At 31.0% G+C, this 212,701-nt stretch overlaps 6 protein-coding genes and 1 pseudogene across 11 annotated transcripts; 5 read left to right on the top strand and 2 right to left on the bottom strand.

The window, feature by feature from the left end:
• The first annotated feature begins 7,388 nt into the window (after positions 1-7,388).
• On the top strand, positions 7,389-22,860 carry LOC142333747 (uncharacterized). 2 transcript variants are annotated; one of them, XM_075381217.1, is made up of 4 exons: positions 7,389-7,673; positions 11,896-12,048; positions 14,852-14,980; positions 19,245-22,860. In XM_075381217.1, the coding sequence occupies exons 2-4, from the start codon at positions 11,899-11,901 to the stop codon at positions 20,367-20,369; spliced, it is 1,404 nt and encodes a 467-aa protein (XP_075237332.1). In that variant the 5' UTR covers positions 7,389-7,673; positions 11,896-11,898; the 3' UTR covers positions 20,370-22,860. The 2 variants fall into 2 exon arrangements, with proteins under 2 accessions (XP_075237332.1, XP_075237333.1); XM_075381218.1 differs by having other exon boundaries at positions 7,389-7,677.
• An 11,829-nt stretch (positions 22,861-34,689) lies between these two features.
• Positions 34,690-50,400, top strand: LOC142333552 (uncharacterized). Its single transcript, XM_075380832.1, has 6 exons — positions 34,690-34,827; positions 36,979-37,128; positions 37,227-37,361; positions 39,722-39,850; positions 45,740-45,830; positions 47,389-50,400. Exons 2-6 carry the CDS (start codon positions 36,982-36,984, stop codon positions 47,484-47,486), a joined length of 600 nt encoding a protein of 199 aa, XP_075236947.1. The 5' UTR covers positions 34,690-34,827; positions 36,979-36,981; the 3' UTR covers positions 47,487-50,400.
• A 26,240-nt stretch (positions 50,401-76,640) lies between these two features.
• LOC142333912 (uncharacterized) lies at positions 76,641-106,956 on the bottom strand. The gene is made up of 7 exons (XM_075381523.1): positions 106,670-106,956; positions 96,570-96,722; positions 94,865-94,996; positions 90,289-90,417; positions 88,611-88,760; positions 86,587-86,715; positions 76,641-79,542 (listed from the first exon to the last, which is right to left on the bottom strand). Exons 2-7 carry the CDS (start codon positions 96,717-96,719, stop codon positions 78,538-78,540), a joined length of 1,695 nt encoding a protein of 564 aa, XP_075237638.1. The 5' UTR covers positions 96,720-96,722; positions 106,670-106,956; the 3' UTR covers positions 76,641-78,537.
• On the top strand, positions 101,775-112,223 carry LOC142333597 (general transcription factor II-I repeat domain-containing protein 2-like). The gene is made up of 3 exons (XM_075380919.1): positions 101,775-102,008; positions 102,248-102,592; positions 112,164-112,223. The coding sequence occupies exons 1-3, from the start codon at positions 101,775-101,777 to the stop codon at positions 112,221-112,223; spliced, it is 639 nt and encodes a 212-aa protein (XP_075237034.1).
• On the bottom strand, positions 109,859-179,082 carry LOC142333860 (uncharacterized). 5 transcript variants are annotated; one of them, XR_012758726.1, is made up of 8 exons: positions 151,118-152,677; positions 150,880-151,014; positions 142,260-142,394; positions 141,438-141,504; positions 137,838-138,063; positions 132,203-132,346; positions 128,952-129,191; positions 109,859-110,233 (listed from the first exon to the last, which is right to left on the bottom strand). XR_012758726.1 is itself a non-coding variant. In XM_075381424.1 (6 exons), exons 2-6 carry the CDS (start codon positions 165,537-165,539, stop codon positions 138,050-138,052), a joined length of 357 nt encoding a protein of 118 aa, XP_075237539.1. In that variant the 5' UTR covers positions 165,540-165,742; positions 178,931-179,082; the 3' UTR covers positions 137,467-138,049. The 5 variants fall into 5 exon arrangements, 3 of the variants coding, with proteins under 3 accessions (XP_075237537.1, XP_075237539.1, XP_075237538.1); XR_012758727.1 differs by lacking the exons at positions 109,859-110,233; positions 128,952-129,191; positions 132,203-132,346 and adding an exon at positions 134,551-134,652; XM_075381424.1 differs by lacking the exons at positions 109,859-110,233; positions 128,952-129,191; positions 132,203-132,346; positions 151,118-152,677 and adding exons at positions 165,534-165,742; positions 178,931-179,082 and having other exon boundaries at positions 137,467-138,063.
• Positions 176,599-177,707, top strand: LOC142333596 (cytochrome c oxidase subunit 1-like; annotated as a pseudogene).
• A 5,095-nt stretch (positions 179,083-184,177) lies between the features above and the next one.
• LOC142333595 (vacuolar protein sorting-associated protein 45-like) lies at positions 184,178-200,241 on the top strand. The gene is made up of 4 exons (XM_075380918.1): positions 184,178-184,315; positions 189,331-189,489; positions 193,581-193,682; positions 200,110-200,241. Exons 1-4 carry the CDS (start codon positions 184,178-184,180, stop codon positions 200,239-200,241), a joined length of 531 nt encoding a protein of 176 aa, XP_075237033.1.
• The last annotated feature ends 12,460 nt before the right edge of the window (positions 200,242-212,701 follow it).

Raw genomic sequence — 212,701 nt, 5'->3', positions numbered from 1 at the left:
TGTGAAGACAAATAATTTGCATTCTAAAGTTTATTATACATCATTCGTTTAGCGCAAAACTAATTTTTGCAAATTCTTGATTTCAATTATTTCTCTCAGAAATGTTATTATTATTATTATTATTTCTCTCAAACAAGTAATTTGAATATCAGTGGTTTAGAAACTCATCAAACTAATATTATTATTAGGCAGGTAATAAAATATAATAATAGTATTGAATATAATTTCAGAAAAACTGATGAAATATAAGTTTGATCTGTTACAAAATTCTTTAAAAGCTTTAAAACTGATGGACATGGAGCTGCTGAATTTAAAAGTGATCATACATCCGTTCAAGATGATAAACATTTCGGCTATCCAAAAACCACTATGATAGATGAAATAGTCACAATAAAGCACCATGCCATGTCAAATGATGTACACAAGCTTACTGATATTGCAAATGTCTGAATAGACCATGTCCACTGCAATTTACTCAATGTTTTGAGAATGAAAAGCATTCTTGGCATCCAAGGACACGGCTTCTTGGGTGCTGCATCCATTAACAGTAATCTAAAACCACATTTTAGTGAACACTACTTGAGGGGGTTAAGACTTGTTTAAATCCGATTCCACTGAGTTTGTGCTATGTTTTATAAAAGTACATAAACTTATATGTTTCGCCTACCCGGTATTACGAGTGTGTTCACCGCTGAACTACTCGCTATAAATAAGGCTCTTAATATCATTAACCCTAAATATAGAAACATTCTTATTTGCAGTGACTCGTGTAGTGCTCTCCAGGCGTTAGTAAACTTTTATTCCAAACATCCTGTCGTCATTGAAATTTACAATGTGATCGCTGAGTTGAGTAATCACAACACAGAAGTAAGTTTTTGCTGGGTTCCTAGCCACGTAGGGATTCTAGGTAATGAAGAAGCAGATTATGCTGCCAAAGAAGCATATATTCAACCTCTTCACCATCCGAGTTACTGCCTTTGATTTTATTAATCGTGTAAAACAATCACTGAGGGTAAAGTGACTGGGCAATTACCGTCAATAATAGACTCCACCAGATTAAAGATTCAGTGTTGCCATGGGACTCCTCTTGCAGAAAAACTCATCTTAAGGAATTAGTCCTCTGCCCATTACGGATAGGACATACGAGGATCACACACAAGTACCTAATGTCAGGAGGACATGCACACAGTGCAACTGCTGCATGACTGTGCACCACATTCTCATAAACTGCATATGTTATGCGTCGTAAATTTAATCTACCCAGAAACATCCGTGGTATCTTGTACAATAATAACAAAATTTTGAACCTGATGTTTCTGTTTTTGTGTAGTACCAGGTTACTGCAAAAAATTTAATATTATCATATATATTTTTATGCTAGAAGAGTTTTTGATAATTTTACTTTACTTTCAATTTTGATTTTTTTGGTTCTGTGTCTTTAATTTTATTATCCGAGAAGGGAGCCTTTTGCACAACTTATCGGAATTAGGTAACTTTTATATAGTTTCTTTTTTCTATTATTTTAACTTTTATATTTTAAAGACTCCGTCTGCGATATTAGTTTTGAGTTTTATTTCACTTTTTTGACTTTTGTTTTAATAAATTTTTATTATATGATTTGTATTGATTTTAAACCTTATAAGTTTTATTATTTTAGAGTTATTTTACCTTTTTATTATAGAAAATTCCGGGCGATAATAACGCACAGGCGTTTTTTGCCCTCAAACAAAAAATAAAAGTATGTGAATCATGAATTCACCAGTATATGCCAGAGACCAAACAGTAGGTAGAACCATGTAAAAAAGAAAGAGAAAATGGACTAAACAGTTTTTGCGATTCTCATGATGTGCTGTTCATTAACTAACCAGAAAAAGGCAGAACATCTCCAGGATGTATTATGCTTTAGGACTGGACCAGTTAAAAGATGCTATTTGGGCTAAACAACAGAAAATGCTCTTTCACCACGATAATGCATCTGCACACTCGTCTTGGATTGTTGCTGCAAAACTTTATGACCTACACTTCAAAATGCTTCAAGTGCCATATTCACTAAATTTGGCTTCCAGCAATCGCATCCTCTTTCCAAACCTGAAAGAATAAACAGTTGTCTGAATGAAGAATCACTTCAAATGTTGAAGTCAAAACTGAGACAACCACTTATTTTTTAGACCTGACAAATCGCATTATACTTATAGTATTAAAAAGTTGAAAGTCATTGGTCTAAATATAAATTACAAGATGAATATGGTAAATAATAATATTAAAAATTTCTGAAAAATCTGATTTCCTTTTCAAATTGAGAACTTTCTGAAATAAATTAAACTCCTTGTAATAAATATGGCGGTTTTTTCGATAAGAAGCAATAAAAAAACTTTTTTTCAAAATTATGAATTTGCATCTAGTACAATAAAGCCTAATAATTAGACACATTTTAAAATTAACCCAATAATAGGAGCAGGTAACCTCTTGCTACTAAGTAAATAAATAAAAAAATAAAAGTTTTATTGTAGGCTACACCACAATATGAAATTACAGAACTTCAAGCCAGAAATAGCAATTTCCAAATGTGCAAATAACTTATGACTTAGAAAGTCGGCGAGAAAGTAGATTAACAGCCGACTAAATATGCCAAGTACTCAACACAGTCTATTCGATTGTATCGATTACATGAAACATACAATGCGATAAATCTGTAAATCAGATTTGAAACATTTTTTCATATGTCCACATATATTCTGTTCCATATGTTCCCCCACACAGCATAAAACAACCTTAACTTCTTCAAACTGAATTTTTTTTCAAAAGTTCAAACAAACATTGAAAAATAAAATAACTAAACAAAGTAGTGAGTAGTATGATATAGCAGTTAGGTGTATTCTTCTTTTTTGTTAATGTAGAAAAGTGGTAGTTATAAGCAATACAAATTCTACATACTTACAAATTTTGAAAAAACTGAATTTAAAAATCAAAGAAATTCAGAAATACATTTTTCATAATATGTGAATGATATAATTTAATTTTTGTCTAGTATTGGTTAATTTATATCATACAAATTATGTTAGCAAAGTTAAACAATAAAAAATGAGTTAACAAAATACAATATAGGAGCTTAAAATAAACTATATGTTGAAAAATGAAAAAAATCCTTTAATTAAAATTTGATAATTAAACAAGTTACTTGATATTTCACTGTGGTGGCATGGCTCTCCTTTGCTTTTACAATCTTCTTCCCACTGGCCAATAAATCGTAATATTACGTTCAATAATGATAATTTAAATCCTGAATGCTTATTAGAAAAACATAAAACTATGTTAACTTCATGTATATCTCTAATGTTATATGCGATTACACACAAAGGTTTTCATCTTTACATGCTTTATTACGAACATTTAGTTTCTGTTTTAGATTCATTTATAATATTAAATCAAACATAATTTTAATAACTATTTACTCCTATTTAAGTACTATTAATACTAATTAATAGACTACTTACTAATTTTAGTACTATTTTACCTTTTCTACTTTCTTTTTCCTGTTTAGCCTCCGGTAACTACCGTTTAGATAATTCTTCAGAGGATGGAATGAGGATGATATGTATGAGTGTAAATGAAGTGTAGTCTTGTACATTCTCAGTTCGACCATTCCTGAGATGTGTGGTTAATTGAAACCCAACCACCAAAGAACACCGGTATTCATGATCTAGTATTCAAATCCATATAAAAGTAACTGCCTTTATTAGGAGTTGAACGCTGTAACTCTCGACTTCCAAATCAGCTGATTTGGGAAGACGCGTTAACCACTAGACCAACCCGGTGGGTTAGTACTATTTTACCTACTAAGGAATTAGATCACAATTTTTACTTTTTTATATGTCAATCACAATCCATGTATTTCAATAATGAGATAAAGAATCCTAAAATAACAATCAGGTCATTGATGAACAAAGCAAGCTTAGTTCACTAGATCCATTTTTGGATGATTTAGGTCTAATCGATGTAGGAGGCAGACTTCAATGTTCTCTCCTACAATATCACGTTAAACATCATATCATTTTGCATCTGATGTGTACATTACGAAATTAATAATAACTCTGAACACTTAAAACTCTTACACTCTGGTGTACAATTAAGACATCATTTGTTGCAACAGAGATACTGAATAATAAATGCAAAAAGAGTCATTTTGACAGGCATTCATAACTGTTTAACTTGCTTTAGATTTGATACAAAAACTCAGTCCCAACAGCTTGGTCAATTACCGCCTGCTTGAGTGATTCTTTCCCGGACATTCTCTTCTTGTGTAGTAGATGATAGTGGCCCGATTATAATTTGTCATGGTGGGCAGAAATCTAAAACACTGAGTAAAGCTTACATAGCGCTTTTTATATGTTTAGCCATTAAAGCTATTCATTTAGAGTTAGTTTCTGATTTGACCACAATCATTTATTTCCGCCTTCAAAAGATTCATTTCACATGTAGGTATACCTACTAAAGTATTTTCTGATGACGGTGGTAACTTTCATTCTGCTTGAAGTATTTTGTACAACTTGTATCAACTTTTAAAGTCAGACAAATTTAAAACAAATATTCAAACCTTTTCAACATCAAAAGGGATTACTTGGTTATTTATTCCTCCTTCATCTCCCCATTTTGGTGGTTTATGGGAAAGTGGTGTAGTCAAAGGTATTAAATGTCATGTAATAGGAAAAACAATTCTCAATGTTGAGAAATTTTATACCGTGTTGACACAAATTGAGGCTTGTTTTAATTCTCGCCCTATTTTTGCTATATCCACAGACCATTGAGATCCAGTACCACTTTCACCAGGACATTTTCTTATTGGATGTTCTTTCACAGCTTTTCTTGAACCCAATATCAAAGGATTGAAATTATGCTATTAGGTCACTGGCAACTGCTCCAAAAATTTATACAATCCAAATGCAACAAATGATGTTTTCCCACCCGTAATCTTTCAATTGGAGATCTAGTTCTGATCAACAAAAATACTTCAGATTTGCATCAGAAGGATGGACAACATTTTGCATCTGGGTTTGGACAATGTAGTCAGAGTTGTAGACTTACAGCTAATGGTTTGCTAAAGAGACGTATACACATGTTATGTTTTTTACCAACTTTTTAAGGTTAACATAAATTTATTTAATATAATTAAATAATTTTTTTTATTTAAATAAATAATTAGATAATTTAAATGATGATATTTTCAAGATATTGTGTGATTTAATACATTATGTTATTATTATGACTTAACATTAAAATTATAATCTCATGTTATGATTTAATCTGTAAATTAATTTATTGTTACTAGCTAGACACATATCAACGTAACTATTACATTATGTTCATATTGCTCTACACTTTAAACAATTTACAGATGGGCTATTAACTGCATTCATGTACAAACACACATTACATGCATACATTCATACAACACAAACATACACGTATATACAACATTCACTATCCCAGTGTACATTAAGCAGGTGTAGGATTCTCTATGCCGGTGTACAGGTATAGATTCAGTTACCTGATTTACTAAAAAAAATGTTTATTAAAATATTTATGCACTTATTTGTTACAAAGTAAAAATTGCTGATAAATCGAGCTCTATTATTATTATTCATTACTATTTATTATTGTATTATATACAACTGATGTGAACATAATTTGAAACTACTGATTCAATAATTTACCGTCAGGTAAACTGACAGTGTGATTTCCTGACGGGAATCACCGTCAGAGGATGATATGTATGAATGTAAGTGAAGTGTAGTTTTGTACAGTTTCATGTCAACCATTTCTGAGATGTGTGGTTAATTGAAACCCAACCACCAAAGAACTCCGGTATCCACGATCTAATATTCAAATCCGTATTAAAGTAACTAACTGCCTTTACTAGGATTTGAAATCCTAGGAAATCTCAACTTCAAATTCAGCTGATTTGCGAAGACTTGTTCACCACTAGACCAACATGGTAGGTTTCTTTTAGTTATTTGTCTTGAGTAAAATAAACATCCCTACTGTCACGATTATAGTTGTGCAATTGGGAGAATGATATGCCTCGAGTTCGTTTTTAAGAGCAACGGGTGCTCAGGTGCTCACCAACCTTGTTAATTTGAACCAATATCTGTTTTGGTTCCGCCTGGCAGCTGATGGTCTGTGGGGAGATCCAGTGCAATGAACACTTGATGTTTGACTGATCTCCTCTTGGGGGAGCCAGAGACCGGGCCACCCCGGAACTTAAGAGGTCAAGGGAAAAATGGCCACTGACAAGTGACGAGTCAGAGTAGCGAGAGCCCCATTCTCGGACCGTGTGGGAGTTCCTTGATACGGTTGCTATGTTCAACCGATATCAGTAGGTTACTTAAGGGAAAGACTCCTAACGTACTGCTGTGGGAGGCTAACCTTGAGATATATGGCTGACTACCAGCCAATTAGGGCTCCAAGCGCTTTAATGTGGTGGACAGGTGCTTGCTGGCAATCAGTGACCTAGGCGTGGCAGCGAATTGCTGTCTAGACGAAGTAAATTTTAATTTATGGATGTCATTATATGTTTACTTGGATGTTATATATTTAAATATATAAACCCATTTTAGTAAATATATGACAAGTGAGCGATTGGAACACGTAAGACGGTGGTGTATGGCACCGCGCTTAGTCCGTTCACGCTATTAGGTAAGCCCTAGGAGCTGTTTAGGACACTGGTCGCTAAACTGCTTCGAGGCTCAGTATGGCACAGATATTCGGTCTTATGCTTTAGGGCGACCGAATGGGGTGGTGGCGGGAGAAATGCCAAGCAAACCAATTAGCTATAGTTGCGCAAGTGAACAATGGTTTTATATAGTTCCGCTCATTCTGCGGCGCTGGAGTATGCTTCAATATTGAACACTTAATTGTATTTTACGCCATAAGGATCCCTTATCCAGTTATATAAATATTAGTGGACTCATTTGTACTGGCGGCAGGTAGTGTGTGTTAGAGATTTTCCCTACTTTGATATGAAAAAGAAATAGAAAGACAACTAATTTCTTTATTTGAAGTATGGCTTTATAAAAAAAAGTTTGGTTCGGTTTCTTGTTACAGAAATTCGTATTTTTAAATTAATATCATCGCCTTCCGTCGTCATGGACAAAAATCTATAAGTAATTAAAAAGTTATTACTGGTTGTTTAATTTTTAATGTAAGTTTATTTGAATTTTTATCTTTAAGTTGTTTTTTTTTTGTTTTGCATTACGTTTATGTTCTACAAAAACATTATTAAATGCAAGCCCATTTTTTTAAAATATAAATTTATATATAACAATCGCTTCTGAGAATTTTATGGAAATTCAGTAAATTCTCTATTTACTGGACCACCGCTAGGAATTGCATCAGGTGATGAGATGAATATGTACAGTGTGAAAATGCCTTCCCTCTATTTTTATATTAAATCACTGTAACTGTTCAGTGAATGAAAAATTATTTATTAAGTTTGTTTTGCAAATATATATATATATATTATAGAGAGATACTGTATGTATTGAAGTAGAAAATTGCATGTGTTGGCATCATTGATCAATTGTATTACGCCTACCATTTTAGTGAAAGTGTTTTTAAGGAGAGATCAATGTTCTAATTTCAGTGTTATTTATTCATTGGGTTTATTCGTTGATCAAGTAAGTAAGTAAGTTTATACTATTTTAATGTAAATTAATAGAATTTAACTTCTTTTTTTGTATTGAGTCGGTAGGGTGGGCTTTAACCTGTGATGTAAATTCATTTGAATTCGTTGTAAAGTCGTTTAAGAAACGTATTGTTAAAAAATTTCATAATTTATTGTGGGCACATTATTATCAGTCGTTTGTAAGTAGAAACTAAAAAAAAGGCGACTTATGGCCCGCTGTGAAAATCCTTTTTTATCTTAAAAACTCGTTCTGAGATTTTGATGGAACTTTAAGAAATGACATACTTAACACAAGAAAATATGTAGATATAATAAAATTTGGTAGTATTAAAGACAAGTTTAGTGTTTTATTTATTCACTTAAGAGCAAAAAATATGGTTTGATTTTGTTACAAACAAAATAAATTTCATCGTTCCACCAGAAACTGTCATCTAATATGTACACCTTCGCTAGTGTAAATACAAAATTTATGTTTTCATTTCATTCATAATATGTTAACTGTCACGGTTAGTTTGTAGTCGATTTTTAAAGTTCTTTGAATTTACATTGCCCCTGATTATTTGTTGCCGTGCCATGTTAAGCATCAGCCATATGCATAAAACTGACATCAGGATGTTATATTTTTTTAACAAGTCATTTGAGTGATATTTAAATGTAATATTTATTCAAAATATAACAGATATGCACTTTTAGACAAAAATTGGTGTGAGTGGCGTGGCCCACAGCCTCCTGATTTTCAGTTTTTGATGTGAGGACCACGTAAGCTGTAGAGGGATTACATGATTTTTAACATTATTTGCAAAGTATTGTATAAAAAAAAGTTATTTATAGCTCTTTAGAAAACCACCTGTTTACATCTTGACTACTGTTATATTAGTTACATCATACTATGTTACAAAAATATTATTTACAGTAAACAATAACATTATATCAGTTCTATTAATCATTTTTACCAATTAATAATTTTTTTTCTTTTTGTTACATAAAATCATGATCAACAAAGTTCCTATCAAGGGTTTTATAAGATAACAAAATCAATCAATTCATTTCACAAAGCTTGAATGTGCTGTCCTGAAGCAATCAAGACAAAAGAAGGCATGATGCCTTTCCACAATTTTTGCTAAGGTTTCTCTATTTTTTGTTTGCCTCTTCATTTTGTACTGGCTACTGCATGTCTGACTTCAGTTTTCACATCATTGTCAAACATCAGTAGAAAATGAAAAGTAAACTCTCATTTAAATTTTGTAGATTTCATTGGAGATTTCTGTCCCGTGTTAACTGGGTTGTATGAAAACCACCACTGAAAGTTGAAGTTCCAAACAAATTTCAAAAATGATCTTTCGATACCACTTGATTGTACATCGAAGGCTGGTGAAATATGACCTCATTTGGTCAGACAAATCGATAAGTGCTTTTGTTCTTTCACAGTCTGTTACCATCTTGGGTTTTACAATGTCTTTCCCTTTCTACTGTTTTGTTACCGTTTCATCTCTGAAACAGATTTTTTGAAATCATTAATACATTCCTATTATTTTAATATTTCAATACTATTAATTTTTTTTGTACCTGAGCTTTTGGGCTGTAACTACTTCATCTTTTTTCAGTTTGTATTTTGTTACTTGTTTTGAATTTGCTTTTTGATAAGACCTTAAGGTCCAACAAAATTTGTATAAACAGTTAAGTAACTGAGAATACAAAAATACACGGTACCAATTTTCACATTGAAGTGTTTGTTCAGCATCATGTTATGGTCCAGCAAACTCATATACATTTTTCTGGAACCCCTTTGCCTGAAATTGTTCTTTTCCAGCATACATTATGAGATTCCATGTTGACGATAGACAAGGCATAATTTGAAAAGTTTCACCCCAAGCTGTTGTTTTTCATTTGGACAGTAAATTAAAGACAAGCCATCTTCTGAAAGGAATTATTTTTCATCTACGCACATCCCTTCCTAGGGATTCCTTGCATCTTGAAACTTTGGGATAAGCAGGTCGATGAGTTGTTGAACTTTGTTCAGCTTTGGTGAATTTCATTATTTGAAGCACGGATCATTCTCAGAAGAATCTCAAATCTGTTTTAGTACATTAGCTTTCTTACCGTGTTAGAATACAACAGACTTGCTATTTACTGGGAATTTTACAAAGACCCATTCACAAAAATATTACAAAGAATCTTTTCATTTCATTTATATCAGGTGGATTCTATCTTGAGCTTTTATTTTTAGATTCTCTGTTGGTTTCTCTTTTTTTTTCAAATTCAATATTTTGTTCTCCATAATCATTTGTCTCGTTGACTATTATAGAAAATTACATCATTGATGAAAAGTGCATAATACACTTTTTGGGCATTGGCGCCTGTAACGTTGCTGCTATTTCATCATCTGGAGGATCCAACGCTGCACAGTCAAAGACACTTTCAGTTTGACCAGGAATACAAGAAATCTGAGTTTTGCTGCCACTACTTATGTCACCTGAATTACTAATAGAATCAAGACAGATTCATAGTTCCAGCATAACTTTCCTCTAAATCATTCTCTATAAACCTCTTATTTTTTGTCCTGTCATTTACAACTGGTTTATCAAATTTTGATCTGTATGTTCAGGTTTTTCATCAGAATCTCTGTCAAAATTTGCATTATCACCAGAATCATTTAAAAATAAATCATCATTCAATGTACAGCATGACTCCAAAATGTTTGGCAATCTCTCTGGAGATGATTCTGTAGCAAATAAAGTATATATCAACATAAGTTAGGAAATGGTTCATTAGCAAGTTTCAGCTCATGAAACATTTAGCCCAGTACATTAAATAGTATTAGAATTATTGGGTACAGATCGAGGGGTAAATTTGGTGCTTTCTTATGGGTTTTGATCATTTTTTGATAAAACTGGTCCAAGACCTCTATCTCTCTTAGATTATAAGAAAAACTGGGTAAAAACCTTTTGTATCAAAATACATTTTTTTGGTTTGAAATAAAATAACATTGTTAATTTCCAATGCACAAAAATTTCTAGTTAACTTTGTAGAGAATTTAATTCTGAGAAAAACTGATGTAAATAACGTATGTTAAAATTAAATACAAATTTAAGGGATTTTAGGAACTTTAATAAAAAATAAAACACACAAACTGGATCTGAAAAGTAATATGATTTTAAACAGAATAGTTTTTGTCAATGTTTGAACAACATAATGTAAATGAAAACCAAATAGAAAGCTTATCAGTAAAGAAAAAAATGTGATGTGGACACCACATGATTACCTTCTCTGCCTGTTAAATTACATATTCTTTTTTTTTTTATATGAAAAGTACATAAAATAACTTATGATATTTTTTTAAAAATATTATTATTGAATTTATTATTTATTGTAAAATTTTTTTTAATCAAACGTTAATAATTATTAATAAATCAATATATTTAAATTAACAAAAAGGAGATGAAGCTTATTCAAATCCCTTTGTAAGATCCAAATATTTCATTAATTTAAATTTGATTTGGCTGTAAATCTGGAACCAATGAAAATAATTACTAGTTATGATACATCATTGAAAAGCTCTCGATGAGAGCTTATTGCTGCAGTTAAGAAAAAGTCCAAAATCCAAATTTGTTTTGGATTTTTGTACTTGTTTCAACACTTGGTTCAGTCGATTGCAATCAAAAGAGGAGGTGCATAAGTAGATGTTATAACAGTCCTAAATCCAAAATTTCAACATCCTATGGTTTATAGTTTTTGAGTTACGCGAGATACGTACATACATACAGACATCATGAGAAAACTAGTCAAAGTGGATTCAGGGGTGGTCAAAATCTGGATATTTCTGTTGAAATCTGAAAACTGTAATTTTTCGTGATCGCAATACTTTGTTTACTTCTTACAAGGAAGTAAAAAGAAAAAAAAGAATAAAAAAATAAAAAAACCTACTTTACTAAGAATCAAAGAATCAGTGAGCCGAGGGCTGTGCGACATGGTCTCACAGACAGATTTAATGTGAGCCACATATGGCGCACATGGCAGTCAGTGTGTTAATATTATTTGCCTGTTCTTAATTTTTAATTAAGAAAGCTTGCATCAGTATCAAGTCACCGTAAAACATAAACCAGGACAATCTTTAAGGAATTACAAGTGAGATGTTTGTGAACAGTTTTTTATACATAAATATTTTCTTATTACAAATGTTTATTTTAATCTTTCTGTTTTTTATTTTTGTACAGATAATGAATGCGCCTGTAAATAATACTTCTAGTAATGAAGCTCCGCCTCTTAATAAAGATATTAAATTAGAGACTGAACAGGAGAATGTAGCAGGAATTATATCCATTTTTTTGCCACCCCACATGACTGAAACTGATACATCATCTGAGCATGTGAGCTTTTATTTTTATTTTTTATTTTTTTTTGTGTGCGACTGATTGAGGACCATGAAACAATATTTTACATTCATTTCTTATTCTTCTGTGTGTTTTCTTTCCTTTTTTTCCAACAGTTCTTCATTCTTTTGCTTTAGTTTTGTTTTCTCTCGTTTGACCAAATGTCATTGTTTCTTTTTTTCTTCTTGAAATCTTTTACCATCTTCTTCAGATATTTTTATTTTATTTAGAACCACTTAAATCTATTGATTTCTCTTTTTTTTTCTTCTGTAAATGCGGTTGAAGATTTGTTTTATGAGTGAATAAAGATTTGGCTTTTCTTTTTCTGATGGAATGTGACATTTTCTCAGTTGTATACAGTCTTGTTGTATTTGTAAATATTGCTTCTTAATTTGCATCCACTTTCTTGTATTCTTGTTGGTCCTAGGATTTTTCTCTTAAGTTTTACTTTCTTTTTCTATTGGATTTATTTCATCTGATTTCAAATTGAAGATGCATCTTATGCAAACAGGTCCTTTGGCTAGATTACCTGAGTACCTGAGATCGCCTGAGTTTGGCATCTATTGAGATGTTCATTTTTTTGAAAATATCTTTTGTTAGTTGGTAGGCTTATTTTATTTTTCTCATTCTTGTTCGTTTCACTTCTTTATATAAACCATTAATTTGTTATTTTTCCCATATATTTAAATTTGTTGACTTTATTGATTTTTCCATATTTTGTTTTTAGGAATTTGGAGGAATCTTTGTTGATTATGAATTGTGCCTTTTTGAAAGATGTTTTTAGCCTTATTTTCCCTGCAAATTATTTTAGGTGGTTTACTTGTTCTTTTCAAGTTTCTTCAAGAAAATTGTAATATCGTCAGCAAAGGCTAAGCAGTTAATTACAATTCCTTTCAATTTCTGACCTAATTTTATTTACTGGTGGGACTAAAAGAGAGCAAAAATGTAAAATTAATAACAACAAAGACGATTGCAAAATTTTGACTTTTTTCATCTTCCAACTTCTTCCATCATCTTTTCCCATTCTCATTATTTTCTTTAAGAATTTGTAATTTGATGTTAACTACATCAAACGCACAACGAAAATCGATGTAAATTGCATCAAAATAACCTCATTTAGCACATCAATGGTGTCTTCCATATACACATACACATTTGTGTAAATTTATCTTCCAAATAACCATGTTGTTCAGGAACTATAAATTTTTATACAAGGTGTCTTTTTCATACAAAATAACCTACATTTAATTTTCTAAGCATTTGACACCGTTTGTATTAATATATTTTTTGTATAAAATAATATTTCCACTTACCAACAGTTTTTAATATAAGTATTCTAGCGCTTTCAGAGTCACTTCTTCATATTAATGTAATATTCAAGTATGTAATTTTTTTTTTTTTGTATAACTATAAATAGATTGAAGTTAAAATTCTTAAGTTCATTATAGTAGATTGTCAGTCAATAAAAATGTAACATCATGTCGGTAAGATGTTTACGATTGTTATGAGCTATTGCTATTATTGGAAATATTATTGTATACAAAAAATAACTTATTTAAGAGTTTTGAAAAAACATTGCATTGCTGATAATGTGATAATTATTGATGTTTAACGCATATGTAGCAAATTTTTCAATATCTAGGAAAAAGAATAGTATTTAAAGGATGACTGAAGAGCTTAGTTTTTAAAACTACAAAATTGGCAGAGCATTTCTTCACTAAAAGAGGATGTGTTCTAGATACGTCAAAGAATTAACATCAAGTTAGCAAATGACTTCTACAACATTATTCTCAGTTAAAATATTATTACTGCAGCGATCATCACAGTTAAACATAATTGTAGTCTAGGAAAAATCATTGTTAGTGTAGACACTACCAACATTTTTTAGCAAAAGGTTCTACAATATCAGCACCCATATCAGCATACTCATTTTCAAAATGCATATGACATGGATGGGATTTACCATTGTCATTTTTATTAGCAAATTTTAAAAATGTTTGCAATCATTAGATAAAAAGGTTCCTTAACTTTAACAGTATAACTTAATAATAAATCTTTATGACTAAGACAGTTGCATGTACTTTGTTCTTAAACAATTCTTAATAATAAGTAGTTTATGTTGTTTATTAAGCTTACAGAACTTTTTTTTAATTAATAATAGTGATAACTGTAGAAAACCGCTTTGAAAATGTCATTTATTTTATAAGTAGTTTGGTGCATGGCAATCAAGAATATTTTTAATATATCCCACTGAAGCATGGTATTTTTCTTATGCTACAAAATTCCATTTCCGTGTTCCATGCAAAAGCTTTGAGCTTATGTGGCGATATAAAAAATAAACAATTATTATTTAGAACAAACTCTTATTTATTTAATAAATGTTTATATTTTGAAATTTATATTTTTATTATCTGATCATCAAACTACGGTAACTGTGATAAATATGTTAGGAAATGTTTTCTCTAAAGGTAAATGATAATTATCACAATAAAAAATTTCACCATAAGCAATATTAAAAGTAATTTTAGTAAGAATAGAAAAAAGCTAAATTAGGATAATTAACGCAACAGTTTTACATTTTGTAGAATAATCTATAAAGTGAGTAGCAGCATTTTTAACATTTAAATTTGGATGATAATATTAAATGAATGTTTTTCAGGTTTTCCCATACAAAACCTGGCACATTAAACTCTTAACCTAATAATTATAATTAGAGGTACAATTTATTTTTATGTTATAAACTATACAAAAAATCATAAACATTTACTTTGTAACATTCATTTTTTGTTTTTTAACACAGGAAGTGGATTTAGTACAACCGAAAGAAGAATCGCTGGATATTATTAATGATGATATTGAGAAAGATCCTTTAGCAATTGAAGAGACCAACTTAGTTAGATCAGAAAATTTAACAGTTGAAAATGAAGCGGTAAGTGCATTAGATTTTGCATACAGTGGAATACCAGATATCCATATGGACTTCCGCAAGACCCACCGGGTTGGTCTAGCGGTGAACGCATCTTCCCAAATCAGCAGATTTGGAAGTCGAGAGTTCCAGCGTTCAAGTCCTAGTAAAGCCAGCTATTTTTACACGGACTTGAATACTAGATCGTGGTATCGGTGTTCTTTGGTGGTTGGGTTTCAATTAACCACACATCTCAGGTATGGTCGAACTGAGAATGTACAAGACTACACTTCATTCACACTCATACATATCATCCTCATTCATCCTTTGAAGTATTATCTAAATGGTAGTTACCGGAGGCTAAACAGGAAAAAGAAAGAAATATGGACCTTTGCAAAGCCAAAGCTGGATAAATGGAAAAGATAATTTAAAAGAAGTTAATTACATAATTCTCTAATATCCATATCATTTTAATGTATAACGGGTAAAAAATGGATAGGTAAAACAAAAACCCAGTAAAAGTAAATAAAAATTAGAATATATCTGCATTGTAAGAAAAAAACAGTAATATTTACAAGAAATGCAGTGTGTAGAAATTTGCTTTTCTAATTAGTTTAACAAAGGCACTATAATCTATTGTTGTCTGCACTAAAAGTATCCAAACATATAGGTTATATTAAGAGAACCAGTCAGTATAATTTTACTTATATATTTTTTTTTTAATGAACACAGCAACTCACCATGTTTTAGTGTAGATTAGTCAACATCAAGTTTTGTAGCTTGGCAGATGATTAATCTAACTCTTGCCAGGTATTTTTAGGGGCAACCCACCGAGTTGGTCTAATCGTGAACATGTCTTCCCAAATCAGTTTATTTCGAAGTCAAGAGTTCCAGCATTCAAGTCCTGGTAAAGACTTTTATACGGATTTGAATACGAGATCGTGAATACCGGTGTTCTTTGGTGGTTGGGTTTCAATTAACCACACATCTCAGGAATGGTCGAATTGAGACTGTATAAGACTACACCTCATTTACACACATACATATCATCCTCTGAAGTAATACCTGAACGGGAATTCCTGGAGGCTAAACAAGAAAAAGTGTTTAGGAGCACGAGTGGTATTATTACACAAACACTTTCAACAATTTTTTTGTTTAAATCGTCCAAATCTCAAACTTTTTCTTTGATACAACTTTTAATAAAACCCCAAGAAAAAACGTCCAGAAAAGTGATCAGAGAGATCTAGGTGGGACTCCATATCTGATCCAACTTCTGGGGAAGCGTTATTTAGGAACATGGTAATATCCTGATAAAAATGTGGTTGAGCACCATTTTGTTGAATACTGAATCGTGCAGGGATCTGAGGAACAGCATGTTCTCAAGCATGTTGATGTACATGTGTCCTGTCACAGTGGGCTCCATAAAAATAAAAAATAAAAGCCTGATGATACAATTTTTGTTCTGTCATAACCAGACATTGACATTCAGTGTGTCTCTTTCATTTTCAATTATTGTATGGTGTTTTCAGCACACCAAATTTGACAATTATCCATCCTGAAATATGAAAAGTTGCTTCATCACTAAATAAAATATCGATATAATTAGAATTGTTTTTGATACAGTGCATTACCTTTGCAACATTGGTGCTGATCATTTGGCTTAATGTGACGGAGTTGTAAGTTGTACGCTCGCAAATGGTGCGCTTATGACCAATGTCATTCCATTCATTTTGTACAAGCCATTGAATACATGTAACTGATTGAAACTATGTTAACCAAAGCTGAAACTTTTGTTGTCGGATAGACATCTTGACTAACTGCAGTTACATTGGAGTCGGCTTGTCTGCACGTGCATATTCTGCTGACTATGATAGTTTACTGAACAAATCGTGAGATATATCCTATCGGAGCCTATATTTAAGATATTACAATCGGTTTTCTAAATATAGGCCATTAGTTTTGGATACCTTCAGCCCAGCATTCTGGTACTTACATATTAACACCACCGCAGCTACAGCTTTATTTAAAAACAAAGTAGTCAATCAGATTTCGGTGGAAAATGAACAGTCTCTTTTTTAATTTTAATAAATGGTTATTTATTTTATAAATATAATTTAACCAACTAAACCTACGCTTGCTAACCTTGACTAATTAACACCATAATTAGTCACCATAATTTTTTGAGTATTTATTTAAAAAATTCAGTAATTATTGCAATTATTTATTATTTAAATAATCAAAACACTCCTGTTAATTAGTCAAGCTTAGCGAGTGAAGTGAGCGTAGGTTAAGTTTGGTTAAATTATATTTATAAAATAAATATATTTATTAAAATTAATAAAGAGACTGTTTTGAATCTATGTTAAACTCTATATCGGCCCATTTTTCACAGAAATCCGATTGACTACTTTGTTTTTAAATAAAGCTGTAGCTGCGGTGGCGTTAATATGTAAGTATCAACATTCTCTATATTAAGTGGGTGGGTTTGTAGATCTGATCCACATGATTGTAGAAGTAATGAATATATTTACCTGTGGTTATAAATTTGCTAAATAATTGGTTTTGTTAGTTTCCCTAAAACATGCCTACTATAATAAAGTTTCAGCCAAGTGCATAAACATGCTATAAGATAAGTAAAGTTCCTTATTATAAGGGTCAGTCCATTTGAAGTGACCCAAAGGTGGTTGCTTGACCAATTAAAAAAATTGAAACTTACCCGCTTGTTTCCTAGATGTTTAAAACTATTTTTAAAACTTTTTATTTAAGCAGTTTACCTGTGGCAGCCATTTTTGTTATGGTGTGCAAACCTATTTTTGTGGTTGTATGGGTTTGTGGAAAAAATCATAACTAAAAACCTATTTGTCCTGGAAGGATAAAACAAAAAGCAATTTATTTATTCATATTTTCTAAAGGTAAAAGACTGGTCGTTGGTTTATTTACGTATCTCTCTTCTTTCTATGAGAAAATTGCTAATAAACTTGAACATGAACTGTGAAATTTCACTTTTGATATTTTTTTTCTAGAGGCATGGTTGGCATACACAGTTTGAATTCTTTTTTTATATGTAGATATATGTTGGTAGTTTTACCATAAATAATATTAATTGTGATATACTTACCCCTAAATTTTTATGAATTTTTGAAAACTAATTTTTTCTAAAAATTCAAATTTTGGTTTCAAATAACTCTGATGGGGGCTGGTGACAAAAATCTCAAATTTGCACAACTTGCAGTGTTTTTGTAGATGTTTATGGCAAATAAAAAGGTTTCTTGTGTATTGTACCAATAAAAAACTTATAACCTCTCAAAAATCATGAAATACCTGTTAAAAGCGATACCATTTTTGACTTGCTAAATAAGTGCTCCAAGGGGGTCTCATGCTTTCTTGGCTCTTTAATATTTTTATACTTATTATTATAGTTGAAATAGACTTGTTTGAACCATTCAACTACAGTGTTCATGTTATAACAGGTGCACCTATTTAGAGAGTCAAAATGGTATCGCTTTTAACATTTTTTCATGATTTTTGAGAGGTTATAAGTTTTTTATTGGTACAATACACAAGAAACCTTTTTATTTGCCATAAACATCTACAAAAACATTGCAGGTTGTGCAAATTAGAATTTTAAAAAAAAATTGTTTTTAAAAATTCAAAATGTCTAGGGGTAAAATTACTAACATATACCTACATAGTAAAAAAATAATTCAAACTGTGTATGCCATCCCTGCCTCTTGAGAAAAATTATCAAAAGTGATTTTTCACCGTTTTTCATGTTCAACTCACTCTATTGGTAATTTTCTCATAGAAAAGAGAGATAGGTAAATAAACCACTGGACCATTCTACCTTGAGAAAATTTGAATGAATTGCTTTTTTGTCATCCATCCAGGACCAATAGCTTTTTAGTTATGATTTTTCTATAAACTGTTGTTACAATAACAAAAATAGGTGTGTGCACCGCAACAAAAATGGCTGCCACAGCTAAGCTGCTTAAATAAAAAAGTTAATTTTAAGTCCTGAAGACATGTAGGAACAAGTGGGTAAGTTTCAGTTTTTTTTTTAATTGATCAAGCAACCAGCTTAGGTTTTATTGGAACACTTCAAATAGATTAACCCATGATAAAGTTAACTCATTGATGATTAATGAATATTCAAAACCATGTTGATTATGAATATATATTAAAAATATTCAATTTTTTATACTTAGTGGCTTTTTACACTTAATATTATAATCAAAATAATTTTACATTCATAATTTTCTTTTAATTATTTATATTTTTTAATTTACAGGTTACTACCGATAAAGGAACGATCAAGGGAAGTACCAAGAATTGTATTACTTGTGGGGGATGCATAAATAATTTGGTAAATGATGGAATTATAGAAAAATCCAGTGAATGTAAGTGTGCATACGGTGACATTTTGATAGAAAATATAGTCGAGAATATAAGTAGTGAAAACAAATTACCACTGCAGAACGAAAAGAAATTGGTTTGTGAATACTACAATGACAGATTCACATCTAAATGTTATTTAAAAACACATATTAACTCTCATACTAAAGAAAAAAATAATAATAGTAACTTTTGTCAAAAGTCTCTTATTGATGGTAACGATTCAAAACCGCACCTTATTACACATAATGAAGAGAAAAATTATGTTAGTAATTTATATCAGAAGTCTGTTAATCAAAGTTCTGCTTTAAATTTACATTTAAATATTCATACTAAGGAGAAAAATTATGTTTGTCATTTCTGCCAAAAGGTTTTTATTTGTCTCTCTAAGTTAAAGGTACATATTAATTTACACTCCAATAAGAATAATTATGTATGTGAATTTTGTCAAAAGTCATTTAAACTCGAAAGCTATTTAAAAAGACATCTTAATATTCATACAAAAGAGAAAAATTATATTTGTAACTTTTGTCAAAAGTCATTTAATAACAAAAGTTGTTTAAACAGACATACTAATATTCATACGAAAGAGAAAAATTATGATTGTAACTTTTGTGAAAAGTCATTTAATTGTAAACACAGTTTAACGAGACATCTTAATAATCATACGAAGGAGAAAAATTATGTTTGTACCGTTTGTCAAAAGTCATTTAATCGTAAAAACATTTTAATGAGACATCTTAATATTCATGCAAAAGAGAAAAAATATGTTTGTAACTTTTGTCAAAAGTCATTTAATTGTAAATACAGTTTAAAGGCTCATCTTAATGTTCATACTAAGGAAAAAGATTATGTTTGTACCTTTTGTCAAAAGATATTTAATCATAAAACCATTTTAATGAGACATCTTAATATTCATACAAAAGAGAAAAATTATGTTTGTTACTATTGTCGAAAGTCATTTAATTTCAGAAGCAGTTTATATAGACATCTTAATATTCATACGAAAGAGAAAAATTAAATTTGTAATGTTTGTCAAAAATCGTTTAATGAGAGTTTTACTTTTAAAATACAACATAATAAAATTCTTATTACAGAATCTTGATCTAAAAAAATCAGATATTAAGAAATTTGATTAAGGAAAAATTTAACAGCATTCTTTCAAGCGAGCGTAATTTAAAACAGAAACAAAATTTATCTAATGTTTATAATTTAAAGTTACATTTTTCTCATTTTTGTATGTTACAACTTAAGGCAGAGGTTTCTCTACCTTGTATGCCTCAAACACAGGCAGTTTTTAAAAATGTTTTTCAAGTATTAAAAATGCAATTTTTTATATGTAATTCATATATTGAGTAAAAAAAAATTACTGACTTTTAATCGTCACAATGGTAAAGAATACTAGTCAGTCAAGGTATCACTGAATGTAATGATCGATGATGTAAGGGATAATTATTGAAGAATTATCTAAAATTGAGCAGATTTATAGTAAGTAAATATCAACACATGTAAACTGGAATGAAATTAAAAAATTTACTATTGGCTCAAAAAGGCCTGCAAACTTCTTTTTTTAACCTATATGATCATTGTTAGGTATTGCATCAGAAGATGAGGAGGTATTTATATCGCGTGAAAAATACCATGCTCATCTTGGATTTGAATCCAGGACATCTGGATGAAAGAGCGAGACACTACCACTCATGCCACATAGACTGGCAAAGGTTATAAACTATTTAAAAAAACAATTTAGATTTATATATGACTACTTAAAACAATGTTAGATTTATATATTACTCTGGTTTATAATATGCAGGTGTAAATATAAAAGATTGTATATAAAAGTTTACTTCACGTCACACGTCTTGCATTATAGTAATGTTTGCAATTATTAAAGACAAACAAGAAGTGTAAAATCTGATATCTGTGCCTGTTGTTATCAATATTGACATCAAAATCTTTAGTAGTTTTTCATTTTTTACCAACATACGTGTAAAAAAATTATGACTTTCATTCATATGAGGTCTGTTCAGAAAATAACCGACTCTATTTTTTTTTTTAATTTTTATTATTAGTTTTACAGATTATTGGTCCTTATCCACTTCAAAGTATTCCCCTTCTTTATTTACATACACTTCCCAGCGGCGTTTCCACTTTGCAAAGCAGTCTTGGATAGCTTTATTTGAAATAGCCTTTAAGGTCTGTGAAGAATTTGCTTTAATGTCATCTCTACTCTCAAAACGGTATCCTTTTGTCGCCGATTTTAATATTGGAATTTTGAAAAAATTGCAGAGCCATGTCTGGCAAGTAAGGAGGTTGAGGGAGAACAGTCATTTGATTTTTGACACAACTGACAAATTGACAAAGCTGAGTGTGCGGGCACATCATCGTGGTGAAGGAACCACGGAGTTTTCTGACCACAACTCTGGTCTCTTTTTATGGATTTTTTCATGTAACCGTTGTAAAACACCTTGATAGTAGGCATGGTTCACTGTTTCAACCGAAGCAAGAATTCAAAATGCACAATTCCATTAAAATAAAAAAACAAGAGAGCATCAGTTTGACATCGGATCGAAACTGATGTGCTCTCTTGGGGTATGGAGATCCTTTGTAAACCCATTGTAACGATTGAACTTTTGTCTCAATGTTGTAGCTGTAAACTCAGCTTTCGCTCCTGTTATGATCCTTTGCATGAATGTTTCATTATCATTGGCTTACTTAAAAAGTTGCTGCTAAACGTCCACTCGATGTTCTTTCTGCTGTTAAGTCGTCAAACTGGGACAAGCTTTGCTGCAACTAGATGCATGTTCAGTTTTTCAGTCAAAATGTCATGGCATGATCCATTCGAGATGCTAACTTCTTTTGCTACATTTCTGAAGTAAATCAGTGATTTGCACGTGCCAGATCATTGATTTTCTGAACAGGGGTGTTATCAATTATTGAAGGCCTTCCTGGTAGAGGATCATTTTCCATTTATATTGTGAAAACCATTTGTAACATTTCATACTACCCAGCGCATCATCTCCGTAAAGCTTGTTTCAAAAGTTGAAACATTTCTGTGATAGTTTTCCCCAGTTTCATGCAAAATTTATGTTGTATCATTTCTCCCCAAAGTCACGCATTACAAAAATCGCTACTAACACAAACATGTACTTAAATAACAACACAATAACTAGACGAGATATCAACATTCCAAGAACATGTGGGTTACAGAGGAGGTTATGTGGAACATGTTGCCAATTGCAAGACACTAAATATCTCCTTTGGCCCTTAATTCTAAATGTTGGGTTTTTTGAACATACCTCGTATATCAATTTCTTTAAAAATGTCTTCTTTTATTGTTATCTCCTGGTTGTAAATTATTTTCCTCTTTTTTTTCACACTAACATACTGTGTATATGATTAAAAATGTACATGATTGATAAACTTGAGAATAAATAAAAACTAACATTTTGAAATGTAATATTATAAATGTAATTATAATAAAAAATATTGAAATATAATGTGAATGAATATTGAAATGTAATTATTGTAATAGTCCTAGTACATTTTCAGATACATCGTGTTCACAATAGAAAAGTTTTTGGAAAGGATAAGAGCTGCATACTTAATACAGGGAAGAGATGTTAGATACCAGTTCTCTCACCGTGCTCTGAAATTCTATCTCCATCTGTAGTTTAAGTTGTTGACCTTAGCAAATATGATTTTGAATTTGCACTTGAGAATTTACTTGAGAAAATGTAAAAAAAGTTATTAATTTTTTCTTACTTGACAAGGTAAAATCCTCCCAAAAAAAAAAACAATCTTTAAAATAGAACAAAATACTGTTGTCACTGGTATATTTTGATACATCTCTTTAAGAAGTGTTTTGTTATATATTTTTTGATTGATGAATTAATTCATTTAATTTTGTGATTTTGGATAAAGATTGGCTCTCGAAGATCCTTTTTAATTGCTTCAATCTAATTTATTTTATTTTTCTTTCAGTAGAAATTTATTAATCTTTTCAGTATTGTCTTACCACTCATTAAAAAGAGGTGACAAAAAAAACAATTATGTAGTTATATTTAAGTTGTTAATGACTATTATTGTTGATGCGACTGTAAATAAACGATGGAAAACAAAAAGAAATACTAACAAAAGCCATTCATTAATAAATGCAGCAACTGAGTTGTATAAAATGTAAACTATAATATTGGATTAACTACTGCTTCAGAGACTGGATGTACATTCAATTACAAATAGAAGAGAGTCTGTACATGAATTACACATAACAGAATGAACTTTAACCTAACATTTAATAGAAACAAAATGCACATATGTACAAAAGGTTTACTGGTAACACATAATAAAATATTAAGAAACAAAAAAACTTGACTGGGTACAACAGGTCTTTCTAAAATAATTATCATAAACAAGTTTTTCTTCTTTTCTTAGTCATTTTTTCAGGATACAGTAAATTAATTAACAATGTGAAATTTAACATCACTTCTACAAGAGGTTATCTCTAAAGTAAAGACAGTTTCATTGTAAAAAAATTTATTCTGAAAACTTTATAAATATTTTTTATTTCTCAAACTACCTTATATTACTTCTCAACGTAATTGTCACATGAATTAACACATTTATTGTAGCGATGCACAAGCTTCAATATATCCTTATATTCTTCTGCAGGCAGTCCATTTAGTCACTGATTAACAGCATTTTTAAGTTCCGTCACCTGCAAATCTCTTACCACTCAAAAATTCGTTCAATTTCCCAAACAAACGGTAATCAGAAGGAACTAAGTCCAGACTATATGCTGGGTGATCGTAAATTTCCCATCCAAACGTTCTCAGTAAATCATGTGTTGGACCCACAACATGTGGACGTGCATTATTGTGCAGCAGGATGACACTGTCAGTCAGCCCTCATGTCACCAATTTTGATTGGCACGCTGTAACTTATGTAGAGTTTCGCAGTAGGCTTCTGCATTTATAGTCATTCCATGTGGCATGAAATCGATCAGCAGTGTGCCAGACCGATCCCAAAAGACTGTGGCCATCAGTTTGTGTAGAAATGGCTGTGGCTTGATCTATGTCGGTCTAGTTGGTGATTGAGGATGATGCCATTCACTTGACTGCAGTTTTCTCTATGGCGTGTAATACGAAATCCACATTTCATCGCCAGTAACAATTGAATTAAGGAACTCATCACCTTTTTCTGTGTAGCGCATCAAAAATTTCAAAGCAGATCCCATTTGGATTCTTTTGTGACATTCTGTTAAGACGTGCGGCATCCGATGTGTACAAACCTTCCTGAAACCTAAATGGTCATGAACAATGCGACCTATAACAGTTCTTCAAACATCAGGAAAAAGAAGGCCTAGGTCAGAAATCGTTGAGCAATGTTCTTTTCTGATTTCTTCATCGATGTGTTTCAACAAGTCCTCTGTGATTATCGAGGGCCTCCCTGAACGTTCTTCATCGTGCACATTAATTCTGTTATTTCAAAAGCCTTTCACACAAATTTTTTTCACACAGTTTCTTTCATTCATTACATTATCACTGTACACAGCAACCAACTGCCTATGAATTTCGGCTGGTTTAACATTTTGGTTGTTTAAAAAACGTATGATTCCACATATTTCACAGTCGATGGCAACATCGATTTTCCTATTCATTTTGTAACATAATAACTCGCACATAATCAAAGATAATACAATGCGACAATTCACAGATAATGTCGTGTGTACATTACTAGCGTGGCCATAAATGACAGGTTCGCCAACCTTAAGTAGACAAATTTCCCAGAGGTCTTTTCTTTTGAGATATCCCTCATATATTTTATATTAGTTTGGGGGCCAGGCCAGTTAGCCTTAATGCAGTGGAAGCCATTAAATTCACCATCTCACACAGCCTAATATCCAGAAATCAGTTTATACAGGTAATAAAAAAAATTTTAATTGAACAAAAATCCACTGAAAGAATGATTAATATTTTATTAATATAAAGTCATAATGGGTTATTACGGCGTTGAAAAAGTGTTTCACTATTTGCAATAGAAGAATGATGTGACTTTTTTTTTGTAATTTAACGGTGGTAAAAAACTAGCACAATCATTCTACTATATTACTCGATTAACGAAGATAAAAGTGACAAGTGATAAAGTTTTTGCACAGGAACGTCCTTAGTTTTCATTCTGTGTATAATTAATTTATTAATTCAATCTTACAACAGGCTTATGCCTGATTACAGTCAGAAGAGGTGTATGTGCTGATTGCTTATAGTTCCTCATTTTCAAAAAGAAAATACATTGGAGGCATAATTCTTCCAAATCAGTTGGTATTTGGAAGTGTTTGCAGAGAAATTATAAATATAATCTAACCAAACTTAATCTGCAGTCGCTAATCTTGTCTAATTAACAGTAATGTTTTGATTATTAAAAAATAATTCAGTAATTATTCCAATTACGAGGGTTATTTTTTTTTCAAGGTCCGATCGGTTACAAAATTAAAACCACAGTGAAAATAAAAAATTTTTTATTTGTAACAAGTACTTACATAGTCGCCACTCCGATTTAGACATTTGTTGTAGCATTGTACCAACTTTCCAATACCCTCGTCATAGAACGAAAAAGCCTGTGTTTTCAGCCATGTTTCTATGCTGGTTTGCAGCTCAATGTCTGTGCCAAAATGTTGTCCTCCTAGCCAGTGTTTCATGTGAGCAAAGAGGTGAAAATCGGATGGAGCCAAGTTCTCACGTTCTGAGGTCTCACAGATGAAGAATTGGTTCTTCATCTGTTAATTTTTCTTCTAAGACGTTTTTCATATCGATTGTATGTGGTTCATCCATCTCTGTCGCCTGTGATATTGCATTTAATGGAGCTGAAATTTCTAACAATGCCTGCAGCCCGCTAAGAATTGATTAAAGTTCTCTCGTATGTGTATTGATAAATCCGCTTAAACCAGTACCATGATTCTGTGTGAGTATATATAGCCCTAGGTCCAGCTGTTTGTCAACTCCTTTAGTTACCAGGTGGTGTGTCTTCCTCTTCTATTGACCACTGTTTGATCCCTTCCTTCCTTTGCTTTTATGGTTATTTTAGGAATGTTAGTCCCGGCCAAAGTTGCAGCAGATGGTTCATCTTCCTCCATTACGTTTTTCTCTCCACATTGCCACAGGTGAAGTTTACAAAATTTTTAACTGCCACCAATGTGCACTATGCTCAATTGCGCATATTTTGATACCCCACTTAATAGAATTCAGTGTTCAGAAAAAGAGGGACGGGTTTTTTTGGGGGGTAGGTAAAAAATGTATAAAATCAAAAAAGTGATAAAAAATTGGGTGTCCAAAAAAGTATCCCTCAAAAAGGAGTCAAAACATTGTGTGGGAGTGGGTCAGGGGGACCCCTCTGACTAGGTTATTTTATATCAACATAACCTTTTTTTTCTTGTTTAACCTCTGGGTCCACCGTTAGGTATTGCTTCAGAGGATGAAATGAATGATTTGTAGTGTGTGTGAAAATGCCATGCCTGATATCAACATAACCTAACTGAACATAACTTACACTCGCTAACCTTGTTTAACTAATGTTAAATACACAAATTATGAATGTTGATATCGAGAATATATAAAATGACCCACATATTTAATAGATCGCTATATATTTATTAGATTCTCCAACATTGTAGGCAATTATACGTACAAATACGTTTAACTTTTCAAATGATTCCCTGCTACAAAAAATTAAACCAGAATTATGTATACTATTATATTATTATTTTAATAAATAAATAATTTTATATTATGTAAAATATTAGTCAAATATAACATTGCGAAAACTTAAAACACTACTTTGGATATAATAACCTAAGAAGTTAAAATAAAGTGAAAGAAATACTTTGATGTAATGCTTTAGATATAATTATATAACTTCAAAGAGAAATGCTCCTTGCCTTTGCTGCTGCAAATTTATTGATTAGTTTCTCAAATTTATGTTGTTGTCGATAACCTCCTGCTTCACACTCAGCAAAGCCAAGGCTGAAAACTTTCCTACCCCACAGATGATCTCAGATGGGAAGCATAAGTTTTAAATTTAACCTTTCATAACTGGCACTGGATGTTGTAACAGTCAGTAAGATCTGAAGATCAACTCTCAGATTTGGAAATACATCATCTGCAAACTACACAATGAAGTGTAGCAGGTCCCTGGTGTCAAAAGCTTAACATCAGCCCTTGTGTAGTCCATTATTTCACTGAATATCTCCAAGCCACCCAACTATATCATAAAAGCTGCTCGCAAAAATCCATCTCTGTTTCAAGCTGTTTTCATTAGTGGCATACATATTAGTTCATTTATATCTAAAAATAAGCCAAAACTGATTCCAGTTTCTTCAAGCTGATGAATTTCTCCCATTTCTGTGTGTATTTTGTCAAGCATACTTTTCATCATTCATAGCATTTCATTTTCTATCGATAGCCTTACATCTTCTGTTTCTCCAGCAATTTTTTCTTACTTTGCCATTTCTAAATTTGGAGATCACAAGTACAGCACAGTTCCTTTGCTTCTTCAAGAGAATTCTTGCATATGGCATCACTAGGAAATACCCTTGTAAAGCCTGAATATCTTGAGCGGCATTATGGAAATTCTTAGTGTAGTCCTGAAGCCTTTTCTAAAATCAGTCAATCTTGACAAGTATACTACTCCAAAACTGAAGAAGGACCAGAAACTCAAAATTAAAATCTGATGTAACAACTGAATCGCAACACTACTTGTATCTGAATTTTCATTCTGATCATCTGTTATATTTTCCTTTAATTCTACCAAGTGTTCTTGATTTAACAGCTTCTTCACCGCTACACCAAGAGCAGTTTTCAGTCTCTCTGACCAATCAGCTGAATGTGAAAAATAAGCATGCATAGCTTACACAGTACTGAAAAATATCATACCTCTACCTCAATACTAAAATAATGAATCCCAAGTCAATTAAGTTTGTGGTTATCACAGTTAACAGACTTAGTTTTTGAGTAGTGCAGCAAATCTTTGTTGCACTCCTGTTTAGCCAAACATTACAGATGTGTTGTAAAACTGTGATCGACAGACAGTTTTCAAAAGGTAATTGATACTCCAGTTGTTGCAATATTACGTCTGCAATGCTTACAGTATGTTTTTTTTTATGGGCTTGAATGAATACTAAGAAAGACTCCGTCATAACTACAGTTTTTCCTCAGAGTTTGTCTACATATCTAATGTTCTTTGACACTTGTTCGTGGTGAGCAGTATCATGAGTTGAATCAAACATTATTCCATAGTATTTGGTTCTGTGGTTTTCACACACAAGTTTTTCTCCGACTGAAGATGTTAAAAGCTGGATGAATTAATTTTGTATTTCTGGTAAAAGGTATGTATTTAATCCTAAATTTTGCTCTACATTTAAAAGGTGATGCTTCATGATCAAACTCTTCAACAAGCTTCAAAAGTTCTATAAAATTTACAGCGTTTCTGTCACTCCTGTTTTTCAGTTTCAGTGATAGTTTCTTTTTCTGCAGTCAAATTTTGTTTGGCTAAATATTCTATGCAGCGTAACACCTTTTAAATATTTGTCGGCATTTCTCCTTCTCTTTAGCAATGTGATTTTTGAAGCTGTGCAACTATTAAACCTTTTTTTTAATCAGTTTTGTTTTCATGTTGTGAAAGAATCCTAATGCCTTTGGGAATTCTCATGTTCGATAATTTTTTCAATTATTTAAACCATTTTCAGTTTCCAGAGAAGAACAGTTACCAACAGCATCTTTTGATGGGAAAAGCAGATACAAAAAACAAAATCCGGCACTCTTCACAGAGGAATGTACTAACGAACAACAACTCACTGAAACTCCTTTTTGTAAACAATGAAGAAGTCTCTGATCTGTTATTCTTTTGTGTAAAAGGTCCAGCACTATTCTGAAAATAAATTTACCCTCTTTCCACTATTTCTATGTAAAGTGCATCTGACACAATAGTTTTTCCTGATGCCCCTAGTTAAACTTCATATATCCAAACTTTTTAAGGTGAATCACATAATCTACAATTTTAATACATTTTGGCTTGTCTTGTTGAACTGGATCAGGTAAGTAATCATCCAAATCTTCTTCGGAATTTGATGAACCTTGATATTCCATTTTATCTAAATTTGGCTGTTTTGAATCAATTTCATTATTCTACCCCTCTTCCAAGTCTTTTAGTAGAGCTTGAGATGTGTTTCTCACTACATTCTCTACTTATTTTGATGTATTAATTAAGAACATATATAATACAATAATTAAGAATTTTTTCCTCTATTCAAAAGCTGTCAGAATTTTGCTTGAATTCACACATTCTTCATCGTGGGCCTTCCTTCTACTCCACATAATTTTTTTCTATTGCGCTTGTTTCATTCTATTGAATATCTGTAAAAAATAGAAATATAAAATTAATAACCGATCAAGTTCCATGAAATTCATTTTGGAACTTTTATTATTATATACATTATGAAATTTTGAACAAGTATAATTTAAAATTTGTTCCATATATTAACCTACAAATGAATGAACATTAATTTCAAAATGAAACCGCAAATACATTTAAGCAGAGAAAACATTTCATTCTGAAGTTATGTAACATTGATTTGGCATCCTCAGATGCTGCACTCGGGAACAGATGTCCCTCTCTTGTACTCTCCTTGCTACGCCACTATGTGATACCAGCATAATATCTCACCTGTTTACAATATTAGATGTCCAGGTAAAGAATAAGACAAACCGTTTATAGAGTCTAAGTAATAAGCTCTACAGAAACCAATCTTACATTTGCCACACCAGATTTACAACTTTTTTCTACCTTACAGATATAGTCATAGAAATAATAAAAGCCAGTTTTCTCCAATTCAATAATAATATTCATTTAATACAACGTTAAAATCTTTTGAAAGATCTATAAAACCAAATATAATGAGTTTATTTGGAAAAATGTAACTTTTTTTTATTTTGCATTCTACAACTGAAGCTGTTGTCTGAAATGGAATCAAAGCAGGAAGTGCGCCGTTCTCGGCCAATCTCGCTTCGCCCTGCTCCAATGATGTACCAAGATTGACAAAAAAAAATGAAATTGTTTTTAAATGTTTTAAAAAAATATTACTGAAATTTGATTTTGTTAGGTTTTTTGAAGGATCTTATTAAATGAACTGAAATACGCTAAGAAATTTGAATGTTTGAATAAAGTTAATTTTTATTGACATAATTTCCCTTAGAAATAATCATTTTTGTGTCGGGATTCACCCTTTGATGCCGGCCAGACGCTCGCTACATCATGAAATGTAGTCATCTTTGTATGCATTCGACTCTCCACTGCGTTGTTCGCCTCACAGCATCCCTGGTCCCGATCTCAATGGCTGGATCCTGCTCCTTCCAAGTCCAGAGTGCGAGTGCTGGACTCTTTCCTTCCGAGTCCTGAGTGAGAGTGGTAGTGCTCTTTCCTTACACTTACTAGCCGGCCGGAGAAAAAATATAATTACCTTCCCCTTCCAACAAAGTTTATTATGTTACAGCTCGCATGAGGGAGAACGTCAACATCTTAACACTAACACAATGTCACATAATTACATACAAGTTACAATGTCATAAAAACGTTACTTATATTACATCTAATACAATTGAATATAAGTTACATACAAGTTACAATGTTAAAAAAGTTACATATATTACATCTAATCCAATTACATATAATTGCATACAATGTTAGCTATATTTTTTATTCATGAGGTTTGACACGCCTCAGAATCTGGCCAATTTAGTGTAGTAATTATAGTATTAGGTTACAGAGTAACTAAAGTTGTATTTGATTCCTGGCAATACAGTACAATAAAAAATAATAGTATACTTATTGTTATCTTTATTTTGTAATTATTTGGCACTCTTGATAATCTACAGTCCAGAAATATGTAAATTGTTGAGTGGCATTGATTCTTATTATCTTTCTCCAAGAACAGTTTATTGCATACACAAATATCATGTATGGCAATAACCATCCTTGCAAACTAATTCAATTTAAGTTGTACCTGTTTAGGTAATACTGCAAGAAAAAATGTTTCAGAAGTGTTCTTAATGTAGCAAATAGGTTTGAAGGACAAGATTCTTATGAATGCTTTGTTTCCTATATTGCTGGAACAAAAAAATGGTTAATCTAGAATGGGAATCCACCATAGCTTGATAGGATTTATGAAATGAATCGATGTACCATAGTGAAATTTTATTTTGGCCCTGAACGAGTATTTATGTTAAAAATATGATGTACGGAAAAATTTGTCAAGATTGAAGAAACCATACATACAAAATACAAAAATAAAACTTATGGACATTTTCTTCCCCAAGTAAGTTTTAAGAAAAATCTATCAGAAACTAAATAAGCATTCATTTGAAAAGGACTTTACTGAAACATTAAGAGGGTATTTATGTGATTTATCAAGCCACGCTCCATAAAACTAATTCAAAATGCTGGTGTGCTTGCAAACCGTAGGCTCCCAGTTACGATAAAAAAATAGCTGGATCCAACTGATGGTAACCACAGTCAACATAAAAAGCAAATGTGGGGACCACATATAAAGAAATAAAAATTGAGGTACGCTTACATAGCATCTTGATAATCAGGTTCAGACAGAGCGGCAAATGAAAACCAATTATGCTTATCTATTTGACAGATTTGCCCAATTGCCACCACAATAAATAAGTAAACATACTTATTTAAAAATAATAAAAAAATTCATATTACAATTTAAGATTAAGAAACCCATAAAAAAGGGGTTTTAACCTTATACCTTAATAAGGTTTTTCAGTGGGATTGTACAGTTTATAAAAATCCAGAGCATTATTTTTATTTTGAAGGCGAATCAGTAACAATCTCAGGATGATCACCTTTCGCCACTAAAAATAACGTAATGTTGGCAAAATATTATTTAAGCCTGTGCTAATTTAGTTTTTACACAACTGCTTAAAATGGAGTGTAATCTATTTAGGGTGTATGTTTGTTCCACCGTAGCAGCTCAATGGCTGAACCGATTTAGATGTATGACCCAGTGTTGGAATCGTTACATTACTGGGAGTTGCATAGGCTATAAAAATGTGTGTATGTATATATATATATTTATTGACAGTTCGTAATGTTCTATATAAATATTAGTTTGGTACACCTGAATAAATCTATACATATTACATGACTGCCCAAAGAGGATTGAAATGTATTTAGGGTGTGTGCATGTATGTTTGTTCCAGTGTAGCAGTTCAATGGCTGAACTGATTTAGATGTATGACACCACACTGGAATTCTTATGTTACTGGGCGTGTAGGCTATATAAGTAAATAAATATATATATGTTTAAATAAATCTAAAAAATTAGAAATGTTTATTTTTTTTATATTGCCATATATCCATACCATACCATATATAAACTGTGACACTTTCTTTAATGTAAGGATTCCAACTCGGGATCATATATGTAAATCGGTTCAGCCGTTGAACTCCTATGATTGAACAAATATACATACACCCTAATTACACTACTTTTTGGGCACTCGTGTAAAAAATTATACAGTATACAAAATTGCAACCCGTACGGCTAACGTGCTAAGAATGCAAAACAATTCAAAAAAGTGCTCAGAAGTGTCCGATTTCGACCATTCGGTGGCCAACTGTATTTACGTCGATGCGACTAAAATAAAAAGGCGCTTGAATGGCTCTTGCATAACACCAGGAAATGAACAGAAACGAAGCAATTTTGCAATCGGTCACCATGCAGCAAAATCAATACGTCGAACGAAATGAACATTGTCAGTTCCAAGATATAGTTAACTGGAAGGTTGTTTACAAGCATTTTAATTCCAAGATATAGTTAACTGAAAGGTTGTTTACAAGCATTTTAACCAAGGTAGATCGATTTGGAGCAGAATCACGCGGTCGCTAATGAACGACAAATGCTGCAACCGCCATTATATTATTTGGCATTGAAGCCGCTGCCCGATTGATCGTCATCAGAGTTTTGCTAGCTTGAGCTAGTTGCTTCTTGCAATGCTTGGTACACTTTATAGATAGGCCAAAGACTTCCTGAATACCGAAGAACTGTTGCCGCATGTGAATGTCCGGTAACGTGCAAGTTCAACCGTATATTGTTGATGAACGTATGAAGCCTACTGCGACTGTAGAATTATCAGAGGGCTACTTTAGCAATATGGAATGTGCGTCGGGCATTTCTTTCAAAGCCAAGAGTGTGGGATCGTGACCTATCAAAAGCAGTACTCGGACGCTATATTTAAGGATAATGCTCGTTTCTGTATATTTGCATCCCATTTGAAAGGACATAAATGATTTTCTGCGGGTGAAAACGAAACGTCAATGCTGATGCGTTTCGTAATAGACTTATCGCTGTACAGACGTCTTTTAATCATTTTACCAGTGCATGTCTGCTTTGTTGGAGACCTATTTCTACTGCTCATGAAACACAAGCGCTAGTTGTTGCAAATTACGAGAACTAATGTGGCGATTTACTTTATAATATGTGTGACGGTGAAATCATTACCATTAGCGTAATGCCAATTAATACCGGTATACCAAATATGAACTCTATTTTCCCTAATGTTACCGACGACTGTCCGATACCTATTTATCAGTTGAATCATAAATTAGCTCCTCCCATAGTCGTTATGAGAGAACATAGGTTAGAGGAATTGGCGCGAGTCAAACTGTTTCGAGAAGTATGAGTGGGTTCAAAGAATACTAATCAGTGCCCATAACTCCAGTTAACTACTTATATTCAAGGGTAAGGGTAATGATTACAAACCTATCAATTATCTGTTTTACGCCCGCTCAACTGAAGAGTTACATGAAGGTCAGCAAAATGTTTCTGTTTGTGATTGTTTACGCCAAAGTGGAGTTGAGCCTAATAATGTCGTTAATAACGTTCACCTGAAATGAGTAAATTCTGGGGACTCGGTGATATTGATATACTGCCTTCACCGGTTTACTGGCAAAAGTCCGAAACTTTTCGGGGCTCTGCACTTTTATATTACACTTTTGTGTAATTTTCTGCTCTGGCCGGGAGTTTTTTTTTTGGCAGTCGAGGTTTTTAATTTTTAACAGATATAAAACTTCTGTTATCTCATAAAGGTAGATAATTTCGATAACGTCTTCTGTGAGTATATTTCAACACATTTAAACAGTAATGGTAAGTCGGTAAACATTTTTTTTATTCATTTCTTATTTTTATTATAAACTGTTTAAAACGTTGTTGTATAATGTAATAATTTTAGGCGTTTTTGGAAGATGTACTAAAAAATAACATTTTATATTTCAGCTTTTACATTGATGCTAAAATTCATGTTGGCATCGTCGGTCCGACTGTTTTATCGTCATCTGTTTGCGAGTTGTGTTGGTTGAATCACAAGTGTAGAAAGTTATTTATAAGATTGTTTATATTCCTTACTTGTTTATCCGACGTAAGTTAATTATGCTAATATTATTATTTAATAACTACATTACTGTAAAATATGACTTTTTTTGTCAACTGTGTTTTCTTCAACGTTGTGAACGTCATCAAAAATATACACAGAAAATTATAGTAACATTTGACCAGAAAAGGTTTTGTCAATGTTATTTTAAAAATTAATTAATATTTGCTTAATAGATTTTTATTTCAGTAACAAAGAATTGAACTAAAAATTAAAAAAACGTAGAATAAACATAATGCTTGTAGCTTATAACTATTTACAAATAAATGCATATGTAAACAAAACCTTTTTTTTTAATGATTTTATTTTTCCACAACATTTTCAATAGAGTTACTGCTAATTTTAAATTATATTCAGCCAGAGTTTAAGAATAAATATCTTAGAAGTGGACTGTAAGGTTTTTAAAAGTATACATAATTATTTATCAATTTCTGTTTTTGTATTTATTGATTGCAGTCCTGATAAAGTTTCATGTGTATTATTTTTATTAATTTTAATTCTTAAGACCATTACCACATTTCTTTTTATTTGGTAATCCTGAGCAACTACTGTATCAACATTAATTTGTTTTGTACTTTTATATACTGTAATATATATGCTTAGGATCAGCAAAACACAAGATGTAAATTTCAGAAAGCAGATTTGGACAGCAGGTGACCCATGCAAGGTAAAAGTCCATGCCACATTATCGGTACTGTAGTCAATTAGCTATCAGTTTTGTGAATTATTGAGAAATTAATCCATTATGTGGAGAGAGGTTAGGGTTAAGGTTAGGTTTTTGTGGAGAGAATTTATGGATAGATTACCAAAGTTTGGTAATACTCAACGCTGTCTTGTAGGATGACTGGCTGAATATATGTTTTAATGGAAATATACTTATTACAGAGAGAGAGACTACAGTACATGTTCTACACTGTTAGTCCTGTGTACGATGGATAATCACCATACAAAGAGCGGCATCAGGTGATTTTGAGTCTCTGATTGAATAACTATTAAGGTAATTTATAGTTTAAGTACAAAACTGTAACCTCTCTCCACAGAACTGTAACCTTAACCTTAAACCCAAACCTCTCTCTACACAATGGATTATCATCTTAACAGGTCACCATTACTCACAAAACTGATTGTTAATTGGCTAAAATATTGATATCCTCGGCTTGGACATTGACCTTGTTCAGGTCATTGCTGTCCAAACCATTTATCTGTTATTTAGATATTGTATTTAACTAATCCTAAGCATATCTACTATTAGTAGGAGAGCTGTTGTTACACATTTTAGGGTATATATTTGAGGCAACTTAAAAATTTGTGTAACACCTCTTTTATAATGTCTGAATACAAAATTGAAGACCTGGCTGAAGTGGGGCCTAGCCAACTCTTAAATTTTAATACTTTCAAATTTAGTATTTAATGAAATAAGAAATAAAAAAGCCAGATTATTTAGTCTGGTTTAAAATTTTTCCAGGCCGTTTCAAGATTGTATTTCATAAATATGAAAAAAATATGTTTGAGAGAATAATATTTATACCCAGAAAAAATATTTTTAAAAGCAAAGGCTATTTTGGTAGGACTTTTTACCAGGTGATTGGGAATGTTTTAAGTGAGTGCGAGTAATGCTATGTATAGGTTATCTTACACATTTAATGTATTGGGTGATCATTTGAAAAGTTACATTTATTATTCAACAACAGCTATCAGTCCCATTGTATTTCTGTTTCAGGCACTTATACCATTCATTCTTAAGGGGACCTTTTTAAAATTATTTTCAAAGGGGTGGAACCCACCATCTTTTCTACACCTACCCTAACTCAGAAATCTTAAATGGCAATGGTAACATTTAATTATATTAATTGACAACCCAAAAAAAAAAATGAATTTTGATGAAAAGGAAATTATAATCCTCCCACTCCTTTGTGCAGTAGATGCGAATAACACTATATATATATATATATATATATATATACAAATTATTACCATAATTCAGTTCTTAATTTTCATTTTAAAAAAATTGGATACAAATAAATATAAAACAAAGTGTTTTAAAAATTTCAATGAATGAAATGTTTTGCAGTTTGCAGCGATTTTATTGTTTTCATTATAAATATTTAAATTTTAACTTGAATGTTTTTATTTATGAAGATAATGGATGTACCTGTAAAGAATATCTACACATTTGAAGCTCTGTCCTCTAACAGTATCAAACTAGAAACTAAAGATGATAACAGAGAGGAAACGTTGTGCTTGTTTTTACCTCATCACCTGATTGAAGATGATATTACACATGATTGTGTAAGTATAATTTGATTTATCTTTTTTTTTTGTTATGTCATGGGAGGTGTCACCACGTCGTTAAACAATAACATTAAAATGTTGATTTTATATTTTAGGATAGTGAATCTTTGCAAGTGAAAGAGGAGCCACTCAGTAATGATTGTGATAATTATAATGAAGTAACTGATCCTCTTGCGATTGAAGAGATCGAGTTAATTAAATCTGAGGATCATATTGTTAAAAATGAAGCGGTAAGTTTTATTGTACATTTATTTTATAATGAAAGCGATGTATGAAGTTTATTCTATCCCTCTCAGAGTGTATTCATCGGAGTATTATATGAATGAAAGTTTATGTATGCACTTAATGTCGATTCTTTAATTTGACTTCATTGCATTTTGTATCATGTTTTGATTCTTTCTGTAGTAATTCTTGAATTTAAAAGTTTAATTTACAAGTACAGGGAACCTTACACTCCTGATGCTTTGGCCAAAGCTTTACCACATTGGCCAAAAAGATACTACTGTTTTTACTATGATAATGTGCGTCCACACATGTCTCTGACTGTAGATGCAAAACTCCTTGAAATTTTTTTATGCTTTGACAGTGACATGTTGAACCATGTGCTGCATTCATTCACTTGATTGGGCTCCTATCAATTACTTCCTCTTCCCAAACCTGAAAAATTGGCTCGCTAGACAAAGATTCATTTTAAATGATGCAAAGGTGAGATAACTGCTTACTGAACAGAGTTGGACAAATCACATCATACTGAAAATATTAAAAAGTTGTAAAATCTGTTTAAATTGTAAGGGAACTAAGTTGAAAGATTAAAAAAATTTCTGCAAAATCTTGGGTTTTCTTTATCAGGACAAGAAGTAGTAATATTCATTGTAATATGCTCTTAGGGATGTGTTTGTGTAGTGGAGGTAAAACATTTATGAATTACCTTGAACAGTGCGAAAGTCCGGCTAAATAAGATTTTAAATGGAATGAATTTCGGTCATTGTTTACTTTTAAGTGTAGGCTATTGTTTTCTTTCAACCATTTTTAAAATAATTCAAATTTCCCACTTTTCTCCTTTTTGTGTTAACTATAGATATGTAGATGAATCTTTTCAGCTGTGAGTAAATTAAAAAAACATTAAAGAATTAGGTTTTTTTTTTTTGATAAGTGAAAAGTTAATTTTTTGTGAAAATTAATTTACAACATAAGTATTCTTACATTTGCTGACAACCTGATAATTTTGGCAAAAAACATTAGAGGTGAAAATCAAAATCCAAAATTTAAAAAATTGTATTAACAAAATTGCTACAAATTTCATATGATTAAACAAAATGGTTTACTAATAATAAAAACAGAATCTAAGTAATGAAGATTTCAGAAGGAGATAGATCAAAAGATCAAAAATTTAAATATTTTGGTGAAATAATTACCCTGAATGTATTAGAAAAGGTGAGGTGACTCATCAATCAATTTTCAAGCAACATTCACAATGAAAAATTCTTATCCAAATACACAAAATTAAAACTATAAAACCATAATTTTACAAGTGCCATATATTGCCGAAGACCTATAAAATGTTTGTAAGATTTTTTTTTCAAATAATAATTTTTTTTTTTTTTTTTTTAAATTGCCTAGTCTGAATTTAAAATGTCCAGTTAGCTTGACATCTGGAAAATTGGTGCCCCACTGTATTATCTTTTCTTACATATCATCCGTGTCTCATTTGGCCTTGGTGGTGTTGCTTTATTCTTCTCTAGTTGAACAAATTACAACCTATACGTTAAGAAAATAAAAACTATATATATTTTTAATAACTTGTGTTATATTTCATTGATAGAAAATTTGGTATTTATGTATTAACGCCACTGCAGCTACAGCTTTATTTAAAAACATTGTAGTCAATCGGATTTTGGTGGAAAATGAACAGTCTCTTTATTAATTTTAATAAATGGTTATTTATATTTATTTTATAAATATAATTTAACCTACGCTTGCTTCGCTTGCTAAACAAAGTTAGCAAGCGAAGCTAAACAATTAACACCGTAATTTTTTGAGTATTTATTTAATAAATTCAGTAACTATTGCAATTATTTATTATTTAAATAATCAAAACACTCTTGTTAATTAGTCAAGGTTAGTGAGCGAAGCGAGCGTAGGTTAAGTTTGGTTAAATTATATTTATAAAATAAATAAATATAAATAACCATTTATTAAAATTAATAAAGAGACTGTTTTGAATCTATGTTAAACTCTATATCAGCCCATTTTCCACCGAAATTCGATTGACTAGTTTGTTTTTAAATAAAGCTGTAGCTGTGGTGACGTTAATACGTTAATACCGAAAATTTTTACAAAAATTAATTAAAACAAATCTTTTCTTTGTTTGGGCTATTTCTGTAATACTTGATTTTTGTCTCATTTTTAACAATTAGACTTAGATTTTTAATGGTATTTATTACTAAAAATATTTATTTTAAATTATATTTTATGATGGATTTAATGGTATTATTAAATTCCAGCCAAAATAAAAAAAAATTATCTATTTAATATTAATTAGTTAACATATTTTGTAAGGTTTTTTCATTATCTTTTTTTTTTTTTAAAGGAATCTGAGATCTTATTGAATGATGATGTTTCATCACAGTCTAATCTTAATATGAGAACCAGTGAACTTCAAATAAATGATTTACACACTGTGAAGACAGAAGAAGAAATGGGGTTTTATCCAGGTCATGTAAGTATGATTGGATCGTGTAACAAACATGATTTCTTTTTTGTTTATTTCATAAATATATATATATATATAATTTATATGTATATATTTTTATTATTTTTAATGTACTCTGTCATAAAAGAAATTGTTTTTATTTCTGTTTAATTAATACTGACTTATTCTGTGTGTGAATGATAAATGATCAATGTTTGAGAGCAAAAATGTTGTTTGAAAATTTGGTGATGACTAAAATATGTGTACTGTAATCTGTTGATATAGTTCACATTTCAATAAGCTCTAGCTGATTTGTTTTAATTGTTCTGGTTGTCAAATTTGAATATTTATCAGGTAAGCAGTTTAAACTGACCCAATACAAAGTTAAACGTGTAACGCCAGCGGAAACAGTCTGGTTGTGTGGGCTCCACCTATTTGGTTACTATTAGCGATGTTTCTGAATATATTCAGAAGTTATTGTACTAGATTGTTTGTAAGGGTTTGGTGTTTGTTTTTGGTTTCTATCTTTGGTTATTTTATTTCAAATTTCTGGTTACATAGTAGCCTAGATAGATTAACTAGGCTATTTGTTGGAGTAGGTAGGTTAATTTATTTGAACCACTCTACTGGCACAGGGACTGTCTGTTACTCATTTATATTTATTGTTATTTGTTTTTTTTGTGTTTAATAATTTGTGATCAGTTAATTTTGAATTTGTTGAAATTTTATACATGTTTATTTTGAACAGCTGTTGTCACATTGGCAATGGTTTGTTTGTTTTTGTTTTATGTTATAGTTTTTATTTTAATTAGTTTATTAGTTTATTTTAGTTTATTAGTGTGCACCCGCTTTGTTTAGCAAAGGTAAAGACTGTTGGTTCGTCTATTTGACTAATCTGTGATTTTACGTGAAAATTTTCTTACCAGAATTTTTGCATAGTTGATCCGACAGGGATTAAGCGGTGCAAATTTCTTGTACTTGTGGGTTTGCCCGTTTAGTTCACTATATAATGGATTGTTGATTGAAGGTATGTCTGACACAGCTGACAATAAGAAACAGGGTAAGCCCAAGCAGATTAAACCTGGTGAGTTGTTGCAGCTTGATGGCTCTTCCTTCTCTTCTGGGGAGGTTAAGTCGCAAGTTGAGCCATCGACCTGGGCTGGAAAGGATAACATTTTGGTTCAGGAATTTAGGAAAACCTTTATAAAGGCGGGTACTTTTGCTACCTTGGTGCCTTTCAGGAAAATTATGATTTAGTTGTTCAGTTCTTGGAAACTTCAAGGAGTGCCTCCAAAAGTGTGCAGGATAGGATTCTTCCTAAGGCAATAGATTTTAAATAAGTTGTGGCGGCCCACACCGAGGGATATGAGACATTGGCTGCTGAGTTTTTGAGAATGTTCTGTTTCTTCAAGTGAATGAGAGATTGACCTCGCGATATTTATTAATGGACAATCAGTATAGCTTTCGTCCTGGTAAAGGTACCGAGGATGCTATATTCAAGGTTATGAGTGTAGTATCAGCCAGCAAGATGGAGTATTTATTTAGTGTCTTTTAAAGAGATATCTATATCTCTTTAGCCTTTAATAACCTGTGACGGCCCTCTGCCATGTACTGAAAATGAGATGCAAGTTCTGCAAAATTATTTCAGATGACATTCATTTCATCTGATGTGCTGCTTCGTGGAGACAGCCATGAGATTAGTAAAATGGTGTCTAAGGGTTGACCCCAGGGCATTGTGTTAGGTTCTCTGTTGTGGGCAATAGAGTTAGATTTTCTTGTGCGGCTTAGGTTGTCCAGCGGGTGTCATGGTGGCTTATACTGACAAAAGGCTCCTGCTGGTCGAATGACGCTCGTGAAGGGAGGTTGGATTCAGAGCCACTTGAGCCATGAGGTCATCAACATAAGATGAAGTTCAGCTTGGAGAAGACCATGGTGATACTTTTTAAGGTCCATTTGGCGGCAAGCCTGTGTTTTGATGTCAGGCCAGCGAATCAAATATGTTCAGGCTCAAAAGTATCTTGGGGTGTTTCTTGATCAGAATTTTTGATTCAAGGAGTACTTACAACATGTCACAAAGAAGGCCTGTAGTGCCTTCGACTTGTGGTCAATCCTGATGGGGTTCTTAATTGTAAGACCATGAGTATCCTGTGTAAGGGTGTGTATGAGGCAATTATGCTATATTCAACGCCTATCTGGGCAGAAAGGATGGCATTTAAAAGCTATCGGGATATATTATTGAGGGCCCAACATGTCTTGCTGTTAACGGTGACGGGAGGCTACCGTATGATTTCACATGAGGCAATCTTGTTTATTGCCGGAGTGAAGCCGATTGATCTACTTGTGTCAGAGAGGTATGTTGCTAAGAAATCAGGAGAGTTGACTTCAGAAAGAGCTCGGAATATTGAGCAACAGGGTTATGCTTTAGGCAGGCAAGATGGGGTGAAACAGTTCATGGGCATTATACGCATAATGCGTATAATGCCCACGAACATCTGTTTCCTGATGTCGGTTTGTGGGGCGCCTCTTTGGTACGATCAAGTATATGTGATACAATTTTTTTCAGGGCATGGTACCTTTAGGGGCAGATTGGCTCGCTTCAGCCTGGTTGATTCTGGTTTATGTCTGCAATGTGATGCGCTGGACAATTACTTTCATGTTTTTTACGAATGTTTGCAATATGATATGAAGCATACAGAAGTGATTTGTTGGCTTGATGTTATCAGGTTGACGTTGTACCTCCATAAAAAATTGGAAAAACCAGGCCGAATGGACTATCATTGAGGAAAATATGGGATTTCTTGTAAAAGAAAGGATTGCTGAAGGTGTGTAGAGCAGGTTCCCGCATGGGTTTTCCATTTGTTGTTCTGTTATGGATTAATATTCATGTTTTATGCAAAACATAAATAGAGAATATTTCTATTCTATATTTTATATTTCTCTATTTATGTTTTGCTATGTTCTGTTTTATGTTTTTGTTTTATTTTATTCATGCCGATGTGTGTTGAACTCAACCTTTCCTATTAGGGTGCAGTTCATTTTATTGTCAGCTCAATCGGTCAGTCTTGTTTAAGACTTATTGATAGGTTATTTTGTAGGGGTAACATTGAATGATTAGTAGTACATCGATGGAAATGCCATATGGCATTTGCATCGGCAGCATCCTGATCTAGGCAAGAACAAGACAGAGATGTCTTTTGCCTGAGGTTTTGAAGATGACCCATCACAGCTAAAGCCCATCACAGCTAGGTGTGGAGAGAGTGACATTACGACCAGAATCATTACACGGGGGGTGTCTATCAGTACAAAGTCAGGATGTAACGGATACAGATGAAACAAAATTTTTGTTAATGAAATGAAAATAAAATAAAATTTAATCCTGTATTTACATTAGGTAAAACTAACAATATTACCATATTTTTACAAAACATGTTCAAAGTTAGCACCCTACACAGCTGATACAGCAATGCTAAAGTAATCACACTTGAGAGTAGTAGTAGAAAGTAGTCATTTGACACAAAATGTTGCCAGTGCTGTCAGTTTTTTATTGTGATTGTATGCCCTCAGTTATTGATAGTGTAGAACTTGAATCTATAAACTCTAATCCTTCAAATGACCTAAGAAAAAAGACTAAACAGATCTGGGGAACAAAGAGGCTATTGTCCTCTGCTGACTGTAAAAGCTGCATGAATATGTGCTAATGAGTTGTTTCTTGATCATAATGGAAGAAACCATAATTTTTATCCACAATCTGTTAATGGAGTCAAGAATTCTTTGAAAATTGTACAAAAGACTTTTGTATTGACAATAAAAAAAATTGCCTCCCCCCATGTATGATTACCAGAAACAGCAGGAAATTCATTTACTAGTCTTGATAAATGAGACCGTGCCTCATCTAACAAAAACTGTAGATCGGGTGTATCCACCATCAACAATGTTTTTAAGAAGCCGATTTGCATTAATTAAGGTGTTTCAATTTGTTCTCATATGTTGTTACATGATATGGTTTCAAATTTAAGTCGGCAAGAATCTAAAGGCAAAGTGTGTAATTTACATCGCTTTATTGTGATATCTAATATATACATTTTTTAGACAGACAGATCCTTCTTTGAATATCAGAAATGGTCTCTCGAGTCATTATAATGGAAGGTTATCTATTTAATTTTGCAACTTGAAATCAACTTTGTCATATGTCTTTTTCTAACTGAATTGTGCATGCTGCTCTTTGCTGGGATTCTGTCATTCAGAAATTTTTCAGCAAATATTTGATGTGTTCTGTAAAGAACTCAAGGTGTGCAGAAAAGTGCGAGGTGTGTACCACAAAAGTGCTAATTTGTAAGAATTTGAAAAGAGCAAGCGGTAAGAGATGTTTTTATTTTATAATCTTATGTACTTATAATACAAGATTATATTATTGTAATTACATACACACATACATACACTATAATCTACAGGTGTCCTGACTAAAAGTTTCTTAAAGAACAACTTATAATAAGAAAACCAGGTAATAATTTAACAATCTTTTTTTTAATAAACTCAACATGTTTTAATGTAGGTTAGTCAGCTTTAATGTATGCAACTTTTTTAGCTCATCAGACGCCTAGATGATAATCTAACTCTTGTCATGTGTTTAGGAGCATCTGCGGCATTGTTAGAGCAACACCTCTAACAATTTTTTGTTTTAAATCGTCCAAATCTCAACCTTTTCTTTGTTATAACTTTTAATAAACCCTTGAGCAAAAAGGTCCAGAGGAGTGATATCTAAGAGGTGCAGTTGGCCGTGCACTAGACCTCCTTGTCTGATTTAACATCCGGGGAAGTGTTATTTAGGAACATCTCTATAAAAGTGGTGTGGAGCACTATCTTGTTGGAAACGGAATCCTGCACAAATCTGAGGAACAGCAAAGTTCTTAAGCATGTCATGGTACGTTGCCGTGTAACAGTGGGCTCCATGAAAAAAATGCCCGATGATGCCATTCTTTTTCCATCATTAGGATTGTTTTTAATATGATGATTATCTCTGCAACAAACTGATATTAGCAGTAATCATTTCGTTTAACTTGATGGAGTTGTAATTTGTACACTTGCAAATGGAGCGCTTATGATCAATGTCAAGAACAGTAGAAAGAAGAATTCGCAGTCCATAACTATACCGCCTAATAGATTTATCCAGACTGGTAGCGAATGCATCGCTTACTTGATCCACAGTCTCTTGTAATTAACAAACTTTTTGATGATTTCTAGTTTGTAAAACCAAGCTTCCAGTCTCTGTTAAAGCTGTATCTTTGGAATACGATAGGACTTGGATGTAGGATAATTGATATTCCATTCAGTTTGTACTAGCCGTTGAGCATGTATAACTAATTGAAACTAACCAAAGCATGCACTGAAGGTTTTTTGTGAGGTCCATATCTTGACAGTTGCATTGGAGTCGGCTTGTGTTTACAAGTGTATTCTGCTGAATCTGAGAGTACGCTGAACAAATCTTGGGGATATATCCTGTGGCTTGAGCTTATGTTGTAAGGGATTTCAAGGACTGGTTTCCTAAATGCAGGCCATTAGTTTTAGATACCTTTAGCCTAGACATCGTGTATATAAAATGTGTGGGTTTGTAGATCTGATCAACATGAATATAGAAGTAATAAATTTATTTACGTGTTATATTTGCTAAATAGTTAGGTTTGTTGGTTTTCCTAAAAATGCATTTGTTAATAAAGTTTCAGCCAATTATATAAACGTACTATAAGATAAGTAAAGTTCCTTTTATACTAACGTTAACTCGGTGATTAATTTATATTCAAAACCATGTTGATAATGAATATGTGTATAAAATATTCAATTTTTTATACGTATTTAGTGGCTTTTTAAAAGATAACACTTAATGTTATTGTAATTGAAATAATTTTTTATTAATTCCAGGTTGCTATGGATAAAAGAACCATCAAGGGAAGTAGCAAGAATTGTATTCCATCTTTAGACGATGGAATTTTAAATGAACACTCCAGTGAATGTAAGTGTGAATACGGTGATGTAACGATAGAAAATTTAATTGAGAATACTAAAGAGAAAAAAAATAATATTAATACAACAGAGGAAAATTATGTTTGCAACTTTTGTCAGAAATCTTTTAATGAAAATTCTACTTTAAAATCGCATTTAAATATTCATACTAAGGAGAAAAATTATGTTTGTAATTTCTGCCAAAAGGTTTTTATTTGTCTTGCTAAGTTAAAGGTGCATATTAATTTGCACACCAAAGAGAATAATTATGTATGCAAATTTTGCCAAAAGTCATTTAAACTCGAAGGCTGTTTAAAAAGACATCTTAATATTCATACAAAAGAAAAAAATTATATTTGTAACTTTTGTCAAAAGTCATTTAACCGTAAAGACATCTTAATGACACATCTTAATATTCATACTTCTACCGATGAGAAAAATTATGATTGTAAATTTTGTCAAAAATCATTTAATTGTAAAAGCCATTTAATGTTACATCTTAATGTTCATACTAAGGAGATAAAGTATATTTGTAACGTTTGTCAAAGGTCATTTAATTTCAGTTGCCATTTAATGAAGCATCTTAATATTCATACAAAAAAGAAAAATTATATTTGTAACTTTTGTCAAAAGCCATTTAGACTCAAAACCTCTTTAAAAAGACATCTTAATATTCATACAAAAGAAAAAAATTATAATTGTAACTTTTGTCAAAAGTCATTTAATCGTAAAGACGTCTTAAAGTCGCATCTTAATATTCATACAAAAGAAAAAAATTATAATTGTAATTTTTGTCAAAAGTCATTTAATCGTAAAGACGTCTTAAAGTCACATCTTAATAATTTTCATACTACTGATGAGAAAAATTATATTTGTAACTTTTGTCAAAAGTCATTTAATTTCAGATGCCATTTAAAGAGACATCTTAATATTCATACAAAAAAGAAAAACTATGTTTGTATTTTTTGTCAAAAGTTATTTAATTGTAAAAGCAATTTAAAAGCACATCTTAATATTCATACTAAGGAGAAAAAGTATATTTGTAACTTTTGTCAAAAGGCATTTAATTACATAAGCAATTTAAAGAGTCATCTTAATGTTCATACTAAGGAGAAAACTTATATTTGTAACTTTTGTCAGAGGTCATTTAATGGCAGAAACAATTTAAAGAGACATCTTAAAATTCATACCAAAGAGAAAAATTAATTTATAACTTCTGACAAAAAGTTTTTAATGTTTCCTTTCTTTAAAGGTAATTTACACACCAAAGAGAAAAAGTGTATAAATTTTGTCAAAAGTCAAAATTTATGTAAACACATTAATTTCTGCACTAAAGAAAAAATGAATGTTTTTAACATTTATCAAAAATCTTTTAATGAGTTATATTTTAACAAGACATGTTAATGATATCCTTATTAGAATCATTGTGACGTTTAAAAATCTTATATTAAGGAAAAAATCAATACTATTCATTAAGTGTGCATAATTTAAAACTAGTATAACAAAAGTTATCTAATGTATATAATTTAATGTTACATTTTTCTCATTTTTGTATGTTACAAATTAAGGCAGGTTTTCTGGCTTGTATGCTTCAAACACAGATTTATATGCTACTGTGGGTGATGTTTATGAACATTTCAAGCCTAGAACTATGCCAGTCAGATAATTTGATCGGTACTGAGGAATTTCACCAGTTCAAGAAAAGAGGTGCAGAAAAAATGTGTTTAAAGTTCACTAGTGAAAATTACAATTATATGTTATAAAAATCACAAGTTACATTTGTTTTACTTGGAACACTGTTTTTTCAAATGCATTTTCACAAATAACACTGACCTTGATTAAATCTAAACTGTCGTTCCGATTTTATATTAAAGTTTACTTCTCATCACAGCCGTTACATTTTAGTAATGTTTTCAAAAATTAAACCCATACAAGAAGTGTGTAATCTGATATCTGTGCCTGTTGTTTTCAATATTGGCCTCAAAATCTGTATTATTTTTTTATTTTTTACTAACATACTTTTAAAAATATTATGACTGCTTCTTTTATATATCAATTTCTTTAATGTATCAAAAATTAAAATTTCTTTTTTATATCAATTTTCTTATTGTTATCTCCTGGTTGTTAATTATTTTCCTCTTTTTCTTTTGCGCCAACAAAAATGATTAAAAATGCACTTTGAAATTGTATTTGCAACTCTACTAGTTTAAGTTTCTATAACTTTTCAAATATTATGAAAATTTACCGACACATTTTTGAAAGTATATACTGTCAGAAATTGTAAAAAGATGTTAAATTATTTTTTGCCCAAGGTAAAAACCTCCCTAAAATAATTAAGAATCTTTAAAATAAAAAAAAAAAAAATACTCTGTTGCCACCAGTATATTCTGATATATTCAATACATTCTTGGTTATATATTTTAACAGATTTGTATGTATGATTTTATTATTCTTTTTTTTTGGCCGATGAATCAATTCATTTAATTCTATGGTAATTAATTATTAGAAATGTTGTTTATTTTTAATATTGTGAAACATTTGTTTTTTCATAGGAAATAGATAGTATTTTTCCTGTGATTACTTTTAACATTTCTATTTAGATTTTTGCTACTTCAAAATTCTCTAATCATTGCCTGATGTTACATAAAGGCAAACAAAACAATCTCTTCCTAGATTGTCTTTTTTGTAATCTAATCTTTTTTTGCTACCACATTTAATTTTCAATGTTTTCTTCCATTCCTTTATGATTATCTGGAATACAATTAAAGAGGATCAGAATCAACAGTCTTGTTACCCTATCCCTGCCTTTTTTACTTCTTTATACGAAATAAAGGAAATATTGTGATTTCAAAAAGTTTGGTTTTCAGATTTCAACAGAAATATTCATTTTGACCATCCCTGAATCCATTTTGTAGTTTTGGCATGATGTCTCTACGCATGTATCTCCCATTACTCAAAAACGATTAGCCATAGGATGTTGAAATTTTTTGCAATAAATAATTATTCAGTAATAACAATAAAAAAAATATGAAAAAAAATCAGATGTTATTAGTGAAATAACATTTTATGTACTTTAAAAAATGTTGTGTAATTTAATAGGTGTACATATGTATATATGTAATAGAGTTTGTGAAACATATGATTATTTAATATTAATTGAAAATAATAATTTAGAATCTTGTTATTTTTGGATTTTTTATCTTAATTTCTGTTTATCTACATTAAAGTTAACTACAGAGTGACTGAAAAATAGACCCTCAAAAGAACAGCATATACACTGAGGCTGACATGTCCAATGTTTTATAAAATGCAAAGAATTCTTATCTTTAAGCTCATTATTCCTCTGATATTGTCGGGCAATATTCTCCCTAAGTCGGAGTTCATAATTTCATTTTGTTTTTTGTTGTCGATCATTTAATTGCTCTCTGGTTTGATGTAATTCTTCTGGTCTTAATATGTGTATACGTCCTCTAGTTTTAGCAATTGTGTAACTGTCCACTTTATTAAAAAATTGGAGGATTGTATCTCACTTTAAAATGAAGTTTATCAAAAAATGTCAATATGTAATTTAATAAGCCTACAGGTAAGTCATTTGGTGTCCGCATCAGATTTTTTATTTTTAATGGTTCCGATAATTCCAAATAAATTTAACTTAAGAAAAGACATTGGAAATTGTTTCTTCAGTTAAAAAGTTTATTATTTAAGCCAGTTACCTTTTCAAAATGTAATTACACATAATTCTTGTATTTCATCGTTCTATCGGATTATTAATTTTACACAAACCTTTAGTTCCACACAAAATTTTCCCTTTCTAAACCACCTTGTTATATTTTACAGATTTTTTATTGATGTGCTCTTCTATTCTATTCTCTACAACTTTTGTAAGATTTTTTAAGGTTTGTAACTTTTGTGTTATGTTACTGAAAGAACAGAAATTTATACGCACCATTTTGCCTCCTTTTTTGTGTAAGGATGAATTAGGGCAGACTGCCATTCTTGTGGGATTTTTTCTGTCTTCCAGATGTTTTTAAATAATTTTTCTAATAGATCTTTCATCAATTAGCTAATCATCATAATTTTAAAAATTGCACAGTTATTGGAGTCTCACCCAGATGCTTTATTATTTTTTACAGATTAAAAGGGTACTTTTTTAGTTACTGGTTCCTAACAGTTGACCTTTTCTTTAGGTTTTTAAGTTTAACAATTTTTCAGAATAATTTGCTAAAATTTTACTATTATTGGTTTATATGATTTACATTTAAAAGTATGCATTTAATAATTTTTTTTTTAAATTTAGACTATTTTATTGTAATAAAAAGCTCAGTTTTACTTAAATTTCTGTTTTAGAAATATGTTTATAATATATAAATTTTGATTTTATGTGGTGTAAATAAATATCATTTTGTTCATAATGTAAACAATATCAGAATTATGTAGTTTGATTTTATATTTAAGTGTATTATAACATCCGCTTAAATATTTAAGTGGATTATCGATTAATTTTCAAATGTACATTCCAAGTTATTTATTTTTTTAATCTAATAAACAAAGTTACACAGAAAACAGGTTGCTTCTTTTTTTAAACCTATACTGTTCCTTTGTGTAAAAAACAAATCGATGAATTAAAATGTGACCGGATGCAAGTTTATTTATCTTGTAATAATTATGATGATAAACACTAAATAAAAGTACCTGCTTTGTCCAACCTACGTGGTGAAAGTGGTACTAATGTGCGTCTACATCCAGGTTTGGGGTTTGAATCTGAGGTCGGTTTTGAATTTTTTATTTGTATAATATTGAATAATATTATTATTATATAATATAATAATATTATAAATTATTATAATAATAATAATATTATAATAATATTATTGTATAATATTATTATTATATAATATTATTATTATAATAATATTTGTCAGCCTGTCTATTTTGAAGTGTTTTTATATCAGTGTCTTTTAAAAATGTTATGTGCAACCTTACTTTTTCCATTTAAAATTTTTAATGTCCCAACTGGTGGGGGGTTAGAGCAGCGGTAGATTTCTAAATAGGCTAGCTAGGCTATAGCCCACAGCGGTAATGGGCTGCTTGGTGGCAGAGTGTGGCGGCACATTTGTAAATCTGCTTCTGGGTTTGAGTGTAGCGGCCTCATATCAAAAAACAGATTGTTTTGAGGTTGTAGCATTTATAAAAATTTCATTTTTTATGTTTAACGATTGAATAGTTATTACTGCATGTGATACGCTGGGCTATACTCTTATTCTTTTATATATCATTTATGGACGGCGTTAAAGATAATTTGTTCCAGTATTTTTTTTTTTTTTTTTTTTTTTTTTTTTAGTGTTTTGACTGACTCTTTTGCTTTCTCTTTTCTCCAGTCAATTTCTTTCCACATTTTCTTTTTCTATTTCTTAACTTGCAATTGAAAACTAATTTTGTAAAGAGATTCTGTTTAAAATCTTTACAATTTCTACTATTGGAGATCATTTTTTAATCTTTTCAATCTAATTTATTTTTAACAAAAATTTGTTTTTCAGTATTCTATTATTACTCGTTAAAAAGATGTGATAAAAGAAACAGTTTTCTTCTCAATACCTAGCAGAAGTTTACATATTTTTCTAGAATAATGCAGTAACAATTGCTGGAAAATGAGTTATGTTCTGTAATGACACAAATTCATAAAATCACACTGAAATACTAGCAGTTTTAATCTGTACAATCAAAGAAATCAAAATCGTAAATAAAAAAGCGGGGTATTTTTTTGACAAAAATGGATGTACACCTTTTTTTAGTCAAATTTTTGGTGTCATATCTCTCTTACGTTATATACTTGATAAATGAGTCGATTAGTACATAGAAATATGCTTGGTTGCTATTTATTTTATAATAGAATTTTGATGGATTAACGGTTTGCTGGAAAATTGTTAATGTTGACCGAACTGTTGGCTGGCTTAGGTGGGACGGGCGAGCCTGGTTGGTTGTACTATGTATCCGGATGACATCAGATTACATTGGTCAACATAAAATTTGGAACTGAAAAGGGAGTAGGCATTCTTTATAGTATTTTATTTGTGAATCTGAATATGTATTCCGAAGTTAGTATGTCTATGCATTTGCTTATTCCCATCTGATTTATATTGCGATGCGTGCTGTAGACCTGTATTTGATATATAACGATCGAATGATGTTATTTCATGTCGAGCCAGACATGTCGTGAGTCAAGTAATGAGTAATTCAACGTGATGAAATTTTCTTCAGTATGAGTTCATACTGAAGCTCTTTGTATGACTTGTGTTCTATAGTTGCGGTAGTGATTTTATCGTACGCATATAAAGATTGTTTCATAAGTGATGTCTTAAATTTAGTGAAAGATTTTTATGACAGAGCAACTTAGGTATTATTTTATTGAACATAAAGATTTGTTGAAGTCACTTTTGTTTTATTGCACTACATGGTGAAACAATTATATAAAATATTTTAAATATTTATAAATTAAAACTTAATTATTTTTATAATTAAGTATTCCTGTAATGTTTCATTTAAAACATTTTAATCTTACTATGAATAAAAATTTTCCAAATATTTTTGTTATGTGTGTAGAGAATTCACCACGAAAACCAGTATCGAATCTGCTGAAAACTGCTTACAATCATTATTTTTACTGTCCCTTTGGAGACCAAGATAAATCCTGGGCTGCACGTGTAGCATGCATCAAGTGCTACGTTAAACTAACCCGGTGGATAAAAGAAAAAAATACTCTTCTATATTTTAATTAATCTTTCACTTTATTCAGTTTTGTTGTAGAGTGTAATTTGTGAAAATACATAACAAAATGAGGGTTCTGTCATTCAGTAAACATTTATGGTGAATATGATGTGGAAAAAAGTATTTAATTAACACCAGTACAATAAAGTATCATGTAAATACATAATTTTAATTATTATAGAACATGTGGATATAATATTTATTAATTTATATATACATATATACTTGAGTATATACTTCTACATTTACTGAAACTTAACCTCAAATATATAATATACTGAAATTCAAAATTACATATAACCTCAGTTAACCAAGCCCCAGTTACATTTTCCTTTATTAACCTGTAATAGTATTTTATAATATATTAATCAAATTTTTATAAGTAAATAAATAACAATAGAATAAACAATAATATGTATATTTGCATTATTTATTTTGTAACCGTATTAATTTTAATATATGTGGATATAATTATGAGCATAATGCACAAAGGGACAAACACATCAATAGTAAAAAAATAAATCATCTAAAAAAAGAGCTAAACTAGAACATCTTAAGTTGGTATTTCTGTCAGAATAACCGATTTATGCCCAACCGTTATCAGATATTGAATTGTACCAAATCCTTTTAAAGAAGAACTTTTAGGGGTATGATTTCTCATTATGTAAAACTGCTAGAAATTTATCTTGGAATGTTCAGCGATATAAAACATTTTATGAATTATTCATATTTTTAATTTTTATTAAATAGTTGATAAATAACATTAGCGGCAGACACGAGAAGTAATTTTTTATAACTAATTGTTCTGTTCCTAGTTTGAGCCGACTAGTGCTGTGTTCTAGTTTCTATTAGCACTGGCCAGTCAGTTTTACACATTCATTCGAGTTAAGAATCCAGTCTGGTGTGGTCATGCATTTCTTAGTCTAATGCGACTTATAACTACCAATACAGTGCATACTAGCTCTAAAGACTTAACACTAATGTATTTACTTTATATACTCATATTTTGATTTTATTTTATATTTTAACATTATTTCACAGTTTGTATTTAAATAATTAGTACGGGCTTTAAGTATATTTATTTTTTTATCTTATAATTTATTTGACGTGATCTATGTAATGTATTATTATGTTCAGATCATAATTAAAGATTTATCTATTGATTTAATTACAGCAAAAAGAAATTTTTAAAATCTGAAATATATAATTTAATAAGAAAATTTAAATCATTATAAAGCAGCTATAAAATAAATTTTAAGACGGCGTGGCGTGCTTGTCCTTTCACAGACTGTCATTATATAGTCAACTTTTGACAAAAAGTAAAAATAAAAATATGAAAAACAATTATTCGCTTTTATTATAACCTACTTATAATATTTGGCATACATTAATGAAAACACAACCTCGCTTATAATCATCGACATGTTAACATAATTTATAAAATTTTTAATAAGTTACAAAATTTTCAGGAATGTTAATGCATTTTTTATTAAAAATGCGTATAAACTCATACAAATTACTGACGAAAACCATTCATTAATAAACACAGCAACTGAGCAAAATAAAAATAAAACTTTTATCAGACTAAATACAACTTCGGAGACTGGATGTAAATTCAATTACAAATAGAAGAGCTCGTACAGGAATTACAATTAACAGAAAGAAATTTTACCTAACACCTCATAGAAACAAAACGCACATGTATAAATAAATTATTTGTAGGATATTTCATTTTAATTCAAGTTATCAGTGCATCACTATATTTGATTTTGATGATGTTTGGGGCATATATGTTTGGCACTACCCAATTTGTAGTGGCCACAAAATATTTTTTTATAATTTAAAAAAATATTTTTCTTGAGCAATAGACTATTTTCTAACTCGTTAACAGGTAAAAACAACAATTTTCGTCAATTTTTCCATGAGCTGTAGCAAAAATTAAAGATTGAACTTCATCTTAGGGTACTGAAATTTGATTTTGTTATGTAATCAAATCTTGTAATGTTTACAGCAGGTTTACATATTGTTGTTTTTTCAAATTTTGGCCCCAAACTAAATAATAATGAGGGCTTTGAATGTTAGGTGTAATCAGAGATGCGGAAGAGAGAATTCTTCTTGTAATTTTATCGGCTTTCCTTCTGTGATAAGGTAGTTATTGAAGAAGTAATATGTGAACGCGTTGAATGTTAGTTGAAATGTGAAATACGGGAAATGAATGTTTCTTTATCGGTTAAATTTTTATTGGATTTCTCACTCTTGATAAGGTAGTTATTGAAGAAGTATTCTGTGAGAGCGTTGAATGTTTGGTGTAATCAAAGATATGGAAGAGTGAATGCTTCTTGTCATTGGTTACATTTTTATCGGCTTTCTCTCTATGATAAGTTACTGTAGAAGTAACTTGTGATGGCGTTTGATGTTAGGTGTATTCTTAGATATGGAAGAGTGAATGTTTCTCTTCATCGGTTAAATTTTTTCTGCTTTCTTTTTCTGATAATGTAAATATTGAATAAGTAATCTGTAAGGTTGTTGAAGGTTTTTCTTCATTGGATAAATTGTTATTGAAATACGGGAAATGAATGTTTCTTCATCCGTTAAATTTTTATTGGATTTCTCACTCTTGATAAGGTAGTTATTGAAGAAGTATTCTGTGAGAGCGTTGAATGTTTGGTGTAATCAAAGATACGGAAGAGTGAATGCTTCTTGTCATTGGTTACATTTTTATCGGCTTTCTCTCTATGATAAGTTACTGTAGAAGTAATCTGTGAGGGCGTTTGATGTTAGATGTATTCGGAGATACGGAAGTAAGAATGTTTCTTGTCATTGGTTAAATTTTATCGGCTTTCTCTCTCTCTGATAAGGTAAAAACTTTAGTATTAATCTGTCAGTGCGTTGAATCATAAGTTTAATCTAAGATATGGAAGAGAGAATGTTTCTTGTCATCGGTTAAATTTTTATCGGCTTTTCGTTTTTGCTAATGTAGTTATTGACAAAGTAGTCTGTGAGGCAGTTGTATGTTAAGTGTAATCTGAGATACGGAAGGGTGAATGTTTCTTGTCATCGGTTAAATTTTTATCTGTTTTCTCTCTCTGATAAGGTAGTTAATAATAAAGTAATATGTGAGGGCGTTGAATGATAGGTTTAATCTGAGATACGCAAGGGTGAATGTTTCTTGTCATTGGCTAAAATTTTATCAGCTTTCTCTCTCTCTTAAGGTAGTTATTGAAGATGTAATATGAGAGGGCATTGATTGTTAGGTGTAATCTGAGATGCGGAAGGGTAAATGCTTCTAGTCATTGTTAAAGTTTTTTCGGCTAACTCTCCCGGATAAGGGAATTATTGAAGAATTAATCTGTGAGGGTGTTGTATAGTAGGTGTAATCTGAGAAACAGAAGGGTGTATTTTTCTTGTCTTTGGTTTAATTTTTATCGGCTTTCTCTCTCTGAAAAATTTGTTGCAGAAGAAGTAATCTGTGAGTGCGTTGAATGTTAGCTGTAATCCTAGATACGGAAAAGTGAATGTTTGTCTTCATTGTTAAATTTTGACTGGCTTTCTCTCTATGAGAAGGTAGTTACTGAAGAAGTAATCTGTGAGGGCGTTTAATGTTAGTTGTAATGTGTGATACTGAATGGTGAATATTTTATGTCTTTGATTTAATATTTATCGGTTTTCCACCTCTGAAAAAGTTGTAAATACCTGAAATGTAATTTATATTAGCCATAAATTTGTTGTACTAATTATTGGTTTCTGTTATGAAACTTTTTTTTTAACCAAAAATTGACTTATTCCTGTTTACCTTACCCATTTGTTTATTTTGACAGCAATATTTGCAAACGGTCATAATGTATCAGTCATATCAGGTCATAGAATACTTTACTACCACAGAAATGAGAAAGTTTCTAAAAAACAAATTGTTTCATGTTTTAGTGGCACATTGTTTCATTAGTACTGAAATTAAATACAGTATATTGCAAAACTCCTCCTCCGTATTCTAAGAAGTTATAAAACATGCTTTATCATCATAAAATCGTTCTACTTTCTGTTTGATAAAGATGCAGAATCCGCATGAAAAAAATTCTTAATTTTACCAGTGGATGGTGAAGTTGACTGCCCTGATGATCTCTTGTGATTCTTCCCTTGTATATATTCTCCATGTACCTTCAATATTTCTGTATATTGCAGTTTTCTATCTTCTAAAGAAGTTGTTCCCTCTCAGTTTACTGTTTTGTTTGATTCCTGCTACTTAACTAATATCTTAATTACCTTCTTTCTTATCATATTTACTTCCTTATTGCACTCTTCTGTAACAAAAATCCTGGTTCCCTCCAATTTATTTGTGTTCCAGAGAATTTTCAATTTTTTGTGAAAATAACATTACAATTTGCCTTATCCTATATAATTTTACACTTATTTTATATAATTTAAATTATCCACAGACACTTGAACTGAAGTGGGTGGTTGAATAGATGTAAGGTATAATATATCCACTAAAAGTCTAAGAAAGAAAACAATTGATTCCATGTGTAATTTTCATAATTTCATAATGTTCTTGTTTAGTTTCCACTGTGATGTTTGAAATATTGAAAAAACTTCTGTCAAATCGTATTATAATATTATAACTATTTCAATTGATTTTCACTGTGTTATTTTTATGACATATTATAGGTTTCTGTGGTGAATTCATGTTGGAAATATCATATGTTTACAGGAGCATAAGGCTTTATTGCGAATGCTTGAATCACTTTGGTTTGCACGATGTAGAAATAATGTGTGAATTGATAAAAACCCCCCACTTTTTATACCAGGATGACCATAGTCTCTTAGGTATTTAACTTTCTTCTTTATTAAAATGAAATTTACATGCAACTCTTTCCCGAAGTAGTTTAAATTATAAAATGTGCCTCCATAGGTTCCTGCATATGTGATTTGAGTTGCAGTTTTTCACGTGACTTCATGCATCTATTCAAATACAAGGATTTTTGAATGCTAAGTTAACCATAATATTTGGGTAAATGGAGCAAGATTGTATTTAAATAAAGTTTTGAGAAAAATCTATTAAAAATATTTTTCATGAATCATTTTAGATAAAAATTTATCTATTTTGCGTTGATGGCTTGCAAATTTTTGAATTAAGTTTTAAAATATACATACACCGTACATAATCAATCAAATATCTATAATACAGCATTACAGCAATTAAATTGTTTCTTGACGTAAATGTTGGAATGCCCAATTAATTTCAGAGGGATAAATAAAGGCTGGATGCTTTTTTTGGCAATCAATTTTAATAAAAAAGAGTATAGTGATATTTGGAATATGGTACAACTTATCTTAATGTTATCTTATGGACAAGCAACTGTAGAATAAAGCTATTCAGATTTAAAACGATTATTGTGGCAAATCTGAAGGAAGAAAGTTTAATTCGATCGAGTATCATTTATGATGTATTCTGAGAAAGAAATTGTGATTATGCTTTAAGTAAAGCACTAGGCTAGCGTTCATTGTTTACATGACCAGAAGAAATAAAAAACTGAACATGAAAAAACAGATTCAAGAAAAAAATAAAAACGCTAAAAAAGAAAAATCTGCAATGGAAAAATCATTAGGAATTTTGAACAAGGAAGCTGATGCAATCATGCCATTAGGAGCTGAAAAGAGAGTTAAAATCAAAAGAAAGAAAGAGATAACAAAATCAAAATGGTTATAGGAAAAAGTCTGCTGAAACAGCTGATGAAATGGAGAAGTTAAGTGCAAAATTTATCAAACTTTCTAAAAACATTTGAGAGCAATCATTAGTGTGTGGTTATTTTTTTACCACCTTTTCAAGAAAAGTACGATATTACTTTCAGTTACATGGTGGTAGTGAGAGCTGAAAATTAATTTTCTTTAGGTTTTGAAACATTAGGAATACGAAAATATCATTCATTTAAATTGGGGTTTTCATATATATGTATAGTCCTAATTTTGTGGTTTGAACATTTTGAAAACTATTTGATTAGTTTCATTGAAATTTAGATTTGATGTAGTGTATCTGAAATTTTACATATGAAAATTCGATGAAGAATTCAAGTTGTTCTTGAGTTATGCTCAATTTGAGGTCAAAAAAGATTGAGATTATGTTGACTATGTAGCAGTGTGTTTCTAATTTATGCTTATACAGTTAGTCGCAGTGGTGAGTGAGTGAAACTTGATGCTTGTGTGTATGGTCTATTAGTTTATTAAACTTATGTAATGCGTTGTACTCTAAAAATCAGTACTTTCCGACTACAAAATAGTGCAGAAACAAAAAGTCAGTCTTCTTGCATAGAACTGTGCCAGTCCTTTTATTTATTTTTGTTTGTTTATGACTGCTATAGGCCACATAATAAGGCATCCTGGAATAGTCGCTTTAATATTGGAAGGACAGGTAGAAGGGAAAAATTGTGTAGGCAGGCCATGTTTGGAATATGTAAAACAAATTGTTAGGGATGTAGGATGTAGAGGGTATACTGAAATGAAACGACTAACACTAGATAGGGAATCTTGGAGAGCTGCATCAAACCAGTCAAATGACTGAAGACAAAAAAAAAATATGACTGCTGTTAAAAAAAAACCAAAGAGCTTTCATGGAATATTTGATGAAGCTGAAGCATTTTTTAAAACTAGAGTTTTATGATGAGAGTTAGTCAGCTAGTTAATTAGCAGTTTAAGATAAGAATTATAATTACTCTCTCTTCATTATAAAATGCAGTTCATTCCCTGCTAACAGTGAACATTTGTTATCTGCATATTTAATTTCCTTTATTTTGAACATTTTCAAAAAAGCATTTGACAAATGAACCCAGATCAACCTGTCCAATGTTTTCTTCCGGTGAATACAACTGACATTTATGGTATCTGTTAAGAAATTAAGAGTAGTGAAGAAGAGGCAGGGGATGAAGGAATGATTGGATTTGGAGTGTTACAGACATTAAGAAAAAGAGGATGCTGAGGATTTAGAAGAATAGAGAATATTAATTTGTACTGAGCCTGAGTGTCCTAGGCAAGAGGGCTACCTCCCGACCCTATACATGCCATGCTTCAAGACACCCTTTTTTATCTATAGAATTAAACTACTTCACTTAGACATTCCTTAACACGGTTTAAATCTGCTTATTGACTTGTTAATAGTCCACTGGCATGCAGATACGCAACTATTTTTTCTTCATTTCCATCTTCCAAATCAGCAGCAAAATTAGTTCTTAAACCGAACCCTTTACTGAGGTTCTCATATATGGTATGCTCTTCCATTAGATGCTTGACTATAAGTGCTTTATTACAAACACTGCACATTGGTCTTTCTTCGCCGGTTAACAAATATAAATTTCTTATTCGTGTTTAACCAATTGTAAGTCTGGTAATTGTAACCTCTTGTTCTCGGCGAGTTTTATTTCACGTCACTCTTCCATTTATATGAAAAAGTTTTAATGAATTTAGTTTTGTATTTAATCTTCTCCATTTATTACTCTACCTGTTTCTTATAGTATTAGACAATTTTTAACATCAGCCACTCGTACAGGAAATATATCCAAGTTATCACAGACTATTGCTGTACTGGCAGCTTCATCTGCGCTTTCATTTCTTGCAATGCCAACATTTCCTGAAGTTCATACAAATACACATCGCTGTCCTCATCGATTTAAAATATATAAAATGGACAGGATGTTTGCAATAAGGACATCCTTAATGTTCTTGTCCTTGTTTAGCCTCCAGTAATTACCATTCAGATATACTTCAGAGGATGAATGAGGATGATATGTACGAGTGTAAATGAAGAGTAGTCTTGTACAGTCTCAATTCTACCTTTCCTGAGGTGTGTGGTTAATTGAAATCCAACGACCAAAGAACACTGGTCTAATATACAAGTCCGTGTAAAAATAACGACTTTACTAGGACTTGAATGCTGGAATCCTCTACTACCAAACCAGCTGACATAGGAAGATGTGTTCACCACTAGACCAACTCAGGTGGGTTAATGTTCTTGTTCCGAATTGCAGTAAGTGCACTTAACGAAACGGAACATATAAGCACCATCTCTTCGCAGAAATGTTCAGAGTAGTGAACAGATTGCTGTATGGCAATAACTTCTGCCGTTTAAACACTAACCATGTTTGGCAGTTTCCATTAATGGACTTTTCCATTTACATATATGGGGCATCCAACACCATGTTTGGTTTTAGAACAGACAGTTTAAATTATTATACATTATTTGTAACTACTGATGGTTGATAGAAATTCCTGTCAGTTGATTACTGCTTGCTTGTCTTTTTTTTCCCAAGGTAAAATCTCCCTAAAAAAATTAAGAATCTTTAAAATAAAAAAAATACTCTGTTGCCACCGGTATATTCTGATATATTCAATATATTTTAATAGATTTGTATATATGATTTTATTATTCTTTTTTTTTTTTATTTGACTGACGAATTGATAGGAAATAGATAATCGAATAGTTGTAGGAAATAGATAATTGTGTTTTTCACTTTTTCAATTGTGTTTTTAAGTATTCTTTGTGAAATATGTTTATAATACGTAAATTGTGATTTTTGTGTGGTATAAATAAATAACATTTTGTTCTTAATGTAAACAATTTCAGAATTATGTACTATAAAATCCACTTAAATATTTAAGCAGATTGATTGTTGATTAATTTCCAAATGTACATTACAAATTATTTATTTTTTAATCTAATAAACAAAGTTACACAGAAAACAGGTTGTTTCTTTATTTTAATCGTATACCATTTCTTTCCATAAAAGCAAATCAATTGTATTATTGTGCGGACTGGATGCAAGTTTATTATTTATCTTGTAATATTTATGATGATAAACACTAGATCAAATCTTCCCAACCTGCATACTGAAAGTGGTACTAATGTGTGTCTACAGGTTTGGGGGTTTGAATCTGAGGTTGGTTTTGAATTTTTTATTTATAAGTGCCAACCTGTCTGTTTAATATTTTGAAATTTTTTATATCGACATCATTTAAATATGATGTGCAACCTTACTCTTTCTATTTAAAATTTTATTGTTCCAACCATGGAGGTTTGAGCAGTGGTGGATTTCTAAATATGCTAGCTAGGTTGTAGCCTATGGTGGCAAATTTTCAAAGGCAGTAATGGGCTGCCTTTGAAAATTGCTGCTTGGAACCGAGTCAGGCCCCGGACACCGTAGATTTAAGCTCATCAAGCACTACTACTATCTCCCTCCATTCGGTCTCTACAACTGGAAATAATCGTTTCATTTTCTCAATCGCCATGTCACCAGGAAGAGGAGGGGGGGACATGTCTACCAAATCAGTCCATCACAGCACTCTGACATCACTGACTCTTGGGGCTCCCCCCAAGAGTCAGCATCAAGATCAGCAATGAACGTCTTCCATGCATTTATCTTAGCTTCTCTGATCGCATCAGTTAATGGCTTTCTTGCTCGACTGTATTCTTTTCTCTTTCCCTCATTCATTCGACCAGTTCTACGCGTGTCCCGCTGCATTTTTATCCTCAATACGAGTACTGATGCTCTTATTTCTTCAATTGCTGGGGACCACCTGTATCTACGTGGTCCATCCTGCTGTCCTGCATGTCTCCAGGCGTTTTGCAAGTATTTAGAAAGACGTACTGGGGTTATTTGTATATTTCCGTCGAACATTTGCGAGACCTCATCTGACACTTTTCTGGCTTCGTACTCCATTGGCTTCCAGCATGGGGTTCTGGTATATCCGGGCCGTGTGCAACCCACAGAAAATGTGATGGTGTTATGATCAGTAGCAAGTTCCTCCTGTCGCACACTCCAGTCAGTTGGAATTATGCTTTCTGTTGTCATCATTATGTCTACGATCGAGCCATGACCCCGTCCAATGTATGTGGGGGACACAATCCATGTTACATGCCACAAGCCCTATTGCTGCAAACATGCTGGGCATGACATATCCGCGTCTTGTCGAGATCCTATCGTCCGGCTCACGACATTCAGAATTCAGATTGCCCATTAATACAATGGGTTTGCGATGTCCTCTTATAAATTCTTCAAGTTCTTCTGTAAATTCAGAAAACATTGCCATCCCCGAGTTGGGGGAGATATATGCAGATATTAGTATATGTTCAGTCAACTCCGCAGCAACAAATCCATTATGTCTAGAGACACCTATCTGTGCATACCAACCTGATACGTTCAGAATAGCTGCATCAGCCTCCCAAGTGTAGGCAGTCACCCTCCTCATATTAGGTTCTGAAACTGCTAGAAAGTCAATGTTTTCTTCAATGGCCATTCTTCAAATCACGTCGTGAGCACGGTCCAAAGGCGCTATGGTTTGCATTGACTTACATCAGTTTCATCAGTCGGTCTTCTTGCAGGCCCCGCTGTCAGTCTGATGCCAGCCTTATTACGTTTCAGGCACCTTGAAGACTCCGTACAGTCTCTTTTGTTGTGCCCTTGTCCGCTGCAGTTATAACAACGACCAGTGCGATCAGGCCTGTAACATTGAGAGGAGGAGTGACCCATCTCCCAGCACCTAAAGCAGTAAGTATCGGATTCTTATCTGAACTCTATAAAGTACCCATTGTATACAAATTCTCGCCTGTATAAATTTCATTGCCGCTCTGTGTGTTGTGATAAGTGATGCATTTTGCATACTACCGTCTTATCGGTATTTTAAATTCATCCTTATCACCGATGACTTGAGCCACCACATTTCTTATTTCATTTTCAGTTGTGTCGCAGTCCAAGTCTCTGAGCTGGACCACAGTCCTGCGACTGCCTCTTGTTTTAAATCAATCTGTAGGTCTGCGGCTCTGTCTCCGAGTACGTTTTTTAAACCCTCTGCATTTGTATGACCCTTGACCCGAATGCATAATCGTTCATCAGCACCCATACGTAATGCCAGGACATCTCCACACTCTTCTCTTGTAACACATTGTTTTACAGTGCGAAGAAGGTCAGCACATGATCTTCCCGCAGATCTTACTATTAGCGTGCTACTGCCAGAAACTGCTGGCATCGTCAACCTGATGCTCTGAACAGGTCCACTTTGAGCTTTTGCGGTTGTCTGTAACAACACCATTTTTATTTTACCAATTCTCCCTCTCAGCGTATATATTAACATGCATTTTATTGCCATACAGATTTTTCCGTCAGGTAAAACAAAACTCGGTGACGAGGAATCCTCCACCACCTTCCTGATCCATGAAAATAGCCACTCCACCACAGTTGTACGTGATTCGGTTTTTATTTTTTGTATTTTTTATTTTAAAGAACTCCAATGTCCTGGGGCGGGTAGTTCTTCAACCATATCCTCCAGTATATGAGATGATGGTGGAGGAGATTTATTTGAATGGGATGCCGCAGTAGACATCCCAGAGGGGATGATTATGTGGGTTCCCTTTACGGGGAGCTTACTGCCAGCTATGATAGTCCCTGCCCGTACCGGTAAGACTTTGGGAACAGGGACTTTCATATGAATCACACTGTTGGATTCACTAACTGGGACGAAAGACTTTTTATTCATCTCTGTCAGCTCTGAGATAGTGGCTGTAAGTGAAGCTACTTGATCAGAAAGCATCTGAACAAGTTTTTTAAGTTCATTGTAGGATCCGCACTGCTGATTACTAACATTTGTAGGAGTTTGTTTCGATGTAGCGGTGGCAAAAGATACATTTGGTTTAACCAGGTTCCGTGAATTCTTTATCTTTTTTATTCTCTGCGTGCAGTCGGGAAAGATAGCTTCTGCTCAGTACAGATTTTGAGAATTGCCTTTTCTTCTTTAAAGGTTGAGCAATCTCAGGAGCGGGCTGTATGTGTGAACCACTGCAGTCACACATTTTTCACCTTCTTCGCAGTTAGTGTCATTGTGACCTTCTTTAACAGATCGAGCACAGATCTCCGTTTTCGAGCAAGATGCTGTAGTGTGACCATATCCTTGGCATCTGAAACATCGCCGTGGGTCGGGTATGAATGGTCATACCCGAACCGAGAGGTAACCCACTTTAATCTTCTCTGGTAGAACAGGGAGATTGAATGTCAGTATAAGAGACGGTATCGGTTCTTCTGTTCCGCTCTGCCGTTTCATTATACGCTTAACTTCAACAACATCTTGGGGGCGAAGCTCATCAATTATTTCAGTGATATCTACATCTAAAAGGTCTCTACAAAAAATTACTGGTCAGATGGACCACCAACCATCATTGTATTTATTATTGGAACTGAAATTTTGATCCCACGAGTACCGGCGAAAAATGGATCACTCCAGCAGAGCGCACGCGTACTGGAGCTAGAGCTAAATACAACTGGGTTCGCCCTGGTGCCCAGAGGACATAGTTCGAGACTTACTACGTAGAGCCATTCACCCATCGGCACAATTTGTACCCACCTTGGGTTACGGTTGCGTTTCGTAAGATGTCACAACACCACTGAGTGTAAATGTAAGAAATATCAGTGTAGGATGTTGTTGAGTAATTGTGTAAGTGTGTATGTTGTAATTTATGTAGTGTTCCTGGTGTAGTATATGTGTATAGTGTAAAGTGTTCTGCAGCTCACTGTATAGTGGGAAGAAAAGCTGCAGAGGCTAGGCCCATGGGGACGCCAACCCCCAAAGTCTTAAAGAATAAGACTCCCCGTCCAGGGGGAGTAAAACAAATTGTTAGGGATGTAGGATTTAGGGGGATATACCAAAATTAAACGATGGATAAGAAATCTTGGAGAGCTCCATCAAATGCTGAAGACAAAAAAAAAATTTAATGGAAATGATTCAGAAATAACCTCAATATGACACTTTTCGTTTGAGTTATGTACCTCGCAGGTACGTATGAAGTTTTTTGTGAGTACCCTCACAAAAAACTTCATAATTCAGTACTATTAGTAATATACATTATTTTCATACTCAATACAATTATTGACTCGGCCTAACAATCCACCAATTTAATATGTAAGGATAATTACAGGAGGTTAGATTATGTTTGCTGAACTCCCTCTAATTGATCTGAGTGACTACCTGCCCTTCCTAGTATTGTCACCTTAATAATCGTGGTTTACGCATTTTGGAGTACCTCTGAAATTATGTTTAGCGCTCGCAGCTGAGTGTTAAGTAGTTTTGAGAATGAAGGGCTGAAAATAAGTCAAATCAATTATGATAATTATAGTGGAAATATTAAATATTGTGAAAAAAATCCCTTTTAACTAATTTAATAACGTTCTTTACAATCTATCAGTTGATACAAAATTCAGTGGTTTATTTAAAAACAAATAATAAACATTAGATATGGATCACACGAAAAGGAAAAAAATATAAACACAAAAAAGTATTCAAACAAATTCAAATGACTATTCTCAGCTGCGATGGGAATTAGTCATTTTTTGATTTTTCATTTTAAAACTTCAAAGTCAAAAACTACAATAAAGTGATTTTTTTGTAGAATTAAAATCAGCATTGAGAAAACAATATATACAAAAATTAATGACTTGAATGTGCATGTCTTTCTAAATAATTACCACAATGAATTATACACAGTGTACATCACCCACTTTCGCAAAATAGTATAAAAAAAATCTATCACCCCTTTTTTTTTTTATTATTTTGATGTATTAGATTGTACAGATTATGAAATACTAATATATCATTGATAGAATAAAACTAGTGGTATTATTGGAGATAATTAATCTTCCAGCAAACTTTTTACCCATCATTATTCTAATGAAAAATGAGTAAATAGCATCTGAATATATAACTGTCTATTTATTTGTATACATAACATGATGATATTCATTAAAAAAAAAAAAAAATATTATACATCATCCATTTTTGTGAGAAAGTAAAAAAACATAAACCCCACCATTTTTATTAGATTTATTGATTATAAGAATATTAACATATCATTAATATTTTATTAATTGCTGAAGAAAATCCAATTTTCATCTTAACTGAATGCATCATATTATGAGTATATTAAAAATAAAGTAAATATCAACCAAATATATTAGTGTGTATACTCCTGTATATTTATTTTTATAAATATTATGAGAGAGAGACTTTTGCTGAAATAAAAACGAATTATACATCATCCAAGTGAATTAAAAATTTCAGCGAAAAAGTTTTTAGTTATGAGGCTCATTTCCACCTTGTTGATATCATGAATAAACAAAATTGTCGAATTTGGGCAAGTGAAAAGCCAAAAGCAGTTCAAATGTGTTCATGTATTCTCAAAATGATGATATGGTAAGCAAATTTGGGTTGGTGTAGTGATTGGGCTCTTTTCTTGAACTTAACTTCAACAGTTCACAGTTCAACAGTGTTCAAGTTGAACAGTTGAGAACAACACTAGTGTTACTGTTATGGTTAATGCTGTTCGTTATTGCGCAATGCTTGTGAATTTTTTGTCAGATTTGGATGATTCCAACAAGACTATGCACAAAATATATGAAACCACCCATTCCAGCAGACCAAATTCCCAAATCGTGTAATTTTTTGTTTTGGATATTAGAACTGGCCGGCAAGACCATGTGATCTAACACCTTGTGACAGACATGTGAATATGTGGTTGAAAAATTTAAAAAAAAAATGGACACTGCCAACAGACCTATTGAGGAGTTGAGTGGGAGAACTCGGACTGTTAAGACATGCTATTTTCGCTCAGCTGTTTTTTGCTTTTTGATCGGGTTTTTTTGGCTTTATCTATCAGGAAAGTGCTGTTTAACATTGTGATTGGACTACTGAACAAGTCTAAAGAAAAAATAGAATTTTTGGTTAACGGATTACTAAATTTTAAAAATTTTTTAAAAAACTTTTTTGTTTTTTTTAAACGGAAATTTTGGATTCACATCGAGGATGGATATACAAATAAGTGTTTAAAATTTTGTGAAAATTAGACAACGGACAACTGAGTTATTTCTGTTTTTTATAGTGGACATTTCGTACAAGTTAATACAGGAGAGTGACGTCACTGTATTTAATGTAAATAAGGACTTGGAAAATTTTCACTAATAACAGTAGGTATACTGAATTTTTTCTAAGTGTTTACAGACTTTTATAAGGGTAACTTTAAACGTTCATATCTTGTTACCCGTTGGTCGTAGACCAAAACTGATCAGGATCAATACGAATTGGGTCATTTCCTATCGATTGACCTCCCTTAGTTTTTTTATTTTGGGGGACCGTTTTGACCCCCCTTTTTTTTGACCGCCCCGTTGGTCCTGGATCAAAACCGTTCAGGATCTATACGAATTGGGTCATTCCCGATTGATTGACCCCCTAATTTTTTTCGATTTTGGGGGACCATTGACCCCCCCTTATTTTTGGCTACCCCACGTGTGTGGTATCAAATTAAAGGGAATTACTTGGAGAACACAATTGCTACATAGTTGTTATTTATCATCCATGGCGGATAAAGCAGAACAAAGTTATGCTAGTGGACAGGGATCCTCAGGCCATCCGCCGCTGAAACAGACTGATCCCAAGGGCAAAAAACGAATCAGACAATCCTCCTCTGAAGAAGAGGTCTATACTGGTGGCTTAAAGGAGGTTACTCTTCGACTAGGACAAGCGATGATGCGTTACAAACAACATCTGGGAAAAAGCATGTTAAATTATATGTATGACCATAGTAAAGAATTAAGAGAAATATACACCGCTTTAAAACATCTGCAGGAGACTACGACTACTCCAGAGACCAGTTCGCAATATACACAGACTGATATGCCCCTCTGGTGCAGATCAGGAAGACATATTAAGTCTTGAATTAACTGATGAGGAACTTCTGGATATGACCGCTAAGAGATGATCTGCCTGGACAATGTCTAAAGCCAAATTAATTACCTTGCCTGCAGAGGGCGTTACAGATACCTGTCAATTTATTGATATCATCAACTCCAAAAGGGCAATGGCAGAGGGCAAGAAGCCTGGAATGATAGCTGTAGACACTTCTGTCATTATGGATGACGAATACGATACTCAGACCAATAAGTATACTGTTTTCTACGACTCGACAGAGAGCGACAGGGCTGCTGCTGGGTGTATACTAGGCGCAGTCAAGAAGATCTTACTAAGGGCCCCTAATGCGGCGTTCGTTCTGCCAGTGGTCCTATTGGTGTCATGATTGAGAAGGTGGTTATCTATCTGTTCAGGACTAGTGAGACGCCTGGATAAAATAATACTATCTAACGCCAACAAGAGCATTCTTTCCCACGATCTGGTGGGGGAGACTGCGAACGATCTTGAGGTTGACTTTATAGTCACCACAGAGCCCAACCTGAGAACGACGGCCAGAGGTGATTGGTGGGCTGATGCGGTTGGGGATGTTGCTATCAGTAATGTCTCCGGCCGTCTTGGCTGGCACCTACTTCATAGAGGTGAGGGAATTCTGGCAGTAGCACTCCCGGACTTTGTCCTTATAGCCGGTTATGTAAGTCCAAACATTAATATCGGGGACTTTGTGCAGTACATCAACGATTTGCAGCGAGTCATACAGCGGGCACCTAGTAGACCTATACTCTTAGGCGACTTTAATTGTAAGTCCATTTTAACTGGCAGCTCTTATACCAATGCAAGGGGACGAATCTTCATTGACATGATGATGACCACAGGGCTGATCTGCCTGCACTTATACCTATGAGGCAAGAGGCCATAGATCAGTGCTGGATCTTACGCTGGTGGACGGCAGATGGAATCCTTCCATCTTTAGTTGGAGCGTTCTTGAATCTGAAACCGGAAGCGATCACCTAGCAACTCTGCTTGTTATGGAAGGCGCAAGACCTTCAACATCAGCCACTGCACGATTTAGATTTAGTCCAAGACAAGTTGAGGTGTTGGTTAACAAGATTGCCAGGACCCTATCTGATGGAAGAATAGTAACGCCGCAAGTCCTTCAAGAATCAATTATTACAGAACTGTCTAGAGTCCCACAGTTTGGAGGGGATCGTCACCCAGTATACTGGTGGACGTCTGAAATTGCAGATCAGCGGAGTGTTACAATTTTGGCGTAGGAAAAAGCAAAGGCTGCGGCCCGCTGGCAGTGCGCCATATGAACAGGCAAAGGAAAGATTTGTTCAAGCTAGGCGTACTTTGAATCATCTAATAAAGACTAGTAAAAGAAACTGTTGGAAACAGCTGGTGCTGACTTGATTCAGACCCGTGGGGACGGGCATACAAAATAGTAATGAAGAGACTAGGACGCCGCTTGCCTGTCCTAGTTACAGAAACGACCAGACTGCATCTTCATAACCTCTTCCCTGTTCAAGACGAGGGACATACGGACATAATAGACTGTGAAGCTAAACGCTTTACACAAAACGAGGTCGCTATTGCCGTTTCAGGTCTGAAGGATAAAAAAAGTCCGGGTCCAGATGGAATCCCGGCTGCCCTCCTCTAAGGATTAATGAAGATAATCCCCTAGGAAATCACTGACGTGGCCAATTATGGCGTACAAAACAAGACTTTCCCCGCAAGCTGGAAGGAGTCACGGACTGTTTTCCTGCCTAAGAAGTCCGGCAATCAAGAAATCATTAGCTATCGGCCGTTGAGTCTCATCAATAATATGGGAAAGGTTGCCGAGCGCTTGGTAGCGAACAGACTTATCCAAGAATTAGAGTCCAAAGACGGGCTTCATGATAACCAATTGGGTTCAGGAAACATAGATCCACGCTGCAAGCTCTGGAAAAAATTACCAACTGGGTATTGTCTGTCAGATCTTGTATGTGGCGTACCAGAAGAATCCCGTTGCTTATTCTGTTAGATATCAAAAATGCCTTTGGATCGGTCCGGTGGGATACAATACAGATTAGTTCCTATATCAAAAGACAAGTACGAGAATATCTGACTGATAGGTGGACTTTGGTCGAGGCGCTCGAAGGTAAATTTAGATATCAGCTTCATGGAGGAGTGCCGCAGGGGTCTGTGTTAGGCCCCTTGCTTTGGCTAATAGTAATTGATGGAATACTCAGACTGAGATTACCTGCAGGCTCGGAAATAGTTGCTTATGCCGATGATTTGGCTATATTAATTGAAGCCAAAACTGAACGTGACCTTGAAGTTACCGGTAATGAAGTGCTAACATTGGTTAATAACTGGCTCTCGGACCGAGAACTATCTTTGTCTTTAGATAAATGTCACTATATTTTTCTGGCTGGAAGAAGGCGACTTAGAAACCTAAATCTCCGCGTGGGAGATCGCAGACTAGACCGTGTGGCAGTAACAAAATATCTTGGTGTCATTCTATAATGACACCAGCTCTAAAGACCCAGCTCTAAAGTTTAGTCCTCATCTCGTACAGAAATGTAAAGAGGTCGAGAATACCGCAAAGGCTTTAACAAGATTGTTGGCTGGACATGAAGCTCCATGTGAATCTAGGCGGCGGGTCATTGCCTCAACTTTAACCTCTGTATTATTGCTGCACCTATATGGGAAAAAGCACTTTGTGTTGCAAGAAATGTCGTAAGACTTACAACTCTGCATAGGCAAGCTCTTATAAACATCACTTTCTGCATACCGCACCATCTCTTACGATGCGGCTTGTGTTTTATCATCGGTTCCCCCTATCGACCTCTTAGTTAAGGAGCGATCACTTAGGTATCGTGGCATGCCAAAACAAGAAGCCCAAGCTAACATCAGGCGCATATGGCAGGACAGATGGAATCTTTCCACTAAAGCTACCTGGACCAGGAGACTGATACCCGACTTGGGCATGTGGCGATAGAGGACATGGGGAGGTTGGTTATTATCTTACTCAAATACTTTCTGGGCATGGTAGCTTCGAATGTTATTTACATCGATTCGGTAGAAGACCAGCACCTATTTGCATGTTCTGCCAGGATTCGGATACTTCCGAACATACTCTGTTCCACTGTAATAGATGGACTATACATAGACGACGTGCAGGACTGCAAGAATTAAATCCGGAGAATCTGCTTCTTTTTCTCCTACGATCCACTGACAATTGGAACAAAATGGAGGAGTTTGCCAAGATAGTGCTAAAGGCTAAAGATGATGTAGCCCTTTTAAGAGGCCATTGAGGCCCCGTGGTAACTTAGCAGTTTAATATTTTCGTTAAGGCAAGCAGCTATGAGGAGAAGATCATTCCTTCGTTTGGTGATCATAACAACTGGGTAATGAAAAGACCGAGACCCGGTTTCCTCGGCGGGGGTTAGGGACGGCTTTGTCGGGCCTGGTTCTCTGTCGGGGGAGGGCTAGAGGCAGGCACATTAAAACAAAAGATCCAACCGGGGGGGCTGACCTGCTGTGCCGGACGTACAGCCGGCGGGTGGGGAGGCCTCCTTTGAGTTTAAAGGACACTTTCCCGGGCTGCGCATACTTGAATGGATACCCGGCCCGGGGAAGTAGGGAAAAAAAAAGACCTATGGAGCACTTGGCTGACATATTATTCCATATTTAACCTCCTACATTGTACTTTACATTACAAAAACAAAAGTATTAAATATTGTCTACAAAAATTAAGTTTTTTTTAAATTAAAATACCGGTTATTATTGAGACACCCGTTGTACATATAAACAGGATGTTGACTTTTAAATGTGTCTCACTGGGATCTCATACACAAGACAAGGTTAGAAGAAAGAAGAACCTTTCCTCAACTTTTGAGTACAATCAAATATCTTAATGGCATGTTTGAAAAGTTTACTGTTTTTCTACTATTACAGCAGCTAACTTAATTTTGTTATTAAATGGAAATTTTCAATTTCAGTAACAATTTCAAATACAACACATAAGTTTGATATCCCAACGATAGCACATTTAAAATGAGTATCTGTAAACCTACATATAATATTATACATAATAATTAGTGTTACAATAAATAAGAAACTAATAACAAAAAGCCTTTATTTATTTTGAAAAGGCATTCGATTCTGTGAGTCATCTTGCAGTCATGGAAGCTGTAATTAAACTAGGAATAGACCAAAGATACATAAAAATGCTACACAATATCTATGAAACTTCAACAGCATTTGTCACCATTGGCAAACCAACAAAAGAATTTTCTATCAGAAGGGGAGTTAAACAAGGAGATCCCCATATCTCCTAAATTATTCATTTTATTTTGTAAAAAAATTTAATTCTGAGAAAAATCAAATAAATAAAAATGAAAACAAATAGAAATTTTTTATTATTTTTGGATAATATAAAAGATTTAAAACTAAAGGAAATTTAAGTTTCCCAAATAAACAACATATAATCAGATCTCTAAAAAAAATAATGAAGCATTTGGGGGGGACTCAATAACTGTGCAACTTTTAAAATTATGATTAGCTAATTAATGTATGATCTATTACGAGAAATTATATTTGGAAATCCCACACGAATGGCAATCTGCCTTAATTCATCCTTTATACATAAAAAAGTTGAAAAAATGGATGTTATAACACTGATAGACAAAAAACGTTTTTTTTATGTTTCTTAAAGTGTGATACCATTTCTTGAATTGTTTTTTTTTTGCATGCATTACAGATCTGTAAATACAATTATTTTATCACCCTTAGTTTTAAATTAAATTACGCTTCAAAAAAAATTAAGGGAAAATATGGTTAAATCTGTAAAATTTATAATTTTGCACGGCCATATCTGTGTTAGAATGATTTCAATGATGCTTTTCTTTTATAAACACCCTCAGGCAAATCCTGAATTAATGTCCAACAATAATCGGCTAGCATGTTAGTATTCTATTTCCTTTTATAGCGGCTTTCCATCACCGAAATGTCTTGGTGGAAATGTTCACAGTGTTCATCACTTACATCTCCGAGTTTGTCCGAGAAAAAATCCAGATGCGAATGGAGAAAATGTATTTTCAAAGATATTACAGCCCATACCTCTGTATGAAGTAAGAAGTTTATTAACAATATTGTGGTAATTGTCGAAAATTTTTACAAACATCTTTAAATGAAGTCCAAGATGCACTTTCTACAATATTTAATATTGAGTTAAATATATCATCTTTGACCGACTCTCTTATCTGAGGGCCAACAAATAAATATTCCTTCTTTAATTTTTCCTTCACTTACATTCGGAAATTTCTTCTTGATGTACAAAAATCCAGTACTATCCTGGATTCATTGCTTTTACAAGATTTTCTATTAGTCTTAGCTTGATATGGTGAGAGGGTAAAAATATTGTTTTGGGTTCAACTAAGGGATCGTGAATAATATTTTTTCCATTTGGAGTTAAGTTCTCGTTTCTTCCATTCTTCGGTAATGTAATGTTTATCCTGGGCTGTCCCGTTCACAAAGAAAACACATGCACTTAGTATAGCCTAACTGCAGCCTAACAAAATAGCTATAACTTTCAAATCACCATATATGTTTTTTATAATTTATTTTTTCAAGAACGTCTTTCATGACGTTGTATGTCTCTTTCAAATTAATACCGTAAGCGATAGGTATCAAATGATATTTGCTACCATTGTGTAGTAGAACCACTTTTAAACTATACTTGGATGAATGTATGAAAAGGTGCCAGTCCTACTGGCACCTTTTGTGAACAGTAGGACTGTTTATGAACTTGTCCTAAGTGCAACAAGCTCATCAATATTTGTGCAATAAACCGAATTATTTTCATCAATGAAGTACTGAGAAAGTTCTTTTTGTCGGCTTCAAAAGCCTAAAATTTTTGTATTTTTTTAAAGTAAATTCCAACCTTGCAGTCTTGATCCTAACAGTTCAGCTTCATCTTTTATTATCTTCCAATAAGATGTGTCTTATTGGAAGATAATTCAAAATCAAAATCATTGTTGTTTTCTTCAGTACTGCCTGATTCTTCATCTCTGCTTTCCAAACACATTCTCAGATGGCTCAGGAACCAGAATAATTTCACTATAGGTACAGGCCTGATTGTAGATTGCAATGAAGGGTATTTTACAGTCAGTATGTTTAGAATTTTTTACAAATTCCAGACACACTTGTTAAAAAAAAGTAACAATCGGTTACATGATCCTTTCGTTCACATCAAACCATAGGTACACCAAATGGCAAAGCCTTCCGTGTACCTTTCAGCCATCCTCTTAAATATACAGAACAATTAATACATACTATATGAGGAGCCTGCATCTTATCCTAATCAATTTTACACTGAAAGTACAAATTACATGTTTTTTTAATTAAAGGTGTAAATGTTTTTTCTATTTGATTTTACGGTAAACTCTCCACATACATAACAAAGGGCACCCGCATCATTTACACAATTTCGAGGCATTATATTATGACACTGCACTATTAATAAACTTAAGACATCAAAAAGACTGAACAAAATTAATTCATTCCTAAATTCAGTGCTTAATACAAACACAGCTGTGTTTTCAGCTACATGTTTTGGCCTATTTAGACATGATTAATATTGTCCGTGAAGGCTCACTCTTCAGTATTAGATATGATGTCATAATATGTGACTGCGATACGGATTTAATTCTTTTTCTAGTATTGTTTATTTATATCTTACAAATTACGTTAAAGTTAAGCGATAAAAAATGAGCTAACAAAATACAATATATAGGAGCTTAAAATGCTAACTTTACGGAAAAATGAAAAACATACTTTAATTAAAATTTAAAAAATTTTCAAAAATGGTGGCCGATAGAAAGATTCTGAGTTCATATTTAAAACAGATTAAAATCAAGTATCACATGTTAATACACAAAAATTATGTTTATCAGTGTAATTAGAGAGGAACTTCTCTTCTTTCAGTCACTTATATACTTAGAGAATAGAATAGAAGGGCACATCAATAAACAATTTGAATACATCAGGACGGTTTAGAAAAGGAAGTTAATGAACACAACAAATAGTTTGTGTAAGATTAATAATCTGAGAAAGAATGGTGAAATACAAGAACTATATAATTATATTTTAAAAAGGTATGCGATTCTGCTGGTAGAAATGGACATAAATGTTAAACTTTTTAACTGAACAATTTTCACGCCTTTTCTAAAGTTAAATTTATTTTGATTTATCAGTACCATTAAATTCAAAAAATGCTCACGGTAATGAGACTACGGTCCCTTTTAATTGTGTTCTAGATAGTAAAAAGAATGGAGGAAAACTAAATGCGGTAGAAAAAGTTTCGATTACAAAAAGGACAATCTAGGAAATTAATAAAATTGCGAATTACAAATCAACCTTTTCAAAAAATAAAAACTGTACCCCATTTTTTATTTAAAATTTTGATTTCTTCGACTGCACAGATTATAAACTACTAAAATTTCATTATTTTATGAATTTGTGTCATTACTGAACATTAATCATTTTCCAGCAATTGTAATTCTATTAAAATACGAAAACATTTACTAGGCATCGAGAAGAAAGATTGTTTCTTTTGTCACTTTTTTTTTACAAGTACTGATTACTGAAAAAAATTAATACATTTTTTCTGAAAGAAAAGCAAAATAAATCAGATTGAAGCATTAAAAAAAAAGGATCTCGAGAGGTAGGAATCGCAGAAAGTTTTTTAAAACAGCAACTCTTAAGAAAATTAATTTTCAATCATGAGTTGAGAAATAGAAAAAGAAAATTGCTGTGGAAAAAACAAACTGAAAAAAAGAGAAGAAAATGAGTCAAAATTAAAAAAAAAAAAAAAATGCTGCAACAAATTATCTTTAAATTATTGTTCATAACAAGAAAATAAAGTAATATTATAACAATGATAAATAAAAGAATAGCAAGTACAGATAGCGTATAAACATAAGAAACTAATTACTATTCCACTGCTAAACATAAAAAAATGATATTTTTATAAATGCTGCATCTCAAAACAATCTATTTTTTGATAAGAGGCCACCACACTCACAACTTCACGGTTGGAACACTAAACATTTAAAATGGAAAGGTTAAGGTTACAGAAATCCCAAACCTGCATGTACACACACACACTTTAGTAACACTTTCACCACGTAGGTTGGGCAAAAAGGGTAGCTTAGTTTAGTTTTAATCATCATAATAATAGAAAATATTTTTAATAAATTGCATTCAGTCACACTCATACAATCTATTTATTTTTACAAAAAGGAACGGTGTATGTTTTAAATAAAAAAGCAATCTGTTTTCTGTAGAACTTTGTTTATTAGATTAAAAAATGAATCGCTTGGAATGTACATTTGAAAATTAATCGATAATACAACTTTTAAAATAAATTAAACATATATATTATCATTTAATCCATAAGTTTCAATTTCACAGATATATTAAAAAATCAAACTACATAATTCTGAAATATTTTGCATTATGAAATAAAATGTTATAAACATCGCATAAGAATTACAATTTATATTCTATACATGTATTTCTAAAACTGAAATTTAAATTAACAGATTTTTATTACAATAAAGTAAGTCTATTCACAAAAAATTAATTGCAGATAAAATTTAAGTAAAAATATTTTTAATTAAATTGTATAAACTTTTGCAATAGCAAAACTTTAGCAAATTATTATGAAAAACTATTGAAACAGCAAAGACCCCCAAAGAAAAGCTCAACTGTTTGAAACCAGTAACTTAACTAAAAAACTCAAATCCCCCAAATAAACAAAAAATAAAGAATATATAATCATATTTCTAAAAAATAATAAAGCATCTGGTGAGAATAACACAAAGCAATTTCTAAAATTATGATGATTAGATAATTAATATATGATCTATTAGAGAAATCATTTGAAAAAATTTGGGATGAAGAAAAAATCCCACAAGTGCAGTCTGCTCTATTCCCCTTCTACACAAAAAGGAGACAAAATGGAAGTTAATAATTTCAGAGGAATTTCTGTTGTAGAGAATAGAAGAGCATATCAATAAACAATTTGGAGAATACATCATGTTGGTTTAGAAAGGGAAGATCTTGTGCGGAACAAATAGTATGTGTAAAATTAAAGCTGCATAAATCATCTTTTAAACTGAACAAACAATTTCTATTGCCTTTTCTAAAGTTTAATTTATTTTGAATTTTCAGAACCATTAAAATCAAACATACAATTAAAAGGTGGTATTCATAAAAGCATGGAGGAAAACATTGAAACTAGTTGCACTACAGATATCGGATTACACACTTCTTGTGTGGTTTTATTATTTGAAAACATTACTAAAATGTAACACATGCGATATAAAGTTAACTTTAATATAAAATCAGAACAAGGCCTTAAATTCATTCAAGATCACGATTATATGTGAAAATGCACTAGAGCAAAAAAAATGTTCAAGAAAATCACATGTAACTTGTGATTTGTATAAAAAGTCTAACTTAAGAACTTTACACACACTTTTTTACACCAAATTTTCTTGCTGCCATAGTTCTGGGCTTAAAATGTTCGTAAACATACCCACACATTATAAAATACAGTAATATATAAATTGAAACCTCTCCACCTGTAGTTGTAACATACAAAAATGAGAAAAATGTAATGTTAAATTAAAAACATTAAATAAATTTTGTTATATGAATCTTAAATTACACACACTTGAAAGAATGCTATTAATTTTTTTTCTTAATCTACTATAAAATGGTCATAAAGATTCTCTAATAAGAATAATGTTAAGATGTCTTTCTAAAATATAACTCTATTAAAAGATTTTTTATGCATACATATTACATACCAATAGTGCCACACTTAAAAAACTTAAAAGATTTTTGATAAACATTACAAACATTAATTTTTTTGTTTAGAATGGAAATAAATGTGTTTTATAAAATCACAAATGCGATTAAACGACTTTTGGCAGAAGTTACAAGTACAATCTCATCCTCTTTTGTATGAATATTAAGATGTCTCTTTAAATGATTTTTACTATTAAACGACTTTTGACAAAAATTACAAATACATATTTTTTCCTAGTATGAATTCTTAAATTTGATTTTAAAGTAGAATTTTGATTAAAAGACTACCGACAAAATTTACAAACATAATTGCAAGATATAAATGTACATTTAAAGCATAACTTACACTGAAAGACTGCTGACAAAAATTGCAAACAATATTTTTATTCTTTTGTATGAATATTTACATGTCTCATTAAATTGCTTCTGGCATTAAATGATTTTTGACAAACGTTACAAATATAATTTTTCTCCTTAGTATGAATATTTAAATGTGATTTTAAATTAGAAATTTGATAAAAACACTTCTGACAAAAGTTACAAATATAATTTTTTTCTTTTGTATGAATATTAATATGCGTGTTGAAACACCTTTTATTATTAAATGACTTTTGACAAAAGTTACAAATATAATTTTTCTCCTTAGTATGAATATTTAAATGTGATTTTAAATTAGAACTTTGATTAAAAGACTTCTGACAAAAAGTACAAACATAATTTTTCTCTTTTGTATGAATATTTAAATGTAATTTTAAAATAGAACTTTGATTAAAAGACTTCTCACAAAACGTACAAACATAATTTTTCTCTTTTGTATGATTATTAAGATGTCTCTTTAAATAGCTTTTACAATTAAATGACATTTGACAAAAGTTGCAAACATAACTTCTCTCATTTTTATGAATATTAAGATGTGTCGTTAAATTGCTTTTAATATTAAATGACTTTTGACAAAATTTACATACATAATTTTTCTCCTTCATATGAGTAGCAAGATGAATCTTTAAACAGCATTCAGAATTTAATGACTTATGACAAAAGTTACAAATATAATTTTTCTTATTTGTTTGTTTTTTAAGATGCCTCATTAAATTTCTTCTGAAATTAAATGATTTCTGACAAAATTTACATACATAATTTTTCTCCTTGGTGTGTAAATTAATATGCATCTTTAAATAAGAAATATCACGAAACTGTTTTTGGCAGAAATTACAATCATAATTTTTCATTTTTGTATGAATATTTAATTGTGATTTTAAATTACAACTTTGATTATATTCAATGGATTTTTCTTTTATAATTCCATCATATACTGAATTATTTACACATCTCTTTTGAGTAATGCGATTCTTGGTACTTCCCTTGTCGGTTCCTTTATCAATAATAACCTGTAAATTAAAAATAACTAATAATTCAAAGGTAATTATGAATAATGTAAAACTATTTGAATTACAATAACATTAAGTATTATATCTTATAAAAAGCCTCTTAACACATACAAAAAAATTGAATATTTTAATTTTATATATTCATAATCAAAGTGGTTTTGAGTATTAATTAATCATCAACAAGTTAACTTTAGTACAATAAGGAACTTTACTTATCTTGCAGTATATTTACACATTTGGCTGAAACTTTATTATCATAAGTATGTTTTAGGAAAACAAAACTATTTGGCGAATTTATAACAGGTAAATATATTTATTATACACGTTTTATCAATATACATGTTGATCAGACTTACAAACCCATACATTTTATATACAGGATGTCTGGGCTGAAAGCATCCAAAACTAATGGCCTACATTAAGGAAAACGGTCACTGTAATCTCTTAAATGTAGGCTCAAATGACAGAATATATCTCAAAGATTTGTTCAGTATGTTCTTAGAGTCAGCAAAATATACAATCCGAATTGAATGCAATTGTAGTCCATCAAGATGCAGACCCCCACAAAAAATGTCAGTTTATGCTTTGCTTTCAATCAGTTATGCATGTTCAACGGCTTGTACGTAGAACATACAATTCATGTTCAACTGAATTGAATGTAGATTCAATTCAGGCTAAGAGGCTAGAAGCTGGGTTTTACAAACTGGAAATCATCAGAAGGTTTCAGTTAGTTACGAGACTGTGGATCAAGTAAGCGATGCATTCAATGACCGATAAGTTTATTATGCGATCTAATTACGGACTGAAGATTCCTTTTTCTACTGTTCACGACATCGGTCATAAGCACTCTATTTGCAAGTGTACATTACAACTGCTTCTTCACATTAAACCAAATGATTGCCGCCAATGATATCAGTTTGCTGCAGAGATAATCACCATATTGAAAACAATCTTAATAATATTTTATTTAGTGATGAGAATACTTTTCATACATTTGGGATAATTCAAGACAACCGTCAAATTTGTTATGAAAACGAAAACGAAAACCTCATACAGTAATCAAGAATGAAAGGAACATACTAAAAGTAAGTGTCAGCTATGATGAGAAAGAATGGTGTCATAGAAATGTTTTTTTTTCATAAAGTCCACTGTGACAGGGCATACATGCGTCTACATGTTTCAAAAGTTTGCTGTTCCTCAGATTCCTGGAGGATTCAGTTTTCAAAAAAATGGTGTTATACAACACTTCTATCACGACATTAGCATGTTCCTGGAAAACACTTCTCCAGATATTGGATCAGACGAGGAAGTCCAACTCCATGGCCACCTACATCTCTCAGATATCACTTCTCTGGACGTTTTTGCTTGGGGTTTTATTAAAAATTATACCAAAGAAAAGTTTGAGATTTGAATGATTTAACACAAAAAATGTTAAAGGTGATTGATCTAATAATGCCGCAGATGGTCCCAAGCACTTGGCAAGAGTTAGATTATTGTCTAGGCGTCTGACCAGCTAAAAAAGGTGCATACACTGAAGTTGACTAACCTACATTAAAACATGACGAGTTGCTAAGTTTATAAGATTAGTTATTACTCTTAATATAAGATGTACTTTTGGATACTTTTAGTCTGCACATCCTGTAGATTATAAAGTGTGTGTGTATATATATATATAAAATAAGAAAATATTATTTATAATATATAATTATATATTATAAATAAGACAATGATAATAAATTTATAATAACTAAAATAAAAACACCTCATACTGCTTCCTTTTTTTTAATTCTTATAAATTAGCACTTTTGTGCTACACACCTTTTCATCAATGTATTTAATGTTTTTTTAATAAAGTTTTACATTCTTTAAAAGGTTTTTAATACATCTGATGAAGCGGTGCACACTGCAAAAGCGCTAATATGTATATTTACACATATAGGGTGAGAAACATAAAACTGAACTGAGAGAGCTTGAACTGCAGTTATTTGAATGTACCTTTATCACTGCTTCTATTAACATCATTATTGGTGCGTATGTTATTACTCTACTCTAATCTACTGCTGTCAGTTGTACACTATTCATGCCTAACTACAGTAAGTTTCATTCCTTGAGTTGTGCTTTTCTGACAACGCCTTTATAGATCAAGCAATGGTTACTATTTTGGAAGCTAATCACTGTTCTTGAATCCTTTCCAGGAACACAACAAATATTCGCTAAAAAATTTCTGAATAACAGAATCCCAGCTAAGAGTAGCATACACAATTCAGTTAGAAAAAGGCATAAAAGAAGGTTGAATGAATAATCCAAGAATTAAAAGAAAAAATAGGCCAAAAAAAGAAGAAAATTGTTTTAAACAATTTTCAATTGTTAAACAACTGATTTCCAACGAGTTAACTATTAGATCAGCTTGGTAGGCTATATATATAAATATATAATATATACACGTGCGTGCACACGCTATATATAAATATATAATATATAAACGCACACGCACATAAACTAGTTAACATAAACTGTATGTAATCCAAAATTTACATAATGAAAAGTTAACACAGTGGTTCAGACTAAGTAATTAAAAAAAAAATTAATACATTATATGAAAAATTTAAAGACTACTCAAATAAATATGTTCTTCAAAAGGATTTTTTAACTGAATCTTTTGTAATTCATTTAACAAAAATAATATGTATATCTAGGCCTATGTTAAACTAATCATAAAAGAAAATTTCTACACATTGCTTTTTTAGTACCACTTTACAGTTTTTTCTTACACTGTACAAGTGTGCAAGGTTTTGTGTGGGAAAACCAGTAAAACGCCTGTAAAACGTTACCTAATATATTTACCACAGTTTCCGTACACGTCATTCCATGTTAAATCAACAAGGCACACAACTTGAGCAACTGGTTTTTTTCATAAAATTTTGTATGAATTAACTGCTGATATTGTTATGAGAAAATACTGAATTTCAGATCTCTCATAAACTGTTTCGTTTTTACAGATCTTCAGATTTGCCGGAAAATGGCAAGTTTGACTTGTGGTAGTAGTGATATACAAAACTATATTTTCATAAATTATGATTTAAGTGTCACCATGTTTAACCTTGAATTTCAGAAAAAACCAGTCTTTAATTTGTTAATAATATATATATATAAGAGCTAATAATATAAGAGCTACAATAATATAAATAATAACTGTATGACTAATAATTAAAATATAATAAAGCACATCTTTAAATAATTACAGTTATGGCATTTGTGATTTGTACATTTTGACAGTCTTAAAATCTTCCACAATATATATCCTTCAAACATTAATTTCACATTCTGATGGATAACATGCACACATACACTATGAGTTCCACTGCCACCAAGTAAAACACAATATTTACGACGTAAAGCAGCAAAGGTAGAAAACCCAATTTTAATATCTGTATGAGTTTCTTTAATGTTGATCTATCTCTTTCAGATTAGCCAGTATTAGTTTTTGTGGAACATGAATGTTTCCATAAAGTGATTTGATTGTAACTCAATCTTTTTTGCCTGGCATTACACGATTTATATCCGATTTATAAAACGCCTGAATACATCGAACTATATTTTGATCCAGTTACTTTCCAGGTTGAGAGCTGGATAATGACAAAATACCTTGTTCTTTAATTAGTTGTTTTGCCAGTTGTATCATGAAATTTGTTGTTGCTGGGAATTCATCTTGCACTTTTTTGATGCTCCAACTTCGTGTAAGAATTAGGATTCTACCATTAGCCATTTTTTTGAGTTGAGATATACTATTTCTTATTACTAGAAAAAACAAATGAGCAACATATTACCTCATTACTTTCAGTTTCTTTTTGCAAGACATTTTATTTGATTTTGCAAATTCAGACAACAAAAATTTAAGTATTTACCACCTAAAAACCCCTAAAAAAGGTTTTTTTTGCTAAACCATTAATACACATTTTTTCTCCTAATCCCAATGCAGTCCTGGTTTTAAATCTGCACAGCTATTTTCTGAAATTCAAGGTAAAATGACAAACACGACAACCTTGAAATAAAGATTTATGTAAACATAGACTTGCTGTATTTTATATGAAAGAGTATCAAATAAGCTTTAAAATAAGTTAAAGTTTAACATTTTACCTTAATAAATAAACAAAGTTATTTCGATCTAACTAATTGCCGCTAGTCAAACCATTTTTCAGCAAATTTGAAGGGCTCTAAAAACAAAACGGTTAATAAGAGATCTGAAATTCAGTATTTTCTCACAACTCTATCAAAAGGTTATTCACACAAAATTTCATAACTTCATGAACATCCCGGTCGGTGGTCGCACCCTAGTTGACTCAACATGGAAGGATCCATATTTCGAATTGTAATCTTATACCAGGTAAATGCATGCCAGATTATAAAAATATAAATTTTATACAAAATCTACTACATGAATTTGATTTGAAATAATATATATATATTTTTTATATTGCCAAAAAAGCTTGTAGCTTTTACATAGAACATGAAAATGGAATTTCATAGAATATGAAAAATACCATGCTGATTGGGATTTGATATTCATCATGATGAAAAATTTTTCCAGAAGAATTACAACAATGGATTGTCATACACTAAAAGTACTTATACAAGAAATGCAATTTTCATACTGTTTTTCTAGTGTACTTATGATCACTATTATTAATAAAAAAATGTTCCATAAGCTCCCTAAAAAATATAAAACTACTTGTTATAAATAATTATTTCTGAACAAAGTGTGAGTAATACTCTTAGTTATAAAAATCTGTTATTAAATTACACTGTAAAAGTTGAGGAATCTTTACCAAATGATATGAAAAATTTTTTTATTTGCTAAAAAAAAAAATGACAACGATAGGTCTTATCCACTTCATATGCTTTTGGAAAATAAGTATGCCAACACTTAAGAACGTTTTGAAAAAAAAAAATTTGGGAGTGTCTACTAACAATGATTTTTCCTTGACTAAATTACATTTAACTGTAATGACTCCTGCAGTAAGACTGTTTTAACTGAGAATGATGTTGAAGAGGTCATCTGATGAATTATATGATTCCTCTTTTAGTGAAGAAATGCTCTGCCATTTTTGTGGTTTTTAATGAAGCTCTTCTCAACCATTAATTACCCTTTTTCGTAGTGTTTGAAAAATTTGCTACGTATGCACATTATTTAAAAAAGGCGGAATAAACATATCATTAATTATCACCCTATCAGCAAATGCAATGTTTTTGCAAACCTCACATATAAGATATCTTATAATTAATTACATCTTGCAAAAAAAATTATAGTTTCACTAAAGATAGTTTTTTTGGAAGGTAAATCTACACAAACAAACTTGTGTGTAATGGGAGATATTTGATGCGCTAAATGATTGTTATATCTTGATTTAATTTATACTATTTTTTTCTGAGCATTTGATTTAGTTAACACCAAACAACTTATTTAAAAATTTTTGCTGTGTGTGGACTGAACAGTAAATTTTTGTCTTGTATACATTCATTTCTTTCAAAAAGAATTCTGTAAGTTAAAAAGATAATTTCATCTGTAAGCCTATTTATGATAAATCTGGAGTAAGACAAGGCATTCGTTCGGGTTCTCCAATAGAAAATGTAGATTCACATCTTTCAGTCACCATCATATCTAGTTAGTTCATTATGTATTTTTTATTAAATTGAATGATTAAAAAAGTAAATAAATAGAATCTTAAATTATATTTTTGTCAAATTTCATTGCATCAAAGAAATATATGAGAAAAAAATAAACGAGTAAAATTATAAGGATTTAGAGAAAACATAAAGGGCATAATAATATTATTTTTCAATTAAATAAAGAAATAATAAAAGATTAAAAACAGTATTTCAATACAATTAAAAAACTCTGTCTAACTGCTAAAAATGAAAGGAATATCCAAGAATTGAGACAGAAATAGGACAACAAATGAAGAAATCTTGTTTTCGCCCTATCAGCAAATGCAATATTTTTGCAAACCTCGTAGATAATTTATTTTATAATAAATTACACCTTGCAAAAAAAACTGTAACTTATAAATTATTTCTCTTTTCATATGAATTTATTATCTATAGAATATTACATAAGACATTAAAAATATATAGGTATTATTTTTTTTAATGTGTATGTTGCAATTTGTCCGACCAGTGAACAATAAAGCAACTCTAACATGGCCCAATTAGATGAGGATGATCTGTTATCTTTTACACTCAGGCCTACCATTCCTGTGACATATGGTTAATTGAACCCCTACCACAAAAGCAAATTGTTAGTAAGCACGGTTTAGTTTTTAAAAACATATAAAAGCAACTAACCTTTACTAGGTTTTAACCTGAGACCACTAGACTTCGGAAATCAGCTGTTAGACAACTGATTTACGAGTTACCCACTAGACCAGCTTGGTGGGATAAATATATACATATACACACTCACGCACACTCGAGTTAAGAAATAAATTATATGTAATCCAAAATTTATTATGTAATAATAATGAAAAGTTAACAGTGAGGCACCAATTTTCCAGATGTCCAACTAACTACAATGCTTAAAATTCGGACTAGGTAATTTAAAAAAAAAAAATTAATATATTACTTAATAAATTTTATGACAATTCAAATATATATTTTCTTCAAAAGGACTTTTTTTATCAATCTTTATTTTACTGGATTTTTTAACTGACCTTTGTAATTCATTTAACAAAGACAATGTGTACATTTAGGCCTTGATTAAACTAATTATAAAAGAAAATTTCTACACACTACTTTTTTAGTAACAATCTTTACAGTTATTTCATACACTGTACATATATTCAACATTTTATTTTAATATTACTGAAATACATTTATTTTTCTATATACTTTTTTCCATAGCGTGTTACCAATTAAATATTAGAATGATATGTACAGTATGTATAATAGCAGTTTTTAAATTATCCTTTCCAATTATCCAGCTTTGGCCTTGCTAAGGTCCATCTGGGTAATTGGTGTTCCATTAAATACAAAATCTAATACACTTACACTTTCATTTTCAACTTTTAAATTTTCTAATTTAACAAAGTCGGTTTCTTCAATTGCTAAAGGATCTTTTTCAATATCACCATAAATAACATCTAGCGGTTCCTCTTTCAGTTGCATTGAATCTACTTCCTGTAATAAAAAACCAAATTTGAATGCTATAAAGTAAATATGTTTATGATTATTTGTATAATCTATAAAATAAAACTAAATTGCAACTCTAATTCACTTTCAACACATATTAACAGTGCAGCGACTGTTATATTATTATTAGGCAACTTTAATGTGAAGGTTTTGCTTGGGTTAAAACCACTAAAATGTTTCTTTTATTAAACTTTAACATCCAAATTTAAATGTTAAAAGTGCTTCTACTCACCTTACAAGTTACTCTACAAATTGTAATATTTACAATCAAATAAGTGTTAAACTGTTGCAGTAATTCTCCTGATTTAGTTTTTTCTAATCTTACTGACATTAGTGATAATATTGCTTATGGTGAAATTTTTTATTGTGATAAATATCATTTATCTAATTTACCACATTGACCATAAGTTGAATTCTTATCTTATATCTGAATAATATATACCAGATTATAAAAATATAAATTTTGTAAGATACAAAATTTCCATGAGTTTGGTTCTAAATATTAATTTTTTTACAGCCACTTTAAACGTGAAGCTTTTGAATGGAACGTGGAGATGAATTGCAACAACGTATTAAAAATATTCTTGATTGTCCTCACCAGAAGTACTTACAAATAAACACAATTTTCAAAGTGTTTTTCTAGTACTTATAATCACTATTATTAACCCCTTACCAGTCTTTGATGGAATATTCTGATGTAGCTGATAACTACAATTGAAGTGTTTATCGGAACTATGTGACATCTACTTTTTGTCTGGTGACAATTCGTTTTCTGTCATAATAATTCACCATTTTCATAATTTTTTTTTTGTAATAGTATTCTGCAATAACAGATAACACCAGCTGTTTGCTTTAATACAGTATAAAATGACAAGATTTTCATGTGTATTTAATCATATTCAACTGACCCGCTGTGATGACGTGTTGTTTATTTACGGTGTTCTGTGAAGTCAGTTGGAGCACTATATTTCTTATTATGTTGTACAAAGTGAAATTCTATAAATATATCAGTATATATGTATTATTATGGAAATATTTTGTATGTAGGTAAAATTATAAAAGCTTACTGTGTAAATTATAGTATATATGTTATGGGAAATCTTAAAACCTTAAAACAATAAGGGAAAAAATGACAACACAGTAACTGTCTTCAGAGATTTCAAAAAGGTATACATTTCTATCGATAGAACTTGCTTATTTAACATCCTAGAAGAATTTGTTGAAGATCCCAAAACAATTAACATTTTCAAAAAGACTCTTTCCAAACACAAAATCAAAGTAAAATTCATGTTAGAAGTATCAGGAGAATTGGAAATTAAAACAGAGACAACAAATTGGTTTAACATCAACTCTTTTTATCTGTCTCCTAGAGAAAGTAATAATAGAGTGGGATAATCACATGATAAAAGTTGAAACAACCTAAATAAAATTGGGTTGGAAATTGAAAGAAATTGCAATTAACTGCTTATGCTTAACCTTAGCCGATCGTGTTACAATTTTCTTGGAGAACCTCAAAAAGGCAGCAGAGCAAGTAAACCAACTAAAATAAATTGCACAGAAAATAAGGCTAAAAAATTCTTTCAAAAAGCAGAATTTGTAACCAACCAAGATTCCCCCTGGACCCAAAAAACAAAATATGGAAAAATCAAAAATTAAATTAAATTAAAAATTAAATCAAAATTTAAATATATATGGGACAAATAATAAATTAATGATTTAGATAAAGAATTGTTTGACTTCTTTAAAGCAGAAGAATGAAAGAATGAAGAACTCTTGGAAAACAAGTAAAGAAAATATACAGAAGAATTAGAAATGAATGCAAAATACTACTTCATGGTCCTCAGCCAGCAAAACATACAAAAACAAAAAATTAAAAAACTTACATGCACAGAGGCATCAGTTTCAGTTGTGTGATGTGGTAAATAAAAGCATGTCATTTCTGCTACATTCTCCTGATCAGTCTCTAATTTAATATCTTTATTAAGAGGAATAGCTTCATTAATAAAAGTATTATTTACAAGCCCATTCATTATCTGTACAAAAAAGATAAAAAAACAGAAACAAAGATTAAAATAAATATATAAAAAAATATATAAGTATAAAAAAAGATTGTTCATAAACATCTCACTTGTAATTCCTTAATGAGTGTCCTGGTTTATGCTTTATGGTGGCTTCAATGAGGTTATACTTGATACTAATGCAAGCTTTCTTTATTAAAAAGATAACAACAGGAAAATAATATTAACACATTGATTCCCATGTGGCTCACATTAAATCTGTTTGTGAGACCATGTCACACAGCTCTTCGCTCACTGATTCTTTGAATCTTAGTAAAGTATGTGATTTTTCTTTTTTTAAATTATTATTTTTTTCTTTTACTTGCTTGTAATTAGTAAAGGAAGTTTTGTGATCATGAAAAATTTCACTTTTCAGATTTCAATGGAAATATCCATTTTGACCATCCCTGAATCCAATTTGACTAGTTTTGACATGATGTCTGTATATATGTATATATCTCGCATAACTCAAGAATGATTAGCTATAGGATGTTGAAATTTTGGATTTAGGGTTTCATAACATCTACTTGTGCACCTCCCCTTTTGATTGCAATTGACTGAACCGAGAGAGTCAAAAAAGCAGAAAATCCAAAAAAAAATTGGATATTAGACTTTTTCTTAATTGTAGTAATAAGCTCTCATTGGGAGCTCTTAAACGATATATCATAAGTGGTACTTATTTTCATTGGTTCCAGAGTTACAGCCAAATAAAATTTTAACAGATAAATACTATACTATTTTTATAGATAATAATCGACAACAATCTGGAATAGGTGAAAGAAAAAACAGGATAATCTGTGAGATGTCAAGATCCTGGTTGCATTCTGCACTAATTTACCTAAATTGCTCAGGAGTGAAGCACATAATCTTTTCTGCTACATATATATTAAACAGAACAGCGCACCCACAAAAATAAAAGTAAACACGAGTTTACTTTTACCGAGTTGAGTTGTTTCTGAAAAGGGACGTAAATAGCAATCATCTGATAATTTTTGGGACCAAGTGTTTTGCTTGGATTCCAGGTAATAAAAAATAAATATACGATGCAAAATCATTACACAGTATATGGTTGCATATGCAAACTGCAGTTCTAAAGACTATTCAAATATATATTTGTTTCAAAAGGACTTTTTTTATCAATCTTTATTTTACTGGATTTTTTAACTGACTTTTTGTAATTCAGTTAGCAAAAACAATGTGTATATTTAGAACTTTGTCAAACTAATTATAAAAGAAAATTTCTACACACTGCTTTTTTAGTACCACTTTACAGTTGTTTCTTACACTGTACATATATTAAAACTTTATTTTAATATTACTGAAATACATTTATTTTTCTTTATACTTTTTTTCATAGCATGTTACCAATTAAATATTAGAATGATATGTACAGTATGTATAATAGCCGTTTTTAAATTACCCTTTCCAATTATCCAGCTTTGGCCTTGCAAAGTTCCATCTGGGTAATTGGTGTTCCATTGAATACAAAATCTAATACACTTACCCTTTCATCTTCAACTTTTAAATTTTCTGATTTATCCAAATTGATCTCTTCAATTGTTAAAGGATCTTTTTCAATATCACCATTAATAGCATCTAGCGGTTCCTCTTTCAGTTGTACTAAATCTACTTCCTGTAATAAAAAACCAAATTTGAATGCTATAAAGTAAATATGTTTATGATTAGTTGTATAATTTATAAAATAAAAATAAATTGCAACTCTAATTCACTTTCAATGCACATTAACAGTGCAGCGACTGTTATATTATTATTAGGCGACTTTAATTTGCAACATTTTGCGTGGGAAAACCACTAAAATGTTTCTTTTGTAAAATTTTAACATCCAAATATAAATGTTAAAAGTGCTTCTACTCACCTTACCAGTTGTTCTACAAATTGTAATATTTACAATCAAATAAGCTGTTGAACTGTTGCGGTAATTCTAAATCAATCATAAATGCCATGTTCCAACTAAATGGGAGAAATAACTACGATAAATCTAAAAAAGTCAAAGATTTCTGGGAACTCCTCAACCAAACAATAAACCAAATAAATAGAAATTACAAAAATTCAAATAGGAGTTTTTAATATCCAACTGGGCAGAGAAAGAAGGTACAGAAATATTATCAAAGAGTGGACGCCACAGAAAGGACCAACAAATATGGACAAAAACTTGTGGAACTCTACAAGACATATAACCTCATATCTAAATCGACATACTTTAAAAGGAAAAAGAATAAACTTAGGACATGGAAACACCCACATTGGACTAAAGGGAAGTGGCAGCTAGACTATGCATGCATAGACAAGGAATTAAGAAAGGCTAAATCTGACAGAATGAAGAAATATTGTGAGAACAGGAAACTTTTCCTTTCTTTTTTCTGTTTAGCCTCCGGTAACTACCGTTTAGATAATTCTTCAGAGGATGAATGAGGATGATATGTATGAGTGTAAATGAAGTATAGTCTTGTACATTCTCACTTCGACCATTCCCAAGATGTGTGGTTAATTGAAACCCAACCACCAAAGAACACCAGTATCCACGATCTAGTATTCAAGTCCGTGTAAAAATAACTGGCTTTACTATGACTTGAACACTGGAACTCTCGGCTTCTAAATCAGCTTATTTGGGAAGACGCGTTCACCAGACCAACCTGGTGGTGAGAACAGGAAACTGAAACATCCTAACTAAACTTGACTAAAGTGGTCCTATGGAGGCTGTAAAAGTAGGAAAAAAATATATATTCTGCATGCCAAAAAAAAAAAAAACAAGATACATACATTCATTTCTGTATAAAAAAAAACAAGGAAACTGGTAATGGGTTAATAAGAAAAAGCTACATAAACTTCATAAAACTACTAATCAAAAATTACTTAATAACAAAGTGTACGAGAGGGTGCTGAAAAGTTCCTGGCTTTGACGCCTTGTGGTTGAAATAGAAAAACAACTTTAGGCTCATCTGAGTTTGCAATCTTAGTATGTATCTGTGCAAATATCAGGTGTTCAGGATTACACAATTTTTTTTATTGCAGGTAAAACCCAAGATGACAATGTTTCAAGCAAGTTTTTCATCAGTGGAGTTACAGGTCCTCATGAAGTTTTTGATTCTCCAGGGAAAGTCAGCAAAGGTCATTCACACTGAGAGTCACCAACACTGGGAGAGAACTGTGCTTCCTACAGCACTGTGAAAACTTGGATATCTTGTTTCAAGACTGGCCTTTTCACTGTTGAAGATGAGCCCCACAGTGAGCACCCTCAAATCGCAGCTGACACTGCAACATGCAATGCTGTTCACGAGCTCATTCTTGAGGACCGGTGAATATCTGCCCAAAAGATACCCAGATACTGGATATCTCCAGGGAGCATGTTGGTTTCATTAGTAATACAATCCTAGACATGCGCAAGCTTTCAGCGAAGGGGGTGCCCAAATGTTTGAACTTAGATCAATGGAAGGAACGAGTTGAGATATCCAAAGCTGTTTTGCACAATTCTGAAGCTCCAGAGGCCTTTTTAGTTAGGTTGGTGACTGAGGATGAAACTTGGCTTCACATTTATAATCCTCTGAAACCAAGGAACAATCAAAGGAATGGTACCACAGCGGTTCCTGCGGCCGAAGAAGTTCCGCACCCAGAGATCGGCCAAAAAAGTGATGGCATCCCATTTTCTGGGACAAATACAGCATTCTGTTTGTGGACTATTTACCTCAAAGATCTAGTATAAACAGACAGTATTATGCTAACCTGCTGAACCAGTTGAAGGAGACAATTAGGAAAAAATGTTGAAGAAAGTTGGCCAAAGGAATCCTTCTGTTGTATGAAAATGCACCTGTGCACACATCCAGTGTTGTGGCTACCAAACTGATAACCTTGAGCTTCCAACCGGTCAACCATCCTCACTACTCACCAGATCTAGTCCCTTCGGACTATTATCTGTTTCTGAACTTGAAGAAATGCCTGCATGGTATTCATTTTGAAGACATTGAAGATGTCAAAGGGATTGCTGAGAGCTGGTTTTGCGCCCAATCATAGGTCTTTTATTTGGACAGACCAGAAATGCTGCAACAACGATGTACTAAGTGTATCAGTCTCAGGGGAGAATATACTGAATAAATGGATAATTTCAAAACTCTGGCTCCATTCTTTCTAGGCAAAGCCAGGAACTTTTCAGCGTCCCCTCGTACGTAGTACTCTTAAGTTGTAAAAATTTATTATAAAATTTAGGAAAATTAGGAATTTTCATCTAATTATTATAAAGATTTTTTTTTTTAAAGTTGCTAATAAAAATTACGATGGTAGACGTTATCCATGTCATGCTTTTTGAAAATGAGTGTGCTTATATTGTAGAACATTTTACAAAAAAATTTGAGATTATCTATATTAACAATGATTTTTTCTAGACTAAAATTATATTCAACTGTAACAATTACTGCAGTAACAATATTTTACTTAGAATGATGTTGCTGAGGTCATTTGTCGACGTAATTATAATTCTTTAATGGACCAGAAATATATTCATCCTCTTTTAGTGAATAAATAAATGCTCTGTCATATTAGTACTTATTTTAACTAAGTTCTTCAATCATTCTTTAAATACTCTTCTTTTTGCTTGTATTTGAAAAATTTGCTACATATCCAGATTACTTAAAAACTGTGACATTCAGATATCAATGATTATCGCACTATCAGCCCAAGTAAAGTTTTTTCAAAACTCGCAGATAAGTTATTTTGTATGAAAATTAAACCTTGAATAAAAAAATTGATAGTTTCTGAACAACACGGTTTTTTAGAAGATAAATCTATGCAAACAAACTTGTGTGCATATAGGTAACATATTATTAATGCGGTAAATTATGGTTATTATCTTGATGGAATTTATACTGATTTTCACTACGCGTTTGATTTATTTAATATCAAAAAACCTATTAGAAAACTTGCTAAATGTGGACTGAATAATTAATTGTTGTCTTGGGTACATTCATTTCTTTCAAACAGAATTCCATATGTTAAAAAAATAATTTTATTTCTAAGCCAATTTAAGTTAAGATCTGGAGTAAAACAAGCTACACATTTGTGTTCTCCAGGTTTCCTAGTTTTTATAAATTACATTAGTTTAATTTAATTATATGTTACATATACACAATTGAAGAGCTTAGTTAAAAACCACACAAAATGGCAGAGTATTTCTTCACTAAAAGAGGATGAATATATTCTGGGCCAATCAAAGAATTATTAATTCGGCAAATGGCCTCTTCAACACTACTGTCAAAGCAACAAATGTTTAGTAGGTTTTAACCTGAAAACCTTTGATTTTGAACATCAGCTTTAAAAACTGATATACAAGATAACCACTAGACCAGCCTGTGGGATAAGTATATTTATATATATATATATATATATATATACACACACACACACACACACACACACACACACACCACAGAGAGAGAGAAGTTAAGAAATAAACTGTATATAATCCAAAATTTACACATTAGGTAATAATAATGAAAAGATAATACAGTGGAGCACCAATTTTCCTAGTCTAACTAATTGGACTGCTTTAATTCAGACTAGGTAATTTAAAAAAAAAAAACAAACATTATTTTAAAAATTTAAACACTATTCAAATAAATTTTTGCTTCAAAAGGACTTTTTTTTTAATCTTTATTTTACTGGATTTTTTTAATGAATTTTTTCAATTCATTTAGTAAACATATACATATTTAGGCCTTTGTTACAAAACAAATTTCTACACATTGCATTTTTTGTACCACATAACTGGTTTTTTTCTTACACTGTAAATATATTCAAAATCTCATTTTAATTTTACTGAAATACATTTATTTTTCTATATATTTTGCTCAGCGTGTTACAGATTAAATATTAGAATGATAGATACAGCATGTATAATAGCTGTTTATACTTTTTTCCGTAGCGTGTTACCTATAAAATATTAGAATGATATGTACAGTACGTATAATAACCGTTTTTTAAATTACCCTTTTCAATTATCCAGCTTTGGCCTTGTAAAAATCCATCTGGGTAATTGGTATTCCACTGTATGCAAAATATAATACCCTTACTTGTTCATTTTCAACATTTATATTTTCAGAGTTAACACAGTTGGTCTCTTCAATTGCTAAAGGATCTTTTTCAATATCGTCATTAGTAGTAATATCCAGTGGTTCCTCTTCCAGTTGCATTGAATCTACTCGCTGAAATAGAAAAAAAAAATTGAATTCTACAAAGTAAATATGTTTGATTATTTGTATAATTTATAAAATAAAAATAAATTGTAACTCTAATTAACTTACAACACACATTAACAGTGCAGCGACATCTATATTATTAGGCAGGCGACTTTGATGTGCAAGGTTTTGTACGGGAAAACCACTAAAACCTTTCTTTTGTTAAATATTAACATCCAAATTTAAATGTTAAAAATGCTGCTACTCACCTTATGGATTATTCTACAAATTATAATCTTTAACGATCAAATAATTTATTAAACTATTGAATTCTCCTGATTTGTTTTAAATTTATTTTCATTTTTCACCGGGGGTATGTTCTTTCTTCTTTTATCTAATCTTACTGAAATCAGTTTCTACGTTTAGTAATGCTTACCTTTCTTAGCTTCATTCTTTTATGTCTTGTTTACGCATTTGGAACCATTCCATTGTCAAAACCTATTATACTGAAACTTTATATTTCTGTTAATCTTTACAAAGTGTTTAGTCAATGCCACTCCCTTTATTTGATGTCATGCCTTATCTGGCCTTCTTGTTTATTTGTTATTAATGGTTATACTTATCTTTTATGTACTTTCTGCTTTCAATAAATGGAGGTTCTTGAAAAGGACATCCGCTTGATTATGGACCTGTTCATTTATGATCGTTTTATTGTTACTTTTTAATTGAAATATTCCTAGATTCTCTAAAATGCATTAATACATGGAGATGAGATAGAAGTAAATAACTACAAAGGGATTACCTTCTTATCTACAACATACAAAATCCTTTCAAAAGGACTTCAAAATAGAATCTAATTAATCGGAGACTAATGCTAAAGACGTTTATCAAATAGACAGTATCCATAACCATCCAAGATTCCCCAAAGTTCCTTAAAAAACAAAATATGGAAAAATCAATAAAGTCAACAAATTTAAATATATGGGAGAAATAATCCAAATTAATGGTTTAGATAAAATAAGCCAATCAAGCACGAATGAGAATAATAAAATAAGCCTACCAACTAACAAAAGATATCTTCAACAAAAACAACATCTCAGAAGATGCCTAAATCAGGTACTAAAATAATCAAATAGTAATCAAACTAGAGATGCACCTGTTTGCATCAGATGCATCTTCAGTTTAAAATCAGTTAAAAAAATACAATAGAAAAAAAGAAGGTAAAAAATTGAGAAAAATCCTATGACCAATAAGAATACAAGAATGTAAATGGAAATTACGAATATAATGAAACCCAAGAAATTGCTAATATCCACCTGAAAAAGAAGAGCCAAATCTTTTTTCACGCTCACAAACCCGATCTACCACATTTACAGCAAAAAGAACGAAAATCAATAGATTTCAGTGGTTTTAAATGAAATGAAAATATTTGAAGGAGATAGTACATTATAGAAAAATGTTCAGAAACATTAAACATTAAAGATTTCAAAGAGACGGATAAACGATAAACAAGGAAATAAAACACAAAGAAAGAGAAATTAATGAAAAATATTGCTTCATAGGCCTCAGTTGGCCAATCATTAAAAAAAAAAAAACTTACATGCTCAGATGATTTATCAGTTTCAGTCATGTGGGGTGGTAAAAAAAAGCATGTCATTTCTGCTACATTCTGCTGTTCAGTCTCTAATTTTATATCTTTATTAAGAGACAGAGCTTCACTAACAAAAGTATTATTTGCAGGCGCATTCATTATCTGTAAAAGAAAATACAAATAAAAATTAAAAATATACATATATAAATACCGTTATAAAAACATCTCTTGTAATTACTTAATGACTGTTCTTGTTTTATGGTGGCTTAAATGAAGTTATGCTTGATACTGATGCAACCATTCTTAATGAAAAGAAGAAGAACAGCAAAATAATATTAACATAATGATTACCACGTGCAGCTCACCTTAAATCTGTCTGTGAGGCCATGTGACGGCTTGTGGCTCACTGATTCTTTGAATAATAGTAAAGTATGCAATTTTTTTTTTTTTTTAAATATATTAAAACTATTTTTTTCTTCTTTTTCTGTTATTGATAAGCTTTCTATTTGTTTTCATTTACATTATCTTGTTCAAACATTGAAAAAAATTGTTCTGTTTAAAATCGTATTACTTCTCAGATCCAGTTTATGTGTTTTGTTTTTTACTAAAGTTGAACTTCCTGAATTTGCATTTAATTTTAATGTACATTATTTCAAACAATTTTTCTCAGAATTAGATTCTCTACAAAGTTAACTAGAAATTTTTATTTGTCTATATGGAAATTAACAAAGTTATTTTATTCCACATTAAAAAAACTGTATTTTCCGAAAAATCTAAGAGATAAGGAGGTTTTGGACCACTTTTATTCAATTTCTTGGATAAAAAACCATAAGGAAGCACTTAATTTACCACTCATTTTGGACAAGAATTTTATTACTGTTCAATGTACTGAGCTAAATGTTTCACGGTCTGAAACTCGCTAATGAACAATTTTCTGACGTATTATATGAACGTTTCTTCCTACTTTTGGCTATTGAAGCATCTCCAGAGGGAATGCCGGGCAATTTGGAATCACTCTGTATATTGAATGATGATTTATTTTTAGATGATTCTAGTGATAATGCTGATTTTGGCACCAATTCTCATGATAACCCGGAATACAGATCAAAATTTGATAAACTAGTTGTAAATGACAAGAGAAAAAATCAGAGGTTTATACAGAATGATTCAGAGGAAAGTTATGCTGTATTTATGAATCTGTTTGAGTTAGTACACAGCACGGTAGAAACACTTAACTGCTGTGATTGAAAATATATAAATTAAAATTGCTGTTATTAAAATAATAATTACTATTATCTTTTCTTCTAAGTTTCTACGATTTTGTTTTTAAAAGAAGAACCCCTCCTCCGACAAGCAGAAGCAGAAGGGTATAAATAATTTCATTGTTATGCTAACTTGCCTGCCTATCCTTGTTTGGTAAAACTTTCACATTTATAACCTATTCAAGCGATTTCAAAACTTTTTCTAATTGGTACACACCATTTTAGAAAAATATATTTTTCAATAAACCACATTAACAAAGGTTACCAAAAATGGGGGAAAATACTAACTAAGCATTAATCAGATTAAGGAGAATTAAAAAGAAATGTACAATGCAAGCTTGTTTAAATATATCTCAATAAGCGTAATTTCATGCAACATCTATTTGTTGTATGTTTGTCATGTTTGAAACTGATTCATAATACTAGTGTATAAATATGTTTACTCACATCTTTGTTGTACATCAAACCATACATTTCTAATTATGTATACATACAGATTTTATAGTAAAGTTTAAATCAAATAAACTATTAAACTTTAATTAAGGCTAGGTGACCAACCCATTAATTCTCCTAATATCCTAAGCAGATTGCAGCATTCACTTTAGCGATTTTTTTTTTTGTCTTCAGTGATTTAATTGGTTTGATGAAGCTCTCCAAGATTCCCTGTCTAGTGCCAGTCGTACTTCTAATATTCCACGCTCTGAATCGTAGAATGTTATTTTTTAATTTTCTAGCGACCCCCTTCTTAGCAGTCCTCACGCGGAAATTTAAACGGCAGACTAGTTTACCTCCAGAATATTTTACCAAGGAAGGCGCCTCCATCTTTGTTACATGAAAATGCTGATAACTACATTTTCTTGGAAAAAAAAACCAGCTGTAGTTTTCCACTGCTTTCAGCTACACAGTACTAAGACTGAGTGATGTTGATGTGACCGTTTAAATCCTCCTGAACTACACCCTTAACTACTGAAAGAGCTGCTGCCCTTTTTCAGGAATCATTCCTTAGTCTAGCTCTTAACAGATACCTCTTCGATATGGTTGCACCTTTGGCCCAGCTACTCTGTATCAGTGAGCACTCAAGCCCCCTCACCTTCGGCAAATTCTCATGATTCATTGAGGGAGAAACTTTAGCGATAACAGATTTATTCAATTCATACGCATAAATTACCTTTGTATCTTAAAAGCTAATAAGCAATAGAAAGAACAATTGTTAAGGAATATGTAAAATCTTCATATAAATCTGCTTCATATATTATTCATAATTCTAATTTTTGTGAGATGATATTTAATTGCAGAGCTTTTTAATAGAATTGATAGTTTGCGATATTATTAAATATGCATATGTATTTAGTTATTTGTGAAAATGTTTTTTATTCTGTCTAAGTGTTTCTGCTCCTTTGTTGAGTGTCAAAATAATTTTTTTTTGTAATCAATCTTCATTTATTTTAGCAAGTTTTCCTGATATGGTAGCAGAGCGAGCAATTTTTCACTATTAAAACATTACATGGAAAATAGTCATGTGATTTTTCCTTTATATTGCCGGAAATACAACTTTAAGGTTATCAAGCCATGTGGCGTTATGTTTTTTTTTCTACTTCTAGTTGGCGATCTATGGACTATTTTATTTCAATGATGTCGAAAGAAAACACAATTGAAAAATCTAGAGGCATATTATTGTGCAGACAAGGTTGGAGTGAGATAATTTTTCAAGTTGTTAATGAAATCTTTGTGAAGCCTGTATGTGCTGATTATCATTATCAGAAGAAACTGGTGAATGGAATAAAGCAACTAAAGAGGTTAAGAAAAGAACTATTCTTTCTTCAGACAGAATTCTCTAAAGGGTGGTTTGTTGCATCATTGCCCAAGAAGTATGGTTGAAATTAAAACAAATCTGATACTCATCCTGCAGAGTACGAGGAGATTCAAATGAAAACGGCACTCTTAGCCAAAACATTAGATGACATTAACTAACAAGGATATTTCCCCTTCTACTGAAAAAGCTTGTGCTGTCTCAGAAAACTTGGTTTGCAACAAGAATAGCATATAAGATTTGGTTATCAAAATATAAGATATATATCATCATTTACGAAGGACTGTGGAAATGAAATACATCAACATAGTGAATTCTGTGAAGGCTACAACATTCTGGGAAAAATCAAATAATGTCATTAAGTAAAAGTTAAAAGACTTACTTTAGATGGTGAACTGGTGTATGATGCCTGTGTTTCCAAGGAAGTAAATGACATTTACGGTCACAAACATTGTTTAGTTTTTACATATGATTATACAAGTTTCAAAAAAACTCAAACTAGATGAACTGAAAGTGCTTCGCACTGACAGTGGCAAGGAATTTGATAATGCAACTGTTCAGAAATACACTCAAGAAATAGGTCTAACATTCTATGAAGGCATCTTCTTATACTACACAGCAATCTGGAATAACTGGGAGATAAAACAGAATCATTTCTGATATGGCAAGATTTTGGTTACATTCTGCATCCGCTAACCCAAATCGCTCAGGGATGAAGTATGAAGCAGTCTTTTCTGCTTAATACACATTAAATAGTATAGCATCAACAAAAGTGAAAGGAATGACCTCTGTTAAATTGTTTCTGAAAAGTGAAATAAATAAATAAATATCAATCATCTGAGAATGTTTGGAACTGAGTGTTTTGGTTGGATTCCAGACCAGAAAAAAAGGAAATGTGTATAATGTGGATATATGAATGAAACGGTAAATCGTTGCATATGTAGATTGTAGTTATAGTTTATTTTCTGGACAAGCAAGAAATTGTCTGCTGGGACATTAAGTTCAGACCGGCAACATTTTAAGAATCTAACTCATAATTTTTCTTATATACCGAGTAAAGACCTTACTGAAAAACCCAAAATGACCAGGAAATAATTTGATTTCTAAAGAAGAAACAACAGATGAAAATTTAATTTCACATGCAGTAGCAACAGATAATAATGAGGATAACTACCAAAACCTTCCAGTTATCAAAAAGGATACCGTTTCTCTTTTTCAAGAAACACTTTCAAATTATAAAGAGGGTACATAGCAGGGGTGGCCAACAAGTCGATCGCGAGGCCAATTTTGGTCAATCGTGGATCGCTCGCAATGTCTAGGGTGGAATTCCATGGATTTTGAAGCGATTGTAGAAGACAAAACTTTCTAGCAATAGTTTAATACATTCTGGGAATTTGCGAAGGTCATAAATTCCTAGAATTCTGTCAGCCTGACACTGCAATCTCCGCCCACCCGACACAATACATTTTGACTTATGTGTTACACTTGTCACCGGACGCAATGCGTGAACGCAATAGTTACGACTCGACTCATCGAAGAACACAGCCAGTTAGCTTGAATATTTGGTATTGTCATACGGCAGCTTCTTTTCGTTTGTATTAACAGTATTATTATTTATCCTCAGTGACCACGTTGAGTTTCAATTAAAATGTAAGTACCTTTTCTTTGTTTTAAATTAAATTGCTTTTCTTACCTATCTAATTACCTGATAAGTGAGCATCCTCGGCAACAGATCTCTAAATTGCGGTCATTACACTGAGAGAAAAATAAGGGACAGTATTACAAATATATTAGGAATAACAATAATTCTATTTAAATTACGAAGTCGGTATTGTAAACCGTAATAAATATATTGTAACCTTAATATACTTCCTGTAAACTTGAATATATCTATATTAGATTTTAATATACTTGCACTGCTGTCCCCGATCGTAACATGAAGTATTGTTATTATTTCTCTTAATGTAACGGAGATAATTACCGCAGATCATGAGTTTTTGAATTTTCTAGGAAAATATTTAATTCAATATTTATTCTTTAAATTGTCATATTTCTTTGCATTCTAGTATACCCATTGACATGAGTAGTAAACCGAAAAAATTGAAAACTTATCACTTCAATGAACTCTATTACTTTGTTACAATGGTGAATGATAAATGTTGTTGTTTAATATGCCTTACCTCGGTAGCCATTGCTAAAAAGGGTAATCTGGAGAGACATTTTTTAGCTTTACATAAGTATAAAACAGATTATCCACCAAATTCTGAACTGAGAAAACATAAAGTTAGGGATCTTGAAACTCACTTAACAAATCAACAAAGCATTTTTAAAAAGCCAAGGTTGAAGTCACAAGCAGTAACTACTACATCATTCAAAGTAAGCTATCTCTTAGCAAAAAAATGTAAGCCATTTTTCGACGGTGAATTTGTAAAGGAAATTTTTTTGGAAGTGTCAGATTCACTTTTTAATGATTTTAGAACAAGAGTAAAATTGTTGCTGCAATTCAAAATGTACAATTGTCTCGAAACACAGTGATGCGACGAATTGAAATGATGAGTGGGAATGTAAAATAGCAGTTATATAATGATATTAATAGTTCTTGTTTTTCCCTTCAGTGTGATGAATCGACAGATATAAGTGATACAGCACAATTACTTGTTTTCGTTCGTATGGTTTTTAAGGATTTTACATATAAAGAAGAATTGTTGGGTATGATTTCTTTGAAGGAAAGGACTAGAGGTGTAGACATATTCAAAGCCTTTAAAAACTTGCTCAATGATTTGAAAGTACCGCTTTTTAAATTAGTCTCAATAACAACGGATGGCGCAGCTGCAATGATAGGTTGCAGAATAGGATTTATAGCCCTATGTCAAAATGAAGATGAATTCCCAGCCTTTTTGAGCTATCACTGCATAATTCACCAGCAAGTGTTAGCTAGCAAGAGACTAAACACAAAAGAGGTAATGACATAGCATTTAAAATTGTTAATTCAATTCGAGGAATTTTTCCTCAAAAGGCATCTCTTCCAACTGCAGCTCGATGAAGGCCAACTTGAATTATTACTACATACCGATGTCGGATGGCTAAGCAGAGGTAAATTTCTGCAGCGATTTCGTGATTTATTGTCTGAAATTTAGATTTTCTTCACAAAGAAGATGGAAACTGTGAAAATTTAAATGATGAAACTTGGCTTAGTGACTTAGCATTTCTTACAGATTTTACTTCAATTTAAGTCATTTAAATTTAGAATTACAAGGTAAAAATAAAACAGTAATTGATATGATAAGCTGCATAGATGCATATAAAACAAAATTTATTTTGCTAATAGAAGATCTGCAACAAAATAATCTGAATCATTTTCCAAATATGGCAGATAACTTACAAAAACATAAAAATATTAATTATAAGATTGACAAATACGTTGTGGAAATCCAAAAAGTAATTGAAGATTTGGAGGTAAAATTCCAGGATTTTGAAAAATTAAAGAAATTGTAGAATTTATATCTTTTCCATTTAAAAAAGATTTAAGTGTTAAACGCATTAGCAAAAAAATTTCAGACATATTTCATATGAATCAAAAGGCATTAGAAAATTAAATTATAATTTTACAAACTGACTTAATCTTACAAACCAAAAAATTTGAAGAAGATTTTTGGAAATATGTCAACCGAGAAAAATATCCCAGTATCACCAAATGTAACGAATATATCTATTCTTGTTTCGGATCTACATACCTATGCGAATCGGCATTTTCATACTTGAAGCTAACGAAGACTAAACAATGTTCTATCCTCACTGATTCCCATACTGAAGATTCATTATTATAATCTTTGTCAGGATATAACCTAATTATGATTCCTTGGTTAGAGACATGCAAACTCAGTCTTCCCATTAATGTTAAGGCAACAAAGTAAATTCTAAATCTGTCTTTATCTGTAGCTACTTTGAATTAATAAATATTGTTAATAATTATCCATGTTCTTTTAATTCCCCTGGACGTGAGTTTTTTGGCCCTTTAAATAATTATTGTTGTTGTTTTTTACGTAGATAGATAAGTTGTATATCTATATTTCAGTACGTGTACTATGAGAGCTATTGATAGATTAGCAAAAAGTAAGTCATATTATTCTTTCATTATAAATTTTCCTGGCCCCAAAAAACGCAAAAGTGAAATCAAATGTTCAGCCATACTGTGCATTTTTATAACAACTTTTGCATATTTACGAACAAATAGTACAACTTATACATTGCAGTTGATAAAAAAATTTAATTGTATTTTAAGTTAGTAAAAATCTATCTTGAAAAAGTGTCGGAAAATCGAATTTTTTAGGTACTGCATGTACGGAATGTTGCTATCAAATTTGGGACTGGAAATTTATTTTTTTCGTGAGCCTATATCTCGAAAACTTAATAAGTGAATTAAAAAATAATATATTTTACTTATCTACCCATACCTCGCTGGAATGCACCTTATACTGAAACACAGTGTATAAACATAGTATGCATTTCACACCACTTCTTCACTTTTAGACTACGCCTATGACAAGTCGATCACGACACACTTTTAAGATAAAAAGTTGATCTTATATACAGAAAAGTTGGCCACCTCTGCTATATAGAATGTCATAGCATCTGAATGAAATGAAGCGATAGATAAAGAAATAAATTCTCTTCATCAGAATCAAACATGGCAGCTACAGAAGCGTCCAGATTGCCAAGGGTGGATAAGTGTTTACTGTTAAAACTGATTTGGATGACACCATTAAGTATAAAGCAAGACTCATCGCTAAGGGCTATAGCCAACATCCAGAAAACGTTTTGCTTACTCCTTGGAAAAACAATGGAACATAATGCTGTTTCATGTAAAGACAACTTTTCTCAATGGGCAACTAAACAAAAATGTACTCATGCGATAACCTCAAGGATATGAGATTGAACAAAAATGTATGCAAACCATGAAAAAGTTGTTACGGCCTTAAACAAGCTTCAAAGTGTTGGTATATATACATAATGTACTTCTTATAACAGTGCGGTCTAGAAGAAACCAAGAATGATCCTTGCATGCATCACATCAAGAAATTGTGTTTTTTATGTTGATAACATTCTTACTATAAGTCCTTCTTCAAAGATCATGAGCATAATAACAAAGTTAAATTCTGAATTTAAATTATAACCACATGAAGAGTAAAATTATCTTCGAATAAAGATTACTTTAACGGAAACATTTATAGAGATAGATAAGTTATGCAAAAGATATGACCATGCAAAGATAATTTTACAAAAATATAAAAAGTAATAACCATTTACAACTGTAAACCATTACTTTTACCACTTGAATTTGGTTGTAAACCTGGAAACTCTCCTCTAATCTCAAACGGTGGACAATACAGGGTAGTGGTTGGAAACTTAAATTATTTAGCTTCAGGCACAACTCCAGACTTAAGTTTTGCCTTGAATATTGCATCTACAGCACAGTCAGGCAATAAAGGACCATTTTAATTTGGTAAAAAGAATTTTCATATATTTGAAATTACTTCTGAAGATGGCATTAGATATAGTAAAACAACCAGTAGAAAATTGAGGGACACAGTGATGCAAACTATGTTAGTGACAAAGTGACTCCAAGATCAACAAGTGGAACTCTCCTTTCTTTAAAGACCACTTCACAGTTTTTCATCAGGTTCAGTTTTACGCTAAAAAGACCAACAGCTGATTTTTTGTCAATCTCATTTTGAGCGAGAAAGATGAACTGATGAAATTTCGTCAGTATCAAAATTATGTTTGTACTGATAACATGTTTGGATGTCACGACAGTCCACTTGATAGAGGTTTCATTTGTTATTGTTTAAAATCAAACATAACATCGCAATTAATATTCGGATGGTAAAGAAAAATAATTACTTTGAACTTAACAACTGTTTATGCTCTTATTTTTATGGAACATTTAATCATGTTTGTTGTGTAATATACAAGCATTGTTTGTTTGTTATTGTATTGAGTTGACCGTGAAATCATAGTTTGTTCAGAATGAAAAGGAAGCTTTATTTTATTTACATTACAATACTGTATTTATTGGATTGTGGCATAGTATATAGATAAACAGAGAACACTGTGCGTTTATCATTGTTTCTGATTTTTAGTGAGTTTAGCTGTTGTGACGTTCAAATTGTAATATTATATTTATTTCATCTTAGTGTTTAGTTTTTTCCGACAATATTTATGGACGAGTTGCTATAATACATAATATGGGGAGTGAATTTCAAACACAAGATTAAGATTGATCAGGATCTTAGGAATATTTAATCGGATAGTGATTTGTGTACTGACAGTTCTAAAAAAACTTAATTTTTCAAATTTGACTAAAATTTATCAATTTCTAGTCAAAAATCATGAAATTTACTGCTTTAGACACTGTACAGTTTTTTTACCAACAATAATATAAGCATATAATATCTTTTTAACAATCTCCAAAAAATTTTCGGGCCTCAAAGGGTTAAATAATGTGGCAGACCAGTTGTGTGGTAATGTAAATTGCAGAAATGAGCATCACTCTCATCTATGAAAGCTGAATGTTGCTGCAATAGAGACAACCAAATGGTTGGTTTGGCTTGACATCTAGTTAAAGGAAGTTTGTGCACTTGATGTTAATTCAAAGCCATTAATCAGAGTGCCAAGTTACAAAAAAAAACTCTGTGTTCCACAATAAATACAAAACATATAGAAACTAGATACGACCATTATGTGGGGAAGCTTCATTGTCTGAAAAACAGGCAGCAGATACGTTCACAAAACGATTATCATCAGCTTAAAGGAATGCAGATTCTCATCTGTATTAAAAATTAATATAAATTATAAAATCCTGTGAGCTTGAACTATGAACAACGAGAGGCAATGTATTAATATTTACGTAAAATGAATTTACATCACATAATTACGCCCACACTATCGATTTATCTATACAAAAAATAAATCAAATTTAAATTCTAATTATATTAGAATAGATAGAAATAGATTAGATTAGAATAGAAATTACTTACTTAGTGAGATAAACAATTGATTACACCAACGAAAATATAGGGAAGTAATTGAAATATATATCTTTCTGTCACAATCCTTCCACAGAAATAGTAGGTGTGATCAATGATGCCAACACATGCAATTATATACTTCAATGCACGATGAATTTGGAAGAAAAAAAAATTATATATATAGATATAGATAATGCACATCAGAATTAATAAATAAATGTTTTCATTTACATTCACACATATCACCTTCTAAAGTAATATCTTACAGTGATTCCGGAGACTAAACAGAAAAGGAATGAGACGATAGACTAAATTTTTTAATCTACTAATTCGTCGGCGATTAACTTTTATAATCGATTACTACGATTAATATTAGTCGAAGTAGTCGTAAGAAGCTGACTTAGCCGAATACTTAATTCTTCTACTAATATTAGTTAGTCGGGAAAAGTAAGTATTAAATAAGGCGCACCCATACGCAACAAAGATGAGACCGGCTTTATTCATCATTGTGTAAAATTAATTACAAATGGATCATTCACTCACATTAATATTCCCTCAGTTTCTATTTATCTGCTTAAATATTTAGAACAACGTATTTTATTCTAAACGATGTGTTTAATTATATCTACTCTTTGTCTTTGCTGGACGGTAATAATGTTATGTAACTATTTAAAAAACTGGATTCAGTTTTATAATTATCTTTCTATGTTGTTTATTAGGTACGACACACAAGCAAATAATTGTTTCCGTAATTGTTAGTTACCAAGCAAACCAAAAAACTCGTAAACAACTATATTTCTCCCGCCACCACCCCATTCGGTCACCCTAAAGCATATGACCTAATGTCTGTGCCACAAAATAGTTTAGCGACCAGTGTTCTAACTAGCTCCTACAACTTACCAAACAGCGTGAGCGGACTAAGCGTGGTGCCATACACCACCGGCTTACGTGTTTCAACCGCTCACTTGTCATATATTTACAAAAATGGGTAGGCGCACCCCAACTACCAAAAATATATGAGATCCATAAATTAAAATTTACTTCGTCTAGACAGCAATTCGTTGCCACGCCTAGGTCGATGAATGCCACCTGTCTACTATATTAAATCGCTTGGAACCTTAAATGGCTTGTGGTCAGATATATATATCTCTAGGGTAGCTTCACACAAAAGAGCGGTAGGAGTCTTTTCCCTTAGGTAAACTACTGATGTCGGTTCAACGTACCAACCGCATCAAGGAACTTACACACGGTCCGACAATGCGACTCTCGCCACATTGACTCGCCGCTTGTGAGTGGCCAATTTTCCGCTTGACCATTAAGTTCCAGGGTGGCCAGGTCTCTGCCAACCCCTCCTACGAGCAGGGCAGTCAAACATCAGGTGTTCATTTAACTGGACCTCCACACAGACGTATAGCTCATCAGCTACCAGAAGCAACCGAAACAGATATTGATTTAAATTAACATGGTTGGTGAGGACCAGGGCACCCGTTACCCTTAAAAACGAGCTTGAGGCATACCATCCCCCATATCCTGTATAAACTTATACAACGATCTTCTTCCCTTAGTTGTAGTGTGCCATTCCAGCTGCAGCTTTACAGAAACACAGAAAAATTTAGATTCTTTTGTATGATGATGCACTGCACATTGAACCAAGCTTGTCAAAAAGAATCTGGCTCAGTCCAATATAACAAACGCTGGAGTACCCACCATACTCTCCCAACTTGACACCAGCTGATTTTCACTTATTTCCTTGCTTAAAAAATTCAATGAAGGTGAAAAGATAAAAGAAAGTTAACATGTTGATAAATGTGATAGCTGCTAAGAATGCCCTCTCAAAATTAGTGCTAGGAATGTTTCCACGATTATATAGAAATTTTCAAACGTGTGCAACTGCTAAAAGAAACTCCTTTGAAGAAAATGGACTCTAAAATTTTTTAATGTAAGCAATTTTTGAACCTTATTGTACATAGGTTTGAAAAACTGGTAAACATGGACCTATTAATGTTTCTTGCCAACAGATAAACGGTTTGATTTTTATTCCCAAATGGAAGGAAGCAATATCATAAAGAGATGAAAGCAATATCATAAAGTATGTATAAAATAGTAAAGAAATAATGAGAGACAGCATTGTGAGAGAATGGTATGAGTGATTTAAAAATGGCACAAAGATGTACATAAAATTAAAAAGCAGGCACTGTCAAACAATAAATTTTTGACATATGTTTTGGTAATGGAAGAGAATTTTCCTGACAGATGGAATCTGGTAAGACAATAACATCAAAAAATAGTTTACTATAAAATATTTAGAAAAACTTGATCTTCAATAAAGAGCTCAGTTCAGGATGTTTCTTCTGTATGACAATGAGTTATTCCAGTCTGCAGGTCTCATTAAAGGCTTTAAAATGCAATTCAAATGGGAGACTTTCAACTATTTCCAATATCCTGCATGTAATTACCATCAATTCACCAAGACGTAGCTTATTCATAAAAGCTGTTGAATGACAATATATGTAGTGATGCATAAGAATTTAAATTTTACACGTATCCTAAATTTGGGTACCCAAGTAAATTTCAATTTGCCCCTTTATTTGGGTCCTTACAATCTGGCTTAATTTTACTAAAGGCCCATAAATCAGGGGAAAATCTTTACCAGCTAAAACTCACTAACAAAGCATTTCCCAACCTACATTTTTATGAACTTTCATCTAATTTTCACCAGTAAAACATGTCCTAAATGTTTGTTACATTCTTCATGAATCACCTACCACATCATGTACACATCATTATTATTCCATATATACACTGAGTTAGTGAAGAATTAATATTGTAAAAATTCTATATTTTCTTGAAAAAAGACTGCTTCTTACAAAGAATAATTATTTAATTCAGTTAAGTTCAATAAATAAAGTATTATATGAATTCAATTTTTACTTTCTGATTAAACTGTTTTTCACCAAGTAAAATTATTCAATCTATTATTATTATTATTATTTTAATGAATTATAAAACAAGAACTACTGAATACGCATTTTTTGAACAACTACTTTTTATTTCCAATCAAGTTTTTATCCTTTTATTTCCAATCAAGTTTGTTGAATACACAAATTATATAAAATGACAATTTCAATACCAAAAATATTTCATTTTAATTTAAAATGTAACTTTATTTAGAAACTTAATTCTTTGCAGACGAGCTAGCACGATCAGTAACTATATGAGTATTTACTGTATAGAAAAAACTGGTATCAGTTACTGATGCCAGTTACATTGCATACATAAAGTATATGCTCAGCTTGCGTAGATGGTTGTTGATTCAAAACTCACCAAATCCATAAAAAAATTCTGGGAAAAACATGGATAAAACAGGTGGCTAATACATAACAGTTAAGTAATGCAACCAACACCACTCTAAGCAATTTAACAACAAATTGTTCTCCAATTTTTACAACCTTGAACTCTTCCAAACATATGTAGGAATATTATTTCACCTAATTTCCCATTATATTATGTAACTAAATTTTATTTTCCATCCAAATGTACTTTGCAGGATTCATTTATACTGTTTCAGAAATCCTGTAAAATGATGAAGCAGAAAATGACAGTTAGCAAACCACTTCAAAATGAAGAAAAATATGCAAAAGAATTTTTTCAAAAAATAAATATTTATTATAAACAAAGATTTTATATTTTTAAATACATGTGTTGCAGTTTGATAATAAATGATCTAACAAAAGCACTTAAAAGTTTTCCTTATAAACAACATTAGAAAATTTCTGTTACTCATTTTGCACAAGAAGACTTTTCTAAACAAAAAATATTTTTGCAAGGTTCAGTTAAAACTTAAAAAACTGGAAAGATTATATACCCTCAGGAGGAAGGGGGTTTTGTAATGTCTTATGTTTCAACATTATATTAGTAATGGTAGTGAAAGACAAGGGGTAAAAAAATGTTTTTTTAAATTAGCCTAAGTTGAATAGGTGTATTAATAAACTAGAAGTCTTTGTAGTCACTGATAATAGAGAAAAACCTCAATTTTCTTATGAAAAAGACATTTTATGTTACAGACATAAAATCTTTTCCTTGTTACAGTTATACACAAAAAGTAATATAAATAAAAAAAGCTGGCAACACAGTGGTAGTACTTTCCAGTCACGCGGCTTTTTTCTGATGTACAGCTTGCATTTACAACTTTATTTATTTATAATTTTATTTAAATATAAAATTTTTGTTTATTTAATTCAATGATTTTAACTAAAGTGCGCATGCATACCGTATTTCATTCACGCAGGTGTGGCGGTACTAGCAGCCACTTTAAATATTATTCATTTATTTAATTTCACCACTCACCCATGACAATACAACAAAGCAGATGACCACAGCAGTGGTCTGGCCACTGTGGGATATGGGGTGTGAAAGGGGGAAGGGTGGCTGGGTTAAGACCTCACTTTGATGGGGAACAAATTTGTGGATCCAAAGGGTATGGTAATAGAAAAACTGCAATGAACCACTGTACCGCCTTCTACATCGTTTCAAAATTATTACTATTTTTTAAAGTGGGGGTGCAATTTAGCAAAAAACCTTTACCTAGATGTTTACAAAAATATTTAAAAAAAAAAGCAATGGATATCACCTCTTGTACTGCCTTCTATAACCCTTCAAAATTAAAACCATTTTTAGGGGTGGAGGTGAAATTTAACAAAATTTTTTTACAGAAGTTGTTTATTAATATTCACAAAATTAAAAAAATATATATAACCTTCATTATGCAAAATCTGGAGGCGATTTCATATTCCCTATCCCCTGACCTTTTGAATTGAAAATTTAACAGCATCAATGCCTCTTGGCTATAAAAATATTATAGCCAAGTGTGGTGAAAATCAGTCAGTAGTTCTGGAAGATATAAGGTGATTTAGAAGCCAACAAACATACACATGTACTCATATTTTGTCAGGGAAATTTTGATGCCGTTTTTTCGGTTTTCTGGGGTTCTTAGGAGTCAATTCATCAAGATTTGGTGAAAATCAAATATGCTCAAATTTGACTGCATCATACTTTCCCTTCTACATAGCTATAGCTTCGCTATTGCTGCTTTATACTATATAGATGGAAAAGTAATATATATATATATTTCCAAACTCAAATATTAAAAATCTTACACATTTCACAGTGACAAATACAGAGAGCTAAGAATAAAGCTAGTGAAAGAGAAGAATTATTTCAATGTATTTTACTGTATTTTTAACTTCATTTAATCTGGTATTTTAGGATTTAAAATACTAGGTTTGAATTCACCTTAATTTTAAAGTTATGATAATTAAAAGAAACATGTACAAAATATGATGTAATTAATATGAAGATTCAATTAAACAAAGACAAAAGCACAAATGCTCGGTTAAAAAAGAAAAAAGAGCTTCATCTTCATGTTAAAGAAAGAGGCAGTCCTTGAATGATGATGTTAAATCCATATCTGAAAATGCTTATGACTGTACATTTTGATTTACAGATGGCATTACTTTTTCCAAAGTTAACAATATCTGTTGCCCGTTACAAAAAGGAATTTTAAATATAATTTTTGGAATACTTACCTTTGATAATTCAATAGAGTATATATAAATTTGAGATATGAGACAGAAGAAAGTAGAGTCCCAAGAATGTAATGCTTGTAAGCAGAATCATCGGTGGGAATATGCAAAGAATTACAAAAATACTATTATTTATTCTCATTCATGTTCAGATCAGAATGTAAACATAAATATGGCCTTTACTTTTTTGAAACTACTCTAAGATGTTGATCTAGCAACTAAAGTAATAATTATGTACCAAGCCATTCTTTTTTATTCAACTTCCCAGACTGGTATGATTGAGAGGAAGAGCAGAAAAGAAAGCAACATTTATTTTACAGCACTAGGTAAATATAATACAATCAACAAAGAAACAAAACCAATATTTCAAGTAATCTGTATGGATATGTAAAAAACAGTTAACAATGACAAAGTTAATTGGTTGACTGGTAGATATGCTGGGTGTAACTTGAAAAGGGATCATTGCGGGAACGCCGCCAATAGACCTATTGGTTGAGGAACGATGCTTGCGGTTTGAAGGCGTAAACAAAGAGAATGCAAGGGCGCAGATCATGGTCATCTGGCAGCAACGGTGGGAGGCGAGCCAGGTAGGACGGTGGACTATGCGTCTGATTCCGGACGTGAGTGCTTGGGTGGGACGTAAGCATGGTGAAGTTGGATATTGCCTCACTCAACTACTTTCGGGCCATGGGAACTTTGATAGCTATCTGCATCGCTTCAAGAGGAGGAGAACGGCGGGTTGCAGGTACTGTGCGACACCTGACACAGCCGAACACACCTGGTTCGACTGTGTCAGGTGGGAGAGCGAGAGACGTCAGATTCCGGTGGCCTTAACACCAGATAACGTCGTCAGACACATGCTCCAGAGGGAGAATAGATGGAGGGAGGTAGAGAGAGTGGCTCGTCTCGTTCTAACAGCGAAGAGGCAGGAGGAACCCCCTTGACGTGCACACGGCCCTCGATGTCAAAAGAGGCGTCGAAATGTGTTTTGTTTTTTTGTAGTTGTTAATGTACTTTGCTAGGTTAGGAATTTATGATTATATTATGTGTCTGCTCATGTTGTTGTTGGATTATGCTGCCGGATATACCAATGGACATGGAGGGGGGATATTGTGTGCGGTGCTCTACCGCTGACGGCGAAGGAGGCATGGTGCAACAAGTAAGGGGTCATGGGAATGCTTGGGGGATCGAGGACAGGTACAAGTCCATCTTGATGCGTGTAGGGGCCAGGGAGGCAGCCTCTATGCCTAGGGTGTTAAGGCCTACTCACGCACAAGAGTGGGTGGGTCGGAGCTTCCCGATGATGGCATGGGGGACCCTCGAGGTGTGCATGGGGGGACACGTAATTGTGAAGGGCAAACGACGAAATGTGTGTCTTGATCAGAATGGAAGGGTCTCCTGTGGAGAAAAATTCTGATCACCGGAAGAGGTGATTAGTATGTTTTCAAGGAGGCACGAGAAACCCCGATGGGATGTCCGAGTTCGGACGAGCTAGGGAGGGCAGACTGCGCTGCCATGAAACCCTGAGACGACTGTGTTAAGCTTTTTAGCGTGGGCTGGTCGTCTTGGGGGAGTTTAAAAAAAAGAAAAAAAAAACTTGAAAAAGGATATCCTTTAAAAATTAATTCTTACTATTACTATAACTTATATAACTAAATAACTTATTATATTTCAAAGAGAACTTAAAAGAGACAGAGTTGCTGAAAGTCCATTAGTCATTGGTATATGTTGTCCAACAGCCTCTCCTTCCATTATCTACTAAACATTATTATAAGTTTTGAAACAAAAATTGAGCTGTCTGTTGTGATAGTGAAGTTAAAGAAAACTATGAATTTTTTTTAATGGTTTTAACAACAATCTGTGGGCTTTCTTCTAAGTTTAATGTAAAATGCATTAAAACATTTTTTTTGTGATTTTTCTGTTATAATTAAGAATGACTGTTTCTTTTTTATTAACTATTACTAAACTTAACTGTTTAAATTATTTTATTATTTCTTATTAATTTTTAATTATAATTTAACAAAAGTATAATTAAAACTTTAATAAATAATTACTTCAAAAATCACAAAATTAATTAAGTTCACTTTAAATGTTCTTTATGCTATCATTAAGAAATTTACTAAGTTCTTAGATGGTTATGAATTTTTTAAGTGTCTAACAGAAGACAAAAACCAGATCTAATATTATGAAAACTATATACATTATAAAAGACAATTATGAAAATTGCAATTCAACCAAGAACATAATTAAATTAGACATGATTCTACACAGGTTCTTAAGAATCAAATGAAAATCTGTTACCTGTTATTAATTTCAGTTTAAGTACTTTATTCCTAATCTCTCAAAATAATATCTGATGTACTCAAACTAGGTTTACTTTGAATTCTCTATATAATATATATAAAATCATTCACTATATTTCTATATATTTAAAAAATGTCTCACACACACACAACCCTTTTTTGTCTATTTTTTATTGATTCTATAATTCTATCTTGATCCTTCTTTAGTAACATATGAGCCTTATGCATGGAGTGAAGGAAGGTACGCAAGAGCAACTGTGATGTAAAATTTTTTCTGAAGAAATGATGTGCAAAAGCTACAGATAATAATGAAAAAAAAGAAAAAACTTCATAATTTAAAAACACAAAAAAGGGAAATGAAAATAAATTCTTCCGCCAATGAAAGATCTAGTTAATTGGGGATCTGATTAATTTTAGAATCATATCATCAAATTTTACTGACCAAACACTTAGAATAAAAGGCACACTACAAAAATGTAATGTAAAAGAAGGTTAATTTTGACAATAGCAATACATAATAAAATATAGCTGCAATTAACAATAATGAAAGAATACTACATAATACATGATTAGAATTATTGAAAAAATTCTTAAGGAATACTAAGGACGTTTTATAAAAAAAGATTTGCCATTTGAATTAAAAAATATTAACCAAAATTAGTGGATTTAATAATAAATTGTATTACTAAAGAGTTCTTCTTTGTCACCTACATTTCTAAAATTTTATATCCATATAATTTAACATAATATAAATATTAATATTTGTATGCCGTAAGAAAAATAAAAATAAAAAATTACCTATTATATATAAATGAAGTCTAAAAAAAAGAAATACTTCCTTTGCAAATATAATAACAGAATTGCAGAAAACAAGAAGCTTAATAATGAACCACATAAATTTTGATTTATAACTAAAAAAATTCCTAACTAATAAATTCATCAAAATAAAAACTAAATAAAAATTCATTTATCATTATATTTATATACATACAATAAAAATTAAGATTTTCTTAAAACAGATATGTTCATATATAATAAACATTTCAATTCAAAACTTGTAAAAAATGTAGCAAAGATCTTCCAATATGACAGAACATTTATTGAAAAATAAACACTACTACAAACTATGAAGATAATTTAAATACAATGGAAATTTATAACAATAACAAAGTAATACATTAAAAAAAGTTTACAGTAATCAATTTAAAACCAAATTGATGACTAAAGAGCCAGAATTTATGATCTTGTGAACACTGTAAACGTACTATTTTAAATGTACTATTTTATACATTTGAAAATAAGTTGACATTTCTAATTAATGCGACTCAAAACAGTTCTTAATAATCGGACAGTACAGTTCATTCACACCAGTGAATAATATATTTTTATATGCATTTTAAGTAACACAGCTGATGATGCCTATTTTAAATGAGGTAAGCAAAAAGAGCTTACTTTATTATTCTACTTTGGTTATTATTATTATTACTCTAATTATATACAAAATCGGTTTAATAATGATTAAAAAGTTGTAATAATAATTTATGGTTGAAGAGAATTGCCAAAAAATATTGATTTTATACAAATTTGTTAATTTTATTGAATATTCATAAATAAAATTGTCTAGCAATTTTTCTTAAAAAATAACTTTCAAAATTAGTATTTGGAAGCCACTAGATAATGCCATACTAACATAAAATCACTATCAGTGTTAATAATTTGGACACGATTAATTACAAACAGTAGCCTGAATCTGAATGGATGCCCTTTGATTTTAAAGTATTCTACCATCAAATCATACATGGTTTCCTAACTCCTTTTCTCAAGAATTATTTTTTATCTTCTTTTAAGTGTATTTAAATAAGTGGATGGAGTTACGCAGTAAACATTGAACTAATAAAAATGTGAATTTTAACTCAGCTCAATCGTTTAAAATGAATGAGATTTTTATATTATCCAGAAAATATATGAACCATTAAATTACAATGTTAACTGTACATCCTAAACAAATCTGTTACATCCTACATAGATTTTATACACTAATTGAAAGTTAAAAGTTTCATATCTCCTGCTGTTCAACTACGACTGACAGCATAAAAAAAAACTGTAAACTTGTTACAGAAGAAAATGTCAAATATATTTTTAAAATGTATAACATTTATAAAAAACACAAAAGTCGTTCAGCACATGTTATGAAGATTAATAAAATAACATTCAAGTGAGAATATGACAAATGGTGATGGAACGCACAGGTCTTAAATATGAAATAAAATATAATGCAAGATTAAATCATGGCCAAGAGCATATAAACTTAATTTTCACAAAAATGTTTAAGCCATTAAGATGTATAAATTTAGGTGTCCATTATCACGTTTTGTTAATCTTTATCTTAATGACATGATCCGCTCGTGGAATGAAAAAGAGCTTCAAAAGAATATCCAAATACACACTCATATTTACATACAAATATGTACATATGTATTTATTTATGCTTGTGCATGTGTGTATATGCTTGCATGTGTTCATCACATATTCAAAAAATGAAATACATTAAATCAATACATTTTATTATTTTTACTGTTTTGCATAAGAGGTCCGACATATCTTTAAGAAGGGTGAGACAACTATCATGTGATTTCATTGCTCTGTGCAAGTTATAAGATACTCTAAAATAAAAGCTTCAAGAGTGACTGCAATAGTCGAGGTAAAATTGATGCAAGTGGCTTCTGTAGAGGTAGGTCATGCACGGATAATGCTTTTCCCTTCAACAAATTATTGAAAAAAGAAGAGAATGTAAGTTTGAAACGTATATTGTATTTGTTGATCTGTTTAAAGCTTTTGGTTGAGTTAATAGAGAAATGTCGCGGGAAATGTGGACTTGTAACGGGCTTTCTTTTTACATGGTAAAAGTAATCGGTAGTATGTATTACAGGACATGTATTCAGATAGCCAATTAGAAAGAAGTAAGATGTATAGATTTAGGTGTCCGACAGGGTGTCCATTATCACCTGTTTTGTTAAATCTTTATCTTAATGACATGATCCACTCGTGGAAGGAACAAGCTTCAAAAGGGATTTTAATTAGTGACATATATGTTTATTGTTTATTATTTGCAGATGATATGGCTACCTTAGCTGAGAGCAAGGATGAGTTACAGTACAATATTTTACAACTTTGTAAAGTTGCAGAACAGTATAATGCCAAGTCTCAGCTTCTAAAACCAAGGTTTTTGGTTTATATGGAAGGGAGCCTCCTGTAAGATCAATAATTGTAGTCAACAATGCATTTCTTTGACTATTTCGGCTGCTACATATCCTATATCCTACAATAGCAATGTCGTTAAAATGAAGATCAACAGGTTTAGACCAATGTGTGGCTCTATTAGGAAGAACCTCAAGAATAGGATGAGTGTCCAAAGCCAATTAAAACTGTATAAAGTCATGGTAGTCCCAACACTTCTGTACGGCAGTGAAGTATGGATCCATAAAAGTAAGGATGAGAGTAGGATACAGGCTATGGAAATGTCCTTTTTGAGGAGTTTGAGGGATGTAACAAGCATGGATAGTATGACGAATTAATGAGAACATTCGTAGAGTTTTGCATATAAAAAAATAAAATACTTAGAAATTCTTTTATCATGCACTTGCTCCAATGCTGCTTCCACTTACTTTTATAATAGCGTATTTCATTGTTAACATTATAAATCCCATCTGTTGGCAGACATGATAAGGCAGACCTACAAAATGTTGGAAAAAAGCTGAAACAGGTCACTCACCAACCTGTGATGAAATGATGATATATGAGGTGTTTGAGGTTAAAACAACAATTTAAACTTTCATAACATATAAAAATTTTTATACTGATAAAACTTCTTTAGAAAGAAGATTCAAAATATAAAATATATGGATTAAAAAGGATATATATGGATTAACATATATTTTACATAGTAAAATATATGGATTAACTTCCATTATTACACTGTATCTTCTTCTCTTTCTTATAAATAATGCACTTTATGAATGAAAAAAAAAAAAGGTTTTATTAAAAACAAACAAATATTTTAATTAAGTATAATAAGGTAGAAATCTTTGACATCTTTCAGTAAAATTCGGATTTGAGCTTCCAAATTGTCTGGTTGGATATTCTTTAATAATTTGATAATTCTTACTTAAGAACTAAATAAATCGAAATCAACCTTCAATATTTCTTTTTACATAGTAAAAGTAATTCACAGTATGTACTACAGGGCATGTATTTAGATAGCCAATGGGAAAGAAATAAAATATATAGATTTAGGTGTTCGAGAAGAGTGTCCATTATCAATTCTGAATAACATTCAGAATTTTAGTTTGAGGATTTATGTTCACCTTAAGGTGATAACTTATACAGTCAATCATGAAAAGTCTTTAGAAGAAAAATTCCACCATTTGCAACAAATCCCACCAAAGATTGTAGAAAAGACAGCATTCAGATTTGGTTGATTGTCATTCAGAAGATTATGATGGATTGGAGTGTCTGAAAACCAAACACAGCCTTTACACATGTAAAAATTTAGAAAAATTAAATCCAAACAAATATCATTCATCTCCACATACAACATAAACTTTCTTGGTCAAACTGTATAATTATAAATCATTAGACAACATGGACAAACACAAAATTTTATGGCCTTTCAAGAGATAAGGAACAATGACCACAACCCTTCTTGACCAAAGAATCTTGAGGATACCAATTTTATAAAGGAAACCCAGGAAAGTGAGCCATGAAAAACTGCCCACAATCTGGAAAGGGTTTCCTAATAAACTTCAGAATTATTGACACCATTACTGGTATTAATTTGAATCTCAATCCCCAGACTCGCTACCCTAACTTTCAAATTAGTAAATAAAACCTACAATCTATAATGCACATGCTCCCACCAACCATAAAAATAACATCCTAAAGGACAGAGAAAAAATTCAAACATTCTGGGATCTCTTGGATCAAACATTAACAAAACAAAATTATCCACGGAAAAATTAACTTTACAGATTAAAAACCTGAAAACATACAGACTTCAGAAGAGACAAATGCCAGCCGGATCACATCTGCATGGATAAATTTCATCATGAAATCCACAATGTCCAAGTACTCAGGGAAATGACTCAGGATCAGACTAATACATTGTAAAAATTAAAGTAAAATTAACCTCAGTAAAAAAGAAAAAACTTCCAAATAAAAACAGAAGAAAATTTGACCCAACTACACTAATTAAAAGTGTTACTACAGGGGACACAGGAAAAGGATTCATCAACACTGAAACTCTAAAAGAATTGATCACAAATTAAAATTATAACAGAAAAGTTGGATAAACCATAAAACCCGAATGTGAGAAGAGCCCAATTTACAGCTAATAAAACAAAGTTACCCATAAAAACATCAGACGAACAAAATAAAAACATCTTAAAAACATCCTTCCCGAGTGTCAAAAAAATTTCAATAAAAGCAATTACAAGATTACTTCTAAACTTTCGGCAGATATAAAATAATATGAACCCTCCCATTAATACAAAGATATATTCAGTTAAGTAACCCATAATAACCAAGAAAATACAGAGTTCCTGGCACAAGCCTTCAACAAACATTTAAACTATGATGACCCACTGGAAATTTTTCAAGTAAACACTGACACACTTATCTCAACATCCCCAGAGCTAATAAAACCTCCAACCATCAACGATTCAACACTCACAATTAATGAACATAAAAATTACAAAGCTTGCAGCAATGATCTAGTCTTGGAAAATGCAGGAAAATCAGCAACATAAATCTCCATCAACACCTAGTCAAAATGTGGATCAGAGAAAATTCCTGAACACTTTTATCGCAAGAATAATCCATCCATTATTCAAAAAAGGGGAAAAATTAACCCAGATAATTACAGAGTAATAACTCTTCTACACTGCACATACAAAATTTTCTCTCATAATTTACCACGGGATTAAGAACTCTGGAACCACAGCTTGTATAATACCAAGGTGAAATTTGCCCCTCATGAAGTTGCCCAGGCAAATTCTCAGCCTGAAACTAATCATGGAATATTACAGGTTCAGAAATGAACAACTCTTTATCTCATTCATAGACTTCAAAAAAGCTTATGACAGCATCCATAGACCCACACTTTTAAAAATCCTCAGATTATACAACCTTCATTCCAAATTAATAGAAATAATTGAACTAACTTTAACCAACACGAATTCCAAACTAAAATTCAGAGGGAAATTTTGAAAGCATTCACAATGAAAATCGGTCTCAGACAGGGCGACGGATTATCCCCACTCCTTTTCAATGTGGCCCTCAATTACATCATGAAAATTTGGCAAAAAGAAAACCCTTCTAAAATCAAAATGGGAGCAAAATCCCCAATTAGAACAAACTGCCTGGGGTTTACAGATTATTTGGCTCTCTCAGCCATGGAAACAGAAGTTCTTGCCCAGGTTCATAGCCTCCAAAAAAGTCGCCCTACAAGTAGGATTACAAGTACCCCTCAAGAAAACTGTAATTATGCTATGAAACCCCTATGTTATAAATAGGGATTAATGATAAATAGGGTCCTCCATTAACTTAATTCCTCAATTTAAATATCTTGGAGAATTCATCACTTACAACCTAAGTTAGAAAGCAACATACAGAATCAACAAAATGAAAAGGGCCCAATTTCTAACATGGTCAACCCATCAACATAAGATAACATTCACCCTGGAGAAGACCACGATGATACTCCTCAAAGGCCGTTTGGCAGTGAGTCGGTGAGTTCCTATTACTATGACAGGCCAGTGTATAAAGTATGTTCAGGTTCAAAAGTACCTTGGAGTGTTTCTAGATGAGACTTCTCAAATGTAGTTTAAGAAGCACCTTCAATACGTCGCAGAAAAGGGTTACTTTGGTGTTCAATGTGTGGTCGATCCTGATTGGGGTCTTAACTTTGATCAGAAAGTGCGGACTTACATTCTACGGGCCACATACAGCGAATGAACACAACAGATTCACCAAGAAGATCTTTGATGATGTGAACGGCTCGATCAGGAAAAAACCAATTGACACCGCGAAGTAGGACAGGACCTAAGACAAGTAGTGATAAACAAGGAAAGGATAGATGAAAGAGTTAAAGTTAGAAACAAAATTATGAACATGAGATTTCGAGTGAAAGAAAAAAGAAAACAGGAACAAAGTTAATGAGAAACAGTCAAAGAATAAAGAGATTTTTGGAAGAGAAAAAGAAGGAAAAAATAACTTAGGATCACATAATCATTTAAAAATCAAGTTCAAACACTGTCCTTAAAGGCAAAAATGAATACTAATAAAATAAGTAAAATTATTTAAAATATGGATATTTCAATTTTCTAACCCATTAATTAACAAACAAAAATAATTTATAGTAGTCTGATTGCATTTCTAATCATGCTCAACGTAATCCTTAAATTTTTAAAAACATTAACTTGTATAAAATGTTCACAAGTTATTACTACAATCATATTAATTTATCTGATATAATGCCATGACTAATAAACACAAATTAAAAATAACATTCTTAATCTTCTCCTGAGTAGTATGTGCATCTTTCTCCACAAGTGGTATCTAGATGTAAGCACTTAATCTTTTTGCTCAAAAGTGGTATCCATACTGATATAAAACCATCTAATTCTATTACATATGTGGCTTTCAGACGTCAATAAAATCTCATTTCTAATTAATGTTTAAACTTATCTTTAAATTTATAATTATCAGTTCAAAAATGTTTTTAAATACTTTATATCAAAATACGATTACAACAGATTTCCAAAACAGAACAGAACACAGGTAGAACATTATCTTCCATATGAATATTTACTAAAAAAAAAGTGTGCTATTATTAATGAGGCTCTAAAATAAAACACAAATATAATTGAACCATTAGAAAAAAAGATTAGTTCAAAAAAAATTACAAAAGCTGTGGAAGGCTCATCTTGAAAAACCTTTTTTGTTCGGTGTACTAACAAAGTCGTGCTGAATATAAAGCGTTGGTAATAAAAAAGTACTTCATACAAATTAGGCAAATGTTTTTCTGACTTGAAATCACTACAAGAAAAACTTATTCTCTCAGAAATATTAATCAAAATTTCCATAACAAAAATTGTTATCAGAGATGAAATTGGAAAAATCAAGAATTTAAGAAACACAAATTAAAAAAAGTCAATTTCTCAATTATAAAACAAAATCAATATAATTACACACACTCACTATCATTTAATTAATATTAAATAGATTAATTACTATTTGTAGCAATAACTGCTAATATTACTATGGACAAGTTATTCTGCATGTTGTACTAGATTTAAATTCACTTAAATAGAAATAACATGCTTCTGGAACACAAATAGTTGAACTTCTAATAATATTTTTACAATAAAATGTAATAAAATTTTCAGTTTATAACTACCTGAATTAAATCAAAATTATTAACATCTTAAAAAATCGGTAACCCAAAAATGATCCATCAAAGATTTTCTTTGTGTATGGTGAATCAAATGCAACCCCCAGAAAGAAAGCCACTCTACTACAGACAAATTAAAACTATTTTGTTAGTAAAACACAAAATAATAAAATCATAATAAAACTTTCAATAAAAAAAACCAATTAATTGTAATTTTTTAAAAGAACTGTAGTCTGATTCGATTCAAGTTTCACCAAATCTCACTAATATCTAAATTTTGTTGATTTTCAATCATTCACAGAATGAATAACGCTATTAAGCAACAAAAATTTATTTACACTGTTAAATTATTAATCAATTTGCATGTTTCTCAAATTTTAATTTACTTTTAATTTTCAGAAAAATTCATGTATTTTTAAAACTGAATCATTACTGCAACGTTCATAATGTAAAAATAAACTACATTTATTGTTAACATTAATTAAAACCACACTATATATAAACAAGAAAATGCATGAATATAAAAGCTAGTAAAGTTGTTTACCCACAAAAACACAAACAATTATTATTACTGAACTATCATGACTTAACTCATAACTTAGAAAATACTAAACAAGACATATATGCCAGTAAGCATCTTTTCCGTACTGTACCAAACATACAATATTTAATTCTCAGCTTAACCACCAGTGAGTTAAGACAGGAATCGTAGCAACATTTAAAAAATTGATGAAATTTATTTCCAGACCAAAAAAAATTCAGGTACCTTAATTTGTAATCTTAAAAATAATTATTTCTTAATACCAATAACATAATTATTTAAATCATTACTGATAAACTAGTAATTAAATCGACAAGATTTAAAATTTATAATAAAATTGTAAGAATAGTTTTGTAACAAACAAGCTATTCATAACAACTATATTGTAAATGTTCACCAAATGATCAGAGGTAGCAGGTGGGTAAAACTACAGAATTATAAAAGAAATCTGTAGTTTTAAATTTCTAGAAATGTGCTTTGAGGTTTCAGAAAACTAAACATAAAATGTATTCTAATATGTATTATTAAAATTATATATCTAGTATACACTAATATTAATATACATTTTGGTTATTTGCTTTATTAGGTTTAGATACTTAAAGGAAGATAGAACACACTTTTAGATAGATATATTACCAATTCAATGTATACAAGCTTAAACCAAATATAAATAAATATTAAGTACAAAAGTAAACTTATAACTTTTGTTACAGGGGGTAAACTTAATAGGAAAAATGTTCAGAACTGGTAAAGAATAGGAAATATTCCACTAACATGGTAAGTAATTATATATATGAGTGATGTAGGAAAAACAATCTCACTTTTCGATGAAATTTAGTTACCATATCTGTTTAAATGTATATTTCAAGCTCTTTTGAAATAGTGTGTTTTAATAAAAATCGACAATATCCTGTTGACAAAAGCAACAATCTCATTTAGATTGGGTGAATCAAAACAAATGATCTATATTAGTTTAGTATTGCAGAATATGTTTGCCTTAAGAACGTATTAGCCATATCATGGTAATTTGATAGTAAACATCAAATGTTTATTTTTTAATAACAATGGAAGTTTCTCCAAAAGTAATAACACCTACTACAGCAAGAAAAAGAATCCAACATCCACAAAAATGGAAAAGAAATCTGATGAAGCAGAAGAAGTAAGTACCAATTACACTAATTTTATTAATGTATAAACATTATGTTAATTGAATATAGCCAGAAAATTGTAGGTGTAATGGTTATGAAAACAAATTATTTTATGATGTATACCTCATATCCTTTCTTATAACGATACAAGTTATTTGGTCTCCAGTTGAAAATTTTAATCTGAAAATTATTTGTATGATTAAAAATTCAACTAATCATACAGGTTAAATTTTGTGGATCGCCTTCTTTTTGCAAAAAAAAATATTAAATAACAATAATTTGTCAAAGAAAAGATTAGAAAAAAAAATTACTTTTGTAATTTTTTAAGTTACATATTTTAAATACTTTTGTTAGTTATTCTTTACAATGTTATTCATCATATTAAAGACCGTTGTACTTTTTCTGTTACAGACCCAATGCAAGAACACTGCCAATATTTCCTACATGTAATCATAGCACAGATGCCTTTCAATGCACGACTCTTTGTGAAGATCGTGTTCGGAAATTTCTTGATGAACTCTATTCTTCTAAAGCTAAGGTATACCAAGTCAGTTTCATTCTTAAATTCCGTTCAAGTGTTCTGTAAAAAGGCGAAGGCCTAAGAATTCAGTCCCAAGGTAAGCAGTTTACAAGTAAAGCTTTCATTCAGATAGCTAAAAAGCAAATGATACCGGTATGTCAAAAAAAAATTTTAAAATGTGCTAGGAATTACTGGCAGCAGACTCAAAATTGTTGTAAATAATTTTTTAAGAATGGAAAGAAGTCCTAAAGAGAACAGAGACGGAGACAAAAAAGTTTAAAAAAAACCAGCAAAAGAAAGTATTGTTCAGTTTTATCTTTCTTTAAAATGTGTAGAATCTCATTATTACAGGGGTACAAGTGTTCGGCAGTATTCGCCTTCAGAAATTAATATTACATAAAAATTTAATTAAGGACTTGGTTCTCCAAGAACTGATGTTTGTTCCAAGTGTTTAGAGATAAAAGAAAATATTCTAAGTGCCCTGAAGAAAAGGTGGTTCTTATTAAATAAAAGAGTTCACAAATTCAGAACAAAGGCATTTTACGGCTTGTTAAAAGAAAACAGTGACCATTTAATTATTTAGTTTTGATTGTCAAAAAAATCAGGTACTGCCTAAGGTACCTGATCGGTTGGCATATTATGTAAACAGCTGTATATGCACGACTTCACAGTTGTAAGGAGGCATCCTAAAACTGAGTTAAATCAAAACAATATTTTTACTTATTACTGGACAGAGGATGAATTCCCAAAAGATTCAAATACCTTAGAATCTGCTGTATACTGCTGCTTAATGAATTCCGATTCAACAGACAAGTCAACCATTACGCTAATGACTGATGGCTGTGCTGGCCAAAACAAAAATAACATACTTAATGCAATGAGCATACGTTGGTTATCAGTTGCACCAAATCATATAAAAAAGTACAATTGATTTTTCCTTTGGTCAGTCATTCTTATTTACAAACTGACTGGGTCTTTCAATTATGGTAAGGAAGGTAAAAATGAAAGACACCACTGTTGATTCGAATGACTGTGTTAAAATATTTTCATAAATGGCTACAGTATTCAAATTTGGGTGCGACTGTTCTATTTATGATTGGTGAAAGGAGGCACAAACCCATCTTAAAGTAACCAGTAATTGGCACTTCCAATTTTCCAGCTGCAAGAGACTAGAAAAATGGAAAAGATAACTGGGTGTAAGAGGACAGCAGTATTACAGAAGTGAATTTTTGCCATCAAAAATGTGTTTCAAAAAATGAAGGAAACTTGAAATCATAAATCCAGATAAATCAGTTCATATGAAAATGTTATTTTATGTAATTTAAAACTTATAGATGTATGAAAACTTTTAGCAAAACACTTTGGTAGTAAGTGAAGCACCATTAATTTTCTTTCTTATTATGATAAAAGTGATTTCTTCTGAACTTCCAAACATTGTTGCTGAAGAAAACATAGTAGCAAGTAACAGTGAGTACTCTACTCAACTCATAGAAGAGTCAGCAAATTTACAAGTTTAAAAAAATAAGGAGTTATCTTATTTTCTTATTAAATTATCTTAATAATTGTAATTTTCAATTTTAATTTAAGTTGTAATTTTTTGTTTGTAATATAATTCTTCACTATTATTAAATTTTTTGTTCATTAAGCGTAAAAATTTTAATGTTTGGAATTGAAATAATCTATTTTATTTAAAGAAAACATGAACTGTATTTTGTTTTTTGGATCAAGATTGACAATATCCATTTGTTTGAGGATCAAAACCAACAATCTCCATGGAAAAACTTCAAATTATAAAACGCTCTTTCAAATTTGATTTAAAAAAAATATTTCAACTGTGAAAAGTATATTTTTTACTATGTTTTAGTCAAATAAAATAATTTCTAGTTGTTAATATAAGAAGATGGGAGTTTTTTGCATTATAACAAAAAATTAAAGAAAGTGGAGATTGCTTATTTTGATCCTACACTACTCATATATATATATATATATATATATATATATATATAAATTACTGCAATTTGAAAAAAGTATACAAAAAACCAACTACTTGGAAGTGAGGTCAATAAAGAAAAACAAATGAAAGAAAACATATGGAAAAGATTAGAATCCTATGCTGTATACTGAGCCATTAAGAAAAATATTATTAAGGAAACTGACAAAAAAGGTTAAGAATCTGAGGGTATGAAGAAAACTGCAACGGTACAGGTACGTAATGAAGTAATTGAAAGTTAAGCTATAAACAAAGTGAGGTACATAGAGATCAAGGAAAGGCATGCCAGGGGTACTCCAAAAAAGAAGAAAACTGAATAAAAGATTAAGAAGAGAATTTTATAAGAGAAACTATAACAAAAGTAGTGAAAACTATAAAGAAAAAAGAGCAGTTCAGAGAAAGAAAAGTGTTAACTGCACTACGTGTAAGTAACTACAATAAAAGGTTACAGACAAATCAATCTTTTTTTCTATATTCATCACAGAGCATCAGTGCAAATAGCATTTATAATAAAAATAACACTACTATTATAAAAAGTAAGATTTTTTGAGACCCTGCGGTTATTTAACAGCTAAGTTTTTATTTTAACAATTTTAATATTAAATAAACATTAATTTACTTTTACTAGATGTTTTAATTTTAGCCCATTAAAGTAATTTATTTACATTTTGTCTCGGCTAAAAGAGAATGTAGTCCCTAAATTCACATCCACAAACCACCACTGAACTGTTCATAATCATAGCTTTCCAATTATCAAGAAAAATAATTTAGTCATAAAGTTACAGACAGATATAGCTGTCTATGAATAGAAAAATTGTGTTTGATCGATTGTGCATGAAACTTGTAAAAGGATTTAGAAATTCAACAGGTGTAATCTAGCCATGTAAACAGTAATCATAGACCACAAATGTAATTGAAATGGGGGTAAGCTGTATTCTCATTAATAATATAAAATAGAGGTATTTCCCAGGATTTTAATTGAACAACAGACTCCAGATAAAACTCCTAATTTATAAACTCTTGACATGATTTTAGCTCTAGGAATAGCTGCTGATGAAAAATTGATCTTATATGGTCTTTGATGTTCTGGGTTTCAAAAAAAAAATAATAATTTGAAATATAATTTAAGACAAAAAAGATAAATCAAAATACATTTAACTGGGTTAAAAATTAATGTACTATTCATTTATCCTCTTCATATTACTCAAGAAAAATTTCTATACATAAAAATTCAGAATTAAATTATTCACAGAGTTTATGCCTAATAAGAACTTTAATAATAAGGCTGTTATTATTATTTTGTTAAGAAAAAGAAATTTTTTATTAAAATGTTGCTATTATGCCAAAATAGATGCCCAAAGATGGGACTGTGATGCCAGAAAACTCTGTATTACTTGTTTTACTTAATAAATCATTTGATAACTGTAAAATTTGATATATAAAAGAAAATATAATTGTTTTGGAGTTACAGGCATAAATATACATGTACTTCGACATGCTACCCTACTTCTGAGAGAAGATACAAGTCTTCGTTCAACATCATTCCAGACAGTAATAGAAATTAATATACATTATCCTAGAAATAATTTAATGTAAAATTTAAAGAAAGATGGCTTAATAATTTTACATTGTATTTTATTGCATTTAAATTTATTTGTTACACAATTATAATATTTTGTATTCAGATAAACAACCTCATTTTACTACATAGACATGACATAAGTACCGTTTGTAATTTTTTAAATATTTTAACCTTACCTTTACTGAACATAGGAAGTTCAACATTTTTTATTTTTATTAACAAAATTCCTCAAGTAATCCCAATGCAAAGTTTTTAAAAGTGTTTTGTCCCAGGCAATGTACTTAAAAGCAATCGAAAAAAAATAAAACATTTTTAATGTGAATTCCAGCTTGAAGAACAAAAATATGACCTGTTGCTTTAAGACAAGGTTTTAAGTTTATTTAAACAACATATTAAAAAAGTACTGCAAAAGAAATCTGAAAAAAATAAATTGGACAAAATGTTTATTATTAGTTAGTCCATTTTTAATAGTATTCAAAAAACTCTGTAAAAACATAAATTATTTCAAATAGGCCTATGAAACAATTGTGCTTAAGTAAAAAAATTAAAAAAAAAGTTTTAAACAATAGACCAAAGAATTCTTCAGTCTTTATTTTAAACATGCATATCACATCTTTCATATTCTAGACAGCTACACCCTCTTCTTTATCAGCTGTTGGATAACCAAAAATTATTTCCTTGTACCACTGTAATCGTTCATCAGCTTTCATCAAACATTTTTATAAGAAGTCTGTTGACATCATTTTTCTTTTCACTAATGACAGCATGGTCAACAGTGAAATTTTCTAGCTGAATTTAATTAAAATTAATGTTTCCTTTTTTCCTTAATGAAATTTATGGTTTCTTATTTCTTTTGCAGGTTTGCACTTTTGTTTGTGATGAAATGTGTAATCAGCTGATTGAAAATGAAGTTATGCCATCGGTTAGTTGGAAAAATCACTCTATGAATGAAATCTGGTTATGAACAAAAAACGTACTGTTTGAAATTTAACTTTTCTACATTAATTACTATATGAAAAAGCATTATTTGATTCTCACTTTAATTTCAATAACAAAGCAATAATCTTAAGTGTTAAAAAAAATTAGACAAAGTACAGTTTGATTGTTACCTCCTGAATTACTTGTTTTTAATTCACCATATATTTCTAAAAGTAGAAAAGAAAAATAATAAAAATTATTGTTTTAGTTTGAAGTGCTGTTTTTTTTGTCTTTTTTACTTTTAAATTGGATTCATTTCTACGTTGAAATTTCTATTATAAAATGGCATTATTCTTTACCTGATGGTTTTCCAGCATGTAAATTATAGTTTTAATAGTAATAACTAAAAAAAAACTAAGTATTTTATTAATATTTTTTTTGTTTAACCATTAACTGGTATCATACGTCTCACAGACTGCTGTCATTTTTTGTCTCCCTCCCCTTCCTCAAATATTGGATCAATGGTCGATCCACTTTACCTACCTTCCAGTTGTTATGCGTAGTACTTGCTGTGAAGATCATGGTTTTTTTTGCCACATCAAGTGGTGAGTTATTGTATTTTGTTTTTTAGGCAGTCTCAAAAACATATGACACCAGTTCTGTTACTAACTTAATCGTTGCTGTAGTTGTTTTTTATTTTAATTTTACATTATTCACAGTGCTTTCAGTGGTTGATTTGTATAGTTTCTATGCTAATATATTTTTCTTTCAGTTCATTTTTTATACTGTTTATTTATTTTTATCGCTATATTTTATTTCTTTTTATTCATTTTAATAGTTCGTTTCTAGTTCTGTAAAATATTTCTTAATAATAAATTTTTTAACAATGAATGATATATGTGAAATAAGCTGTAATGATGCCATTGATCTACAACTAGGTCCTTCGTGTCGCGATTTACAAGGTACCCGATTAAGTTTCGAAAAGGATTTAGAAGAAATGGTTTCAAATGTCCTAGAAGAATTTGATAGGAATGATGATAGCAAAGATGATCCAGATTATCTAAGCGAAAGTGATCACAATACAGAATCAGAACAAGAAGCACAAAAATAATGAAGTAATGAAGTGGATGTAGCAAATAGGGCTGAATATGATACAAACCAAAAATTAGAGGTACAGGAAAAAATTGAGGAAGAAGCTGAAGGTAAAAATTTGACTGCACCAAGACGACATATCTATTCCTATTTCTACGGGAAAGAGAATTTTTTTGGCGGAGAAAGAACAACCACCTGTTAACCTATGAACAAGACTGCATATCATTATTTTGGAACTACCTGGATTGAAACCAAAGGCAAAATTATTAGGAGCAAAACCACATAGAAGACGTTTGGAATCTTCTTTTTACTCTGGAAATATTAGAGGAAATTCTTATGTGAACAAATAACAAAATTATTAAACTAAGAGAAAAGTACAAAAGAAAAACTTATCGTTCATTCAGGATCTAGATATGATTGAACAGAAAACTTTCATTGGTTTGCTACGCTATACTGCTACTTTCAAATTTAGTAATGAATCTATTGACTACTTGAGACAGATGGAACTGGATGAGATGTGTTTCGTTGCACAATTTTGTTTCTTTTGGTGTGTTTATGCTTTATCAATTCAATAGATTGAGGAGAAAAAACGATGATGCAGCAGCAATATCTGGAATTTTTAATAAATTTTTGGAGAATTCACAGGTTTGTTATAGACTGGGTCCCACAGTCTGCGTGAATGAATGTTACTACCCTTTCAGGGTCGATGGAAGGGTCGCACGTACATGCCACGAAAACCAGCAAAGTATGGTGTGAAAATTTTATTTATGGCAGAGGCCAGGAGCCATTATTTATATAACGCATATATTTACTCAGGGAAAAGCAGTGATGGAAAAACTCTTAACTTGTGAAGAGAAAAAATTCAGCATTCCAACACAATCTATACAATAGCTCATCAAATCAATTAAGGAAGACATCATGAAATGTCGCGGTGGACAATTGGTTTAGTTCAATCGAAACAGTAAACGAGCTCCTAAAGAGAGAGTTAAAATATGTTGGAATTTAAAAAAAAAAAAAAAAGTAAATTCTTCCTCAGTTTTAGCCTAGTAAAATGCAAACATCATTTCTCTATGGTTATACTGAGAACATTACTCTTCTTTCATATGTACTGAAAAAGTTGAAAGCTGTTGTATTAGTGTCATCAATGCACCACTCGCCAAATGATGACCCTGACACTGATAAGCCTGAAATAATTTCATTTTACAGCTTAACCAAAGGAGGTGTTGATTGAATTGATCAAACGTGTGAAAACTACACAACCAGTCGAAGGACACAGAGGTAGACAATGGCAATCTCCTTCATGCTTGTCGACATGGGAAGTGGTGTAAATTCTTGCATTCTTCACCAGTCATTTACCCAATCAGATAAGATGACTCAACATGACTTTATGAAGACTTCGGCAAAGTCACTTACTTACCCGCAAGTGAAAAACTACTCGTGAAAAATCTTCCACACGAATTGATGTTCACAATCAAAAGGATCCTTAAAATTTTGAACGGATCAGAAAATTCAGAAGAAATACCCAATTTGTTTGAAAAACTGAAGATATGTGCATTTTGCCCTACAAAACAACAAGAAAACCAAATATCCATGTCAGAAATGAACTGCTCCAATTTGTCAGGAAAGTTCTAATAAAAATTTGTGTCACGTGTTATGAAGTAGTGAAATTTATATTTTTTAATCGCTATATTTATGTACTCTTTAAGGCTTTTTTTTTCTTAGTTATATTTTTAAAGTTAATAAATAATTTTTATATAAATTTTACATTTTTATTAGTAAATAGATTTAGAAGTATATAGTTTAATTTTTTACAACAATGAAAATGAGTCTGAAAAATGAAGACTGTTAAAATCAAAATCTAAGTTCTTATTTTACTTTTTCATTATTTTACTATTTAACACTTTGTTTATGATTATTTAAAAATACTATGAAAAGCTTAAACAGAAAAAAATTATAAAAAAACTGGCATTATAAAGAAATTAACGGAAAAAAGGGTTTTGGCAAGAACACATATTTAAGATTTTATAGCTATATTTTATTTAATAAAAATTTTTGTTTAATTGAAGTTTGTATAGTCATGTTTAAACAATTTGTGAGCAACAAATTTCATGAATAAATAAAAATGTGAAGATAAAAAAATGAAATTGAGGTATCCTGGCTGACACCAGTTACGTACTTATAGCTCACAATACCAGAGCTCAGATTATTTTTTAACTTTTACTTTATTTAAACAAATAATTGAATGGTGTTAGAATGATTTCTGTACGGGCCCTTCTATTTGTAATTGAATGTACATCAAGTCTCCAAAGCAATATTTAGTCCAATATTACAGTTTAATTTTTATACCGCTCAGTTGGTGTGCTTATTAATAAATGTTTTTGTAAATATTTTGTGAGTTTATGTATTTTTTTTAAAAATAGCAGTAACATTTCCTGAAATTTTTGCACAGCTACTGTTGTTAAATATATTATTGTAACCTAATATTAGCTTTATAATATTATAAGCTATGGCAATTATTATGTCTGATTTTTTTTTCACATTAATGTCTAAAAACAGTGTAAAAATGTTATTAAAATTTATATGTAAACCAAGATTTTGACACATTTGAACAGTAAGAAATTTACAGATGTACCAAATTTGATAATATCAAATGCATTTAATACATATTTAAGTGGTTTCCTAATCTTTTTAAGAAAAATGCTATTAACAAAACTGCCTGTTGTTAGATCCACTAAAGAAGGTACTTTTAACAGAAAAGATTCAATGTTTTTAAAAGTGGATTGCTTTTCATATTTTTATTTTTTTGTCAAAAGTCACTATATAATGACCGATGGAGAGATCACAAGCAAAAGAAAAGGTGTGTCTCATAATGACAAACCCAGTTTTCATAAACAATTATTTGATTATTCTTTTTATATATTTAAATCCTTCAATCAAACAGCATCATTACTTCAGTACAACAATGAATCTCTCAGTGACTAAGCCGTCTAAAAATTTATTTTATAGAATTTTTATGATAAATCTAATTTTTTTTATTAAGTTGTGTATTTTATAAATTATTTATTTAATCGATTAACTATATTATTAATTAATTATTTTTATTATTTAATTTATTTATTTGTATAATTTATTAAATTGTGTATTTTAGATTTTCAAAATTCCTTTTTGCTGTAATTAAATCAATAGATAAATCTTTAATCATTTAAATACAAACATGTGAAATAATGTTAAAGTAAGTACATTAAGTAAAAAAAATTACTTCTCGTGTCTGTTATCGATGTTACTTATACACTATTTATTTAATACGCTTTAAAAATATGAATAATTCATAAAATGTTTTAAATCACTTGAACATTCCAAGACACATTTTTAACAGTTTTATGTAATAAGAAATCATATCAATAAAATTTTTCTCTGTAAGGATTTGGTGCAATTCAAAATCTGACAACAGTTGTCCATATTAAAATAATTATAAAGCTGTTTTGACAGAAATACAAAATTAAGATTTTTAAAGTGTACTTCTTTTTTAGATTTTTTTTTTTACTATTGATGTGTTTATTTATAAATTACGGTCACAATTACAGTAACATACATTGCAAATTAATATTGTAACAAAATCAATAATGCAAATATATTACTGTTATTTATTTACTTATAAAAGTCAACTGACTTTATTATACCTTCCACCGACTAAACTAGAAAAGGGAATGAATAAGGAACATTCCATACACATGTAAAAAAACCTACCTTCCACTAGCATGCTAGGGCCGGTGCTGTGGGAGCGACAGTGCTCTCTCTCTCTTGCAGCCCCCCATGCATTTTCCTATATGTGCATGCACACAACAGCAAAACACCAAACTGCTGGAACTTTGAAGCGCACAATTCCAAATAAAGATTTTTGTATCCTTTTCATAAACCGGGGGATGGATACTAACATTAAGCTTAAGGATTATATAATGTACAAGTATAAAGAGAGAATTAGAGAAAAAAGAACTCATTCTATTACATGTTATCGATAATATCAAGTGGAAACAGGCGGTGGCTACAGTCACTGATAATGAAATAAAAGAATAAGGAGTATAGGCGGTGTACAAACATACACAATAATAACTAATAGACCATTAAAGATAGAAAAATTAATAAAAGATATTGATAAATCATATTTTTTATCTTTTATTTATTTATTTAAAATCCGACAGGATAACCAATAATTACAGGTACTTACTAATAATTTATTTATGTAATGTATTAAAAAATTCAAAACCAACTTGAGATTCAAACCCGAAACCTGGATGTAGACACACATTAGTACCAGTCTCACCATGTAAGTTGGATAAAGTGGGTAACTTTAGTTTTAATCATCATAATTAGTAAAGATAAATATAATAAACTTGCATCCGGTTACACAATAATACAATCGATTTGTTTTTACGAAAACGAATGATACATTTTAAATAAAGAAGCAACCTGTTTTCTGTGGAAATTTGTTTATTAGATAAAAAATAAATATCTTAGAATGTCTATTTGAAAATTAATCGATAATACAATTCTTAAAATAGATATAAATATATATAAACTATCGTTTAATCCACTTAATATTTAAGCAGATGTTAAAGTCTTGATTTCACAGTCACATTGTAGAATCAAACTACACAATTCTGAAATCTTTTATATTATGAACAAAATGTTATTTATTAACATCATACAAAAAACACGACTTAAAAGCTCGACTGTTTGGAACCAGTAACTAAACTAAAAAACTCAATCCCCAGAATAAATAAGAAATAAAAAATGTGATATCAGATCTCTAAAAAATAATAAAGCATCCGGGTGAGGACCCAATAACTGTGTAATTTTTTAAATTATGATGATTAGGTTAATTAATGCGTGATCTACTGTAGAAATTACATGAAAACATTTGGAAGAGAGAAAAAGTACTACAAGAATCTGCTCCAATTCATCCTCTACACAAAAAAGGAGAAAATGAAAGTTACGAATTACAGAGGAATTTCTCTTACAGTAACCTGCAAAATCTTACAGAAGTTATTGAGAATAAAATAAAAGAGCACATCAATTAACAATTTGAAGAATATATCAGGGTGGTTTAGAAAGGGAAGATCTTGAAAAGAACAAATAGTACGTGTCAAATTAATAATCTGCATAGATTATAAACTTTTTAACCGAACACTTTCCATTGCCTTTTCTAAAGTTTAAATCATTTTAAATTATCAGAACCATTAAAATAAAAAAAAAGCAATGCAATCAATCCCTTTTAATTGTGATAGTCATAAAAGAATGAAGGAAAACATTAAAACTAAATGCGGTAGAAAAACAGTTAGGTTAGAAAAAGGACAATCTAGGAAGAGATTGCTTTCCCTTTATGGAAGATCGGGTCACAATTAGCAGACGATTTTGAAGTAGTAAAAATTCAAATACAACTGTTAAAAGTAATCGCAGAAAAGACCAGAAGCAACAGAGTATTTATTTTTATTTTAAATTTTCTTAATTTTTTCAGAGATAGTTTTAAGTTATCAGGTAAACAAAAATTATAATCTTTTTTACATTTTCTCACAGTTTATACTTTCAAAAATATGTCTGTAGATTTTCAGGTATAAATGCGTAGTATTTGAGAAGAACTAGTAGAGCTGCAGGTAGAATTTCAGAGAACGGTGGGAGACCTGGTATCTCAAGTTTCTGCCCTCAATTTTGTAGGTTTGCAGCTTCTATCCTTTCTCTATTATGAACAGAATATATTTGAGATTGAACAGAATATATTTGAGATTTAACAGAACTATTACAATGATTTAAGACATACGTTTCAAAATTTTACTTCAAAACATGTCAAAATGTTAATTTTTGTTTATTTTAAAGGTTATGAAGCACTTTTTTCCATGTTTGTTAGTGAAAAAGAAGCAAGAGGAAAATAATTAATCAGGAGATAACAATAAAAAAAGACATTTTGAAAGATATTGATAAATATATGAAAGACACAGTCATTTTTTTCAAGTACATAAAAAATTAAAAACCGATAAAGATTTTGAGGTCAATATTGATAACATTACTAAAATGTAAGACGTGTGATGAGAAGTAAACTTTCAGGTTTTATAGAATTTTATATTCGTTCACGAGCAGTGTTATTTATCAAAATGCATTTAAAAAACAATGTTCATGAAAAACATGAAAGTTGTGATTTTTATAACAAGTCTCTCTTGTAAACTTTATACGCATTTTTTTTACACCGCTTTTTCTTAGCTGGTGGAATTCCTCAGCATCTACCAAATTATCCAATTGGAAATGGTTCTGGGCTTAAAATGTTCATAAACATCACCCATATATTATAAACTACAGTAATATATAAATCTGTGTTTGAGGCATACAAGGTACCTCCGCACCTTAAGTTGTAACATACAAAATGAGAAAAATATAATGTTAAATAAATTATACGCATTGGATAAATTTTATTATACCTGTTTTAATTTATGCACACTTGAAAACATGCTATTAATTTTTTTCTTATATAAGATTTTTGAAGACCATATGGATTCTCTAACAAGGATACAATTAAGATGCCTTTTTAAATTTAACTCTGATTAAAATCTTTTGATAAAAGTACAAATTAATTTTGCTCAGTATGAATATTTAAATATAATTACATTTTTCATTAAACGATTTCTAACAAAACTTGCAAATATAATTTTTCTGTGTTTTATGAATAATAAGATGTGCCTTTAAAGAGTTTTTATGATTAAATGACTTTTGATAAAACTTACAAATATAATTTTTCACTTCTGTATGAATATAAAACGTATTTACTAATAAATGACTTTTGACAGAAGTTGCCAACATAATTTCCCTCATTTATATGAAATTAAAAATATGTTTTTGTAAATTGTATTTAATATTAAATGACTTTTGACAGAAGTCGCAAACATAATTTTTCTCTTCATTATCAGTAATAAGGTGCGTTTTTATCATTATCATGAATAACAGACTTTTGACAATTTTTTTCTTCACATTAGCATGAAAGCTAATGTGTCTCTTTAAACAATTACCTGTGAATCTTTCATTGCAATATTCACAAACCAATTTTTTTCTTTCTGCGCAGGTAACTTGTTTTCACTACTTGCATTTTCAACTAAAGTTTCTGTCACTGTACGCACACGTACATTCACTGAATTTTTTTTTTATAATTTCATCATATACCGAATTATTTACGCTTCTCTTACAAGTAATACAATTCTTGGTAATTCCCTTGACGGTTCCTTTACCGATAGTAACCTGTAAATTAAAAATAACTAATAATTAAAAGGTAATTATGAATTAATATAAAAATATATCGATTACAACAAAACTATTTAATAAATTTATAACAGTCAATATATTTATTACTTCTATATTCATCTTAATCAGATCTACAAACCCACACATTTTACATATATAAAATTTTATATACAGGATGTCTGTGCTAAAGGTACCCAAAACATAATGGCCTCTATTTAGGAAATCGGTCATTGTAATATCTTATAACACAGGCTCAAATGACAGGATATATCCCCAAGATTTGTTCAGTATACTCTCAGATTCAGCAGAATACACATGTGCAGACAAGCCGACTCCAGTGCAACTTTAAAGATGTGGACCCCAAAAAAACGTTCAGTGCATGCTTTGGTAAGTAGTTTCAATCAGTTACGCACGTTCAATGACTTGCATGAACCGAATGGAATATCAATTCTCGAGCATCCAAGTCTATCGTATTCCAAGGATACAACTTTAAGAGAGATTGCAAGCTTCGTTTCACAAACTGGAAGTCATCAAAAGGTTTGTTAGTTACAAGAGACTGTGGATCAAGTAAGCGATGCATTCACTGCCAGTCCCATTAAGTCTATTAAGTGGTCTAGTTATGGACTGCAAATTTGCAAATTCCTCTTTCTACTGTTCATGACATTGGTAATAAGTACTCCACTTGCAAGTGTACAAGTTACAACTCCTTCATCACATTAAACCAAATGATTGCCGCCAATTTGGTGTACTAGAAACCCCATACAGTAATCAAAAATGAAAGGAACATATTGAAAGTCAGTGTCAGTTATAGAAAAAAAAATAACGTCATGGGACTGTATTTTTTTCATAGAGCACAGTGTGACAGGGCACATCTACCGCAACGTGCAAGAATTTTGCCGTTTCTCAGAGTACTGCAGGATTCAGTTTCCAACAAGCATGTGCTCCACACCACTTTTATTGAGATGTTAGCATGTTCTTAATCAACACTTTCCCGCATGCTGGATCAGGCAAGGAGGTCAAACTGCACAGGCACCTAGATCTCTCCGATGAACCTTTTTTTTGCTTGAGGTTTTATTGAGAGTTATAAAAAAAAAAGTTTGAAATTTGGACGATTTAAAATGAAGATTGTTAAAGTTGTTTGTCTAATAATGCCACAGATGCTCCTAAACATCTGGCAAGAATTAAGATTATCGTCTACGAGATAAAAAGGAGCATACATTGAAGTCGACTAACCTATATTAAAACATTGTAAAATGCTGCGCTTATTAAAAAGAACTGTTAATTTATATATATATATATATATATGTATGATAAAACTAAGAAAAAATTATTTATAATAATATAATCTTATATTATAAATAATAATATGATAAAAACAATAAATTTATAATAAATAAAATGAAAACATCTCTTACTGCTTGCTTTTTTCAAATTCTTACAATTAGCACTTTTGTGGTGTGCATCTTTTCTTCAATGTATTAAATATTTTTTAAAGTTACAAATTTTTTTAAAAAAGTTTTTAATACCATCTGATGAAGCGGTGTGCATCGCAAAAGCGCTAATATATATACTTACACACATAGGGTGAGAAACTTAAAAACCGAACTGAGAGTTTGAACTGCAGTTGTTTGAACGTTACCTTCAACACTTCTATTAGCATCATTATTGGTTGTGAATGTTACTACTCTAATCTACTGCTGTCAGTTGTAAACTATTCATGGTTCGGTGTGCAACAAGTTTCACTCCGTGAGTAGTTTTTGTAACAATGCTTTAATAGATCAAGGAATGGGTTCTTGTTTTGGAAGCTAATCACTGTTCTCGAATCCTTTCCAGGAATACATTAAATATTCGCTGAAAAATTCTGTCTAATTCACTCACCACACACATTAAGAGTGCAGCCACAGTTAAATTATTATTAATATTAGGTGACTTTAATAAACCAGGTTCTGTGTGGGAAAACATCAAATACATTTCTTTTGTTAAATGTTATCATGCAAATTTAAATGTTAAAAATGCTGCTATTCAGCTTACACATTATTCTACAAATTGTAATTTTTGACAATCATATATAATATGCTAAACTGCTGTGGTAATTTTCCTGGTTTTGTTTTTTCCAACCTTACCGACATAAGTGTTAATATTGCTTACGGTGAAATTTTTTATCGTGATAATTATCATTTACCTTTAGAAAATATTTCCTAACATATTTGCCACAGTTACCGTATTTTGAATTCTAATCTTATACCGGATAATAAAAATATAAATTTTTAATAAATGAGTTTGATTCTAAATAATATTTATTTATTTTTTAAACAGCCACACAAGATTGATGCTTTTGCATGGAACACGGAAATGGAATTTTATAGCACAAGAATAACACCATGCATGACTAAAATTTGATATTCATCATAATATAGAAAATTTTTGCAAAGGAATTGCAAGAATGTATTATTAAAAATATTCTTGATTGTCATTTACCAAATATACATATAAAAAAATGTGTACTTATTATCACTATAATTAACCCCTTACCAGTTATTGACGTTATATTCCAACATAAACTTTTTTGTCTGGTTATAATTCATTCTCTACCGTAATATTCCGATGTTTTACATATTTTTTTTTCTTTAGTAGTATTCTACAATGACAGATAACACTAGTTGTTAGTTTAAATACAGTATGAAGCGAGGGATTTTCATATGTATTTGATCGTAATCAGCCGATCTGCTGCAACCCACCAGGTTGGTCTAGTGGTAAACGTGTCTTTTGCAAATCAGTTGATTTCGAAGTCTAGTTCTAAGGTTCAAATTCTAGTAAAGGCAGTTACTTTTATACGGATTTGAAGACTACATCCCGGATACCGATGTTCTATGGCGATTTGGTTTCAATTAACCACACATTTCAGAAATGTGTCGACCTGAGACACATCATCCTCTGTAGTAATCCTGACCTGCTGTAATGGTGAACTGTTTATTTACAGTGGTCTATGAAGTCGGACTCTGAGCATTATATTTTTTATTATATCGTGAAATTCTATAAATATATCAGTATATAAATGTATATTATGGAAATATTTTGCGTGTAAGTAAAATTATTCAGATAACTGCGTAAATATCTTATAAACACGTGTGACAGAAAATTTGTGAATATTGCTCAAATATTTCTAAGTGTGAAATAATATACATCTTGCATGGAAAAAAAAAATGGTTTTAAATTACATATTATGTCATTATTATTAGTCAAAATACATACTTTAAAAATAAATTCTATTTAAAATAGCCTAAGGAGAAAGTACATATAGAATTTAATAAGAGAAATATAGTGAATAATATAAGAGAAATATGTTTACTATCTTGTTCATTTACTCTTACATGTGTTCGTGCTAGTTGCCAATCCAGCTGCTGCTACTGACACAGAGTGGTCCACGTGATGTGCCGGCTTAAAAAAAAAAAACAGCAAACTCAGTTATCACAATTTTAATTCTGAGAAAAGTAATTTTATAAATCAACTTAAAACAAATATGCGGGTTGTTCAGAAAAATCATAACTTGACAAAGAAAACCGAAAATTTGGCAATAAGTTCTTTAAACTTTCAACTTAGTTCATTTACAGTTCGATACATTTACTCAGATTTTTCAACTTTTGAATATTTTCAGTTATCATGTGATTTTTTTTAACTGTGATGTAAGCTGTTATCTCACCTTAGCATCATTGAAACTGATCTTTGTCTAGCAAGCCATTTCATCAGGTTTTGGAAGGGAAGTAATCATTAGGAGCCAAATCAGATGAATAAAGCACATGCTTCCACAAGTCATTGTCAAAGCGTACATTTTAATGAAGTGTTGCAGCTACAATCCAAGACATGTGTACAGTCGCATTAAAAGATAATGCTATTATTGTAGTAAAATAGCATTATCTTTTTGGCCAATGTGGCAGTCCCAATCGATCAATCTGGTAAAGCATCAGAAGCGTAATGCTTCCCGTAATTGCAAGTTCAACATTTGAAATTCAATTATTATTAAAGAAATAATCAAAATACTGTAAAAAATATAATGAAGTCAAATTAAAGAATCAACAATAAGTGCATATATAAAGTTTCATTCATATAAATACTCCAATGAATACGCTTTGAGAGAGCGAGCATAAACTTCATACATCACTTTCATTATAAAATAATTGCATGATAAAACTTACCGCTTCATTTTTAATTTCATGATCTTCATATTTAATAAACTCGATCCCTTCAAACGCAACAGGATCTGTTACTTCAGTATAAGTATCATAACCGTTACCGAGTGGCTCCTCTCTCCCTTGCAACGATTCACTTTCCTAAAACATAAAATCAACAATTTAATGCTACAGTTAATGACATGACAAAAAAAAAAACCCGAAAGTAAATAAAATTATACTTACACAATCAAGTGTAATATCTTCAAACTAGACTCCTTTTGTTAAGCTAGGCCTATATTCCACGAACATTCATTATATCTGTGAGCTTTGTTTTTGATAAAGCTGTGACTTTATTTTCGAGGCTAAGGCAATAGCTCATATAGACGGTAACCTCTTAACAGTCCCTTTATAGAACAATACCCTTATATGCTTATGAGATCCTTGCTTCCCAGGAAAATTATTATATTAAATCACAACAAACCTAGACTTAGATGTCTTAACATATTCCATACAGTTGTTCCCATCATCAAGAACGCACACTTCTACAGTGTGCTCTATTGGTGTCTACATCAATCTTTTGTAGCTACGCCGTTTACTATACTATGCTGTACACTACATGAAGTATTTATTTATCTTGCCCGTTCTTGACTCCGGCAACAAGAACAGTGGTTAGAGGCAGTAAAACGTTTATGAAATATTTTATTTTTTCCAGAAAAAAAAATTACGACATATTCTTGAAAAAACCTTTTTTTATTATACAGTACTTTATCGATAAACAAAAAATCGTCATTAGTTTTCATTAGTGTTTTTTTTTTGACAACACACTTTTATTAAGAATAAACCGGTAAATACATTTAAAAATCAAATTAGAAAAGTTTCAATAATAATCATTATTTTTGTTACTTGTATCACTACTGTCACTGCTAAATTCACTTTCAGGTTCATAATTCCTCGTGAAGACGTAATCTTATTTTATCTAAAGAACAAACATCACTAACTAACTACTTCAATGGTTATACGCAAACTGAGGAGCAGCATTGCAACACCAAAATTATTGATCGAACGATCTGACAAGAATCAACATGTCTGTATTCAATGACCCTATATGACGCAAGACGTAAGAGCCATGAAATATTATAGTCTTCTGACACGCATGAACGATTATGTCTGCGTGTTTTCGTTATTGACTCTTGACAGGAAGAGCAGCTATAAATATATAACTTCATAAGATAAAATTGGGTTTTGGCGCTACGCACAAGAATATGTTATACAAAGAAACGGCTATTGACTCCAGGGTCAAGAACACAATATCAATAAAATTATGAAAAATTAACACCGTATGCCTATTATTGTTTGGGAATACATATAACGAGTAAGAAAAAACAAATAAAACAACCCCGCTTTTAAGTTATACCAAGAATTACACCTGTCACTAGTAAATTAAATTTTCTTGACCTCAGGGCTAAGAAACGTAAAGAACATATTAATCGATTAATTCAGACTTCTTGTATTTTAACAAGCGTAAAAATAAATTTTCTAATTTCTTTGTGCGTACTTGTGGATTAAATCGCGTGTGCACTATTATGTCATTAAACAAAGAATTATAGTACACAAATTGTAATTTGTTTTATGTTTGTTATTTAATATAATTATGTAATAATTTAATAATAATTTGGTTGATTCAGCAATGTTGAAAGGAGCTGTTATGAAGGACTTTTATAACAGACTTTAATCAAAAACAGATTCTTCATTTTCATCAAATAAAATTTGAGGCAACATAGTGTCGGTGAGTTTTTAATTTAACTTATTAAAATACATAAAATATGCAACACAATAAAATACCCTCACAATTGTAAAAACCTTTAATTAATATACATTTAAGTGTGTCCAGCAGCTCTTAGAAAAGAGAAGATAGTTATAGGGAAAATAGACGGGTTCTTATTAAAAAAAAAATGTCCATAGGGGTTTCAAGTTCAAAGAAAATATTTCAAAGGACTAGAAAAACTTTTCTGGAATTCAGTAATCATTTTTTTATTCTGCAGATTTTTGTATTTATTGTATTATCATATTAGGATTAGTTCTATAATGAAGTTAATTAATTTAATTAAATTACCATAGATCAAAAATTATCTATCTTGAAGACCAAGAGAATATTAAAGCCTTGTAGATTACCTCATATAACAGGTGAAGCGTATCCTGGTGGATAATGAATCTACCAAAGAGAGAAATGATCTATTTTAATTTTCAAGAGAAAATTTTTTAGTTTTTTGGGATAGAAGTGACATCTCCAATTTTATTGTCAGTAAGTAATATTTATAGTCGCTGATACTCTCATACTGAATTTTAAAAAATTTGCTTGAGCATTACACTTTTCACTCTATAAAAATCAATTATCATTAATGAATAAGTAAGTGTTAAGAAAATAAAACTCACCGAAATGAAAACACATTTAATCAATAAATCACTTCCAGGCTTTATTTTTAATTGCGACTTACTCATAAATTATGAAAGTAAATAATTTATTTTGTCGATCATCAAGAATTTCCCTAACTGCAACTGCATGTAGTTTCTGCCTTAATTTAGTAGTTTGAAATTATATTTTAACAAATGGTGCGTCATTTTGTCATAATGAAATTCTTAACGATTAAGCCACTATCAATTTTAATAGAACTTACAAGATGAAGAAGTAATAATGATTTCAAAATTAATATAATCATCGCAATGTAAAATTAACAAGTTTATTTATCAACTAGTAACGAAAAATTATATTTTTATTAAACTTTTTGGCATATTTTTTTTTTTTTTTGGGTGATTTAATGCAGTTCCAGGTGAGGCACAATAGCAGGAAAGTTTCTGTTATCGAGCAATAGTTTCTAAAAAACCGAACTCATCTTCCAGCTATTCATGATGCAGCCTACCTATCGACATAATCTGCTCTCACCCATTTCACATAAAATATTTATAATATTAAATCTAATGTTTATTTCTGAATCATTCTGTTATCACGTACCATTACTTTGTTCTAAGTACTGTATTAAATTCTTTTTTTTTTTTTGTATAAATAATGGATCGGAGAATTTGTATTAAATTTTGCTACAAGAATGGAATAAAGTGTAACGATGTTTTAAAAATGTTTAATATTGCTTTTGGTGAGTCTGCTATGAGTAAATCAAGCGTTTACGAGTGGTATAAGCGTTTCTAAGGTCGTGAAGAAATTGAAGACGACGAGCACTCCAGCACATCAACTAACGATAACGTGGAAGAAGTGAAAGAAATGAATTACAAGTGGTCACCAAATCAAAATCTGAGAAATCGCTGATGATGTTGGGATATCAATAGACTCATGCCGTGAAATTTTTTCGGATGTTTTGGATATGAAACATGCGACACCAAAATTTGTTCCAAAAGTGTTGAATTTCGAACAAAAACAGCGGCGAATGGAAGTTGCTCAGGAGTCGCTAAATAAAGTCAACAACGATGCAGACCTACTGAAATGAGTCATAACAGATGATGAAACACGGGTTTACAGATATGATATTGAAACTAAGAAATTGTTTCAGTACAGTCATTCTGAATCACCAAGACCGAAAAAGGCTCGACAGGTACGGTAGAAGATGAAGGTTATGGTCACTGTGTTCTTCGATTTTAACGCCATGTGCATCAGTTTTTACCACAAGGGCAGACAATCAATACAAGTCTAACATTGTTTGCGTGAAGCAATCCGAAAAAAACGCCTGGATTTGTGGCAAAACAATTCATGGCTTTTGCACCATAATAATGTGCCTGCTCACACTTCATTGCTTATTCATCTATGTTTAGTAAAAACAACACTAATGATTTTTTTTTGAGGGTTAAAAACGCCTATGCGTAATCATCGCCCAGAATTTTTTTAATAAAAAAATAAAACAAACTAGGTTTAGTCTAAAAGATAAATAAAACTTACAACTAATATCACACTTAAAAACTAAAATAAGACCAAAAGTAAATAGACTTTAATATTACAACCATATTGGACTTTAAGTCCAATATGGTTGTAAAGGGCCCATTCTCAGATAACAGAAAGATTAACAAAAAAAAACTAAAAATATAAAAACTCTAACATAAAACTTAAAACTAGATTAAAAAATAAAATAACAAAAATGAAATAAAACTTAAAACTAATATCATTAAAGGCTTGCATCTAATATCACTAAAACCTTACAACTAATTTCACAGACAGTCCTAAAAATACAATACATTAAAAAAAAACATAAAAGGCTCCCTACTCGGATAACAGAATCAAAAACACAAAACCACAAAAATTAAAATAAAAAACAAACATATACGTAACAATATTAAATTTTTTGATTAACCCAGCGCTACGCGAAAATAGAAACATCCGGTTTAAAACTTCATTATCATTGCTCAAGACACCACCGATGTTTCTGAGTAGTTTAAATTTACGATGCAACACCGCATAACATATGCAATCTACGAGTATGTGGCAGTTGCATCGTGCATATAGGGGTGCATGTCCTGCTGACATCAGGTACTCATGTGTGACTCTCGTATTTCCTATTCACAATCGACAGGGGACCATTTCCTCACGACGAGTTTTTCTGCATGATGAGTCCCATGGCAATACAGAATCTTTAATGTGACAGTTTATTATCCATCCAATCACCTTGCCACTTTGCTCATACGGATTGTTTTACGTGATTAAAAATCAGAAGTAGCAACACAAGTGGTGAAGGAAGGTTGATTACATGCGTCTTTGGCAGCGGAATCGGCATATCCATGACCAGGAATCCCTACGTGACTAGGGACCTAGCAGAAACTTACTTGTGTGTTGCGATTATTCAATTCGGCGATTATGTTGTAGATTTCAATGATGATAGGACGTCTGGAATAAAAGTTTTCCAAGGCTTGGAAATCACTACACGAGTCACTACAAATAAGGATGTTTCTGTACTAATGATATTTAGAACCTTATTTAATAGATATTAGAGGATGTTAATGATATTTAGAGCCTTATTTATAGCGTATAGTTTAGCAGTAAACACACTCGTAATACCGGATAAACCAAACATATAAGTTCTATTACTGACAACAAACGCAAAACCAATGGTATCGTTCTGTTTCGATCTATCAGTGTATAACACCGCGTCTGGGTTCATCTTGGAGAGAACACACTGAAACATTTGCTGGAAAACAGTAGGTAGTGTTGATTATTTATTGTACATCGTAATGTCAAACGTAAAATTTATAAGGTTTATTCCCCACCGAGGATATGAGCACGGATACATTGGAAAGAATGACGGTGTCAACATTTATATGCTGCAGTAGACGTCGGGTACGGACACCTATAGGTGCAGTACACAACGTGGATGGTCCTCATACCTTCCTAAATTAGGATTTCTAAGGACTGAGTCAAAAGCCGGGTGATTTGGCTGTCCTTTGAGGCGATCAAAATAAGATAATAAAAGCTGGTTTCATCTATCCTAAAGTGATGGCTCACCACAGTCTACAAGTAAGCTTGCGACAGGGCTTGATCTAAATGCACCTATGGCAAGCCAAAGGAAAGCATGATGTACAGCATCCAGTATTTTAAGCACGGTATGAAGAGCTAAAGAGTAGGAGACAAAACCATAATCTAAACAGGAACAAACAAAGGAATAGTTTAAACGTATCATAGATGATCGATCGGCTCCCCAATTGGTGTTACTAAGGACTCGCATCATATCTAAAAGTTTGGATCATTTTGTTTTTAATTCTTTGATATGTTTGACCCAAGTAAGACGGCTATCAAAAATTAATCCTAAAAACTTGATGTAAGGAGAGATGGCAATAAACTCTTCATTGAGAAAAGCATGCAGAATAGAAGGGTTTCGTAGCAGAGAAAACACTACACATTTTGTTTTTTCGGATGAAAACTTGAAGACGGTAACCCTCGACTAAGCTTCAAGGCGAGATTATAGTGTAACACGTAATGATACCCAAGCCCCATGTGACTTTCATTTTCTATTCCCAAAAATAAAGAGAACCTTAAAGGGCCGTCGTTTCACAAGCACAATGAGATTAAAAGTGAATCGCTACAAGAACTAAACACTATTCCAAACATCGAGTTCCAAAAATGTTTCGAATATTGGAAAAAGCACTGGCACATGTATATATCGAATGGGGACTATTTTGAAGGGCATAACATTAATATATATGAATAAATAAAATTCTTTCCAAAAAATAAAAATTCTTGTTACTTTTTGAACACACCTCATATTATAATTTCTCTATATTCCTTACAATACTGTTTACTATAAATTATATATGTAAATACTATCACAAACCATAATTCCATTTTACACTTTATTTTAATTTTCATTTTACTGTTTTTAGAGCTTAATTTATTGTTAATTTAGTACAAAATGAATGTGCATTTGTCACAGATCATACAACAGTTCATGGTATTAAATGGATTTTGGTAAATGTCTGTTCATATTCTTAATTTATAAATATTATGTTGAAGTTTTGGGTGGTGGATTTTCTTAAAATTTCTTTTTTTATTTTTTCTAAGTAGGTCTTCTGCATTATATAATACTTGTGGTAAAACTACGGTTTTATAGTATCTTAATTTTGTGTTTTTGGATAAGGATTTTTTCATTGTGAATGTTCCTTATAAATTGATAAGCCACTTCCATCTTTTTCTAACTAGCAGGGCAGGGCTCATTTTGCTTGCCCAACTGTTGCTCCCTGGACCCTTGACACGTTCGTTTGCTCATGCTTGTGAGAATATTTTTCTGAACATTATAGTGTTTTTATATTTAAAATAGGCTTAAGGAGCAAGTAGATAAAGAATTTAATATTTTTTTCAGAGAAATATAATAGCCATATTGATAACAGGGAGTTGAGTTAGGGATGCTACCTTGTTCAATTAGCCTTGTGCGTGTTCGTGTTAGTTGCCAGTCCAGCTGGTGCTATTGGCGTAAAGCAGACCACGTGGTGGCTGGTTGGATGCACGGCAACCATTCTCTCCTGTTAAATAAAGAATCCTTTTCTTTTTTGCTGCTAAATATTAACTAATACCCTTTCTTTTATAAGTAAATAAAAATACAAATATAAAAAATAATCTATGCGAAGAAATTAAATTAAATAATCTCTAAATTAACTGACAATGGACTGCCAGGAGAGTCGGCTGACCCACCACCATTGGTTTTCTCTGCGCCAATAGCAGCTAAAATAAAAATGTGAGCACATACGACAAACAAATCCACCAACCATCCTTTTTCATAGAATACATTAATGGTAATCATTTCACCTAAATATGTAATTTTTTGATATTTAAATATTAAAATTTCTGATTTTTTATCTATTCTCCTTCTGAAATTTTCATTATTGGGACTTTGTTTCTATTATTAGCAAACTATGTTGTTTAATTGTACGAAATATGTACCAATTTGGTTTAAACAATTTTCAAAATCTTGAATTTTGATTTTCACCTCTATGTCTCTTGCCAAAATTATTATGTTGTCAGAAATGTTAAAATATTTATACCGTAAATTAATTTTCACTTATCAAATAAAAATCTAATTCTTCATGATTTTTAATTTACTCATAGCTGAAAAGATTCATCTACATATCTACTGTTAATCACAGTAAGAGAAGAGTGAGAAATTTTAATTATTTTAAAACAGTTGAAAGATAACATTATTTTAAAATGGTTGAAAGAAAAAGACTTTCAGGCTGTAACCCAAAATTTTGTGGAAATTCTTTTAATCTTTCCACTAGTCCCTTGTAATTCATTCATACACTAGGATACATGTCAGTACCACTAACATATTATTTTTTAGTTGTAGGTAATGAAAAATAATAATGCACTGAAATTTTTTTGGTGTAAATTATGAGGCAAAATTAATTGTTTTACACATGAAAAGTGTAAATTATTTGTTAAATCACTAATAAAAAAAAATTAGGAAACACAGTTATCACAAATTTAATTCTGAGAAATTATAAGTCAACTAAAAACAAATATAGGGGTTGTTCAGAAAAATTATAGCTTGACAAAGAAAAACGAAAATTTTGCAATAAGTTCTTTAAACTTTCAACTTAGTTCATTTACAATTCTATACATTTACTCAGATTTTTCAACTTTTGAATACTTTCATTATCATGTGATTTTTCTAACTCTGTGATGCAAGCTGTTCTCTCACCTTAGCATCATTGAAATTAATGTTTGTCTAGCAAGCCATTTCATCAGTTTGGGAAGGGAAGTAATCATTAGGAGCCAAATCAGGTGAATAAAGCATACGCTTCCACAAGTCATTGTCAAAGCGTAAATTTTAATGAAGTTTTACAGCTACAATCCAAGACATGTGTACAGGCGCATTATTGTAGTAATATAGCATATATTTTTGGCCAATGTAGCAGTCCCAATCGATCAATCTGGTAAAGCATCGGAAGCGTAATGCTTCCCGTAATTGCAAGTTCAACATTTGAAATTCAATTATTTAAAACACGGTAAAAAATGTAATGAAGTCAAATTAAAGAATCAACAATAAGTGCGTATATAAAGTTTTACTCATATAAGTACCCCGATGAATACACTTTGAGAGAGCGAGTATAAATTTCATACATCACTTTCATTATAAAATAATTGCATGATAAAACTTACCGCTTCATTTTTAATTTCATGATCTTCATATTTAATAAACTCGGTTCCTTCAATTATAACAGGATCTGTCACTTCATTATAAGTATCGTAACTGTTACAGAGTGGCTCCTCTCTCCCTTGCAACGATTCACTTTCCTAAAACATAACATCAACAATTTAATATTATAGTTAACGACATGGTGACACTTCTCATATGACATGACAAAAAAAAACCAAATGTAAATCAAATTATACTTACACAATCAGGTATAATATTAACTTCAATCGGTTGATGTGGTGAAAGCAAGCATAAAGTTTCCTCTGTGGTATCCCTTTCATTTTCTAGTTTGATATTGTTAGAAGACAGAATTTCATATTTGTAGATATTCTTTACAGATATATACATTATCTTCAGAAATAAAAACATTCTAAGTAAAAATTTAAATATTTATAATGAAAACAATAAAGTCGCTATTAACTGTATTACATTTTATTCATTGAAACAAACACAATCAGTCATGTTTAATAAGGTGCTTCCACATACCAATGTATCGCACAGAAATTACAGCTGACAAAGGTTTCAGGTAGTCAGACACATACACATGTTTGGAATCCCAGAACACTATCATGAAGATTTTTTTGCAGCGGGTTGTTTTGAATTTTTTTTATTTGGCGATCCACACTGCCACTATTCCATGTTAACAAGTTTTGTCTACCATCACAACATTGAAAAGGAACATATACAAATACTGCACGCTAAAATATCAGATGAATTCAACTCTATAACGATAGCGACTAATGGTACATGAAAGTTGATGAGTCAAAGGTTTGGAATTTATAACAGGGGAATGAAATTATCAGATAACATCACCTACTGCTTTGTGCAATATTTTGTTCTGCTATTATGTTCCAGTGTGCATTACATCTCAGCAGCCCCTTCTACTTTGAATCTCTATATATATATATATATAAATTAAATTAATAAAAAAACAAATACATACTAAATGAACACATGCAATTTAGATGAACCTTCTTCTAAGCGTAATATATAAATCGATTAGTATGTTTGATGTTTGCCACTGAATTCAGAAGAGTATTTACTTAAAAAAAGCCATTTCAAAAGAATCCAAATGAAACATAAAATTCAAAGCTCAGTAATTCTGAGCAATTAATTTGATCACCTTCAATTATTTTCATAATAAACCATAGTAGATAAGCTTAGGATCGGGAAAATACAATATCTAAATGACCGATTAACAGGTTTGAATACCGATGACCTATGCAAGAGCAAAGTCGGAGCTGAGATATCAATATTCTAATCAATTAACAATTAGTTTTGTGAGTTGCAGTGACCTGTTAGGCTAATAATCCATTCTGTGGAGAGAGGTTACAGTTTTGCAGTAAAACTATAAACTACCTTAATAATTGTTCAGTCTCATATGAATGAATGCGCTCTTTATAAGGTGATTAACCATCATATACAAGATTACCATGTGGTGCAGTCTCTCTCTAATTAGTATATTTCCATTAAAACATAAATTCGGCCAAGCGTCCTACAAGACAGCGTTAAGCATTACCATACTTTGGTAATTTATCCCTAACTTCACTCCACAAAAATCTAACCTTAACTTTGACTCAAACCTTAATCCTAGCCTCTCTCTATAGAATGGATTAACATCCAAACGTGTCTCAATAACTAATATAACTGATTACTACAGTATCGATAACACGGTGCGGACTTTGAACTTGCATGGGTCATATGCTATCCAAAACTGCTTTTTGTAATTTAAATCTTGTGTTTTTCTGATCTGAGCATATCTACTACAGCATATTAAAGTATAAAACAAATTAAAGTTGATCAAGTAATTGCTTAAGTTTACCAAATTAAAAGAAAATGCGGTAACGGTTTTGAGAATTAAAATTAATAAATATAATTCTGAAATAATACACATAAAACGTTTTTAGGGCTGTAATCAATAAATAAATAATAATGCATACGTTAAAAAACCTTACAGTACACTTCTAAGATATTTAGTTTTAAAATCTGGTTGAATATGATTTAAAATTAGCCAAATTTATTTTAAATGTAGTGGAAAAATAAAATCGTTAAAAAAAAGATTTTGTTTACATATGCATTTATCTGTAAACATTTATAAGCTACAACCATTATGTTAATAAGTTATTTTTTTTTTTTTAATTTTAAAATTCAATTCTTTATTATTGAAATAAAAGTTTGTTAAACAAATATTAAATTGGATCTATCATTAAAATTATCTCGAGAGATTGACTACTTTGTAATGATATACAATAATAAAGAAAAACCAATAACATTGTGCACAAACGAAATGAAAAATTACTTCAAATACAAATATGTCTAAAGAAAATTACATATCTTACATTCACATTTGAAATTTTTTCCACTTAACTTTAGCAACGTAGCTGATAAGCACAATGAACACTTTTCTTAGGATGTGTCAGAGATGCAAACATGCTTCCAGGGAAAATGGTCTAAAAATGCTTGCCGATTACTGCTGGGGAATGAAAAGAGTTGTTCCTGAGGATGATTCAGAAGAAAACTAAAGAAAAACAGATATTAGGTAAGGTAATATCATACTTTAGGCTTTATAATTCATTAATCAGGTTTTCTTTAAATTTGCGTTACTAAATACCCTGGCCTTCGATTTAATTTTGGTTTGCAGATATGAAATCGCACACAGTACTATTCACCTTATTAAGTGCATATAATTGGAATATACTTTTTTTTTAGAATGGTGGGAATCGGCAAATTGTTGATTATTTGTTTTAATTTGTGCCGACTTCAAAAAAATAAATTTTTGTTTAAATTGAACATTATTGTTTTTTTAAATTTTATTTGAATTTTTTGATTATTTATTTTATACAACCACTAGAAGAGGGGGGTGTATGTATTAAAATGATTTATATGAATTAAAATGATTTATAGAAGTAAATTTGATGTATAATCAGTCTGTAACACTTTTATTGAATGCTACGAGAGAAATTATTTGAATTGCACAAAAAACAACGGTATTAAAACCATTATTCTGTAGTGTAATTCATGGTAATATTTAAACCAAATGTACAACTTTTTTTTTATGATTAAATAATCATTACAAAATAAAATAAAAAATAAATTAATAATAAATACTGAATTAAGGTGATCGATATCTATTATTAAATTTCACAATATTAAGATATAATTTATTCTGATAAAAAAATTATTAACTTTTGTCGCTCTTATGCTAAGGGGTTTAATATATATATATATATATATATATATATATTTTATTTTTTGCAGCCGTGTTTGCCATGATTTCAGCTTTTGTTGTTCATTAACTTTACAGAGGAATTTGAAACAATGAGAATGAAATTTTCACCAGATTACAGTTAAATTATTTAATATTTAATATGTTCTTGTATGAGACAAGTGCACCGTTCTACGATCATAAGTAACTACAATGTTACTTACATTTAGTAGAAAAAAAAATGTTTTATATTTCAGTAAAATTTTTTAACAGTATTGCAAAAGAGAAAGCTTCTCTTTGAAACCCTTCTCGATCTTGGAGATCTGTTAAAAATAAATAAGTAGTCTCTTCATGTTTTGTGTAAAATAGTGGTACATTAGAAACATAATTCTTATTAGTGCAATTTTTTTTTTCTGCCTGGCATTACAAAGAGATGTCCAAGATTGCCATCAGTTTTAGTGGAAATTCTTGCTAGATTTATTAGTCCTTTTTCATCTTTATCTTAATTGAAATCTTGCAGCTATGTACGACTCTATATGTTTTTATAATAATTATGAATTTGTAGTTTTCAAAATTCCTAAAGAATCTCTTCAAACTTCAAATAAATTGAAACTATAAATATGCACAAAAGAACAACGATAACGTATTGTATCTCAAATTAACAAGTATTTATTTCTGGTTTGTAAAATATAACTTTTCAAATAGAAGATTTTTTGTTATGACATACCATAATTTATTTTCCACCTGTCTGATGGCGTGGCTTAAACCTGGTCTAAATTAGCCCTCCCATTGCCAAGCTTTTCGACCTTTATTTTATTTTACCAAGCGGAGTATTTTTACTACCACGGTACTATTTTATGATTTAGTGTAATATTTGTTTTTAGATTCTGTTATTTTCAACAGATAGTTTTATTTAGTTTTGAAATATAGTTTTTCAAATAATTAAAAGTATTAAAAACTGAACGTAGAAGCAAAGTACAATAAATTTTATATCATTCACAAGAGAAATTCAGTAATGGACACCTGTAAAATTAAAAATGTATACATTTTGGCTGTCATTGCAGTAAACTAGTGATTTGCCTCAAAATATCAAATAACATTTTTGAACTGTTCATTCAGGTACATTTTTACATAACATGCGCTTCACAATAACAGTTTCTTCTCTATGTATATTACAAATAAGTTTCTTGCACATTACACAATAGAATCTTCTTTTACTATCTTCATTTCTCTTGCAATCTTGACAACAATGTGATGTTGGTAACTTGGAACTTTCGAGTTGGATTACTGCTGTCTGAATTTCAGTACCACATGCTTTCAGTGCATCTTGTACTTCCTTACTCATGTTGATATTTCTAGCTCTTTCCTCAAAGTTGCCTTTGCCGAGTCCAAACGCCAGCTCAGTCATGAAAAGTTTCCATTGGCTCCGATTATTCTCCTGCCACTCAGGAAATCTTTGTGTCTACAGAATTTATGCATTCGGTGCTCCAATATCAACAATCTCCATGAAAAGTCTTAGTAGCCACCCCCTGGTTCCTCTAGCACAGTTGTATTCTCTTGGCATTTTGTCTCCATTATCTATGGCACCTTTAGTTTTGTTGTAATGGAGTATTATTTCAGGTTTGTATTCACTTTCTTCACTACTCACTTGCCTCTCATGATGCTGAGTAGAGAGTAAGATTACCAACTTACCCCTTTTTGGAACATGGAAAACTAGTCATTTGCGAAACCAAACGTTGCAGGGGGACTTTTTTTAAAAAACAAAATATTCCTATTAGTTTCTTATTTAATAAAATATCGAATTCGTTTGAAGTTCCTAGTATTCTTGGATAAGGGCCTAAGACTTATCTAAGAAAAAAATGTTGATATCGCTAACCATCAGCCCAAGGGGTGGAAAAAAATGAGATTTCAAAGACAAAAAAAAATCATAAAAATCATACCTTCCTTAATGGGCACAGTATCAAATAAGTTTAAAGTAGTCGTTAGTCCTCTAAACACAACCTTAAACCTTTGTCTGAAACAATTTTTGATATGACCAACCCTCACAGCAAGGGATGACTATGATTTGTTTGTGTACGTCACTCGTATGAAAGGCACAATTCTGTTCATACATTTTGTAAATTAAGCACAGTAAACAATATTTGCTCATTAAAGTACAATAATTTTTTTTGATTTATTTATAACTGGAAAATAAACGATGCGGTTTTTTGTTGCAAAACCCAGAAATACATATATATGACAAATATCAGTATACAGGATCAAAATACCGTTTAGATTTTTATCTGGAACCGATCAGAATAGGTTACCCGATTGTAAATTTCTATGTTTGAGTTCATCGTTCGAAGTACTTTTAGAACTTTTATTCTGTTAATCCATATATCGATTACATTCATTGTAATTTTCCTTATATTATATAAGCCTTTTTTAATATTTTATCAAAAATGTATTCATAATCGATCGTTAGAATCGAAGTACTCGTAATATATTCGTGCTTGTAATGAACCACCGTGACACATAATGTGTTTTTTTCACTCCATTCTTTCTATATTCTCCTGAAGACGGGTGTAACAGGTGAAAACCTTTCGATATACTTTATTGATTGTAGATTGTAGTTATTATTATATAATTTTTATTTCTTTTTGCAGGGAAAAAGGATGGAGGATATCAGCAGATGTGGAAGAAATTTATAAATCATAAAAATTTATTATAATTAAAATTGTAATATTATCGTAATGTATAAGTCGTTTTTTACTATGTTATAAGGCTGTAATGTGATATGTATCAACATAAATATTGTTAGGCTGTTCTTATCAAGGTTTTGCCACGGTTTCCCTTGATACAACAGGGCAAATGCCGGAACAGTTCGTTTAGTTTTCCGTGGAATTTAATCTTTGATATCCTTATTCACACCTAAAATAATAAAAATAAATATTTATTAATTTTATTTATTGTAATTTTTTTTTTCATTACCTGCTTAATGCCGAATTAATGTGAGACCCCATTAACCACTAAAAGTTGAAATTTAGCTCAAATACTTTTTACTTCCTTTACTTCGTACAAGGAAGTAAAAAGTATTAATTTTGTATCAACTAGATGGCGCTCCGCCGTATTAAAGCAACCGTGCTGCATTATACATCGGTTTCAAAACAAGCGGAGTGGAAGAGGAGGGCTGATCGCACGGCACCAAGGATCCTAAACCCCGATAGATTTTTTTTTGGGAGGGCATGTAAAAATCATTATTCCGAGAAAATCCGCGACATCAACCATCTACAGGAGAGGGTTGTTGCAGTGCGACAGTAGCATACATCACACTCGACATCCTGACGAGTACGTGGGAAGAGCCGGATTACCGTCTGGACATTTCCAGGGCAACGAACGGGACACATATCGAGGTACACCAAGAAAAACTTCAAAATCTACCAGTTAAGGATACACACTAATGTACAGTAAGTAAGTTATACTACCTTAAATATAATGCCGTTTAAATCGTACTTGAAATCAAATCAGTTCTTATATAAACACTCTGTATTTATGTGCGAGTAAAATCATACTTCTATGGTTTGCATAATTTTTCCATACGCAACAGACATCCATACGTGGATCTAACTTACGAAGGATACCTCTACAGTAAATTTAAATTAAAGTTTTAAGCGATTCAACGGAACATTTTGCCGATAGGTTACATATAGTAAATACAATTTTTAACTGATTTTAATTTTTTTTTTATGTAATTAAATATTTTGTGACACTCATTGTCATGAATTTATCACGGTTATGTATTTATCATGATTTCCCTTGATCTATCCAGGAAAATCTTGAGCGATTCTTTTACTTTCCCGTCTAAATAACGCTATAGTAGAGCTTTAGCTCTAGAAGGAAAAAGTATCGTAATCTGTCCAATTCGGGCATATGCGGTTTTCGCCGGATCTTGACGTTTCGCATCTACAGAACCCAAAAAACCGGATGGAAATTTTCCGAATGTTAATGTTCATATGTACGTACGAGTGTACGAGTTCGGTGTTGACCTCAAAATCGTCTTATATCACCGGATCAACCGGACAGATTTTGACCAAACACGGTCAGATTACTTCTATATACGGGGCATTGATGCGTTAAATTTTCAACTTAAAAACTCAAGGGGGCGAGGCTGTAGAGCAAGAGCACCTTCAGTATCACGAGATTTCACCTAATTAAAGTCGTATTTTTCTTAAAAATAAAAATATTTGCGAAATCGCACCTCCACCCCAAAAAATGCTCTACTGTTATACGAGTATATTGTGACGTCACAGGTGAGCGGTAAAATTAAATAAATGAATAATATTTAAAGTGTAAAAAAATAATTCGGACCGGCCTGGTCTCGAACTCGATCGCCCGGTTAATTAAGGTGCGTTACCTGGTGCGTTCAACCTCACAGCTGCAACAATCTGCCGACGGTATAAGCGAAATTTGTTCTGTGTAACTTGTGAAATTACTTTAGTTAGTGCCGATTGTTGCCTCTAGTACCGTCACACCTGCGCGAATTAAATACGGTATGCGCGCGCGCTTTAGTTAGAATCATTGAATTAAGTAAACGAATAAATATTATATTTAAATAAAAATATAAATATTTTAAATTAAGTTGTGTATGTAAGCCGTCTAATGAGAATTAGAAATAATGGCTAATTGAAGACTACAGAATAAGAAATTCACAGTCCACTTATTTTATTCTATTCCTATAAAAAATTATATTTTATTTATATATTTTTGTAATTTTTTTTTTAACAAAAACAAAACTAGTAAACGGTTGCATAACTTCCCCAGATTTCCTCTTGACTGATTTTTAGTCCAAATACGCCACTGATATTCGCGAGTACAATCGCGAAATATTTTTAAATATCGAGTAATAAAATTCGAGTCAGATTTGAACCCCTTTGTCAAATGACGTTTTTATTACAAAAATTATGCAGTATTGAAAGTATATCGAGGAAAAAATCAAATTTCTTAGTAAAACATTTTGTTTCCTAGTCGATCTCCCCTTTATCAAATTATACTGTTTTAGATTATTTATAATTAAAAAATATATATATATTACAAAAAAAAACTGTAATGAGCATTACTTGAAATTACAACAAAAAAAATCATGAACCCCTGAAGAAGAAAATATGTTTCTTCAATTAAAAATTTAGATAGCTTACATTCAAATAGTTTTAAAAATTACATTTTCTTTGTTAGCGAGTCTTGTCTGACAAAAGTTTTACCTTAATTCTTGCCGGTTTGGTAAAATTCAGCCAGACTGTAGATCCAAATAAAAGAGTAGACGCGACGGTTTTTCTTTTCTTTATGAAATTCGAAGTGAAAAATCGAAAGAAATTGGTTTGAGAACTGTATTTTTAGTAGTTTATGAGAAATCACGGGTTAAAAGAAAAAAGATGTGTACATCGCCCGCATTATGCTTCCGTTACTGAACCGTTTCAAAAAAAAAACTTAACGTCGGTTGTTTATTTAAAAAACAAATTATTTCATTCTACATAAACAATATTACTGTGTATAAATTTTTAAATTATACCGATTAAAAAGTAAAAAAAAACCCTCGGTTTCCTGTATCCTGTTCACAGTGTAAACAAATACAAATAATTTCATTAACGCCTTCTGAATTGTGAATTATTTTATATTTAGTCGCTTAATTTATTTATCTCTATATTATTTGATCTGTTTTTATATTTATGGACTTCGCACCTAATTTTATTTTGTAATCTATAGTGAAATTTGTCATGCCGATCTGATTAAGGTTTTACCGCGGTTTCCCTTGATCCATCCACACAAATGCCGGGACAGTTCCTTTTTTTTATTAATGAAATAGCGTATTTACGCGTTCCCGAGTATTATATACTCTTATATAATATATTATAAAAATTATTTATTAATTTAATTAAACCCCAAAAGAAAAGTTTATATAGGTATCTTTTACTTTCACGTCTCGATTGAAAGTAGGCGAATAACTTTAGGCGACAGAACAATCAGATAGTGTAGTGCGGTAGTGTGTAGCTTTTATTTTATTAATACTCGGTTTGATTCACGGTAAGGGAGTGACATTTTTTATCATATGATAATCGATTCACTATGAATGTTGAATATCTCTCTACAGAAACTGAATTTGAACCGCAGTTCTGCTACGTCAAACATTAGACGTAATAACTTCCTCCGTACACGATGACTGAATCGGTTGCTGTTATCATCTATCTATACAATGTTTATCGTTCATTTATTTTTTTTCGATGGATGAATTAATTCACCGCAGAAGCTTACAAAGACACTTCAAAGGTGGGAACGTAAAATGGAAATTTTTAGCGTATGAAGAATACAGTGTCTGGTCGAGATTAGAACCCGGTACTCTGAATGAACGGCCGAGACGCTACCGCTCGGCTACGGAAATCGAGTAATTAATTTTATTTTTCGCTTTTAAGTCGGTTCAGCTATTAATTACGTTTTGATTGTTTTGTTATACGTTTACCATAACTAGGCGGCAATTCAACCGACGACTTTCAATGTAACAGGGGGAGCAGTTCTTTTTCCGTTGTTACAATCTTCATTCGTTTTATTTATTTAATTTTAAATATTTACAGATATTTGATATCAAATTTCTATGCGCGCGCGTGCGATTGTTTTAAGGTGTACTTTTATATTAATAATAAAGTCACCTGATTTGAGGTTTGTCAGAAATGGAACATTAAATAAACGGTAACTATCAGTTCAGGAGAAATGGGAAATAATTTGGGAACCGATTCTAGATTTTGAAATAAAGGAAAAAGTTCACGTACAAACATATGTCCGAAAACGCTTCTTTGTAAATTTACGGCTAGCATAGATTTCCCTCGGATTTCAGTTCCCCGGTGAAATAAGTCATACTGAAATTTTTAAGGCGTTATATAAGGGGTAAAATTGATGGTTTCTTGTTTTTTGACCTGTAAAATAGAATAAAAAAAACCCCAGAACTATCATCCCTTATTTTCACGATATCCAGCGTAGAACAAAAAAGTTCAGTAACGAAAAACACGTTTTTTTAGGTTTGAAGTAGTATAACTTTGTTAAACAAACTTGTAGAGAGTTTAATTCTGAGAAAATCGTTGTAATATACTCTATGGAAAAAAAAACTTTAAGGATTTGTAAAAGTAAAAACAACCGTTTTCTTTTTTTATTTAGTAAAATATGTTTAACCTTTGAAAAATTAAAATAGTTTTAATTTACTTTTAAAAAAAATACTCACTGTGGTTTATATTTTTTTTAAATTTAAAATAAATGTTGGAAAATTCCACCGTTGACATCGATGCTCTTTTCAACTCGTTTCCTTGACGTTCCTTGATGAGGACACAATGCAAGCGATCAGTTCGTTCGTCACGTGCATCTACTCTTTGCTTGTACACCTCTCATTTCATCCGTTCCCGTAAACAATAATCTAAGGGGTTTAAGGTTCAGCGATCTACTCGGACAATTTACCAGCCCTCTACGTCCAGTCCATATACCGGTAAATTTTTCATCTAAAAAAGCCGTCTTACTTTATTCGGGAAACGGGTCGGTACTCCATCAAGTCGATAATACATTTCGATTTGTTTCTACGATGACAAATTTTCAAGCAAAAAAATACATCGTTTAAAAATTTCTCCCCGTAACACGTTCTAGTAAGAAAGGGCCTAATTTGTTGTCGATAGTGCCGCATCAAACGTTCACCGAAAATTACGGCTGGAAATTTGATCCGACTGGAGCGTGTGGTTTTCTTCACACCACCGATGTGAATTTCACGTGTTGTTTACGCCGTTACGGATACAAGTAGCTTCGTCCGAAAATAGTACGAACGAGATTTAAAAGTAATTATGTTAACCCGCTGAAAAAACTCTTCCGGCACGGTCACCAAGCTTGAGGTGTTGTATTTTCTGGCCGTGACAAGGATTCAGTCCTTGAGCGTGTAATGTCCTCCGTACTGTACTTTGTAGAATGCCGAGTAGCGTAGAAATTCTTCCCGTGCTCGTTTTGGAACTAAACTGTATTACTTGAAGAATTTTTTTCTTTTCATCGGCTTGTAACGGTCGGCGTTAGATGAAACACGAGTGCTGCGAAGTGTACTATTCTCACGAAGATTATTAAATTCTACAAATCAGTTTGTTGTTTGCGATCTAAATTTATTACGCTAAAAAGTTGTTTTTAATTTTCATAAATTCATTCGCTGTTTTCTGTTAAATTTTGTTCCGTTATACACCTACACCAGTTCCAGGTACAAATTTATTTACTGTAATACATAATTTGTGCTAGATTTAAAAAAATTCAGATTATAATAAAAGCGAAATGTTTAATAAAAAAATTAAATATAAATAAAATAAATGTAATAAGTAAATTCTTTATAGTAATAAATGCTTTAATAGAAAAACAATAGTTCGATAGGCAATGATAAAATAAAATAATAATTTATAAAATTGTATGGTTCATACGCTCTCAGAGGTAATTATTTTTTTGTTTAATTTTATTGGGATGACGCATAGTAAAAACAACTTGTCAGTCTGACTACTGCGATGATGGTGCGGGGAGAGGAGGGAGATGAAACAAATGCAGCAGGTGGCTATCTTCACTCTGATTGGCTACCCTCGGACAGTAGTACTGGTCACGCGATGGTACAATTCAAATACAACCGTAAATGTGCGTACATGTGTACGTACGTGTGTGTGTATTACTGTCGAATAACAAAGTTAATATCCCTATTATATTTCTTATATAGACGTTCGATATAATTAAATTAAATCAAGATTTGTCGATCATTTTATATCTATTATTACATTTTATTTAAAATAATAATTAATCTCCCTTAATCTTAATAATTTTTTTAAAAATATTACGATTAAATTTATCAGTTTTGTAAAGTAATTTACACAAAAAAAAAATTCTAATATTACATAATAACAGATAAAATTTTTCCAGTTTTATTTACAATTCGACCTAGTAATTTTTATTAATGTTATTCCTAACACGTATTAATACCTAATACATTTTTCCATTTATTTATTTGTACGGGCAATAGACCGACATTCAGTTCGTCACTTACTTTTATTTCAAATTTTAATAAAGCGTATAAAAAAGCCAATTCTGACCGAAATTTGAACACAGAACTTTCTGTCTACCTGCAATTCTGGTATCTTTTGCCAATGTTTTTACATTACTATTATTTTTGTTGTTACTCTTTATTCTCGTAAATACAAGTTTAAAATTATAATTTATCACCGATAAATTTCAAACATTTTAAAATTTCAGAAACGACTAAAAGTGAAATACAAAATACCGTAAGAATTTGGTACGAAATTATATACTTATTTAGAGAATACGATTATCAAAATAAAAGTCGCTCTTGGAAAGTAATAAAACATCACAATCACTATCATCACCCCGTCTCTTAAACCTCACTCTGCCCCAGACAGCGCGAAAATTCTGTAACACTCACACTCAATCTCTCTCTCTCTCATTCTCTCTGTGGGTGCGTGTGCGCGCGTAAATTTTGAGGGTATAAAGATCATTTAATTTCTTACCGAAGATGCACTATAGTGGATAATAATTTCGTTATCGGATCTAACTTCTCAAGGGCGCTTTCAATTTCCAACCTCCACGATATTTATTTTATTTATTAGTTATGTTAAATATTATAAGGAATAAATATAGTCAAAACAAATTTAATTGGAATCTCTGACATATTTTTTTATGTACGTGTATCGATTCTATGAAATTATTTCATAAGTACAAAAATTATACTTCTCACTGTAAAAGGAGAGTAATCCCGTCTAAATTTTTTAAACGTTCACGTTGATCGTCGCATCGAATTTACAAACTTTAAATAGACTTTTAGTGAAGAAATTATTTTATCGTAAATGATGTTTTTAAAAAGATAATTTTATAAAATGTAAACTATACACTTTATATTTTAATTTGAGTAATTAAATATATATGTATACACACATAAGATGATTTAGGAGGAAAGAGAAATAATTTGGGAACCGATTTTAGAGCTTGAAATTAAGAAGAAGGGTTCGTACAAACATACGTCCGAAAACAGTTTGTAATCGAGTTACGACTAGCAAATTCTTTAAGAAGAATTAGGAAGAAGCCGTTTCCCGTTAAATACTTTACTTAGCTAACATACGTTGTCGCGTAACAAGGTACTAACCTACTGAAACGGAAATGATGTTCAGTCGTACAAATGACACCTTCACTTCTTTTTCCTCAACGAAGGCTGTATATACCGAGCATCATTACTATCGAACGAGAACGCAATTCTTATTAGTACCTCCTATACCAGAGACCGTTTATATTTATTACAATCGCAAGAAAGAATGCGACAAATTAATGGATTCTTTTTTCAGGAAACGATATGTTATACACAGACTCCAGTCCGTGTGGAATGTAGTAATTAAGTCTATATCAGATAGTTATTCTACCGATATAATTATTTGTTTCTTAAAAGCACTTTTACAAAATTAATAACAAAAGTTATCGTAATCATTTGTTTTTCATAAAATGATCAAGTTTTGTAAAAAAAAAAAAATCGAACCAGCGAGTTACAAATTAAAACAATTTAATTGCAGTTTATTAACTGAAAAATGCGTATTATTTTTACGAGTAAATCCAGTATAAACTTTTCTTTATATTTTTGTTAATGATTTTTTCTTTATAAATTAAAAAATTATAGTTTTTACGAATGAAAAAAGTCATGGAAAAGAGCAATAGTAGTAAACTAAAAAAATACCGCTGCCTCTCTACTTTTGAAGTATCGTGTCGGGTTAGATGAAAACAGTCTGGTTTGATTTAAAGTGGATTTGTTCTTCTTTTTTTTAGTAACTTTGTAAATAAAAAAATGAAAATTAATTACAATATCTTAAAAAATAATAATCTTTACAATTTAATTGAAAAGATGTAGTGGCATGAACTTGATCGATATTATTTTTGAAAAAATTATTTTTCTAGGTTAAAAACGCAATATTATTTTATAAATTGCAAATATTACTGCTAATTGAAATCGGTAAAACTAGAAATTAATTTATCACCGCATCGATGACACAGCCGTACTTGTCTTTTATATCGCTTGGATCTATAAAGTGTGAAACTGATTACTGGCGACTAACGATTTAAAATAATTGTTTTTACACATTAACCGTACTTTGCTTAACCCACGAGTAATGTACGTTTAGATTGTGCAATAATTCTTTTTTCTATTTTATTTGGTTAATTATTTATCGGCCGATTAACCTAAAATTTATAAACAAGCGTGTAACTTTTGTTTATTTTTGAGGGATACTATGTAGCCGGTGTTATAAATAGAAAATGCAGTACGTGATAAGAAAACAAAAATAATAACACTTATTTTAAGCTATATTAAAATAATATTAATATAAAGAAACTTACCTCCATCAATAATGAGGGTCATTAAACACCCAAAACAAAATAAACAACGTATAAGAAATAGTTAAACAAGAATGACCGCAGACACGAGGATCCAAATTGAACTGCATATCACACAGCGCCATCTGTAATGTCGCTAGATTCCATAAGTTTTCGTTCTCTGCCACGCACGTTATTTCTCTGTCGATTCAAACAACGTCCGAATAACAAACCTGCAAAATAAATTATGAAAATTAGCGCGCCAACTAAAATGTATTGCCTACACTGTACTGTTTCTCCTCTCATAATAACAACCGACAGTATAACATTAATGTTTTACAGATTTGAAAACTTTTACAAAATAATAATTGAAACCAAATTTTCGCTTAAACCTATGTATACAAAGTTAACAAAGGAACGTAACCAACGTTAAACTGTAATGTAAGGTTTTCAGTTATTTCGTTTTACCTAATATTCAATTTACGGATATAATTTACACTCACGCATATTTTATTTTAATTTAAAAAAAAAACTAGAGAGCGCCCGTTCATCTTTTTTACTAAATATTGCTATTTTCTTTTAATATAAAAAAACGTAATAGCGTAAATAAAAATAAAAATGTTACGTCACCACTTTAGTGTAACATAAAGTAGCATGCTTGCTTGCTACACCAATGGTGTCGGGTTCGATTCCCTGTCAGGATCTGAACACAATTTTACAATAACTTAGACCATATCGTATTTAGTAACTTATCACAGAGAAAAAAACAGGATCATTTATTTTAATATAGATAAGAAATATTAATTAGTACATAAGGGGGTTATGATATAAAAGGATTATTTCTAAATTTATCTCAGCAAGCCGACTACCGTATTTCACAGTAGAGCCCAGCCCGTCTATAATACAAAAAAGCGCGCGAACACAAACGTGCAAACACACATTTAGTATGGATTTATCTCAAAAATTATACTTAGATATTACAAAGTAACTTATAATTTTTCGCGTCTCACTGCGTTTTTGTAATCGATTTGTCACCTCGGTAACTGACATAGTGAAACTGACTATACTGAAAGTCACAGGTAATTAATACTTCAGCACGTATCAACTAATCACCTCGCCAGTCGCCGAGGTGGAGTAGCAATGTCTTCCCTTTTTATCCGAAAGGTCCCGTGTTCATATCCCTGTCAGGCTTTAAATTTTAATTCGCTTTAGAATTGAAATACCGTACTTCTACACACAACCACCAACCTAATATTATGGTGAATATTTAATAACAATAAATTATTGAATTAAAATAGTATTATCGTTTCCGCGAGCAGAAAGAGTCAGGTTTTTGTACTTGTCGAGTTAAAGCCTCATATAATTTCCAGTTCGTTTCGTTATAATTTCTTAAACGTCCTTTATTCAAAAAAAAAATTTGGAATTTTTTTTAAAGAAGATTAAATTTTTGTATTAAATTTATATTTAATTTTTAGGGTTCGGTTATAGCTCGGGAATCACTCCATATATGTAATACTTGTAGGGAGTTTTATGCGTTAAAAAAAAAAAATTAAATTGAAGATTCGATTATAGAGTTGTTATCAATTGCACGCATAATCGTTATAAAAAAAAATTTTAACTCAATTTGATTACCACAGAGTTCAGTTTTTCTGATGTAAGTTTTTTTAAAAATAAGTTCGTAAAAATATTAAAAACGAAAGAAAAAGAATTTAAATAATGAAAATCTGGAGGTTCGATTCTCAGTTTAAAAAAAAAAGACTGACAAACTGAAAGTCGCGATTTCGATTCTTCGTTTCCGCACAAAATCACATACTTAACGTTAAAATAAATATGACATAACGTTAAAGAATAGACTTGATCTTCCCCCAAAACAGAGTTTTACTTTATTTAACACAGTTTCATTCAAAAATACTGTTTATTAACGATAAAAAAACAATATTTAAAAAATCGTTCAATTCCCGGTTTGGATAGTAAGTAGTTCAATTCGTAATGTATATCCGAGTATCAATATTAAAAAAAATCTAAGTTGAAGATCCTGGGTTCGACTCTCAAAACATAATCTTTTTCAAAACATAATCGCATTTATAATATTTATAAAATATTTCGCCTAGAATCAATTTAGTCTCCATACAGTTAAATTTATTTATTTAGAGCTAATTAAAAAAAAACAAATAGAGCTAATTAAAAAAAACGAAAAAGGATATTGAAGAACTAAGTTTCGATATTATTGACTTACATCCGTGCTGCTTATACGTGTATTTAAAATACAAAATAAATAAATAAAAATGCCGGGTGGTGTGAGAAAAAAAATGAACCGAAAGACTCTATTTTAGTCAGTATTATAAATTCGTTAATTATTATACTGTTAAAATTGCTTTATGCAGTTTAACCTTCAACACAGCTGTTGTGAAGGGTGGGGGTACCACTCGTAGCAACGGGATTGTAGACAGCCGTCGCCGAGCAGTTCCGCAGATGATGCAGTATGATTTATATAAGTTATGTTACACTAAATAACCAGCTTTTTTTTATTAATTTATTTTACTCGTATTGACAACATACACAGTATCTACAATTTTTTCATTTCCACAGCGCCAACCGTTATGTATTGCATCACAGGATGAGATGAGATGGCAATTTTGTAGCGTGTGAAAATGCCATGCCTCATCGGAATTCGAACCCGGGACCTCCGGATAAAAGGCCCCGCAATTAGTCGAAAAATGTTTGAGATATGGAGGTTCGAATAATCGACGTTTTAATAAACATTAATCTCAGATTATATTTAATTTGAATCACAATTTTGTAACAAGAAAATCTCTCTGATAATTCGAGTACTTAAAACAAGCAATAATTTATGTAAATTTTACGGATAAATAAAATATGTAAGTCCGGTTAACTGAGGTCGGATGTATAAGATCAGTGATTATTTGACTAACTAAAATAATAATAATAATTTTACTAACAAAATTAAAAAAAACAAAAAAGTTATCAAGTATGAATTTTAAGTTTTTAACACTAATACATAAACGATAAATATCAATATTGTCAAATAGAGAATTTAACACGATTTTAATTTTTTTTTTGTAAATAATAGTAAAATAATAATGATTCGTTATTAAATTTAAAAAAAAAAATTAATAATAAAAATTTTATTAAAAATAATTTTTTGTATTCATCTTGCTTACTAGTTTAGGTTGGAAGGTTTATTCTATGTAAATGTCAAATACGCAACCCAGTCAATTACCTGATGCCGATCTTGGCGGCCAAAGGGCCAGGGGGGAAGGAAAAAACAGGCTAATTGGCAACATGGCACCTGTTGTAGTCACAATGTTAGAGCTGCGTTAATATATTCCACTCCGTATTAAGAATAGTATTAGAAGAGAAGAGAAGTAAGAGAGAGAGAGAGAGAGAGACCCTCTGTCTCGCTTCCTCTCCATCACTGATCCCCCTACCAACCCCTCTCTCAATTTCGCTCCATCCTCCTCGCTCTCTCACACTACCCGCTCTGTCTCTCACTCGACCCCTCTCTCTCCCAGTCACTCTCTCACTCTCCCCCTCCGTCAATCTCTCTCGCTGTATGCGGTGGGCTACTTAAACATGTTTGTATTTTTTCAATTTTCTCACTCAAAGTGCATTTTTACAAAAACTTTGTAATAAAAAAATTGACCGTTAAGGTTTTCGACACTTTTTAAATTTATTAATGCCATTCCGTTCGTGAAAAAGCTTTAAAAAATTTCTCGTTGGAATTATAAAAAAAAAACGGTAACTGTAAATGAAAAATTTACGTAAAATTTAACCTCTGATCCAAAGATTTTTCCCGACGAGAAGAAAAGTTACAACGTCGTTTGTAGTAATAAAAAATTACGCGTATAGAATTTCATTTCGAAAATACGAGTACATCGTTAAATTATGTTACTTCATAAATTGTTAGCTTAAAAAATATAAAGTAAACACGGGAAATGTTAAATATAAAAATTTGTAATGACTGTTTGTTGTATATATGTCGTACACTTTTTACGAATAATTTCTGCTTTAAATACTATGTACGCATAATTATTAAGATATGTGACAATTACCCGGGGTCGAACTCAGAACCTCACATAAATTATAAATATCGGTCGCCTTCTACAAACTCGCTACCGATGTTTTTTTCTTTTCTTACGATTAATTATTGTTAAATATATATGTTAAATAAAAAATACGCCGATAGATTTCTAAAAATATTTTTACGAATTTATTAAAATGATTATTTGTAGCTTTCTTTCCTATCAAAAATTATTTTTTTCAAATTTTTGTGTTATTCCCGAGAATACACTCATTTATGAATATTTAACGACATTAACTCAGATCGGTGAAGAAACGGTAAGCTATTTTGGATGTCGAACCCAGGAGCTCCAGAGTAAATCAGTATATTCTTTATAACGATACAGACGCGAATTATTTTCTCGCTTAGCACGATTCATTCTCGTTATCAGACTTAAAACTTAATATATCTAATATATCACTCACGAAATACCCTTTGCTTATATCAGTTTAGTTAAATATATACACCGTTAATGACCAAATAACCTAAAATACAACCATATAACTTGTTTCTCTTTATTTATTTTTTTCGATAGTGTTTACCCGCCATTTAGTACTTGGATAAATTATTAATTGATAAATACAACAAATTTATTGATTTATTATTATTAAATTTAGTTTGTAAAAATCAATCGGCGTTAACTGGAATCTAACATTTTTAATCTAATAAATAATTTGAATAATACATACACAGAATAAAACAACTGCCAATTATTGTCTAAAAATTGTAATAATATTAACAAAATAAATAAAACTCACCTTAAATCAGTAATAAGGAATATCTCAATAAAAAGATGAAATTTGGATGATGTTACAACTTAGGTTAAGAAACAATGTTAACTGGAGGCAATTGCACTACGTATTCAGTCGCCTATCTACCGATAATTCCCGCCAATAACTAACTACAAGACAAAACATCTCGGTGAATTTCTTTAGTTACACAACACATAATGCTTCTCATCGTCTCCCTACTCCGGAATGACGTCATCGATAGACTATTTTAAACGACAAAAAATTATTCAATCTAAAATTTGGTTCGCAAACTGTTTCATTCATCATCAAATTTTTTTAACATCAGATCATCCATCATTACACGTCGTCTAATATTAAATTGTTTTTAAAATTTACTATCAATGTTGCCGAACTTATAATTAGATAAAATATTAAAGAGAATAAATTTTCACTTAAAACTATAAATGGAGAACAGCCAACCGTACACAAAGGGGTAATAACGAGATTCTTACTTATTATTTAATTACATGTAATATCATTTTATATACGTAATCAAGTTCAATATATAGTAAATGTAAATACGACCCACACGCCCGCGCACATATAATTTTGTTATTAAGTGTTACTATATTTTTTAAATATCAAATAAGGAATTAACAAAAAAAGAAAAATTGCATTAATCTTTTTTAGATGTAACATGACCTCCATGCTATTAGAGAGGTAGCTACTTTACCTGCTAGACTAAAAGTTCCAGATTCGATACCCGGTTACATCTAGGAAATTTATAATAGCGCAGTTATTTTATATTTATTACATTTTATTTAAAATAACAAATTTCCTTCAATTTTAATACATATATTAAAACGATTCGAATAAAGTTTATCCGTTTTTTAAAATAATTTATTCAAAAATTTTAATATTACGTAACAGATCAGATTTTTCTAGTTTTATTTCCATACGACCTCGTAATAACCTGTACACTTATTTTACCGAGCGGAGATGAGATGAAATGAAATTAATGAGATATTTAAAAAAGCCAAATTATTACCCAGAATCAAACCCGAGACCGGTAGATTTAGAAGCCGACGTACTAACAACTATATGACTGATCGATGTTACTTTATAAATAACAGTTAGTCATAAAAAGTATAAATCCAAACGTATATTAACAGTTGCGAAGTCTTATGGTTTAAAGAAAAAATTAACAAGATGTAGACATCTTGTCAATGTGCCTATTTTTACAGATTATTACGCACTTACTAGTCTCACAACAGTCTTAGTTTTTAATATGATAGAATGTTATAAACTTATTTATAAAATAAAATTGCGTTTAAGAATAAAACAGTTACTCAAAACGTTTAATTAACTCGGATTATATTTAAGTTTATAATAATAAAAATAACAAACGGCCAGATAAATGAAATAATGTTGCCGTAGATGTAATAAACAACCCACATTTGTGTAATTCTTTTATATTTATAAGAACAAAATATATAACGTTATACTTGATGAACACGCATCAAGTAAACCGTTTGTCGACGTCGAATAACTACATTTCGTCTGAAAGTTCCCGAGTTTGAATCTCACATACGATCGGCATTTATAATTTAATATAAATTATATTATAATAGACTCGTGTAATTAGTTATTAAAATATGATTTACATTGCAGCGTGAAAGGCACGAGTTAGTAGCGAAGAAGTTCCTCAGAGGGCGCGAGAATTTTCTAACCGCGCGCGCGCGTGTGAGTGAGTGAGTGAGGGGGAGTGTTGCGCGCGGGTGTGTTGGTGTTGATAGAAAAGAGAAATCATTTAATTTCTTACTGAAGAAGAGGTATTGTAGGAATAATTTATTTATAAGACCTAACTTCTCAAGAAGACTGAAAAATGTCCAACCTCCGGCATATTTATTCCTTATTATAGTTCTCTTAAATATTATAAGAAAACAATTAAAGAAATAAATATACCAAATCAAACTTAATTCTAATTTTTATTATATTTTTTATGTACTATCCACTGATTCTATGAAATAAAATTATTTCATAAAGTAACAAAAATTATTTCTCACTTTGAAGGGAGAGTAATCCCATCTACATTTTTTTAAACGTTCATCACCGCATCGAATTTGTAATGTTAATGTTATTACAACTTTTAATTGAGAAAATATCTTATAATAAATTATGGAAAATATTAAAAAAATAATAATTTTATAAAATGTAATCTTTCTCTCTCTCTCTCTCTCTATATATATATATATATATATATATATATATATATATATATATACAGAATGATTCAGGAGAAAAAGTACATAATTTGGAAACTGATTCTAGAGCTTAATATAGGGAAAAAAGTTAATACAAACACATGTCCGAAAAGGCTTTGTTATTAATTTACGTCTACCTAATTGCTAACGAGAGTGAGGAATGAAGCCGTTTTCCGTTACACACTTCATTTAGCTAAATAGTACACGTTTTTGCCTAACAATGTACTAACTTACTGAAATGGAAATGGTGTTCAGTAGTCCAAATGATATTTTCATTTCTTTCACAACAGGTAAGGTTATATATACCCAGCACCATTACTATCAGAGAGAGACAGAAGTTGTTATTAGTGCCATCTATGCCACAGACGGTTAAAATTTATCACAATCATAAGAAAAAATGCAACTAATTAATGACCTCTTTCTTCAGGAAACGATGGATAATGATAAACATTACGGATAATGAAATAAGTTTAATTAATTTTTATCAAATTAATGGCTATGACTCCTATCACTGTGTCCAGAATATTAGGTCTGGTGGTGGTATTTTAATTCTTTGTCGTAGCACACTCAGTGCTGAAAGAATAATGTTAGATTTGACTGTCTCAAGTTGTGAACTATTATGCATTCAGGTTTCAGTGAAATTGGGCGTTAAGACCGATGATTTTACGATAATATGCTTTTACAGACCGCCAGATTTAAATGTTCATGAATTTTTACATGATCTTGAAAATATTCTTCATAATTGTAATAATAATAATGCAGTCTTAATCGGAGATATGAACATTGATCTTACTAAGGAAAATACTGTAGTTAGTTACTATCAAACCTTATTACATACAACGGGATTCATGTGTTGCATATCTGATATAACGAGGGAGGAAATAAGAGATGGGGTAATTGTTAGATCTTGTATAGATCACATTTTTATTAGAGGCTTTCCTGATACGTTTTTTCTGGAGTAATTGAAACTAAAATTTCTGATCGCTATGTGACAATAGCAGATCTGTTGTACAAGAATTCATCCCGACGATAGATGGATGACAGTCTTGGTTCATTTTACTTAGATAATGCCTTAATTAGATATAAGTTAGATAGCATAAATTATGACACCTTAGGTAATAAAATGGATAATAATCCATCTGCATATGAGAAATTCGTTGATATAATTAATTCTGTGTATAACAGTTCTTTAGTTCGCAGAAATACTGATAGGATTAAAATTCAAAATAGAAAAAAACCATGGATGACGGATGACATTCTAAATAAAATAGAGACAAACTGTTCAAAAAATGGAAAAAAGCACCAGCTAACCTGGAAATTCGAAAAGATTACATATTATATAGAAATAAAATTAATATTGAAATACAAAAAGCGAAGGAGAAGAATTTTAATGATAAATTTAATAATTTTCAAAAGAATGATATTAAGGGTAACTGGAAACTACTTAACTCTTTGATGGGGTTACCCTCTAAGCGTAACTTACACGATACTATAATTAAATATGTAAGCGGTACATCTAATAACGCGGGTAAGGTCGCTGCAGACATTATCGGTAAACACTTTGTAACTTCAGTAGATGATATTAAAACATAATTGTATACATAAGTTCTTGAAATTCACGGGTGGCAATTGCATGCAGCTTGTGTCTTTTCATTTACCTTTAAGTTCTCCTAAACAAATAGAAAATATAATTTCATCTATGAATGATAAAAAATCGCCAGGTGTAGATGGCATACGGATCAAAGATTTGAAATATGTCGTTAATAAAGTCAGCCCTTTAATTTCAATTATAGTAAACAATATAATTAAATCAAGGAGGGTTCCTGATCTACTGAAGATGTCTATTGTTAGACCTATCTATAAAGCCGGTTCTTTTAAAGATTTAAATAATTATCGGCCAATTTCTATACTGTCATGTATCGAAAAAGTTTTTGAACGGTATGTCTCTATGCATGTTACTAAATACCTTGATGATAACAAATTAATCAGTGAAACTCAATACGGTTTCAGAAAGGGGATTGGGACTAATGATGCTATAAATGATTTATCTGATTTTGTCAATATTAACTTAAATTAATGTAACCGTGTAATCTTACTTTTTTTAGATTTTCGTAAAGCTTTTGATACGTTAGACCATCATAAACTTCTAGATGCCCTAAATAAGCTAGGGTTTAATGGCACTTTTAATAATATGCTACAAAACTATTTAAGTAACAGAAAACTTATTGTTAAAATTAAAGATAAATATAGTGATAGATACGAAACGGATAGTAGCGTGCCTCAAGGGTCTATCTTGGGCCCAACACTTTTTAATCTGTACGTTAATGATATGTCTAGCGCGATCTCTAATTCGTGTCTGTTGCAATACGCTGATGATAGTGTTTTAGCATTTGGACATAAGCGATTGGAAGAAGCAGAGTTTTTAATGCAAGAAGATTTTAATAATGTATTAAAGTGGCTTCATGACAAAGGCCTAATTATTAACGCTAAAAAAACTGCTGTTTTACATGTAAGATCTCCTTATCTTCAATCCTAAAGACCGATAAAAATTATTTGTCATACATGTGACTGTATAAAAAATTACCACATAAATTGTAATTGTGAACATCTCCAGAATGCTGACAAATACAAATATTTGGGTGTACATTTTGACTCTTTTTTTAGATGGGATCACCATATAAAACATATATGTAAAAATACGGCTTGACAGCATGGGGATCATCCACAGACTATCTCATAAATAAAATGAATTTAATACAAAATAGGGGTCCAGAATTAATCCAGTATTAAACTGAAACTAAAGAAATCAAAATTCTTAATGCATCACACATCCTTTTACAAAAAGATAAGCTAAATTAAGCTTATGGGTTCATACCCCATCGATGAATAAATTCTCTTTTTAATTAAAATAAATTTATCAAAAATAATATTTATCACAACAATAACCGTAAGAATTATTATAACAATATCCTCAAACAGAATAATATTCTCATGAATATCTGTAGAAATCAATTTAATTTCTTTTCTACCCCTTTTAAAAAAAATAAATAAAATAAATGAACAATCTATAAAATATTTAATTATTCAAAGAATATCATCATCAATTATAATAACCTCAATAATTATTAACGCTATCATTAACTGCCCCATTAATGAAAGAATTTTAATAATAATGAGAATTTTAATAAAAATAGGTATAATCCCATTCCACCTATGAGTACCAAGAATCATACAAATAATAAGATGAGAGATATGCATAATAATGATAACTATACAAAAAATCATTCCTACAATTATTGCAACCCAAATAACCAGAATTAAATTAATAATAACATTAATAATTTCAAAACAACAATTTACTCTTCTATTAATTATGTATACCATAATCAACTTAACCATAATAAACACGTTCAAAAAAAACAATATCAATTTTCTAAACCAAATTAATACTCAAACAAATTTAACAAAAACATCCCTAATAATTTCATCATTATCAATAAGAGGTATACCTCCAACTACAGGATTTTTAATAAAATGAATAATTATAAAATCAACAATTTGTATAGCACCAATAATTCCACTAATTATATTAATTTCATCAATTATGTCAACATTCATATACTTAAATATAATAATCCCTACAATAACCAAATCAAATAAATAAAAAATAATAAAAAAAGAATCAATTATACCAATTATCTTAAATTTAATAGGAATTCCAATAATAATAATTTTTAAATTAAACTAAAAAGAAGGATTTAAGTTAAAAAAAACTATTAACCTTCAAAGTTAAAATTATTTATTATAAATAAGCCTTAGCAAGTAACGCACCTCTATATTTGCAATATAGAATCATAATTGAATACAAGACAAATAATGAGAGGTTTAAAACCTTAAATAAATTTACAATCTATCACCTAAATCAGCCATCCCATTATCAATGAATAAATGAATATTTTCAACAAATCACAAAGATATCGGAACTCTCTACTTTATTTTTGGGATGAACTGTTTACCCTCCTCTCTCAGCCCAAATCGCACATTCAGGACCTTCAGTAGACTTAACTATTTTTTCTCTTCACATCGCAGGATTAAGATCAATTATAGGAGCAATTAATTTTATTTCAACAACAATAAATATACGACCAAAAGGAATAACTATAGAAAAAATACCCCTTTTCTGTTGATCAGTCCTAATTACAGCAGTTCTACTACTAGTATCATTACCAGTACTAGCTGGAGCAATCACAATACTACTAACAGACCGAAACTTTAATACCTCATTTTTTGACCCCACAGGAGGTGGAGACCCAATCCTATATCAACACTTATTCTGATTCTTTGGACATCCAGAAGTATATATTTTAATCCTTCCAGGATTCGGATTAATCTCCCACATTATTACTAACGAAAGAGGAAAAATAATAACATTCGGCCATCTAGGAATAATTTATGCGATGCTAGCAATTGGTATTTTAGGATTTATTGTATGAGCACACCACATATTTACTGTAGGTATAGATATTGACTCACGAGCATACACCTCCGCAACCATAATTATTGCAGTACCAACAGGAATTAAAATCTTCAGATGAATATAGGATTTGTATTTCTATTCACTATTGGAGGATTAACAGGAGTAATTCTAGCTAACTCTTCAATTGACATAATTTTACACGATACATACTACGTTGTAGCCCACTTTCATTACGTACTATCAATAGGAGCAGTATTCGCCATTATAGCAAGAATCATCCACTGATTCCCACTAATAACAGGTATAAGAATAAATAAAAAATGATTAAAAATTCAATTTTCAACCATATTTTTAGGAGTAAACGTAACATTCTTCCCACAACACTTTTTAGGTTTAGCAGGAATGCCACGACGATACTCTGATTATCCAGATAACTACATGACATGAAACATAATTTCATCCATAGGATCATTAATTTCAATAATCAGAATTATAATATTCATATTTATTATATGAGAAGCTATAGCATTTAAACGAATTACAATTTTCAAAAACAATAAATCATCCTCAATTGAATGATTTTCAATTACACCACCCCCTGAACACTCATTTAATGAATTACCACTAGTATCTAAGCCATTCTAAGAGTGGCAGAAAATTGCCATTAACTTAAAATTCATTAATAAATTAAAAAGTAATTTCCTTAGAAATATCATCATGAATAAAATTTAACGTAATAAATAGAGCCAGAATTAAACTGAATAACTGATTGCTCTTTATGATTCTGATAACAATTATGACACTAATTTAAATAATCTTACAAGGTTTCTGTCAGTTAGAGGTCTATTTAAAATTCTTAATTATTTTTAACAACTTTTACAACAGTGAATACAGGGTAAATGTAGAAAGTGGATACAATTTGAGAGCAATGAGCTTTATCACAGATAGATATAATAATACTTATGGTAAACGATTAAAGAAGTACGTTGTTCCTGCATTACTTAATTCTTTACCGAATCACATCAATAATGTAAAAATGAAAAAAAAGGATTTTAAAAACTTCTCATTGAGTGGGCACTAATTATAACGTAATAGGTACTAACAGGATTCATGTTGGATTTATACTGGCAGTCCAGACAATTATAACATGATTAGTTATTATTTTAATGTTGATAATTATTGTAAATCAATAAATAATGTATTGTTGAATGGTTAAAGCTTAGTTATTTATTTTCTTTATGTAATTGTTGCAACAAGATATTAATTGTATAATTCGTTGTTGTAATTAAGTATAGTTTTGTTTCTTGAATATAATTTTAGTTACTAAATCTAATACATTACAAATATTAAAGAAATAATTTGTTCATTAGTTTTTAAATATATAGTCTAATTTTGTAAAATTAATTTTTATAATTATACTACTATTATAAGTATTATAAAACTAATAATATCTTTAGTTGTTACATAAAATTGGTTATTACATTATAATGTAATAATAACTCTTTAGTATATCTGTCGATATATCTGACGGATGACCATGTAAGTTTTAAATTGTAAATAAAATAAATAAATAAAACCTAAAATATACCAAGCATGTAACTTGTTTCATTTTTGTTCGTTTACTTTCACGATTCTATTTGGCTAACAATAGAAATAGTAAATAATATTACAAACGTTTGTATATGATATAAAAAAATAGAAGAATAATAATTTATTTTGTAAATATAAGCGGGTGAAAATCGTATTCTAACCAAAAAATTGTTTTCATTACGTGGTAAGTACGGTTAAATCACTCAAACAAAAATAATAACACGAATTATGACTAGAAACAGTTATATTAAAATAATATTAATGTAAAAAAGACTTACCTCAATCAATAATGAGAATCATGTATCTAAATTAAACAAATGTATTAATTAAACAAAGAGTAGCCGTTAGCGGGATGCCTAAATCGAACAGCGTATGCCGCGCCATCTTTATTTACTTTCAACCCGAGACCACTGCTGGGTTTGGTTAAATTCGTTGTTTTCACACACGTAATTTCTCTGTCCTATCTCAGCAACGCGACCGTTCAAATAAACAACCGATCTCTTGTACAGTCACGGCAAAATATATTATGAAAACAATCGCGCCCTCTAAAATTATTTCCAATACTGTTTCACCTCTCATAATATTTTATACAGTATTAAAAATTCGTTATTTGTTTAAAAGATTGTGCTTACACAATGCGTGTACGGGACGGCAACAGTGCGAGTTGTTGCAATTATCTCTAAAAAGATCTTTTGGAAGCAGAATTTCCATATATTTTTTGAAAGCTGAGTTGACAGAATTTAAAAAATAAATATACCGTAAAAATTAAAAATGATTAATGATATTTAGTTATCTTTTTGTATGTGTTGCAGACTAGTATTGTTAGCATGGTATACAGTCAATCAGAAATATTACAAAAAGAGGTTTATTTATTTGAACGATTAGATTCTGGTGGTGTATGTAAAGATATTTTGCAACTTTTAAACTATGTTTCCTGATAGTTGTAAAGCATCAAAATTCCAGCTTGCGGCTACTAATTGCTCTTATGTCATTAATCCTGGCCTTCCACCATACTTTTATGGCATTCTGCAAATATGCTAGAATAATGACAAAATATTTTTCAAGTAAATCTTAATAATGTTTGTTTTCTGTTCTAATTTTCTTATCTATATTACTTTAGTCATGGTGATTTTAGTTTTCCTAAGTTGTGATCATACATATACTCATTGTTAAATTGAAATCTGTGTTTCTTAGCTTTTTTTTTTATTTTCTTTGCAAAATAATGTAGGCTAGTTTTTGTGAAAAAGTTTTAGCAATCTTAGGTGTGAGTTAATTATTTTTAAGAATTGCTTTAGTTTACCCACCGGGTTGGTCTAGTGGTGAATGTGTCTTCTCAAATCAGCTGATATTGAAATCGAGAGTTCCAACATTCAAATCCTAGTAAAGGCAGTTACTTTTATACGGATTTCAATTTTAGATTGTGGATACCGATGTTCTTTGGTGGTTGGGTTTCAATTAACCACACATCTCAGGAATGGTCAACCTGAGACTGTACAAGACTACACTTCACTTTCACTCATACATATCATCTTCTGAATACCTGATGGTGATACCCAGAGGCTAAACAGGAAAAAAATATTGGTTTAGTTAGTTTATTTCTTATCTTTGTTACTTTTATTTACCATGCTTGCGATGAAATTTACTGAAACAGTTTATCACAAAAAATAGTCTAATTTTAAATGTATGTTGTAAAAAAAATCATTAAGAAATAAATTTTAAAAATGACTGTAATAATAAATAATAAAAAAGGTGTCAGTTCAGCTGCTATGGTGATGGAGAAGGGTGCAAAAGAATAAAATATCAATATATTTGTGGAGTAAATGGCAATAGCATTAACGTTAAGTCAGGAAAAGTCAGGAAAAACAAATCTTAAAATTTGGTTGGAACCTTGATTTATTATTACGGTTTATTATAGTTTCATTTTAACATAACTTCTTATTCAATTTTTTGTTATCTGTTTTTTCTATCTTAATAGTCTTGTCTTATGCTATCTTCAATTCTTTAATTAAAAGTCTTTTCATGTATGCTGATGTATTATTATTGCATATTTTCAGAAAATTTTGATTATTATTATTATTTATTTTATTAATTAATGCATTTATGTGTTTTGTTTATAACCATTATTAACAGCTATATATTTTATTCTATTAATCTCTTTTGTTAGTCCTTTTTTTAATTATTAATATAATTAAAAGCTCTATTTAACATGCTGTTATATGTTGACATTTTTTGTGTAAATGGATGTATATGATATGGTAAATTTGATTAATTCAGTGACCAGTTAATTTGATTAATCGCCCGTAACATATATAATTTATATATTTAAATATATATATATTATATTAATCTGATCACCTAAGTACAGAATTAATAAATAAAATAAAATAGTTTGACACCTACCTTATTTCATAATTCATGCAAGAGCGCTTTCACAAGTTGCTTGCGTCATCAGTTGCTCCACATAACTTTTTCAAATCATAAATGATTTGTATCAAATTACATATCAAAATTGAAATTGGAAAGTTGGAATTAAAAATCATTTTATTATACTTAAGGTTTAAAATTTTAAATTGTTAAAAGAACCTTTTCTAAATTAAAATGTAAACAAAATAATAAAACTAAAAATTTTTAAATTCAAATATCTTATCTTTTCCATATATATTTGTTTGGTTAAGTTATGTGACTGTTTAAATAATAAATTCAGTAATCAATGCTTATAGTCGAGCTGTTATCTTAATAAGTAAAATATCTTAATATGGAGAATATGTAAAATGAACAGTATATTTTATAAATTACTATGAATTTATTAAATTCTCCAACATTGTAAGTGATTAATAAAATTCTCCGGTAATTATGCATAATCATTGGATTAATCAAATTTACTGTAATATATATCTATTAAATAACATATTTATCGTAGAAATAGGAGTTTTCTAAATATTCTCACTAATTTATATTTGTTTTTATTAATCTTATTATCTAAAAAATTTATTATAATATTTACTTCATTTTGTATGTTTTGAGAATTTGATATACTATTATTTTTTTCCATATTTTGTGAATAAATTTTTGACATTATATTACTAATTTATGAATCCACAGTCAATCTTTCTTTTTTCATATAATAATTTATGCCAAATTTGAAATAACTGTGATTTAAGCATAATTCAAGTAATATTATTACTTGATCAACTCTTTTTTACGTTGTTTTTAATAAGTACTTTTTGTGTTAATTTTATTGTATTAGGTGTGATCAGAAAATAACTGAACATTATATTTTTAATCCTTATGGTTAATTTTACAGATTATCGGTCCTTCTCCGCTTCAAAATCCTCTCCCCCCCTATTCACACACTTTTTTCAGCGGTGTTTCCACTTCGTGAAGCAGGCCTGGTTAGCTTCATTTGAAATGGCTTTTAAGGTCCATGATGAATTTGCTTTAATGTCGTCAATAGTTCAAACGGCATCCTTTCATCACTGACTTTAATTTTGGAAATAAAAAAAATTCAATATGAGAAAGATCTGGCGAGTAGCAAGGCTAAGAGAGGACAGTCATCTGATATTTGGTTCAAAACTGACGAATTGACAAAGCTGAGAGTGTGTGGGCGTATTGTTGTGGTGAAGGAACCACAAATTGTCTCGCAACAGTTCTCGTCTCTTTTTGCTGATTTTTTCACGTAACTATTGTTAAAACACCTGTACGCACAATCCCATTAAAATAAAAAAAAACAGAATCACTTTAACATCAGATCAAGACTGACATGCTTTCTTGGGGCATGGAGATTCTTTGTCAATCCACTGTGTGATGATTGAACTTTTGTCTCGATGTCATAGCCATAAACCTGGCTTCATCTCTTGTTAAGATCCTTTGCACGAATGTTTCATCATCATCGGCTTGTTCAAGACGTTGCCTACAAACATCCACTCTATGTTCTTTCATCAAACAAGGAACAGACTTTGCTGCAATTCGATGCATGTTCAATTTTTCAGTCAAAATGTCATGTCATGATCCAGTTGAGATGCTAACCTCTTCTGCACCAGTTTGTTGATTTTCTGAACGTGGTTGTCATCGGTTGAAGTCAGAGGCTTTCGTGGTCGAGGGTCATCTTCAATTGACTGATGACCGCTTTTAAATCATGAAAATCATTTGTAACATTGCATATGACCCAGAGCAAACATCATCTCTATAAGCTTGTTTCAAAAATTGAAACGTTTGTGTGAAAGTTTTCCTCAGTTTTACACAAAATTTTACATCGCATCATTGCTCCTAAAAATTGCACATTATAAAAATCAATACTAACACTTAAACACGTTACATTCAAATAAAAATAACACAAAAACTAAAAATGTTGTTACACATTATAATTAGTATAATTCAAAATGTTTGTTTATTTTTTGAACACACCGTGTATCTATTACAGGTATGCATATACCTGTAGTATGCATATCTTTGATATCAAAAGATATTAATTTATCTTTTTTCTCTTATTTTTATTTTTTTAATTTATTTGCCGGTTCTAATCTGTTTTGTGTATTATAATTAGTTTTTAATTTCAGGTTTTTTCAATAATCTAGATAAAATCTTGCAGTATTATAAAACGGAGCTGTTTTACAGTTCATTAAAGGTCTTATTGGAAATCCATCTTTGTATATTTTTATTAATCCATTAAAGTATGATGCTGATGGATTTTGTTTTATGTATTTATTTTTATTGTTATCGTTAGTTACTTCATCACACTTTTTTAATGGTTTTAATAATTTTATTAATAATTATTTTTCATAAATTTATTTTAAAAATAGTTGACCTGGCAATGCTTCGCCATTGCTAGATTTGTGTATATATGTAGATTAAATGAACACAAATGAAAGTTTAATAAAACATTAAAAAAATTAACAGTAAGGAACTTCACAAAATTTAACCTTTCCCTTTTTTCCTTCTTCCCATCTTCCCTTTCTCCCTTCCCATCTTCCCTTTTTTCCTTTATCCCTTCTTCTCTTTTCCCTTTCTCCCTATTTCCCATTTTCCATTTTCATGTAACTTATATGTTCTAAATATGAACCAAATCAGACCATAAATACAATTTTTCTAAGTATCTTGACCCCAGCACCATCCAGCGGGTCCATTTTTTGCAAAAATATTTCTTTTCATGTAACTATTATATATTCAGAATATGAGCCAAATTAGACCACAAATCCGTTTTTTTAAATATCTTGACCCCAGTGCCACCTAGAGTTTCCAAAGTAATTCAGAAAATGTCACGGGCATGTGCACAACTCACCAAAGTTTCATCACAATCAGATGAATGGTATATGAACACATACGGGACAAAGAAACATTCATTTTTATATACGGTATATATATATATAAGATTTGGATTTTATACCACCAGAATGCTTAAAAATAAAATATTTATCAATAAACAAATATATATATATATATATATATATATATATATATATATATATATATATATGTATATATATATAAAATTAAAAAATTGTAATTGTCATTTAATTTTTCAGAATATGTATTTAAATTACGGAGAAATTGGACAAACAATGAAAGAATTAATGGATGAGTTTCAAAGAAAAGCTAAAAGTCAACAAAAAGTCGAAAGTATTGCAGATATGAAAAACTTTGTTGAAACATATCCACAATTTAAGGTATGTTAATACAATTTAAATACTTGTTTGTCTTCATATTTTAATTTAATATCATTTCAACAAATTTTTCTTGATAGTAATAACGCATCATTATGGGTGAAAAACCGATAGTGATAGTTTTACATATAAAACAAGTTTTTATCCATCTGTAGGATTTACTACTTGTACTTTCAAAAATACAACATTTTTGCCTGCACCAATTACTGACAAAACAAATAGTTTTGAGTTATCTGGAATTTATTGACTGACAGTTGTCTACGCATTAAAATTCTCATAATTATTAATTTAGGGTTCAGTGAGCATCATATCCACTGATAGTAATATTCTCAGTAATGCAGACATACAGTAATGTAGTTTTATATTTATTTCCCTGAATGGGCCTTGCCTTGCCCTATTATTATAAATTAATTGAAGTTGTATGTTTTCAATTCTTAATGTTTGATCATTTTTATTTTTTTTTTGTCTTCAGTCATTTGACTGGTTTGATGCAGCTCTCCAAGATTCCCTATCTAGTGCTAGTCGTTTTTGGTATACCCCCTACATCCTACATCCCTAATAATTTGTTTTACATATTCCAATCGTTACCTGCCTGCACAATGTTTTCCTTCTACCTGACCCTATAATATTAAAGCGACTACTACAGGATGCCTTAATAGGTGGCCTATAAGTCTGTCTCTTCTTTAAACTATATTTTTCCACATGCTTCTTTCTTCATCGATTTGCCGCAACACCTCTTCATTTGTCACTTTATCCACCCGTCTGATTTTTAACATTCTCCTATAGCACCGCATTTAAAAAGCTTCTAATCTTTTCTTCTCGGGTACTCTGATCGTCCAAGTTTTGCTTCCATATAAAGCGACACTCCAAACATACACTTTCAAAAATCTTTCCCTGACGTTTAAATTAATTTTTGATGTAAACAAATTATATTTCTGACTGAAGGCTCGTTTCGCCTGTGCTATTCAGCGTTTTATATCGCTCCTGCTTCATCCATCTTTAGTAATTCTACTTCCCAAATAACAAACTTCTTCTACCTCCGTAATCTTTTCTCTTCATATTTTCACATTCAGTGGTCCATCTTTGTTATTTCTACTACATTTCATTACTTTTGTTTTGTTCTTTATTTTCATGCGGTAGTTCTTGCGTAGGACTTCATCCATGCCATTCATTGTTTCTTCTAAATCCTTTTCATCTCGGCTAGAATTTCTATATCATCAACGAATCGTAGCATTTTTATCTTTTCACCTTGTACTGTTACTCCGAATCTAAATTGTTCTTTAACATCATTAACTGCTAGTTCTATGTAAAGATTAAAAAGCAACGGGGATAGGGAACATCCTTGTCAGACTCCCTTTCTTATTACGGCTCCTTTCTTATGTTCTTCAATTATTACTGTTGCTGTTTGGTTCCTGTAAATGTTAGCAATTGTTCTTCTATCTCTGTATTTGAACCTAATTTTTTTTAAATGCTGAACATTTTATTCCGGTCTACATTATCGAATGCCTTTTCTAGTTCTATAAATGCCAAGTATGTTGGTTTGTTTTTCATTAATCTTGCTTCTACTGTTAATCTGAGGCCTAAAATTGCTTCCCTTGTCTTTATAATTTTTCTGAAATCAATTGGTCTTCTCCTAACACTTCTTCCACTCTCCTCTCAATTCTTCTGTACAGAGTTAAGATTTTTGATGGCTAGTTAAGCTAATTATTTTGTATTCTTCACATTTATCTGCCCCTGCTTTCTTTGGTATCATGACTATAACACTCTTTTTGAAGTCTGGTGAAACTTCCCCTTTTTCATTAATATTACGCACAAGTTTGTATAATCGATTAATTGTTTCCTCACCTGCACTGCGCAGTAATTCTATAGGTATTCCGTCTATTCCAGGAGTCTTTCTGCCATTCAAATCTTTTAATGCTCTCTTAAATTTAGATTTCAGTATTGTTTCTCCCCTTTCATCCTCGTCAACTTTCTCTTCTTCCTCTATAATGCCATTTTCTAATTCTAAATTTTTTTAAGAATTTATAATTATTCTGTTGTTGACAATAATTCTATATTTTTTTTTTAATTTGAACAGTTCAACTTTAAAAAAGAACATGATTTAATCATAGAGTACTATTGTTTTAATATTTAGCTATTTTTATTATTTTAACAAGCAAGCCAATAAGGTTTATTTAACTTGTTTTACTCTATTCTATTTATAAATTATTATATCCATTGTTGATTTAATTGTATGTTATATTATGCATCATATTATTTTTAAATTTTTTTAGAAAATGTCAGGTACTGTTTCAAAACATGTAGCTGTTATTAGTGTTATACATTATATATATATGTTGCAGTTTTTTTAACTTAAAAATTTTCTTATTGAAAAAAATTATCCCGGTCCGGTTTTGGTAAAACACTTGTTTTATATAGTTATACGCTCAGTATCAATATATATATATGTATAGGGTCCGGTATAGTGGAATACTATATTGGTATAGTTTTTGAGTCGAATCGTTATGTCAGGTTGAGGGGGTGGCCATGCCTCTTTAGGTGACTAAATTGAATTGTCAACTCTTGTGACAAAACGTAATCTTCTTGAAGTATCAGAAATGGAACAAGAGTTAGCATGTCAAGACCAACATTCTGCACAACTTCAGGTACAACTATTTCTTTAATAATCACTTATTATAGTATGTAATATAATTTTATAAACTGTTGCCATATATAAAATATTTAATCTCCCTCGATTGTTGTTTTTTCGATTATTTTATTGTTTTTTCTTCCAAATTATGAGATTCTCTTAGTTAAAATATATGAAAATTTTTGTTAAAATGGTTTTTCCATTAGTTTATTGGTAAATATTATCAATCGTTTAACCTATAATCGTGAAATTTAGTGTATTAGAATCAGGCAAATGGAAGGTGTAGTAAATGAAGACCAGTTCAGTTTCAGAAAGTGCACGGTTACAAAGAAGACCTACTCATACACTAATCATACATGGCACGCTTATAAAGAATAAATTCATTTGGAGAAGGCCTATGATAATGTAGATTAAAATAAAATGTTTTAATATTTTAAGGGAAATTGGATAAGAATGTGGAATGTGAGAGGCATTTGGAAATTTTTTGATTTGACAGAGCTGGTACAAGTATGATCACATGACTATGGTATTTGTTTAGTATGATCTTTTACATGATGCGCTGTAGTTTTTAACATTTTCATTTAGTTGCTTGTTTGTAGTGATTGATATTACAAACAAATATTGACATTTTCAGACAAATGGATAAAATTGAAGTTCTAGCTGTTATAAAGTACTTTGTTTTAAAAGGTTTAATCTTGACGAACATACAAAAATAGTTAGATTCCATATTAGAGGATTATTCCTCCTCGTTTTCAACAGTAAAAATGTGTGCTACTGAATTTAATCGTGATTATATGTCCATTCAAGATTATGAAAGATCAGTATACCCAAAAACCACTATGTCCAACAAAATTGTTTCAAAAATCCACAATGCTTTGACAAATGATCACCTGAAGGTACATGAACCTGCTGACATTATAATCATCTTATAAGTCTGCTACATTTTTTATATAAAAAAGCTTTCTGCTTGATATGTACTTGTTGTTAACAGTAAAAAAAAAAAATCATATTTGACTGAACACTTCTTGACAGTGTTTAAATGTATTTAAACGTGATGCTGCTGAGTTTCTTTGATGTTTTATTATAGTAGATGAAACTAGGATTCACCATTACATTCCAGAGACCAAACAGAGGTTGGGAACAGAAGAAAGGTGTACCAAAGAAAGCAAAAAACTGTTCCATCTACAGGAAGTCATGACTACAGGTTTTCTTTTTTAATCTTTTGATATGGTGCTCTTTGACTATCTGGAAAAAGGCAGAATCATCACTGGAGAGTATTAGGCTTTACTACTGGGTTGATTGAAATGTGCTAAATATCCTGTCAATCAAATAGACAAACAAGTAGTGCTAAAAAATACAATCAAATGACTTCAGACTAAAAACTTCACATCTGGCCAAAAAGAAAGTGTTCTTTCACCATGATAATTCTTCTACACATTCTCGGTTTGTTGCTCCAAAACTCCATGTCCTATGCTTCGTAGTGCTTCCACATTCATCAGATTTGGCTCCCAGCAGTTACTTCCTCTTCCCAAATTTGAAGAAATAGCTTGTTGGACGAAGATTTACACAAATGATGAAGTCAAAACCGAGACAACTGCTTATTTTACAGAGTAGGACAAATCACATTGTAATAAGGATATTAAAAAGTTGAAAAATAATCAGTCTGTATTTTTCAAATTGCATCGAGGATGATTCTTGAAAGAATTTTGTATGTTGTGTGTAAGAGTGAGATTCCCCTGTAATTGTTAGGTTCTGTTTTCTCCTTTTTGTGTAGAGGATGGATGAGGGCTGTCGTCCAGCGTTCTGGTAGTTCTTCTTTGATCCAGATATTGACAAGCTGTTGATGAAGTACAATTTTTGCTGATCTTCCTGCACGTTTCCAGATCTCTATCTGATCTCCTGCTGCTTTTTAATTCTTCATCTCACCCAGTTGTTGGTAGACTTCATTATTGTGGGATGGTTGATGTCTGATTGTGTTGTTTTGTCATTGGAGTGTTGATCTTGAAGTTTAGGATTTCTATCAGTTCTTCGCAATTTACGAGTTTGTTGAAATATTTATCTAAGATTTCCACGTTGTCTTTATTGTTACGAGCCAGTTAAACGGTTTCAATCTTTATTAGTAGGGTTGGGGATTCATATTTTTGGAGCTGATTTTTGGAGGTTTTGTAATAGTATCTTGACTGTGTTTTATTGAATTCTTCTATTGACTTCAGTGTGTCTTTATGGTGTTATCTTTTTATTCTCCTTAGGGTTCGGGTGGTTTCTTTTATTTGTTAAGAAATCTTTTCTTTGACAACTTCATATTTTATTTAATAATAATAATATTTTTAGTTTTCAAAATAAACCTATTTAATAATTTAATCCCTTTTACTGTTATTTATTTTGACAGCGTATAAGGCAAGTAATTGGTAACAGTAAAGTGCGTGATGAAGAAGCATGTAAATTGGTTATGTTGTACGCTTTAAGATATAAAAGACATTCAAATAATTATATAACTGGATTAATTTATGCGTTAAAGAAACGAGGTGTACCAGAAAATAAAACAAATGTAAGTTATTATTTTTACCATTTTGTTTTTGTATATGTATTTACTTTGATGTTACATAATAACTTATTTACAAAATACTTAAACGGTAACTCACTTGTTAGTATTATATATTTTATTTATAAACAGTTTCTAGTATGGAAATCCCTGAATGACTTTAAAACCGTTTCAGATAGAATACTGTAACTTTCAGGATAATGTATCAGTCAACTGATACCTTTTAATGAGAAATAGAATTTCAACCCCTTAGTCCAGGGGTTGTAGCTCAAATATTTTAAATGGTAACACTTTTTGTGCGGTCAATCATTTTAAAGGTCTCTTTAAGACAAGAAATATGGTATAAATAAAAAGTTGGTACGATGTCTGTACCAAAAATGGCGGTAGGATAAAATTTATATTTGAAAAATATTACGTTGATAATCTAAGGAACTGTTACTGCAAATAAATAAATTTACAGAGATTTGATTAATTGGATATTATCGAATAAATTTATTAAAAAAAATTATTTGTTAAGCGTATTGTTTACTTATTTACTTACACTTTATTTTAATAAATGTTCGAAATGTTATCCATCCGTTGTTTGACAGTGTACCAGTCAGTTGTAAGAGGATGATACTGTATTATCCAATGATTCCCTAATGATAGTTTTTGCCGCTTCTTGAATTCTAGTTTGTAAATCATCGATATCTTGGGGCTTACTATGATAAACAATACTTTTTAAACGGCCCCATACAAAGTAATCCATTGGTGACAATTCAGTTGATCTCGCTGGCGATTCTATTTGACCCCTTTAGCCAATCCGTCTTCCAGAAAAAAATGCATTTAAAATTTCATGTACCTGAAGACTGAAATGAAGCGGATCACCACCACCTTGTTGAAACCAAATATTTTGGATGTCGGGGCCAACAATGTTTTGAATGTTTGGAATGATCTAGTCGAAAAGCAAAGTCTCATATTTCACTGTATTTAAATCATTAAATATTGATCGTCCACCAACAATACCTGCCTGTACAATTTACTTTGGACCGGATACTTAGTATTTGCCTCACGATACTAGTGTGGATTAATATCAGTCCAGTATGTTGTTTAATAAATTAGGATCTACATAAATATTGTTCTTTATAATTTCACAGAACTCAAATCTTTCATCATAGTCATCTTGCACCGAACAAATTTTGAAGGGTTTGAAATTTTCAGTATTTAATGTGTTGGACATTGAGAAGTTGAGAAGTGGTGGGAGAACTCGTAATGGGGTTTGGTTGTAACCGATCATTAAATCAGTCGTGCATAGCATTTGTTGGGGAGCAACATCATGTTCACTCCAACAGCGAGCAGTCGTGTTTTAGCACTTGTTGAGAGCAATATCACCTCCACCCGCAAGTCAGTCATGATTAGCATTTGTCATAAGTAGCACGGATCCATTCCGTTAGCAAGTGTTTCATTATGTGCATTTACTATATGTCTTGTAGTTTAGTGAATCTTATTATAAATTAAGTATTGTTTATCTTATTTATCAAGTATCTTTATTCTCATACTGGTCCAAGGGATTGTTCCAGCCCAAGCATTATCTTATACAGTCCACTATCTCCAAATCAACATAATTTTTCTACTTACATGGTATCATCTTATCATTCATTTTACCCAACATTTCTATGATTTCGTTATTTTCTTTGGTTCCCTATTCATTATTTTTGGTCCTATAGGCCGCATTATTTTTTGGTTTCCTAATCCTTCATAATCTACGAATCTCTGAACTTTAGCTAATGTTATATTTTTGCGCTGCTGTTTGAGTCAAGAAATGAGGATTCTCAATGAATTCTTGCATAATCTCTTAACGATTTGTTATTTTATTGCAGATTTGGGCCTCCCTGGTTTTCCCCTATTATTAATGCTCCTCGTTTCTTCAAATTGTTTGATGGTTTTTGATACTGTACCTTTTGAAATGTGGTTATGATTATTAAATGTTGCGTTGAACAATTCACAGACTTCACTCTCCGACATAACTCTACTGCAAACCTCTACATCACTAAAGGTGTGACCCTTTCCTGTTCACTAAGTGACCTGCTGATAGCAATGTTAGCAGATACAGAAAAAATTAATTCAGTAAAAAACAGTTACAAAATAGGGAAAAAATGTAAATAACAAATCCAGTAAAGGTAGAAAAAATCAATTATATTCATTACCATTAATACAGGCAGGTTGTGCACGCAGCTTACAGTCTCCACCATAGGATCTCAGTTCATACACACTTATGCTCTCACACACAAGATGTATAAAACAGTAAGCGATGTTTTTCTCGCTGTTACTGCGGAAACAGGGCATTGTTTTTGCGGTAACTTGTACATGGTCATGCAAAGTAGGAGAGTTGGGTCATAATGGGGGCAACAAGACGAGTAGATGCTACTGAAGGGGTAGGGGAAACCACAGATGTAAATGGTAATGAACATAGCTAACCTATCACAATAAATTCTCATGAACTAAAGTAATAATGAAAGACTCTAAATGGAATATTATACGACAATGAAATAAGCTACATTTTTACAACAGCGGTAAGAAACCATTAATGATCAACTGATCAGTATGATTAGGTGACACTATTTTTATTTATTCATTCATTAAATTGGAACAAAAACAATTTTTTGTGTTAAACAATATAAATTTGTTAAAATGTAAATTTTACCTTTAAAATAAATTTTAATCGAACTAGATTAAATTTGAATTTAATTCAGTTTAATTTCATTTTATTTAGTTTTATTATTTAAACTACTAAATTTATTAATTTTTCAAAATCCATTCTTTATCCCGCTGCTATTTTGGTTACAGGCATCATACCAAGTTTTAATTATACCATTTTTCTTGTCTTAAATAGACCTTTAAAAGGATGTATCTCACAAAGAGTGTTACCATTTAAAATATTTGAGTTACAACCCCTGGGCCACCCCTCAAGGAGGGGTTGAAATTTTATTTCTTGTCTACAGGTTGATCAATACCTTATCCTGAAAGTTATAGTATTCTATCTGGAAAGGTTTTAAAGCGGTTGAGAATTTTCTATACATTTGATTCACTCTGTATATACTCACCTTTTTAATAAGTACAGTAGAACTCCATTTACCAAATTTGTCTTTGCGAATAATTGGAAAATTAAAGTGCGTTTATCATACGTACTGGATATATTTTACTGTTAGATAATCGTACTAATAAAAGGATGAAAATATAAAAAATAAATGTATTTCTGTTAAATTAAAAAGATTGCTCAGAACATAACATACAATGTAATAAAAAACGTATAGAGTAATATGTTATAAAAAATCCAATGAATAGAAATTGGTAATAAAAGAATTAGAGTTTACAAAAATTATCTGAAAGAGATTAAAATTTACTACTGGATTGTTTTATAAAAAAATGTCATTTAAAAAACTTATTTAAAAAAAAGCCTTTTTTCTTACAAAAGATGTATCAAAGAGAAATTAAGTTACTTTGTGTTTTAAAAAAATTCATTTGTTAAAAATTACAAAGCAAAAAACTGCTCTAAGTTTAATAGAATAATATTATTGATGGTCAATAATGAAGATGTACCTTTAAAGTCTCTATTCCTCTTAAAAATACCTGTAATCTGTAGTCACTTTTAACACTGATAACATAGTCATTTTAAACAAAGAATCGTGTAGAATAGCATTTTCTCTTGAGTTCATTCTTTTAGTTTACCACAGGCCTAAATTTATGTACGTTTTGTGCTCTCTTCAAATTTACAAAAAAGATCAATTAAAAAAACCATGTAAGCACAAAGACCAATAAAAATACCTTTCCTGTTGAAGAAAAGCTTAGATTTAAAATAATATTTTAGATTTTTTAAGCAGTGTATTTATTATTGGCATTTGGATAATCAGCAACCCACTGTACTACCTATATTAAATTGATTTTTCACGGTTGATTTTTTGGAATAAATTAAAAATTTAGATTTTTGCTAAATTAAAACTTACTGTTTATTGATTTTTAAAAAAAATTATTTCTCATCTTTTGGAAATTTTTCTTTCACATATATGTCTGAATTTCTTACAGTTATTTTTATTCGTGTATATTTTTTATTTTTTTAGATTATCTACAATGTTCTTGCATATGGTAATTTGCAAGATCAATCTGTTGGTGATATTGTATCGCAAGAAGCCGTAGTTAAAATTACAAAAAGATTTTTTAAGGTAATATATTTTTTATTGGATTGTTATTAAAAATCATTATGAAACTGAAGCTTTTATTATTTACTAATGTAGAATAGAATACCATGTTAACAATGCCTTGTTTAAACGAGTGACAGAAAAACCAAACGGTTTTGAAATTGGTCAAGTAAATCAGAAATAAATAATAATGAAAAAGTTTGAAGCGCAGTTAATTTTCATTTTTATTATTTTTAAGATTTAATTGTTTTTTTAAGTTACGACCGATAAATGATGATTACTCGTATTAATGTTGCTTAAAGTTGAGCATTTTTTTTATATCTTGTCATTTAATATTTTCTATGTTTAGTACTGTTTACCTTTCTTAGATTCATTCTTTAATCTCTTGCTGAGATGTTTCGGAAGCACTCCATTGTCAAAACTTATTATATTGATACTTTAAATTTCTGTTAGTCTTTATATAACGTTTCGTCAACGCCCCTCCTTATATTTGACATGCCCTATTTGGCCTTCTTCTAGTTTATGTGTTATTAATGGTTATATTTATCTTTTATCTATTTCCTGCTTTCAATAAATTGAGGTTCTTGAAAAGGACATCTGCTTGATTATTGATGTGTTCATTTATGATCGTTTTATTGTTACTTTTTAATTTAAAGATTTGTAGATTTTTTAAATGTCATTCTGCTTCCTTTAACAAATTTGTAAATTAATTTTGTTGATTCTTCCAATTTCATTGAGGTATGCCCTTCTTTTATTAAATGCGTTGCATAATTAGAATAATTTTTTTGATTTTGAAAGTTTTCATGTGTTCATTGTACCTTAATTTAAAATTTCTTCCCGTTTGTCCTATGTTTGTTGCATTGCATTGCATTTACATTTTATTTTTTATTTACCATTACTGTTGTATATATCTTTTTCTTCTATGTTGCTATCAAAAATCTTTTCTCTGTATTTATAGCCATTTTTATATTATATTTATTAAATAATTGTTTAATCGGGTAAATGTTTTTCCTAGTAAATGTTGATTTACTCCATTTAAAGATTTCTTTACGATTTGTTGTTTTAATTTCATTTAATTTATTTCTATTTTATTCATTTTTCTGATAATTTCTTTTTTATACCCGTTATTTTCTGCTAATTGAAAAATAGTGTTTAACTTTTTTTATATGCCGGTTTCTTTAATATTAATTTATATTGCCCAACTTATCATTATCTAAAAGTTGCTAATTTTTGCTCCACAGGATAATTCTAATGGTAAGCCGTGATGTTATCTGTAATGGTTTCTTTTCTGTATCTTTCAAAATCTAGATTGTTATTATTTCTTTTTATTGTTACGTCTAAAAAATTAATAGTTTTGCCCTTCTCTTTTTCTATTGTATATTTAATGTTATGGTGGAATTTGTTCACTTCTTCCAAAATCTTATTTTCTTTATTATTTATCTTATTTTTAAATACTATTGAAGTGTCATCTATGTATCTAATATATTCTAAGCATCTGTATTTTTTCATGATATCTGGTATACTATCTTCCATATTCTGTAAGAATACTTCGCTTAGTATCGCTGATAGCGGGTTACCCGTGCCTAATCCATACTTTGTTTTTCATATATTTTATTAAATTTAAACTAATTTTGTTGGAGAATTGTTTCTCAAGTTTTAATCATTTCTGTTTTTAAGTTATTATTTATTTATCTTTTCCCCATTTAGTTTCTTTTCTAAAATTTTTATAGTTTTTTTTAATGGTATAGACGGATATAAGTTTTCTATGTCAAACGACACAATTCTACAGTGTTCTGTTATTCTTATATTTATAATTTTTTTGCTACATCAATTGAATTTTTTTTTACTATTTCGGTTTTTCTCAATATCCCCACGTCTTTTAATATATTTGCTAATTTATATGCTGACGCATTCATTTAATTTTTTTAATTTAATAGTATTGCTGTTTCATTACAAGTAGTCATTTCATATCTTTATCTTTTCACATAGTCCTTTTATGTAAAAGGCTTGAGAAAAGTACTCACATCCTAACAGATCTGGCAGATCCAAGGAGGCCATAGAAAGTCATTATTTTTTAATATAAATATGTCCTGGAAACATTTCTTGTCTTACATTCATTGGCGCTGTAAGTTGTATTAACAATAATGCTTACCTGGTTTTAGTGTCTAATTACTAACAAATGTTTATAAACTTAATTTCATGACGATTTAATTACTTTGAAAAAAGCTTTTCTTTATTTCCACATAATGAGCTGAAGTAACAGAAGCTGCTTATATATTCTCTTAAAATATATGACCTTATTCTGAAGATACTTACAACACATGAAAATTAATATTGAACTAGCCTCTCATGAAGTTACTGATAATTTCCATCTAGCAATGTAAATTTTTGTTTTTCGCACTTACGGGAAGAAAAGATTGATCCTTGTCTAACTTAATGATAGTAGTTTTATCAGTCTTCAGTAAGAATGTTGGGAATTCTCTCTGCAAGTTTTTTTTGGTATTACCCATCATGTTTTTATGTGGTTCTTGTATGGATGAGGTTTAATACCTCATCTGTACATCGGATGTGGTTCTTATGAGGTTTAATACGGATGAAAATAAAGATTCTGTGCATCATTCTTTAAACACCAGCCCGATGTACATTTTGTGATGGTCACAGTGCAGTAGAATTATCGGCAACTAAGTTGGCACAAAAAACTACTAACATTCAGCAAACATTTGGCATGGTACTATGCAGACTAAAAACATTGTCACGATAACATAAAATAGATGATATTTATTACCAAAATTTCATATGATGTTATAAATTAAAACTAATTTAGAATCCCAGTTAATGCTATTATTTTATAGTATGTTAAATAATTATTTTTTCTACTCACTTTATTGCTGTAGCTTGCAAATTCTGAAGTCGCTGTAGTCTGTAGATTCTAAAGCGCTGATGTCCGATTCTGAATTCACATTTATCACAAAATTGTCGATGTCAATGTGCACATCATATAAATGTTTGTCTTCAATATATTTTTTTTCAATGTTGACAACATGCTTACAAACATCACTCCAGTCAGCTTCAGACACTATGAAAGTCATCTTCAGCTAACTTAAGAACATCTGACATCTTAAACGTTGTGTTTCTTTTACCCACATGCCCTTTCACTTCTCCAAATCATTCCTATGGCATTTAACTCAGGATGTTAAGGTGAGAGTCATAGAACTGTGTGACCATAATTTTCTAAAATGTCAAATTTCTTTTGATTTTCTTTGTGTGATTTTATATCATATAATTCACTCTTTGTCATAGCAGGAGAACAGGTAATTCGTTGTTCGGCTAACCATTCTATCACCTCGCTTTTTAAAGAATTATAATTTGGCTGCTTTTGTAGCAGAATGTTGTGATAGATCGTATCACAAGTACCTAGTACAAAGGTGGCAAGTTGGGAATACATTTCTCCCGTAACCGTTTCTTGTATTTTTCAGAACCCTTCAGTTTGTGATCTTCTTTCTTATTTTACTCATATATAAGTAAAGCATTGTTAATGAATTCTTTATTACAGCTGGCATGAACAATTATTAATAGTGAGCCCTTGAATATTGGTGTTTTCAGTCCCTCATGAAGGTTTGTTGTGTCTATCCACAATTTTGGTGTCGCATGACTACTGTGAATGTAGGTTTCATTTGTGTATGCAATCAATCTTCCTTCATGAAACAGAAAAATTTGTTGTAAAAATTTAATTCTTTACATTTTAATGTCATGCCATTCTATCAGTATTTCTGGTTGTCTTTTGTTTTTTCCATCTAAATCCATTTTACGTAAGACTCTCCTTAAAGATCTTTCACTCCCTTTGAAATTAATTTCACTTTTGCGGGCTTTTTGTATAATTCTCTTCACATTAGGAACACATTTTTCAGTTACATAAAATCTATTTATTAAACAAATCATTTGCGTCAAACGAATCTAAATTTCACACAGTATTGGGGTGATTTACATGTTTTTCAGCAAAATGAACACAGATGGCTTTTTAGTTTTATTTGATCTCCCTTCTGCTAAATTCTTTGGACTGTTTATGCTGATACTTTTGTCGTTTCAACAATCGTATTCAGCACTTCAGTTTTCCTCACTACTCCAGTTCCGTATTGTTTTGTGAAAAGAAATTGTGAACATCGAATATAATTTCCCACGCCTGGCTATTCACTTCATTAAGTAAAATATATACTGCAATAACTGTTTCTATAATAACTATTTCTAGAACTTAATTATAAGTGATGTTTGAAATATGATTTTCACAGCACAATGATTACAGTAGATTAAAAATAAGTAAATGAAATTGTTAGAATTGCGTGTTATGTTTACAATTCATAAGTAGCATATTAGTCATGTACGATTCATAAATGATTCTACTATTATTAGTTGCTATACAACAGGAAGTAGGCCTAGATCACAACATCGATATGTAATTTAAAATATAACTCAACAATTATATACACTCCAGCAAGTTTATGAAACCTGTTTTTTTATATATTACCATACCACAAAAGACATATAGAAAATGACAATGTTTTAGTTTGCTTGTTACAGAGGCCAATGCATACAAAATGCTAGTACACAGGCTTTCAGTCCCTGCGCCAACATATGTGCTGATACATTTAACATGTTAGCAGTATGGATGGCCAAGTACAAGGTAACTCTGGAAAGTATTCAACCTTGTGCTGAAGCTGTCAAAAGAATTAATTGTAGTCAATGGTAATTATGTTCCCTTTGGAAGTCACAATCTTTTATCAGTGATGTTTCCACTTTGAAAGCATTCCTTATAATCTTTCTGAATAGCTAACAGCTGATTTATCACATATTATCAGATATTTTTTTTTAGAAGATTTTTCAGTTTTGTGTACAGTCAGAAGTTGCAGAGTCCCAAGTAAGAATTGTACAGGGGCTGACAAAATTGAAAGTTCTCAGGTTTCATTAGAAGTTGCTGGGTAAGTTAAGATAAATTGCAATTCCAATACTTCCACAAATCAAGCAGTTTTGTTCTCACTGTAAATTCTTATAACAATATTTTGTTTTCAATAGATTGCTTTAGAATTTATAGGAATTAAGTCATAATTAAAAATAAGAATTACATATTCTGTTAGATATGATTAAAAACATGACATATTTTCATAAAAAAAAAAATTCTTCTGGGGCCAATCTGGATATTAGGTTGATTAAGCACAATGATTGTTTTGTGTTTTGCAGATATTGGTGGATAAGAGGTGATGCGCAAGTGATTGTTATTGTCCAGTTAAAGTTTTCCCGTTGCTCTTTTGTGTACAGCATCTTTTAATTGCCTTAAAACTTCCATATATAACTATTTGCTTTCTGTTTGACCACATGGAATGGATTCATAATGAGCTATCACATTTCCAGGCGTCATAGACGAATGTCATTACAGATTCACCTTCATCTTTGACCGACTTTCACAAACTTTTTTGGTTGGGCCTATCCTTTCCCCGCTAACTATGATGGTAATTGTTTTAGTTTCCATATCGTAGTCATAAACCCAAGTTTTACTTCAAGTTATAACATTTTTCAAAACGTTTTCACTGGTACCAGCACAATTCAAGAAGATCTTGTTATGTTAACACAATCATCTCTCTGATCACTGGTTAGCAAACATGGCACAAATTTTGTGGAGGTGTGATAAATGTAAGTTTTCCTGTTAAAATTGTGCAATATTGCCATTTTCTCAGCAATCTTTTAGGCATTTAAGTGGCCGTCTTCAAGAACCATTGCTTCAGTGTTTGTTGTGGAAGGAAGTTCAGATCTGGAATCGTCACCATCCAGTATTCTTCTTCTTTTAAAATAATTGCACCATTTGTAATACTTCATTCTGCTTATACAGTTTTCCCTAAGTGCTTACTGAAACATTTTAAATGTCTTTGTGAAAGTTTTACTGAGTTCAACAACAACATTCTGAGTTCAACAACAAACAAAATTTAACACAAACATGTTGTTCTTCAAGATTTTTGATTTTCATTTTGTTAAAACCCCGATAAGAGGTTAATATATATATATGTATACTCCAACTGTTGCAGATTGAAAACTTAATAGTAGCGTGACACATCAAATGGCATTGTGTTTCCAAAAGTTGTCGCTAGACTGCTATTTTTTTGTTGAAACTTGCTGTGTGCTCTGATTGGCACACTATTACAAAAGTTCTGTGTTTTTGAACAAATCTTGTATATTTTTAAACATTTTTCTGGCTATAAAACACAATTTTCTCTCATTACTTTTTTCTTTCTGATCCGTGGATAAATTCCAAGGGTTGTATGAAAGATTTTATTTAAAATCTTACGGTAAATTTTGTTATCATTAGCCTTTTTGAAAAGTAGAAATCTTTCGACAAACTTATTTCTCAAATGTTTCAATTTACACTTTTTTCATTAAAAACTTATTAATTTTTTTTCTTGTACAGGATTTAAAAGGTGTTGAAAATGTATACACACAGCATGTACCACTTGTTAAGGAAACATTAGAAGATTTAATTAAAGGAAAGTTAAGAGAAAATGCTTATCCTTTACTTGGAATGTGTCCTCCTAAAAGGTAACATTTAATTCTTATGTATATAGATAAAAGAAATGAAAAAGATTTCAGTTACTTGTAAATTGATGGATGCATCAAATTCTTTAAGAAGGTATTCATAATTATTTGTTTGACTAGATATATTGTTATAAATATTTGTTTGTATCGATTTTTACTTAAACGTCAATAACATTTGGGCTGATATGGTTGATTCTTTTCCTACTGTATTTATTTAACTTTGTAGAAGGTTGTGGCCATAAATCCATTCTTTTTTAAGTCATCACTGGTTTGATGTTCTTCTTTATTACTTTCTGTTCTGTACCAATATTTTACCTCAGCATATTTACTATATTCTAGTTTCAGTTATACGGTTTACACATTTAAGTCATTGAAGTCTACCTTCTCACTATCAATTTAAATAATCCTGGATGTGCTTAATACCCAACCTAATTCACCTGTACATGATTTTCCATAAATTTCTCACCTCTTCCCTCAAATCTTTGACCTCTTCATTTCAAATTTTATTGACCAGCATTATTTTCAATATCCTCTGTAACACTACATTTTAAAAATTATTCTTTTCCGTTTTATTTTTTCTGTTATTCAGTGGGTTTCATTACCCATTCTACACGCTAAAAGTAATACATGATTTGTTTTTAAATTTTGAAAATAAATATAGTGTTCCATTTGAAATGCTCGACTTTTATTTAACTATATTTCCTAAAATATTACACATATCGACATAAAACAAAAATTAAATTAAAGTCTGTCTTATCAAGTTATAACAGAAACTTACATTACATCACATCACGTTCACTTGTGCCCCACCAGTCACGCGAAGAATATCCAGCTGATAGGCAAATTCTTGCCATGTTCATTGAAGTACAAGGGTTATTTTTTTGTCAAGGTCTGATTGGTGACGAAATTAAAACCACAGTGAAAATAAAATTTTTTTTATTTGTAACAAGTACTTACATAATTACGCTATTTCTCTACAGTCACCACTCTGATTTAGACATTTGTTGTAGCGTGGTACCAACTCTCCAATACCCTCGTCATAGAACGGAGCCGCCTATGTTTTCAACCATGTTTTTATGCTGGTCTGCAGCTCGATGTCTGTGCCAAAATGTTGTCCTTCTAGCCAGCGTTTCATGTGAGCAGAGATAAAAAAAAGGGAATTTCAAATGGGACACTATATTTTAAATAACAATTAAAAATAAATAAGCTTTGTATTTCTCAGTTTTATCTCTTTCTCAGGATATTGAGCTACGGTGAATTTAGCCACATCTGTAAGGTCTTTGTCAACTTGTCAGTAACTGAGTAACTGCATATGCTCAGATGTCAGTGGGAGTACAGTATACATACCCGCTAAGGTAGCTGATTCCGCAACTCTCCCACTACAGTGGCGCTGCTGCCCTACCATTCACAGGCTCCTTTAAATGAACAAATGACAAATCAAATTTTCAATTTGTCACCAACCATCACCTGAAGAAGAAGAACCTCCCAGCAGATGCCAACATCCCTACCGGAGCAGCAGGCCTGGCCAGCTCGCTAAGGGAGCTGCTGGGCGCGGACGCTACCATGCAGCCTCAGCTTGCCGCACTTCAAGCTCCCTGGCTGGCAGGCCTGGGGAGAACTGCCTCGGTCATACCAGCAGAAGACGACCAATGCCGATCCAATGCTGCGGGGCTCTGGGGGCTATCACTACCACGCTGTAGCTGGGACCCAACTACCGCTGAGAGGAAGTTCAGTCAGATTCCAGTATATATGAGCCGCAACTCTCCGCCTACAGCCAAGCCAACATCACTGGAGTACAGCTTCCAGACCCAACAATACTTGTCAGGGCTACCTCACAAATTGCACAAACGACCCTTTTCAGAGCCATCACTCAAAAAACTCAAACAGCCCTTTTCAGGACTACCACAAAGTTTTAAAGTATCAAGTGCCATCGAAGTCATTCGACAATAATATATATTTATATTGGGTGTATCATGAAGTTCTCTCAGGTCTTTCATAACCTATTCTATGCATGAAAATAATGAAAACAGTTCATATAAACATATGTTCTGAAATGCGTTGTTTGCAAGTTATGGCTAGTGAAAACTGTCACTTGAATTGCAGCAATCTCGGTTAATAAGGTCATACTGAAATTTTTAGGACTTAATTAAGGGGCAGAATTAGTGATTTGTTATGGTTTTTTACCAAAGAAATCAAATAAAATGTGTCCCAGAACTGATTATGCACAATTTTTTGAGAACTCGAGTGAAAACCAATAAATTGGGATAAAGAACCTTGTTTTTATGTTTAAGTTGACAATAACTTTGTTTAATGTGTGATAAACACATAAAAGATTTAAACAAAACATGTAGATAATTAAATTCTGTGAAATCGATTTCTAAAATTGATCCTTTCAGGAATCATATTCCTCTGCACTGTACAAATTATATTAATCTGATCAACCCAATAATAGTTTTTTAATTATTTATTCTGAACTTGGGTTAATTGGATTAATATTATATATATATCATAATTAAATATGTATATGTATATACACAAGGTTTGATAAAACCGGGTTCTAATCCCAGTCAGGCATGGCATTTTCACACGCTACAAATCATTCATCTCATCCTCTGAAGAATGCCTAACAATGAATCTGGAGGTAAAAAAAAAAGAAAAAATATTTGATTGACCCTTATCTGACTGTATAAGTCCAATTGTCGTAGTTTTTTTTTGTTATATATGTTTACACAGAGGTCTATCAAGATGTTTGCTGTCAGCAAGCTCACATAACTTCATTGATGATCATTTAATACAGCATATGAAATTTTGTGAGAATTTTCTTTCCGGGTATCGGGATTGTTCATTGACAGATCTATGATCACATTTAAGTTCAGCAGCCCGCTTTTTTACCATCTAAAACAAGAGGAAGAATCCTTTAAAGTGGAATACAACTTTTTTTATATTTGTTGAGGTTAACCCTTCGTAATAAATTGAACTTCAATATCATCATTTTTTTCAAAAATGTCAAAACTTGTTAACTTAGTACCACAAATGAGCAATTAAATGCTTATATTTGAAACTTCACATTTCATCAATTGTTGATATTTGTGCCACCTCTGTGTCAGCCCAAGAACTTTCTGAACAACGCTGGATATATGTTATATCTAGCTAAAAACATTAAGCTGGAAAAGCTTAAGCTTTGAAACTTCTCTGCTTAGAGAAGGTCAAAAGGGGAAGGGGATAGAGTAATCGCACGGTGTTTCTCCTACCTGTCATAAAAGCCTTTCCTAGTCCTTGATATCTATCTGTGTGGCAATGCATCACTGTATAATTACACAGTTAATTTTGAATCGATTCATCCATCTCCTTTTGGTGCTTCTCATGAGTAACAGAAACCCATATAATTTTATTACCTACTTAAACTGCTTCAATCAACGGTTTCATTACCATAAACAGCGTTTAAATGACAATGAATGTCATTAACAATGACATTAAAAATTCCATCTCTGCATGTTGTTTTATATGTGTTGACGTAACAGGTACTCAACTTTATAATGGTGGCTGACAGAGAATAAAAAGGCATGGGTTAACGAGTATTGAGATGTTAGTAATAAGAGAATGAAACTATAAGATGGCAGCACCTGTCCCTTTATACAACATTTTGTTCTCTTATTATGTTACAGTGTGCATTACATTTCAGTTGTCCTTTGTATTAATCAGGTAATTCTAATTATAAATATACCTATTGTATTACACATTTTTTGTTAACATTGATATTTTATATATGTTACTTGTGTAATTGTAATTTTATATATGCTACGTATATATATTATAAAATATTTATCTTTAATATTTAAAAAAATAATTATATGTAATAAAAAATTATTCAAATCTAATTGTATGTATGCATGTACAGGAAATGGCAGAAAAATATGACAGTTTTGAAATGAGTAAAGGAAATCAGAAATATATAAAAGTAAATATATTTACTAACAAATTTTGATGTATTCATTTCCTTTTTTATTTGTTCCATCTACATACTAAAATATTTTTTTTTACGGACTTTGAAAAAAGTACAGTAATACAATCAGTCATGTCTGATTGGGGGGTGAAATTGAATTTTCTTTATGGTTTGAGGTATGAAAATATCATTCATTTAAAATGGAATTTCCTTTTATATATTATACATACATATATATATATATATATATATATATACACACACACACACACACACACACGTATAAGCTCATATATAAAATTCATGGCTTGAAAATCTTCAAATCTAATCTATCAATTTTATTGAAATTTGGATATGCTGTGGTAGTGTAACTGAAGTTGTACATGTGAAAATTTGATGAACATTGGTCGAGTCATTCTTAAGTAACACTCAATTGTTATAAAAAATTTAAAAATGTTGTGGCTTGAAAATCTCCAAAACTATTTGATCAATTTCATTAAAATTTAGTTATTCTGTAGTAGTTTATCTGAAGTTCTACGTGAAAAAATTTTGTGAGGATTGGTTGAGTTGTTCTTCAGTTATCCTCAATTTATGGTTGACAATAGGGTCAACCATAATTAGGGTTGACAACCTAACTCCAATCTGAGGTTTTGTTGACTTTGTATCGTTTATTTTTCATATGTGCCTATATAGTGAGTTTGAAATTTTTGCTTGAATATAGTGTGTACATTATATTTAACTATTTCATCAAATTGCAGTTGTAATAATTTAATTTTCTTATTAATAAAAAAAATATTTTAATATCAAATAAAAAAGAGATTATATCTCTTTTAGTTTTCTCATTTAATTTATGTTTTGCATATTTCTTGTGCTGAAGATTATAAAAAATAAAATTATGAAAACTTGGTCTTCTTGCATAGAACTGTGCAAGAATTTTATCTTTAAATTACATTCAATAAATGACCACCAATCGGTATATATTTATGTAAATGTTACTTCAAGTTTAAAATTGTAATTGTCATTTTAAAAGGTTAAAGTTTTAAATCACTTAAACTTTAAAGAGTCACAAAATAGTTTAAATTAAAATTTGTTAAAAGTTCCATCTGATTGTCACTACTAAAGCAAATTTTAGACGGTTATGTGTACCTTTTTATTATACAGGTGTTCAAAAAGTGATGCAACCTTACGGGAAAATGAGTAAGTTACAGTAGGTGTTGAAAGTAGCCTCCATTATGCGGGGTTCATGTAACCGACTATGATGTTGCATATTCTTAAACACATGTAATGTTTGTTGGGGAATTGCAGCAAGACATAGTTCAATTTTTCACTGCAATTCAGGAATGGTGAGAGAATGAGTTTTGTAAGGAGCATCCTTAAGGTATCCTCACAAGAAAAAGTCAGGAGTGAATAAATCAGGAGACTTATCCATGAACTTATCACTTATCCGTGAACACCGATTCAAAAATGTCATAGTATTGTCCTGCTGAAAGATATGTACTCTAGCTGGTCCTACAGATATAATGTTACACATTGTTCCACTATCTTTATGTAGTGCTCACTGTTCACTGTGTCTTGAGAGAGTGCCATGAAGATTCACCTATGTGACATCGCACACCAAACACCCACTTTTTGCCCATGCAGAGGAGATTTGTGCAGCTGACGTGGATTTTCCATACACAAAATGCATGAATTCTGTGCATTTACTTACCTATCAAGATGGAACCGTGCGACGTCAGACCAAAACCGATCATCAAGTTCTTCCTGATCTGGTGTTATAGATGATCTGAACTGCTGACAGAAAACTACATGTTTTCCAGTTTCTGCAGTGAACAATGCAAATTCTGTATGGTTGCATCTTTAAGCTCTTGTGGAATGCCATGTGGGCACTACCAACAGAAAGACCAGTCTGATTAGATAGGCGTTGCAAAACTTCTTGGTACTAACAGAAAATACAGTTTGCACATCAATAACTTTTCTGGTATTAGCACTTTCAGCTGCATCTGCCATATTCCCTGTCTCTTGGAACTCGTACGGTCACTTGATTGAGGATTTATTTGGAGCATCCTCACCGTACTTTTCTGTGAAGGCAGTCTGGGTGTAACTGGTGCATTTAGTGTATTGAGAGACAATGAATATTCTCTACTGCATTGTGTAACCTATTTTTTCTCAATTAAACCTGCAACAAAAGAAGGAAACATTCTTCTATAAGGTTGCGTCACTTTTTGAACACTAGAATTTTAATTTTATTTACCCTCCGAGAAAATATTCACAAACCTGTGGACCAAGTAACCAAATAGTGAGTTCGTAATTTCTTGAAATAATGCATTCCAGAGACATTTTCCTTGCTATGTTTGTCGGTGCTCTTGTTTGTACATTGTATTCATCTTTTTGATATTAAATAACAAAATTAATTTCATGATAAGCTAATTCTGATATGAAGAAGTTATTAGAATTTTTGCATAACAAATTGAAGTTATTAAGACTACTTGTCTGTTCTCTTATAAAATACGGGCTTATCATTCCATAATTAGCTGCAGCACAATAAATTATTACAAATTCACAATAATATGTCCTGTCATGAAATTTACGGAAACTGATAACAGCCCAATAATGAAAATTTTGCTTTTTCTCACACCTGGAAAGATAAAACTTGGCTTTATCTAAGATAGCAATGATTGTTTCATCAGAGAATGTTCAGAATTGACTCGGCAAACTGGTTTTCATATTTCTGATCGTGTACGTTTAGTTCTTGCATTATTACAGATTTATTTTAGAAAATATGAAGAACTAAGTGATGAACCAGTGATATGTTGAATTACAGATTGATGTGGCTCCATTGTTTGACTATTTTTTTATTTTAATTCACCACAAAAGCTCGAAGCTTATGCTTGGGATAATAGAATGAAAATTTTGTAGAATATGAAAAATGCCAATAATGACTGGGATTTGGACCAAGGACTTTCCAAACGAAAGGCTGAGATGCTATCATTCTACAATAGAAGTTGTTAATCAACTCTTGCAGCATTTTAAAACTTATGAGAAGTATATGAATTATTGTACATTCTTTTTTTAAAGGTGATTCTATTTCTCTAAAATTAACTCAGTCCGTAATTACATTGTGACTAGATATCTTAGTATGTCTACCAAAATTGCTTCCAAGTGATATAACTACCAAATTTGACTGTAGAATCCCATTATAACTATAATGGCATACAGTGAGGTGTATTAAGGTATTGCTTTAGCTCATCCTATTAAAAAAAAAGTTGATAATTCAGTTGTAGGACTTTGCCGTCACACGCAGCTACAGCCTCGTTCCAGAAAAGTCCTACAACTGTGTTGTTTCTGATGCACGGCTTATATACACAACTTAATATAAAATATTTATCATTTTATTTAAATGTAATATTTTTTTGTTTAATTCAATGATTCTAACTATAGCACATACGCATACCGTATTTAATTTGTGGAGATGTGGTGGTACTAGCGGCGACGGTTGAAACTAACTAATGTAATTTCACAACTTACACAGAACAAATTTTACTTGTACGGTCGACAGACTGGTGAAGCTGCGAGGCTTAACACACCAGGTACCAACTCAACCGGGTGATCAAGTTCAAGTCCTAGGCAGACCGAATTATTTTTTTACACTTTAAATATTATTAATTTATTTAATTCTACCGCTCACCTGTGACATCACAACATAGCAAATGACTAAAACAGCATTTTTTGGGGTGGGGTGTGACTGAAAAAACCTTTTTTGCAAGTATCGTTATTCTTTAATTGCTGCACAAAAATGTGCCTAACAAAAATATGACCTTAATTAGGTGAAATCTCAAGATAATGAGGGTGACCTTGCTCTGCCTCACCCTGAAAATTGATCTTTCAATCTGAAAACTTAATGCATAGAAGTAATCTGACCAAGTTTGGTCCAGTGTTGGAGATTTAGAGGCTAACACCAAACATACACACGTCCATACGAACATCTGGAAAATTTCGATTCGGTTTTTTTGGGTTCCTTAGGTGTCAAAACGTCAAGATCCGGTGAAAACCGCATATGCCCAAATTGGACCAATTACAATACTTTCCCCTCTAGAGCTGTAACACTATCTAGATGGGAAAGTAAAAAGGAGATGTATAGTCTGTTCCAAAATTGCTTTGTTTTTCTGAAATCCTTGTACTTGTTTATTATTTATAACCTGTAAACTTGAATATGAATTTGTTCTCACCAATTTAGTTATTAATTATTATATAAAGTCTAGCCCTTAATATCAACATAATTGTAACCATAATTCATTCTCGTAGATGAAAATTTGTAAGACCAACATCCTTAAGCAAAATTATGTTTGAGATTAGGTAGACATATTTTAATACAACTTCTATTTGTTTTAAATTTAAAAAAAATAAATTTGGTTTTACTATTCTCAAAGCTTTTGAACTTATGTTCTAATTTTCATTCGCTCTCCTCATTTTTATTCACTTCCACAATATCTGTTGACTTAATTTTCTCTATGCAATTTTTTGTGTTCTAATATAAAACTTTATGACAATAAATGATCAAAAATATGAATTAAATAAAATAAATAAATGTTTAAGAGTAACCTATAACCTTAAATACTATAAAATCAGTTCAAAAAAATTTTTTTTCCAAAAATATCTCCTAGATAGTGCTGAAAACCATACGTACTTCTTTCTTTCTCTGTTTAGCCTCCAGAACCATTGTGAGGTATTATTTCAAAAGATGTTATGTATGAATGTAAATGAAGTGTAATCTTATACAGTCTCAGGTCAACTATTGCTGAGATGTGTGGTTAATTGAAACCAACTACCAAAGAACACTATCCACTACCTAGTATTCAAATCTGTATAAAAGTAACTGCCTTTACTAGAATTAAAACCCTACTAAAAAGTTCTAAATGAACCACTGAACAAATAAGTAGCATAGAAATAGATATTTAACCATTGTCTTATATTACCAATTTTAATAGAGATATAAGATGTCTAATTTATAATTGTATTGCGACTGTATGAACAAAGTTATTTGTTGGCATATAAATCTGAATTGTTAACTTATCTTGTTTCTGATTACGGTCAGATAATCGGGTGACAGCATTTTCATACAAATTTTGAAATAATATTTATTTAACCGATCAATTTAACTTAATTAAAAATAATATCTTAATAATTCATATATTGCCTATATGATATGACTGGTGCTACCAAATATAGTATTAGCTGATGTTATGAATGATTCCTTGAGTTAGAAAGATTTATTTTTAGAATACAATTGAAAATTATATCCAAAAAATGTATTTTTCTTCATGTAGTTTGCTATTATACGGAGGCTGTTCAAAAAGTAAATATAATAATGCTCTACAGAAAAAAATATTTATTCAGTCCAAATTTACATGCTCTTTTTCAAAGTAACTCCCCTCAGTTATAATACGCTTTTCCTACCGTTCCTGTCACTTTTTAAATACGAACGCCAGACCAACTTTCTCGGGCTCGTTGCAGCGCGCCTGCACAGCTTTGATGACCTCATGATTGGTCATGAATTTCCGTCCCCAGAGCGGAAACTTGACTTCAGGGAACAGCCAGAAGTCGCAAGGGGCCAAATCTGGACTGTAAGGTGGGTGGGGTACAGTTGCGATGCCGCGAGCGTTGAAGAAATCGACTACAATGTGAGACGTGCATTGTCATTATGGAATAAAATTTCGTTAGTGTTCTTGTGCGGCCGTTTTTTCTTAAAATTACGCAACATCAGGATCAAAACAATTTGTAATAATCTGTCGTGTCCGTCTGGCCTTGAGGGACAGCATTTTGGTACAAAAAAACTCCAAAATCGAAGAAGTTCCAAATCATCATAACCTTACCGGCGCTGCGACTCATCTTTGCTTTATTCAGAGGTGACTGCGCCCTTTTCCATTGGAAAATTTGTTGTTTCAGTTCCGGATCGTAGTTATACATTCAAGATTCATTTTTTTGTTTGCTTCCCCACCAAACCATCTGTTATTACTTCAGAGGAGGAATGAGAATGATATATATGAGTGTAAGTGAAGTGTAGTCTTGTACAGTCTCAGGCCGACCATTTCTGAGATGTGTGGTTAATTGAAACCCAACCATCAAAGAACAGCGATATCTACGATTTATTATTCAAATCCGTACAAAAATAACGGCCTTTATTAGGATTTGAACGCTGGAACTCTCGACTTCCAAATCAGCTGATTTGCGAAGAAGCGTTCACCACTAGACCAAGCCGGTGAGTTGTAGAAGGTCACCTGGTTCATAACATCTTCACCACAGTTAATAATTCATACGCGTCTTTTCGGTTCTTCCCGAGTTTCACTAAAATTTTACGTTACAACGTTGTTCTAACTTTTTATCTATGCTGGACATTGGAGGCGAGTATCTAACACACGTTAGGAGAATCGTCACATAGGTCCACACATGGCACCGATCGACTTGAAACTGATCGTTATACATGGCTAAAAGAATGGGATACACGATGGTATGTAGTATTACCACCCTTTGCAACACATTTTCCCTCAAGGTCACTATTATCATTACTTTTTAAACAGCCCTTGTATTTATAAATTACTTCATATGATGTACGAGTAGTAGATATGTTTTTATGAAATACAAGTTTTTTTTTTTTACATTTCAAATGAAGTTTATTAAATCAAATACACTGAAGTTATAGTAGGTGGTCAAGGTTGGAAGAGGTTATACAAAAGCAATATTAGTAGGTTGTGTAAATACACTGATGATAATGTCTGCCGAGGCATTTAAATCAGTGGCATCTTGACAGAGGCCAAACTGATGACTGTGTTGTGCTATCAAGTTTAGAGGATCTAAAAGACGACCTTTAGTTAAGTCCATCAGGGCTAGGAATGGAGAGGGTAGTTTGGCGACCAGGATCGTCACAAGGCGATCTTCCCCTACAGAGTTTTGGATGCCAACTTTTTTTTTTGTGGTGAATGTTCAATAGTATATAATGCTTCTGGTTTAACCAGTTTAATAATGCCTTATTTAGTACGTATGGTTAGTGCTATTTTACATGTATTCTAGCAGATCTGATAAGCTGTTCTATCTTTCTTGCCGTTTTTAGAGTTATAGTAAGTTTTCCTGTTGATGTTAACCGTTCTTCAGTATATGTATTTAAATTTATCTACCCTTTTAATTTTTCCATAATTTGTTTTCATCTCTCTGGCATTATATTTTCTATCTTTAACTTTAGTCTTTCCAAAAGAGATTTATAATCCAACTTTACCAGCTATTTCCTGTAATATTAATATCTATATTTTTTTTGGTCTCTGACTTCTAATAGAATTGCCATGTTATCTGCATAAACCAGATGATTTACTTGTAACAGAAATTTTTTTATTGTTATAATAAAAACATGCCCTGTTTACTGCAAGCAGTTGCATAATTTAAAAGGACAATGGATCACACTTATATTTCCAGAGATAGTAAATTCCCAGATCCCTTTTTAAATTTTAATGGAGTTTTGTTTTTGAAGTTGATTTTTTTTCATTTGGTTTGGTCAAAAACTGCTACTTATTTTTAAAAAGCCATTCGCAAAAAATTCAAAGGAAAGAAACTTGCCAAAAATATATATCAGGAAAAACTTATGATCAGGAAAAAAAATGTAAAGAGACTGCTATCCAGAAATATGTATTATTTTTACCCATTAATTTTCTTGAAATTTTACATGAAAATACCACTGTGCTGTAATAACAGGATAATTAACTGTGAAGTCTACAAAAAATGAAAAGTACTTAAAAATATAATAATGTAATTTTCAGTTTAAAAAATCTTTCACGTAAGTTGTGTGAAACCAGTGTACCTTTCTCTTGCAACAAAAGAATTATAAAAGTCAATTCATTTTGTTAAAAATAAGTCTTGAAAAAAGTATTTGAATTTTCAGGCGGCTTTTCCTTGCAGTGATCGATCTTTTTTTTTTGTTAATGGAATTGAAGTTTACTTAATTTTGGCCAGAAGCTCTTAATAAACCATCGGGTTTATGAAAGAATCAATGGTTGTGATGTGCTGCTGATATTAGCATATGGAGTCTCTTTGTACTGTTGATTGTTTTACCATTATGCACTTTGCGTATGTATAATGTTCTCTTTGTCTAGAAGTTATACATTTTCTAAACTAAAATGTTAGAAAGACAAATGTTTATTCAATATAACTACTATGATTCAGAATAAATGATTAATTGTTCCTTGATAATATTGGTTTTGACTGTCTGTTATCTAGACAAGAAATTTGTTAGGAATCGTGTAAAGGAAGTTCTATTTTTTTAATTTTCATCAAATATCTACCATCCAAATGTTATTCTTTTTTCTTTGTAAATATGCTTTTATCAATTTTCACTACAAAACTGCTGCCGCCAAATTTTTTGCTTTAGTTATTAATATAATAGAGAATTCAGGTTTTTTTTTTTTAAAAGAAGTCTAGCATTATTTAAAAATGTCTAATAAAACCAACAGAAAGTAGCTTGTTATTCAACCCATTTAATTTA

The sequence above is a fragment of the Lycorma delicatula genome, chromosome 13 (assembly GCF_047948215.1).
Source record: "Lycorma delicatula isolate Av1 chromosome 13, ASM4794821v1, whole genome shotgun sequence".
In the NCBI taxonomy this organism is placed as follows: Eukaryota; Metazoa; Arthropoda; class Insecta; order Hemiptera; family Fulgoridae; genus Lycorma; species Lycorma delicatula.
This window is presented reverse-complemented; position numbering and strand designations above follow the sequence as displayed.

Excerpts from the sequence above, each read along its gene's own strand:
- LOC142333747 (XM_075381217.1), top strand. The coding sequence starts at position 11,899 with ATGAATGCGCCTGTAAATAATACTTCTAGTAATGAAGCTCCGCCTCTT. Across the intron at positions 12,049-14,851 it reads CTGATACATCATCTGAGCAT|GAAGTGGATTTAGTACAACC; the intron begins GTGAGCTTTTAT and ends TTTTTAACACAG. Across the intron at positions 14,981-19,244 it reads TAACAGTTGAAAATGAAGCG|GTTACTACCGATAAAGGAAC; the intron begins GTAAGTGCATTA and ends TTTAATTTACAG.
- LOC142333552 (XM_075380832.1), top strand. The coding sequence starts at position 36,982 with ATGGATGTACCTGTAAAGAATATCTACACATTTGAAGCTCTGTCCTCT. Across the intron at positions 37,129-37,226 it reads ATGATATTACACATGATTGT|GATAGTGAATCTTTGCAAGT; the intron begins GTAAGTATAATT and ends TTTATATTTTAG. Across the intron at positions 37,362-39,721 it reads ATATTGTTAAAAATGAAGCG|GAATCTGAGATCTTATTGAA; the intron begins GTAAGTTTTATT and ends TTTTTTTTAAAG.
- LOC142333912 (XM_075381523.1), bottom strand. The coding sequence starts at position 96,719 with ATGAATGCGCCTGCAAATAATACTTTTGTTAGTGAAGCTCTGTCTCTT. Across the intron at positions 86,716-88,610 it reads AAACTGATGCCTCTGTGCAT|GAAGTAGATTCAATGCAACT; the intron begins GTAAGTTTTTTA and ends TTTTTATTACAG. Across the intron at positions 79,543-86,586 it reads TAAAAGTTGAAAATGAAAGT|GTTATTATTGATAAAGGAAC; the intron begins GTAAGTGTATTA and ends TTTAATTTACAG.
- LOC142333597 (XM_075380919.1), top strand. The coding sequence starts at position 101,775 with ATGGTGAATGATAAATGTTGTTGTTTAATATGCCTTACCTCGGTAGCC. Across the intron at positions 102,009-102,247 it reads TAACTACTACATCATTCAAA|TGTGATGAATCGACAGATAT; the intron begins GTAAGCTATCTC and ends TTTTCCCTTCAG. Across the intron at positions 102,593-112,163 it reads AGAGACTAAACACAAAAGAG|ATGGCATTACTTTTTCCAAA; the intron begins GTAATGACATAG and ends TTTGATTTACAG.
- LOC142333860 (XM_075381422.1), bottom strand. The coding sequence starts at position 151,285 with ATGTTTTTATTTCTGAAGATAATGTATATATCTGTAAAGAATATCTAC. Across the intron at positions 142,395-150,879 it reads ATGAAATTAAAAATGAAGCG|GAAAGTGAATCGTTGCAAGG; the intron begins GTAAGTTTTATC and ends TTTATGTTTTAG. Across the intron at positions 141,505-142,259 it reads ATGAAATTAAAAATGAAGCG|CCGGCACATCACGTGGACCA; the intron begins GTAAGTTTTATC and ends TTTTTTTTTAAG.
- LOC142333595 (XM_075380918.1), top strand. The coding sequence starts at position 184,178 with ATGTATTTAAATTACGGAGAAATTGGACAAACAATGAAAGAATTAATG. Across the intron at positions 184,316-189,330 it reads AAACATATCCACAATTTAAG|CGTATAAGGCAAGTAATTGG; the intron begins GTATGTTAATAC and ends TTATTTTGACAG. Across the intron at positions 193,683-200,109 it reads TTACAAAAAGATTTTTTAAG|GATTTAAAAGGTGTTGAAAA; the intron begins GTAATATATTTT and ends TTTCTTGTACAG.